This window comes from Vicugna pacos, chromosome X (genome assembly GCF_048564905.1).
Source record: "Vicugna pacos chromosome X, VicPac4, whole genome shotgun sequence".
Lineage (NCBI taxonomy): Eukaryota > Metazoa > Chordata > Mammalia > Artiodactyla > Camelidae > Vicugna > Vicugna pacos.
The window spans coordinates 14,744,298-15,032,655 of NC_133023.1; the positions used below are offsets into that span (position 1 = coordinate 14,744,298).

Below are 288,358 nucleotides of genomic sequence, written 5' to 3' on the forward strand. Positions count from 1 at the left end.
CTAGTTTAGGAGATGGACGGGGCCAAGGAATGCAGACAAGCTCTGAAAGCTGGACAAGCCAGGGAATGAGTTCTCCCCTAGAGCTTCCACAAGGACTGCGGCCCTGCCAACACCTTGACTTTAGCCCAGTGAGACCCAGTTTGGACTTTTGGCCTTATTAGAGCAGCACGAGGGAACTAACACAGAGGATTTCAATGACTGTCTAAAAATGAAGCAAATAAAATCACAACCGTTATTAACACCAGGAAAAACAAAAATTGTAAAAAAAGAAAACAATCTATAGTATAACCTAAGTTGTCCATCGAAAAAACAGTATTTATATGGTCATATGTCATAAAGCAAGTAATACTGATTAACCAAAAAGTATGATAATAATATAGCGGGAGACTTTGGGGTTGGAAGTTGGGGAAATAACGTAGACTCAGTCCTCTTCTATTGTAAGAGGAGCTTGCTAGATTGTGCCTGAAATTAGCAAATCAAGAAACAGCAGAATAGGCATATGATTTAGATAAAAGGAGGTAAATCCAGAAGACAGAGCTATAAGATTTGAAAGTGGATTTCCCTGGGGAGTGGAACTGAAGCCCACAGGGGGTTAAGCAGGGTCCACTCACAGGGAGAGAAGCCTTATTTAGGACACTTGTTTAAACTCCGGGTGCACCAGGTTCCTATCACTACTGTAACAAATTGCCACCAACTCAGTGGCTTAAAACAACCCAAATTATTATCTTACCATTCTGGAGGCTAGACACCCAAAATGGGTGTCAGTGAGCTGAGACGGAAGCGCTGACAGGAAGGTTCCGGGGGAGAACCTATTTCCTCGCCTTTTCCAGCTTCTAGAGACTAGAGGCCACAGTGTTCCTGGGTTCGTGGCCCTTTTCCAGTCAGCAATTACCTCTCTCCGAACTATGCTTATATCATCACATCTCCTTCTGTGACTATCTTGTCTCCCTGTTTTTCTATTTATAGGCCCTTGTGATTATACTGGCCCCACCTGGGTAATCCAGACCACTCCCCCTATCTTGAGATCATTAACTTGATCACATCTGCAAAATTCCTTTTGCCAGTTACAGTAAGAAACCATCCCAGGTCCCAGGGATGAGGCCATGGACATTTTTGGTGGCATGGCATTATTCTGCTTACCCCAATGTGTCTATATTATTTTAACAAAAGTATTTTTTAAAACATGCACCCTTAAAAAAAAAACATGCACCCTTTGACCCAACAATTCTACTTCTAGGAATAAATGCTAATGGAATAGTCATGTGTACAAAAATTGATGTTCATAGACTCTGTTCATGATGCTGAAAAGTTATAAACAAATACATGTTCATGATAAAAAAGTTTTTAAGTTCCAGCTATAAAAAGACTATGATGTAGCCGTTAACCGTGATGCTATAAAGCTTTACCATGAATAGAAAAGGATATTCACTGTATATTATGAAAAAAGAAAAATACAAAATGGTAAGTTCACTACTATCTGATTTTTATTTTTACAAAGTGTGGTTGTATTACATGTGGAAAAATGTTAGTGTTTTGGTATGTATGTATGTACGTGTGTGTGAGTTTCCGTAGGGAGAGAGACAGAGTAGAAAAATGGGAGTGTGTGGGAGTGTGTGTGTGCATGCACAGTGGGTATATATGTGCCAAAATCCCACAGGATTGAGACCAAACTGTTAACTGGTTACCACTGAGTGGAGGAAATAATTTTCTTCTTTATGCTTTCTTGTATTTTCTAGGATATTTTCCCCCATCAAGCGTGCATTACTCTTAAAACCAGAAGAAAAGTTATTTTAATTTTGCATAAACAAACAAACAAATAAATACCTTTTTAAACGAGCATCCGAGGCCCTGGAGACTACAGCAACAGCTGTGACCAAAGATTGCACATGTAGTGATTAGCACAACTAAGAAAAGAAAAGATGTCAGCTACCCTTATGAATTAACACTCTCTAACATGTGCTGTGGCTATACATACTGTAGGAGGATGTTGAAGCCATGACTATAAACCTCCATGTCTTGTTCTCTTTGAGTCTTGTTTCGGGCTAAGGTATGTGAGGCCAGAACATCTTGATGGACGCTGAATCTCAGCTGGTTTCCAGGCAGCTTTCAAAAAAGGAAGCTCCATTCCCTGCCTTGCCCATTAGGTGGGGCAAGAAAGCTTTAGAAGAGTCCCTAACCAGCTAAAACATGAACAGGAAGAGACCAAACTGCAGAAAAAGACAGGTAGAAGGGCTTAGAAGTCATCCTGGTCCATTTGGGTGGGATGTGTACTAAAATTTTTCTAGGGTGAAAACTATTTCCAGAGAGTTTTCTAGAGACTATCAAATTGAGAGTATAAAATGTGTTTCGATACCTGCCGATCACACTTGCAACCAAAACAGAAACATACTCAGGGACATAGAGAACAAACTCATCAGGGTATCAGTGGGGAAAAGGGAGGGGCAACGTAGAGGTAGAGGTGGGGAGTTAAGAGCCACAAACTACTATGTATAAAATAAATAAGCAACAAGGATATATCGTACGGCACAGGAAAATGTAGCCATTATTCTGTGATAACTTTAAGTGGAGTATAATCTATAAAAATATTGAATCACTATGTTATACACCTGAAATTAATATAATATTGCAAATCACCTATATTTCAAATTAATTAATTAAAATATACCTGGTTGAAATGCAAATTAAAACAACATTGAGATACCATTTTTTATGGATCAGATTGGCAAAAATTCAAAAGCTTGTCAATACATACTCCAGCAGGCAGGCTGTGGGGAAACAGGCAGCCTCCTGCGTTGCTGGAGGCAACGTGAACTCCCCTGGACAAGAGCTGGCACGATGTAAGAGCACTCCATATAGTTTACCCTTCATCCCAGCAGGCTCATTGCTTGAGATTGACCCTGAAGATTTACCTCCAACAAGAAGAAAATAAATATGCACAAGGTTATTGATTACAGCGTCATTTATAATTGCAAAATATCAGAAACTACCCAAATGTCTGAACATAAACGTGTGGTTGAATAGTGGCACAGAGACAAGTCAGGACTGTGCAGATTTAAAGGAGAATGAGGACAATCTCATGAACTGATATGGAGTGATTTCCAGAATTTCTTATGTAAGAAAAGCAAAGTGCAAAAAAGGATATGGAAGATACTACCTTCTGCATAGGGAGAAAGGGCAAATAAGAAAACATACACGTATCTGCTTGTCTTTACCACAAACACAGCAAGAAGCCAGAAGTTGGTCGCCTACAAGGCGTGGGAGGGAACAGTGTTGAAGGAATATGGGAGGGAGTGACACTTGTCTTAGTGTAGCTTTTTGTATAGCTTTGATTTATGGACGTATGTTAATGTTCTATATATTCAAAAGATCAAATCAAATGAACAAGGATGGAAAGAGGGGGAAAAGCTAGAACTGAAAGCAAGTTGAAAAAAACCCAACTGTATTTCAAACGAACAACATAATCACCCCATGGGGTGGGTAGGGAGGATTAATCCAAGTAATTTATAAACACAGTGTTTATACCTTCTGTCTTTAGGGGTGTGGGGCTGGAGAACAGCAAAGAAATCCTGAACTGTTGGTTTGTTTCCTGCAGTGGTATGAGCCACGCTATTCTGAAAGTATTTTAGATGTACTGTGGGACTAAGCAAGTGGTTAAATGATTTGATGTTGGGAGCCAGGGTCCTCACTGTGGAAGAAGGGACACACAAATATGAAATAGGGAAGGCAAGGAAGAATCCGATGGGGATGGATACGCATGACCTCTTCATTTCTAAAGTATGTCTGTATATATAAATGCATGTGTGTGTGTGTGTGTGTGTGTGTGTGTGTGTATACACTAGCTATGGCTGCTGAAAAGGCTTAGAAACAGACACCCCAGTAGTAATGGGCACTAGTGCTCAAATCTTGGTCTCTAATGCCATTCCCCACTAAAAGGAATCCAAGGCTCCTTGGAGAAATGGCTGATCTCAAGGTCAGGGCAGGAAATGTCCAAGATGAGCCTGGAGAGTCTTGTTATGCCACAAAGTAAGGAAGTGCTAGAAACAATTATAGGGGCACAGCAGGAAGACATAGCAATCAGCTTAAAGAGACTCCCATCGGCAAAGCTTGGATAATTTGAGCACCAAGATAATCAAGGGCAAAATTGAATCATAAACCGCTGAAAAAGTAGAAATGGATCCAACCTATTAATAAATAGACAAATAGGAGAAAAGGGAGGCGTCTTGCTTATAGAATGCCAGTGCCAGTGAGCGTGGAGGGAGTACTGCAGTCAGGAGAGCATCATTTTGCAGCCATAACCGTAAAGATGGGTTAAGACAAAACTCATCAATAGATACTAAATGTATGCGGCTATTTTCAAGAGGAGCAGCATGTACTGAAGTCTGAAAATGCCTCCTCATAGACTGCCTACTTATTGCAAGACAAAAAACCCCCCAGTAATTATTTAGTGGAAAGAATAGACAACTCCTTGACCAGGTGATCGAAATGAACATCATCAGTGAGACGCAGATGGATGTTCCTCCTGAGAGGCACACGGCATCATTTATACAGTATTCTGGCCGGGAATGGAGCCCTGCTGACGCCTCAACTGTAGCCCAATGAGGCCCATTTCAGACTTCTGTCCTCAGAACTGTAAGATAATAAATTTGTGTTGTTTTAAGTCACTAAGTTTGTAGTAATTTGTTACAGCAGTCCTAGGAAACTGACACATTTGGAATATGGACCAAAAACTAGACAGAAGTACTCTATCAATGTTAACTTTTCATATATATATATTTTTAACTAAAGTATAAGTGGCTTATAATATTATATTAGTTTTAGCTGTACAACACAGTGATTTGATGTTTTTATACATTACAAAATGATCACCATTATCAATGTTAAATTTCCTGATGTTGATAACTACTATAGTTATGTAAGAGAATGTCCTTGTTCTTAGGAAACATTCACTGACGTATTGAGAGGTAAAGGGGTAACGCTGTGTGAAACCTGCTCTCAAATAATTCAGAAAAAAATTATGTGCATATGTATGCATACACACACAGAACAATGATAAAGCAAATGGGAACTGTTACCAGGTGGATCTGGGTAAATGGTATATGGCGCCTTGTACTATTCTTGAAACTTTTCTGTACACTTAAAGGTATTTCCAAATAAAAAAAAGTTTTAGAAAGATGGATAGATAGACAATTGGTCAAAATGTATGATGTCATTTGTTTCTAAATTTGGTGGAGAGGAACAATAATTGAACCCCACAACTACACCTCATCCTCATGAAAACAACGAAGGATTCTTTCCCACCCCCAATACTGATCTACTACAAAAACCCATTTTTTTTCTAGATTTCATTGCTGTTTTTAACACCTACAATATTTACTGAGGACTGCTCTGTTGCTGGTAGCCTCCGACCCTAATGGTGTGAGGGAAATTGCAAGATGTCTGTTCTTGAGATGTTAAGGATCTGATGTGGGGAAACGCGGACTAAGATACTGGTAGAAATGCTCATCTGGAAAACTAGGTGGGACTTGAACTGGTGGCAAAGAGGCTGGGGAGGGGAACAAAGAAGCCAAGGCTTGCGGCCAGGAGAAAGCCCAGTGAGGGCAACCCGTGAGACAGCTTACCTCTTAGCACCTGTCACGGAGCAGACGCCTGGTGTCGGATGGTTCCCTTCATGCTCCATCCTCTCGTCTGCAGGAAACTGTGAAACAGGGCTGCTAGGAGAGCTCATGAGAGGAAGTTGGGTACCTAGGAAACCTGAAAAGCAGCTCACCTTCCTACCTTTGTCTCCAAGTACTTCATAAGCCAGATGCTAGAATTTGGACTCTTTTGTCTGTAGGTACCAAGAAGCCACTACAAGGTTTTGGCTAATATGGAGGCCTTTGGACATTCAATAAGGTTTGTTTTGTTTTTGTTTTTGTTTGTTTTTTTTAGCTACTCCTATGTCAGGTGTGGAGCTAGATGGAGGGAAGAGAGAAATACGCTGTGGTTCCTATTCGGTGCCTTTAAGGGCTTAAGCACAGGTGTGTTTAGGTATTCTGGGAGCCCAGAGGAGGAGCAGCTAACTTGGTGAGGCTTGGTTGGGAAAGCTACCAATCTGCATCATAAGGGTCAGGTATGAAGCAAATAACCGGGCCAATACAGGAAAAGGGCATTTGGGACGATGGAAATGGAAAGAGCACGTGAGCAGGTACAAAGGCAGGAGAGCACAGCACATTTGAGGGATTTTATGTGTTTGGTCCACTTTTCTGAGAGGGAGGCTAGCAGAGTGGGTAAGAGGACTGGCAAATAAGCACATGAAAAGATGCTTAACATCATTAGCCACTAAGAAAATGCCACTTCACAACTACTAATGGCTGAAAACACACAAACAAAATAACTGAGACTGGCATGGATGTGGAGTCACAGGAACATTCATAAATTGCTAATGAGAGTGTAAAAAGATACAATTGAAAAATAGTTTGGTTATTTCTCACCAAGTAAACATATACTTACCATATGACCTGACAGTCTCACTTCTAGGTATTTACCTAATTGAAATAAAAAGATATGCCTACATAGGTGGGGAGGGTAGAGCTCAATGGTAGAGCATGTGCTTAGCATGCAGGAGGTCCTGGGTTCAATCCCCAGTACCGCTATTAAAATAAATAAATACATAAATACATAAAACCTAGTTACCCCCCCAAAAAAGAAAAATTATTTTAAAAAAGATATGCCTACATAAAGACCTGTACTTAATTCATAATTGGTGAAAGGTAGGAGGAACAAATTTTCATCAAGTAGTGAATGTGTAAGTAGATTATGGTACATCCAGACAATGAAATACTTACTTAGCAATAAAAAGGAATGAATTAGTGAGATATATTCAACAACATGGATAAATCTTAAAAGCATTATGTTAGCTGAAATAAGTCAGACACAACAGGCCACATACTGTATCATTCCATGTATACGGCATTCTGGAAAAGGTAGAATTATAGGGGTAGAAAACACATACTTGTTTGTTTGGGGTGGGAGAGGGGATTGCCCACAAAGGGGCACAAAGGAACATTGGGTGGTAATTAAAATATTTTATATTTTGACTGTGGTGGTGGTTAAATGACTGTATAGATTTGTCAAAAGTTACTGAACTGTATGCCTTAAAAGGGTGAATTTTACTGTATACAAAGTCATGCTTAACAAACTTGACTTTAAGAAAGAAATTCTTCCTGGGTCTGAAACCTGGCTCTGGCACTTATTAGCTGGTGATCTTGGGCAGTTACTTCCCTCCTCTGTGCCTCAGTTTCCTCATCTGTATAATAGAGATAATGCTAGTACCTACGTCATCGTTTGTCTTTGAAGATGAAATGAGCTAATACATGGAGAGTGCTAGGCCGTTGCCTGACACAGAGTAAGCACTTAATACTTGTGACCTGTTATTCATACGGTCAGAACAGGCGAGACTGAGTCTGAAGGCTTGGCTGCCAATTCCACCTCGCAGTAACTACATAACCTTGGGAAAGCCATTTAACCTCTGGTCATCTCAAAGCTGTGGCAATGTTACCCACCACCTGCCTTGCACACCGCACCGGGTACTTATAAAGATCAGACGCGAGAAAGGTGAGATCAAGTCATGGCTGGTCATTCAAGGAGAGATTTTTTTTTTCAAAAATTGGAAAAAAACAGACTCTGAAGGGACTGCATGGATTCTGAGTCTCTTTGTGAATTAGGGAGCTATTACCTGAGATCATGAACAGAGGAAGAACACTTTTGGGGTTCAGTTCAGTTTCAGGCAGAGTGAGTTTGAGATGGTTGTAGGACATTCTGGTGAAAATGTGTACGTGACAAACAGAAGTAAGTGTGCAGAGCTTGGGGAGAGAGGTCAGAGGTGGAGATTACTTTTTTTTTTTTAACATTAATGAACACATGGTATCAAAAGACATGAATCTAAATGAAATCACCCAAGAAAAATGTGGAGGGAGAGAAGAGAGCCAGGGAATGGGCTCTCAGGATGACCAGTACAAGAGGGCAGACAGAGGGCCAGAGGCCTTGGAGGAGACGAAGAGGTCCAGGGAAGAAGACCAGGTAGGGGAAGCCACGGGAAGGGAAAAGAAGTCACTGAATTCAACAAACACCAAAAGAGCAGGGGCTCTGGAAGAGATACAAAAAGTGAATAAATAGCAAGTGATGAGAAGAGTAAACAATTGAAAAAGAGCCCACATTGCCAAGTGCTGGCTTGAGGGTTGGAGGTAAGGACAGCGCTTCAGGAGAGAGAGATGGTGGAAGGGAGATGATCACAGAAGGGGCCCAGCAGGAGCTCAGAGTCCTGCATGAAAGACTCATACACAGGACCCCTCATCGATGACTTTCAGAATATCAGAGAAAAAGACAAAATCCTAAATCTCTGAGGATAAAAGAAAAACAGTTCACATATACAGGAGCAGGAGCCAAAGCAACGGAGAAATGTTTCTAAACTACAAAGAAAGTTACTTCCAACTTAATTCTAGATATTTCATATGAGTCAAATCATGTAATATCTCTCCTTTTGTGACTGGCTTATTTCACTCAGCGTAACATTTACCAGGCTTATGTCCGTGGTAGCATGTGTCAGCACTTCATTTACTTTTATGGCTGAGTAAGAGTCCACTGATAGACCACACTTTATCTGTTCATCTGTTGATGGACACTTGAGTTGTTTCCACCTTTGGGCTTTTGTGAATAATGCCGCAAGCACACGTATGTGAGTCTCTCTTTTCACTTCTTTTGGGTGTGGAGTGGAATTGTTGCATTCATTATATGGGCTTTCTGAGGAACTTCTAGGCAACATTTTTCACCACAGTTGTTAAGAGACCATTAAGTCTGCAGCACCGTGTTCCCTGCAATCCCTTGAAGAAACTCTCATCACCAAGAACGTCCCAACACTGGAGTCAGTTTCTCCTTTACTAAATATTACTTTAAGTATCACTAGAAGGGACTAGAATCTGAGGTAAGAATTTACTGTAGAAAATTATCTATAAAATTTAATCTAGTTTTTCATATCTTAAACGATGTATACAGCAAAAACAAATCAGCTCTCCTAATTTTAATAATTCAGAATTTTGTAAGACATTTTTAGCTTTCTGGGAATGAGATTCTGTCCTCTGCCCTCTAAAATACATAGACTTGACTGTCATACAAACCGCAAACACATTATGTGACTGTGCAAAGGCTTCCGAATATACATAAATAAGACATTATCTCAACTACCAGAAAGAAAAAGCTCAGAAAAAAAGACTAATAACAAATAGCAAAATGTTAGTTTACACTAAATATGTGAACAGTGTGGTTATGAATTTTTCTTCCTTTTACATACTATTCTGAGTGAATTCAAATTATATGTAATTATGTTACATATTATAAAGCAATAATTTTACTAAAAAGTTAACACATACCTTAAATAAGCTTGTCCACATTTGATGATGGAGGAGTAAAACCCTTCTGGACTAAGGAGATAAAGCTTGTTTACATGGATTTTAGTAACACATATACAATGGAGAGGATGAAATATTCTTACCACTTTTATTAAAAGACTTTATTTTATAAAAACGATACAATGCTCATTATATTCAACCAATACAGAAAAGCACAAAGAGGCACTTATAATTTCACCACTTAAGAAATTCTGTGTTAACAGCAGGTGGGCATGTGTCCTGACCTCTCTCTTCACATGTACACGGAGGAGAGGACTGATGGTGAGAATCACTGTACTTTCTATTTTTTAAAGTTTTAGAGTTAACTTGATTTGAATGCTACAGAAAATATTAGAAATGAAGCTGAAGGTGCTGCTGAACTTCAGATTAATATTTTTTCACTGTAAGGGCTATGCGTTCCTAAAAAACCTAAGGAAACCAGTGATTCTCAGACTTGACCGTGCATCAGAATCCCCTGGAGGGCTTGTTAAAAGACAGCTGGGTCCGCCACCAGAGCTTTCGATTCAGCAGGTCTAGCGTGGGGCCTGAGAATTTGCATTTCTAACAAGTTCACATGAGATGCTGATTTTGCTGGTTAGGGAACCACATTTTGAGAACCACTGCGTTAAGGTCAAGAAAAAAAGACTATGAAAAACTTAAGGTTGGGCACTAGGTTTTATTTTATTTTATATAACAAAATCTTAGACACTGTAACTTGATACCTGGCCACAGAAGATGAGGTGGTTAGTCCTTAGTCTTGGTTCCATTTTCCCCCACCCCACCCCTGCCATGTCCCAACTGATTAACACATTTTAATTTTTGTCAAGATTTATAACATTTATATTCTATTCTACAACTCTGATGCCTCAATTTTAAAATCTTCGTTGAGTATTTTAATGCATTCAGAGCTCATAACCATTCCTTTTAGAGAAACTGTGTTGGGGAACCTGGTATCCTTCTCTCTCTGGGTTCCCATTAAGCATCCAGAACTGGTGCTCCTGGACCCAAAGGCCTATCTTATAGTGGGGGCTTTGGCTGCCCCAGGCTGCTCTGTGACCTGGAGAGTGTCTTGTCCTGGTGAATCTTTCCCCTTTCGCTGAGGACCTGAGACAATAGCATAGACTCCACCTTCCCAAGGATTTTCCTAGACTCTTCTCCATGTGACCTAGTCATCTCTTCTGTCCCCTTGTCCATACTGGGGCCCCCGTCACTCCATTTCTTGGCTCAGTGCTACTTAGCGAGGTGGGGAGGGCTGAAGTCAGGCCGCACCTTTGTTGCATGAGCATCATTTCCCTGCGTCCTTGTCTGCTGGCTGCGGGCCAGTCTGTGGTTGCTGGTTATTGGATTTGCTAGATAATGTAGGAGAGTTTCTGACCAGCTTGCTTTTTCTTGCTTCCACCTGAAAGTATCTCCATTCTTTTCCTAAAAACTATTTAAAAATCTAAGATTTATTGGGTAAAATGTGGTCCATATTATGCATATACATAATTATAATGTCAGTATAATAGTTTGTTTTCCAATAGAAAAAAAAAAGAAAATGTATCCTCCAAAATATTTATAGTACTTTTTCCCTGTGGTAAGATTTATAGTTGATTCTTTTTAAAACTGAAATTTATACTGAGATAATTTTAGACTTATGTGAAGCTGTAAGAAATAATCCAGAGAGATCCCATGTACACCTTTACCCAGTTTTCCCCAACCCATCTAATTTTAAAACTAGCAAAACCACCAACAGAATAGTGGCTTCTGAGGTTTGTGAAACCAGTAAGAAAGAAACGTGGCCAGGGGCTACTCAACCAGGAATGCCAATTTTTCTCTCAACCTTGAGTAGATTACGTCCGCTATAGTACTTAACGCTCTAGATTGCAGTTCTTTGCTTTTGTGAATCTCCTCCCCAGTCTGTGAGGTCCCTCAGAGCAGGAACTGTGTCTTATTATCTTTGTCTTCCAGTGCCAGAGAAGGGCCTTCCACACAGAGGAAAGGGAGAAAGCAATGAATGTGACTTATCAAAACAACTTCTTTTCTAAAGTCTCATGCATTAAAGAATTCAAATTCTTTCCAGTCAATAAAAAGTGCTATGGATAACCTTTTGTTCAACCTCCACATGAAAATTAGATATTTAGTTCCTAATATACATATTCTATTTGTTACTCATTCATGCAACTAGTATTTCATGAGTTTCTACTATGTGTCAAGTAGGATGCTTGCAGCTGGAGATGCTACAATGAACAAGACAGACATGGCCCCTGTCCTTATTTTATACTCTAAATTATAAAGCAAGCCTTTCTTTTTAGCCTTTAGACCTTATGCACTCTATGTTTTCTAAGTACATCCATGCTACAAATAGGTATTTTTGCAAATAACATTTTGAGAGAGTGCCAAAAGTATGCTCAAATATGCCTAAAATCAGTTGTGGAATGATTAAGTAATGAGTCAACCATTTTACGCTTAAGTGCTACAATAAATAAAAATCAAACTATAGTATCAGTGTTGTTTACTGAGTTACATTTCTATGTTTAATGTCTGTTTTCCCATCAGACTGTTCGTACTGTAAAGACAGGCTCCATGAGTCTTGTTCTCTTGTTCACTGCTGTAATTTTAGGGCAGAATCTGTGCAATAAATATGTGTTAATCTAATGATCAGCTATTCAAGGCTTATTACTATCCGTCAGAATATGGGAATAAATGAAATAAATTATTTAAAAATTTAAGGCAGATGTTATGAGTACGTAACACAAAATAAAGTTGTCTTCTACCGTGTGCATGCATTTATTCCTTACCATAAGTGGAATGTTAAATATGTTTGGAAAACGTGACCTACAGAGACAGTACACAGCATAAGACAGGTCATCTATCCAAATTTATTACCCGATTTTAATGTATCAAGTGCTCTTGACCCTCCTTTACTGTTGACCCACTAAGGAAACGGCTGCTCTATCTTTTAAAGGTATATTTTTAAAAATTAAATGTTGCAGTAAGATTGTTCATAATCCAGTCATGAAAAATTAAGTTCTTATCAGATTTTGATGCAGAAAGTTCTGACTTTGTAAGTGTAGAGTAGCGTTTTAAACACCAGTAGGTCCTACCCAGGCTATACCTGCCAAGCAAAATTAAAATAATGTTCTCACAAACTAGCAAGTAACTGCTTCGAGCAGAAGGAGCAACAATATTTTATTTCATTACAATTAAACATTTCACAAAAATTTTAATGGGAATGTATACGCACTATCAAGCAGAACAGAGAAAACATAAAGAAATAAGGTACTGAGACCTAGAAGATCATTTAAAGTCCCATCAGTGTTACTTTATACACAGTAGGTACTCAATACAACTAAACTGAAGATAAACATGTTAGAATATGTGCTTGCAAACTGTGTAATGCTGTAGTAGTAAAGTACAGTTTCCAATATGAGATTTTGCTTGTCAGTTTTTTAAAAGCCTTTAAAAATATGATCTGCACAAGCTTGCCCTGAGGGAAAGAAAGATGGAATACAGATTATAAAATATGGATTTTCAACAAGAGCATTTTGAAAGTGGAAAAGAGCAAATAGTTGTGGAAAAAACCGAATGAACCAATTACTAAAAATTCAGTGCACTCATAACTACCTGATGGAAAATTTGAAGCACCTTTTCTCTCGCCTTCCTGTGTCATAATATGAAATGCATGAATTATATAGACCTTGATCTTCAGAAGCTTAAGAAAACTTCAAGTTGTAAGCCAAAATGTCATCAGAAAAAGAAAAATCTTGTATAAAAATTGCTACCATAAGGCCACTGTTTCAAGTTCTTTCATGTACAGACACTATACAATTCGGATACTTTTGTTTTTGTTTTTTATTACATAAGCGAAACTTTCAACATAGAAATGTCTGGATATAACTCAGTTCTCTATGAAACCATGCTCAGAGAAAAATGCATCAACAAATAATGCCCTTTTGAGACTTTCTGCAAAAGAAGCTGTAATTAGTACAACTTTTAAATTGAATACTGTAATTTAAAAGCAATTGTTAAGTGTAAAAAAGTTGCAGCATTCCACTACGGAAAAATAAAGTTATTTTATCAAGAAAGTTACAGTATTAGTGCTTTAGTGCCAATTCTAACTCTTGACAAAAAAAGATGCTCCCAAATATCGTCCTGTAGTGTCGTTTCCATTTCTAACAATTCCAAATTAGATTGCTGGGACAATGTTTGTATATTCCTATTGAGAGAAAACAAAAGAAATACAGACTTTAAAAGAAGCATTAGTTCCAACATCTGAGCTAGAGTTTTGTTTACACTACAATTTTCAAAATATTTTAATTAATATATTTACTGCTTGCACTCAAGATCCCCACAAAGTGATGTGGATCCCCAAAGACACAAAGGAACAACAGAACACATCAAAGTGGATATCAAATGATAGTCAGTAGGACAGAGAAAATATATGGCTCTCGTTAGGCTAGAATACCATACAGCATTCTGCTGTTTGGGTGGGTTTCACTGGGGATATCTCTGACAAAAATATCAAGACTCTTAAACCTTAGTCCCTCAAGTACAGAGCCTGACATGACACACGCACAACTTCAAATGGGTATTTTATCTTTGTCATCATATGGTATCTAATTCTAAAACTATATGGACTCTTCTAGCTTGCCTGGTAACAGCAGAGAAAGCTGTTAGAGGGAGGAAAGCTTTCTTGCTTTTGGATGGTTACCTACAATGTAAAAAGATGTATGACTTCAATAAACACAGGAAAAGGAATTCACAATAAGACTATGATTATAGGATAATGACTGAATTCTATACTGTGATGCTATGCAAAATATTAAGTTACCAACCACAAACTGGACATAAGACCATGCAACTAATAAAAGAGCAAAAATGGTAGAATGGCATTTTTTTCTGAGACATTAAAAAACTTATTAATACATATAGCCTTACCTTTTACTAGGATCTTACATTATTAAAACTGAAAGAAATTTGAAAGATTTATTTTTTGGCATTTGTATTAGTATGGAAACGTTTAATTCCAAACAAAAACAGTTCCGACAGAAAATTCTTCTTTCTCTTTTGGTTAACAAAATGTTCAAAGTATATGCATGTATTTTTGTCAACATCATTCCCTTAAATAGAGGCAGACTTCATTGTACCCTATTTCTTTACCCATTACATAATATAAAAATAATATACATTGATCTTCAAATAAAATGTCAGTTGCCTACTAAGAACTTTCAAAACAAAGTATAATAAATTCAGTTTTTTTCAACTGAAATATCTTATTTATAAAAATGTGGAATTACTCTGAGCCACATTCACCCTTGACATAGCTTCTACAATGTCTCTCGGATTGACCCCCGCTACATTCTTCCAATTACGTGAAAACCTATTTTAGGCAGAATGCTGAACTAGACGTATGAGCATCACCCTCACCTAGGTTTTCATAACTTGACACTTGTGTCATTGCAAGTGTTTCCTTGTTGGGCTTTCTGCATCTCGCCTCCTTCCAGAACCTTCCTACCCACTGCCCACCAAGCAATCATCCTCAGACACCACTTTCTCCTTCTCAGTCTAGGAAGATGTCTTACTGCTGACACCTCACAGCCTTCATATTCTACCCAGATTTTGAACCCTCCATAGTTTGCATAACCTGTCTCTACCCAGCTCCACATTCTCCTGCCAAACATGGATCTTTAGCCGCAGCCCCTCCCGTGTCCTGCTCTTCTCCGTGATTCAGCTTACAACCTACCTCCTCTGTGAAGAGAGTAGAAATCAAAGCACTTAGCATACATTCTGTGACCATTTCTAACATACTGATTTTTTCCTCCTCTCTTTAGGCACTTACCATCTGTGAAATTAAGCTCTTCAAAACATGGTTGTACAGAAAAGAGTTAACACAGCATACTTGACTGTTATCCTTTGAAAGGCCTGCTTGTAAGGTTAGCTCTTGGCTGGCATCTAAGAACTTAGATTTCAGGAGAGTTCTCACCACTGATGAGTGTCTAAATTGTGCAAACAATATGGTCTATGCTGAATACCTGCTTTCTTGCTCAGAGTCTGGAATTTGGGTATGTGCCTGGCAAGGGGTACCCACGTGACCAGCACTGGGCACTGAGTTCAGTTCATTTCAGTTCAAAATCTAGGCTTTGGAGCCAGACAGACCTAGCACTGTTACCTAATAGCTGGATCACCTTGGCTAGGTTACTTAACCTCTCTAAGCATCAATCTCCTCGTGTAGGAGAGAGTCAACGCAGCAGACCTGACTGCTGTCCTTGGATGGGCCTGTTTACAAGGTTGACCCTTGTAAGCATCTGGAAACTTGGACTTCAGGACGCTTCTCACCCTGAAGTCATGAGCAGCTCACAGGGCCTAAGCTGTCTGTACAAACGACGGGACTTACCCCGCTTTCCCGCTCAGAGTCTGGAATTTGGGGGTGTGGCTGGCAGGGGGCGCCTACATGACCAGCGCTGGGCACTGAGTCTCTAACCGGCGTCCCTGGCTGCCAACACTTCACACGTGCTGTCACAGCTCGTCGCCAGGGGGCTCACGCGCACCCTGTGTGACCGCAGAGGGAGAGGACGACGCTCTGGGAAACTCGCAGCTGGGCTCCTCTGGGCTTTGCCCGGGGCGCCAGTTCCCTTGGCTGCTGGCACCCGTGCAGCCTCGGCTGTAACACGGCCCAGCGGTGAGTGCCGCCACCTGCTGCGTCCTCTGAGTCCTCCTAGCCTATCCGCGCACTGGGGTGGTCCTGGGACCCCTGACACAATTGCTGCTGTTCGCTGACTTTTTAGAACTATGGAGTGTGTATGCGTGTGTGTGTGAAAGAAAGAGGGAGAGATTAGATTTGATTCCATTCAACAAGCATTTTTAAAGATAGACTATATGAAAGGCCAATAGGGGAAGACATGAAGACTTATGAGGTACTCTCTAGCCTCAAGGAGTTGATCGTTTGTTGGAAGAAACAGGAAGGTAAATAGCAACAGTTAGAGATCAAATGGAACAAGAGCTAAAGAGGGGCGCTGGTAAGGCTTTTCAGTGGGGCTTAAAAGCAAAGAAGGGTTTAATAAGGAAAGAATGGGGATCAGGACGCTATTTCTAGCCAAGAGAATAGCAGGAACAAAGATAGAAATACATGAAAACATATGTCATGCTTGCTCCAAAAAGCAGAGGCTGTATGGAAACATGTAATTAGAAAGGCAGCTTAGTGCTGGACCTGGCTAACAAGTCTGGTCTCATTTTTTTGTAGGCAACAGAATCTTCCTTGGAAGGTGCTGGCACAAAACTGATATGATTCAGACTGTGTTTCAGGACAGTCACTGCATTAGTAGTGAAACGACAGACTAAGCTAATCGCAGGAGACAAGGGAGCAAGTTAGAGGCTCCAAAGATTCCCAAAACAGACCAGGAATATCTGAGAACGTGACATACAGTAAATGTGGCATTTTCAATCAGTGGGGAAAGGACAAACTATTCAATAAGCAGTGTTAGAAAAACTGACTGTCCATCGGGGGGAAAAATTAGATCCTGACCTCACATTGTATCATAAAAACAAATTCAAATAAGAACAAATATTCATATGTTTAAAAAAGTAACCATAAAATTGTATGCAGCTTTTGGCAGGAAAGAGCTCTCTGTAGGAGGCCCCCTTTCTCTTGTCACTAGAGCAGAGCAATATTGTCACTAACTTTACACCAGGCACCCTCATGCCCTACTCATCTCCTGTCCAAGCACACCTTTCAAATCTTTTGATCACACAATGCCTTGCCTAATCTGTTGGTTCTTTCTGTAGATCAAAGAAGTAGAAATGAAGAATAAATAATTAAGATCTCCTCCCTAGCGTCCCCTTCAGTCATCTCACAAACTGTGTGAACAATACAGCATCTAAGGAAAGATCACAAGAAGTCGACAAGCTGCACACAGTGGCAGATGGTGACGCCTCTGCCCCCAACTCGATGATTAACCAAGATTACTTCCCTTTTCCCTTTAAAAACTTTCATGGCCGAGCAGAACCTTGGGAGTTGGCTTTTGGGGACACTGAATCCTGGCCTTCTCCCCAAATTGCTGGCTTTCTGATTAAAAGCAACATTTTCCACTTCTACCAACACTTGCCTCTAGGGTACTGATTTTCAAGTGGCGAGCAGCTGGACCTGAGTTCAGTAACAAAACTGCTTAAAGGAAACACAGTAAGGAATTTTTGTAAGCATAAACATGATGTGAAATCTTACAGCCATATAAGGTAAACTTGACAGATTCATGGACATTTCCAAGTTCTGTAATATAAAAGCCACCATCAACAGCTGACAAACAAAATAAATAGCAGCAAAATGTATGACTGGTTAATACCCTTAGTAAATCAACAGCTCTCACAAATCAATAAGAAAAAGAGAAACACTGGCAAAGCATAGGAATAAGGAAACAGAGGGAAGAAATACAAATGGCCAATAACATATAAAAAAACACGCTCACCTCATTAATAATTGAAGAAAGGCAAGTGAGAACTATTTTCTGCTATTAGATTAACAACGGGTAATAAAGACTGATAATATGGAGTGCTGGCTAGGGTGTAAACAGGCCCTTTCATGTACTTCTGGTGAGAGCAGAAATGAGTAAAAAGGGAGCTCTGGCAAGGTACCAAAATGTCAATGTGCCCAGTGGCGTTACCAAAATAATGAAAACCTGTGAAGTATCTTCATCAACAGAGGCTTGGTTAAGTAAGTCAGCAATCATCAAACGGGGGTACACATACCCTGACAGGTATATGAAGACTTTCCAGTGAGTATGTGGATACAGACAGCTTGGAGGGAATTAATTTCCAGATCTTCAAATTCTCCATGTTTGCTTTCTAAACTTAACCTGCCTGTACAATTGGTTAAGGCTGGTCTCCTACCTCTCACTCTAAACCAGAAAGATACACCTTCTCATCCTGAATCTTAGTACTTTGCATTACCTGGGCCCCCCCTCCCCGCAAAAAGGGGACAATTGGAAATATTAGTAATTGTGGCAAGAAAGTGAACCAACCCTAGCAGCTAGTAATAAATAGCATGCTTCTGCAAGTCGGAAGCTTTCCATTTCTTTGCTTTTGTTTAATTGTAGGAGGATAAAATCAAGCTGTCAGTAAAACAACATTCAAAATATTTATTTGATGATAGATCACTAAGTGATTTTTGGCCTATAATTCAGAGTGAGTCCAAAGAAACGAGTGGCATCGCTGTAAGAAAAGCCCTTTCATTTTCAGCTATACAATCATATAAACAAGATTTCTCAGGACTTACATCTATCAAAAGAAAAAATACAATTAGAATGGATACTTGAACACTATTATTCTGCTAGTAACATGTATCTATGAATACATGAACTAATTGAAAAGAGAAATGCATTTTCCAATAAAATTTTTGTCTAATCAATACTTAACAAAATCTATAATATATTATATGCTATCTTGATCAACTGTAATGTTAATTCAATCCAGAGGAAATATTTAACACTTAACACTCACAGTAATAGGTTAATATTAGGTATTATATTTGATTTGGTGGTCAATAAAAGATTTTCAAAGATAAAAGTCTATGGGGCAAGCAGAATAGGATCCAAATTCAAGGCAAAAAAAAAAGAATGATGTAAAATTTCTCACTGTTAAAAGAAATTGCATATTTTAAAAAATAGATGATGTTAGTTATCAAATTCTTGTGGTTTGCAGGTTCAGTGAAGAGATTTAAAAGAAGGAGAATGATGTTTAACAGTTTTATTTAAGACCCTCTATAGTATGGCAGAAATATCCTTTATGAAAAACTTACAAAAAATATTAGATACCAACCTAAAAATGTGCAAGGAAGTAGATAAGTTTTTCAAAATGTTAGGGTAAGTAAGCAGAAGAAGTCTGAAGAGCACTGAGATATATAATACATCCATAGAGTGGAATGATATGCAGCCATGAAAATGAATGAACTGAACGAAGCAATGGGTGAGTGATAGAAATAAGACGACTTAGAACAATCACAGTTGGAAGGAGAACTGGGAGGATTAGCCGGACAAGTTTCTAGTGTGGCTGGCTAGCTGGGAGAGCTATGGACCATGAGGAGAAATCAGTGGTCTGGGGAGGAGAGCAAGTGTGATTTTATTTTTAACAGCTTTACTGAGATAAAATTCACAAACCATACAGTTCATCCATTTAAAGTGTGTAACTCAGTGGTTTTCAGCATAACCACAGAGCTGTGCAAGCATCGCAATAATCACTTCTTTTGTGCCCCAGCATACTTCAGCTTGAGGCACACAGCAGGTGTACAACAGGTTCCTTTGATTCATCTGAGCTTGGCTCCTGTTCTATCTTTGTACTCCATGACTTTCAAGGTTTTTTTCAACCCCCAAAGCCATGAATCCCAGTCTTTAACTTCCTCCCTGCAGTGTCTTTATGCTCTGTCCTTCCCCCTCTTTCCATCCATGGGCAGAGGTCTGGTAGGCACCTAGCTTACAGGCACCTAAGGCTGCTGGAGTATCTATGACGCTGAAAACTCCATGTTTTCCTGACCAAATGCACAACTGCCAAGAGATTTTCAGAGGCAACATTCCCAGAGGGCGCTTCATGAATTCTGACTAGGTTCTTTGTTCTAATCTTATCATAGACCCTCAAGAGTTTCTAAAACTTTCTATGATGGGCAGAGAATACTTAATGGGGGCACTTGTGAATGACAGTCGATAAATGACAAGCCTTATTCCAGGAAGTAATAGACATTTCTCCCAACCCCTCATCTTCCAGCCCAAGCACAGAATCCAAGAGAAAGGAAACATAATAAAATGAAATCTAGGTGCCAGAATGGGATTAATATGACAAGTCCAAGATGAATGAGGAGGAAGAATTTCGGTTCTGTACTTTCCTAATACTGCTTGGGAATCTTACTACTTGGGAGGCAGCTGGGGAGCCAATGCAGTTTTAGGGAAGCCACAAATGTTCTGGTAAGTGAACAAGAGGACATATTATGAGCATAAATAGGATCTCCCCAACCCTTCCCTGAGGCTGTTTGGTGTTGGAAACAAGCAGCCCATATCTGATGGCACAGTAACCAGACTGTACACCAGATGAGCATCACAAGAACTTCAAGCCATAAATGATCAGTCCAGACATTTCAATATGGTGGGGGAGTGAGAAGTCCAGACAAGATCAATCTAAATCTTCCTGTTGGTCTTTGAGGAATGTGGGGATACATAGGTTCATATCTAATTTCAGGTTCAAGAAGTTCCAGGGCACCTAGATTAATTAAGCATGCATCCTTAATTAATCCAGCTGGTGATCTAATAATTGAAAACAATGAACTCCCTAGTAGGGCAAAAAGCCAAAGCAGTGTACAGATGCTGCTCAGACTAAGGTTTCTCTCCAGGGCAGGACCGCCAACGTTCCCTCCAATGCTAAAGCTTGGGATGAAGCAACGCTGGAAGAAACCAAAGACTCAGGCTTTCACCTTTTTTCTTTAGGACATGAAAATCAAGGTAAAATGGAGCAACAGGTCTAAACTGTCGGTCTGTACATATGGAATGGGGTTCTGGAGTAGCACAGCAGTCCTGGAACGGCTCTGATGTCAAGTAAGCCTTAAGTACCTTAGTTCAGACTTTGGCAGAAATAGAACAGCTGCAATGCTTCATTCCCTTCCCTAAAGGTTAGGGGAGTGTGGAGCCCAGCTGTTAAGAAGGGCGCTAATACTATGGTATCTGATTTCATGCCATGTTTGGAGAGGTGGGCCTGGTTCAAAAACAAATCTATACAAAGCCTGGCTATTGCTTGCTTGCAGGCACTGACAGTACCCAGGCTGGAAAAGCTCATGTCATAGTAGCTACAACACAAACATATATAAAGTAGCATTCAGAATGGTAGGCTCAAGAAAAAGACTATTAGACATTAATTTTTTAAAAATCTAGTGTGTGGGGATGAATTCTAAAGCACTCAGTTGGCAGTGAAAGGCAACAGGAAGGTGAGACTATGTTCTACCCGGGACCCTAACTGTAAGAGCTACATTCTAGATGATACAAAAAGCCTAGGCCCTAACGATTGGAGATCCAAAGCAGGTTGTGGCTCTTTCTAGGACACACTTGTTACCCTAAGATGAAGGCTTGATGTCTTGTTTCTACATGCTGTTAAGTGAGGCTGGTAGGCAACGTGGTCTGGAAGAACTGGGTGGTCAGCAGGAACTGGGCAAGGTGGGCCAAAGGAAAGGATGATGAAATGGAGCAAGTTCAATGAGCATATAGAAACTGCAGGCAGAGGCAGACAGTCAAGTAAGAACTCAGGAGCCCCAAATCATCTAAAAAAGAGATAAAATGGAGTTAACTGAAGCTAATACTCAAAGGTCAGCCCAGAGCTAACAGAAGAGAAACACACAACGTGTACCTGAAACCCAACCTTGCAACTGAGGAAAAGGCTTGCTTGCCTCAGCCTTCCTCCTGACTATCAATGACTAGCTTCCCTGAGAACAGCCAGGCTGCCATCTGTGATTGGGGACAAATGCCTAGAAGATCTGCTGCAAAGAAACTAGCCACATGAGGCAGAAAGAGAAGCAGCACCTTGATCCAATGGTAGGGAGGGGTATGAGAGGGGACCATGACTCCAATTACACTCACGTTTTTGAAGAAGAGAGAGCTCTCATAACAGTGAAATTGGAAACCTCTCCTAGGTCACTCAGTTAAAACTGGGGGATGGGAGAGGTTGCAGAAAATATTCTATTCAACCTTAAAACTTCAAAAAAAAAAATCAGTTGTCAACTCCATTCTATTGGTCCATCTTTTAAAAAATAAGTTTCACTAAAATCACTAAATAAGCTTAGTGTAAAGGCTTCACAAGCAAGAATATTTATGGAAACATGGAAGGTGAGAAAATTTATAAAATCAGTTGGATGATTTGATAGCAACATTAGATATACATCTTTTTCTCAGAAGAAAATAATAGTCCAAATTTATTAACAAAAATGAGTCAGTAGTTGACAAACATGCCTCACTTAACAGATGTAACGCTTCTGTTCTCATTTAAAATATATATTTGTAGAAGTTAATTTTATATCATATTTATGCTGCATTTTCAAATATCAACACGGCAAATTTAAATAAAATCAATCCACAACTAAAAGAGTATGCAATTCAAATGATCAAGTAATGAAATTTTTTATTAATATTGAAAGTTAGCAATATAGTGGTGATGGTTGCACAGCATTGTGAATGTAACTAATGCCAGTGAATTGTATAAAGATGGTTAAAATGGCAAATTTTATTTCACATATATTTTATTACAATTAAAAAATATAAATCAATGGGGGGAAAAGAAAAGTTAGTGTATTTTGCAATTATGTACCCTTTTTTATTTAGTCAGTTCAATATTTTTTGGTACCTAGATAATTCACATTGTAATAAGGCTAAAATAAATCACCTAAAAGTCTTTACCTGAATTTTCATTTCAAAGATTAACCATACAACAGAAATTCTAAAGTAAAAAGTTCAAACATCAGGCATATTTAAAGTATTCAAGGCATACTAGCTAAGTCATTTTAAGATTAAACAGTCTCACAACTCTATTACCATTGCTCCTTTAAATTTTTGCTCAACTATCATGCAATAAGAACACTGAAATCTAGGTTAAGTCAAAATTAAATGAAAAACCCAATTTTTCTATTAAACATGGATACTTTAGGAGTTCAAAAGTCACTCAACATTTTTTAAATGATCATAATCCAACTAACCTTTTTTTTCCTCAGTAATCTTTCTCTGAATTTATTAGTGATAAATCCCCTTGGACCAGCGAACCGCAGACGCTGATATTTAGCCTGAATGTACAAGCTCTTCTGTACTAGGCCTGATTTATATTGGGGCTGAAATCTGCCACCTCTAAAGTTGGTCTGTAAAGGGAAAAATAATTAAATGTTAAAACTACAGCTTCCAAACCTACTTTATTAGTATAAGAAATGGAAAAAATGTCTGGAACTTAGAGCTGCCCTTAATTCTATATTTAAAGGGAAAAAGTTAATGATGGTAATAAAGTACGTTTTCTTCAAACCAGCTACCTAGTTTATTTTATAATAATAAATTTTAAAGTATTTTACATAAAATGAATTTTTAAAACTGTCAAGTTAAAAAAAAATTGAAGCTCTTGAAATTTAACACGCTAAGACAAGTACAACTTTTAAAAACCTCTAATGAGCTAAAATTAGCCTTCTGATTCCTAGTGAAGTATATCAAATCCCAAAAGGGCAGGGGAAGACATTAAATATCAATATCTATTTAAGAATAAAAAACTCCCTTAACTTTGTTCTTGTCCGTACATTTAAGTCACTGTTTCTTTACCATAAAAACCCCATTATAGCAAATATTTTCAAGATAAGAGCTATACTTAAAAAGACATTTCCTGGCCTGCATACTGCCCAGTATTACAGTATCCATAAGAGGACAATGAATATTTGTGTGTCCCATGTGGGAAGTGTATAAATTGTATACTACAAAGGAATAATTATAAAAACTAAGTAGATACCTCTTTCCACAATTATTTAACGAATGGGTACGCTATGCAAAATGAAGCACCTAAGTTTATAAAAAAAGTATTTATGCCAGGCCTATTTTCCAATTATTTTCTTAAAGCTACAAAGAAATTTCAGGTAAAACAGAATTATAATGAGACACTATAATTTTGTTAAAATTATCTGTACAAATTTGATACATCAGAGCTAATCTTGAGATTTACATTGTCCATTTTTACATATCTAATCAGGTGATTAGTACCTGGCTTTGAATTAGTCCAATCCATGTAAAAAGTAAATTTTAATAAAATAGCTCCTTTTCTTAGGAAGGATTATTTCTTCCTCCTATTGTACTATAAAGAATTGTGAATTTTTAAACAACCATATAACATTACACAGCTTTAAATGACTGGTCAAGATGAAAGATTATTGCATGTATTTTGAAAAACATTTTTAAAATAATTTAATGTTAAAGAACTTTCCCTTAAGGAGAAAGGGTAACAGGAAATAGATCTTTTAACAGTCTTAGAAAAAATACTACAATCGACTATATCTGACTAATGGGAAGAGCAACATGTAGGAAACACTTAAATCTGAAGCCCACCTACACTGTCTCTAAGTTACGCAGACATTACATTTTTAGTTGATTTTATGCCTCATTACTTAAGGGATTAAAAGATGGTATAAAACATGTTTATATATTCTATGCTGTAGCTTTTTAAAAAAACCTAATGAAAACCTAACACTGTTAGGTACAGGAACCATTGGCTAAAAATGTTATCTATGCAATGGCTACAAATTATGTTAAACCTAATGAAAAAAATCTTTCGACATCTAGAAATTTTGACTCTCAAGAAGGCAAAGTATTAAAAGAATCAATCAAGTACCCTCCAAGTCTATGGTTTGGAGATCGTTCATACTACCTTTCTGCTCATACTAACTTCCTCCTAACGAGCTAACTATTCTAGCCACCTTGCCTGCAACTTTCACCAAAAAATGCTCAGATTCTTTCCTCTTGGGGAAAGAGGAAAGAGACACCACAGAGTGGAAAAATACGATAAAAGGACCTATCATAAGCAGGAAATTCAGTCAAGATGGATTTAAAAGCACCTCAACTTCTGAGAGCAAGGAGAGAGAAATACAACACTTTGCACTGTAATTCCCATTCCATATGTTTGAAGGATGAAGTGTTCTGGATAATCAAACATGTTGGTTGATTAAAAGTATCACTGACGTGAGATAAAGCTGTACAAATAATCATAATGTGATGACATATGCTTTAACAAAGCTTATTGGACCAGAATCTTCCTCTGATGACCCAGAAGGCCTCTGACAGTTGTGTGTCTATGGGCTGGGTTTTTCAATCAGTGAATCCTGGAGAAGGCTTTAAAACTATGTGCTTATTTCTTAGAGGTAAAGGGGCAGGCTTAAAGGGAGAATCTGGGACTTTGCCTGCCTCCCCACCTAGAGCCACTCCATCTGGATCTGTTTCATGTATTTGAGTTTCCATGTGATATCTGAAAAGAAGTTCCACTGGTAAAAAATATTTAAAAATCATGTCCTGAGGAAAGGGGTCAGCATTAAACTGATTACAGTGAACTACAAATGTCCAGAAATACTAATTTATAACTATAATTTGAAATATCACAAAAATAGCTTTTAATTTACAAACACTTAGAACATCATGTTTGAAGTATAAAACCAAAGCTGGAATTAAATGGAAGATAACACTCAATACCTTAAAAGGTCTTCTAAAGCCTCCTGGGTTTTGATGGTTTTCCTCATCTCTAAATGGTTTGTGAGTAATGATGTCTTTTCTCTGCATAGTATGATAATTCTGCATGAAAAAAGTATTAGAATGGGTTAATATGCTTTCAGTTTTATTTTTAGAAGTTCATTTTACCATTCAATAAACATACATTTTAAATGCACGGGATTAAGGACACAAAACATGTAGCATGTAGCTTAGCTGTACAAACATACACACATCTTTCTTCATGTAACCCATGTTAGTTTGTGAGGGGCTACTTTAACTCAGGAATGTGAGAAGTTTAACAAAATAAATACTCCTGTATAACACAATGGGCGAGTGTCAGAAAATGGACTGTAAATCTAGTATTCATTCAGGCATCCAGAAGAGAAACAAACCCATTATTATTAGGAGTCACTAACGAGTTCCCACTGTCTGAGAACACAAATTCTCAATGCTGCAGGAGACAGGTTTTGCTGACTCAGATAACTGATTTGAGTAGATGCTCCTGCCATGACTTTATCAAAAGTCAGAATATTAAGACTATAACTACAAAAAATCCAAATCTTTTGATGGCAACAGAAATGATGGGGCCCATTCTGAAGAGTTTCTCTTTCCAAAATCAATAGTCTTATAACCTTCTATTTACTCCATTTGCTATGGAGTCTGTGCTTCTCACAAATCTACTTTCTCACCTTTATTTCTTGCCCCAGTTTAAGAAAAGTCATATAAAACCCCTTTCCTAGTAGTCATTTTGAATTTATGCTAAGTCTATACATTTGAATAAATGCATAAGGACACACATAATGAGATGAGACTTTGGGGGTCCTTGAGAGGGAAGGAGTGTATTTTGCACATGAAGGGATGTGAACCATTGAGAGCCAGTGGGAAAACTATACCAGGCAGCTTCTGACCAGGCTCCCAATCACCCCCACCTTCTAGTATCCAGGCCCTTATGTTATTTCCTGCCCTTGAGTGCAGCCTGTATCTAGCGATGTGCTCCTTACAAATGGGATTTGGTCAAAGTGGTAGGATATCACTTCTGAGATGACGTTACAAACAGACTCTGGCTTCCATCTTCCTAGCCATCACTTGCTTGCTCTTATGGAAGCCAGCTGCTGTTTTGTGACCTGCGCTATGAAAAGGCAAATCTTTACAAACAGAAAGTAGATTAGTTGTTAGCTGGGAATGGGAACAGGAAATAATCAAACAGGCCTGAGGGCTCTTACTGGGGTCATGAAAATGTTCTAAAACTGGATTATGGTTATGGCTACACATCCTGGTAAATTTACAAAAAATCATTAAATTGTACACCTAACATGGTGAATTTTATGGTATTTAAATTATACCTTAATAAAGTTATTCCAAAAAAACTTAAGTAAAGAAAGCTAGTACTATAATAAATGCAATAAAATCCTGCTATATCAAATAAGATGATCATTTTTTTGTCATAATAACAACAGAACCTTAGCACTGAACAAAAGAATCGTAACACTCACTTAACGAACAGTTCTAAACACAATGAAAAATATTGGTGATCCCTGTATATATAGATATATTTGAGAAGGAAAATGGCATGTACAAAAATTTAAAAATTTGGAACTGCAATCTTACCAAGTAAGGTTTTTGAATAAATTTTCTAAAATTTGATTTTACAAAACATGTAGGTTTTTGGAATCCATCAACATGAGTATTTTTCAATCTTGTAAAATTAGAATGCTGATCATTCCTAATAAAATGAAAGAGAGAAAATAAGAATCTTTTATTAGTTTATGTTCATTCAAAAAATTAACAACAGAAATGAAATTATACCCTTTAGAGACAATTAAAGCAGCACGACAGTAAAAAAAAAAACTACACACAAAAAAACCCTCAACGATCTATCACTACTAAAATTACAAATAATAGTTATCATGGCTAAAACCTTAAGTTTTCAACAAACATTATTTAGCAAAGTTGGAAGTTAGCAATAGGGGGAAAACCATATTCCTAGGATCAGGGATCTCAATATGGGGTCCTTCAAGGACAGGATTCCTAGGGCTGTAATCCCAGAAACCATATGTAAAGCATATCCTTTCTGAGGGAAGATAATCACTACTCTTGAGCCTTTGGCAGCACTGGACAGCTCCCCCTGCCAACAGACTCACTGGTGAAAGCTCCAGAGAGGTGTGTGACCAGCTCAGGCCTGCTCACTGGCAGGGGCCTTGAATACTGCTGGGTCACAGCAGCAAAGGACAGCTCCCCTCTTCTGTCCTAGTGAGGTCTGGAAGCCACCAAGGGCTATTCCCAGGCACCCCTACCTGGGAGGGAGGTCCTTCCTTGGGCCTCATTTCCACAGCCCTTGGGAAGTCCTCTCCCTGTCACAACCACATCGCCCACAGTGCTCCTCAGACCCTTCCTGCTCCGTGGTGAACCAGCGGCTCCCTGCCTCGGCCCTGCTGCAGCCCCTCCCACAGGACCCCCACTGACATGGGAACAAAATCCACACTCCTCATCATTGACCCCAAGGGCCTTCCTGCTCTCGCACTTACTGCCTCACCTGGCTGCTTCATTCCAATCTCCCCAACACTCACGCTGAGCTGTGGGAACATTCAGCTCTGTGTGGTTCCCAGCACACACCACAATCTCTCCTGCTTCCACATGTTTGCCCATGCAGTTCCTTCTGCTGTAATTTCCTTCCGACTTAGATCAACCTCAAGATTTAGCCCCATTTTCACCTATTCCAAGAAGGCTTTTCCAGACCCCTCAGAGGTGGACTAGGTACCATTCCTGTGTGCACGTGTAGCATTTGGGGGTCTTCACATGTACCACTCATGTTCATAAATGCTGGTTACAAACCCCTGTCTCACCAAACAAGCTGCAGTCCCTTCAGAGGGGGCACTGTGGTTCGTTCTGTGGTCTCAGCTCTGAACCCAGAACCTGACATGCAATAGCCACCCAGGATTTTTTGAAATGTTAAAATCCCCCATGTTCTCTCAAAATGCTCTGATATGATAGTAAGTCAAAAGAGTATGGGGCAAAGTCATAACTGAGGATAGTTTCACTTACATATAATATATATATATAATATGCCCATGAAAAAACAAATGATAGGAAATGTACTAAATAGTAACAATAATCATCCCTGACTGGTGAAATTAAGAATGTCTTATATTTTTGTTTTTATAATTTACTATATTTTTTCAAATATTCACCAATAGCGTGTACTACTACTTCTATAAACAAAACAACAGACTACAAAATCCTCTTTGCAAAGCATATATCTGATGAAGAAGTGACATCCAGAATATACAAAGAACTCTTACACCTCAATAATAGAAAGATAACAAACCAATTTAAAAATGGGCAAAGGATTTGAACAGGTATTTCTCCAAAGAAGACACACAAAAAGCACATGAAAAGATGCTCAACATCATTAGTCATTAGGGAAATGCAAATTGAAACTGCCAAGATACTACTTACAACCCGATAGGATGGCTATAATCAAAATGATGACGCCAATGTTCATAACAGCATTATTCACAGTAGCCAAAAGACAGAAACAACCCACATGCCCAGCAACAGAAAAGTGGATAAACAAACTGTGGTATAGCCATATAGCGAAAATTATTCAGACTTATAAAAGAATAAGTCATTTTAATAGAATACTGACACATGATACAACATGGATGAAAACATGCCAAGTGAAGTAAGTCAGACACAAAAGGACAATTATTGCATGATTCTACTTATTTATGAAGAATAGGCAACTTCATAGATGGAAAGAATAGAGGCTATCAGGGGTTAGGGGTGAGGGGATGGGGAGTTACTGCTTAGTTGGCACTGAATTTCTATTTGGGAAGATGAAAAAATTCTGGAGGTAGGTAGTGGTGATAGTTGCACAACACAGTGAATGTACTTAATGCCAATGAGTTGCACACTTAACATGGTAAAAATGGTAAAATTTATGATATGTATAATTTACCACAGTAAAAAAAAAAAGTAAACCTTTTGAGTGTTCAAGTTAAAGAATCTATTTCCCAGCCTCCCTGCAGCTAGGCATGGCCATGAGACTAAATTTTGACCAACGTTGCTGAAGCATCATGTGTTAATTCCAGGAAGTCTTTAAAGAAAAGGCTAAAATGTGGACATGGTGGTTAGGGCACAAGCGCCCATCCTGGAGGAAGACTCCATGTGCAGAGCATATGTGAGGAACAAGATCTAGTAAGGAGCCCAGTTCTCTGATGTGTCTGCCCTACCATGCATGACTTCCTGCCTCTAATCTTTTTTCACATGAGAAAGAAATCATTTTTTCTCTAGCTCTTATAGTCCATTCTCCATCCAGCAACTACAGTAATCCTTTCAAAATTCAAATGAGATTATGTCTCCTCTTGGGTTAGAATCCAAAATGTTTTCTAATCTCACTCAGAGTAAATTACAAAATCTTCATGTCCTTCAGGGCCCTTCAAGATTTGGCCACACCAACTAACTTTGTCCCTTCTTCATTGCTATAACCTCACTGGCTCCTTTTCTATTCCTTAAACAAGAGCAAGCGTGATCCTGCCTCAGGATCTTTCCATCTGCTGTTCCCTCTCTTGAAATACTATCCCATGGCTAATGCCCTCACTTAATTCACATCCCTGCTCAATTTTTTCAAGAAATCGTAAGACCATTCCATAACTATCCTAAATAAAATCACACCACACATATTAATGTGTTAAACTTCCTCTTCTGCCTCATTTTTCACCTATCACTCACCGACTTGTATTCGTTTCTTTTTCTTTCTCCTACCATTAAATTGTAAGCCCCACGAGGATCAGGGCTCTGTGTGTGCTTTTCCACTGGATCCCAAGTGCTTAGAACACTGATTAGACATAGACATTTATAAATATTCGTTGAATATATGAATAAAATGTCTTTATAAAGTGAACTAGTTCAGTATATAGACTGTTACAACAGCAAAAATGAAAACTGATGTTTTCTATAACCCGCCTAGCTAAAAAGAAAACCCAGGCAGTTTGATGTCCTCTTAAGGCTGCTTTACCTTACACACCATGCCTGTACAACACAGCACCTCAATAACACTGTAGGGATGGTGACAAGAGGGAGAAATAGTATGTCAGGAGAAGACGTGGAGACTTTACAGTAAGAGGTTGGTCAGAAGTGGGAAAAAATAGAGAACAGAATCTTGCAGATAAGACAAAATGCCCTAGGTGTGAGGCTTGCTTGGGAAGGATTCTAAGGTATCAGGGAATAAAAAGTGATCCAGATCTAAATGCATTACAATTTCAGTCTCTTCTGTCCGTCTACACCACTGGAACGTCTTCATTCACTCAACAACTATAAACTGAGCCCAGGGCAGTGGGGGTACAATGATGAGCAAACACAAATGCAGAGACTACACACAACTTTTAAGGGAAGAAAAAGAAATCACACAGGTGGGAAATAGCTACATCCTATGATTGATGATTTTATCTCTTCTGAATTTCTATGGAAATCTATATGATGACTTGATTAACAAGGTTTATGCAAAAAATATTAATGAGGTCAATTTTGATAAACTGAATTTTTAAGAGAAAAGGATAAAATAAAATGTTTTTATGTTAACAAGGAAATTGAATTAGGATAAAAGTGCAAGATTAAAGGTTCTATATCACTTTTTTAAAGGATGAATAATAACAAGTGCTGGTGAAGATGCATTGAAACTGGAACCCTCACACACTGCTAGTGGGAATATGAAATGGGGCACTCACTGTGGAAACAGCCTGGCAGTTCATCAAAAAGTGAAACATAGTCATCACATGAACCAGCAGTTCCAATTCTAGGTGTATACAGAAGTGAAAACATATGTCCATACAAAAACTTGCATACAAATGTTCACAGTACCATTATTCACACTAGCCAAAAAGTAGACACATCCCAAATATCTGTCAACTAGTGAATGGATAAACAAAATGTGGCATATCCATACAATGGAATATTACTCTGCCATAAAAAGGAATATTCAAGCTACAACACAGAAGACATTAAAAACATTATGCTACCTGAAAGAAGCCAGTCACAAGATCACATATTATGACTGCACTTATATGTCAAGAATAGGCAAATTCATACTGATAGAAAGTAGATTTAGGGGATGCCAGGGGCTGGGAGGAGGGAAAAATAGGGAGTGACAACTACTTGTACAGGATTTCTTTCTGGGGTGATGAAAATGTTCTGGAATCAGACAGTGGTGACAGTTGCACAACTTTGTGATTATACTAAAAACTACTGAATTGTTCACTTTCAAAAGGTGAATTTTATGGTAAGTAATATATCAATTAAAAAATCATCATGGCCTCTGATTCTACATTACTTTTAGTATACATCTTTTTGATTATCAGTGAGATTGAACATATAATGACAATGATTATAATTTTTCTTTTGTGAATTATTTATTCATATTTTATTCCTATTTTCACCTAAGAGCTCTTTATATATCAAAAACTATTAACCCTGAAAAAAAAATCATCATGGCTCTACCATGCCACATTAACCATCTACTACAAATAAAGCCCAGCAAAAAACACCTGGCATGAAGATGCACGTTACACCACCATCCTCAAAGCTAACATTAATAACACTTAACACTGACCAGCTACTCTGTTCCATATATGCACCACCTTAGCTAATCCTCACCTCCATCGTGAGGTAAATATAATTCTAATCTCTACTTTATAGCTGAGAAACAGATTAAGTAACTTGCCCAAGGTCAGTCACATAGCTAGGTGTCTACAGATCCAGGCAGTGAACTCAGGTGTCACTCCACTGCTCAAGCTCTTCATCACCTCAAAGGGTGAAGATATATTCTGAACCTTACATGGTCTTTATAATATGCTGATTAAACTAGCTTTAAAACCCCTCTTTCTTGGTACACTGAGTTTCTTACACTTGCTGAGTCAAGAAAAGCATGACAGAGAGCTTGTGTCACTAAAGAGCACAAAAATGCCATGTCATATTTCACCCACCGAGGGACAAGATTTTAACTATCTTATTTTCAATTGTTTTATATGCCTCAACACACAGTTTTGCTATCTTTTAATTAGTCCCAAACTTACTGTCAGAATCAAGTCCAGTTTTAAACAAGCTCCATATATCTTGACCTCATTAGCCACAGACATGACTTAAAAGTCTAGTCAAATATCTTGGCATTTTAAACTAAGGACTATGGATAGAGAATTAGCACTGACCCTTCCTATTCATACATTCCCACCTTCTGGGAGATCCAAATAGTCTGAGGACCCTCAGGTGAACTGGAAATTTTCTCTTATTCAATTATATCTCATAATCTTATGGGGTCCCAGAGTTGCCATGAGTTCCACATAGCTCTCAGATGTGAACTGGGACCAATCTAGAATACTCAGAGACCCTAAAAGGAGGTACAGGATTTGGAAAGAAAAACAACGATCTATTGACAATCAATTTGCCATACATGGCATAAGTACTTCATATGTGCCAGTTCACTTACTATTTTTAACCTCTCAATCATAAATTGGTTATTCTCATTTTATAGAGGAAAAGTCTCTAGAAACTAAACAAGTTTGCCCAAGAGCATGCTGCCTGTAAACTGGCAGAGGTAGGATTCAAACTCAGGTCTCCTCTGCACTTTTTTTTTTTTTTACTATGCCTGCCTCTGTTTCATGGGCAAACACCCATGAAGAGTTCTGAAAGAGAATGGCACTAAACTCAGGAAATTTTGCTATATTCAAAGAATACCAGAATCTAAGGGCAGAATGTGTCAGAGTTTCAGTCAGTTTGAGCCAAATAGTCCATCAATTTGCTGGTCTTGGCTCCTGTTAATATTCAAACAGCTGTTACACTTCTCTCTAGATTACAAAGACCTGAAATACTCACCTACCCCATAATTTTTGTTGTTTCCATCAAACAGCATATGATGATCACTGAATAACTGAAACATTTTAATAGATTTCACTTAAACATATAAAATGGATTTGAAAGATTAAATCCCTAAACTAAAGTGAAAATTATCATCACATACAAAAAATTGGAAAATATGCTAAAACCAAAAGCTCTCTGATAACAGGATGTTTTTCATCTACTGATTACCTCTCTGTAGCACTAGCTATGTGAAAAATGTGCTCATCTTCATTCTGTAACCGTTCTTTTCTCCTTCTTTCAATGTCATGTCGTAGGTCATTTGGGTCTATTATTTTGACCAGAGTCTGGGGAATTTTGACAGAAGACAAACCATTCACATTACTGTTAGTTGCACAAAGACCATATCTAACAAGAACCTTAAGTAAAAGTCCCAAATAAGTTATCTTGTACTCATTCTGCTAATGGTAATGTAAACTGATAAAAATATTTTGAAACACAATTGACAATACACAGTCAGAAAAGTTCTTAATATTGAACCAGGAAACCCACTTCTGAAACTCTATACCAAAGAAAAGGCTATTTACCCAAGCATATTTAAAATGTTATATTTAAAAAATAACAAAACAATGAAAGTAGCAAGTGTTAAAAAAATTTAAAGGGGAAGGGAAGAATAATTTTATGGTAAATTTAAGTCATAGGAATAATGTACAAGCATTTAAATTATGATAATATAGACTATGTGCAAATAAACATGGAAAAACATTTATCGAAAAAAGTTAATTAAAACTTAAAAAGCCTCAATTATAAAAGGTCATTGGAAATTCAGAGATTTACATAAAAGGAATGTTATTATAATTTAAGTACAAAGAAAAAACATCCAAAACTGCATATACTATGATAGCGACTATGTTACAGGGCCAAGTATAAGACTGCAAGAAAAGACAAATAACATTTTGTGTTAAATGGCTGAACTAGAGGTGATTTTTTTTTAAATCCCCAGATTTCCTATAAGTTTATTATAGTACTTTGATGAGTAGAAATTTCTGAAAATATCACTTATTCAATAAACTATCTCTGTAAGTTCTTTAAAAACGATAACCATTAACAAGTGAAAAAAATTATTTGTATATTCTATCACAAATGTATTAAAATCTCTCCTCTACAAAAACTCTTCATTCTCAATGAATAAATTAGCAGTTCTTTTGGAACTTGATATACTTTTTCTGAAACAAGTTCTAGTTTTCTTCCCCCCGGCTAGTTAAGATCTTTTTTCTAATTAGCAAACAAATGGGGGAAATGGGGGGGGGCAATGAAAAAATTCAGTATTATTTCCATTATTTTGCTAGTTCATACTCCATAGACTCTTTCATACACTCTTCAGTAAACAGAAGGGCAATATCAAATGAAACTAAGTTCCTTTGCATTCATTCCACATACAACTTAAAAATATATACCACATGACTGCTTCAGGAAAAAAAACAGGTATGAAACAGTTTCTGCAAGCTTCACAGTGTGAAGTTTTGGAATGAATACTAAACACTGTAATTTTGTGTCAATTTTACAAAGCTGTTGCCCTTGAGGACTGTCTCCCTTAGGGAATATTTTTGTCTTTTGCCAGTGTTCTCTCTGCAACCTGATTAAAAACTAGTGTCACTTGGACAGCTTTGTAAATTTCAGGTTCCTGGGTCTCATTCTTCATCTACTTTAACTATTTTTTTTTCACTCCCAATCACCAGTTCCCTTTCTCATTAGTATACCAACAATAAGATAATCTCTCATGAAAAATTCTATTCACTTACCTGTTCTGAGTCATATACCATAGTTTGTTTACTCTGAAGGTCGGCCAAAGACATATCTATTCTCCTAAAATAATAAAGGCATATTACAATTAAACAATTATGTTAATACACTGGTACCTCGATTCTATTACTGCAGAATGGAATTTGAAATAAGGCTGGAGTGTCTTGGAGGAAGCAAAATAAACTTGTTTTTCATACATATGGCAGTCTCTCAGGACATACATATCCTGTAAACAACATCACAGTGAAGCCTTACTGGTTCTCAAATCACTAGTCTGTGTAAACTTAAACTTGACTCCCGTGATCTACTGCATTCTAACATTGATTCAACTCAGCTCACAAGATAGGGCACACCACCTGCTTGGACAGGTGCCAGTAGAAGACACATATTTTCATCCAGCTGCCCTCATAACAGCCATTTCTGACCACATGAAGCAACCCATGATTTCAATGGCTCGACAACTGTCAATTCTTCCAGTGATAACTTCAGTAGGCAATTACTATAGACACAGCAGAATCAAAGTTAGGAAGGTAAATATTTTCAAAATCCTATACATTTAAACAATGCTAGTCACGGCGTCAATACAACCTAGTCTATCAAAGTGCACTGGCCCAGTACCTGCTTGGGTAGCCCTGTTTTTAGGCAGGAAATGCAGTTCTAGAGGCTAAAGGAAGCCCAAGAAGCAGGCAGCACCTTCCCATATCTGTTCTGAGGCTTATTCCTATAAGTTAAACAGGCATACAATAATCAATCATTACCTGTGAATTTCTGGATCTGAATTCAATTTCATTTCATTTACATCTGCAGCATGTGTATCTCTCATTTTTGAGAAACGCTCATGTAGGGTAATTTCGGCTGATGGAAAATAATTTGCTGAAAAAGGAAACAAATAGTCTTAGTGTAAAACCGATTCCACTTAAAAGATTATCTATAATAAGCACAGGAAGAAGGGACTATTAAAAATATCCAACCTGTATTCTCTTGAAAATATATAGGACCTAAATTTATTCCATAGACTAATTTGCAGTGCTCACATGCTTTCCCAAGCCCAAACAATAGCAAATGGATTTATGAACCCAAGGATTCTGGTCCTATTTGACATGCCTGCTTACTTGCCAGGGGAAAGATAGTGGCTCTCTCAAAGTGAGGATCTTTCTTCTCCAAGGTAAGATCTTACTATATCTGGGAAGTAAAGATGGTACAGAGCTCTATAGTTCACCTAGAGTAAAAAATAACTCCAAAAGCAACCCTAAAACATCAAAACAATTCTGAACAAATGCTAAATGTTATGCTTACATATCACAGAAGGTCTCCTAATGCTATTTTATTTTAATTAACATTAACTGAGGTTCATGAAGACATTCTGAAAGTGATTATGCTACAGGCTTTTAAGAGAATTAAGAGAAAGACAACATACTTGACCCATCAGAATGCTACTTAAGCAATCCTTTTCCCTAACTTACTGTTCCTGTTCTGGGACCATCTCCTAGGTTTTTCTGCAATACCAGCTCCCTTTCTGCCAAGAATCACACTTCCTTTGGTAAGAGGGGCTGGAATTGAGAAGGTGAACTGTTTCAGACAAACTGCATGCTTTAAAGGAAATATATGCCTTAGTTTGAGGTATGCAGAGAAAATAATTCATCTTCAAAAAATACTTTATGAAGGTAAAAAGATTAACACAATTATCTAGTAAGAAATATAAAATTAAAAATCTGAAATTCTCAAAAGTCTCCTGTTTATAATACCCACAATTGCCTTATTTATGCAACATCAATGAGTTATTTTACATGATTGAATTTTCCACTTAATGGAAATTGGGCAGAAGCAAAAACAAAATACAACAAGTCAATGTAAATCTTTAAAATGTTTATTATGCGACTCCCTGATGTCATAAAGTACAACAAATCGAAATGGACTCTTTTATTGACCACTTAGCATCACCCTTATGGCACAAAGTCCCAGTAATGCCCTCAGGGGCTTTAAGAATATGACCATATGACCTATATACTTCCAGATTTCTTGACTTTCATATCTGCTTTTGTTGCTTCCTCCTTCCTATTCCATTATCAGTTACTGTTTCTTTCTGTTCTCAGTACCTGTCTTTTGCAGCAGCCAACATCTTTCTTCATAACTTTCAATTTCTAATTTATTATGAATTGAAGCACCAAGTTACGAGAACTACAAAGAACAACTAGACTTGAATTAATATGTGCTACTCTTGTCAACAGATTTCCTAATTAATGATATAACTTATAATGAAATATTAATTATTATTACAATATCACAGATATTTACCTATATCTTGTGAAAAGTCAGTACATTATTTTTGTTATCCCTAATGCATGTGCAAAATATACCAACCTTTAACTTGATGGATTATAGTTATGATTTCCTGAGCAAATTCTCCTGTAGGTTTGTTTTCAGTATTCTGAGTTGAGTCAAGATGTTCAAACACTGGATGAAAGTTTTCACTTTTCCTGCCAACAGCAACCAAATCATGTGACATCTGTCTCTCTGTGGAATAGCTAGAAGCAACCCTAGAATAATTTGTAAATGTTTAACTAAATTTGAAACTATTTTACTGAGAAAATAACTTATTAAAATGAATCAAGATAGCTATAAAACTAAAAAGATGTTTATCTTTTCTTATAATTAAGGCACTAAATTGTATGCCATAAAACATGTACAATAATGAGTAGGAGAAAATAGCTATAGGTACACGGTTTTGAGTTCTCCTTTCAAAATCAGAGATCATTAAATATTTGTCACTTTAATAATAAAATCCTCAAAATTCTAAGTTAAACAATTTTTGCTTCAAAAAATACAGCAAGGCATTAAAGACACTCAATATGCAAAAAATAGTCAGATTATTTTCTACTCCCAAATGTCCATCAAATTGTAAAGCCAGCAAGTTTACACTATCTTGAAATACTACCATACTTTAAAAGCTGATATCAAGCATACATAATAACTTCTCCAACTTCATAAAAATCCTTATACCTCTATGTCAGTAATGAGAAGCTTGTAATAGTATTTTGAAATCAAATTCTGTTGAGATTAATTTAATCACTTACGAAGTCTCACTGAACTCTCAGAAAATATTCTTAGTTGTTAGCAAAGTTATGATCATTAGAACCAATTACAGTGTTTACCCTAAATGTATCCTTAAAGAAATACTACCATTTATTATATAATCCCAACCATCTTACCATTTTAATGCTTTCTGAATCTTTACAACTTTCATTAAGAGCTTTCCTGACCTTTAAGTACCGTTACAAAGCCACGATTATGACATATAACTAACTACATTCAGGGCTTACCCATGCCAGACAACGGGGCTCAGAGTTTACAAACATTATCTCCTTTAATCTTTGCAATGGCCCCATGGGGAAGGGTCATGATACCGAGAAAATGTACGTCTTGGTTGTTTTACTTTGCATCCCAGAGGTTAAGCATTCATATGAACATAATCGTTCCAAATGTCATAATGGGAAACTATACTTTATTCCAAGAATGCTAATTTTGCTTAAAACTACTCAAATTCTTCGTCTGGAGGCAGTTTTTGCATCCCAGAAGAAAATGTCTCATTATTTATATTTATACCTCATTTTGGACCCCAAATGGCACTTACACCCATCTTACTCCTCTGCATTTAACTCTAAACAGCTTTTGGCTCTTTCCGAAAATCAAGTTCACCATCCAACGAATTGAGATTTACAACTGCTAGGGTTCTTTATGATTATGTTATAGGCTCTGAGGATAAATCCCAAAGAGAGCCTGAAATGTTTTAAATAGCACCAGTAGAAAAAGAATACCTCTTCATATGACAAAAATCAATTAGACAGATACATTCTGGGGTGTGGGTGTATACATGTACATATTTAATTATTTATTTAAGTCACTTCACAGCCTTATATCAAAAACTGCTCCAGGGTTGAGGGGCTTATAGATATTCTTTTAACTAAAAAATTTAACTTCTCTAACAAGATCGTTTGAAGTACCTATTTTTAACTTATCAGAGGAAAGGCTTTTATCTGACTTTCCATGCTCTGTGCTCTCAAACCAGCACTTCGAGACAACTCCCTGCCAAGGCAGAAACATGGAAGAGTGATTATGCAGCAGGATGAGGCCACTGCTGAGGTTTCCTTAATTCATCAGAAGGACTTTCATTAGAAGGTTCATTTCCCTTCCTCCTAACCTGCTCCAAGCTTCCCACAGTGTATCTGACAACTAGTACTAAGAGACGTTGAGTGATAAACGCTAGAAGCTAGAATGGCCCTGTAACAATCTCCACTAACAAAGAATTACAAATGCTCCGTTCAAAGGGGTTTAATGGTACAAAAAGCCTACCCATACCCAAAATACAGTTTAAAAAAACATTTTACAGGAAGAAAAATTAGGTGTTTAAATAGAACCATAAAAATGGTCTAACCATAAGGGGGAATCAGTTGATAATGTTTTTTATTGCAGCCTCAGTTTCTCCTAAGATAAAACCAACTGATAAAAGGCTTCCAATTTTTCACCAGATAATTATTAAAATTTCCTAGTAATTTATTATTACTGGCATAACTCTTATGCCCACTCCAAGCTCAACCCTCAATCCATATAAGTGCTGTGGTATGCTTTGAAGCTATACTTAATTCCTGTGATTTTAGTGTTTAAACCTGCTATCAGTTAAAAAACTTTACCGTAAAAGTCACTCTACTGTAAGATTTTTAATAAAAATATTTAAATGGTCATTTTACTGAAAATAGTATAACCTGAAATTTAGCTTTTTAAAATTTTTTTTAATTTTTTTGAAATTTAGCCTTTTAAAAATAATTATACTTTTGCTATAAGGAAAACTTTCTAGAGATTTCAGGACACAAAATGTTCTAGGTATTCACATTTGTAAATTTAATCACCTCTTGGGTTCATATTTTCCTTTTTACTGTTTCCTATGACATTACTGATCAACAAGTTAACAATTTAAGGAAACATCCCCAACAAAACTAAAGCTGAAAAGACCAAATGTTCTTACTTGAGATGCATTTTAGACAGTTTTAAAAATTAAAATATAGCCAAACACCTGCATTCTACTAATACTACTTCTAACACTGGTCCGATTAAATCTTCCAGGTTCTCTGTTCCCTCCAACTCCACCCCATTTTTTCTTTTCTGTTTAAGGATATTTTCCCTGACATTCACCTAAGTCTTGTGCATAACTAAGAAAACATAAAAAGCTACCTTAAACCTTAATTTCCTCTTATACACAATTAAGATCCATCCCCAGAACCAACTGCGTGGCAAAACAACAGTGACAAAAACTCAACCACCAAAACCAGTGGATAATCCCCTGCCCTATGGAAGCTTATAATAGATATCAAAATCCATATGTCACACACAAAGTTTTCCTTTCTCAGTTTTCTTCCAGCTAATAACTACAATTTGCACAGCGCCCTACAGTTCACAAAGCACTTTCCCAATCATTAGTTTGCTCCTGTCTTCCTAAGAACACATTTAGAATTTCTGGAGTTGAGGGGAAAGAATTAGGGAGACGGCTGCCCACTTAATTCAACATTTCATTACTTTTTTCTCAAAAGTCCCCTAACTGGCCTTGTCAACCCCAACACCCTTCCAAGTCACCTCACAGAAGGCAGGCAGTCCTCTGGCAGCCAGAACTGGGCCACCCACCCTCTCCATCAGCTTATCCTGTAACACCAGGCTGCCAGTGTGGCAGTCTTAACCTTCACAGCCTCCTGCCCTTCTACTGCATTTCACCAACTGCTCAGAACCGCACAGCTCAAAGTTCCTGGGTGTGTTTTCTGCCTTTGTTAACCTATAAACATAGAATATCTTTCACCTCATCTCCACGTGTCTAAAACATACTAGCCTTCAAAAGCCTAGCTCACATGCCAACTCCTGAAAGAAGTCCTGCCTTCCCCAAATCCCCCAGCTTGGGATCATCTGAGTTGTGCACCACCTCATGTATTCCTGCACTGGGCCATGGTATTACCAATGTCATGCTATCATCTATAAGACCAGAGGAGAAGAAGCTGAATCCCATGCCCATTTATAGTCCCAAGGCACCCTAACAGACTGTCCCACAGGGCAGGTCCTCAAAAAACACCTGCTGAATGACAAATGAAAATGACTTGGATAATATGAAAAGGAGAATTTCAGCTAAAAAGATGACAGACTTCAGAACTCTAATTGAGGTTAATTTAATTTTGTTTTTTAACTTTCTTGGCTTACTTTTTATTTTTAAATTTTTACTTAATTTAGACCAAATTAAATTTTTTTTCATTTTTCATGATAAAAAAATCTCAACTATATACAAAAGTTCAGAGACTCCTATGATGAGCCTGTCAAGCCAGCTTTAAGTTATCAACACATGATCAACTAAAGCAGACTCATAGAGCCCAGAGGAACTACGGGTTAATTTGGGCTCCAAGAGGTTGATCTGCCCAATGTCATAGAGCTGCTCAGTGAATACCAGAAGACAAAAACCTATGCAACCCAACACCAAACAGAATGCTCACCTCCCTATACCAGGACCCCTAAAAGACACTAAGAGAAGCTAGGGTGAAAAATAAGAATGAAAGAGAACCTTCTCTCAATTTTTGATCTAAGAAATGTATATGAGAAATATTAGGGGGAAAAAACCCTTAGTTTTTTGTGATACGTAACGGCAAGTTAGCAGGTTTGTGTATCACAAAAATACCTCCACCCACACCTTATTTTGCCTTCAGCTGATCAGTGCCTATCATATGTAAACTTGTGTGATTAGGTTACCTTCCTTCAATCCTCACTATGGTTTTTCACACTGTTCTCCGGCCTACGCAGCATCTCTTTCTTCAGAGCATCAGTGCTCCAATGTCTCCTGGGGCTCATCACCCAGCTCATTCCCCTTTCAGAATGGGAAAAGGCCTGATGGGGGTAAGGAGGCTCTCTGTGCATCTCTTCAGTGGGAAATAAAAGGATTACATGCAAATGTGGCTGATGCACTCAGTCTCATATCAACTTCATTAGCCCAGCTTCTCATCCTAGATGCCTAGTACCAGCACCTGGGAAGTCAAATGAGCATTGGGTCCACCCACACCAGTTTACTCTTCTCCGGAGACTGGTATGCCCTCCTCCTCCCTCTCACTTCCTTCCTAGCCTGACCAGGGTTCAGTCTCTCACCCACTCAGCCCAACATTAAACCCAAACTCCCTTCAGCTGCCCCAAGACTTCCAGATGTATACAACAGTTAGTGTTTGGGGTTCATAACCACCCTAGTACAAATTTTCACATTGTGACTCCCGAACTTACATTCTGAAACATAATTATGACTCAGATATAACTTCTGTCTCTGCTAATGCAGTTTCGGACAAAGGGGGTCACTAGAGTATCATCTTTGTTAACAGAAGTATTAATGATGCAGTGAACATTCAAGTAAGTGTCTACTTACTGCTGTTCTAGATACAAACTGTAATCTAGAAAAATCACTAGGTGATAGCCATATATTCCAATTCTGCTGATAACTGGAAGAACATATCAACACCTGACCAAAGCTAATGTAAACAAATGCATAAAATGAAACACTTTAGCCTTTCCAAAAAAGTGGATAAACCCTGTAGATTTTAACCAACAAATAAACCTCTCTGAAGTCTATGATTATTTTAATCTCGTCAAGCAGAGGAAATCTAATTTATGTTAGTAGTTGAGAACATGGCTCTATTGAGGGTATTAACAACCTTTGTTTTATGGACACTTCATCAGTTCACACATAACTAAATCCAACCCCACAAAACCCTTCCACAGCTCATTAACCAATTAATAATTATAATCAGCAAGAAAGATATTGTGGACTATGATACATTATCACACTGAGAAGGTGCATGTATTTATTGTTATTTATTCTTTAAGACTAAACAGAAGGGATTGGCAGTGGAAGCTCTTTATTATACAAGTCGTTCTACAGGTCTTTGTCAGGTAACTCAAACATGTGCTAACAGGTCCCACAGATCGGTCATGAAATTCACCAATGTACAGTTCATAAATTCAAAACAAAAAGGTACAGCAGCCTCAATTTCAGGGAGCTTACTTTTGTGACACATGATGAAGATCAAACTTCCATTTCTCAGTATCAAATCATAAAATTAACTGTGTTCAGCATCTCTAATGAGGTCTATCAAAATAAAATCCTTCAAAATTGGTGTTTCTAGCATTCTATAAAAGTGCTACAGCCAACTTATTAATTCTCTTTTAAGTATAAAACTCTTCTTTACTAAATATGGGAGTAGTATTACTTTCATTTAAAAATCCAAGATTTTTGTGATATGATTGCAATTTTACTTCAAAAGAAAAAACTATAAACAAAAATTAAATACTGAAGTATTTGAAGGGGAATGTACTCATATCTGCAATTCACTTTGAAATGCATTGAAAAAAATTAGATGTAATGACAGATGAACAGATATGTGATTATAAAAGTAGAATAAAATATTAATTGTAGACTCTAGGTATATAGGTGTTCACTGTACAACTTTCAACTTTTCTGTAAGTTTGAGCATTTTCATAATATAAAGTTGGAAAGAAAAAAGCTTAAGGTAGCATCCTTAAACTTGATCCTTACAGCAGCATTTGCGCTCTTAAAATTAAGAACTAGTAGGACATAAAATAGCACAAAATGATTTAAGACATACTATATGAAATAGAATACAAAATTATTAGTAGAGTACTACGACAACCATATATACATAGAAAAATAAAAGGAGCTGTACTGAAATATTGATACAACTGTCCCAAGGTATTAGGATCATGGGTGATTTCCCCCACCCCTCTATCTGTGCACTTTCTGTAACGTAATCATATTTATAAATTCTTTCTATGCACATGTAAATATACACATGTATATTTTAAAGTATTTCTTGCAAGTACAATGAATGTAAGAAAAATATCAGGGAGGGGGACTGCCATATCTAACTTTAAGGAAAGGAATAAAATATATTTTGTTTAAAAAAATTTAAAAAGACTGTGGGTTTATCTGCCTCCCCATCACATCCTAACCTTGGATTTTGTTTCCTCCTATTTTTGATTCAAATACAGATATGAGTCAACTGTGACCATAAATGCGCCAAATCAACATAGTCCATCACTTTTTAATCCACATACTGGTGGTGTATTACAGTAATGAACAGACTTAGCTGACACACCCAAGTGTCAGTGCCTTACTATTCTCAGAACCCATAAACAGAGGTAATATTCATAATAGAACAAAACATGCAATCTACTTTAGGAGAATATAGCCTATTATGACAGCAATCTATTTTTTTTAAAGAATCATTAAGAGCTAAACCAAATGTCTTAAAAATAGGCCTCTAGCCTAATTTCCTCAACTTAGGAGGAGCTAGTCAACTGAGTGTCAGTCCCTTTGAGATGGCAACAAAAACCACGTTAAGTCATCCACCTCCTTGAGTCACAAGGGGACAAGTGGATCTGAGCCCCAGGCACTGACTCAAGACTGGTCACTTCATTTCTTACAGCCTCTCCTCTATAAAATCAGGGACCTGCTAAGGTCCCTTCCAGGTCAAAATTCTCTGAATTTCAGGCAACAGGGAAAAGAGGTTCTGAAAAACTGAGCAAGGAATAGGTCTCCTTGAACTCCACCCAGCCTATCCCTGGATATAGAAAATCTAGCAGCATAAAGACATGTAAATTCATGAAGAGGAACAACTCCACAGAATGCCCCGCACCCAGAAAGCATCTTGGGATATAACGTGGAAACAAGCACATGAGATCACCCCCTATTACTAATCGTGGGATTCATCATTATAGGGCTTTTTTAAAAAAAAAACAAAAACCCAGGCAATTCTTCCCTGCTTGATGGACGCTAAACATACGATTAATTCTGTTTTCAAAGCTTCAAATAAAGATGGCAGAAACAGTTATTACACATCCTTAAGAAAAAACAAAGATAATACCTGGATGCACTCACAGTTTTCTTCACATCTACTTTAACTGTAAGTGATTTCTTCCTAAGAATGGCAGGTGAAGATTTCATGTTGGAAAGTTTTTTACTTTCATCGGGTTGGTTACGAGAAGAGTTGCCGTCTTTTCTGCCAGCCCCTTCTTTCTTTATTTTGTCCTTCCGTTTGTCATTACAGGGTCTGAAACCAACATCGCATTTATCTGAACGAGTACAGGCAGTGCAGTCTTTCTTGGATGGTTTAAAAGGTTCTTTGACTTGCCCACTTTCAGTCTCTCTCCCTCTTCCAGCATTAAAACAACTGGACTCTCTATTTACAGGGCCTTTTTGAGAACTGAATTTTCTGTCTTCCTCCTTAGAGTACTTCTGAATTCTTCCATCAGAAAAATCCTGGTCTCCATCTGAGGTCTTGCGATGTTTATGGCGATAGTCACAGGATATCTTGGCCGCCGAACTGGTCTCTGGGAATTCTCTCGGAGCGTGTCGATGAGCCTGGGGTCCAAGGTTCCGCAGATCTTTCTTCTCTTGGTAAGGTGGAGGAAGATGCCTGGACTTCCACTGTAGGCTCCTGGCAGGCTCTCTGTTTTCGTACCTCTCCACGTCTTTAGGTCTGTTTGATGTGTGTCCATATTTTCTGAAATCACGATCCTCAGGATACCTGTATTGACATAAAGCAGTTTACACTTGCACTAGAGAGAAGAAAGTGAGAATTTATGTGTGGGATATTGGGCAGCATGGCTTTAAATGCAGAATGCAGTGGCAAGTTAACCCACCCTCAACTCATAGATGCATAGGGTAGTTAAAGAGGAAAATACTATTTTTTTTTTTACTATTCTAGCCATCAACATGATTTACTCTAAAAATAAATACTTCACTACTACCACTAGACCATAACTACATTACAATGCTTTTTATCTTTTTAGACAAAAGCTTTTCAAGGTGGTTATCTTCAACTAAAAAAGTAAACACACTTTCTCACTTGAGGCTTTATACCAAATTACCCCAGTTTAATGTTTTCCTATACCTCTTCTGAAAAGAGCTCCTTTTCTCAAAATCTTCAGAGCCTCTTCTAAGTGACTGAGAATATTTTTCATCTTGTATCCTCTGGTGCCTCAATTCGTCTTCATGCCACTGTTCTTCAAATCTAAAAGAATCTGCTATTGACCTTGGAGATGGTTTCCCTCCTTTTCCATCTCCTCTAACTCTGTGGTCATCAGGAATATACCTTCCTTGTACTTTCTGGGGATAACAATTCCTCTGGTGCTCACTGTAGAGTACACCTTCTGAGTACTTGGACATATACTGAGATCTTCTGTTGTTATCCCCTCTTCCTGGTAAATATACTTGGTGAGGCCTATAAGTATAAAAATTTTCTAAAGAGTTTCTTCTTATGTTTGGGGAAGGTGATCTATGTTCATAAGATCGGTAATGTATATTTTCACGAGAAGGAATTCTTGGTTTACTCTGTCCATGTTTCTCATTGTCCATTCTCCAAGTGATGGGTCTTTTTGGATCCTTCCTATATTCATAGCCATAACGCTCATGTCTTTGCTTGTAGTGTTCAGTATTTCTAGGTACTGGTGACAATGATCTACGTAAACAAATACAGAAAAGTTTGGTTCATTCAAAGACAATAAACTAAGTTTGTCTTAACATGACTTATCTAAATAAAACATTTGCTTTTTCCCTGCTTCTTCCACTCAAATTAAATTCATCAATTTGCCATATTTGCATTCTACATCATCCATTTGGGAGTCTGATTATGCTTCTGCCCAACTCAGCAAGCATACTCTTTCTATCTGAACTAATATACCACATGTGCATATCAGAATAGGCTGAGCACACTCATCCTCTTGGAGGAGGACCACCTCAAGTACACAGCAGGATTCATTTTGGAAGAATGCTGACAGCAAAGTTCTGGCAAAAGAGTCAGTCAGCGAAAGTGTACATCAGGTTCAATGGTCAGTTAAGAAACAAGCAGAAGGAGGGCTAGATTCACACAAGTAAATGTGCAGGAGAGTCTCTGGAAAGCTGAATATAATGTCTGAAATTAAATTAGATTCTAAAAGTTTATGGTGCACAATAAATTCAAACTCAGACCCAAATCTAACCCCAGTTTCCCCAAGTGATTGTCTGTTCTCTTTACTAAGGCCATATCAAAGAGTGAAAAAACACATTCTTAAACAATGTGTGGAGTACGTGGGAGAAGGGCCTTCAGACTTGAACCTCATGCTTAGTACCTCCATAAATACTCCTAACATAAATAAGTTTTCTTTCCCATACCTGTTCCCTATAAGATGAAAGATGTGCTAGTGAACCAGGGTATGTAACTTTTGTGAATATGTGCTTTAATGCAGCCGTAATGCTCTCCAGGGACAGCACATCCTTTCTGCAACTACCTTCTCCAATATCTCAGCATTGCCAACATGAAGCGTTTCATTCCAACTGAGAAGGAAGGCTCTGCTCCTGTATCCAGGGAAACCAGTCTGAGTTGCCCAGACTTCAGGATAAGAGAGAGAAACACCACTATCTGGAACACAATAAAGTTCAAATTTGCATCTAGGGACCTCTCCTCCCATCTGACCTGTCCGATCTTCCAATTTCCTCCCTGAGGGTTTAATGTCTTCTAATCAATGAGGCAGCTACCCCTGCAGCTTTTGTTATCGCCCCCTCTGCAGCAGCTGGCATGGGTTGGAGCAACCATGAGTAAAACCCTCTCCATTTGGTGATATGTCTGAGTCCTCACTATGAGAAAGAAGGCTGATTTATCTTCCTCACATACATGCTGGGATTTATGTACTGGACTTGGCAATATCTCCCTCTAGAGTCACCAGGCTAGACGTACTGGCAAATGCATTATTCAGCTGAAGCAGAAACTCTATCATCCAGCTGGCTGTACCTCTTCACAGGAAGAAGCAACTGGAGCCTCTGAGGACTTCCTGGAAGACTTCACCTCTTCCACAGCTAAGAAGAAAAGCTGGCTGCCAGAGGTCAAGGTCTTCCAGACTGATGAAATACTCAATCTCTTACTTTAATACTTATCTCACATTGAATGCTGCTTTGATATTATATTTCGTATCAGGGTTTTACTGTATAGAGCTCCTTCTTCTGAAGGAAATTGCTAGAATGGTGGCTATCATTTTCAGTTCTCCTTAAAGGACAAAAGAGACCCAAGGAGCCTGTTGGGAGGCAAGTCTCTGTGGGTCTCTTGCATTCTGCATGCCTCGTGAGCAGAGGCACTGACAGCTTTTGTTCCAGGGCAAGCTGCCTGGGAAGATGGAGATATGGCTTCCCTAAGCAGCAGAGGGCCAACTTGTTTGCTGTCCAGGATAACAAGACCAAAGTCGTCTCCAAAGCAAAGGCTGGGCGGGTTTGCTTGCAGCCTCTAATGGGGCTTGGGTTCCTCAGCTGTGTCATCACCCCACTGCTGCGCTCTGCAGCGCCCGCCCTCAGGGGACAAGGGGTGAGCGGAACACAGGATCATGAAGCTGGAGCCGCTTGCTGTACTATGAGTAATAAAGGACTTTGTCTCTGATCCAAGGGCCTCGTGACAGGCTAAGTGTTAGCTTGCAAGTGGGGTAAAATATCAGACTCTTTAAAGTTGGTGACAAAAGAGTTATGAGAAGAAATCCAGAAATCAGGCACTAAACTTGGCAGGGTCTTCTGTGCCCCTTCACCAGAGCCTGTCACAAAAGAGTGAAACCACACGACCTCTGTGAGGCCCTCCATGTTAAGAGCCAGATGCTTCTTTACATTTCCTTTTCTTTCTGAAGCTCCTCCCCTTTACAATTTGATCTTGTGAACTACAAAATGAGAACTGTTGAAATGATTGACTAGTCACTGCAGAACCATAATGAACAAGCATAATGGCCAAGCCATATTAACATGAAAAATTTTGACCTGTTTCTTGTGTATGTAATTACGGTCCTCTTTAAAGTTCTAGAAAACTAGTCACTTTCACAGCTCTGTGCCTTTGATCCTGTTGTCCCCTTAACTGGAATACTTTTCTTCTTTCTGCCTTTAAAAATTCTACTCATCCTTAAATAGCCTTCTAACATTTCATCTCTTCTCTTAAGACTTTCTTGATATCCCTCCTTCCTCTCCACAAAAGCAGAACTATTCCCTCCTTGTGGATCCAGAATACTTTGTCCCAGTCAGCAGCACCACACTTTTCCTACTGTACCATAGTTGGCTATGATGTCAATCTCCCCAGCCAGGCTGCAAGCTTGCTGAGGCGCCATAAGATGTCATACTTACCTCTGTAGCCTCAGAACCTGGCTATAGCAGGTATACAATAAATACTGCTTAAATTGTTCCAGTCTAATCATATATACTATTGATACTGCCAACCAGGAAACAGGAGAGTTCAACTACAACTGAGTTATTCCAATTTGTAGGGGAGGGTATAGTTCACATGGTACAGCACATGCTTAGCATACACAAGGTCCTGGGTTCAATCCCCAGTACCACCTCTAAAAATAAATACATAAACTTAATTATCTCCTACCCCTGAAAAAAAACCTTAAAAAAATAAAATAAAATAAAAATTGGGGGTAAGGTATAGCTCAGTGGTAGAGTGCGTGCCTAGCATGCATGAGGTCCTGGGTTCAATCCCCAGTACCTCCATTTAAATAAATAAATAAACATAATTACCTCCCCCTCGAAACAAACAAACAAAATTTTATTATTCTGCTATGAAGAAGAAGTAGGAAACTTCCAATTTTCTAATTCCCAATTTCCTCAAACATGATGATTATGAAAAAATAAAATACACACTGAAGAGTTCTAAACCACTTACTGATACAAAAAAATACAACACTCTCAAAGATGTTTCTCACTCTTCCTTACTGTGGCCACTGCATTTCTTTTTATTATGAATTAATTCCAGCTGCCAGCTGTAATTAAAGAAAGCTGTCAGCTCCTAGAACCTAGAAATATGTCTATCACTGTAAAGCACCTACTGTGAATAACCAGGTCCCATGAGCTTATTAAAATAGGTTAACAGTCCCGGTGAGTTTGAAAGTCCAAGAACATCCCAAACCCATGCTTACCGTGCTAAACTAAGAGCTGCTCACCTGTGTTTCCACCTGGGGGATCTAGAGCGTGACCGTTTCATCCTTTGACCCGTGAACCACTATCACTTTTTACACTGCAAAGAAACACAGTATTAGCAAGTGTGTAGAAAGAGCCTGCAACCTGCTCTAAAAATAGTGAATATTACCAACAAAAACTTACTTAAGCCCTCTGTATCCAGTTTCCTCATCTAGAAAATAGGGGTGATAATATTAGGACCCACCTTATTGGAATATTGTAAGGACAAAATGAATTAAATCAAGGGTCGGTAAGCTTTTTCTGTAAAGGGCCAGATAGTAGCAATTTTAGGCTTTGCAGGCCATAAGAGGTCTCTACCATATCTTTTTTAAAAAAATGCTTTAAAAAATATAAAAATCATTCTCAGCTCAAGGGCCACACAAGAATAGGCCCCAAAGGCCAAATGCATTGTAGTTTGGTGATCCTTGAGTTAAGTGAAGAAAAGAGCTTAGAATACTGCCTGGTACACAGCAACTGCTAGTAAGCGTTCCAAAAAGAGGAAAAAATTCCCCAGAATTCCTCTATCTGAACACAACCACAACCGTATCTTCCCGTCTTTCGCCACTGTTTGTGTAGATATAATCGTAGTTATGTTCATATAATCACAGTTAAGATGCTTAGGAATACTTGATGATATACCCTGCTTTTTAAATTGTTGGAAAATAAGAATTACAATGCCTAATTATCATACCCAGTTGCCGCCTAATTTCCACCAGATAAATATACCAAAAGTTAGTTAAGCACGACTAGACATTTAGTTGGCTTCTGATTTTTTGCTAATACAAATAATGGCAAATAAGTAAACTTTAAAAGACATAAAACTTGATTTTTAAAATATTCTTCAATCTTTAAAAGAAACTGATAGCTTTAGGAACTATATCTTTAAAAAAAAACATCATTAGGGTATAATCTTTTGTACTAGCTATTATTTACATTTCAGTAATCTTCAGTTTTGATACTATAATTAAGTAGTTCCCAACTTACTGGCCCCAAATTCCTGGTGGCTTTCAAAATTACTGCCATGGGTCTATGAAAAATACATAGAGTCACCATGTACAGACTATAGAATAAATATATATCTCATATATTATAACCTCAATTTTGCAAATTTCTGAAGATATTGTGATCATTGTTCAAATATAAATAGCTTCTTGTCACTATGTTGTTTTTCCACTGACTGATACAAAAAGTACAAGTATAACTATATGGACATTGGTTTAAAAAGGGAGTCCACATAGTCAAACATTTGCAAATCATTGTTATAATAAATTTTAGAAGAAAGTAAAAGCATATAAGGGCAAAGGACTTAAACCAGATCACTCACCAGAAGTACATTCAATTCAGTTCATTTAGTTATATATTGCTTCTTTCCAAAAAGAATTTGAGGCTAGGAAGAACAATTAGTTCAGATGTACCATGAAATTAAGATACTAAATGGGAAAATCTTTACTTAGTAACTAAAAATATAAAAATATATTCATTTAACAATTATTACTGACTACCTATTATTTGCCAGGCACTGCTCTGGAGATACAGCAGTGAACAGAAACAGGCAAAAATTCCTGCCCCCCTAGAGCTTACATTCTAATGAAAGAACCCATAATTTAACCAAAGAAGCTTTGGGTACACACCTATTAAACTTAACAAAAATAATAAACCCAAAGGTTGTGAGGGGGGGATACCAAGTATTGCTGGTGATGATGAAAAAGTGTAACTATCCTGGTTAAGGAATCTTAACTTAAAAAGGGTAATCTTTTTATCCATTTTATTTTTTTTTGAAAAACAGATGTATTGAGCTATAATTCACATACCACACAATTCACCCATTTAAAGCATACAATTCAATGTTTTTTAGTATATTCACAGGGATGTATAGCCATCACCACAATCTAATTTTAGAACATCTTCATCCTCTCTAAAAGAAAGCCCATTAGTAGTCACTCCCCATTCCTCTCCTCCTTTGATTAGCCCCGACAACCACTAATCTACTTTCTGTCCCTAGGGTTTGCCTATTCTGTATGTTTCATATAAACGGAATCACACAATATGTGGTCCTTTGTGACTGGCTTCTTTCCTTCAGCATAACATTTCAAGGGTTTTACCATGTATCACTACTTCATCCTTTTAATGACTGAATAATATTCCATTGCATGGGTACACCACATTTTGTTTATTCATTCATCTCTCAATGGACATTTGGGTTGTTTCAATCTTTTGGTTATTACAAATAATGCTGCTATGAACATTTGTGAACAAGTTTTTGTGTAGACATATGTTTTCATCTGTCTTGGATATAAAACTAGGAGTAGAATTGCTGGGTCATACAATAACTCTACGTTTAACTTTTTGAGAGGGCCAAACATCCTCAAAGCAGCTACATCTTTTATATTCCCACCAGCAATATATGAAGGTTCCCATTTTTCCATATCCTCACCAATATTTGTTATTGTCTGTCTCTTCAATTACTGTCATCCTTGTGGGGGTGAAGTGGTACCTCACCATGGTTATGATTGGTATTTCCCTAATGATGGGTAATCTTGAAATATGTAAGAAATTATTAAACGAATCATGCCTACTTTCCTTTAATCTAATAATTTCAGTTTAAATTTATTATTCTAATATTTTAACAGAAAAAAGTAGCTATATATACTAAGATATTTCTATCAGCTTTATTTGTAATAATAGGAAAGAAAAAAACCACCCAACTAACTAGTTAACCCAAATGCCCAACAATCAGTAAAAGATTAAACAAGTTTAAAATACATACATGTAGTCACTCCTTACTTTTCTCCTAGCCTTCTATATGTCTTTTCCTCCACATACCCCATCAGCCCAGCACAGCACACTACTTGCTTTTCCCTGATCAGGTCATTCTGTTGGTACCACATAGACGGCCCTCCCGCACTCTGCCTGACAAACTCCTATTCTTTCAGGACTGTCTGGCCATAATCTCCTCTGAAATTCTTTCCTTGCTTTCTTTTTTTCTTTTACCCAGAGTTTCTTTCTTCCGGGGAATTCTGAGTTTCTCCTGCAATTATTTCAATACACTGCAATTATTTGTTTACATAATTATATTTATTTCAAGAAGCACAAGACTCCAAACAGCCTATCACAGAACACAAAACTCAAGTGGCCTATGGACATCTGAGATGTTCAACCTCATTAGTAATCAAGTAAACACCAATTTAGATCATAGCCATTCCACACCTATCAGACTGACAAGAAAGAAAGAAAGAAAGAAAGAAAGAAAGAAAGAAAGAAAGAAAGAAAGAAAGAAAGAAAACAAAGAAGGAAGGAAGGAAGGAAGGGGCGCCTATTCCAGAGTGCAGGCGAGGCTGTGGCACAGGGACTCTTGCACGCTGCTGAGCAGGTGAGTACACACGAGAGTGACCAGTGTGGACGGCGCTGGCAGTACCCGTCACATTTGAACATGCTCATTTCCAAACCAGCAATTCTACTCAAGGAGACACCTTAGAGCGGTGGTTCTCCAGCTTTAGAGTGTGTCAGAATTACCTGAAAGGCTGGTTAGAACACAGAATGCTGGGCCCTACTCTGGGGTGGACCCCACTTCTAGCAAGTTCCCAGGTGATGCAGATGCTGCTGGTCCAGGGACTAGAGAACTACTGGTCTCAAGGGAAAGGTGAAGGTCACTTGGGAGAAAATGTTTACAAGTGAGATTTACCGGTTATGTGGTGATAAAAAAAAATTATTACTTAGAATATTTTCCTCTGCTAATATTAAAATTAGCTTCATTAACATTCAAACTATTCACTCAAAAATAGGTGAATTTTACTGCATATAAATTACACCCCAAAGTGGTAAAAAGTTAGCTTTGGCGTAATGCATATGCTCTAACATTAGATCAGATATTATGGAGATGGCTGCACAATTCTGCAAACACACCAAAAATCACTGAACTGCACATTTTAAACCTGTAAATTCTATCACAGTAAAGCTGTTTTTTTAAAGTTACTTTGTTTGCATTTACTTTTTTGTGTACATCAGTTAGTAATGAAAAGTGCTGGCTCAGAGGCTTAATAGATAAGAGAGGAGAGTTAATTTAAACCCTAGAGTCTGAGCTAAGCTGGTTTTTACGTTTTTAAAGGGTTGTTAAAAAAAAAAAAGAAGAATATGCAACGGAGATTGTACGTAGCCCACAAAGTCTAAAATATTACCTGGTCCTTTACAAAAAAGACTGCCAATCTCTGATTTAAACTAACTTACTTATGAGTAGCCAAGTTAATCAAAGGGAGCTTTAGGACACAGAGAGAAAAAAAAAACAGTAGGGTTTGTGACTGGGGAGAAGGAGATGTCAGTAACAGAAGATAAATTCATTTATACTGCCAGTTCAGAGTGAACTGTGTGGAGGCAGTGAATGAACTCATGGGCCCTTGAACACAGATGACTGGAGAGCAGGGGCATCGACTCCCAGGAGGATGCTGAAGGGGATGCTGGTGCCAAAGAGGAAAGCACTGGACACATCCCCTCACCCAGCTGAAAGACCCAGATGCTGCAATTCTCCTCTTCCTCCCACAACACCACTTTCCCCTCTCCATTAGGGCCTTCCCCTCAACCATACTACCTCTAATAATTCCCCTAGCTCTCTGGAACCACATTCCCTGGGCTACCACTCTCTCTCCTCATTTACAACCAAATTCCGCAAAGGGCTGCCTGAATACCACAGACGTTCTCTCTGATTCTTCTCCTCCCATTCTAGCTCTAGCTTGGCCCCTGGCCACTCTAGCTTTCCACTCCACCACCGCACCAAACTGCTCTATAGTTATGACTGATGATGAAATCTATGTTACTAAATCCAGTGGTTCTTCTCCCTCCTTCCCCTGGATCCACCAGCAGCACTTGATGGTCGTCCTTCATATCTCCTCCCAAATAACATTTTCTTCACTTGGATTCCAGAATACTACATTTTTCTGGTTTTCCTCCTACCTCTAACAATTCCTTCAGTCTCCTTTGCTGGTTTCTCCTCATCTCCCTCCTCAACACCTTGACCCCTAAGTAGTGAACCCAGTCTTCCTTTAAATAGTGACTTCAGTCTTTAGACTTCTCATTGTCTACACTCTCTTCCCAGTCTACACTCTCATTCAGTCTCATCGCTTTAAATACTCTCTATAAACTAACAACCCCCAAAATGACATCTCTGGCCCTCATCCATCCTCTGTGTTGTAGTCTTCCATATCCAACAGCCTAATGGATGCTGTAAACATGTCCAATAGCAAACTCCTGACCTTCACCAACATCTACTCCTCCTAGTCTCCCCACCTTAATAAATGGCAGCTCTATCCTTAGAGTTTTCAACAAAGAGGAAATATAAATATCCAATAAACATACAAAAAGATGCTCAACCTTACCTAATCAGGAAGATAAAATTAAAACAAGGAGATACCATTTCATACTCAGGAGATTTGCAAAAATTGTAAAGTCTTATGATCCCCATGTGTTTATAAGAAAGCAGAAAAAGAAAATTTCTCAGCTGAGGAAAATTCCTCCCCAAAAACCCATGAAGCAGAAGAAAACTCTAACTTTATACCCCAAACAAAATTAAATATACCCCAAAGCATTTAAGATTTAAAAAAAAAAACCCTCAGCTTGAATCAGAAATTTAAAAACTAAGAATGGAAACAGACCAAAAAAACAGAGAAAAATGACAGGAAAAAAATGAATTAAAGTCTGAGAAAAAGACTAAATTATCTCAGAAGTGAAGGATACATTACAAGGTGCCCAAGGGAAAATAAGTTCAAATGAAATGATGTAGCCACTTTAGAAACAGTTTGCAGTTCCTTAAAAAATTAAACACAGAGTTACCATATGACCCAGCAACCCTAGTCCTAGGTATATACTTTAAAGAAATTAAAATATATGTTCACATAAAAACTTGTACACAAGTGTTCATGATAGCATTATTCATAATAGCCAAAATGTAGAAACAACTCAAATGTTCATTGAGAGACGAATGAACAAATGTGGTCTAGCTATACAACAGTGTATTATTTGGCCATAAAAATGAATAAAGTACTGACACCCAGTCAAACAGGGACGAACCTTGAAATCATTATGCAAAGGGAAAAAAGCAGTCACAGAAGACCATATATTATATATTCTAGTTACATGAAAATTCCAGAATAGGCAAATCTATAGAAACAGAAAGTAGACTGGTGGTAGCCCAGTGTGGTGTTGCAGGGGTGGGCGCCGGAGGGAATGGGCACATGGCTTCTGTTTGGGGTGATGAATGTGTACTAAAACTAGACTGTGATGATGGTCGTACAACTCTGTGAATATATTAAAAAAAACACTGAATTGTAGGCTTTTAAATGGGCGAATTGTGTGATACGTTAACTATATCTCAGCAAAGTTGTTACAAAAAAAATCAAATGACAGAAATTCCATACTAAGCACGAACTCAGCATTTACAAATATAAAGAATTGTCTAGGAAAGCCTTCGTAACAAAGGAGCCACACTTGCAGCACAGAACTTGACCAAGTTAGAGCCCGGAGAACAAGAGGGAGACCAGCAGATCAGAGGAAGCCAGACCTCAGGAGAGCAAAGCATGGCTTATTCTCTCGATCACAGGGCTAGGTGCCATCACCAGTCTGCATTAGGGAGGAGCTGGCAGTGCATACAGAACCCCACAGTTGCCTATCATTATTCTACTTTGATTTCACATATACAATCTATTTCTCTGACACACACAAAAGAGGTTACATAAATAAACAGGGGAGTAAGGGCATTTAAAAAGTTGTTAGTACAAAGGTTAACCATTAGCAAAAAATAAAAACCTTCCTAAATACCTCCCAACTTTCTAAAACAAAAGAGCAAAAACTATACTTCATAGCAAAAAGAAACAGCAAACAAACAAAATACATATAATTATAAAATATTATGATAGGCCAAACATATCAGCCCTAATAATAAACGTGAATGGGCTTAACTCACCAAAATAAAAAAGTTTAATTTGGCTCACAAAACAAAACTCAAGGAGTTGTATGAAAGATACACCTAAAACAAAGTGACTGTGAAAGGTTAAAAATAAAAGGATGGCCACTGGCCAGGCAAATGGAAACAAAAAGAGAGCAGGGGTGGCAAACCTGGAATTAGGCAAAGCAGAATTCATGCCCCAAAGCATTCATCATGCCAAAGAAAGACACTTTTTAATGCTAAAAGTCACAATCCTCAATGAAGAGAGAATAAAAATATACATATTTACATGAATATAACATAGCAACCACCTTTATGAAATAAAAACTACAAGAGATGCAAGGAGACATAGAAACACTAAAAGGAGACTCCAGTATACCACTCTCAGTGGCATAGTAGACAGATCAGGTAAACCAAAAATAAGGAGACAGAAGACCTAAATACCATAATCAACAATTCTTAAGGATATTTATCAAACTCTACACTCTGATACTAGAGAATACATATTCTTCTGAAGTGCCCACACCATATTCACCAAAAATAATCATATATTGGTCACAAAGAAAACATCAGTAACCTCCATAAAATAGGAATATTATAAACATACTCTCTGATCATAATCCAATAAAACTAGAAATCACTAATAAAAACTAAAAACACAAAGACCTTTCCACCTAGAAATTTTAAAACCCCTATTAAACAATTCCTGGGTAGTCTAATATAGATTTTTAAAGAAATAATGACAATAAAAGCACTACATATCAGATTCCATGGAATGCATTTAAAGCAGTGATCAAAGGAAAATCCACTGCACTAAACATACTTATCAATAAACATGAAAGACTAAAAATAAATGAATTTATTTCCAAGGTAAAAAAGCCTAAAAAATAAAAAAGTAAACCAAATACAAGCACAAGGAAGGAAATAATAAAGATAAAAATAGAGGAAGAGAATAGAAAATTAGATCTAAGTAATAATTCAAAATTCTACTTTTTGGAAAAATTAAAATGGATAAACCACTAAACAATGTATATACCCTGACTAAGGAAAAAGACAGAGCACAAATACACAAAATAAGAAAGAGCAAAGGGGAGATAACCATTGAAATAGAAGAAAAATTTAAAATCATAAGAGATTACTTTGTAGCCCTCTAGCCAATAAATTTGAAAGCCCAGATGAAAGGGATAATTTACTACAAAAATAGAGATTGCTAAAACTGACCATATTAAAAAGTTTAAACAGACCAATTTCAATAGAAGAAACAGAGAAAGTTATTAAGGAAACATTCCATGAAAAAGCATCAGGCCCAGGTAGCTTCACAGGGGGAATTCTACCAAACCTTCAAACATCAGACTGCCTCAATGCTCTGTAAATTATTCCAGAGCTGGTATATCAGAGAAGGATCAAGCCTACAAGAACATACACCTTTCAAGGAAGATGAACCAGTCAAGGAGACTGAGAAGAAACATCCTCTGAAGAAGAAGGGAATCCTGGAGCACGGAAGGGTGTTTCAAGAAAGGAGACTCTGATGGCAAAAGCTGCATAGAGATCCAATAAAAGGAATGAAAACTGTGAATACATGGCTTGAGGACTAAATGGAAGGTAAGGAAGCTTAGAAGCCAATTACTAACAACCCTTTCTAACATTGTGGCTGGAAGGGGAGGAGGGAAACTGGGTTGCAACTGGGTGACAGGGGTCTAGGGAGGAGGTTTCAAAATGGAAGCAACTCGAGCAGGTTTACAGTTGATGAGGAGAAACTATGTCGAATGGCATTGGGGATATAATGTAAAATGAAAGTCACAGTAGGGATAAGTCTAGATCCAATTAGTTCAATGTATCCTTTAATTCTTTCATATCAACTCCAAATTATGTAGTTAATTTCTCCCAATATTCCACATTTACATATTACCTTCTTCAGTGGTCCAAAGTGAATTTTTACCAGCAGCCATATTTTATGCTGATTGCTAGGGGCAAGGCAAACAAAGTTGGAAGAGATCTAGTTTCTTTACTGGATAAACTCAGTCTTCAGTGGATAAGAATCACCAGTACTTCCTAGCTCACTAAGCGTCTTAGAAATACTATCTCATTTAATCCTCACAAGCCTTGGAGGAAGCTGAAATTACCTCCATTTCAAAGGTGAAGAAACCCAGCCTCAAAAAGGTTAACCAACCTGCCCCAAGAGAAGGACGTAAAACCAGAATCCAGGTTTTCGGACTCCAATACTAACACTTCCCCACCTTGCAACTCCTACCTTCAACAAGATGACTCCGAAGAGACTGCCTGGTCATTTGCACAGATGCTCAGTCAGCAGAACTGGACTTTAGCGCACTTGAGAATAGTTGACATCCTGCATCACAGCTAAAATTGTCATCTAAATTTGGAAAGCAGCTTTTATGCCCTCTAGCTGCCTGGACATTCTGTAGCCTGTAGGGCACAAAGACTATGTTTTATTTATCATGATCCCAAGGACTGTGTTTTATTTAGCTTTTTATCTGTCTCCACAGCTTTATATATAGATAGTGCTTTTAAATATTTTTTCCTTGAACATTTGTAGATCCATTCATTCACCTAATTTCGTAACTCTGATATCATTTTGAATATAATCTAGGGCAGCAGTATAAAACTTCAAATTTAAGGAGCGAAAGAGTGAAGGTAAAGGGTATCAAAGAAGAGTTTTTTTAATTCACAAATTTACATAAAAAATCAAGATGCTTTTCTAGTCTGAAATTTTTACAAGATGGCAATAATTAGCAATGAGACAAAGTCTGTTTAAATGTACTATCCATAAATGTTTCATTTGACCCTTACCACCATCCTGTAAGAAAGGTAAGGCAAATGCACTATAATCTCTAACTCAGAGTTGAGGAAACAGTCCCTTAGAAAAGCTAAGTGAGTTGTACAGGGTAATCAAATATACCAGAATTCAAGGAAGTCTTGACTTGAAACAAATCTCTTCACTTTATAATGTCTTTGCTTCACCTAGATAACCCTTCTTTACTAAGGTAAACTAGAAGATGAGAAACCGAACTGCCATCAAATTATAAGAAAAAAAAGCGACAGCTACAGAAGGATACCTGTATATGGTTGGAGAACATAAATGGCCCCAAAATGTTCCTACAGAAATCCTTTAAATGTTGCCTTTTGCTAGGGTGTGGAAAAGGACCCTCACAGATTGTTGGTGGGAGTGCAAAACAGCATATCCTTTCCAGAGGGAAATTGAGCAATTCACATAAAAAAACCCAACAATTTTATCATTTAGGAATGTATACTAAGGAAATAATGATGGGTGTGCAGATTTTACATTTCTCCAACAATGTGTTTAAGTAGTGAAAAACTGGGAATAATCAACTAAATAAATTACTGCAGCCATATAATGGCATGCTATCTAGTCAGAAAAAAAATGGTTACCAAAGAAAATCCTCTTTAGAAAAATTCATGCATTCATCTCTGCATAGAAGACTGGAGGTGTTATCCTCAGTGTAACCATATTCACAATGATTACTTGAATGGGGAAAGTTTATCTTCTTCATTTTGGTTTTACGTATTTTAGAAATTTTATGTATCAATGTGCTACCAAATCCGTCTCTCTACAAATGTTTCCAATCAGACGTTTTAAAGGCTTCTGGGGGAGGGTGTGAAAGAGCAAGGCTTTCAAAAGAACATTTTAGTAGCCATTTTCAAAAATACCATTAAAAAATAAAGCATTATTATTAAAACATCATTGAAAAGTAAAGCACTCATCACCAATCCACACCAAAACCTTTTCTTCTCAAATTCCAGTCTTTCGTTCCTACCAGTTCCCGTTCCGAAAACGTTAAAAAGGCTGCCTGGCCAGAAGTCTTGAGCGACCTTCCTCCTGATTTTTACCTGCAGTTTTTACTTGGTTCCAGAAAAAGAAAAACCACCACCTAAGAGGCAGTTCGAAAAGCACTTTGGTAGGAAAATCTTTGGGAGGGTAAATTTCTCTCCCATTTCTTCTCCTCCCGACCTACCGACAGGACAATCCTGACAGTGACCGGCCCAGTTTCCTTATACACCCTAGAGAAGCACAGGAGATGCGCCAATTTTCGGTATACGTTTCTAAAATGACAAGTTTCACTTGGCAATGCAGGATAAAGAGCAGCCTTCACCGCTCATTCTGGCCGTTACCGGAGGAAAACGCCGCTGCGCGGCAGGAGAGCCTTGGGAGAAGGACAAAGCGGGGGCTCCTCGGCTCAGGTCCCGCAGGCGACGCGTCCGGGGCCGCCCCTGGGAAATGGGCACCGTCCCTGGACACCGCCCCCTCCCCTCCCCCGTTCCCATGACAGACGCTCTGAATCGCCAGGGCCGCAGCCTGCCCAACGATGGGCGAGGATGAGGGCCGCGGCAGCAGGTGCCCGGGTCGCCGCGTCTAAAATCAGGCACCGGCCCAGTGGCCGGAGGCAGTGGCAGGGCAACGGTCCCCCGGGATTCCGGGCTGGGCCGCCGCATCCTCCCCGCAGCCCCACCCGCCACCCCAAGAACCGCCCCTCCCGGGCGACGGACACGCCCTCCCCACGGGCCGGGGCCTCCTCGCCCCGCCCGCCCCCCAGGGCCGCTCACCCGGCCGGGAAGTCTCCGCAACTGCCGCCGCCGCCGCCGCCGCCGCCGCCGCTGGCCCCTCGGGCCTCGCCCCTCAACTGCCGCCGCCTCCCACGGCCGCGGCACCAAGGCTACCTCAGCTGGGCCGCGGGACCCGGAACCACTTCCTTCCGGAACCGCCTTGCCCCACCCCCCGCTCTGGTCCCGCCCACTGTCTGCTGCCTCGTGCAGAGCCTGCTCTCCCGCGGACCTCTGCTCTCAACTCTTTCCCAGCGAGGGTTGCCCCGCCCGGCCGGCTCGGGCCAGAGAGCCTGCGCCCTCTACCGGCTGTTCCCACCTCTGCCGTTCTGTCCAGTGCGCATGCGCTGTCTGCCGCCCACCCGCCTGGAAGAATGTACTGGTCGTACCGATCCGTGGATCCTGGGGGTTAAGGGTCAAGGGCCGGAGCTTGGTCCCGTGGGCCTTCCAGCATTGTGCAGATGAGCGGAGCAGATAAGCCTCGGCCTTCTGGCCCTGGCTTGGCTCTCAAAAGCCCTTCCAGGGCCAGCCCACCTGAACCTGTACCACTGTGGCCTCTCTCCTGCCTATTCAGTCTCTAATCATTCCCCATGGCCTCAAACCAAGCTTCTACCCGGAAAACAAAACCTCCCCTCTGGACCTCCCAAACAGGTTTGTGGTGCCAACATCTTTCCGCCATGCAATTCAAAATACTTACTCATTTTTGTCCACTCTCTTGATTTCTCTCCTCCCATACTCCATCCAGCACCCCAAAGGTGGTATGTCCTCACTCTTGGAGCTTTCTCACTTGACACTTTGACATTCTTTTTACCCCTTGCAAGATTTCTCTTTCAGGGTCCACCCCATCTGGACCCTTGTCACTGTCGTCTACCTACTGCATTCGTTTTCCTTCTCCATCTGAATTACTGCCATCATCCTGATGAATCCAACACCCATGACTAAACCATGTTTCCTTGACTTCCTCAATCCAGATGACTTTCCCTCTATTCTACTTTATCCACCCATTTCCAAGCACCCATTCTAGAAAATCAAGACATCCATCACTTTGTACTGCTCCGTATCTAAAACCTTAGGTTTACAAATCCCATTTAGTTGGACTCAGGGTCCTTATCCTTGCAGTCCTCTTTCCCTTAGTCCCAAAATACTTGTTCTTCAAAAACCACAGAGCTCTCACATCCTCTGAACCTTCTACCTGACTACAGCTCATGGTCTTTGACTTCGACCACTCTTGAAAGCAGAGCCCCTTGAATTGCCCTTTGACATAACCTAACATCGAACTGCCATCCTGAAACATTCCAGTTATCTGCATTTTCCATGCCTACATCTGTGTTTCCAAGCACTGCTAGGGAAGAAAAAGCCACACAACTATAACAGAATTAAACCACTGAAAACTGATGGACACCCACTGCAGTGGAGAGCCTCATTGCCTCTTAGGAATCCTTTTATGTGACATTTCTCACTTCCAATAATTGCTGTTACTAACCCTTAGCACTCTCTTTAAGCCCCGTACCAATGATCATTTCTCTCTCTTCTCACATGATTTTGCTTCCTGTTTTGCAGAGAATTCCTCAGCACAGTATATACAGTCTTTCATTACCTGGTTCACACTGACCTCTCTAGCCTCTCTCCTCCTGTACTCAATGCTCTGGCTATTGCTGAAATGTTTGCTGTTTAAAATGAATACTGCTTTTGCTTCCACTCCATTGCCCCTTCTGTCTAGCTAAAAGGTGTGAGACCTTTTTATCTGCATATATATGCTTCAGTTCAGGAAGGTTTTCTTCCATTCTACCTTCCAGAGTGGTTTCTGCTCCAGTTGTTCTGATCTCTCTTTTAGGAAGAGCAATTATTTGTGGTAGTTCTCTGTTTTAGCATTTTCATCTCTCTACCCCTTTTCAACATTCTGGTAGCCTCAAATTTGCTTTCAGTATTACTGATAAGATCTCCCAAAGCATTATTTCTGCCTCTGTTTCGACTTGAATTCTATTATTGGGATTTTTTTGTTTGTTTCCTTCCATCATTTCCTCCCCACCCCCTCCCCTCTCCTCTTCCAAGTCATCCTATTGACTTCTCATCTCACCCTTTCAGTTCCTTATGAATTTCCATTCTGGTTTTATAGAAGGCCTATCTTCTTGCAAAAAGGTGCTAAACTGGTCAACCCTATATGCTGCTTGTGTGGACAGAGATGTTAAATAGTTTGTGCAAGGTCTCATAGCTTTTGGTGTGTATATGAATGGCACACACACATACATATACAGAACAAGCTGAAGAGAAATGAAATATTATCTGCCTTTCCATTTATTTTATTTTTCCTTGGTTTTCATGCAAAGCCAAATCTGCTGCAGAATGCCAAGTATGCTTAGCATAAGGATTCTGTATTAATAAGAATAAATTATGCTAGGATAACAATCCCCAAATCTCAGCGGCTCATAACCACAGATGTTTACTTTTGACTTATACTTCAGGTTCATCATGGGTCAGCTTTGGTTCTTCTCTCTGGGACCCAGGGTGAAGAAATTGACCCTGAGACATTACTGGTGGCATATGAGAAAAAAAGGAGCAAGAGCGGGATGATGCATTGAATCTTAAAGCTTCTCCTTCAAAACTGAATCAGCAGTTCTGGGGGTGGGGTCCAGCACAGTTTCAACAAGCCCTCCAGGGGATTCTGAAACAGGCTTAAATTTGAGACCCACTTCCCTATGGCTTATTTTCCCTAAAAACCAGTAGATGGACATAGAGGCTTCATAAAATACAGAGTAGTTTTTAAACTACTAATTCTTAAGCCAGAAAAAAAGCACCAAATTTAAAAAGAGAGAGAGAATCAGGCTTTGATACAGACTTAGACCAAGGGCCTACTGTCATTGTCACTTTTTGGAGGGACACTGCTTCTGGGGAAACCTGCCAGCTGCCCTGACCTGTACCTCCAGCAGTCCCTCTGTATAGCTTTCTTTTTTAAATGCTGATGTGAGAATAAGATAATTAGGAAGAAGTAGGACAAATAGCTTTCTCATCCCTTGACAATGCTGTTGACCCAGATTTTCCTCATAGTTTTCGTCTAGATAGTTTGTATTGTGCTGGTCATGGCTTCAGCATCGACACGAGTCCTTATAACCCGGGACTGACAGAACCAGGTGAGTTTTCTCTTTTCTGAACTCTGACTTTGGTTGTGTTGCTTAATAATGTTAATGAAATTTGATGTATCATGCTTAGCTGGCCCTGATTCCTCCTCTTTTTCTTCCATCCCATGATATAGGCACTTTTTTGTGGATGCTGTCCTTTCTTTACCTCTACTTTTTAAAGGGCTTTGTCAACTGTGGAGCACAAACAGAAACGATTTATATTGTTTGGAAGAAAATGTTTTTAGACAGGCTTATGTTGCAGATTCCTTTTTTGTTCATTCTAGTCACTGCCTTTATGTCTGTTTACCTACTGAGATGGGGGACAAATTCCTAAACAAGATTTGGTAGCTGCGACCAGCCCTCTGGTCCCATAAATTATTTCTGATGAACTCTTTTGTAATGTAGTATGTGAAGTGGCTTGGCCCTGGTTCTGAAAGTCATACAGCATTTGTGGTTTTAAAACAATGTGTCACAACTCAGCAATTATTTTGAAAAAGAAAAGATTGGATTGATGTGAACTACTTACATTGATGCAAGGCCAAAAGGAATGGTGAGGTGAGGTTTAAAACAGTTGTCTTGCAAAATAATTTTTTAAAGTCTATTATTCTCCTTACTTAAATCTTTAGTGTTCCTTCTGAAGCTCTTCCCTCAAATCCTTGATAGATTCAGTTCACGTATCTTTTCCTCCCATAAGCAGTCTGAGTTCATGTCCCGGCACAACCCAGACACCAGTTTAAAAGTCATTAAGCTCTCAAACATTTCATTTGCCTGATAAATTTGCTTTGTTTAACTCTATATTAGGTACCCCACAGCTTCTTCGTAATTTTTCACACTGGTTCTCACTCTCCCTTAGACTGGTAGGGCAAGAGAAGATAATGGACCCTGTGGTAGGTTTTATAAGAATACAATCAAAATATTTACTGCTTCTCTCTTCGCAGGCCCCCTACTGGAAAAGTGAAAATGACAAATGGGTCTCACGTTATATTTCCATCGGACAGCTCTAGTCTCAGTCAGAGACCACCAGCTAGCCACCAAATTACTTATGCTCTCCCTTACATAGTATAGCAAGATCCTTGGTAAGAAACAAACCAGACGGGGACTCTCCTTTCCAGCATTCCTTGCACCTAAGTGGGGCAATAGCTCTTGCCCATGAAATATGAGTGGAAATATGTGCGCCTTAGAGGCCAAGGTGGTTGGGAAGCAGTGTGTCTTCTCTGTACTCTTTCCCTATTCTGTTAGCCTGAGGCAGAAAAACATGATAAAATTGGAAGATGAGGGAACTACAAGATGGAAGGAGCCGAGTGCCTGAATTCCCGCTCCAAGGAGAGTTGTAATAAGGCAAATCTGTTTTGGACTTCACATGAGGGAGAAAATGTTTCCGTTGTATGTGAGACATTCTGCATCTTGGTGGGGGCCGGGGCTGTTAGAGAAGCTAGCGTTACCTTCACTAATGCACATGATCATCTCCTTCCCTTTGGCTAGTGATCAGTTTATGGGTCAGTGTAAGACCTATACTGGCCAATGAGAAGCAGAAATCTGCTGGGAACTTCTGGGGAAGTTTCCTTTCTGATAGAAGGAGCGAGCAATACAAAGAGTAGCCGGCTACTAACTGTTTCACACCTTTGACACAGTGGCGTTGAGGATGGGATGCTAGTGCCATAGCAACCTTCCTAAGAGCCAAGAAACTTGAAGAAGTGCTGCCCCAGAATCCTGATGTCATTGAGCTGTCTTGGAGCTTCTTATGTGTTATGTGTGAGTAATACCCTTAATACTGAAGCCACTTGCTCTTGTGTGGAGTGAAACCATCCCAACTGGTATACTTATTCTCAATTTTTTAAAAATCAGTCAACAAAGATTTATGATGGGGCTACTCTGTGACAGGTGGCATTCTAAGTGCTGAGGATCCAAAGCCAACACAAAACCTAGGATCCTTGAGACTGCCATCTCGTGATGGAATGTGGGTCTGGCAGAAAGACATGTAGATCAGAGGTCATGGATTTTCATCCAGAGCTTTCTTCAGTAAAATCTGATTCACTCACAGATATTTACTGAACACTTGTGTTAGGTGGTGGGAACATGGCAGTCCTGCTTTCAGGAGGCTTACAGTGAGGGAGAGAGACATTCTTCAAAGGACCGCACAAGTAAATGTCTCATCACAAACGGTAATAATACGAAAATGCAGAACGCAGACCTGACCTCATCACCCATCACAATCTCAAATAATAACTTCTTAAATTATTTGTCCACTGTCTTCCTCCCCTGCTGAATTATGGGCTCCAGGAGGGTGGGGACAGTATCTGGCTTCGTTCTCTGCTCCATCCCTATCCTTAGCAAACACTTGGCACAGAGTATGGAGTAGGGATTCATACCTAACTGCTTAATAAATGAGCATCTATGATATTGGTTTCCCCCTGGATGAGGAAAAAAATTTACCAACCGTCTGTGCCCCCAGATGGAGGATGTCAGTATTCTGCTGGCCTGAGCAATAGAAAGATAGAGCAAATGCCCTGCGCAGAAGATTCTTAGGGATTTGCAAAGTCAGCAACAACTTCTGGTGAGGGAAGCTGGATGAGAACAATGGGGACACTTGCAAAGATCGCTGGGGGATGTGGAGACTGGCAAGAGCCTCTCAGGGGCTGGGTCTGTGCGATGTCCCAGGCAGTAACTTTGCAGTGTCGGGGGCCAGGGCAAGCACAGGCTGCAAAGCAAACCTTGGGTGTGGAGCCCAGCTGTGCACTTCCTGGCTGGACATGACCTTGGACTTCACCTGTCTTGGCCTTCGTGGTAAAATGAGCATGGCAACACAGGACTTATCTCAGAAAGCCCTTCTTAAGGTTAAGAGAGAGACTGCATAAAGTCCTTAGCACAATGCCTGGCTGGCCCCGGTCCGGTTCCCCAGGAACAGACTCCGAGACCAGCTAGTGCGCAGGAAGTGCCTGGGGAGTGCTGGGGGCGGGATGCGGGCACGGGGGTCAGGGAGGGGGCAAGGGAAGCAGCAGCGAGAACTTGTGTTGCTGTGCTTCTCAGCAAAGGCTTCCAGTGAACCCACAGGGAGCCCTGAAGATGGGACAGCCCTTCTGGAGTTGTCCTACCTTGAGGCAAGGGTCTTCAGACACCCGAATCCTCCAGTCAGGATCCCGCTTATCCACTGGCTGCCTGATGGCATTTAACCTTGGTGAGGCAGCCTCCTTCAGTCAAGAGCAATTCTTGGAGAAGAACTCCACCAGCAGCCTCAGCAACTGTACCTCCAGCATCTGGAAGGACAAATACCTCAGTCCTAAAGGGGAGGGCCATCCAGGGGGCACACCACGACATCTGGGACACTGGCACTGACTATGAACCTTTCAGGCCGTTAGAGTAGCTGTTTCAACTTTCCCGAAGCCTGCTGAGGACTTAAGTCTTCCTCATTGTCCAAGTCGAACTTCCCAAAGGTTCAAAGCATAACTGGGACATAAATACAGCAGCCCAGGCCCCTAGCCCACTCCACAGCTCAGATGCCATACAGACCTCATTTTATCCTTCTTTCTCCGAACTGCTGCTGTATGTGGTGTTCCCATACATATGAATTAAATTTGATTTTTTCCTATTAATCTGTCTCATGTCAATTTAATTCTTAGATGAGCCAAAAGAACCTAGAAGGATAGAGGTTAAGTTTTCTTCCTCTGCAACAGTGCTTCACTCATTAAGGAGCAGGAAGACAAGGCTGGATGGAGGGAGGACATGGAACCGATTATTCTGTGCACTCGGATGTAGGTGTATGCATGGCAATACACACACACACACACACACACACACACTGAGTGGGGAGAAGAATGCTGGAATGAGATGGCAAAGTGAGACACGAAATTGCGTAGTGCCCTATGCATAACCTTTGGAGTTAGCTTTTCTATAGAATAAAAGTCATCTGCAACTTTCTACCTACTGGTGAATAACTCCAGAGACTAGGTCCCCATTCACAGCACATGGGCAGTCATATGAGGCTACAGTCCCTGAGATTCAGGGGCCCCTCGGGCTGCCTTGTTGAGACATGCTCACAGGAAAGGCACAGTTATCTTTTGGCTTTATTCCCATGTTCTGGGTAATTTCTTACCATCAATGAACCCTGAGTCCCTCATACCAGTCATCAGGCTGTCACTGTACAGGGGTGGTCCCTGAGAACCCTTCTGAGGGCAGGTTCACTGAGCAAATGGAATTCATTCTTCCCTCCCAGTGATACCACTAAGATTCAGTTTGTCCTAGAACAACCTTAGAGACCCACTGTGGGGGCTGCATTCAACCCACAAGCTCTGCAAACACCTACCGTGCAGGACCCACACCTCCCTCGCTAACACTCCTTTGCTGACAACTTTCTGGTTGTTTCAAAGAGAAGCATGCGCACACCGCTAGGGAAGTGTGATTAAAAGACAAGTACAGCCACCAGAGCGCTGCTGGCACTAATTCAAAAAATAAGTTACTCTACACAACAGTTTAATTCCTTGGGACTCTGCTCCTTGCATTTTGCTTTTCAAGTGAGCTGAGACGGGAAAGCCTGCCTTAATACTTCCTTGGAAAAGTCCAGAAGGCTGGCCGCTTAGACCTTTCCCCTAATGCCAACCACCCCTCGGGGCCAGCTGGAAGAATTCAACTTGGGCATTTCCTAACTGTGCCCAGCTCTCACCTCCTTACCACCAAGCTAAAGGCAGGCTCTCACCGCTCCGCGTCTCTAGTCGGCCTAAAAGGCCCGTGCTGGGCATCTGATGAGTAAGCCCATGTTTGGCATTATAGATTTAACACTTATGCACAGAGAATGTGAAACAACGTACAGCAGCCCACGCGAAGTGAGTTAGATAAACGTCACCCTAGTTGGGCCGGCTGGAAACTCGGGTGGTGGGGACTGGTGTAGGGAATGCTGTTTTCAAACCCCATGTTCCTGCTTCCAGATGCAATGGGAACTGGGACTAACTGGGAAAGCCAAGGTCTGCTGCTGGTGAGTAGACAGATGGGGAAGGAACCCTTGCAAAAGCACACTCAGATGAAAATATTCTAGAATTAGACAGTGGTGACGGTTACATGACTTTGTGAATAAATCAAAGACAGCTGTTTACTTTAAAAGGAAGGCATTTTTATGGTATGTGAACAGTAGCTCAGCAGTTTTTTTTAATAAAAGCATACTCAGAGCTTGGCTTCTCCACAGCTAGTTCTGGCCCTTCTCAGCTGTAAGCACCTGCTCTAGCAAAACACTTTGGCTCTCAGGGGCGGGGCAGCCTGTCAACTCCCCTGGGGACACCAAAGCTGGGGCCCCAGGGTCAAGCCCGGCTCTGCCAAGTTCCAGCTGTTGGATAAGTAACCCTCTCCGACCTACCTCACAGCCCGGTCATGTCTTGAGACTGTTGCTGAGTCCAAACTCGTTCTGCTCGCCGCACGACAGGCCAATAAATTGGGAGACGAGGTGTTGGGGCAAGGAATAGTGACTTTATTCAGAAAGCCGGCAGACCAAGAGGATGACAGACTAATGTCTTGGAGAACCATCCTGCTCTAGTCAGAATACAGGCTCCTTTTATACAAAAAGCCAAGGGAGGGGGTGTGGTTGGTTGTTGCAAACTTCTAGCTGCAGGCATTCTTTGTTCTTGCAGCTGTCCACGTGGGCCAGGTCATGGTGTCCCTGTAAACTTCTAACAAAACAAAAGGTTATTCTCTATTTTGCAACTTGCCATCTCCATGTAAGTGCAGAAGTGCTAACATCCTTAAAGGTCAGAGCCCTGAGAATAGGCTCTCCTGTATATTTCAGGCTAAAGGCAACCCTTTTTTTTCAAAAAGTGCAGAGCTAGCAAGACTAAGCCTAGAAAGCAGGGCACAGTGGTTAAAACTAAAGGAACAGATCCAATATAGAGTCAGATTTGTTCTCCTCTATTAAAGGACCACTTCGCGTCCAGCAGGAACTCAGGACGAGCTGGCTGTTAAGGTCCCCTCCCTACAGAAGCTTAAAACCACAGGGAGCAGAGGCTGCCACTTTCTGCCTCCTGAGATCCGGTGTACTCTGGGGAGGGGGAGGCATCAGTCAAGAGCTTTAGAGGTTGGTGCCAAGCCTTGTGTCTAAATTTTTCCCCGACTTAAACCATAATTGGCACCCACACCTTGGACCCCACTCCTGTCTTTATCATCTCCTCACTGACTCCTGTGTCCTTATCTCCACCCCACTAGAGGTGCTAAACTCAGGTGACCCTCAGGAGACACTAAACCATGTGCTCTCTCTCTCTCCAGGAACAAATGGTCCACTCTGGCTCCATCATGCATTAAATTCTTATGTCTCTTGGGTATGCCACCAATCTCTATTTCTATTTCAAATTCTATTTCTCTAGCAGACTACACTGTGTTAATGATGGATGTCTTATATATTTGTAAGTTTCTCATATTTGTGTTGTCTTCCATGTACTGTACAATTATATTTTCAAGTTGCAAAACAAATCCCATTGACTGGAACTTCATTTAATTTACACAAACGTGAGGGTCACATACTAGTCTTCATATGCGCAGCTTTTCCCACTTGGGGACATGGCGTGTCTTTCCATTTATGTGTATTCTAATGTCCCCTGGTCAGGTTTTAGATAAAGCCTGTTGGGATCCGTTTCTTGCTTATTGTTAATACGTAAGAAAACTATTGGTTTTTCTTCATTCAGTAGTTGGCTCCCCTGTGAAATTATCCTGCGTTTTCCAGTTGTTTCTTTTGGGTTCCCCATAAAAAGACTATCTGTAAAGTCTTCTATTTTCTAATGTTGCTAAGAGTTCTCGCTCCATTTGCTTACATACCTGTGCTTTCTGAATGACGCTGGAGAGTGGGTATGGAGGCCCCCTGTGCTGCGCTCCCATGTGGTATAGCTCTAGAAACAAGCTAGTTCTTTACATTTGGTTTCCAAGTGTAAAAAAAGGTTTATAAAAGCATTTGACTAATACGAAACCTGTACATACTAAGAAAAATTTACCATGTTCACAAAGCAGAAATTTCTCTTAGGAGTGACTGGCCACTACTGTGACCCTCTGGCCAGAGCTGATGATAATAGAAGCTACTGGTAATGCCACTGTCAAAAGCCAGCACACAGAAAGAGTTAGGATGTCAGCTGAGCTGGGGAGGGCTGCTTTGACTGGCCCCTCGGCTTTGGAGATGGCAGCCCAGAAGTTACCACAAGGGATCCAATGTCCCCTTTCCAGTCCTGGCCCCCGGCTCCTGGCCTTGACTGGTACTGTCTCCCAGGCTGTATGTAGGAAAGCCATGATTTAGACTCAAAAAAAGGAAAAGAAAGTTGCTGTGGGTTTCAGCTTACTGGAAAATAGGGGTCGCCACTCCCATTATAATTGTGTTTAAAATGCCAGATTGCTCTGTGGAATGTTTTTGTAGATTACATTAAGGTTAACTGCATCTTAGCTAGCTAGAAATCCCTTGCATCGATGGTATGAAAGTACAGCAACTTCACTATACTTAGAAGGTCATGATGTCCAGGGACAGCTCATCACTGAGGCTTATTTCCACTGTTGGTTTCACTTGGAACTGACAATAGAGGAATTTTAATGAGTTTGACAGAGTAAGGACACCCACACAGGATTTTGGGGGTTTTTTCCAAATAGGTTTTTAAAAATCTAGTATCTGGTTTGGTTTCAGCACATTTTTTTCATTGAGCCTACAGAAACAAACAACACAATAGCACGCCATCAGACTCTTCAACGAAAATGTATTTCCCGGTGAACGCAATGTACACATCATGCAAATGAGGCATCACCACGATCACAATGGTGCTGTGAGGTACAACAAATCACAACAAAACAGACATTAAGCGAAACAGGGCTGTAAGAAAGATGGTGAAGCATTTTTTGGAAAGTCAGACCATGCTATCATTTTCTGTGTGCTTGTCATAAAAGGAATTTTCCCCGATATTCATCAAGATCAATGGCACTGGATTACTGGAGCCATATATTTTATTTGGTATATACACGTACACAAACATACACAGTGTCCGTAACTAACACAGTCTTAAAACTGTAGCTGGTTTTAAAAGCACATGAACAAGCTTACTATTGACACTTCTTTACATCTCCTGGTTGCAAACCTCAGTCAGAATTGTGGATCTTTCGAAACTCTTTATCGTACAAGACAAAGAAAAGGTTTCAAAGAAGAAAAGGTTACTTTAATCTGAAAGTCACATTTCACCACAAGAAATCAAATAAGAAAACACATTATTATATGGCATAAGACGTGTGGAGTATACATTCTAGTGTCATTTGTACCCCGTTCCAGATGTTTTTACATTCAAGTCTGTTGAAGTGACATACTGGGTCCAGTTCATGGCCCCCTTGCTTCAGAGCACTACGATTTTCATTTGTGCCTGGTTTTATTAGAGTTGAGCCAATAAACAAACAAAAGCCTCAAGATTCAAGGAAAAAAACAACAGCAGCAACATGAAAACCAACCACCTGTGCAGGAGATGCACAACTCATTCAGTCCAGAAGCCACTCGAAGGTTTGGAGTAACTACAGCTCGGAGGTTTCAAGGTGCAATACGAAAAGGTCCTTGCTAGAGTCAGGCGCCCATGTCTAGAAGAATATGCCTAAGAGAGCAGACAGCACTCCACACTGTTTAAAGGCTTCCTTCCACAACCAGACTTACTCCACTAGCCGCCCAAGGAGTAATGAATGTGGAGCAACACATTTTGCAGGTGGCTAAGCTTAATAATAAAAAGCAGCTTCTGGAGAGTAACTTCCAACAAAGAAACCCCAGAGATGGGGGGAACCCTCCAGAATTTCTTCTCCTTCTAAACACAGACAGGGAGATATGCAGCCCAAGTTCAGAATTGCTTAAGTAGAGTCTGGGTACATGTCTAGACTATTTACAAGAAAAGAGATCTAAACATTTATATGCTCCAACTTTGGGAAGAAGAATGGTTATAAGGTGAATTTCCAAGCCAAGGTCACTCGGGTACTGAGCGGGTCACTATGATGACGGGGCAGTACAGGGAGCACTGTATCAGCAGCCGAAGCTCATAAATAGAACCGTTAACATGAAACTCTGCTAAAGCCCGACAAGGCCAACATCTCAAGGTTCTACCAAGAGTGGCCTGTGTTTGACACACTAACTAGGAATACGGTTACATATCGATTTAATAATTGGTATTCAGAGGTTAAAGACGACAGAAGCTTCTTCAGAGGGCCGGCAGCTCATATTTGACTACCAGCAGCTTCACGGGTTCTCCAAACACCACCTGTGTCAATTCAAAAACAAACCCAGGTAAGACCAATGAAGAGACAGTATATTTTGCAGTTTGCAGCATCTACTCTCTCTCACTTAGAGCCTTACGGAGTGTGGGATGTTCTACCTCTTGGTAACTGCATTTTTCTTGGCTTGCAGTGTCTCTCAACACAAGCACTACAGCATTTTGTGTAGGGCTATTCTTTTGGCGGGGAGGAGGGTACATTTTCTTTGTGTGGGACTGTCCTAAAACCCGCAGGATGCTTAATGTCACAAGCTTTGCTTTCCAAATGCCAGTACTGCCTCCAGCCCTTATGACAACAAACCCCCTGACACATTTCCAAACACATTTTCAGTGGGGGTGGTACCATCCCTGGTTAAGAAAAATTTGATAACTAGACTATATGACAAATGAAAATATACAAGCAGTGTGAGTACAATTGTTTGGCCAAGATTTATTTTTGGACAGGGATTTGCACTCCTTTTAGTTAGAGATACAGGAACTAGATTTGAGGAGTCATGAATACTCTCCGAAGTTTTGTGGATCTTCTGGTCCTTAGTTGATAGTGAGGTCAGTGAACTGAAGGGTTCAAGGTATGTTAACAACAAAAGAAATCTTTTACTAAATATTAAGCAATATAACTGTCAGGGAAATAGAATGCTCAGGTGATTTTTAAGTGTCCAAGAAGGCAGCTACTCTTCCAAACCAGGGATATGGTTTCTTCTAAAAACTACCTGCCACACATTCCCTCTCATGTGTGAAAGGACAACTGCTTCCCCAAGAGCCAAGGGAAGCAAATGCTAAAATGCACTGTCTACAGCCAAACAGCTGAGGCCAGGTAGAACTTTGTATAGAACACTGTGACCTCGGCCACGTGGCCTCCCCAACCTGTTTCCTCATTTGAGAAGCAGAAAGGTTGGACTAAATCCTCTTAGTTACAGAAGTTTCATTATAAGAGTGGAATATCATAAAAAATAAGGCGACTGAGAAAATGCTGAGAAAAACTCTTTAAGAGTCTAAAATGGGAGAAGCAACTGGAATTAAGTTATGAAAGGATTTGATGATCGATTCCATGTTCTCAGCATTCAAAAAAAGGCCTCCAACTGAAGTAAACCCAATATGAGGCGTGTAGAACTAAGTACATACAAATCCAAGGTGTTTATAACCCCAAGATATAACTTACTCAAATGAGAAGAGCTTCTAGAAACACTCTGGCAAGAAAAAAAGGCCAAAGGTGGGGAACAAAAGCTTCAGGGCACAAACTTCAGTTTTTCCTCCCTCACTCCCTCAGGTGTGATCTGAGAGCAGGCATTTGCTTTGTAAGGATTCAGAAAAGGTCAGAAGAACAGCAAGTTATCTGGCTCAACACTCCCCAGTGTATATGAGTGCTCTTAGACGGAATGTGGGAGGTCAGTGAGTAAAAACTAGGGGACAAATTTGTTTTATTAATACTACCCTGCACCACTATTACAGCATTCTCCCTCTGTCTCTAAGAAAAGTCACTACTTGAGACAGATGGTGGATCCAACTTTCAGCCAGTGCTTCTACACACCCCCGGACAGCAGGGGCGGGCCTGGTGGGCTGTGGTGCTGGAGGCTCTCTTTTGAAGGATTTACTTGAAATCCATCGCAATTTTTGCATGTGCTACAGTCTATACCATGTATTCAATTTTTTGTTTGCATTTTTAAAATAAAATTGACCTTCCAGGAGGCTGAGTGATGTTTATCCTATCTTCACAAACCCCAGCTGGAGAGTTACAGACTCAGACTATCATCAAAACACTGTACCTTTCATTAAAGAGATGTTGTATTTGTCAACAGAAGGAGTTCAGAGTATTTTCTTGGCCAGGACTGTTAAATCCTTCGATCAGGTTTTTGTTACAGTCATCCAGGCTGAGATTTTCACTGGATCTCTTGGGGAAAATGGGGGGGCCAGTGAAATCTAAGAGATCTTGAAGTGCTCGGGCATTACCAGTTCCATTTTGGTCCAGAGATACCCCAGGAATCATTTCACTCACTGGTGAAAATTCTGGGATAGAGATAAGCTCTTCCTTCGAAACAGGACTGGAGGGAGGGGAAGGGAGAGAGAGGGAAAGAGGTAGAGATGGAGAGATAGAGAGACAGACACAACTATTAATTCTACTTGTACTATTTTGTTAGACTACTCTTCTTTTCTAAAGAAGATGGATTGAGAGCCAGAGCTTGTGTGTAACCCACCGTAAAAGACACACTTTAGTTCCAGTCTGGGACACTGAGAGAAATGGGGCCCCCGTGGATGAGCACAAGGAAGTGGACCGAGCAGGGCGGTGAAGGCCAAGCTCACGCCGCCCACAGGAAAGAGGAAAATAAAAACCGTAGGCACCAGCGCGCTACTACAGAGAAGCCAAGCACTTCTGAAATCCTCAAAATGGGAAACCCAAAAAGAAAGCCAAGGCTGGAAGTTCAAAGCGAGCCGAGGAGGGGATCCCGTGGACCCGGGCACTGCCCCTCTCCAGTGGCACCGCCTGGGCTGCCTCCCTGCACTGTGAGAAAGGGGCCGAGCACCTCTCCCCACCGGGGCGGCGCGCCACCGAGGCCCCGCCGCCCACCTGGCCTCGCTCCCTCTCTAAAGCCGGGCTTCCGCTCCCCCACCCCGGACTGATCCTGCTCCTGCCAAGGGCCTGGTTTTCCCTCCGCTCGCCAGAGCTGGTAGGAGGACTTTCCACAGCCTCCTGTCAACCAAAGGCCTAGTTCGGATGAGTGCTGGGCTGGGATCTGAGGTCCTGTCACCAGGAGTCTCTTTTAACAGCCAGAGTACCCCTGCTGCCAGGTTTGCCTGTTTTCGCTCTTCCTCTATGAGAGCTGAGAGAAGAATCTAGAAAAACCAGTTGAAATGCAGAAGCGCAGAAGATCTGTCTCCCTCACACTGAGCCTCTTGAAGGCGAAGCAGCTGACCTAACACCACTTCTGGTGGCTGGAGCCTGGGCAGACTGCTTCACCAGTACCAATGCCCACCCCGCCTCTCCCTTGCCCACCTCTACTCCCTGCTTTAAACAGCAGATCGCAGGGAGGGCGGAATGCCACCACAAGCTTGGGTGCTGCCCCCGGGGTCACCACTCCCAAATGCCGAGGTGGACATAGGAAGAACACTGCACACAAAAAGCTCCTTCGCTCCCTTGAACCCTGGTCAGTGCCAGGTCTCGTCCCCTCCTGGCACCCAGAGGCTTAAGAAATAGGCACAGCTGCTTCAACGTGGGGGTGGGGGTGTGTGTGATCCTTGAAGATGCCTCAGCAGTCCCCCCGAGGGCAGAGTGGCACCAGTCAGGGGAAGCCTGCCCTGACAGTGGCCAGCGGTGCGAGCGAGGCCAGGGCTGAGGCCTGGCTATCAGGCTGTGCAGGACTCGCTCTGCTGGTGACAGGGTGGCTGGACGCTGGGTTTTCACATATGTGGCTCAAGGCCAGGGTGTACAAGCTGCCAGATTTACCATCAGTGTGCCCTGGGATGGAGCCCCACCCCACCCCCTACCCACAGTCCAAGGCTGAGAATTCACAGCCAAGCAGAGGAGGGTAAGTTCTGGCAGGCTGCCATTCCCTCCCGTCACAGAGAGCTGCCCGCACCCAGCTGCCCTGCCCAGGCTCTCCGTTCCAGCGCCTCTGCCCCAACCCCAGGATAACTGAGCTCTCCTTTTGTCCAGGATGAATTGGCCAGATGACGTTATCCACAAACACAGCAGGTTAAGAATTCCTTAAGTTTTTAGGATCTGAAAGCAAACTAATTAGTTCCTTTATCAAGTCTCCAATGACAAGTTTACTTACACACAAGACACTGGACACAGTGGGTGGGCCCTTGAGGTGGCGCACCCAGATCCCCTTTACCTGTGGCTGTGCCCATCCCCCAGCTGCACAGGGCTGGCTGCTAAGGACTTAAGAGCTGGCCCCCTTTCTCTGGACAGTCGCCTTTGGCTGACAGGAGCATCCCCCACCCTGGGTGCTCCACAATCAATGACCTACAAGCACAGTGGCCTGAGGCCGCCTCCCTCACCTCAGTCAAACCCCTCCCTGTGGAAATTCACCTTCCAGAGCTCCAGGGGACCGGCTGAGACAGCATCCTTGCTTAGTGACTTCCCCTGCCCAGTCCTGCTTCCCTCCCTCCCTTTTCTCCTAAGAGCTCTCTCCTGATGAATCCCGTGCCCTGGACTCCCTGTCCCAGGCTCTGCTTCTAGCAACCTGACCCGAGGCACTGATACTATACCACTGTCAGCTTTCCTGAACACAAGCACACCTACGTGAGGTGTGTAAAAAGATCTGGGTGTGTAAAAGATGAAGAAATCAACCAAGAGGTAGTGGAGGTGTCTGGGGAAGAAACGAGGCTCAAATGCATAAAGCAATGGACTTACCTCACATCCATAGATTGAACTTCTTCAGTTGAATCATCCAGACTGTTTGATTTCCCATCAAGGGCATCCAGATGAACAAGCCCACCAACTGGTTTAAGTTCATTAGCGAAAACATCTCGAGGGAAAGTTTCTGGGACAGCACATTCCACACCATTAACTTCCTGGCAGGTGTTCAATCCATTGATTTCTGATGGAGAACACAAAATCATTCTGTCAACCATAAAATACTCCAAACAATGAAATAATGGGAAATATCTACTGAGGCAGTTAATCCTCTGCTTTACCACTAATGCAACATCTTTTGCAAAAAGAACCCCAAGTAGTCGCCTTCACACAGGGGAAGAGAAGACAAACGACATCATCAGTGTCTGGGTAGGGCTTGTGGCCCACCCAGCAGGTGTGCGGCCACATGCTGTACACATTCCCAGGCTCCTGAGCCTCAAGGCAAAAGGGAAATGTGAAGAGTGATTCTGAGACAGATGTGCCTTTTCTGCCTCTGGCTGCCACAAGGAGTTTTAAGTACATGTGACAGAAAAGAGCTGGAAGGCAGACAAACCCACCGTAGAACAGTAGAGACAATTCTTCACAGAACCTGACCAGCAGTTCAGCTCCCTGGAAAGCAGCCTGGGCCAGCAGATGGCCTGGCTCCTGCACTGGGATTATGAGCATAATTGAACCCAGTGGTTTCCAAATGGACCTGATGGACCTGTGCTGGAGACGGAGATCCCACCAGGGGAGGGAAACTGCACAGGACCCTTTCAGTCATAACGCTCTTAGGACCCATGGGGCCGGACCTCTGCTGGACGCGCTACAAGCCCTCACCTGCTGAAAAGAAAAACCTAAGAATCACACCTCACACTTACCGATTTTGTTGGGGACAAGTGGTTTTGTCTTGTTTTCCACACACACAGCAGGCTGAAGCTCTACTTTTGGGTCTTCTCTCTGAAAACAAAAACAAATAGAGGGAAGGCTGACTTTATATAGACAGACAAGTGCTTCTGAAAAGCATCAGAGAATGTTTGGAACTACATTGGGCCAACTGCTTGTTCCATGGTAATTCTTTGAATCTTCTGAGTTTATTACAAATCAGCTGTATTTCCCTTATTAATACGCCAGCATTCTCTTTTTCATCTGTGGATTACTGTGTTTCTCTCTGCACCCCCACACCTATTTCTCTGAGGACATTTTTTGTTATCACCCCATCTCTGGAACTCCTCTCTTAGACCCCTTCCTTTCAGGCACCTACAGCCTCCTTAATCTAGACAGAAACAAAGCAGGAAGAGCCCATTTTTTCCGTCTAATCCTCTCTGAAACGTACGATCTCACTGAATGTATCCCACCATGTGAAGGCCTACCTTCACTTCTGGAGACACATCACTCTTCCTTGTTCTCTTCATAATTTCATCTATTCTCTGAGAACCAAAAAGAACGAGGTAAGAGGACTACAAGACTAAAACCATTTATAAGTAGCTAGGTCTATATGCAATGTCACATTTCTCAGAAAACTCATAAAACAGAAATGTCAGCAGAAGCTAATGAGTACAGAAAGGTCTTCCATTAGTTTTGCAGATGAACACCTCTGCCCTACAAAGAAGGTCAAATGCTTGAGAAGTAAACTAGTAAGTATATAGATTCAACATTCAACTTATATCCGATCTTTCTCTTTCCTCTCCTTAGGTTACCTAGAAATCAACAGCTCACCACCTGCCACTCGAGAGGACCACCCTACAGAAAGCCAGGCTGAGGTGAAGCAGGGGAGACCACAGACTGGACACCTTAAGAAAGGACCTTATTATCAGCCTCCTCAAGCCCAACTTTACCCATCATCACATTAAATGTAAATAGCCTAAACACCTCAATTAAAAGACAAAAAATTTCAAACCAGATTAAAGTAACAAATCCTGACTATATGCTGTTTACAAGAGACACACTCATAAGGACACACAGGTTCAAAGTAAAAAGATCTATCTTGCAGACACTAATCATAAAAAGGCTGACAAAGTAGACATGTAAACAACCTAAATGTCCACTGACAGATGACTGGGTAAAGAAGTTGTGGTACATTTATACAGAGGAATGCTACTTGGCCATGAAAAAGAATAAAATAATGCCATTTGCAGCAACATGGATGGATTTGGAGATGGTCATTCTAAGTGAAGTAAGACAGAAAGAGAAAGAAAAATACCATATAATATCACTCATATGTGGAATCCGAAAAAAAAAAAACCCACAAATGAACTTAGTTACAAAACAGAAACAGACTCACAGACATACAAAACAAACTTATGGTTACCAGCGGGGATGGGATAAATTGGGAGTTCGAGATTTGCAATTACTAATTGCAAGAGATACTAATTACTGTATATAAAATAGATATACAACAAGTTTCTTCTGTATGACGCAGGAAACTATATCCAATATCTTAGAGTGACCTATAATGAAAAGGAGTATGTAAATGCATATATGTATGTGTATGTATGACTCTGAAACATTATGCTGTACACCAGAAACTGACACAACATTGTAAACTGACTATCCTTTAATAAAAAATTTTTTTTAATTTTGAAAGGCTGACAATGTAGACTTTAAGACAGGAAGTAGTACAGAGGTAAAGGACATTTCATAATAATAAAATGGTCAATTCAACATGAAAATGTAATAATTTGAAATATAAATTCACCTAACAGCAGAGCTTCAAAATATATAAACAACAATTGATAGAACTGGAAGGAGAAATGGACCAACCCATAACCACCGACGGAGATTTCAATACTCTTCTCTCAGTAACTGACAGAACAAGATGACAGAAAACTAATAAAGATACAGAAGATTTGAAGAGTAGGATCAGTGAACTCAACCTAATTAACAAGTCTAAGAGCACTCTACCCAACAACTGCAGGACGCAACCAGATTCACCTCCTGTCCTTGCCTCGCCCTAAGTACTCCTGATCCCTTAGCCCTTACCTTCTTCCTCTCCAGTCGCTCCTGTTCGATCTGCAGCATGATCTGTTCTCTTTCTAGACGCATCTGTTTAGCTACCTCCTGGGCCTTTGCTTCTGCTGCTTCCTTCTAATAAAAACAGGTAAACCAAGGCACAGGCTTTACTAAGCAAAAGAATACAATGTAGTTAATTCCTTGAGGTTTGCACCTGTTCCTCCATCTCATTTTCTACCCCAAAGTGGGTGCTGCTCCAATATTCAGTGAGGATTTACACAGCCTGCTCTACGATACAGCAGACATGCTTGGGTCTCACTCATATAACCTCGGTCCAACATGCAAATCACCTGCCGATACTTCCCATACATGGTCAAGGTCTTTTCGTGTCTGAGAATAATCTCTGGCCATGAAGTATGCATGTGGCTAGGAGTTTCAGGAAGCTAATTTCCCAAGGAGTGACTTTCAACCATAAGGGGCAGGAGTTGGTAGATAAATACTCCAGTTTCCTACCCTTCAGAGGGACAATTCTAAGGCATGTTCCACAGTCTCTTAGAGGGTCCCAAAGAGGGCAAGTTCCAGTTGCCCACAGTAACCCACTCACCAGTGTGCTTACACTGGCTTTCCTCTCACTCCCCTACAAGCTTCCTGGGATCTTCTCCCAAATAAACTGCTGGCACCCAAATTGTTATCTAGGGTCTGCCTTCGGGGGAACCCAAACTGACACACAGCAAACATTACCAATTTCACTTTTAGTGCCCCAAGTAACACATATTTATTAACCAGCCCAGTTAAAGAAAGAACTTCAAATAAACATTATGAGTCATTCATATGTAACTACTTTTACGTAAGATTAACAAAGGCCCTGAAGGAAAGTCTATATGAAGACATATACCGTACCTGCTTTTCAATCATGACTTTTTCTTGCTTTTCTCTTTCCTGTTTTTCCTTTTCTTGTTCTTCTTTTAACAGCAGCTCCTCCTTGGCCTTCCTCTTGGCCTCCTCTTCTGCCTTCCTTTTCTCCTCCTCTTCCCGCAGCTTCTTCTCCTCCTCCTGCTTACGGGCTTCCTCTTCTAGGCGAAGTCTTTCCTCCTCCGCCTTTCTTTTCAACTCCTCTCTCTCCAGCCTTTTGAGAACAGAACTGTTGTTAGAAGACGACAACATACCCCAAAGGCCAACAACTGTGCCGACAGTAGAGCATGACGCGTGACACAGTCACAGACATGAGCACTTGAATTAGCATCCACTTAAGAAAATGACTCATCCTTCCCAGAAGCCACTCCAGTCTATATAGTTACCACAAATATTAACCAGGGTTGACTTTAAATTCTGTTACACCAAGAGTAACAAGGTATTGATTGGTGAACAGATTGTAATGAGGACACAAATGTTCCCTAGTTAATTTACAACTGACCACAGCCCTATCATTCTTATTTAATGACGATTCTTTAAAAACTAAGTAGAATCGGGTAGGGAGGGGAAGGTATAGCTCAGTGGTAGAGCACATGCTTAGCATGCATGAGGTCCTGGGTTCAATCCCCAGTACCTCCATTAAAAAGATACGTAAATAAATAAAAATAAATAAACTTAATTACCTCCTCCCCCCAAAAAACAAACAAAAACTAAGTAGAATAAACATTTGAAACCAACTTAAGCTAGAAAAAACTAGAAATGTCTCAACGGCCACTCCTGTGCCAGTCAGCAATTTAAGAGCAGTGACTAAGAGCTCAAAACGTTCACTGTGGTTCTAATTAGTATGTGACTTAATGAAGTAGCAAATGGAAAATATTCTCAACAGAAACTTGACATTTAATACAGAAACTGAAGCATTTATTTTCCATTTATTTTGGCATTCTTCAAAAAATCTATTTTAGCTTTTATCCTTTGATAAATGAAAAGTAAATGACATTTAGACATTTTTCATCTGCAGATGAATGGCTGGTGATGTAATGATAAAGAACTTGAAGCCATGAGGGAAAAATCTGTAAAGTCTAAGCACTAGTATTTACATTTCTAACGTTCTTCCTGCTCACATGTGTCACTGTCCTCATCTATGAAAACACGTGACTAAACTACTCGTCTTGCAGGGCGTTACTGAATGGCAATGTGACATAGAGGCAAGACCAAGACTGCATTCTGATTGTCACTTGCTGCGAGACCCTTCCTTGAAAAGTCACTCAACATTTCTGATGCCCATTAAAAAAACTGGGAATAGCTATAATACTGACTCCTTGACATCACTGTGAGAGTGAAATGAGGTAATACGTCGCAAGCACTGAGCACGATGCCTGCTCCTACACAGATTCCTGAATGCTAGTTTATTTTACAACTTAAAATAAATTGTCTCTTCAACTCCCAACATCCTTTTCAATGTATCTATAAATCTGTTATGTTTTTTAGAAATTACCTTTATTGGAAGCATGTATCACTGACTTACTGCGGTGCTGATATATTGTTATAAAAAGATGAAGACTTAAAAAGAACATCCTTCCGTCCTAGTGGTTTGCTTCAGGAAATGCGCAGGCAATTAGCCCATGTGTCACCAAAGAACTCTTTTAAAAGGTAAAGAAATACATAGTAAAAGACATTGACCTAAGACTGTAACGGTACGTGACAATGTATTTTATGTTTGCAGAGTCTGCAGTGCCTAAAAGCTGGAACAACTGAAATTATTAACAAACATTCTGGAGAACTCTGCAGAAGAACATGATGGAGCCTAATCAGAAACTCACCAGTTCTTAGGTTCCTCAGTGAAAGACTACGGACGCCCCACGCAGAATTATAAAAAATGTGTCAATAACAAGATTTATCCCAAGGTTAATCAGAGCACTGTTTCAGTTCTTAACCCTCTTTTAAGGAGCCGTTGTGACTGTCTCAGAGAAGTTAATACACAATGGATACACTGTGTGAATTCACACACAGGCTACATCATCTTTGGCTTCATTCTCAGGATCTGAAAAGCCACTGTTTCTTCCATTTTTCTGTGAGGACTTCAGAGGTGCCCAGTGCACACACATGCAGTAAGTAACACATCCTCTTGAACCCTAGGTCTCCATAATCTTCCTCATCACCCACAACATAACTTCCCCCACCAGCCTATTAGACCCTGCTTACAGACAAAATTCTTTCCATCAATCACACTCTGCTTCCCCTAAAGTCGGTAGAAACTGGCTTCCCCTATGTGAAACAAAGTCTCTCAAAATCCTCTCCAAAAACCACCACTCTCTCTCTCCCTGCTTACTGACCCAGAGAGCACGGATTTGGTCATTTCCCCACCGGCCTCTGCTGCGGGCAGCCCCACCCCACGGCCCCTGCCATCATCACCCAGTTCCCTCCAGAGTTCACCAGCCCCACGTGCACTTCTGGCACCCTCTCCGGTCCTTGCTCTTGTCACTCACCCTAGACCCCCCATACCAGTAGAAAATACGAGAAAACTGTGCACTGTGGTCATCATTCAGCAGATGTATCCCTTATCCCTGCCACCAGGGAGGGTCTTTTATAGAACGACCCCCATCTCTCAGCCTCCAGTGCCTCGCCCCTTCTCATCCCGCCTTCTCACATTTGCATCATGTCTCTGACACACATTCAGTCCTGACTCACTCAGTCTCTGGATGAGTATGTGAGTTTCACTATTCTCTCTACCGTATGTGCTTAAAAGTTTTTATTTAAAAAAGCTTAACCTTCACAACACCCTAACCTTCCCCTTCTTTCATCTGCCCTCACTACCTTTTCTGCTGACCTGCGCTGGGCACTGCTGGGCAGTCACTGCATCTGCTCCCCCTTCTCTCAGTACCCCCAGGCCTCCCAGCCCTCCGGAGCATTTGTGGGATGGCATGGAGGCCACTCTGCTGCCCAAGTCCAGGTTTGGGTGGCCCCAGGACCACTCAAGTCCCTCCCGGATTGTCAGCAGTGGTTAGAGTAAGGCCCAGATGAGGCTGACTGGTCACCTTTCCCTGGTCCTCAGCCTCCTGCTAGCTTTTCATCCTCATCCTCCAGATCTCCATGGAAACAGTCCAAACCTCTATCTTTCCTGTCTTCGACATCCTCTATGAATCACTTTGCAGAGAAGACTGGGGCCACCTGATCTGGGCTTCCTAAACTCTCCTCTGTGGCATTACTGCTCAGAAAATTTCCCCTTTCTCCCTCTGCTTAGATGCATAGGACTGTAAATGCCACCACCTGTGCTGTTCATTCCACACCCTCCCGCACCTACCTTCCTTCCACTATCCCCCTCTCTTCCCTTCTACCTGTACCCTCCCCTGGCCGGCGGAAACACTCAGACCTCCAGAGCAACTTTCCTCGGTCCCCTCTCCCCTGCCTTCCACTGATGTCCGGGACCTCCGCCCTCTTGTCTCTGTCAAGCTGGCTTCTGTCTCCACCCTTCTCCATAATTTCTCCCCAAAATCTCTGTTCAGATCCTAAACCCCCAAACCAACAGTTTCTCCTCAGCCTCAACATGTCTCGCAGGTACAGACAGCATTAAACATCTGGCCTGTGAGGGCCTCTGTGTGGCCAGCTGCGGCCCTGGTTCTCCCTTCCTGTCCCGCCGCCGCATCCCCACCAGCCCACACTGGAAGGGCCCTGCCTGCCCTAGCTCTCACCCAACAGCCTACCGCTGGTAGGCTCAACCAACCAGATGCCAGGTCTGAGCGCCAGGCTGGGGCTAACTCTTGCACGGATACCGGGCTGCGGGCCGGCTGTATGACCACCTTGCTTGCAGGGGCTGCCTGACTTGAATGCCTTTCTACTTGGGCCCTTAGCAGGTATTTTAGCTTCTCAGTGTGACTCAGTTTGGAATCCCAGTAAGATCTCTTTGCTTCCAGTTTCTGCCAATGCCTTCCCAGGGTGGACCCAGGGACTAGGGTTTCTTGCCCTGACTCCAGGAATCCTGTATTACATCGTGGGCCATCCACAAGCCCAGGGGCTGCGCTCTGTTCTGCATGCTTCCAAGAGAGCCCCGGTGTCACTGCTAGTGGGGACTGGACCAGCTTTGGCTCTTCTTCCTGGGCCCAGCTGTCTGGACGCCCTGTCAGCCTTTCTGCTCTGAGCAGCCTCATCCCTGACTCAGATGGCGCTTCTCTCAACAGTTTGTGACAATGATTGGCTTTCCATGGTTTGGCTCAAGTATCTTTATTTTTCTCTGTATTCTCTCATCTGGTAACTACATCTCTGTGGCTTCAACTACTGACACTAAGCACAAAACAGACGTGAGGATGATCTTATTCCAAGAGGTATCCGCTGTGTTCCAGTCCCTGGTTGTCTGGCACTCTCCTTTCTCACTTCCCACGTGGTGCTAGCAAAGCTTCATATTCTGGCAAGAGAGAGGAAAACTGGTTTTGGGGCAAGGGTACTGCGCTCATTTTTACCTAGGCTTTGATTCCATTTCTAATCACCTGGATATACTGCAAGCACCTTAAACTTAGTTTACCTAAAATCAAATGGATTGTTTTTAATCCTCTTAAAACCAAGTCCTTCTGACCTTCCTTTTTGTGTTACTGGGTGTACCATTCTCCTAAGTCCTTAGAATCAAACCTGAACATCAGCTTTGAATCAGCCCATTTCTGCTGTGTTGTGGAAGTCCGCAGACTGCAGCCGGACCACCTGCCTTGAACTCGCTCTCGCTCCTCCAGGCCCGCCTCCAGCATCCAGTGTTAGCCCTGGTCTCTCCTCACCCACCCACGATCGCACCGACTTCTCAGCTGGGCCTCTCCCTCCTTCTCCACCCACCTCGTACATTTACTGAGTGCCAGCACCAGCGACCTGAAGACCGTAGCCCAGCCTTTCAAGGTGCTTACTGGGGGAAGCAGGCCTGTGGACAAATGAGGAGGCTATGTGATCAGCTGAGCAGCTGGGCTCTGGAGGGGCGAAGGGGGGAGGGATCTGGTCCATCCTAGGTGGAGGTCCAAAAAGGCCGCAGAGAGGGAGCAAGGCTTGACCCAAGTCTAGAGAATGGAAAATGTGTCTGGTGAGGAGTATGAGTCCACGGGGGGACAGAGTCAAAGTAGACGTGGAGGTGTAGAGCCAGGAGCTGGAGGTGGAGGCAAGGGTGGCGGCCAGGTCATGGCAGGCCTTGCAGGCCTGGTGATGAGTTTGGATGGCTCCTGTGGGCAGGGGAGTCACTGGCCTGTTAAAGGACAGGAGCAGGACAGGCACTGGGGACACCATGTGGACAGTGTACAAGCTCCGAGAGACCTGGAGCAAGGAGCTCAGCTGGGACGCCAGACACAGTCCAGATGAGAGACCACAGGGGCTGAAGCTCAGGAGGGGAGGAGAGCCAGGAGGGGCAGGCGGAGAAGAGAAATGCCAGAGGAGGCCTAGGCAGACCTGCCAAGTGACAGGATGCTGAGGAGGAAGGAGAGGGGAGAGTGGAGAGCCGGCTCTGACACTTCTGACCTGGGTGCCTGGAGAGACAGGGGTACAGTCCATACTTGCAGGAGCTGCGCTGTGAGAAGTGCTTGCTGGAAGGTAGGGAACTTGACCTTCCCGAGCCCAGGCTACAGCCCTGTTACTCACCTGCTCCAGGCCCGCGATTCCCAAGGCCTGTCATTTGAGGGCCTGTGTGAAATTTACCTTCTTCTCCTGGGACCTCCCTTCACACATCCCGGGGCCACCCAAACCAGGCCAAGCACAAAACTCAGCAAAAAGATCTGCTGCCGGTGACCAAAAGGTTGGAGGTGGGAAAATTCTCAGAACAGTCCAGAATTTGAAGAAGGGACCAGCCAGATCTACTCACCCCCCCAACCCCTTAAAAAAATACATTACAAAATACATCAGCAAATGTGTAATAAGAGATCACAAAAGACTTGCCAGGGTCACTGAAGGATAAAGAACATTCTATCATTTATCACTGGAAACCACAGCGTGGCTTACTCTGCCACGTTAATCCTCTCAGTAGCGCTGGGCTGCACTCTGTGATCCTCCTCCTTCATCGCTTTAATGATAAAGTCTACTTTGTCCTTCAACACGCACTCCTCACCAAACACCAAGACCAGAGAAGGCAGAACTGTTTGTTCTGACCAAGCGCTCCAGTAGTCACCACAGTGGCTCAGACTCTGCTGACCTATTTTTTTTTAATATGTATTTTATTATTTATTTATTTCCTAGTGTATCATTTTATTTTGTTTTATCTTGATGGGGGGAGGTAATTAGGTTTAATTATTTTTACAGGAGGTACTGGGGATTGAGCCCAGGTCCTCAAGGATGCTAAGCATGCATTCTGCCACTTGACCTACACCCTCCCCACTTCTGCTGACCTATTGAAGCTGGACAGGGCCTGGGCCTGTGTATTTTCACTGCCTCGTCTGAGTGATTCTAACACTCTCCAAAGTTTAGGGACCACTGTGATGTCTATCCTGCTCCAGGATGGGAGTCCCTGTACCTCATGTCCCATGGACTACGAGGTCGGCTTCTGCCCCATCTTGGGGCCTCTACTCAACCTTCCTCTCTCTTACCTGGGGGTGCGAGTTAGGATAGTTTAGAGGAAAACATGACTCAGGAAGCAGAAACAAGACCTCTACATCCGGAACCTCCTATCTTTTCAGGAAGAACCTCATTCCATAAACAAAATGCCAACTCCTTTGATAGTTCTACGAGATCTGGCTGGTCCTAGAGTCCAGGAGAACGGGGGCTGTCGGTAACATTTAGACCCAGGAGCTAGGGGTTTCCAGGCGATCTGAAGAGATCCGAGCACCCCCGTACCTGTCCCGTTCTTCCTTCTCCAGCCGTTCCTGCTCCTCCTGTTCCTTCTGCAGCCGGGCCTGTCGTCTCTTTTCGGCCAGGATCTTTGCAGCCTCTCCTGCATCAGTGGTGCCTGCTGTGGGCTTCCATGAGGCTGCATCAGAGGAAAAGATCAAGGGAAATGAAAGAGTGATTGTACTCACAAGGCAGCTGCCCCTTGGGTTGGAAAAATCCAACCCCGTGGGTGATGGGAAAGTCGGCCAGAACCAGCACAGTCAGCCACCAAGCAGAGAAGGTGCAATGGGCTGGCTGTGACGCGGGACGCATCGCACGGCAGAAAAGCAAGGAGGAGAGACAGGGTCACTGGCAAGTCCCACAGCAGCCGCCGCACCTATGTGGGTGGACTCACTGCATCTGCCATGGAAGCTTACAGGCTTAAAGGAAGACCCTGTCAGCACCCACGTGGACTTGCACAGCCATGAGCGCTGCCAGCCCCTCAGCCCCCTCTGCCAGGGGAACCTCAGGAGAATTCGGGGAAGGACTGGGGGCAACTCGCCAGCCCGGAAAGCAGCATGAGGGCATGAAGCTGCCTCAGGGAAAAGCCCTCTGTCTCCGCCAAACATGAGACTCCCACGCGGACGGGGTCGGAGGGAGAAGCGGCCGGGCGAGCAGGGCCTACCTCCACCGCCCTCGGCCTTCCCTCCTGCGGCCGCGTGCTTCTCGGTGGCCTGCCTGTCCGCCACGTGCTTCTCCGGGGCCTCCTCTCCCGGTGGGCCGGCCGCCTGCTGAGCCAGCGCGCCTTCCCTTTCCTTGTTGCTCTTCTCTTTCTCTGCTTTCTTCTTGGGTGTTTCCTGGCTAGAAAAGGCGGGAACGCGGTACTTCACGGGAGACCCCGGGTATGGCGGCTTCACGTTCTTTGGAGACTGTGGATAGGGTTTTGAAGTTGCCCTGGAAAAGCAAAAGCCAGAAGATGCTTACTGGGCCTGACCACAGCACCCTCTGTTCCTGACTCTTGGCTCCAAAAAGCTGAACAATTTCATCCTTCAAGAGGAACAAATGGAAGACTGAGCCTACGTTCAAAATCCCCTGAAGCACTGTCACCCTAACAGGAGCATATGCTACTTGTAAGATATCCCTGGGGAAGGGACACTATTTAAGAGGCCCAGTTGGTGATGCCATGTCCTAACTTCACTTAAGTTTGATGACAACATAAGAATGGAGTGTTAGGCACTTTCCCACTCCCTCTTTTCAGATGAACACCAGGGCTGGAGCTGGTCTCCCCATCTGGCAATGAACGAACCTGCTCCTGTTTTTTTCTATTATGGTATAATACACATCATGTTAACTTTTTTTTGAGTAAAAGCAGATTTACTTAGAGAGAGTTACATGAGAGGGATGGTTAAAGTGAAGGTAGATACATAGAGTGTGGGCCGTCTCGGACCACTTACTCTGGAGTTCTGTACTCAGTCAACACTTAGCTCCCTATTCCCACCTCTCTCCAGCCCCTGGTAACCACCCTTCTGCTTTCTGTCTCCAGGAATTCGACTATTCCAGGCACCTCACAGAAGTGGAATCATACAGTATTTGTCCTTTTGTGTGCGCCTTATTTCGCTCAGTGTGATGTCTTCAATGTTTCTAGTCCCACCCCTCCACCTTTTTAAAATTCACCTTTACTGAGGTGTAACTGGTATCTGGTTCCTTTTTAAGTTCTGAGGAACAAAGTCAGCCAAGAGATGGGGAGAGGAGGTGTCTTTTTGGAGGTTCTTAAGGTTTAAAAGAATCTCTCCTGCTACTGGGAAGATGCATAGGTGAGGGCAAGCCCATTTATACCCAGGAAACACTGCTGTGTTAAAATGCAGGACCTTGCCCCATGTCCGCTGGAAGAAGAATCGTTGTAGGTGTGCTGACCTAGGCCTGGCTCCTGGGGCACGCTGGCTGTTGATGACCTAGGTAGCAGCCTGGCTTCGGCTGCTGAGTGTACCCAGAAGTTCTCACAGGGCTGCAGCATTTGTACAGAGTTCCTTTACGAAGAACATAAAGTAATCTGCTTGTAAATTACAAACTGTCACTCTCAATCCTGTAGCAGGTTGAACCATATGAAATTGCTAGTATTCAACTGTTTTTGATCAGTAAAAACAGCAATAAAACTGGCAACTTAACATAATATTAAAGGCCAATTTCTCACCAGAGACTTAAAGAATTACCTAATCAGATCCTGGTGGTAAGGGAAAAAATATGATCAGATCAGTATTAAACTTGGTCTCAGCTGGAAAATAATCCTCAAGTGTTACATGGACTGGGTAAGATACAGGCCAGTTTTCCAATGATGCTATCTCATGCTAAAAGGCCAGTTCCTGGTACCAGAACACCTTTTCTCCGTCCACGCCAGGCAGAGGGCCACACAGTGATGCAATCACTCGACCCAAGGAATATGACTTGAACATGATTTGAATTTTTAAAATTCATCTGTTTCAGCATCAACCACTTAATGATATGGAATCAGTCCAGATTCCACTTCCCTTGTGCCGTCATCCTGAGGCCTGGAGCCACACAGACCCCCTGTGACACCTCGTCCACGTGGACAGCGTCTCCCCTTTGTGGACTGTTCTCCCTCTGCCCTTGGGCTCAGCTGACTCAGGACCCACCATTCATGCCTAAGGGACCTCCCAACAGCCAGGCGCTTCTTGGGCACCCTCCATGTGTGTGTGCTTATGTTCCAGGGCTTCTCAATCCTGCCATCACTGACATTTGGGGCTGGATCATTCTTTGTTGTCAGGTTGGTCTGTGCACTGTTTAGCAGCATCCCTAGCCTTACTAGATGCCAGCAGCCACCTCTACCCCCCCACCCCAGGTTGCAACAATCAAAAATGTCTCCAGACACTGTCAAATGTTCCCTCAGGGGCAAGATCACCCCCAACTGAGAACCACTGAGGTGAGATGTACACACAGCAGCCCCTCACAACTTCTATCTGTATAAAGCAGATAAAAGGGGAGCTGTTCTCGTGGGAGGGGCACTGTCCGAATCCCCACACCCTCTGAGGCATGTCTGTGAGCTTCCTGAGAGCCTTAGCTTGAGAGGTGACTGTGACAGCCTTCTATTTCCTGACAGAGTTGCACCTGGTCCCCCTCCCCGAGTGATGTGCAGCCCAGAGTTCCTCCAGCGCCCTCCAAAACTGCGTCCATGTTTCCTGAGTGCTGTCTGCATACCAGCCACCATGCTGCTAAGTGTAGAGATACACTTATTTGGGTATGTATGTGTGCAGACGTGTGTCTTTTGTTTGTCAAGAACCAGTATGACATGGGTACTATCACCAGGGTCACTTTACAGATGAGGAAGCCAGGCTTAGGGAGGTTTAAGTAAGCCACAAAGTGCGGTTTGAGACCAGGTCCCCCTGACTCCACCTCTTACAACTCTGCCTTACTCCCTGTGTCACAATGGTGGCTAAACTGGAATTGGGGTCACCATGACCTTCAGATAATCATTTTAGAACTGGCACTGAGTAAGCACTCGGTAGCTATTAGATATCAGTGTTGATAAAATAAAAATCTGAATTATTCTCACAGACAAGAATAAACCAAACCCAGGAGGAAGAACTATAATGGGGGAACCACAAGCCCACTATCTCATGATGACAGTGCTCTATTAAGCACAGTTTTCCAATTAGCTGCAAAAACTTGCCTTTAGATTCAAACAGCCTGTACAACGGTATGGCAGGAGATCTTTAGCCTGGCAACGCCGTCCTTTCACACTGTCGTCCAGGGCCATTATGTTGCTATAACCACCAGGAGTGTGTCTTGAGGGACCGAGTGTGATGCACTGTGAAGAGCAAACACGTCACCTACTCCCTGGAATGTCGTGTGCATGCTATGTGCAGCTTTCGTCCAACCACAGTGCAGAGGTGGGCAAAGAATGATCCCTGGAGGTGGGATTCGGAGAGAGGCAGTAGGGAAGACTGCCATTTTATGGTAGATGATGCAGACAGAAGCATCTTCTCCCATAAGCATTCTTACTTTGACTCATTAAATAGGTATTTCTGATACTGAAAGGACTGGCAAAAAGCTGTCTGCTCTTCTTCCTCACCTTCATCTTCCTCTCCAAGGAGTGAGGCATGACTTCTCTGCTTGGTGACACTGAGCAAAGGTGCTGGGTGCACACTGCCCAGTCCATTCAAGTTCTCTTGGGAGTGCCTGCAGTGAACCCACATCTGAGCTTCCCTCAGTGGCACCAGAGAGGGCGAGGGGGGCTCCGCTCCGGGCTGTGCCCAGATGCATGAAGAGCTCTTCTGAAGACATCACTTCCCCGGGCTGGACTAGGGGCAGTGAGTAAGAAGCCTGAACTGGCCGCAGGCCCAACTTAGTCTAGAGTCCTGCCTTAGCTGCGGAAAGCTAGCATCTGGATCCCAAGTCGACCCTGGGGTCTGGTTTAAATGGCTCGCTCTCAGAAGGGAGTGGAGCCTGATGAAGTTACACCCTCAGGCGGTGTGCCTGCAGCCCTAAGATGGAAACGCAGGGCAGGATCACAGAAGAGGCTGGCCTGGCCTGGCCTGGCCCAGGCATGGGAGGTTCTGACTGCCTGAGGTCTGTGCGGCCCTGAGCAGCCTTGCTTCAACTTGCTTTAACAGAAGACTCACACACAGATTCTGTTCACACCACAGACTGTAAGGTTCTGTTCTAAATAAAACTGGGCCAATTGTTCACGAGCACACATCTAAAAATGAGTTCTACCTGAGAAATAAGGGTGGATTATTTGGGATAAAACTCGACATATTGAGGAGTCTGTGTACACTCCCCTACCTTAGTCCTTGCCCAATAAACGAAATAAATTGGAATACACACACACACACACACACACACACACACACACACTCATAGGCACATACAAACATGACTTTCAAGTTAAAGAAGTAAAGGTAAGTCATGGAGTTTTTAACAGTGAGTGACCAAAATACAATCTTAGAAGTTCCCTATTTTATCCCCAAATCTGTAGTTTCCTGCTCATCCTGCCTTGCTACTTCCCCACATGGATTTAACATGCTGCCAGGTGCCCACAGGAGCTGCTGAGCACGGACATCTTGAACCAGGTGATGCTGGTCTGGCAGGCCCTGAGGTTCCCTGGCCAGCTCTGCTCGTACTGCTTACTACAGGCCAAGCAAAGTCTGGCAAAGCTGTTTTTCCCCCAGTTACCCAGAAATGCATACCCTGGCTGATGAAAGAAATTAAACACAAATTACTCATGGGAACTCACTGTGCTTTCACAGAGATTTACTTTTTAGTACCTTCTCATCTATTTAATACGGGTCTATCTGATCGCCACAATAACCCAGTGAAGCAGGTGGGAAATACTATTAACTATGTTTTAGATAAGAAAACCGAAGTCCTAAGTGCTTAAATGGCCTTTCCCAAGAGGTGCAGACAGACGAGAGTCAGGGCTGGCACTCAAGTCATTTGAGTCTTCATTTTCCTTTTTTATAGCTTTTCCACTTTAATTTTAAAAGTTCAATACCTCCAATAACTAGAAATCTAACAAAGGGAATTCACAAGTTTTGTTGGGGTGGTAGAGACAGGCCTTCCTCATGTACAAGGCAGGATTATATAACCTTTTGAGGTTCCATGACTGGTAGGAAAGGTGAACAAACATCTCTGTAAGGAGAGCAGCAAAAATAACTCTTGGCAGAGGGCTGTCACACTTGTGAACATGAGTTTACTGCAAAGCAGAACCCCAAAAGGCTTTTTCCCTCCACATCTTGGAATCTAGTTCTATTTTCTCCAAGGCATGATGAACTCCAGGCACTGGACTCCAGGCATGATGAACATAGCCCATCTGTGGCCTCGTCAGCACAGTTTGCCAGCATTCTGAGAAGTCTATTTGTTAATGGTCACATTTTACTACTTCCCAGAGAGAAAAAGCAATTTTACACCAGAGAAACCTGTGGCCATGACCTTAAAGTGGTGATCCAAGCTACCATCATCAGTATGGAAACAATCTGACACCATGGCCTCAGGATAAGGATACAGGGCACTGAGAAGGAAACAACATCTCTTCCAGGGACTCCTGCCCCAAACCTACAACCCGAGTCTAATCACGAGGAAACAGCCGACTGACTCAAACTGAAAGACAGTCCTCAAAAGAAACTGGCCTGTGCTTTTTAAAAATGTCAAGGCCATGAAGAAAGGCTGAAAAGGAGACTAAGGAGGCCAGACAGCTAAAAGCAACGTGGGACCCTGGACTGGCTCCTGGACCAGGGGGACAATGCTACAGAGGATCTCACTGGGAGAACAGGCAAAGCTGCATACAGTCTGAAAATTAAGTAACAATATCATGGCAAAGTTACATTTTCTGATTTTTACAATTGTACTGTGCTTATACAAAAGAATGTCTTCATTCTGAGGGCTAACGGGTCATAATGTCCGCAACTCACTCTCAAATGGTTCTGAGGAAATCTGTGTCTGCATGTGTGTCTAAGGCGACTGGACGGGCGAGAGCAGGGCTGGGAATGATGATGCAAGTGCGGCTAAATGCTAACAGGATGAAGGTTGCAGGGGTTCTTTGTTCTAGTCTTGCAATTCTTCTGTAGGGCTGAAATGATTTCAAAACAAAAAGGCTTTTAAAAATTGGTCTAAACTCAAATTATACCACAGTAAGACAGACAAATATAGGACCAAGACTAGGTGAGTATGTAAGAACGGCTGTGAGGAGGGGGTACAACTTAACATTTTCAATCATCCTTCTCAAGAAAATTTCCAGGTAAGAGTGTAAACGCCTACCTGGTGGTAACAGAAACGATAGGTAAACTGTCATTGCAGGGAGCCCTGAGCCACTGGAGATGCTGATCTGTGGGCAAGGATAACGAGGCCACACATCTACCAGAGAAGCCTACGGGAATGGTGCTCCGTGATTATAAATAAACACCCTCAACCACCAAAGGAACAGGCTGGCTCCAGGAGCCTTCCATGAACCTCTGATTCTGAGTGGGAGGTGTTCATTTGGGGCCATTCAGAGAACTCAGTCTTAATTTTTTCCCTCACGTAGATTATCTGTTTTATTTCTAATGTATGATATAAAGTGAAGTTAACCTAGATTCCTGACACAAAATTGATCTCAGGCATGAACTATCTCTGAACATGATTATCTTTGGCAGATTATATTTTCCAAACATGGTCACAATAATATCTCTTCCCACCCCACACGATCTTTTGAGTTTATTTTCCCACCCCATTGAATCTGGGTTGGCCTCACTGACTTGACCAACAAAATACAGCAGAGAAGGAATGCTCTGCCAATTTGGGGCATAGTCCTTAACTGGCCTGGCAGCTTCTGCTTCCATTCTCAGGGAACACTCACTCATGGGGACACTCCCTCTTGGAACGCAGCTGCCATACTGTGAGACACCTAAATCATTCTGAGGGGCTACTCGCGGGTTGTATTCTGGTTGACAGCCCCAGTGGAGCTCCAGGCAACAGCAAGCATCAACTACCAACCTGGCGAATAGGCCATCTTAGACCCCGAGCTTAGGAAAGCCTTAGGTTGTAACTGTAGCCCCAGTTGACACTGAACTGTAATTGAATGGAAGACCCCAGGTGAGAACTGCCCAGCGAGCCCAAGTGAATCCATAGAACAAACACACAAAAGACCCCAAGGGAGACCCTCCCAGTAAGCCCACGTCGCAGAGCTGTGAGAATTAATTACAAAGTGTTTTGTGCCACTAAATTTTAGGGAGTCTATTACAGCAGCAAGAGGTAACTGGAATACTCCCCATTATAATGACCAAACTAACCTAGAATATATTCCCAAGAACCTGAAACCATTAGAAAACATTTCACACCAAAGAACTAGGAGTACAGGCAGCAGCAACACCCAGAGGCCGAGACAGGCTGGGTAAATCCACTTGGCCACATTCGACTTCCTTTCTCTAGGTTGTAAGAAGAAAGTTATGCTGCAGCCATATCTTTGAGATGGTTGCTGAAGCTAGTGTTCTAGAACTCATACAAGTACCCAACAATGCCAACCAACAATGAAAATAAACTTGAACACTTAAAAGAGCAATGCCATTAACATGCACAGGCACCCAACAGTGGCTTAATTTATCTGAGGTCGGGAGGAGAACAGCGCGCTGTCAGAGCTATTCATCATGTGGCCGTCTGGGTTTCCGGATGGGAGTTCAAAGGGACTAACTAGGCCCCCCGTTGAAAGCCACATCACTTCCAGTGTGCTTTAAAGATCACACTCTTGGTATACACAGGGGGAAGGTCAAAAATGCCACTGTGGTTGGGGTTTATTTTGTGTGGCACTATTTTAAAAACCAAGTGTTTTTAGTCTTTCTTCAATATTCAGTATACAAAGGAATATTTATAAAATACAAAAGGTATGAAGAATGATATAACAAATGTCCACACACGCATCAACCAGTTCAAAAGAAAGACATATTATGCTGGGATCTCCTGTGAACCCACCACTGACCTCTCCCCTTCCCACTAGGAGGCCGCCATCATTCTGCATTTCCTGTTTGCCATTTTATTACTTTTTCTAAAAATCATTTTACCACATTTATATTCTTAAAAAGACATTGTGTGGCTGTGCACATCTGGGAACTCGGTGTAAATGGAATCGTACTGCTGACATTCTTCCACAACCTCCGGTCCCTGCTCGACACCATGTCCCACTGCTTGTGGGCAGCTGCCAGCTATTCTTTTTCACTACAGTGTACTTTGGTCGGATTTTCAGAATTTACTTTCAGTCTTCCTGACGTCCCACATTTCTCAGACCTGCCTGGCCCATGCTCAGTGTGGTTCAGCCACTAATTTTCACCCCAGGGAGAAACTTTCTTTCTGCACATTTTAAAATCAAGAAACATTTGCTTCTCCTTAAACCTCTCGACCTGGTTAATTCTGATCTAGGGCTGCTCAAGCCACTTCTATCGCCAGGGCACCTTGTAGAAAGATAAGGGTTCTGGTAGCTGGACACAAGAGGTCCGGCTGTCTTAGAGTTTGCCCTTTTTCCTGCCTGCACTGGAGATGACGTGTAAGGGGTTCTAAAAATAAAGGCCATTCCACTAGTTTCTCTTTGCTGGAAGAGGCAGGCATACCCTGCAGCACAGTACAGGAGCCAGCATTCCTCATCCTTTAAAAATTTCCTGAACGAACTGTGCAGCCCAGAAAAAGAGAACATTTAATAAACTAATCAGCAGAAGAATAAGCCACTGAATGGCCCAGAAAGGAAGAGGAGGCAAAGGGCCAGAGTCCTTGGGCAGGTTTGGTCCTAGCACTGCCCTACCTGCCAGCCGACCCCACTCCGGCACTCAGGTTCTCCTGCCCTCCTCCCTCTGGCCCACAGACTTGCAGTGAGCGCTGACTGTGCATCAGTAAGCTGAGTCCGTCCCCATCCCCACGGCAGTCCTGCAGGAGATGACAAAGTGCAATGAGGCACAGGTCAATTCGGCCTGCTCCCTCACTTCACGCAGGGCGCTCTGCTCAGATGTCAGCTCCTCAGAGAAGCCTTCCCGGACCACCTGATCTAGCTACTCCCCATCCACCATCCCCCGCAATCTGGCCCGGTTCCATGTTTCTTCATAGAACTTGCCAGCACCTCATATTCTACTTGCTGTTCAGCATAAGCTCCATGAGGGCTGAGAAGAGCAGTGGACAGACAGGGTAGGTGCTCTACAGGTAGTTGCTGAATGAACAAATGACATACATACGCGCTATGAGCACAGCAAAAGGGATGAATCTGGCTTTGGCTGGTTCTGGAGAGGATAACAGCTGAGCTGAGTCCTGAGGGATGAGCAGTTCAAGCTGGGCAGCTCTCTCTCTGGGCCAGGCCTGGAACTTTCCTATTCTGTGGCCACATGCCCCTCACACCTCGCTGGGGGCCCATTCAAGTGGAGCCTGTTCTCTCGTGGAGATTCTCTAAGGCATCTGGCACAGTGGTCTGCATTCATTCATTCCACGAACATTTATGAAGCATCTACCAGGTGCCCATGACTGTTCTGGATACAATGGAAATCTTTTAAAACTTCTCTAAACTAAACTGCATTTTTAAAAGCCTGTAATTTGAAAAAAAGTCTGCAATTTTGTTCAAGATTCTTTGGTCTGAGAGAGCTTCTATAAAACTCAGATGATATGGCCTTTAAAACAGAAAATAGTCCCTGAAACACAACCTTCAAGATTTTCAACTTCAAAGAAATAGTACAGAGCCCATTGCAAGCTTGCTTCCAAAAACTGAATTCTCACCTCAAATGGCAACAGCCCCCGTGCTTCACCTCAATGAAATTTACAATGATGATGGTAAAACTTGCCAGCTACTATCCATGCAGGGACCATGAGTCACTATCCAAGAAAGACAGAGTGGAATCTGGAAAAGCCCCAGCACGAACAGGCTTTTCTCTCTGTTAATGTCAATGCTCGGCACTGACAGCAGAGTAGTGACGTGCAGATGCAACGCTCAGAAACAAGACAAAGACAAGTGGAGACCTTACAGTCTAATCGAGTGAGAGTTTGAAGAGAGCAATACTATTACCAAAGACAGGCAACATGAGCACAGAAAGAATGCAAAGGACTTAAGGGAAAAAAAACCCAAGATGCTATTAACTCAGCAGTGTGCTAAGGAAGATTTTCTTTATCATGTTGATCACCCACTGTGGACTGGGGGCCTCCAAGGAAACACACTGTCACCCAGATTTGGGTGCTGTGGCGATCAATGTGTTATGGAGGGCAGGTACCTCAATAACCAGTATTAGTAGTGTATAAAAACCATAGCAATCTCTGAGCAAAATAACAGTCATCAAGAAGTCTCTGTTCAAAAGCAACAAATTAGAAATAAGAGCTGACATTACCTTGAAATATTTTTTAATTACCAAGTGCTCATTAAATTTGTGTTTTATCCTATGTTCTCTGAACCAAGCTGATGTACTCGACAAGTTTTATATGATTCTCTCTATAAAGAGTTTCCTATTTTCCAAATGAAAGCGGTATTTCTTTCTCTCTCAGTACTACTGAAGATGTTTCAATTCTATTGCTGGATTGAGTTATTTACTGAGTCACTCGTGTCAGTTACTATCAGTAAAATATTTTAAAGACTTAAGTCAGTGGTCACACAGGGTAATTTTGTTTTTCAGTTGCACAGGTTTTCAGCAGTGAGTTCACCCAATTCTTAACAAAAATATACAATGGCTTCATTAAACAAGCACCAGCACCACCACCCACACTGCTGATGGTGACTGACAAGTTACCACTGCCTCTCTGCTGAAGAGACAGCCAGGACGAGAGAAGCCAGAGAGCACAATACACTCCCTTCCCTCCGGATGCAGCGGGAGAGAAAGAGCGGGACGCCCAGGCAAGCAGAATGGGACTGATGGACCTAAAGAGAACACGCCGAAGGGACCATCTCCAGCAATCAGAGTCCCATGTTTACCAGGCAACAAACCCTTCGAGAGCCCACTGTTTATCCAGAAGATACACAGAGTCTGGCCAGCCTTCGCCCCAACCCCTCGGGGGGCCGGCCACGCCTCTTGGGAAGCAGGAGGCCACAGTGCACCACACAGAGGCCCCACCAAACTGCTCTAGTCGTCTGACTGTGGCCAGCGGGAAAGACGCTTACTTGGGCGGCACGGGGGAAGATGACCTCTTAGAAACGCCTGTTGGAAACTCGCATCTTCTCAGAGGGGACATGAGGCCCGCGCTGGGAACGGAACCCGTTGTTCTCGGCCCCCTTTTCATCTTCTCTGTCTGTAGGGGACACAGAACAAGACAGCTGTGACTCATGACCGCCATTATTTCCACAATTTCTAAAAATACCCCAGATGGAAGCGAGCATGACTTTCTTTCAGAAAGAGCCACACGAAGATATACTGCTTCCCACAATGGGAATATCTGCAGAGAAGCATTGGGAGGTCATCATATTTAGGTCATCCCATTAAAAAAAAAACTTCAGCCTTAAAACATAAAGATTTGCTTCTTGTTATCTTGCAAAAAGCTAACAAAGGAACCATATTATAGTCCTGGACATATAGAAACTAGAATGAGTACAAAGATATATAATCACTATAAAAAAGCTACACGTGGGTGCAATGTGGTTATAAAATCCAAGACAGGGAGCTGGGGGCCCTGTCAGGGTAGCCGGTATATCGGAGACTGCAACCCCCTTCCCCCTACGTCTTCCCTCACGTGGCCTCCCCCCTCACGTTTTTCCACAGGAAATCCTCACATGGCCTCCATACCCACATACGATGGCCCCCTAACACAGTTATGCACCCTACAGTAAAATCCTGGGGTTTGAAACATTCACTTCTCATGTGAGAACCTCAGGACCACAGTGGATTAAAAAAAATAGTGTTATAAATAAATGCCTAATAGTACAATAATGTGGTGGTTTTAAAGTCAGTCCACACGTCATTTGATGCTCTTCCCTTTAACAGATGGAGCTCAGTTCCCTTCTTCTTGAGCATGGGTTGGTCTCAGTGAATTGCTCTAAATGAACAGCACATGGCAGAAGGGATGGTGTTCAATATCTGAGATCAGAGCATAAAAGTTGTAGCTTCCCCTACTCTCACACTCTGTCTCGGATCTCCTGTTAAAGGGGAAGCCAGCTGCCGTGTTACCTGGACACTCAAGGTCTACACAGTAAGGAACTGGGGCCTCCTGCCAATGGCCACATGAGTGAGCCATCCTGGAAGAGCTGCAGCCAAGCTTTCAGATGACTGCAGCCCTGGCCGCCATCCTGACCACACCCTCCTGAGAGACCCTGAACCAGAAGCACCCTTCTAATCCAAAGAACCAGTGAGATAATAAACATTTGCTTTAAGCTTCTAAGGTTTGGGGTAATTTGTTACATAGCAAGTGATAACTAACAAAAGTTGCAAGGTATGTATAATTTCTAAATAAATACACATAATCGGAGGTACTGGCTCAACATTTTTTTACTGATGTAGTCAGTGTGACAACAAAAATGTTTAAAGGCCATTGTTGTGGATGAAGGTTGACTAGAACCTCAGTTCTAGCTGCCTGTAGAGGCAAGAGGCCCAGACATCCTTAAAAAGAAGCAGAGAAAGGACATTTGGAACATTCCTTCTAACCTGTCCTATGGAGGGCAGGCTATAACAAGGAAAGGGCTTTAGGCATCTGCTTCAAGGCAGTAAGATTTAGCAGGGTGCAAAAGTTAAATGATTTTCAAAGGTTGGGTGCAGTTTTAAACCAAATCCACCCCTTGAGCAGCCCTGGAAATGGAGGAAAACAGACCTCAGGTCAAGTGCAGGGAGTAATCACACTGTCACATAAACCAGTCCTGAGGGGTGAGGGGGTTTAAACCTACCGGAGAGGCCTCCGCTCCTGCAGGCGCTCCTTTCCCAGCATCTCCTACGCCAGATGTAGATGGAGTCTTCTTCCTCTCAGCATTTCGAGTGGGAGAAGACTTGTAGGAAGACTTAAGGGAGCCAGCAGGAGCTACACGAGGACAGGCATGGGATACTAGAGAGTTACAGTGTGACAGCCAGAGACACAGGGAGCAGATGGAAAGAGTAGGGGGAGCGGGGAAGAACACCACAGTGCTGTTATAATGTGACACAGGCAATCCACATTCTCAGCATATCACCATACTTATTCCAGTGTACGCAGAACAGACCCTCCCTTAAAAGACTGCCATACTCAATGCTCAAGAGTCTAGTTCATTTCAGTTCAAAATCTAGGCTTTGGAGCCAGACAGACCTAGCACTGTTACCTGATAGCTGGATCACCTTGGCTAGGTTACTTAACCTCTCTAAGCATCAATCTCCTCGTGTAGGAGAGAGTCAACGCAGCAGACCTGACTGCTGTCCTTGGATGGGCCTGTTTACAAGGTTGACCCTTGTAAGCATCTGGAAACTCGGACTTCAGGACGCTTCTCACCCTGAAGTCATGAGCAGCTCACAGGGCCCAAGCTGTCTGCACAAACGACGGGACTTACCCCGCTTTCCCGCTCAGAGTCTGGAATTTGGGGGTGTGGCTGGCAGGGGGCGCCTACATGACCAGCGCTGGGCACTGAGTCGCTAACCGGCGTCCCTGGCTGCCAACACTTCACACGTGCTGTCACAGCTCGTCGCCAGGGGGCTCACGCGCACCCTGTGTGACCGCAGAGGGAGAGGACGACGCTCTGGGAAACTCGCAGCTGGGCTCCTCTGGGCTTTGCCCGGGGCGCCAGTTCCCTTGGCTGCTGGCGCCCGTGCAGCCTCGGCTGTAACACGGCCCAGCGGTGAGTGCCGCCACCTGCTGCGTCCTCTGAGTCCTCCTAGCCTATCCGCGCACTGGGGTGGTCCTGGGACCCCTGACACAACTGGTGTCAGAAGCAGGAATCGTGAGAACGACCCTGATTCTCTGATATATGGTAAAAGCATTATATGGGAAAAGGAAGGAGAGAAGGGTGGAGGATGATGACTCTCTGGTGCCTGGTGGCTATGAAGTCACCCACCATATGAAATGGCAGCCGAGCTACTGTCTGCTGCGAGAGGTGAAATGCCTACTGAATTTGAAGATGGCCCATCCAACTCCAAGTGCGGGCTTGCTGCATCCTCTGGCTGCACGTGGCCGTGCTGGCTAAAGTGAGGGGAAAAGTGCAGCCCGGGTGATGCCTTTGGTTTTCGTTTTCTCCTCTAAGTGCGAGAAGGACACAACCTCCTTGCTTTTTGCCACCAGTGATTTGGCTAGTATTTAACACCCGAGTGCTGGAACCAGAACATTCATACCTGATGATTTTTGCATAATGGAGACTCTGGGAAAAGGGAGACGTGAAAAGAGAGGCCATCTTCAGACAGAGATAAACTTTTCAGGTTTTAAAAATCAACCCAGAATCACTGTAGATACAGAACACCCCTCCGTGGGGCCTTAACCTAGGGAAACATCACAGATGCTGGCTGGGCCATCTGCATCGCGGACCAACGCACACAGGAAAGGGCTTGTTCTCCAATGGGACCATATGACACGGAGCTGCTGGTGGGCCCTTCAGTTTCTGATGTAGAGACTGGCTGCACTCCTACCTTCTGACTCTGGCCAAAGCCGCAAGCTGGGAAAGGGCATTCACAGGGAGCGTGGCCCCCCGCCCACCCCAGTGATTGGATTTGACCCCCTCCAAGGGACTCGTCACTGCTGCTGCTGAGACATCCGGCGTGTGCCTTTCCAGACTGGCCATGGTTTGTTAACAACAGACTGAGAGCTTGACTCTACTTCCCTCACCCTTCTGCTACACACCCCTCAGGAAGGCAACCTGTTAAACGCACCTGTACCTGGAAAGGGACCGATCTTTTCTAGGCTGCTCACTGGACAAATGAACAGGATGAAAGAGATGGGAAGTGATGTAAACTTATTTTGAAGATTTCTGAAAATTCAGGACTTTGTCCTAGATCCTGAGCATGATGTCTTGTTCTGGTTAAGTTGGATACATTAAAAAAAAAAAAAGCTCTTGTCCTTGCGTTAACCCTTACAGATGGAAGGTCCACATGAGAGGAGAGGATGACAGAGAAAACATGAAGTTTTGATTAGTCAATGTGGCATGCTGATAACAACAGAGAAATACAACAAAACCCAGCCCCTGGCATGGTACGGGGAGGGGACAGGACAGGCTCCCTGATCTCTCTTAACCGGAACTGTCCCTGGGCACTCTCCCCATTTCCTGAAGCAAGTCCATGCTGCTTTGCAAGCTGCTGTCAGCACTTCAGATTCAGACAGACTGCCGGGCCCAGATCGCATGCAACAGTGTGACTGTGAGACTGCAGGGGCGGGCCAGCTCCTGCCTGGTCCCTGCACGGTACCTCCACATGCAGCCTGCACTCGGCAGGTGATGAGCCAGTGTCGCTGGCAGAGCAGTTTGGAACGGACTGCCTCAGGCAAGCCGTCTGAGAGCAAAGACTGAACTGAATTACTCAGACTGGACTGAGACCCCAGGGGTGGGAGGAACCACAGTGGGAAGCCACATTGGGAGACCCTGGTGGCCTGTACTGTCTGCCCAATGCAGCTCCTGCTCGGGGTGCCTGAACATTATCAACCCTCCATTTCCAGGGGACGTGTGTGCCCTCAGGGATGGGACTTCTAGGGTGTGAGCCCTGACCATTGTGACACTGCCTCAGCCCTGGAAGGCTTCAGGTCAGCTTCGTCTTCCTGGCTAGAGCGGTGCTAGGCCAGAACTGATGCCTAGGGCTAGGTAGAAAAGGTTCAGACGGAAACTCAAGGAGGAAGCCAGCTGGCTTTCTAAGACAGACCTTGATGGCTACTGGTCTGTGTTTTTACTGGCTAAGTCCAGCACCCCGAACAGCATCAAGTGAGATCCACACTGTAGGCTGGCCTCAACTGCTATATGGGGTCCTACCAATACTAATTCTGCTGCAAAGACACCTCGGCCAAGGACCAAGGGGGTGGGCTCTGCAGAAAAGAAAAGAGAAAACATAGCAGGCCTCCCTCACTGTTGTCCTTGGACAGGACTGCTTACCGTGCTGGCCCTGGCAACGGGGAACTTTAGGGACAGTTCCCACCGTTAACCGCTAAGACTTCTTTGTATGCCGAACACCTGCTTTCCTGCTGAGAGCCTGGAATTTGGTTATGACCTGGCAGGGGTCATGACCAGCCCCCAGTAAACACTCTGAGCACAGTCTCTGGTTGGCAACATTTCATACATGTCAGAACTCACTGCGGGGGAACGTGTTCTTCGTGACTCCATCAGGAGGAGACTCTGTGCCTGGCCTTCTCCCATGCACCTCTTCCCCTCTCTGATTTCGCTCCATAGCCTTGGGCTGTAATAAATCACCTTTGAGTCCTCTAAATCATCAATCCTGGGAGCGGTCTTCGGGACCTCCTGACACATTCCTCCTTCTCAAAATGGGGATACTTCCTACTTCCCAGGAAATTTTGGTTTATTTGTTTGCGATATAATTCATATATCATAAAATTCCCCCTTTTAAAGGTATACAACTTAGTGGTCTTTATTATTTTCACAAGATAGTGCAGCCATAACTATGGTCCGATTCCAGAACATTTTCAACAACCCCAGGAGAAACCCTCAACCCTCTTCCCTACCTCCCCTCTCCCAGCCCCTAGCAACCACCAATTTACTGTCTCTCTGGATTTTCCTATTCCAGACATTTCACATAAAAGGAATCATACAACTTGTGGCATTTTCTGCCTGGCTTCTTACACTGAGCATGATGTTTTCAAGGTTCATCATGGAGTCAAAGTTATCTCTGTTTGCAGAGGACACAATCTCATATATCAAAAGCATGTGTCAGTAATTCATTCTTTTTTTATAGTTGAATAATATTCCACTTTATGGATAAACATATTTTGTTTATCCATTTACCTGTTGCTGGACATGTGGTTTGTTTCCACTTTTTGGCTAATATGAATAATGCTGCTAAGAACACTTATATACTTAACTGTGTATCTCTTCAATTTCTTTGACTCTATACTTAAGAGTGGAATTGCTGGGTTATATGGTAACTCTCTGTTCAACTTTTTTGAGGAACTTGCCAGACTATTTTCCAAAGCAACTGCATCATTTTACATTCCCACCAATAATGTATGTAGGTCACCATTTCCCCACATCCTCGACAAAACATCTTATAGTTGACCCTTGAACAATATGGGTTTGAACTGCACGGGTCCATTTACATGCGGATTTTATTCAATAGTAAATACTACAGTACTTACTTACTGTGGCTGGTTGAATCTGCAGGTGTGGAACCAAATATACAGAGGGCTGATGATAAAGTTAAACGCAGATTGTTGACTGAGGAGGGTTGGTACCCCTAACCTCCAAGTTGTTCTAGGGTTAACTATGTTATCCCTTATCTCTTGGAATTTCAGCCATCCCAGTAAGTGTGAACTGGTATCTCACTGTGGTTTTGATTTGTATTTCCCTAATGACTAAGGATGTTGAGTGTCTTGTCATGTGCTTGCTGGCCATTTGCGTATTTTCTTTGCAGAAACAGCACAATTACTTGGAAACAGACAGAACTAGGTAGAGGCTAATATGTCATTTATACGTCATCTCAATGAATACACTGTATCTTAGGAACTGAGATGGAAGCCAGACATGCCCTAATGCGGACATAGCGTTACTCATCTGCAAACAGGGAACACTAGACCTCATTAATCTTGCCATGACAGTTTGATCAGCTTTGGTCAAGGAAGGGTTTTGATGGTGTGGCCCAGTGTTTCTTGGACTTCAGTGTGTGGGTCTGGCAGGGCCTGAGAGTCTGCCTTCCCAACAAGCTCCCAGGTGATACCAATGTTGCTGGTCCACAGACCAGCCCTTGAGTAGCAGGGCTCTAGATACCTGTTCTGACTGTGCCCGTCAGTGTGCTAGCTCATTGAATCCTGATGACAATTTAAAACAACTCCATTTTACAGAAGAGGAAACTGAGGCTTAGAGAGGTTAATTAACTGACCCAAAGCGCTAAGAGCTAGTAAGTGCCAGAGCTGGTTATAGAACTCCCAAGACGGGGGTCTCCAGGTTACTCTGCCAAACCATCTCTTAAAAAAAGTCTACGTTAGTCTCCCTGGCTCATGAAATGGATTTTTTTTTTTTACTAATCCACATGCTGTCAATCATAAAATAGTTTACTCACCTCTGTGGCACTTAAAAGAAACATAGCAACAGCAAAACACTGGTGGGTAGAAAACGTTATTAACCATTGAAGACATTTCCAAAACCAGCAAATGGGAAGCAAGATACAAAACTTCAGGAATAACTCATAGGCCGATCAATACGACTTGGGGCATTTTCCTCAGTGTCACCAGCGTGGCCTCTTTACCTGAGTCACTGGCCCGCTCAGAGAGCACGAATGCACTTCTGCTTCTGGCTAAAGAAGCCTGTGTGGGTGTCAACAGTCGCATAACAAGAAAGGTTTCCATGGGACTAAGGTGCATGCGATGAGCTGAGGGACGGAATCAAATGAAAATTTTAAAAAGCAAAATTAAAACAAAACAAAATAAAATGTTTAAAACAACACAGTGCAGGAAGCAAATTAACTTTTGGGTGGCAGAACGTATGTGGAAAATAAAAATATTGTAGCAAAGGATGGCTTTAGAGCTTGTCATAGTAAAAGAAAACAAACAATGTGTCACTTAGAGCTTGGAAGAGTGTGTTACTTCTCTTAGGGTGCCAGAATTCAGTCACTATGCTGTGACAGGACTGCCTGTATCACCCGAGGAGAATTAGCCCATCTCCCAAGATGTAATGTGAACTCAAGAAACCGTTTACTCACCAAGTAGATCTAATACTGAAAAAAAGATTACTCCTACAAAACACTTGCTTTAGGTCCTCTGTTGAGAAATATTTCATAACACACTAGTTTTGTTAATGTAGAAATATGCATCCTTTCATACTTTTCCATGTAAGTGCAAAAATTAAATTAGAAATATAAAAATAAAAATAGCCAACTAATTATCAGCTTTAATGGAAGTAGCAGTATTCATAATCTAAAATTCAGTGGCTGACATGTCATTCTGATGGTTTTGGAATGGATTATATGATAATGGACTAACTTTTCCATTACTTTGTATTCAGTGGCTTGGGAATTGAAATTTTTCAATTTCTAATCCACAAGCAGATAATTCAGTTGCCAACAATATATAACACCATACTGACATCTTTACATATTAATCAAGGCAAATATGAATTTAACATCATGAACATATATGGAGTATACTCACAAATGGAACAGCTATAAAGAGTTAAAAGCATGTAGATGTTGTCTCAACCAGCTCTTAATTAATTCAAGGTTTCCAGCGCTTACCCATGAACTGCATCAGAGATCAGCAACACTGAGACTTACGGGGTCTTTGACACACATGACAGGCCTCTGTGCTAGAGGCGCAACGTCTACACCAGTGGAAAAAAAAACCAGGAATGCACACTGGCCTCTTCAAAGTCACAAACATCCTCCTGCTCACCCCTTGTTGCTGACTTGACATGTTAAATACTCCACTGGCACCTGACACTTCAGTGATGCTTCAGCATCTATGCATTTAATGCATGGAGAGCTTCCCTCCCTTCCTTAACCTACATACTCAAAGGTATAAATTCAGACTTTCAGTGACTTCTCTGAGCCTCCATCAGAATACGGGTGATTTTCAATTCTGGAACTGGCACATGTCCTATACACATCATCTCCCACCTCAAAACAGAGCGCCAGAAAAGGCCACCCATCCTTTTCCTCTTTTAAAGGTTTCATATTAGTTCTGAACTTCTATTTTCAAAACAGAAATGTGCAGGCTTACAAACTACAGACAACATCAAAGCCCCATTTTTTCACACATCTAAGTCTCCCACATTTCTCTGCCTCATCAATCCTGCTGTTTCTGGCTAATCAACTACATTGTATCAATAACTGGGCAGTTACTTTTTTAACAGTCATATGTGCCCACTGGTCAATTAATTCCAGGCCAGGGTAACTCCTACATGCACTGTGCAAAACGGAACTCTCTTTCACACTGGGAAAATCTCATTAATCCCTGTCCCTATTCAACAACAACCTGGCTCTAAAGAGCAAAGACACTTTCCAAGGTCCCATTAGTGAGGCCTGGGGGCCCCCACTCAGACCACAAGGCTAGGATAATGGGGTGTTTGCAGAAGGCTCATGAGGGGCTCTCAACAAAGACTGGCGTTAAGATGCTCACACTAGAAAGAAGAAAACTGGAGAGACCAGGTCTACATGTTCACTTGCCTCGGTCTGGGGAATAGGATATTGCCACGGTGGATGAAGACAGGCGCTTACTCATGGGAGGCTCCGTCTGCTTTGGCAAATTCATGGTTGATGTTGAAAGTTTGTCACATGCTGCAGAGAAATGCATTAAAGACATTGGTATTCACACCATCGTAGATCTAGAAACACATTTCCCAAAGCGTTCTTCCTGTCCTCATCCACACGCCTCCGAAACCACTGTGACACAGCACTCGGCTCCCGTCACCCTGCTCTCTCTCCGCTCAGCCTCGTGCCCAGGCCACGGCAGCCAGCGACCTGAAGCAAGTTCTTCTCTCCCGTTTCTCGACTCTGTGCTTCTCTTCAGTTTCAAATGTTCAACCTTACTCAACCATTCACCTAAAGCCATGCTAATCCCACCAACCAAGCATTTCCTTGTGTCCAGGGACTTCTAAGTATATTCAGACCACATCAAAACAAAACCAACCTGGACCCAAAGACAAATCACCACTGGAAAATGTTCTATGGTCTGACTGAGACTGTGTAAGCCGAAACCGGACTTTTTCTGAAGGTCATCCGTAGCTCAGGTTGGAGACAGAAGCAATTTGTAATGGAGGGGGCTATATTTAAAGCAGAACAACCTTGAGCAGTTGGTTTCTTCCTCTTATCAAGAGATGGGGTCACGATGGCCCTTTCTCAAAGGCTAGGACTGTTTACGGTTAGGATTTTAACATGTGGTCCTGGGTTTGGTGCTCTTAATTTCCAGCCATTATTTTAGATGGGTTTCTAAATTAAACCATGACAGCAAACAGAGACGTGCTGACAGTATCGGAGCTTGAGGCAAAAGGAAAGACATGTGTCCCTGGCTTTAAAGGAAGCAAACTCATCAATTAGATTTTCAAAATCTACTCCTCTCCTCATCTTGTTTTCAAATGAGAGAACTGCCATGCTTGACAATTTCTCCTGACCAAGTGAAGATCTTGCATAATTTTTAATTAATTTAGAATGTATTAGAATTTTACTTCAGCCTATCTGGGTATAAATCAAATATTTAAACTTAAAATGGTATGAGTTTTAATATACCTACTTTTCAGTGTTTCCCCATTTTTCTCAAGAACTTTAATGGTCTGGGAAGAAATTAACCGTTAGAAATTACATAAACCAATGTCTCTAGGGGCACACACTCCTCCTTTCGCCTCAGGCTCCCATCTGTCTCAGCATGGCACTGGTCTTTGGAAAGTCAGTATCTCGTTCATCATGGATCGTTCTGCATTAATTTTTGATTAAAATACTATTTTATCTTGATTACTGAGATTTTTGGCTCTCCCTTAAATTGACTGCTCAAGTCGAGTACCACACTCACCTGGCCCTGGCCCAGGGCCTGGGGCCCTGGGTGTGATTCCCAAGGGGGTAATTATCAACTCTACCTGCTGGGGGAAGGCCAATGCCCACACCACGCTTGACGCAGCCCACACAGCAAAGTCTCTGCTACACAGCAACACCAATAAGGATCATTTTTTTAATCAAAGAAATGCCGGAAACCAAGGATATTTATTCCTACTGCTATAATTTGACCGACCTTCTGCATTGCTGGCAAATATTCTATCTCTTTTACATCTTGTTTTTTCTTTGTCAACCAAAGATGGGTTGAATTTCTAAAGTCATTATTAAATGGGATTAAGGTTTTGCTGGTTCTGTTCTTGATCGAGACCCTAAGAATTTTCCAGGCCTGTATACAAAACAGAGAGAGCCTATTACAGCGATGAAATCAAGAACAACGCCAATGTCATCTCCTTGTTGGGATTCGCAGTCTTAGTTCTAATAAACTCCCTACCGCTCCCTCTCAAATACCTCTCCAAGAATCCATCACATTACTATCCAGAACTCTGTGTAATTACACATTTTGACAACCAAAAGTGATTGAAACACTAGGCTATTTAATGCCCCAAACCAATGATTAATGAGAATGTTAAAGATCTAAATGCAAAGACGTCAAACAATGACAAGATTTTCAAGGCAGAAGTTAGTGAGCTAAGGATGAAATGTCTCCTGTGATACTAGGATGTGAGGCATGCACAGCTCCACGATGACGAACAAAGAAATATGGGCATGTTATTCACAGCGCTAGAAAAATAGGTCTACGGGATCAGACTAAGAAATCAATTATAAAAGTGCTTGAGACAGACATGGTGATGGAGGAGGGTGACTGCGACAGTCATCACAAAACGCCATGGCACAGTGATGCTCAGATATACCGTTGGTGGACTCAGCAGTGGCAGCAGTGGTCCCTGGGTCCGGAGGGAGGGCGCTGGCTGCTAAACCTAGAGGGGGTGGGGTATTTCCTGATTCACCTACACAGCAAAAAATCAGAGCAAAGAGAGGTAAAAGAAAAAAGCCCCAATTTCTGGCTGACTCTAGTTTCTATTAGGAAATTAGAAAAAGTAACTGAAATGGGTTTCTGATTCTCAAAAAAAAAAAAGAAAAAGAAAAAGTAGGTTCACTGACATAAGGTTAAAAGCACAATACAGCAAAGTCAAGAAACCGTACCACAGAGGTAAACCCATTTGCTCTCAGAAAGAGCTTGGTATACGACTCCTCCATAATAAAATGGCAAAGTCACAGAAAAGCAGACAGACACTTTTTTTAAAACAGAGGGCAAAGCCACTCAGAGACTAGTAACAATCCATACATTAAATTAAACATTTGAAAATTTAAAGATGAGTATGAATCAGAGAATGAAATAAATAAGTCACCTTGAAACAAAATTAAAAGAGCAACAGAAATTAATAATGAGGAGGGAAGAACCCCAGCCCCTTCTAGGGGCAGCTGCTGCTCAGCCTTGCTCGGCCACACCGCGCCACGGCTGAGCCTACTGCCAGTGACCTTCCTGAAATCAGGTTACCTCTGGGCTTGCTAGGCGGATCCGGCTAACCAGGCTCTGCACTCATTTTCCTTGCTTTACTTTTGCTTTATCTCAAAGCCCAGTTATTGTATCAACTGCCGTTTGCTAGCAAGAAGAACGCACACATCCTCTTCAAGAGAAGCGCATACACAGGAAGCCTGGCAGCTTTAAACATCACATCTGAAAAAGGCACCTGCTGATCGGTACAAAGCCATCCCCAGACCCTGTGGGCGCCAGCCGGCCAGCCCACGGTCTCCCACCGGGCCCGGCGATGCGGGGACAGCCCTACACTCACCCTCGCGTCCTCCAGGCCCCGCAGCCAGTGATGCTCCCCACGAGCACTTCTTCTTCAGCTCCAGCTGCTGCGTGCGCTCCAGAGACCTGCGCATCATCGCCTCCAGCCGCTCCTGCCGGGTTCACGCGAGGGAGAGCGAGATTAACTGTGCGGCCCCACTGCAATGCCGCGCCTCCAGGCTGCAGTGAGTCACCGAACGTGGCTCTCCGCTCCGCATCCAAACCCCAGGCACACGTGCTCTCTCCACCACACCAGCACCTTCTTAGTGGGTGGAAAGTAAACAATGCGGCTAGTGCTGGCTCCCGGCCAGACACTTCTTCCCTCCCCAGGGACAGGCTGCGGCAGCCAGGCTTGATTTGGTTAAGAATAATGCCAGACAAGGATTAACTCCTTGAGGCCTGTCTCAGCCAGTAGAACTGGAATTGTGCTCTAGAACCAACTGCATCCTCTCTAGCTGAAAAGCATAAAACACTCTGATTTGAGAAAGTTGAGATTAAAATATAATTTAAATTTTTACAGCCTTAAGCGCAACTTTTTGGGGTGATACATCATGACCTTGAGGCCTATTTTGCAAAGCCCAATTTTCATCTTAGAACTTCGTAAAGGGGAATTAATTGTTTTCTACGTTGTAACACTTTCCTGCCACATAGAATTCTGGGGATAATACTGCATATTTCAAAATGTAAAAGAGATAAGAGTAGGGAAACTCCTGGCCACAAAATTAAGCAGCTATGTATTCTCAGAGTTAGATGAGGGGACGGGAGGAAGAACTAAACAGTTTTTAGCCAGAAAAGAAAAACAACAACTAGGTTTCTCTCTTAACAGAGCACTTATCAAAAGTACTCCCCTGTATTAATCAAACTGTTGTTTTCATCAAGTTGGGCCTGACTTCTGGCAAATATTTCCTTGGCCCTGGGGGGAAGCTGCTCTAATGCTGCACTCCCACCACCTTGGTGACACCGCAAATACCCGATCCTCTCCGTGCCTCTGCTGGAGGAGGCCCGCCAGGTACCCGGTTACACTGGCACATTTTCACCCTCAGAAAACCCAACCTTGAGGTGCTCCAGGAACTGGCCTAATCTTAGCCTAACTTCAAAACAAAAAAGTACTGTTGTCTCATGGCTTGAATAAACAAGCAAGCAAAATTAATTTAGGGCAGCACTAACTGAGTAAATCTTTATTTCACTCACTAGAAACACAGAAAGGTCACTTAGGAGGGGCCTGGACCTATCCCTTCTGCCCACAGCTCAGCCTCCTCTACATAATTTCCCTCTGAATAGCACCTTGCTAAAAGATGGCCTGTCCAGGGCCCTGTGAGTAGAAGCGGGATTTCATTCCTCCTGAAAGTCTCAGACTTATATTTGCTATTAACTGCACTCTAGTTTTTGGCTGAGACTTTACGATCATGAGTGTGCATTTCCTGGCAGAGTCCTGTCCTCACGATCCTGGCCCATTAAATTCTCACAGACAAACCCACTAGTTTGTCTCAGAAAAGATGAGGGCTTGGAGGAACTAGAACTTCTTGACTATTTGAGGACTGAAGTATGGTCACTCCAACTTGGGGCCAAATAATATTTCATTATATGGATTTAACATCAAGTATTTAACCAACAATTTAAGTGTTGAAATCTTTCACCTCAGAGTGAATTTAGTATTGAGTGTATGGGAGATTGCCTACATGCCAAAAGGATCTCACAGGACAGTCCCTCATCTACTAGGAGACTAATGAGAACAAAGAACACCAAGACTTGCCAGCCAACCTTATCACTGAACAGCTATCTAGGGGATTAATTATAAGGGAATGCTCACCTAAAGCCAAACCTACCCCTGGACTGTTCAGGTATTCTTAGGAAAAATATCTGTCATCTACCCCCAATCCACTGAGCTGCTCCAAATTTCACCATTAGAGATTCATTCCTTTGAACTATTAGGCTCATGAAAATGAAGCTATCCTTGAGAGAAGACACAATCACTTTGTGTCATCCACTTTTGGAGAGATGAAAAGTAGGTGGTAACCAAGCTCTATGGTAAGGGGACTTAGGAAGACTGAAATCATCTGAATGGGGTGATTCAACACATCAAAACCAAAACTGGTCCACTTCACCCTTATTAGAGGTTAGTTGCGTATAGGTCAGTATTACCGAGCATGTGTGTGTATTTTTCCGTTCCTTTATGCGATGGAATGTAAAGAATCCTATATTTAGTCAGGAGACATGGATTCAAATCTCACTTCTGCCTGCCACTTTTTAGCCCCTTGACCTTGAGTTAATTGTTGAACATCCTTGGGCATTAGTTTCCTTGTCTATAAACTGGAAAAGATATTACCTATATTACAGATCATTCAAGTCTGCAAGATAATAACTAGCGTAGTTAAGTCCTAAAACAATGCTAACTGAATCCAAACTTGAAGAGGACTGTTAACATGGCAGTTTAAAGCAGTGGTTCTCAAACCTGAGTGAGCTTGCATCAGAATCCCCCGAAGGGCTTGTTAAAATACCAATTGCTGAGCTCCACGCCCAGAGTTTCTGATTCAGCAGATCTGAGATGAACTTGCTGAGAATATGCATTTCTGAGAAGTGCCCAGGCGATGCTGGTGCTGCTGGTCCTGGGACTATGCTGAGAACCACGGGTTAGAGGAAAGGCGGAGCACGAGAGAACGTGCACGAGAAAGCTCAACCACGTCAGAAGAACGGTATTAATAATATTAGCACTCCTGCTAAGTTCTGGTTCTCCTGAGTATCATCTGATGATCAACAGAGGATGGGGAAAGGGCAACGTAGATTCTTGTTCTGAGAATGTCCTCTACTGGGTGGGGCTTAGTGGAAGAAAGGAAGGAGGGCAACTCACCCCGACCCCTTGAGCCCTGGCCTTAGATCTGCCTGGAGGAACTCAGAAGGGAACCACAATCAAGGTGACCCACCGAGCTGACCGATCAGTACAAAAGGCCTCCAAGCAGGGTACTGTGACCCAGCCAGCTGTCTCTGGCAAGGGTTGAGGGCTGGCTATGACTTTTCTGCTGCCCTTTCCACATGTGTTCTGGGGATGACAGTGTGGGGACAAGCCCCCAACTGGTCCTAAGCAGGGCTCTGCAGACAGATGTCCACATCTGGCCAGAAGGCCATGTGGTCACCATGGCCCCATGCCAGCCAATGCCTTCTGAGAGCAGACAGCTCGCAGCTCAGTGAAGTTTTTGTTGAGTTGAGTTCAGAAATGTCTTGTTTTTATGCTCAGTCTGATAGGTTTTGTTAGGCATCAAACAATAAGATCGTGAGAAGTTGTGATGTGTCACAGTAACTTATAGCTATGAAGCTACTTTTTGAAAGAGGCCTTTCCTGGTTATCTGTTTAGCATGAGGAAGATGGAGTGGGCTTTGCCAAATCCCATTTTCCAGGGCTCCTAGTCATGAAGCTATAGACCTCTGAGTGGAGAAGGTGAGCACATGATGCTCTCAGCCTTAACCAAGGTAGGTGACAAGAACTTGTTCCAGAAGCTCAATTCCTGGGAGCTGTGTGGCATGTGAGGGTTGGAAGAACCCACCGTGAGGAGAAGGCAACCTCCAGCGAGAGAACGAGCTCAAGGTCACAGTGCTGAGTGGACACTGGACTCCCCTTCCCTAGGACAGGCCTGCTAGCTTTCAGCTCCCCAGCCCTCGAGACCTTTGGGGGCCAAGCTGGCTATGGTGCCCACTTCTGTGTTGGTGAGAGGAGCTACCAAGAACAAGATCATGGCAACAACCCTAGGGACATGGAGCCAGGGCAGGGCAGGGGGAGGTGGGGAGTCGACAGGCCTTTCATGAGCTCCTAATATCAGGCCCAGAGACGTAGGAGTTGGTGGGCAATGTAAACACTTTCCCGTAAGCTACAGAAGCAAAATGGAATCAATCATCTTCCTGTGGAGGCTTCTCCCTCCTTGACAGAGACAGACCCTGACACAAAGAACTCAAATCTGGCACTGAGAAGAGCAGGGAGCGTCTCCACAGCCACGCGCCATGCAGGCAGCAGCCCTCCCACAGCTCTCCAGTGGACCATGGGGGCAAGCACAGAGGGTTTCCTTTGGAAAGGGCTCCCGCAGCAGGGGCCTACCCATCCTCTCCAAAGACCACCCACGAGAACGCCAACAGGACCCCCGCACCAGCAGAGTGCTGATGACGATGTGGGTGACAGGCCAGCCGGCCTGCCTGTGGAGAGTCCCTAAGCTCCACCCGGGCCTCCCGGAGCTCTGAGGGTGGGCACAGTGGCAGAGGGAGGCCACTGCTTCCTTGGCTTGCTCTACACCTAAGCGAGGCCCAGCTCCCAGCCCTGCCCTGCTGCGTCCGGGGAGAACGGGAAGCAAGCTCGGCTTCTACTTGTGCTGCCCGGGGTCAGGCAGCACCCCTCACTCCTCGCGCACAAAGCAAATAAATTATCCCAAGCGCAACCACTCAAGATTCAGCTGCATCAGGACACAGAATCTGGCATAAAATTCTCTCATGTGCAAGAGAGGGGAGTCTGACAGCTTGATGAAAAATGCTTCCGGCACAACTGTTCAATAAGGAAAAATGAGAGACAGGGAGTGCTTCAAAGGTGGACCCTGAGACACTGTCACGGGTGGCAGAGGCTCAGAAGTGTCTCCCGTGACTTCATGGTGGCCCTTCCCGGAAACAGCAGCGACACGCACCCTCTGGCATGAGTCATCCCGCAGGATGTCAGGAGTGGAAATGGAGAGAGCAGGGATAAAGCAAACAAGCTGTGAGTCAGGGTGGGAAAAACGGGTTAGTCCAGAGACTCATGACAAATACACACCGGCTGAGAAAGGAGAGCTCAGCCCTGGGTCACGGAAACAGCCCGTCGCACTGGGGCTTTTCTCTGTCTCTGGACTCTGTGCCATGATCTCTTCTGAGTAGCTCTCTCTTGGCCTTACTTCAGCCAAGACCAGCTGGAGTTGGGGAATGGAAGTGAACATTCTGAGTGACTACTCTGTGCTAGGTGCTCCGATGGTTCTGTCACAGAAGTCACCTCCTTCAATTCCTGTGACCGCCTCTCTTTTGGGCCGAGGAGGCTGAGTTAGAGGGGCTCTGTGACGTGGCCCTGGCTGTCAGCTGTTTAGTGCTAGAGCCGGGACGCACACCAGGAACCGACCAAGCCACACAGCGATCCGGCTGTGCCACCGACAGCAAACTGTGGCTGAGACCCTTGCTCAGGGCCCCATTTGCTAAGAGGGACAAAGACAGCACCATTTAAACCACTACTTTGTGGGCAAAGATGGATCTGTGTGTATGTGTGCGCATGCATGTTTGTGGTTTTTTTAAGTAAAAAAAGAGGAAAGGGTAAAGATACATAGTGATAAACAATTGAGAGATTTTTTAAAAATACTGAATTTATACCAATATCCCTGTAATCCTACAGCGCTGGTGATTACCAAACCTCTATATTGTTCACACTCAGTGATGAGTCACTGTACCTCATGAATAAAAAATGAGCATCACCTGACACAAGGCTATGATTACATCCTTAAAATATACTTGTTAAGAAAATCTATACCCCAAATATGCTTTCTAAATATATTTTCAAAGTTTAGTAATAAAGCACTCTGTTGGGGTAATTAGATTCCAGTTCTTTTTTAAAAGATAACTGGAAAGATAGGAGGATTAAAGCAAGCAACTGCATTAAGCTATAAAGAGATTCGCCTGTTTGTGTTTGAAGGCAGATGGTCTGATTTTCCAGCAGTGAATTACAAGGTCATGTCACCCTCTACCCTCACAGCCCTTCCTCTAGCCTCGGCGTCTGCCCGGGAAGCACAGACTCCCCATGTCATCCTGGGTCTATGTTACCCGGCTCCCATCCACAATCCCCTCCGAGTCTTAGAGAAGGTTAGGCCTGGAGGGAGCCTTGGAGACTGCCAAGTCCAACCCCTTCACCACAGACAAGCAAATCAAGGTCCAGAGAGGCCAGCGGGCTGGTCCAAAGTCACACAGCAAATTAACACGGAAGTTGAATGGATAAGTCTCCCTGTTCCCATTCTGGCGTTAGCCGGGCGGGACGTTCCCGGGCGGCCCCTCCCGGCCCTCACCTCCTCCTCGCGCAGCTTCTGCTTCCTCTTCTCCTCCACCGCAGCCCTCTTCTGCTCCTCTCGCTGTCGCTGCTCTTCCAGTTTCCGCCATCGCTCCTCAATTTGCTTTTCGTACTGGAGCTTGGCTCGCTTCTGCTTCTCCAGGATCTGCTGCTCCCGGGCAGCTGGGAGAAGAAGAGTGGAGGAGGGCTGTCATCACCAGAGCAGCCCATGCCCACGCCGTTGGGTTTAAGACCAAAAGCACAGAAGTGAGAATGAGGCCAAAACAAAGAGCCCAGTGGGGCGACGGGCAGCAGGGATGGACATGAAGGGTTCTGGCGCCTCGGCCACTAGCTGGGTGACCCTGGGCACGCTAACCATGTACTCTCTCTGCCTCAGTTTCTTCCTCTTTGAAGTGGGGAGGTCACACGTGTGACATCACAGTGTCATGAAGATCAAATGAGACTGCACAGAAGGTGCACAGCCACTGCCCCCAAATGCAGGAGCTCTGAGTGCCATCGCTACCAGGGCAGACAGATCCCCTTACTGGGCCACACGCCGAGTGAAGCAGTCGTCAGGGTCATTTGCTCAGAACACAGTCACTGTTCATCATCAGGTGCTGCGCACTGGACGCCGAGCCAGGTGAGGGGTACACGGGAGAGGGTGAAGAGGAATTGCCTTCCCCAAGACGGTGACTAAGGGGCCTGCAATTCCACCCGGCAAGTCAGCCAAGCAGTCCCTGGAGGACGATGCCTGAGCTGGCCACGAGTAGCAGGAGGCGATGGTGTAGAAGAATCTGAAAGCTCCTCATCTATCCCCTGCCGGGGGCACCCACTCCACCCACCGCAGGGCGCCCCTGGGGAATCAGCTGGACTTCTCTGTCCATAGCCCACAAGAGAGGCAGCCTTTCTCAACTAGGTTCCCCATCCTAACACAGATGTCGAGGGTGTGCTGTTCCCAGTTCTCTGGAGGACAGCCCTTACCACCATCACCCTGGAGAGAGGCTGTGCCTAAGGGGCAGGGTGGCCACCGTCCTGCTCTTCACCGTCCTGTTCTTCACCGTCCCGCCCCCTGCCCCCAGCACGCCGCCCACCACACTGCAGAGTTCAATGCTTGCTCAGTGAGCAAATTAACTGTTCTGAGAATTACATAACAACCGTGAGCAGGCCAGTGGGTTTGCCCCCAATTCACCACGCTCATCCAGCACTGCCCTAATTCTCTTTCCAGTCAATCACAATTTCTAAGGCTCTTGAGAAAGGACACTGCCATATCTCCACTGCCTTGGACCTAAGCAGCCACAGTGCACAACTTACCAAGACATTTTTCTCTTTCTTCTCGTCTTTCTTTAGCTAGTCGTTGTCTCTCATCAGATTTCAAAAATCCATCCATGCCTACAAGAGAGAAAACACAATGGAAGACTTACTCTCCCTGTCTGCTGAGTGCCAGGGGCCATGGGGACTGGGCCCAGGGCCTGGGCAAACGCACACACCATCCATCACCATCGCTTCATCCACGCAGACCAGATCCATCACTTCCCACCCCCACACACATGGCCCAGCCCCGAGAGCGCAGGGGTGGAAGCCACGACTTCTACACTCACCCATCAAGCTGTGCTGCAGTGGTCCCAGGGCCCCTGCACTGGGCCTGGCCCTGGAGGGTCCAGAAAGCACAGTACGTGACAGAGAGGCATGGTCATGTGCAGAAAAGCCCACTGGGGCTCCCTGAGTCTGGCCCCCAGGGAAACGGAGAAGCACGAAAGTGTACACAATTATTACACAGACAGTGAACATTCGACTTTCTGGAAGGAGCCAATGGCTGAGGAACACGTGTGAGCTCCTCGGGTGAGCACTGAGAAAATACAACAATCGAGTTTGATTTCAGGTCTGCTAAGTTTGTTCTGATGTCAATCTTAGCATTTTAAAATCACAAAGAAGGAATATAATGTACTCCTGTTTAACTGTTATTTAAATATCTACAACAACTAAGATGGAACAAATTGCAGTTTCCCCCACGATGTCCGGGAAACATCCCAGGAGCTACGGATCTCCACCCATCTTCTACAGGACCCGAAAGGGCTTTCTGAATTAAAGATTAAATGAATTTCATGGTCATCTTAAAAATAATTTATTGTACTTGGTCACAGCTGGTCATTCATGAGTATTATTTATCTAATATTCAACCATCCCATTCTGGAGAAATCAGCTTGAGTGTCGGATTCACCTTCCCAGCACCTGGGCCCCCCTCTCTGGTAGCGTCACACGCTGACTTCACAGTGTGCCTTGCTGCCACAGTGACCTGCGCCCCCTTCAGGGATGTTCTAGCCGCTGTCCACGAGAGGGACCCAAGGCTTAGACTGCAGTGCAGGCCGCAGGAATGCAGATGAGGATGGACCTCATAAACACCGGATGATCACGATTCGGCACCAACATCTAATCTGCAGCCTGGATTATGCAGCAGGGATATTAAAGTTCAAGAGAGAAGTCCTAGAAAATCAACCCCGAGTACAGGTGCCATTCCCCATGTTTGTTTTCAGTCAACTCTTAATCATTATGATGCTACCAATGACAGGAACAGCATCAAGAATTTAAAGGCCAAACTTCCCAGCTCATCGCTGCTGGCCCCCCACAATCTGACCTCAAACTTTTTTCCCAACTTGACCTCAGCAATGCCTCTTTCGCCCACACTCCCTGCACCTGTTAAACCCCACCCACCTTCAAGACCTCAGTTTCCCAGACCCATGGTGCTCTGTGGCCCCACACGGCTGGCAGAACCTTAATTTCATTCTGTCTGGCTGGAAAATACTCTGAGTCAGTCTCTCTAGGGGGACAGAGAGGCCCCAAGACAAGGGTGGCTTCCACATCTCCAGGCTGCCCAGCTGGGGCCACAGTCCCACACCCACAGGCGTCGAGGTGCACACACAAAACTCGAAGGTAGGCACGTAGTCAGTACAAGGGGAGCAGGGAGATAAGACCAGGTTTCTCTTTCATGATTCTCTAAACATTTTCAGGCTCTAGTCTCCACCTCAAGAGTTTGATTAATAAGGATTTGTTCTGTGGTGAAAGCTACAAAGAGAAGCCTAGGACCCCTGGGCAGATGCTGGCATCAGCACGCACATCAACTCATCTGCCCAAGCAGGGCCTGCACCTCATTCTGTACTGCCTGCCACCCTCCAGATCTAACGCACAGCCTGATAACCATGGAAAGTGTTCTTCAAACAGAAGACAGAAAGAAAAACTGAGAGTAAAGGGCCGAACACATTTGAAACTGGCTTTGTTACCTTGACGCTTTACCAACAGAAGACTGTTCTAGGGACATGCGTGATTTTAGGCTGCCCCCTTGTGGGCGCCTGTAAGAGTCACACCTTCAAATCATTTCCTTTCCAGAAAATCATTATCATGCTCATGGTCATCATTACCTATTCTGTCATAACAGGAGGTGGCAATAGAGTGAGCAGATACTACAAACCAAGTGCCGTGCTTGAATTTACTCGGCCCAATCACCCCATGATGACGGCGGTACTATTACGATCCTCCTCTTATAGGTACAGAAAGGGAGGCACAGAGAGTTTAATGAACTTGTCCAAGGTTACCGTCAGGAAGTAGAAAAGCCAGATTCCAACATAAGAACCTGATATCAGGCCCACATTCTTAATTACTGCTTTCTACGTGGCTCTCAGGCATAGGAGGAAACAGCCTGATCTTAGTGCCCATGAGTAAAAGCTGTCTGGCTTTCTGAGACCCAGTACTGTGCACGGGGAACAAATCCCATCCTTGTCCCAGGAATGAGCATGCAAATTTGGAGAGAAGTGCCAAGTCCAACTAATGAGAGGAGCACCAAGCAAGCACTACTCTGAGCCAAGCACTGGCCAGCTGGGCACAGATGTGCTAATTATTGGCTTCCTCTTCAAACTGCTGGGTGGGTAAGGGGGCAGCCAGACGACTCTGGGGGCAACTGTTAACAAGCAATTATGCTTTGGCCCCACTGAGTGGGCGGGGGAGTGAGTCAAACAGCCCAACGTGGGTGACTTCGAGCCTCTATGCTGTCATATGGGAGCCACAAGGCTCTATTTAAATCTAAGATAATCAAAATTAAATGCAATTAAAAATTCAGTTCCTTCATCACACTGGGCCCATTTCAGGCACTCACTAGCCACGTGAGGCTGGTGGCTACTGTACTGGACAGCACTGAACGAGGAGCCTGGCAGCTCACTCCTGTGATCCTCTCCCTTCATGCTTAGCTGCTCTGGGATGCATGTGGATAAGGAAGATCTGAGTCTAACCAGGGTTGAGTTTTGCTGGGTGGGTAAGGCTGGGATAACACCTCATCCCTCCACACAGCATTGGCCTCTTGTGATTAAAAGAACTGTCAAAGAAACAGTTCCAGAACATCCATTTGAAGAGAAGCCAAATAATTAGCCCACATGTCCAACATGCACCTTGTGGTTCTTGAGGACCCTCTGGGGACCCCTGCCAAGAGGCCCTGGGTTTGTCCCAAAGGAAGAAGGGTAGGAGCACAAACCAGACAGCCCCTACTGGCTAAGGGCCACAGACCTGATCGGCTACTAGCACTGCAGCAACACGGAGCAATCGAGGAAGTCTATGATTAACCGACCCAGGGCACGTGACCGCAACACACAAACACTAACGATACCAGGAGACCTCTAAAGACACTACACTTAAGACTTAACGCTGAATTCAGTTCCACAAGGAAGCCTTCTTTCTGTATGGCTCGAAATACTAGTGTTTAGTTTTCCCACCCAATCGTCCTTTATTCCTTGTACCTTATATTAGATGTGTACACTTATCACCTGTTTTTTATTAAACCAGAGACCCATTTTATCCTTGAACACCATGAGAATGGATGGAGTACAGATTGGTGCTTGCCAGGGGTTAGGGAAGAAGGGCAGAAGCGAAGTGGTGGCTATAAAAGGGCACCATGAAGGGTCCTCGCAGTGATGCCTGGACAAGTGTCAGGAAGCCTAGCCGTGAGAGGGTACTACAGTGCAGCGAGGTAGTGCCACTGGGGTAAAAGGTACACGGGATTTCTCTGTAGTATTGCTCGTAACTGCATGTGAGTCTGCAATGACCTCAAAATAGAAAGTTTACTTTAAAAAAAATCTGACCTGAGTGTGAAGCCCTGGGAGGGCCCCAAAGACAAAGAGGGAGCAGGAGACACCTTCCTGGAGGTGTCCCACCCAGCAGAAGGACCAAGGGCACCCATTTCTGAGCCACCCCTGCCCCATTCTCAATGCAACGCTTCCCAGGACAACGGCACACACGTAGCGTGCACCCCTGAGACAGAGGCCTTTTCCTGGGCAATTCACCCCTACAGGAAATGAGAATGAAACAGGGACTGAGCAGCCAAACAACTACTTTATGTTAACAGAACAGCAGAAAATTTCATACTTCACTGATTTGCTCTTGCTTGGAGTCACTTCCCATTATCCCTGGGCTGTAGCAACACATTTTTAAAGACTAATTTTAAAATGAATTTTATTAGCCTGAGGCACTTTCCCACTAGAATATTAATGAGCTGATATTAGTCAATTATTCATGGTACTGTAATAACCATTATCGAAATACAAAGTTTTTAGGGGAAGCCAGCTGTTTGACTTTTAAAAATTGATTGTATTAAATGAATTTTAAAGGAAGCTTCCCAAATAACTCACAGCCATGCAACTGCAATATCCTGAGAAAAGAAAGGGAATCGGGAGTGAAGAGCTCATCAGACAGAAGTCCAGTGCCAGTCAGCCCCCTCCTCCGGGGTGCCCTCCCCTCTGGGGACGGGCCGGCAGGGATGCACTCACATCTCCGTGAAGGTGCGCGCTGGGATGATCTATCCGAGCATGGAGCCCACTGGTTCTCAACTGTGGCTACACAACAAAATCACCCGAGGGGCTCTGAAAGTTACAGGTGCCTGTGTCTCCCTCCCAGAGCCTGACCTAGCAGTGTCAGGTGTCGTCAGGGTGTCGGCGCTGTAAAAGCTCCCATGTGATTCTCAGGTGCCGCAGCAGGACTGTGAACTGTCCTAGCCCGCTGCTCCCTCTGCGGGGGCACCTGGAGGGCCCAGACTGCGGGACGGCACCCCCAGAGTTTTTCATGGAGAGGGCCTGGGGCGAGCCAGGGAATCTGCCTTTCTAACGAGCTCCCAGATGAGGCTGATGCTGTTGGTCCAGGGCCCACACCTGGAAAACTGTTGCTCTAGACTCTGCTGATTCTACAGGGCAAGGCCCTGCCTGTGGCTCCTCTCTGGATGTCCAGAGCCCAGCTGACCGTGGGGCTCACAGCATGGGCCCCAAATGCTAAAGGAACGGTTGGCCACCTGCCTGCACGCCCCGCAACACACACACGGGGTTTGCCACAGTGGTGACTGCCCCACAGGCTGCTGTCTGCGCCTGCTCGTCTGCCCCTTGCCCTCTAGGCTCTTGTCTTATCTGTCAATCCCCAGCACTTTGCACACGGGATTCAAATGTTTGCAGAATGAGCAGCCCTGAATATTATGTCCCATTGATGGAAACCCCCCCATCTGCACAGCATTTATTCATCCTTGTATCATAAGTGTCTATAAAAATAAGCAGCATTTTAAAGCATCTTTGTAGCCATTATCCTACTGGATCTGTGCAGAGAATTCAAAAGTAAAGAAAGGAAGGCAGCTTTCCTTGCGGCTCCCCTCCCCCTCCCCCACACCAAGGTTGAAATGAATGTTTCCTCTGAATTCCATCATTGCTCTGGGGTCTTTCCCTCTTGTGTCCATGGCCCTCAAGCACAGGAGGATCCACCCTCCGTAAGCCCTTTCTCACGGCCCCTCCTTCCAGTCCAATTATCAGGGTATTAGCTTCTCAAGGGTGGGGTCCATGTCCCATTTCTTCTCGTAGCCCTCAAAGGGCCTAGACTAGTATTCTGTACACATTAAGTATTCAATAAATGTGCAGGTCACGAGCACCTCCTGTGCCTGGAGTGTGTGTTAAGACAGACATTTCCTTGTTTCCCACAACACCATGACAGCATCAGGTCAAGGACAATCACTCCTGTGGCCTCTGTCTGACCTGACCCACTCATTTACACTGTAGAGCCTCAGTTTCCCACACTTCAAAGGGATACGGGACACTAGCTCTGGGCACTCGCCCCTTGGCTTGCATCAGCACGCTGTGCGAAGGCCAAGTCACACACCCGGTCTTGGGGAACAGCTCCCATCAATCAGGGCAGCAGAGTTTGAGCCAACACCAGCGCCCACTGCCAGCCTGGGACTGCACTGTAGCCTTCCAACTGCCTCTCAGGAGAGATCTCACATGAGAACCACCCGGCCAAGCACAGGTGACACACTGATCCCGGAGAGAGAAGGCGGCACGAGAGACCACTGAGTTACACAGTGATGTAGCCAGAAAACCAGTCCACGGATCAACCACCAGCAAACAAGCAGCACTTGCTGACCTCTCAGCCTGCGGGACCCAGATGACGCTCAGTCAGTCCCACCTGTTCACCGACCCTGGCCCTCCACCACTTGCTATGCTTCTGGGCCAGAGCTGTTCTAATGATGGCTTGTGTGTGTCCCTCAGTCACCACGTCATGGGAGTGGCTCCACCACTGCCCGTGACAGAGGGGACCTGACATGCACCCACTGGGCAACAAGGAGCAACACTAGCACCTTGATGGTGAGCAGGCCAGACTTGCAGAGGCCACCTCAGAGGCCAGGAAACCCGAGTCACAGGACAAAGGGGTTAAGGCCTGGTGGCATGCACTGTGACTGAGGCAGGAAGGCGACAATGGATGAACTGTCTGCACTTCTTTCTACCAGTGAAATGCTCCGAGTCACAGGGCTCCACACCCTCTCTGGACATGGCCCGTGGGTCCAAACACCCAGCTGTGTCTGGTTGCAAAGCCACGGTCAGCCTGATGATGTAGCACCTTTTATCTCCTCTCTCCTTCCTGCCAAAGCTCACACCCCTTTCCCTCACTCTTAGCTGGGTGGGAGCACACCCCTCAATAAAGTGTCAGTCTGGGTAACAGTGGTGGGACGCAGTATCCGAATGTTCACAGCAGCATCAGTCATCCTCGCCACATAGTGAAAAACCACACAAATGCCCACCAGCTATTGACTGGATAAGTAAGCTATGGTCAGTTCATATGCTGCATTATATTATTCAGTCATAAAGAAGGGCTGAATAGGACGATGGGGGGTTGAGTAGGGCTGCTAGTGGGCGCAGGCAGGGCTCCTTCTGGGGTGTGACCAAAATGTTCCAGTATTCAACAGTGGCGATGGTTACATGACACTGTGAATGTACTAAAAGCCAACTCACTGAGGTTTACACTTCAAAATGGTGACTGTTACATTACATCATGTGAATTATCCTGCAATAAAAATTTTGCAAAAAGGAAAAATAAAACAACCTTAGGTAGTGTTCTGCAATAGGGTTTAAAACCCGTAGCCCAGTTAATCTCATCTGTGGCCTTCTTCCAAGTCTCCCTGGTTACTGCTTTTACTTTTTCCTCTCAAATATTCAGATGATTTATCTGGTTCCAAGGAAGCATTTTTAATACAATGTAAATATATGCGGGTCATTTGAGTATGTAAAAATCATATATATATATATATATATGTATATACATATATATCTCCATAAACTGTGCCACACAATCTTAAGAGTTTTGTTACATTTTGTAAAACTGGGAAGTAAAAATGAATATTGGCAAGTCTGCTACTGTATGTTTAAAAAAAGGGGAGGGGGGTGAAGAAAACTTGCCAATAAATGATAAACGTGATAAACAGTCATTGTGATTACATGAGATGATGAAGGACTTTCCATTGTAAGAAATGCTCATTAAATGCCTGTGGCCATTATTTTTAGGGGGGGAGGTTCTATTTCAAGATTAAAGAAATGGAGACTCAAAAGAGTCAAGTGACCCACCCAATGTCACATTAAGTGGGAGGATTCTCATCATCTCTCTGATCCTAACCCACTATGATCTCGCCTAGACTTTGCTGCTCTCCAGGGAGAGGGGAGGCAGGATCACATTCAGATCAACGAAGGGCAGGAAGGCGGAAGTTCCAGGGAGGAGTAACGGTACATGCAAAACACGTTAGAAAACAACAGGTAAAGCCTGAAATCTCCTTGAACTTCAATCCAACCAGTGGGAACTGAAAATCAATTGACAGAATCTAGAACCTTCTTCATCTTTGCATAAGGGTATTTTTTTTTTAGGTGGCATCACATATTCCTGCTTCATATTTTTCAATTAAAATCTCAAAATCAATTACAATCCCACAGGGTCACTAAACTTTCCATTTAAATTTCTTTCATTGTGGAGCTAAATCTCAATTCCCAATAGGTCAGATCAGCATCCATCCATACCTCAGAAGACTGCTGAAATTTCCTGGACTGTGATGAAAACTCACAGCACTAACAGGTAAAGAACATTCTTGTCTGGCAACCTGACTTTTCTCCAAAATGAAATTCATATCCATTAAAGGCACTCTGAGAATATTAATAAATCAACACAACACTGTTAAAATACGGGCTTAATCATACCAGTATACAATACTCAAAAAGCCATGGAAAGTAAGTTAAACGCATGATTGGCGTTTTCAAAATCCCAAATCATGGAATTTCGGGGGTGGAAGAGCTCTCAGGGGCCCAATCCAACCCTCTACCCTCTACTTACTTCAAGACAGAGAGATGGGTCTGCTCGCTTTTCCTCCACCAGGAAGAGAACTGTCTTTATCCCCTTGGCTTCTTCCAATCTGTCCATCCAATGTGGTGGATCAGCTCTTGGGCTTTTGTTATATAGATGGAGAATGTAGGCAGAAAGGGTTTCCAGACAGCAAGAGGTGAATCGGGTTTGATTAATCAACACTGGAAAGGGAAGCAAAAGCTGCATGAGGGGGCAAAAGGGAGAAGGAAGTGAGAGATGGGGAACAGAGAGTCCGGAACTACTGAAGGGCTGCCTCTGAGGAGAACTCTGCCTGGGAGGGGAGCATGGGAAGGGTTCTGAGAGACTCTTGGAAGGGTGTGTTTGTATGGGGGTGTGTATGCACATGTGCACCAGAGAAACAAAGAGCTGCAGGTTAGAATTCAATCCTTTGACACTTCTCTAATCTCCAGTAAAGATCTGAACTGGTTTTCATCTTTTTTGACTACTGGATTCTATTTCTTTGGCTACTACATGGAGTTCTGGTATTCACTTGAAATATTTTAGAAACAAATACCTAGGCAGGAACTAACCCCACGGTAACTGCAGGGTCACAAAGACCCTTCGGTGGCCATTTATTCCATTTTCTGTCTCTGATAAGAGCAGAACTAAGTGGCTTCAACTGCAATTTGTTTCTTGGGAAGATGTCATTTCTCCCAGTAGCTCACCTGAGAGTTTTTGGTAGGGGGGAGGGTAGGGAGCACTAATTCAGTGATTCTCAAACTTTAGCACACATCAGAAGAATCCCGGAGGACTTGTTAAAAACAGGCTGCTGAATCCCAGCTACAAAGCTTCTGATTCAGAAGGGCTGGGTGGGGCCTGAGAATCTGCATTTCTAACAAGTTCCCAGGTGCTGCCAATGCTGCTGGTCTGGAGACCACACTTTGAGAAGCGCTGATCTAATCCATTTCTCACCTGTTAGAATCTTCTGAACTGACTTCAATTCTCTTTTTGATGGGAAGAAAAAGTCACTTTAGCACCAAATTCATTACTTCCAACATGCCTCTTCCAAGGATGATTTCATAATTTATACTTTTGAAAGAGGCAGGCCTGGAACTAGCAGTTAAATTCAACAGCCACTGACTACTATGATGAAGGTGTAGATGACCAGGAATCAAGTTAGTTTTAAAAAAAATACAAAGATACCAAAAAGTCCTTGAAAAGAAGGAAGTGGAGAAACAGGGAGCTACATAAGAATATACACAGATCTATGCTGTTAGTAAGTTTTTGTAAAATACACTCACCAAATTCCTAGTGGTTTCCCTTAAAACAGCTAACTGGATTACATTTTCCAGAAAAATGCAGATGCAATAAGAGTATTACTAAATGACTAAAATGATCCCTGAAAGACTTTTCTTAAATCACAACTGCACGGCTAAGAGAATAACCAGTTTTTTTGGTTTTTAAAGTGCAGAATTAGGTGAAGTCCAAACAATCACGAAGAGCCTGGCACTTTGACATCAAGGTCAAACAATAATGAGAATGGATCTCGTCGTCCTCGCCGTGGAACCTGGCACATAGTCATCACCAACCAACACCAATCTACCACAAAATTCTCTGCATAGGGTTACTGGAAAAAGGAAGGCCCAACAGTGAAGTCCTGTAGTGGCTGCTCCAAGTCTCCGCTTCTATAATATGGAGAAAACACCAGTGCCTATCTTACAGCGACGATGAAATGAAAGAACACAGGTACCGCTTAATGGTGCACACAGTGGGTGCACGATGAATCGAGCTAGTCCGTGTTGGCCACTCTAGCCTGCCTGTTCCTATTTCTTCCTCTTCCTTTTCCAGTACTGAAGTCTTCTGCACACATGCCTGGAAACCAATCAGCTACCTTTTCTAACATGGGTGATTAGAGAGAGCGCATGCAATGCTGGCAGGTTGACCAGGGTGAGCCTTTCCTATAAACAGCAACTCAGTACTGAGAGGGAAGGCGGTATATGATGATGCTGTTCATCACCATTTCAACAGTAATTTGCCTAATTATACTCATATCCATGGAACAAGCCATTCCAGGAATTCTTGCCCTAGCAACTCAAATAAGCTCGCGGAACCAAATGAAAACATGTCAAGTTATAAAATTCAACTGTACTTGGTTTGGGGAACTGCACACATATTCACGGGTTAGCCTGCCTTTTTCTAAAGGTACCATTTACTAAGCACCTATCTCCTGCCTGGCATGATGCTTTCCAAATGTTACTTAATATCCACAACAATCCTAGGAAGTGGGATGTACCCCCATTTTGCAGATGAAAAAACTGAGACTCAGAGAAGTTAAGAAATCTGTACAAAGTCACAGCTACTGAGCAGCAAAGCTTAGATATGAGGCCAGTCTGGCTGGCTCTCAAGCTGATGGGCATCAACTCAATACTGAGAGGGAAGGCCACCTGAAGGAAAGAGCACTGACCGAGTGAGCTAGGTATTCAGAAACTGGGAGCTGTTCTTACTGGGAAAGAAAGAACCCTGGTAAGAAAATGGGCTCTGCCTGGATTCTGTCAAATCTCTGCTAAGCAGGCACTCAACAGTGTGGCCACTAGGGAAGTGTCTAAGCCTCAGTTTTCTCATATGTTAAATAGAGATAATAATAGTAGTACCTATGTCATAGACTAACGTGAAGCTTAAAGGAGAATACATGTAAAGCTCTTAGCACATATTACATGCCTAAGAAGTATTAGCTAATGGTATTATCATCATCGTCATTATTGGGTTAGATATGACCCTTAATGAGAACGTCAATATACGTGCTTCAGGCATGCTGAGCTCTCAGAAAGCAGTGTGTTCATCAACATCATTATCACCAGCCCCCACCCACCAGCACAGCTACTACAATAGTCCGGGACTAGCTCCTGATCCCCCTGATCTTTAAATCCTGCTTTCAAACCAGCAATGTCTTCAGCTTGCCCTGGGTCTCCAGCAGAGGACCCATCAGACATCTCAGGAACTCCTGCTCCTGCCCAGCGCCCTGGCAGGCTGGGCCCCTGATCATTAGAAGACTACTGTGCTAATGGGGTGAGGGGCTGGGCCGAGACAATGTACGCATCTGTTAACACTCACTGGATGGTACACTTAAAATGTGTGCATTTTAGTGTATGCTACCTACTTTTAATGCTACCACAACTGCAACAACAAAGAAGGCAAGTCAGCGCTCGCCGACTTGTCATATATCATTAGTGCCCAAGGCTGCAAAGAATCCCCCCTGGATCTCCCAGGCAACCACATCCCTACAGTCACTCTGTGAGGCAGTGAGGGGACTCGGACTTGCATGGCAGCATGGGAAACCAGAGGGATGCCTCAGTGTGGCCAGCTCAGGAACTGAAGTCACCTGCAAAAGCCCAGGGATTGGCTCAAACTGCAGGCCTCTTAAAAGAGCACCTCATGATTCTGGAGAGACGGAGGTCTAACAAGCCAGCTCCTTGGTTCTGGGCCCTGCCTTGACAACCGTTCTCTTCTAGGGTCCCTGTTAACCTGCCTTTCTCAGGCCTTTAACTGTCTCCACCTCACACCAGATCCCAGCTAGCACTGTCCATAAGGCCTGGCTCTTTCTACAGCCACCAGTAAAGCTGTCTCCGTTTGGATCACTTCCGCATTCATATGTAAAGCTCAGTCGTGAGGGCTGCTTCGAGGCCCCAGCCGTGTGGCCCGTCCAACAGTACCCTAGGCAAAGGAGCTTGCGTAAGTCCCTCCACATCGCAAAGCCTCGGGCTCCTCTTCTGTACAGCAGGAACCTGACTACCTACTTCCCAGGGTTATGGTGGCAGGGAGGGGGCCTTGTGAGAACACGTGGCAGCAGGAGTAGTCCCAGGTGGCTCCCTTCCCTGATGATATATGAGAACACAGACCGAACAAGTTGTGGCAGCCACTCACTGGGCCCAAGCCCCGGGCCATGGAATCTTAAGCTCCACCCTTCAGTCTTCCCGAGAAGCCCATAAAATTCCCCCAGGAAAGCCCCCACAACTTCCTAAGAGGTCCCAGTTTCCATTCTAAGACTTGCTCTGCCGAGCTGGTGATCCACTTAGAAGGCGAGGTGAACGAAGTCAAAGGGAGTTAAAAGAAGCCAATGAATGTCTAGAAAAACTCAACTCGATTAATGATCTACTGGAGTACCATGATGCACAAACTTCCCTCCCACCCTGGCTCCTCATCTGAGAGGCAGGAGCTACTTGTATTCCTGTATTTCTATATTAAATTTAATACACGTATGTATCATTTCAAAAGGACCAAATATGCACAGCATACTCTACTCACAACATGTTAAATGAAGTCTACATAGCTTTCCCTCTACCCTTCTGAGTTCTTGGCTGGGACACCGTATAATGCGGAAGTTCATTAAATATATACCTCATGTATACATAGGAGATTCCCAGGAAAACAATAAAACTCTCCAAGATGGTCCAAATCACTACCCTGAATACAATCTTCAGCTAAAGGCAAAAGAAAGATGGGGGGGAGTACAATTCCAGAAGGTGAGAGGAGGAACTGTTTGGTAAACAAAGGTTGCCCTGCGATACAGGTAAGTCAGTCTCTCTCTTCCTCTATCTCTGGTTTAAAAGTTATCTGTGGTAAAAGCTGTCTTCCTAGCACAGGCCCCGTTTCTAATGCCAATTTATAAATGCAGATTTCCCTTACAAAACAGTAACTTTTACAGTTCCCAGAGCTCCTCTGGTGTCTGTAGTTTCTCAAAATAATCCTATGCTAAAGAGTCATAATTTGCGTGGAGTGTTCCACCCTCCTCCTCACCAGCCAAGCATGGGGGCTTGCCACGGTAGCTGGGTGGCTCCACGTTGAGGCACCTCCCCCGACCTTCTCTCTCCCACCTCCATGCCCCTCCGCTCTGTGTCCCCCGCCCCTATCATCACAGAATTGTTTGCAGCTACAGGAATGTGGACTCTACCCATCCCGCCAAGTGTGATGACAAAAAAACCAGGGAAGTGGGAACTGGCACCAGAAAAGGGAGCAAGCACGGATAGCAGAGCAAGTGTAGAGGTTTCTACCATGGATAGGGCTCGCAGGGCCAGGCCTCCGAACTTGGCCTCAGGGTCCTTTAGAGATGGAGACACTCTGACACACTGACACAGGGGGCTTTGGCATGAGCATCTGGAGGCTGATCTGCTCCAACCTAGGGGTAAGGCTCCAATCTGCGGACAGAATGGCCCTTGAAAAGCCCTCCTATCCCCCAGCTGAGTTCAGTGCCTGGGAGTGAGTGCTCCGGAATCAGAGGGGCATAGGTTCCGCTCCCACAGATATCTTGGAGCATCGAGGGAGGGGCAGAGGAGGAGGGAAGGCGGGATGAGAGAAAGAGAGACAGAGACTGTGGGTGCGCATGCGCGTTCTGCTCAGCACACTGCCTGCTGTGCAGTCGTGGCTCAGTAAATGTCAGGCACCACCATTTGTAAATCTGCCCAGGACTGCCCTCCAGTGGTGGGGCAGACGTGGGTGCTGGGCTTGCACACCAGGGGAAGTGGCTGTTTACAGTGAGGACTCAGAAAGGCCCTGGACATCTGGAGAGAGGGCCAGACACAGGGGGAAGAAGACGACACTTCTTACTTGCTTTTTCCAGCAACAAAGTACAAGAAACTTAAAAATCTCCCTTTGAAACTGTGGACAGAATCCAGTAGGTAAAAGCTGGTAAAGAAGAATTAACCTGTGGTGTTCCCACTGTTGGTACTGCCACTTGATGTTCTCCTCAGGTTGCTGTGTATGCTTAATCACCACGAAAGCAAAGATATGTAAAGGATCCCAAAGGGTCATTGGAGACCCTTCTGGTCAATCTTCAGGCCACTCCTGGCCCAGGTGCCCATCAGATTCCCGAGTCCCTGTGGTGGGAAGAGCTGCGTCCTGAGCATGAGCGAGGCAGGCCAGAAACCCCCTTGTCCCGAGCCCCTCATTCTGACCTTGTTTCCTTAGTGTTTCGACACACTGACATGCTCCCAGGTGAAGGGGGGTCTCTCCACCCTCACTGTTACAGAGTTGGCAGGAGCCCTTGTGTCCAGGCTGCCCACTTTTCCTCAGTCATCTCACTGGGCTCCAGACCTGAACTTCAACCACTGCTGAGCAATTCAACCATCCAAAGTGACCCCTCCTGCTCCAGACCCCTCTATTCCCCGTTTCAGCTCTTGGAGGCTCAGCCCCGCATCAGAGATGGTCCCTCAGTTATGCCAGCGCATCGAGGGGCACTGATAGGGCTACTGGAATCGAACTCAAGTCATCAGTGCAGTGCTCAGGCCTGCAGTTCCAAAAAGATTCCTCAGTTTTAAAATCAAATACAAAGGGAGAAATAAAGAGATTAGGGGAAAAAATCACTCTTTGTATTATGAACAATTTGAAGACACATAAAGAATTTTGAAATTTAAAATAACCTTCTGTTCCTTTTCTCCCACAAAAGCATGTCCCATCCCAATCTACCAGCCCTGCATCTGGCATCCTTCAACAAGGACGATCTTCAAGGGCATTCTGAGGCCTTGAGGCAGAAACAGCTTCCTGGCTCAAATAGATTCTTTTTCAAACTGAGAGAGCAGAGCAAAGTGTGCCCCCACTCTGTCGTTCAGGGCAGTCAGGCATGCCTTCCTAAACAGCCTTGCAGATATTTCCAGCTGGCTAATTAAATTTACTGCACTTCATTCCCACTAAATACCTCTTTGGAAAAACAAAAGGCACAGGAATCTTAAAATTCTACTTATTGCTGCTGGTGGAAACGTTTATTCTGAAAACAGTAAGATCACCGGTGGTGACACTGACAAGAGAAAAGGTAAAACATGAATCTTGATTATCTGTTTCTGGGAAACACATTGCAAATGCCCTTTTGTGCACTACAGTTGTGTCTGAGTGTGGCCGACTTGACTATTGTGGCTGTCACAGTTTCTTTCCTTCTTGCACACCAGGTTTGGATTCACATTTTAAATTAGTCAAAATGTCGCACTTAAAGGTCACTACACACATTTCTACAACAGCTGACCCCAAATCAGTGTGGATAAGACCGCTGCCTTTAAAAACAGCATGCTACACAACCCTTAGACCCTAACACAGTGGTTCTCAACCAGGGGCAACTGTGTCCTCCAGGGAACACTAGGTGGTGTCCAGAGACATTCTGGGTTGTCACAACGGGAGGGGAGGGTGCTACGGGCATCCAGTGGGTAGAAGCCAGCGATGCTACTGAACATCCTACAGTGCCCTGGACGGCCCCACCCCACCCCACCCCAATACACACACCAAAGAATTACTCAGCCCCAAAAGTCAGGAGTGTCAGCAGAGTTTCAGAAACTGTGCTCTAGTAAGCTGCCCTGCATGCCACAAGTAGAAAAACCTCCTCTACATTGAACCCATTTTGGTTTGTGGACCATCAATATAAAGCAGTATGAAAAAAGCTAGAAAACTGTAAGTATAGAATAACATGAGTCCCATTTGGGTAGCTTTTAAAATTGTAGCAATTTATAGTAATATCCATTGTATTTTTAAAATTCTTCAAAAATAGAGAATCAAGAAATATCTTACAGGTGTTTGACAGCATCAACAGGCATGATTTGTTCCCGTAGGTAGGACCATGGCATTAACAGTAGTGGTAAGGGTTTTATAACAATCATTATGGAACAAACTGCCCCAGTGTCACTTTCCTGGATGGCAGCACAGTGAAATCACAGTGCAAATCCAGAACAATGTGGAGGCAAAAACAATGTGTTGCCCTTGGGACTCGGACTGAGGTTTCCATGGCCAGGTCACCCCCTCAACAGGCTACCCTGGGAGGGCCTCCCTGTGCCTTCACCTGGCCTTCACAGCCCGACGGGGCAAAGAAGTTCCCTCCTAAAGACCTTAGTACAAGCCATACCCTTAATCATAATCCCTGCTGACGGAAACAACCTGCACTGTATATTACAACAAATATCCTGCCCACTTGTGTGAGGACGGGGAAGAAAGGGAGAAAGGAGATGGATGGAGCATCTTTGATTCCTGTAAAATCCAACAAGCATTTGAAAAGTGGGTTTACTTGGTTTGATCAGCACAAAAAGGATGTTTTAGGTGTTTGATCAAAGTTATTTTTAAAAATAAAGCATTTCTCTTTGGGCATTTTTTTTTACCATAAAGAATCAGTAAAATGCAGGTTGCCTCACAACTGTAGCCACTGCGTCCCTTTTTATAGTAACAGGAAGGTCCTCCGTGTTCCCAAGGCAACCCGAGGTTTCACTCATCAACACAGCACTGAGTACATTCATCGAGCTCAGTATCGACTTCCTGAGGTTTCAAAACTGGAGTTCTCTGCTTAGGACAGCGCCTGATGGTCCTACACACACCATAGCTGCGATGGTCACCAAACACATGAAACAAAAGACAAAGAGCAGGTATTGGGATAAAACACTTTCTGAAGTTTTTCTCCAGGTGATCATTCAAGCTGGTAACAAGCCATTTGGTCCATTTCATTTTAAGACCTTCACTCGATGCAGGGAGGCGTCTACTGGGAACGTGTAAAAGTTCAAATACAAGGGAGCCCTGAGGTGCCACCTTGTCCTTCTCAGAGCCCTATCCCCACTGCTCAGGCCATCCCTGCACCCAATCCTGTCCTCTCAGCCCACCCAGGTGGTTCCAGGGCCTGGTCCACAGAAATCCTGTCCTGTCATTTGAGCTACCCAGTGAATGAATAATCCAGATGAGAGTTCCTGGGGATTTCAACAGGAGTGGAACAGAAAGGGAAGGATGAATTCTAGCCCAGAGAGCTAGATGCTACACAAATAGGCATTTGTGACAGAAACAGAAAGTGATGCGTTAAGTTTGGTTGTTAAGGAATTTGTGGAGTTTGGAAAAGCACTAAATGGATTTCAGTAACAGCTAGTCTAGAGACTAATGATGGATGATGATAACCACCATCAGTCATGCCAGGCCTGGTCCTAAATACTTCACATCTCTAAATTCACTAAACTTTCCCCCAAAATCAATGAAGTAAGTAGTATTATTGTCCCCATTTTCCAGGTAGGGAAACTGAGAGGTTAAACACTTTCCTGGGGTCACACAACTGGTAAATGGTGGAGGTGAGATGCAAATTCACATGGTCTGAGTACAGACTTGGGAGGTGACAGCTGCCTAGAGGTGAAAGGCAAGGCCTTGCCTTAAAGGCACTGACCACAGAGGAAAATATATTCTATATTCACAACGGAAACCTACAACACATACTCAACTCTGGGCTTCTAACTCACCCAAAGGACTTTTAGAATCTGCCTCGGACAAGAAAACCACAAACCTAGCCCTCTGTCTTTTCAAAAATTACAATATTTCGGACACATGTGACTAAGCAAAATACTTGAGATCTTTTTACCTCTCTGCAACCGTCATGGTATAACTCATGACCAGCCAGTCCAGGCTCAAAAATACATAGAGAAATCAACTCAGGGGTTTAAGAAGGTCAATATTCTTTTAACTTATGGTATCAGCAACTAAATGCTACACATTAAAGTTTGTGTAAATATATGATGTGTTATTATGTGACAGAAATACACTAAAAAATAACTTTCAGTGTAAAAATAATTCTGTGCTTGGAAGCCATGTCTCAGGGCCCTTGGCTCAATAAGAAGCCAACTTTAGCCGAGTCTGAGCATTGCTGCTACACTGCTGGTCCAACTTGAGTCTGGGACTCTTTGCAAATTGTAGGTAGCGACCAGTATTTAAAATAAATAGAGTAGAATTGACTGTAAAGAGGCAGAAGGGAATATTCTGGGACAAGGACAGTGTTCTAAAACCTGAATGTGGAGAGAGCTGCACAATCATATAAACTCAAACTGTTCACTTAGAGCAGGTGAAGCTCACAGCACATCAACTACACCTGAAGAAAGCCGTAATAGGAAGAAAGGGAGGGAGGGAGGAATAGGGTCAGAGAGGAAAGGACTAGAAGAGCAAGCACCAAATAGGAAGAGTAAGCACTGTTTTGTAAAAACCTGTTTCAGCTACAACGATATGTACATTGTAATATGTGTGTCTAACTGTGGAATTATTAATGATCCAAAAATCTGTAAAGCCCTGCTTCAGGGTAATGACAGCTAGAGAACTGCTATGCAACCTTGATGGGAACCCTCTGGGGAGCTCATTGTAATGCAGGTTCTACTCAGTAGGTCTCGGGCAAGGCCAGAATCAGCATCTTGAACAACCTCCTGGGTGATGCTGCTCTTCTGGTCTGTAGACCCCACTGGAGCTGGGGTACAAACTGAGGCTGAGCTGGAAGGAATACACAGACTTAAGACTGTCATCACTGGAAGGAGCCTTAGAAAAATCTAATAAGAGTGTTTCCCAAGTGGACATGATTCTGAGAATCTTTAAGGGGTTCTTTTTACAAATATAGATTCCTGTAATCAAGACAGTGTGGTGCTGGAGTAAGGACAGACATAGATCAACAGGACACAATGGAGAGTCCAGAAACAGACCCACATAGATATGAGCAGTCGAATATCTGACAAAGGTGTCAAGATAATACAATGGGAAAAAGAAGTCTTGTCAACAAATGGTGCTGGAACAAGTGGATATCCATATGCAAAAAAAAAAAGAAACTTGATCCATATACTTCACATCATATATAAAAATTAGCTCAAGATGGACCTATAAAACTTCTAGAAGAAAACATAGGAGAAAATATTCATGACCTTGGGGTACACAAGGATCTTTCAGAACACAGAAAGCTCAAACTTTAAAAGAAAAAAATTGATAAATCAAACCTCATCAAAATTTAAACCTTCTGGTCTTCAAAAGACACTGTTAAGAAAATGAAAAGGCAAACCAGACAAAGAGAAAATATTCACAATACAGATGTCTGACAAAGAACTTGTATTCAGACTATAATAAAAAATTATTTAAAAAAAACTTCAGTTTAACATAAAAAGACAACTAGTGACCAATCTTACTTGTGAATAGAGTCTGAAATAAAATATAAGCAAATAAAAAATTCTTACAGCTAAATATGTAAACAACTCAATAAAAAAAGGGCAAAAGATGTAAACAGACATTTCACATGCCAAGAAACCCGTGAAAAGATACTCAGTATCTTCAATCATCAGGAAAATGCAAAGCAAAACCACAACTAACAAACCATTATACAACCACTGGAATGGCAAAAAAAAAAAAATTTAAATCCAACAGAAAAATTGACCATACCAAGTGCCGGCATGGATGCAAAGCAACCAGAACTCTCCTAGACTGCAGGTGAGAGTGTAAACTGGTACAACCACCTAGGAAGAGAGTTCGGCCACTCTTTTCCCAGTTAGAGCATTCATTTATCATATGACCCAGCAATCCCACTCCCAGGGATTTACCCGGGAGAAATGCAAATGTGTGCCCACAAAGCCGTGTGCACGTGAATGTTCACAGATCTGTGTCCATAACTGCCAAAAATTGGAAACAAACCAACTGTCCACCAACAAGAGAATGGCTAAAACGGCAAAGCAGCAAAAACACTCGTACATTCTAAGTGAGAGAACTAGTCTTCAGCAATAAAAGGAATGAATTACTTTTACACACACAACACGGATGAATCTCAAAAACATACTGAGTGAAAGAGGCCGAAGAGAAGAGTACGCTCTATGTGATTCCACTGATGCGAAATGTTTAGAGTGGGAAAACTAATCTATAGCAACAGAAAGCACCTCAGTGTCTGCCACGGGCTGAGGGTGGGGCACGTCTGCAAGGGGCTGTGACGGGAACGGTCTGGTCTGTACTCCGATTGTGGTGGTGATTGTGGGAGTGTGTACATTCATCAAGGCACATCTATCAGTACACTTAAGATGGGTGCATTTCTTGTATAGAAATTATACATACAATTTATGCCCAAGTATGTACATAAATTTTACATACACACACACACACACACACACACACACACACACACAATCCATAAAATCAATTTAAAATATACAGATTCCCAAACTGCCTCCTCAGACCTGGTGAACTGATATCTCCCAGGAGGTGGCAGAGAACCTGAATTTATAACAAGCAGCCCAGATGGTTCATTCCTACGACTGGACGGACACATGAGAGAAATACTGTTTTAGTTCACTTCATAGCAGCAGAAAAGGGAGGCCTGGTGAGATAAAGAAGCTTTACAAAGGTCCCAAATAAATAGTCAGCAAGTGCCTCTGCTCACAGGAATGGTATATATCAATATTTACCTAACAATAAATCGCAGAGGGAACAGGGTGGGACAGGGAGGGACATGAAAGCAGTGTTTGTGACATGGCCTGCTTCGTCCAAGCAGTATTTAATGGGCCATAATAAAAAGCAGTAAATAAATCATTTCCATTTAAGACAATGAGAGCACAGTTCACACTAATAAGTCATTTAAATATCATTCTGTCTACATCTCAACCTGTTTCTCAGATGTGTCCCTGGGTCTGAGAGCTCGAACAGGACCGTTTCCCAGGGGACTCTACCCTCCTGCCACACCGAGCTCCTATCTCCAGCTTCAAGGAGCCAGGGTCTCTCTCACCTCCAGCTCTTTGCACAAGCTCTGCTCCCTGCCCAGAACGCCCTCTCCCCTACCCCAGCACACACACTCTGAGTAGGGTCGGCTGAGTAGCCACTTCCTCCAGGAAGCATTCCCTGATTTACCCGGGTACCCCAAGAAGGAGAAGTCTGTGTGCACCCAGCCCCATCCCCCACCATTCCTGTGGTTGTGACAGTCTAGCCCCACCACTGCTCTCCCAGCTTTCAGCCCAGGGCAGGCTCCCAGGAAGTACATGTCGCCTGAACACCTCAGATACCATTCCATTCTCATATCTGTGAGACCTTTAAGTCTGGTGTCTTCTCCAGCACCCCCTTTATTGATTGAAAAAAAGAATTCTTTTACTCAGGGAAAAACAAATACCTCTACCTGTCATGTTCAGTTCTGAGGGCCAAACACTTCCAGGGCTCCTCAGGGAGTGGCAGGGCGTGAGGGCTCGGCTGGGCTCAGACAGGTGCCTGTAGACCCAGACACTGACACCCCAGAACCCAGGCAGGTCTGACTGGTCTCCCCTGGAAAAAGCATCATCCAAACCACTGAGTCAACAGATCTGTGTCACCGCCACTGGCATAACTTGGCTGCCAACAGGCAAAGCCGGTCCTCATTTGGACACAGAGAACTGACTGGTAAATGGCAGCTCTTTCCTTATCGACCTGGCCAGGATAAGGTTTAGGAAGGCTACAATGACTTAAATCAGTGGCTCTCGAACTTGAGCTTACGTCAGAATCACCTGGAGGTCTTCTGAAAACAAAAATGCCGAGCCTCCCCACCCAAAGACTCTGATTCAGTTGGGCTGGGTGGGGCCCATGGGTTTACATTTCGGACAAGCTCCCGGGTGGTGACGATGTCGCCATCCATACATCACACGCTCTGAGAAGCCCAGGCTTAAACTGCTTTCACCACAAAGCCATTCGTGATCCCGTTTATCAAGAGGTGTTCAGGAAGAGAGTCCTGGGTGGAAGACTCCAGCGGACCCAAGACCCTTTTGCTTCTCTATTCAGTCACTCTCAGTGTGGCTCCCCTCCTGATTACAAGATGCTGCCATGGCTCCAGCATCACCTTCTTACAAGAGAGCAGACAAAGTGGGATGGAGAGGGGAGGAGCCAAAATAGGGAGGCAGGGGCTCTCTCCTCATGCTCATTTCCCTTTGGTGCCAAAAAGATCCCCAATGGTCTTCCCCAGAAGTCTCCTTGGCTGGTACCGGGTCACATGGCTGCAAGGAAGGCCAGGAGAGTGAACACATGGCAAAGGGGAATGGGGCACCAAGAATGACTTAGGCCTGAAGTGACTCAAAGCCTGGCCCCAGCACTGACCACCCAACAGCCCAGCTCTGTAGGAAGGGAAGAATGGCTGCTGGGGAGGCAGTCAGCAGCCCGCCTCACTGTCCATCCTCCTGCGTGGATGCCCCACTGCTGGCCAGCAAGGGGCTGTCCCCAGCCAAAGCCCGTACCAGCATGCTGCTAAAAACGATGCTGGCCCCATGCACTAGCTGCTTAGTAAACTGAAACAGCTCTCTCAGCCAGCGTTTTCCTTGTAAACTGAGTTCTGCCTTTGCCACAGGGTGGAGGGAAGGACTAAATAAAAGAACGGTTTGTCCACTTTTGATCTTTTGCAGACTGAGCTCTGGAAAACTAGGGCTATGTTGTATCTGCCACACATCACCGGTTGGCACATGTCAGGCACTCAATTAATGTTTGCAGAGTGGACCAAGAGCTTCTTTTAAGCACGTGTCCTTAGGCTCTGTCAAGGCCATTTGTAGAAATGCCTTCTGGGGATTTTTACACTAAAAGAGATGCCGCTGAAATAGAAGCTAGAAAAAAAACGAGGACTAACACAGGTGACATGTAGAAAAGACCAGCTGCTGTAAAACAGAGCAAAGACAGTTACAGGACTGTGATTCCGCCAGGCTCGTGTTTAGACAGCATGTTCAAAGGCACCGCCACGGAAGAGTCAGGGTGCAGGTCAGCAGCCTCACCCACACAACGTGCTGCAGGGGAGACAACCTGGCTGTGTCACTCCTACTGACCCTGACCGACTGGCAACGTCTGTCCAGAGCGTGGTGTTGGAAGAAAGTCGAGGCAACTTCCAGGTGATGAACTGAGTCTGGCATGGAGCAGATGGGACAGAGGAGCGTCAGCATACGTGTCACACGTGCTTTTTTTCCCTCTCCTTGGATGAGATAACTGAGGGATGTTATTTTGACCAAAAGAAACTGACTGGCCTGGTCTTTGTGCTCATCTGAAGGCGCCACAAAGCAAACTTGCTGGTCTCCTCCAGGCCTAGAATGGCTACTCATCAGCTCTGACCCACGGAAGGCAGTGTGCTACGTGCCTCAGATGTATTTTTCTAGTCCTTAATACAACCCCAAGAAGTAGGTATCACTCATCCCATTTTACTGATGGGAACATGAGGGCCTGAAAGACTTTCTTCCAAGACAACACAAGGGCCTGAGGCTACATGTGATGATGCCTCTGGGAGGTGCTCCAAGGCCTGGCTCCTGCCACCCGCCTCCTGCCCTCTGTCCTCCTGGGGGGCTGAAGGCCGAGCCTGCACAGACTCCAGCTGACCCTCTGACATCTGGAGTCAGCTCAAAAGTGGTCCTCCTAGCCTAAAACTGATACAAAGCTTGTACTATGAGTACGCCCACCATTTTCTAAGAAATAAACAAAACCCAAACCTCCTCCCCAAATAGGAGCTTATTCTATTTCTCTCAACCAAAGTACACAAGGAAAGGCAGGACAGATCTTGTCCTGAGGGTACACCATGCTTCTCTCTCACGTGCCTGAGAAATTCCACAGAGAGGGCCTGCCGGCACTTGCTGCATCGCAGCAGCAGGAGGTGTGGCTGGACGGGAGACAGGCAGCGTGCTGCGAGCCAACACTGCCCCGGCTCAACACCGAAATGAATTAGTACATTCATTAAGTAGGACCCTGACTAGCCTTTCTGTCAAGGTTATTTATTCTGAGGAAGATGGTTTGCCTTGATTAAGCTACCAGTGGCCAACAGTAAATGATAAAACGTTTTAATTTGCCCACAAGAAATTAAAATATCTACAACTTTCAGCAAGAACCTAAACTTAGCCAAATCTTTCCTGTGTTGATGTTTATAATGAAACATAGTATGTCCTGAAAAGTATTTAATAAATTTATAGTCTAAAGAGACGAGTAAAATGTGAACGCCACCAGCCTCTGCTTCCCCAGTGTTAACTGCCAAGCTGAGGCACGACTGCAACATCAACAGAGCTCGGATTCCATTCACAAGGCTTTGGCTTATTCCTGCAAAACCTAGCCTGGTGCCTTGTATACAGCAGGCACACAATAAAATATGCCCTCTTATACTAGCTAACATTTACATAGCTCTTACCCTCCACCAGGTGCTGTATTAAGTGCTTTGCACACATTCTCTTATTTATTGAAGTCTAGTCAGTTTAAAGCGTTGTGTCAATTTCTGGTGCACAGTATGATGTTTCAGTCATACACATACACACGTATATTCCTTTTCACATTCTTTTTCATTATAAGTTACTACAAGATATTGAATATAGTTCCCTGTGCTTCACAGAAGAAACTTGTTTATCATCCTGCTGTGATTCCCTATGTTTCCAGTTGAAGATCTTTTTTGCTATGTTCCAGTCTTTTAAAATTGATGGTTGTTTAGCAGCCACTTGTGGTTTTGCTGTGATCATGAGAGGAGGCGAGCTCGTGGTCCTACTACTCCACCATCTTGACCAGAAATCTCCACATTCTCTTATTTAAATCTCACAACAACCTATGCAGTTGGATTTATTACTCTCCCCTTCCACAGAGGAGAGGAGGCTTCCAGGAAGGTGAAGTGACTTGCTCAAGATCACCTAGGTAATAAAGGCAGCAGAACCAGGATTCAAAATCAAGGCATCTGGCTACAAACGTAAGCAAAAAGCTACACTGAATGAAAAAACTACTTACATCCAAGTGCAACCTATATTTTCTTACTGCAAGTAACAGCAATTAGCACACTACATACTGATACGGTTGACCCTGAACAACACAAGTTAGATCTACGCAAGCCCACTTAGAAGCAGATTTTTTTCGGTAGTAAATACTACGGTACTGCACGATCCCTTGTTAGTTGGATCTGCGGATGTGGAAGCGCGTATACAGAGGAACCACATGCAGGGAAGAACCATGCATACCGAGGGATGACTATAAGCTATATGTGGGTTTTTGACTGTGAGGACTAACCCCTGCCTTGTTCAAGGGTCAATCGTATTTGCAGATTTTGAAACTGCTCTACTATTAGTGACTAACAAATACTGTTTCTGTCAGAGAAGAAACAAGTGACTGAATTTACACATCTAGAAACTGCACTTGATTTCAGTTCCAGCGGTTACTCACACAGGATGGTCGGTTAATCCCAGAGCGGCTTCCAGCCCTGTGGCTCTGACTGGCCTAGCACTCAAGGTCCCCACAGCCCAGCCACAGAAAAGAAAGTCCACCTGGAAGGGGAAACGTGAGGAAGGTGGTCAAAAGGTACAAACTTCTAGTTATAAGATAAGTAAGTACTAGGAAGGTAACGTACAACATGATGACTGCAACTAATACTGCTGCACGTTACATAGGAAAGTTGTTAAGAGAGTAAATCCTATGAGTTGTCATCACAAGGAGAAAATTTTTCCCCTGTTTTTATTCTATCTATATGAGAAGATGGATGTTAGCTGAACCTACTGTGGTAACCACTTCATTACATATATAAATCAAGCCATCACACTGTACACCTTAAACTTAACACATACATACAGTGATGTATGTCAATTACTTCTCAATAAACCTGGGGAAAAAAAAAGAAATCCAGCCTCAGAGTAACAGAATGAAGGCAGGTGACTTAGGAGGGCGTTCCAGGGCTCAACAATGGCTATCTGTCCATCTGTTGGATGAATTCCTGCAGCTGTGCCCCATCCACCAACCCATCCACTTTGAGAGGTATTTAAATGGGATTTATAGCTAACCTGCTAATATAAGAAGAGGAAAGGAAAGGAAGGAGGGAAGGAAGGGAGGAAAACAATAAGAATGCAACAGGGAAGGAAAGCAGAGTGGGTGGCTTACACTGTAGTTTAGGGGGGAAAATCACTGTTAAACAAGGATCTAAGAAGCTGGCCCCAAATATGTAGAGATGGAGTAAATTAGCAGCTAGGTTGCCTAGGGCTGGGGGTTGGGAGAAAATGGGGAGTGACTGCCAATGGGTGTGTGGTTTCTTTTTGGGGGTATAAAAATATTCTGGAATTGATTGTGGTATTGGTTGTACATTGCACAACTCTGTGAATATGCTAAAAATCATTGAACTGTACACTGTGAATGGGCAAATTGTACGGTATACAAAAAAAGAAGAAAAGCTGGCAGAGTATCAGAAAACCACAATAAAACCATCCCTAAAGCATAAAATATTAAAACCACAAGTACACGGCCAGAACGAGTGAAAACCTGAGCACCCTGGTATGTATGAATGGCACATAGTAACAAAAGTAGATGAGTTTTATTATTTGCTTCAAAGCAGAGCATCTGCAATCTAAAAATCAAATATTTAAGGCATTTATTATAAACAATCCACTTTATGTTTGGAAACACAAGCAGTTGCAGGATTTGAGATCAGAACCAGAGGAGGAATAGAACCAGTTCCAAGCCAGGGAAGGACATCTGACAAAGCAAACAAAGCAAACACAGGAGGTGCAAGGAGACAGAAAGAAGCCATGTAAAAGCCTTCCTGATCCTACAGAACCAGGCTTCCAGAGCATCCTGAGGAGTCTGACCCATTTGCGAGGTTATTCAACACCCTGTTCCATAAAACAAGGCCTCATAAGTAGCTGAAAATATGTCAGGTAGCAGGGGAGCCTTTCTGAATTTCCATCTTAAAGCCTTGCAGTGGGCCAGGTATTCCTGTTAAAGCCTGCATGGCATTTCAAGGATTTGTTACAAATATCCTTCTTTTTAAAACAGTCTCACACAAACCCTGAAAGGCCCCTTCCTTACACTCTAGCCACCTTCCAGATTCTCTCTCCCTCTGGTTCCTAAGGGGCTATAAAAATCAGCGACTACTGCGGATGACTGTACAATCTTGTGAACATACTAAAAACCACTGAACTGTACACTTTATAAGGTTGAAATTTGTTATATGAATCATATACCTCAAGAATAATTTTCCCACTGTTTCAAGAAGCAGGGCCAAACACAGAATTAACCTATGACCCAGCAATACCACTTCTGGGTATATACCCCAAAGAACTGAAAGCAGGGACTCAAACAGATCTCTGTGCACTTATGTTCACAGCAGCATAATTCATAACAGTCAAAAGGTGGGAGTAACCCAAGTGCCCATCAACAGATGAAAAGATTAACAAAATGTGGTCTATACATACAGTGGAACATTATTCAGCCCTAAAAAGGAATGAAATTCAGATCCATGCTTCAACATGGATGAACCCTGAGGATATTATACTAAGTGAAATAACCCAATCAAAAAAGGATAAATATTGTATGATTCCACTTACAATGAGGATGTATCTACAATAGGAAAAGGTAAAATAGAGACAGAGAATATCGGTTACCAGGTACCAGGGGGAGGGAAAAATGGGGAGTTGTTATTTAACGGTTACAGAGTTTCTGTCTGAGATGATGAAAAAGTTCTAGAAATTGATGATGACAGTTATACAATATTGTGAATGCACTTAATGTCACTGAACTGTACACTTAAAAATGGTTAAAGCATCACAGTTTATGTTATGTATGTTTCACCACAATAATAAACAATTCAAAAAAAGTCAGAGCCCTCTTATCTAAGAACCTATACTTGATATCTGCGTCAAAGTAGTAAGGGAGTACAAAACAGTCTTCAGAAAATGAACATCCTTTTTACATTACAAATTTGAGGTGAAAACATTTTAATTACATTAGTCAGGTTTCAACTGACTAGGCATCTAGATTTAACGCTTATACATCCAACTTGGTCATTTGGAAGAAGTTATCAAAACCATCGCAGCGAGGATGAACACCTATGCTTGCCTCTCTATTAAACAGCCTGTGACTGTAAGACAATCTCGAGACCAACACTGCCCCACGGAATTTCCTGCAATGACGGGAATGTTCTGTGTCTGTGCTGTGCAACACTGCAGCCACTAGCCACATGGAGCCAGTGAGCACTTAAAATGTGGCTAGTGCCACTGAGGAGCTAAATTTTGAATTTTATTTCATTTAGCAGTGAGTGCCAAAGAGGGGTGGAGGGCAAAAAATAAGAGTGTCCCTCTATTCTCTGGTGTCTTCTGTGGAAAAATGCTAACTGCTCAAAGTGGGAAGAAAAAGCTCAGCTAGAACAATGAGAACCAGGACCTAGGAGGAGAGTCTGACACACCTCACAGGAAGAGGGAAAGCAAGGCCACCGGCTGCAGGCCGCTGAGTAGGGCACAACTGTATACTTTAAGAATTTCAATATATAAATTAAGCCCTAAGTGGGAGAAAATGCAGCGCCATTCCCGTGCAGAAGCTGGAAAGCGTGGCGAAGATGGGCCTGCGGTAACTACTTGCTGAGAACCTGGCAGTGCTGTCCTGCTGAGCACAGGGCACCCGAGTGCCAGTGACTGTGGCGGCTCACGCAAGCACGGACTGTCTCCAGTCCTCCAGCCAGAAGTCACTGTTTGCTTACCTCTGGCCTCATGGTCCAGTCTTACACTTCCATTTACGGTACTTTTCGATATTAGACTTGGATTATACGTTAGAGAAAGCATATCTCACTAGGTCACTATGTCCTTGAAAGCACCCAGTATACAACAATATTAGTATACTGATACAAATGCATATTACGTAGAAAAAAAGTTTTTCCGCCCAGACATCTGGTCTCGGCCTTGTACTCAGTGCACAGATGACGACGACGACACCCCCGATCTCATGGAGCACAGTTACGTGCGAGACGCCGCGCTAAGCGCTTCCTGTGCCTACCTCATATAATCCTCCTGTCAACCCTGTGAGGAGTCTCTGTTATTAGCCCCATTTCGTCGTAAGTCAAGAACCTGAGGCTAGAAGAGACCAATAAACTAACCCATGGCCCCACAGCTAGTTAGTGGCCACGCCAGTATCTCATTAGATTAAGGTCTTAAGCAGTATATTCTTTAAAATTTTTTTTATTTTTAAAATTTTATTCTATTGTGGTAAGAACAAGTAACATGATATTTACACTGTTAATAAACTTTTCCATGTACAATACAGTACTGTCAACTGTCAGCACAGTGTGGTACAGCAGATCTCTAGAACGTATTCATCCTGTTTAACTGAAACTTTATGTCCATTGACTAGTAACTCCCCATTTCCCCTCAGCCCTGGCAACCACCATTCTACCCTCTGATGTTATGAATGTGACTATTTGGGATACCCTCATGTCAGTGGAATCACGCAGTATTTGGCTTATTTCGCTCAGCATAATACCCTCAGGGGCCATCCATGTCGTCGCATATTGCACAATGTCCTTCTTTAAGGCTGGATACTATTCCGTTGTATGTATATACCGCATTTTCTTTAGCCAATCATTTGTCCACGGACATTTAGGTTCTTTCCACATTTTAGCGACTGTGAATAGCATTAATAGCTCTTTGAGATTTTTTATTTCAATTCTTTTGGATAGATACCCAGAAGTAGAATTGCTGGATCATATGGTAGCTCTATTTTAATGTTTTGAGGGACCTCCATACCGTTTTCCATAGTGGCTGTGCCATTTTGCATTCCCGCCAAGAGTGCACAACCATTCCAATTTCTCCATGTCCTCACCAGCATTTGTTTTCTGTTTTTTGGATGAAAGCCATCCTGACAGATGTGAGGTGACATCTCATCAGTAAATTCTCAACTGAAGAAAGAGGTGAAGAGGCTATACTACGGACAATTTGTGCAAAAGGTTAGAGAAGGGAAACCCTAATGTCCCGGAGTAAAAGCCAGATGCCAAGTCCTGTTAGGCGGGCTTAAGGAAGTGGGTCCCACAGAAGACCCTGCCCTGTGTCTCCTTACGGAGACTGGGACGCTTTGCGGAAAGGCCGCTGAGCGGGCGTGCGGCCTGTCCTCGGAGGCACAGCAGGAGGAGAGGCATTTCGAGGCGAGAGGTCTGTATGAACAGAGACCAAGAGAAGGCCCTGGGAAGAGTTACCGCGCACCTGCCTGCGCGGCAGCTCGCCCCAGTCTTGGGGCCCCCAAGCCTGGGGTCTGCAGAGGAGGATTCCCAAGGGCCAAGCTCTCAGCCTCCTGGGTCCAAGGTAACGAGGAGCAGAGAGGGAGCAGGGTCCGAGTCTCAGAGGGACGGTTCTCGGCAGGCATGCAGCCACCTGACTTTCTCCGCAGCAGGCAGAGAGATGAGGACATCCAGGAAGTCACTGGGACTCCATAAACACAGGGCCACGGCCTGATTCAGCCGTCCCAAGCCTCCTGGCATGGGGAGCAGTCACCCCACTCAGGGTCCAGGCGTGCCCCCCACTGGCATGGCTGCCCTGTTTCCATATCAGTCACACCAAAGCTGTGACTCTGTCAGCATGTCTTTAACAAGGCTCAGTCACCCTGGCAGAGGCCTGTCATGGTAACTCCTACCCTGAGATAGTATTTTTCTCAAAAGACCCAATCCTTTATAATCCAAGTGCTGACCAGTCAGGTCTTACTCAATGACAGACAGCTTTCCCCATAAGGGCCAAAAAAGTCCTCTGCCACATCAAGGGCAAAGTTCCTCATGCACACGCCACACCCCAGAGGGTCAAAGTAACGCCAAGCCATGGGAACGCAGCCAACACCTCGGCGGCCTGGAAAGATAAGACTGAGGGCTCGAAACCCGACAGCCCTTCTGAAACCAGGTGTGCACCCAGCCAAGCAGAGTGGGGAACAAGCTACAGCTCAGAAAGTGGTCACTCACATCAGGATGTTTCCAAAGGAAGCCACAGTCCTGCCTACCTTTTGTCTAACACTAACCTTACCTTCCAGATCTGTCTCCCTGGTGCCAAGCCATGTGCGCCCACCCCGCTGTGTCCAGGGACATGGCTAATTCATTTCTACTCTGCCTTCACCTTCCTCAGAAATCCCGGCCTCAAGTTTCCAAGGCAGCTCTCAGTGCACACACACGACATTCCCTGAGATCAAGAAAGCTCTACTTACCTTGGAAGGTCCTTCCTTCCACGAGCGAGAAGCTGCAGTGTGCTGCTACATGAGCAGAGTCCAGGGAAAAGGAAAACCCGAGTCTCCGCAAAAGGTCCAAGATCAGACGCCCCAGAAGCCTGCCTTCCGGAACTGCATCTCCCTCTCTCATTTACATACACAGTGAAGTCATTTCCAACCAACGCCCTCAGGAGTCGAGGCCCAAATCTCCTTCTAGGGCATTACTCACTTATAGATTAACTACCTTGGGAAAGAACAGTGTGCAGAAGCTATAAAACCAGAAACCAGGTTCTTTGCTCTGGTCCTGTTTTTATTTGGGAGAAAAACCTACCTTGAGCCAGAGATGGGATTGTAAGCACAGGCTTTCACTTAAACCTTGAGCTCTGCTTGCTTCTCTGCTGAAAACTGCCCTCAGTTATTACTTACCATTCAGTGAGCATTTATTGAACCAGCTACTATATGACTTGTCTCATGAAGAAGTGTATGGTTTGGCGAGGACAGAGGCATATAAACAAATATTTATAATATAATACTGATAAGTTACAATACATCTATATCAGAGCAGAGGAGGACACACTGCCTGGGGGAGGCAGCCATGGATGTGTCCCTCATCCCCCTCCAGAGTGGCTACAATTAAAAACACCAAGGACTGACAAAGACTAAGACTAAGGAAGAACTGGAACTCTCAGGATAGAAAATGGTGGGCAGAACAACGGACCTCCAGAGATGTCCATGTTCTAATCCCTGGAACCTGTGAAAACCTTTTATGACAAAAAGGTCTTTGCAGCTGTAATTCAGTTAAGACTCTTGAGATGGAGAGATTAGCCAGGACTTTCCAGGTGGGCTGCATGTAATCACAAGGAAGATAGGAAAGTTTGAGTAAGCGGGAAGAGATGTGACAATGGAAGCAGAAGTTGGAGAGAAAAACTACGATGCTATGCTGCTGGCCCTGACGATGGAGGAAGGGGTCATGAGCCAAGGGATGCAGGCAGCCTCTAGCAGCTGGAGGGGGCAAGGAATTGGATTCTCCCCTAGAGCCTCCAGTAGGGCGTTGCCAACACCTTGATTTTAGCACTCCTGGCTTTCCAAATTTTAAGATAATAAATTCATGTTGCTATAAGCCATTAAATTTGTAGTAATTTGTTATAACAGCAATAGGGAACTACTTCCAATTTGGCTCTATCTGCTAAAGCCGAACATATGCCTACCTTCTGACCCAGTCATTCAACTCCTAGGTATGTATGCAACAAAAATGCCTGTGTATGGGCACCAAGAGATGTGTACAAGTACGTTCATAGCAGTTTTAGTTAAAAGAATACAAAACTGGAAATAACCCAATTGTCCATCAGCAAGGGAATGGATAAAACAAATTGTAGTATGTATAGTCACAATGCAGAATTACTCAGAAATAAAAAGAAATGACCCACTGATAACTGAAATATGGGTGAATCTTAAAGACATAAGTTTGAGGAAAAAAAAAACAGACACAAAAAAAGCATATACTTGATGAGTTCTGGAGATGGATGGTGGTGATGGCTGTACAACATGAATGTACTTAATGCCACTGAACTGTACATTTAAAATGGCTAAAATGGTCAAGTTTATGTCATGTGTATTTTGCTGCAGTAAAAATGTGCATACTATAAAACTATTTTAGTGAAGCTCAAAACAAGCAAAACTAATCTACAGTGAAAAGAGGCGAGAACAATGGTCACCTTTGGGGGGTGCTGTCTAGGAGGAGACACAAGGGAGACTTCTGGGTGCTGGAAATGTTTAGTTTCTTGATCTGGGTGTTGGTTACATGGGTATATATGTAAACATTCATCAGACTGTACGCTTAAGATCTGTGCACTTCAGTTTCCAAACGTCAACCCCAAGTTTATTTGCACATGACTTGATCTACCTGAATTAGTGTTATCAACACTGTGATGGAAATGGAAGAGAAACAAAAGCCCACCGAAAGTGTGTGTGGTTGGGAAAGGCTTCAGGGAAGAGGTGAGGTGTGAGCCAAGTACTGAAGGGTGAACGTGGCAGACTCCGCGAGGAAGGGAGTTCTGGACACAGGGAAGAACACGCACATGGGCAGCGAGGCGCTAGCGGATGTAGAGTTTGATTGACACTCCCGGCTAGGGGCAATCAGTGGCCAGAGAGAGGGGGCTGGAGGGGCAAGCGGGAGCCCCATCCCAACACATCCAACCTGGGAAACCCCAGCAGCAGTTAAGACTGTGCTTGTGCGAGGCAGACACCAGAGAAGGTTAAGCAAGAGAGTGACATGATGGATCCAGCCAGGGCGGGTGACCTGGACAGAGATCCCTAAGGCTCTCATGATAATGGTCAGGCCTGAGATGACAGAGTCTGACCCAGGCACTGGCAATGTGGATGGGGTCATGAGAGACGGAGGCAGAAGCCTCCCTGTCTTGGTTGAAATGGTGGAGGGGGAGGGGAATGGAAGGCTGGTAAGTCTGTTAGTTAAGCGGACTACCCTTCCCTCTGCCTCCTGGGTCGGCACTGGAGGATCACAGTATCTCAGAGCTGGAAAGCACTGATCAGATTACCTAGTGTACTATCTCACTCACAAGCAGCTGAGTTCCTCCACGGGCCACACGTGAGGCCAGAGTTGTGAGGAGCAGGGTGGACAACAGAGCGGAGGCTCATGTACTTTCGTGAGCACGTCCTAGCAAAGAGGGAACGTGATCCATTCAGCGGTGGTGCTCAACGCCCTCCCACCGCGGAGTTCCCTGGCCTCGGCCTGCACTCTCAGTCCCTGCCAACCTCTTGGTGGAAAAGTTCTCCACATGGCGCACCCAAACCCTGCACAGCTCATGGTTTCATCTAATGATCTGGTAATGCCTTCTAAGTCAACCTGGTTTCTCCTCCAACCAAGTTATATGACCAAACCTGAGGCAGAGACAGAGAGGGTACCCCAGGGCCACCAGGAGCCAGAAGTCAGTCTTGGCTAGTAGGTTCTACCATGGCCCTAGAGGCCTGATATGAACCACAGGAGCTAAGGGCCGGTTCTGTTCCTGGTGGCCTGAGCACACCTGAGAGGGGGTGAATGAGAAGTACCAAATACCAGAGCTTGTAAGGGAGAAACCAAGAACAGATAGGTCTGAAGCAACTGGTATGAGACCCAAAATGCACTCTTCATTTCTGATCCCATCTGGCAAGGTCAGTTAACATCTAGTTAACTGCACAGCCCAATTCAGAAACCACTACCATGTGGCTATTTAAATTTAAATCATTTAAAATCAGATACAATGAAAACTCCAGCACTCAGTAACCACACGTGGCAGGTGGCTACCATTTGGAAGAGAAGTAGAACAGAACAGTTTTCTATTGGACGGCTCTGTGTATGGTACCTCCCGCTTGAACTGGCCTGATCATAAAAGGCACTCACTCTGAAATCATCTTTACACACCTTTACACATCATCTTTACACATCTTTACAAAAGTGGCAAGAATCCTTTTAATTTTTAACTAACAAAGATAAAATTATGCACCACAAAGGACATTCCACACTCCTTAGTAGAAAGGCACTGGGTCCTTGTGGGTCTCTCAGTCAAAACGGAAAGAAAGTAAAAGACAAGTTAGAGAAATGAAAGCTGAACAGAGTAGAGTGAGACAGTCCACTCTGCTCTCCTGACTGTTCTGCTATAAAAAGAGTTAATCTCGGTCTAGAAGATTAGGGATATGTAGAAATTAATGGACCATTAATAAGAAGCAATTATTCTTTAGAAATAATTCGTGACTGAAGAAAAAATCCAGTGAAGGGGAAATTTAGGTGAGTGAGGAGCGGGGAAAAGGAAAGCAGGAGCACGTTTTGCAGGAAGAAAACTGCAATTAGAATCAGTAATTTTTTAAAATATGAAACTAAATCTGCTTAAATAATATTGGTTACCTAGCTAATGAAAATGATCCCTGTTAAATTTTGTTCACAACACATAACTATACTGGGGGAAAAACTATCCAAGTGCACGGAAAGCTTCCACTGAAGGCTGTCATAATATTTCACAACCGTCACCCTTGACTGGTGCTCAAGAAAACTGAACACACACAGTTAATAGAACAGAGAAGAGTAAAATCTGCTAAGAGGGGACACTAGCTCCATGCACAAGGACAGCTGCCTCTCTAGTAAGTGGAAAGCTGAAAATGCGACCTATGTGCAACGGGAAGAGAACAGACAGGAATCCTGTGTGTGTATGTGTGTGTTTGGGGGGGGTGTTTTTAAAAATGAGCACAGCAGAAGAATCCTGTTTTGCCCAGTTTACAATTCAGATGGTTATTTGAAGTTAAGGGCACATATTAGGGTGTTGTTTTGAAACAAAGACACAGAGCACTGCTTAAAAAGGCCTTGCAGTGCCTGATGAAAAACTCAAGCTGCAAGGAAAAACTCTCCTGCTCTGTATTTATTTATTTCAGGTATTCATCTTATGCCCTCCTCTCTCCCTCCTTCTGTTTATATAAAATACAGCAGAAATAAATACAAAAAATGGGCGAAAAAGAGAAAACCAAGAGTAGGGATAGAAAAATGGAGCTAAAAAGGAAGTTAATCCAATAGGTCTACCACAGCAACTGGGGTTGCACACTGGTTGACTTGCTAAACCAACAGTTAACTCTTAAAGACTCGGCGTCAAAGGTGAAAACAGACCAACTGCTCAGGAGGGGGAGGACAGCTCAGTCTGGGCAGGGACCCGTCCTGCTGGTTAACTGGCCCTGCCCAGCAAGTTCCCCTAAAGCCAGTGCCAGCTCTCTCCCAGAACTGAACCTAAGACAGGGAGGTAGGACCAGCCGTTGAATTTACTGGAACTATCCAATAATGTGGTCCCCAGAGTTAGGGGGTCTGTCTTGTCAGCCAACTGGAACCTGTTGAGCACAACCAGAGAAGGGCGCTAGGAAGGCACGACACTAGCCTTGGGGGGAAATGACCAGACGTGCCCCCACAAAGCCATCCTAACCCAGCCCGGCAGAACCCACACCGCAGAGGGGCTTCCCCACTGCACCTGACACTGAACCTGAGGGAGCCTGAGCTGGCGAACACTGCTCTCTCCCCCACTCACTGTTCCATCAGCATTATACCCCCTTTCCCTCAATAACAGCCCAACATTTACCACCAAGTCAAGCCCACCCCCTTTCCACAGCCTGTCAGGTCCCCGAGAAAACCACGTGTGCGAGGGTCTCAGCACCTGCCCACGCCAGGGAAAGCACAAGGTCCAGCCCGGCTGCTGTATTGCAGGGGAGACCTTTTGATCAAAGAGTCTTTCCACTTCCACCAAGCACACCCACACAAGAGCTCAAGGATGGACTGAACACCACAGCGTAAACTCTTGTTCTTCATACCACACTCGGCAGCACGGTGACTGCACTCAGTATCACGGTGCCCTTTGTGACCACCCGGCTCATTCTAGACCAACAGAACTTTCTGCCATTATGGAAATGCTTGAGATGATCGATGTCCAATACGCCAGCCATGAGCCACAGCTGGCTGCTGAGCACTTGAAATGTGACTAGTCCAAATAGAGATGTGCTGGAAATGCTAACGCCACACTCGTTTTGGAAGACTTGGTGCAAAGAATAGAGAGAGATCTCTATTAACATTCTTTATATTAATTACATGTTGAAATGACAATATTTTAGATATACTGGGTTAAAATTTGTATTATTATATTAATTCATCTATTCCTTTTTACTTTTTTAGTGCAGCTATTAGAAAATTTAGGATTATATAGGCAGCTAGCATTGTGTTTGTATTAGCCAGCACCAATCTACACTATTATTTAGTAGTTTTCTTTAAATTGAGTTTTTTTCATTTTTTATTTATTCTAAAAATATTCATGAAATTAGCTTCATGTACTAGTTGTATTTTTACAATACAATGAAAGAATCCACAGGATTATTAATCCAAAATTGAAAAGATAAGTTTGCCCATGTGTAACCTAAAACCCTCTTGTGTACCACACCCTTTGGGAGATGCTGGCCCTGGGCAGACCTGTTCAGGGTGTGGCCTGTGGACAGGGGCCACTCTCCTTATTGTTCGTTGTCATCCACAGTAAGGACATAAATTGACAGCACGGACTTAGAAACACAGCAATTTGACACTAATCTGATATCCATTCATCACTTGGAATCTAATATCTAATCTGATATTTAAAAATTGGGACCTGTATTTTCCATGTCTTGTATATTTTATTTTCCCAGTAAGTCTTTTAAACAATATTGTAACAAGATATTGGTCAACATTGGAAATTAAAGGAAAAAACTCAAACTGGTCCTTCACCAGAGTTTCACCAAAGACACACTGGTCTAGAGTTAAAGAGCATCTCCCACGGGCCTTCCAGAGTGATGATCCAAGAGCTGCAATCCTCAGTCACAGCCAACGCAGTGCCCTAGTAGAGGACAGCTTACTGAGATCTTCCAGAACCCAACATAAAAGCTAGCAAAGAGAGGACGGTGGGTTAAACAGCAATTCTGTTAATGGAACTTCTCTTCCTCTAAGCATTTCTTTTGATAAAATTGTTGCTGTACTTCGAAGAAATGAGGGACCTTGCTACCTTTGGGGAGAAAAATAACTGTGTACTAAGGAAAAGGCACACAAGACCCTTATAAAATGTGGATCAACAGTAGTGACACAGATCTTGAAAGGAGTACAGAAAACATGGGAGGCACGACCCATGTGCAAAAGGAGTTTGTTGTAATCTAGCTGGGAAGGCACAGAAGTTAAAAAGACTTAATTTGGGGGTCAGACACACTTAGGTGTGAGTCCTGGCTTGCCACTTACTGTGTGACCTTGAGCAACTTACTTAACCTCTCTTAATTTCAATGTCCTTACTTGTTATAGTAGAGAATCTCCAAAAAGGGAGACTCCTCCCCTCCCAGCAGGCGCTTACCACGCCTCACCTCAAGAAGTGCAATCTACCTTCCCTCTCCTTGAATCTGGGCTGGCTTTGTGACTTGCTGTGACCACCACATGCAGCAGAAGGGACGTTCCAGGACTTCTAAGCCCAGGCCTCCAGAGAAGCAGCAGCTTCCGCTTCCTGGCTCCTGAAGCACAGCCGCCACACCGTGAGGCGGTGCGGGACACGCTCCCTGCGGAGACGCCCGGACCGGAGAGGCCCAGCCGGACTCCCAGCTGACAGCACACCGAGCGCAAGAACCACTCAACTGAGCCCAACCAACCCCCTGGACGGTGAGAAACAGCTAAGTTCACGGTGTTGTGATACACAGGACTAGATAATGGCAGCATCGCTAAAATGAGAATAAAAAGAGTACAGAGGGTGGCTGCGAGCAATCAAGCAAATAACGCACGACAAGGGCTCCCAATGGTGCTTGGCAGAGAAAGCTCAACCAGGAGGAGCTGAAAGGAAGGCGTGTGCAGGATGTAGCTACAGACTGCCTGGAAGGTTCCAGGCAGGTTCGGAGGGCCCTGCAGGCCACGAGCGGCGGATGCTGAGGCGGCGAAGAGACGAGGCTGTGCAGCGAGAGCGAGCACTGGACCCGAAGGCCGGAGCGCGCAGAGTGACGGCTTCTAAACCCACGCTACTGGAGGCCCACCTGCGGACTTGCGGGCAACCACACCGTACGTGCGCACCAAGTCCGCCACGGCAGAAGCCGAGAGGTTTCCAGAGACAGCGGAGAGGGGTGGCCGCCTGGGCCCGGGGAGCGGGCGGCGAGGGGGGATGGGGAACGCCGGCTGCTGGGCAGGGGCCTTCTCTGCAGGGTGATGAAAATGGCCTAAGATCGACCGTGGTGATGACTGTACAACTGTGTAAACATACTGACAACCGCTGAATTGTGCATTTTAAATGGGTGAAATGTCTGCTATGTGAACGCTGTCTCAATAAAGCTATCATTATACAAACAGGCAAAGGGAGGGTAAACTTAAGAGGCTGAGATGACAAAGGAGCAAGAAGCATTCCACAGGGTTGTCTTGGGGCTACAAGATGCCAGGCATGGAGTGGAAAAGCAGTTCTCTTCAGGTAGTGCATGAACCCGGCGCCAGCCAAGAGCTATGTACCCAGGGGACAGTCCTGCCATCCGAGGGATCACAGACACGTGGTGTGACTGCCGTTCCCACAAACCCTCTGTACGTGTGTGGCCCACTCATACCTGTTTTCCTTTCACTTAAATCACAATCTGAACTCCGCTAATCACAAGGTTCTTTAAAAGAGGAAAACTTTCTAGGCAAGAGGAAAGCAAATGCTTCCTAGGAGCAGAGCAGATCAAGGCCGACATGCAGACAGATGTCAGAGGTAGGTGGGGGCATCCTGAAGCCCGGCCGGCCCCAGACCCTCAGGTGCTGAGCCAGCGGACTCCACATTCCAAGGTGGACCTTAGATGTGAAGTGGGTGGTAAGCAATTCTGAACCACAACACCCCAAGGCCAGCCACCCTCAGCCATCGCCTTTTCCTTCTTCTGGTGTAATTAATTCAAAAGAGGCTGGTGGGAAGGGCCATGCAAAGTTTTCAAGCCCTCCAATTGCTCCCAGAGTCAACTCAGCACATGGACGGCACCCCTAAACCAGGCAATATCATCATAAGCATCATCATACCAGCTGCCCTGTGAGCCCTCACTGTGCTGAGCCCATTACGAGTTATATTTTGTTGAATCCTCCCAACAAAGCCCACTAGGCTATTTACCAGCATCCACCAGAAATCCCCCTCTTGCCTGCCCAAATCAACCCTTCACACCCTGTTTTATAAATCAATCAGTATAATTACTACACAAGGCAAGATGTTCTTTTAAAAAACGAACCACTGCAGAAGATGGGATATCTGGATGAGAAGAAAACATCCTTTAATTGTGGAGAAGGGTTCGAAATAGAATTGATAGACTTTGACCAGTTGTGTCACCAGGGTCAGGACATCAGAAAAGAAACAGCTGATGGTCACACCGACTTTCAGGAGTTTGCCCCGAAGGTCCTGCCAAGTTCAAGTCCTACAGTGCCAGAACTCAACAAAGACAGAAGACCCAGACCAAATACAACTTTGTGTCTTTCTTTCCTGACCTGGAGGTCCCTTCCACTGTCAGAGGGACTCAGGATGTTAGGACACAAGCACAAACTCAATTTGGATCTTTTTAGGTCCAAGCAGTTTTAGGACTAAAGTGTTCAAGAATGGTTTTAAATGCAACTTTGAGAAAGGATGAAGAACTTGATTTCTTGGGGACCTACTCTCAGTCTTTCCTACTCAGCGCCATCCTACTTTGGCTCCTGGGGGAGGCTTTCCTGAACTGCTAGTGTGTACCCCTACATTCTCCTGATCTAGCGTAGGGGATGGAAGACAGGCAGGTTGAAGGACAGCAGGGAACCTCATCTCACCTCAAAGCAATTCCCTCCACTAGGGAATGATGGGCAAATGAATTCAACTCAGTGAACAGTATTTAAGGGCAGAATGCACTGGAAAGCTCAACAGCAGGCCTCAGGAAACATACTTTGTAGTTCCACTATCTCAAACTCCTCCACCGACATACTTCTTTAATCCAACTCACGAGTATTTAGTGACCTCTCACTCCAGTGTAGCTGCTCCCAGCATGATGCAATTGTCAAACATCAGCTACAGACCTACTGTGTGCAAAAACTCTGAGGAGGAGTAGGATGACCATCCAGCCACTCTCTCCACCAGGCGGCACTGCGGGAGGCATGTGTGACCTGGACACAGGCCTTGCCCTCAAGCCAACGATCTAATAGAAGGGATGATGCTAACCAGCTTGAGCACTTCCTGTGTGTCAGGCACTGCTTTATAGATAGTAATTCCTTCATCCTCAAAGCAGTGCTTCTATCCCCCCATGTTGTCCTCAAGCCCATTTTAAAGGTGAGAAAACTGAAGCTAAGAGACATCAAATAGCTTCCCTGAGGTGAGACAGCAGGAAGAGGAGAGGTGGCACTCACACTCAGACAGTCTGGACTTCAATCTACTGAGCTCAAGCGAAAGCAGTAGCTACCAGCACAGGGTCCTGCTTACAGTGGGCACCCGATGAACGTCTGCAACAGCGACTGGAAGATTAATGTAACACAGGGAGAATAAGAAGAGTGCTTCCCTGCAGGTGCCACAGGCACAGGTCAGAGGAAGCTCCTTAATTCAGGCGGAGAGGAACCTAGAGGAAGCGAATGCCCAAAGGGAAAAGGGGAGAAGGGGGCATTTCAGGCTGCCGGGATGACAGGACCCGTGTGACACCGAGGCAGTCTGACAGGTGAGATTGGGTGATTCCACCTGCCATCTAAAGGTAGCTCAGCAAATCCAAGCAACAGGCGCTTGCTCCTCATTCCTTATACTGTGGCATGTTAATACAAGCACTAAAAATGACAGTACATTTGGTAATTTCCATTCCAGGGGTAATTAAAGGAATGAAAGAAAACAACACTGGTGGGTAATGGGAAAAAATGCACAGGATTTCAGTATCAGAAGAACCTGTTGCTAGAGAAAACCAGAGGCGCTCCCCTGCAACCTTCTACAACAGCTCCCAGGAAAGCCGTCTGCCACCCCTCACATCTCCACCTGTGTCACCATGAAATTGTTGGCGAGCCTACACATCTCAGGCCTCTCCGTCTTTTCTGGCCCTCACAGCACTCAGCACAAGCTCAGGAACAATGGTTGACCCCCAAGAAATGCATGTTGACTCTCATTAGGAATGGGTCCCCAATGATAAGGCCTTGCGAGACCAAGAATAATCAATATCAGGGTGGATTATAATAAAATCTCAATAATCAAGACTTTTCTGAACATTAATTATTTTTCTAAGTACCTGGCCTCACAAAACCCACAAAAGAACAAACCATGGTACTACCTGGCACCTAAATTGAATGTTCCAATTTTTCCTCACCAACCCTAATGCACGGAGAACTTTATTAGATGTTTTAAATCTTCACACAACATGCTTTTCTGTATTTCTGATTTCAAATGAAAGAAAATAACTTTAAGCTATTTATCTACAATTAAGTTTCCAACTAGAACTTAATAAGAATGCACAGTTAAGTTCCTTCAAATATATTGAAATACCACAGCTAAATCACAGGCTCAACCAGATAGCGCCTCCCTGCCTCTAAAACATCTAAATAACTTATTACTTAAACTCCTGACCAAATAAAAATGTTAACTTCAACAACCTCCCATATCCAATGTTTTATTCTACCAGGTCCCCCTCCCCCAGTGCTGGTTCTGATGGACAGGTTTTGGATTCTTCCCTAGTAAGCGCAGTCGAGTTTCTCAAGCAAAAAGGATGAAAGCAGAAGGGCATATTTATAGTATTTATATCACGATCCTGTGATATGTTAAATTCTGCTTTTAAAAACAATGCATGACGTAAAACGCGAACTGGGAAGGACTGAAGTCACCTCATCCTCCTTTGAGTGATGCGAACGAAGGCCCAATCGACAATACCACCCCCTGCTCTTAAAAAGCATGTTTTAAGTGATTAAAGAACATTTCCCTTGATTTCCTCCCCTTCCTTGGTTCACTTTATATAAAACACGCAGATCCTCACTATGTGCTAATTCTTCAAATCGTATACTTAAGATCTGTGCGCTTTTGTGATATGCGTGTTATACTGCAGTAAAAAAAAACGTTTTAAAAATAGCTCACATTAACTTAAAAAAAAAAAAAGGTGTTGCCAGGAAAACATGAAATCGGTTTCCACGTTGCTTACACCCCCGCACTACCTGCAACCACTTTACAGAGCGTTGGAAGATGCGAGACCAGCTTATCTAAGATTCTGCCAAACGTCCTCAAAATCTCCCCCTGCTTCGCTCGTTTCTGGGCAGCCAGTCTGGGGACCGTCCCCCCTTAGGTCCCGGCAGCTGCAGCCTCGAGGGCTGGGGGGCTCATCCATCGCGCTACCACGCGAGGGGCCGCGGCCCGGCCGGACCCCTGGGCAGCGCAGCCGCGGCCTCCGGGAGCGCAAGCGGGCGGCAGGGGAACCCGGGCGCCCCCGCCAGTGGGGGACGCGCCGGTTCTGCCCCCCGGGGACGCTGCGAAGCACCAGCTGCCGCTCGCGCGTGGTGCCCAAGCAGAGTGGGCGGGCGCGCAGGCCCCGGCGACCCCCCGCGTCCGCTCGGTTCGACCCCGTGCCCCCTAAGCCGGATGCTCCCGGAGGAGAGGCCGGGCCCCCGGGGCATCCAGCGTGGCCCCGGGCCCCCACGCCAAACACGCTGGCCACCCACCTTAAGCCACCCCCAAGCGCAACCACTCACTCAGGCCACCTGAGAGGAAACCGTGCCTCCGGCCCCGCGAGGGGCGCGGCCTTGAGACCCCGCGCCCAGCCGACCCCCGGGCGGAGGGAAAGGACTTTAGCCCAGCTCGGCGTCGCGCCCCGCCCCGCCCCCACGCTCGCGCGCTCCAGAAGCGTGGCCTCGCGGGGCCCACCCCGCCCCCCGCGCCCGCCGCAGCCCGGGAGCCCTACCTGAAGGCCGGTGGTTGGGCGGCGAAGTCCGCACCGCGCCCGGTTCGGCCATCTTCCCGGGGAGCGGGAGGGCCCGCGTACTCCCCTCCGTCCCGGCTGCCGCCCCGCAGCCGCCACCGCGCTCCATCGGATCAGGATGCGCCGGCCGCACAGGCGCACTGCCCGGGTCGCCGCGCCGCACCGGACCCGCACGCGCCCGCACGCGTCCCCCGGCAGCGTGCACGTGCGATGTGCGCACCGGTTCTAACGCCGCGCACGCGCACCTCGTGCACACGCGAGGTGCACACTGGGGGTCCTCACGCGGCAGGCGTACACCTAGCGCTTTTGCAATACGCACACTGGTCCTCACACAGCACTTGTACCCGGCGTGCACATGCAACGTGCGCACTAGTTCTCACGGCGCGCCCACACATTCGATGGGTACGCTGGTCCTCCCACAGCACGCATGCACACACGGCCTGCACACAGTTCCTCGTGCAGTGCTTACACGCAGCATGCGCACACAGCGTGCACACACCAGTGTAAACACCCTCCCCACAGTGCATACACTCACACCGTTATTCACATAAGATGTAATTTCTCACACTGCACACACATCTTCAGTGTATGAACACAGCGTGCATACACGTGTACAAACTGCTCACCCAGCACTCGCGTGTTCTCACACACCATGCACGAACGTCCTCTCACGGCTCGTATACGTTCACACACACTAGGCATCCACGCATACTTAGACCTGCAGCTCTGGAAACAGTTCCTGTCTAGGGCCTCGGGCTGACGCCACTTGGGCTAGTGCACGTGTGCTGAAGCCACCCTCCAAGCATAGGGACGCACTGGTGGCAGTCGCTAGACCCTCCCTCACCCCAGCCAGGCGTGCGGCTGGTGGCCGGGACTCCATCAAGCCAGCCAGATGGACTTCAAAGAAGAGCAGAGGCTCGCTGTCGGACGGACCTCGGCCTTCCGACTATGCCCCTACTCCCTGGCTGATTCCACCTGAGAACTACTCAATGGTTCCTTTTCTCCTGGGGCGCCAATGAAAGCTTGAGAAATCTCTGAGGAGGATCTCTCTGGGAAGACAAACGAGACAATGCTAACCATGTAACCTCGGGAATAAGGGTCCAGGAAGGGTGTGTGGAGAGGTGGTTGGGGTGGGGGTGGTTCTTTCCCTTGGACATCCTTTTACCCCAGCCAAGAGCTTTTGTCTTCTTTTCAAAAGCATAGATACTGAAAAAGACATCTTTGCATAGCCAGCTCAAGCCTCCAGGTGTTTACCCAGGTATAGCTGCCAAGTGATAACCTAGCCCAGTGGAGCCCCAGGCTGCACCTTTCTCTCTTGGACGGTGACCAGCCCCCAGATTTTAACTCTCACCCCAGGGGGAGAGGGAAATGCATGAGTAAAGAGCCAAATGAAGCTGAGTAAGAGTACAAGGTTTCTTTTGGGGCAATGATGAAAATGTTCCAGAATTACATTATGGTGATGGTTGACACTTATTTAAGTATACTAAAAACCATTGAATTGTACATTTCAAATGGGTGAACTTTACGGTACATAAATTATACAATTTTTAAAAGTTGAAACCCTCGGTAACTGACAACCGGGTCTTAGTGAAAAGCTTGGAAAGAGTCCCTTTGTGGCACAAAAATGTGATGAATGTGTTCCTGACACTCCCAAAGGTGTGCCGGTAGTAGGATGCAACTATGGTGAGAAGGCCAGAAGGGGAGTTTAGGCACAAATGAGAAGGAAAGTGGGCAAGTTGGGGCTGGTCCCTTGGCTGTAATGAAAACTGTTTCTAACCCAGTAAGATTGAGACAAGTTAATTAGGGCACGGGAGGTGTTTTCACTTTTATTTTTTTCTTACAAACCTTATAACTCACCCAACTCTAGAGCTCATGGCTTGCTGACTTGTCAGAATAGCACCCCTCTCTAGTCTTATTCTATTTTTTCTTACTTTCTATTCCCACTTTCATTCCTCTGTCTAATCGTAGACACCTCCTCTGTTTATTTTTGCAGTTTTACTTTCAAATATATAGTGTGAAAATATGCATGGTTTAAATTTATACAAATGATAAAACACAAAGAGGTATCATTCTGTTTTTCCTTGCTTGGAATTGTTGACATCTATCCATTGCAACTGTATACAAATCTATCAGAAATAGATTAACCATTCATTCTGGTTTACTTATCTGTAAATTACCTGTCCAATCCTTGTCCATCTTTCTCCTGGGCTACTTGTCTTTTTCTTGTTGATTTCCAGGAGTTTCTTGTATTCTAGATAATCCTTGTGGGCTTAAATGTTGCAAATATTTCACACTAGTCAACTAACCTTTTCTCAGATTAGCAAAACTTTAATTTTTCAATCAATTTGAAAAGCTTCTATGGCAATAATCTCAAATTTATAGAAAAGTTGCACAAATAGGAACTTACAAAGAACACTCATACACCCTTTACCCAGATTTACCTATCATTAACATTTTACCTCATTTATCATTTGTAAACCTATCTTTATATATATATTTTATCCTCAGTCGCTTTGCGAGTAAGTTGCATACATATACACGGCCCTTTACACCTAAATACTTCGACATGTATTTCCTAAAGATATTCTTACACACATTACTTATCAACTTCAGTAAATATAACGTGGATACAATAATTTTACCTAATTGGCCGCCAGCTTCTCCACTGCAGGGATACTACTTTTCTCTTGCAATTTATAAGCAATCTGTGGGGAAGCATTTTTAAGGCCATGCAAATATCCTACTCGTCAAAACTTCTCCCTAGGTTTAGCATCCATTGATAGTTCTTGTTTGATCCACTCCCCTATGCTTACAAAATAGTATCTATCAATTTTCACCTTATGCTTATGGTTTGTGCTTTAAGAGGTCTTGGTTTTTTTGTTTTTAGATACAGATATAAAAGGTCAAATTATAGGATGTTTATTGCAGTCCGTCAATCTTGGTGGAGATGGAAGCCAAGGGGTTAAGGGATCAACTCAAATTGTAGTTAGAAGGAAATAACAAGGATCAAAGAGGTCCTGTTTAATACATACTTCCCTAGTCACAAGATGGTCTATATTTTCCTCCATTAGTTTATAGATTTACCTTTACTCTTAGGCAATTTATTTTCTGTATATAGTGTGATAGGCCTCCATACTTACTTTTCTCTGTAAAGTGTAATAGTTTGCCCAGCACCATGTATTAAATGATCTATCCTTTCTCCAATGATTTTGAAACACTTATCATATATCAAATTCCCATCTGTACAGGGGCTTGATTCTGAGCTCTTTATTCTGATCTTTCTGTCTGTTACTGCACCTACTATTTATTACTATGGCTTATGGTGTGAACATCTCATGGAGAGTTCTTTGCTTTTTTAGAACTGCCTTAGAAATTCATCATTTCCATATGAACTTATTTAGAATCAGTTTTCCTACCCACCTCCCCAATACTGCTGGAATATTAATTGGAATTATATTGAATTCAGAGATTAATTTGGGGGAAAATTACTATTTTAATGATACACTATTTATGAGCACAATGTCTTTCTATTTAAGCCATTTGTTTTTTAAAAAAATGACATTAGCTTGCTGGGCTTTTTCCATTACGTGAACTTCCTAAAAGTCGTTAGTTGAATGGCGTCTTAAAATCTGTTGTACCATCTAGTTGTTACTCTAGTGGAGCAATTCTCAAATTTTGTCTCAGAGCCCCTTTGCAGCAAGGGGTTGGCAAACTACAACTCATGGGTCAAATGTGGCCCACCAACTATTTCTAATAAACTTTTACTGGAATATAGCCACACTCACTTGTTTACACGTTGTCTTTGGCTGCTTTTGTGCTACAATGGCAGAGTTGAGTAGTTGTCAGAGACCACGTGGCTTACAAAGCTTAAAATATTTACTATCTGGTCCTTTAGTAAAAGTTCACCAAACTCTACTTACACCTAAAACTGAGACTCCCAAAGAACTTTGGTAACTCCTAATGGTGGTGGATGTTAAGTTTTCCAAAACTTAATTTTTAGTTGAAAGCACACAGGTAATGGCAACAAACACTGTCAGTTTATCTTGAGAAGACAAACTCACCTGTGAGTTTTATCTATGAATATTGATATATTAGAATTAAAACAAAATTTGCTAATTTAATAAAACATAAATAACTCACATTCAATGAAAAGTAACAAAACCCCCCAAGTTTGAGAAGAGTGGCACTGTTTCACATTTTTGCAAATCTCTTTACTGCCTGGCTTAATAGAAAGTAAGAGTCTCATGTCTGCTTTTGTATTCAATGTGTTGCCATGTTTTGGTTAAAGCACACGAAGAAAATATGACCTCGGGGGTATGTAGCTGGAAAAGGAAGAAATACTTTCATAGCCTTTTCAGGTACCATGTATGTTCTTTGATACTACACCCAATCTGACAAATGGTAATTTCTTAAAGGTCAGTTGCAATGTGCAATCTAACACTGAATCAGTGATCTTTTCATACTAGTACATTAAAACCCACTGATCATTTAGAAAATACTGGTTGACTCAGCGACAAAGATCTTCCAAATGTCAACACATTTCATTCTACAGTATTAAAAAGTCACACTCATTACTACCATCACGGATCTCTTCAGAAGTCTTTACTGCTAAGCTGTCAAGCTAATAGAGGCAGTAAGTTTTCCAAAACTCTTAATTTTCACTTGTAAGTTCAAATTTTATCACCTCCAACAAATACTGTCAGTTGTTTGCCCTGAAGGGACAGGCTCATTTTATTCATTTTTGAGAAAATGTTGACCACAAACCCCAGTTTGAATAGCCAGTTTGTCAGTTGTTCCTTCAAGTAAAAATGGTATTCCATGAAAAATGATTGCCAGCTTGCAACTCAAATAATCACGAGTGTTTCTCCCTGAAATAACCGTGGTTCTTCACAGCATGGAGGAGTGCTTTATGTAGCACTTCTACTTTGTTATATGAAATATTTAAAAGATGTGTACTCAAGAGTTGGATTTAGTAAGATTAATTTTTTTTAACTGCTTGTCAGGACATTCTTAAATCAAATTTGCTGTTTAAAAGAAACTTGAGTTTCTTTGTTTGCTTTTGGCAGATAAAACTATGAAGTTGGGAAAATCCCAATTATTCTTAGATTTTTAAGATATTTAAAATCATAAATACGTATTGAACTTTTATCAAATTTGCAAAAATCCAAATAATTCTATACCTGACAGTCCAGTGGATCAAATCAGCAATGAGACTTTACTCAGGTTTTGTCCCCATGTATTGATCTGCCGTTATCAGGTTGTGAACTGAACAAAGCCTGGATTGGAACAGGAAAGACTGGCTTTTTAAAAGTGAGCAAATTGACCAGAGGATAAGTATCTACTTTACCCATGTCCTTGCACAGTATAAAATAAGGTCCACTGAATGGGATTCTGGCAATTTGAGATCATTCTGGGCAACTGATTTACCATTAGAAAATGTTGTCTTTTGCACAGGTTTGTAACAAATTCACTTGCCCAGAAAATGCAACCCTGTTATCTGGAGTCTGACCAAATGGATTCATTCAAATCAAACAACAAAAAACATAAAAATAAAAAACATATAGTATACATTTCCCTCATATAATTTTTTTAAAAATCAAGTTTTCAGAAAAGAATTATCATGAACAAAAATTTAGTTAGAATTGTCAGTTTGAAAAGAATCAACTGCATACACTGTTGAAAGTTATTTCATATTTTATTTTCTAATTGCAATAGTTTGCATCTGACTTCTTTACATAATTCCAAATGAGACAGGAAACCTCAGTACTAAGCAGCTGTTATGAATCTACAGTAAAAGGACTCATTAAAGGCTTAAGAATGGAATATGACTAGAGCCATCAATGTCAGTAACTATAAACTTCTCTAAAGAAATACAGAGCAAGTTGGTATTTTGCAAAATATCTTTAAGCAATTTAGAGACCTGCATCTGTTAGTCTTATGCTGAATTAGATGAGGGTGGTAGCAATTATTTTAAATACTGTGTCGACACGAATATACAAATATATATTCTACATGTTTCTTTTACTATACGAACCAAAGACTGAAAGTAAAAGAAATGGTAAGTAGAGAATATAAAAGATGTGCATATTCTATCTTACACAGTCCTGAATATCAAGTGAACAGCGGCAGACTGTTCTAAGCGCACTACACGTATGAACACATACATTACTAATCCTCCCAACAATTGATTCTGCAGGTACTATTCTTACCATCTCCATTTTATAGGTGAGGAGCCTGAAGCTCAGACAAGTTGGAGAAGGTGCCCATGATCACCTGCAGGTAAGGGGCAGAGTGAGGGCGGGGGCACAGACTGCCTGACCCAGGGCCACGCTCTTCCCTCTCCATCACGCTGCCTCCTAAGCACTAGGCGGCTGGGGGAGAGAGGACATAGTCCAGTATGCTCTCCCAACCCCTCAGCTCGCTCCGTACCTCAGAGGCTAGTGTCATCACACTTACAGTAGGACTTAATTCAGATTCTGTTCTTTTCTGAGTAGGAAGAAGCAAGGATAAAAAGGATGGTAGTTTAAGGTAAATTGAAAAAAACACCAAGTGGTATGTAAAAGTTCATGGGAGTCCAAAGAGTATAAACGAAACTTCCCTTTACTAAGCAGGATAGAGATCTAAACATCTCATAACAATAGAAATCTTTTAAATCTTTGTGACAGGCAGGTAACATAAAAAACTTAACCTTCCTTCTGATAGTTTCACTGTCAAGCCAGTTAATACTGAATATTGTTAAATCTGTACACAATACAAATAAAATATAAATCCAGCTAGGTATTTGATCAGAAACATGCTTTTTACCTATCTGCACTGAGGTCAATACTGACAGCAGTTTATACCTATTAAAAGATGTTATGCAGCATCCTACACTTTAGTATTTACACAAGAGAGATGAGATTAAGTTAAACTACAAGTCACAAGGAGTTTTTACAGCCAAATTCCATAGATCTGGTGAGAAAACCAATGGCCACTCCTTAATAAAATATAAGAATTTTCATTGTGCACAGTTTTTAGGCTCCTTAAGAGGTGGTCTCTTTAAGAGGCTGGATGTTCAAGAAAGATTCAACAAACAACTCAATCTTGGCAAGTCTTTTTACACAAACACTTGGTTTGGTTATTTAGCCACCTCAGTAATACAACGTATTTATACGCAAACTGGAAGTGGAATAAACTGCACAAAAAATGCAAGTCCATCAAACTCATTAGTAATAACTATTACACCCTCTCAGCAGTAAGAATCATCATTTCTGGATTTCAAACATTTTATTTTCTTTTCAGGGCACACTGTATAGCACTGTATTATAGGAACCAAAAAGTATAACAAAAAATTTTTTCAAGGACCACTTCCGTTCATTTGCAATATAATAAAATCAATGGAACTATATAATTTCCACATTAAAGATAAGTTAGTAAAATAATTCCTCCAAGTAGTGTTGCATATGACCTATAAGTTTATTCCAACTACTTTAATCATTATGATTTGAGATTTTCCAGGGTACAACAGCACCAGATTGGGCTGTTACTACCTAGGCAAGGAATAAAAACAAAAAACAAAAAAACCCCACACAAACCAACCCCCCCACCCCAAAACTGGCGAACACATAAATTGGGGTCATAGTTGCAGTTCTTAAAGACTCTTTAGACAAATCATATTTGTTAGAGGAAGCCAGCAGAAAACCTAATGTCTGAGTTGCACCATCCCTACCGTGAACTGTATCAGATGCAGTCAAAACATTCTTGGTAAAATAATGTGGAGGAAAGATGTACATATACCACAAATTTTGCAAAAGTATTTTGAAGCCTAAGTGTACAGAAGCCTAAATATCTCAGGTGGTTTAGATTACTGATGAAAACAATCACTACATTAATTCTTCAAGGCTGGTTCTTTACAGGTATTAAAAACCAGCCCATGGTCTCAGATGCACCCCACCTAGGTTAAGCGTTCAGGAACGCCAGATAATAAGAAACATGAACTGCAACTGTCCACTCTTAATTTCTAGTCTTTAAGAATGTTTTATAGTACCTCAGATTTTTATTCAGGAGTCTGCACATTTAGGAAAGGAAATTATACTAAGCGTGGGATCAGAGAAGATATGCTTATATTCTGAAGCCACGTGAAGGTTTACTCCTCTTTTTATTATTTTTCAACACTGAAAAGTTCTCTGGAGACCAGTAGAATAAAAGCTTTACATACTACACGAAGGATTTCTTCTTTTACATTTTATGATTTCAATATGGCTAGTGAGGTCTAACTAGTCCAGTCCCTAATTTCACCTTACTAGAGTTGATAATGAAAAACTAAGTAAGAAAGGGTAAATCTAAATTCCCAATAAAATATAAGCAAAAAAATCTGTACACATGATAAAATACATCCTAAACACAAAGTAAGGGTATAATATACTCTGCAGCATCACTATGTCTTTATTATATTTCTCTGCTGTATGCAGTTCTTCCATTCACAAATTGGAGACCATCTTTTCATTAAGTTGTTATTTCCTCCTCTTCCCCCAGCTTAGGGATACTTTGAAAAAGGTTTAATTTGTACAAGCTGTTATGAAATTAAATTTTCATTTACACATAATTTAAGTGTCTATAAGCACTCAAAATTGTAGCTTACATGTATATGACTTCTGAAAATAAAATGACACTTTTAACTTAATCTTTTTGTTCTGTAAAAATATTCTACATACATGCACATGATCAAAATAATCTTCTGTTGTTTGGGAAATTTCCTATGCACAGTAAGTTAAAAAAAAAAAGACAACTATATCAGCATTTCCAACGTTAAGATTACTGGGTGCCACCTAGTGTTTGATTTCTGCAACTACTAATCTTACAAATTCAAAATTGCTATTAAAACTCAGGTTATAAAAACTGCATTTTGGAAACGTTTTTTTTAGTTGACATGTTTACAGTGGCAAAATAAGATCATGAAAAGAATGTACGTGATATCAAAATTAGTATAAAAATATCCACATGTTACTTAAATATGAAAAACAGACCATTTTTTACTTCAAATGCAGACTTCTGCCTCTCTTAAATTGTATCAAAATCTTAAGGGAACATCTAGGTAACTGGAATATACAGAAATTCACACTAGGGCTTAATTATAATCCATGATGAGTGTAGGGCAAATGGTTTATTCCAAACATTCATTTACTTAGTGGAAGTGGTCAAAATGGGAGAAATAGTAATGCTTTTTTTTTCTCTTTTTTAAAATAGTAGATGTGGTCTTTTACCCATAAGCTCCATTTCATCAAAAGAACAAAGTGGGTTTAACATTTCACTTAAGAGAACTCAGCATTACCAGTTTTTAAAGAAATACGTTAGAAACAAATCAGTTTGCTTTAACAAATTGCACTCATGCTAATGAAATTTTAATCTTCTTTAACAGATCACAGCCAAAATCCAAATTATTCAGATATCCTCAGAGAAATTGGAATGTAAAATTTGGTTGAGTTCGATTTAGATCTGGAAGGAAAAAGAACATCAGATCAACAGAAAGAATTTTTATATTCCAACAGTCTACCACATATAAGGGAGACACACACCCCCTTTGGCTATCTGGAAAGCAAAACCAGTTTGAAGAGGAAATTCTGTACACTAGGTTTTTCTCAATTCCAGTCTGCTGCCAGTGAATCTTTATATCCTTCAGAATGTTACATGCTAGGCCCAGTTCTGAGGAAGCACTGGCACAGATTCAGAAATATTTTTCTTAGAAAAGTTCAACCCTATCCACATCTTCATCCTGTCACCTCTGTGCATGTGGCTTCATATTTAGGCGTGTTCTCTGATTAGATTCTTCATTTCCTAAAAAGGCCTTCTACCCCAGCCCAGTCGTCAGAATGTCTGGATTACCCCTTAATTACAACACAATAGCCCTGTTTCAGGTTCTTGTCACAGAGTATCATTGATAAATCTACTGTCAAAGTATTATTAACAGTTTAGTCACAAGAATCCTCTGGCTCAGGGGTCTCCAAAGGGAGGCACATTAAAAACAGAATGATGTATTTATTTCTTATCCTTTTTAATTTTCTATTTCAGGGTATGCTTTAAAATACAATATGCTAAAAAATTAATAAACGCATATACACACTGGGGACAGGTACTCACATTTTCTTTAATTCATGGTGTATTCTAAATGGTTTGGAGATGCATCAAAATATAAGATGGACTGATAGATGAATAAAGGGCTAGATAGATACGTGATAAACCAAGTACAGAAATACGTTAATTGTAGAATCCTGGTGCTAAGTATCACTTGTGATGCGTAACTCAGACCTCTCCAAGACAGGCCTTGTATTTTTGAAAAGTTCTGTTGCACAATTATGGTCGGGAACAACTGTTCCATGTATACTAATATGTCACCTTTGAATCAGATCAAACATTAGTATTCTATTTTTAGATTTATATACACAGGTCGTTTCTAAACTACATTTTTATTTAAAGGGGTTGAAAAGAAGAGCCCAAACCAGACTTTAGAGTAACTTAAATCACCCCAATTATTAAAATAAAAACACCAGCTCCAAACCAAGAGTTTGCCAACAGTGCCTATCTAACAGATAAAATAATGTAATTGGCAAAAGGCCTAAATTTTAACAAGGACTTTAATGTTGTTTGTAATCCCAATGCTTCATATCAAACCGATTCAAGTAAGACTATTCTCTTGACATACAAGTGCTTCAGATAAGAGAATGCATGTGTGTACAACACAGGGAATAGAGCCAATATTTTATAATAACTAGAGAGTATAACTTTTAAAAATTGTGAATCACTATGTTGTACATCAACTATTATCAACAAATATGATATATATGTCACAAAATATTTCAGTTTAAACAAAGGGGCATGGTTCTTTGATAAGACCTTGTATTTCTCACAATTGTCTGCTAAATTTCTTAATAGCAATCTCTCTACACATTTTTAATTAAACAAGTTATGATTCCAATGCCTAGCATTCATACTGCCAAAGCAAATTTTGATCTTTTCAGGAAGAAATATTTAAAAAGATTATAAGAATTCTCAAAGTATAAACAGTCTTCTAAATACTACTGTGTATTTAGTTCATGGACAAGTCTCAAAATGCACCCTTATTGAAGTGTTCAACATTCTTGAATTAAAGGAAGAGAGGGGAAAGAGCTGGTTTCTCTGTGAATAATTCAGAAAGTTGAAAAATCCAAGGTGCATCTACTTACATCATCAATGTCTTCATCATCATCTCCAATGTCATCAAACTGGATTTCATCATCATCTCCAGGGCCAAATGTATCAGTTTCATTGATTTTAGCTAAAGAAACAATAACAAATATATAATATAACCAAGATGATATTAAAATGAATAAACTGCCCACTAAAAGTAGTTGGATATCAAATATTCAACTATAAAAGGAGCCTCTTAAAAGCCCAACTTTAATCTACATTTCATTACCAAAAAGATCCTCATAACTTCTACCTAACAACCCCAGTATATAGAACAATATTTTATACAACAAAATCTGAATCAAGATGGAAATAGTTTTTTTGTTCACAAAGGTATTTCTAGTAAGACAGGTTTTAAATACACAAATTCTAAAGCTATTACAACTTCCAGCTATGCTTCAAAAAAGGTTTGAGCACATGCTAACAAGTAACAAATCATCAGATAAACTCATCAATCAGAAAAATTTGGTCAAATTCTATTTATCCCTAAACAATGAAAATGAACCAGCAAGTGCTAGTCCTAGTCCCAGATAAATTAGCAGCATTTCCTAGCTTGGAAGTGCCAAGTAATTAACTTCAGCAGGATTTTTACACTCAAGTAAAATTATAGTTCTCACGATAACATGCAACAGAACTAAAAAAAAAAAAAAAACTGTCAAATGAAAAATGTAGGCTTTCAAAATAGTATGTAAAGTATACTTCCCCCTTGATGAGGTTATGAGAGACTTTTTGTTGTTTATTTAGGTTTTCTGCATTAAGAATGCATAATTTTTGAAGTGTCGGGGGAAACAGGTAATGCTGGTTTAACAAAATCCTATGGGATACTATGATACTAGGACAAAATGAACTGAAAGCTGACTTTTTGTTGGGGGGGTAATTAGGTTTATTATTTATTTACTTATTTATTTAAGGGAAGTACTGGGGATTGAATCCAGGCTCTAGGGCATACTAGGCATGCACTCTACCACTGAGCTATACCGTTACCCCGAAAACTTTTTAATAAAAATATTGACAACAGTACCTAATTACTATCCTTGCTTTACGTTTAAAGCAGATGAACAGTGGGAGGATACAGCTCAAGTGGTAGAGTGCATGCTTAGCATGCACAAGTCCTGGGTTCAACCCCCAGTACTTCCTCTAAAAATAAATAAACCTAAAGTAGATGAACATAGAGTCTTTTTAGTATTATGAAGTACAGGCAGGCATACTTAGAATGAATTACATAAGCACAAAATTAAATATGCAAAATCCACTAATTCCTTCATCTAAATACCACCAGGTAATAACACCATATAATAGTTTAATACAATAACTCAGACATTACCATGTTCTGGAAGTTCGCCATATGCCTTCAGACTTCGAGCCTCATCTGCATTGTATTTTAAAATTACATCAGCTTTATTATCCTTAAAGAGACAAATAACTTTTATAAATGACTATGTCAAAATACGTCATTTCATAAATTATTTTCAAACTGGTAAGAAATTAAATCTCACTGTTGTGCTATAAACTTTTCTTCTTTTTCTAAAAATTTAGTTTTCACCTACCCTCTGAAAAACATACTTGGTTTTAACCCAGTATAAAGAAGCCTGCATACATAAATGGTCAACAAACTTTGGGAAGATATTTACAGATTTCACTTCAGTAAGAGCAGAACTGTGCAGACCCAATCTTCTAGATTGTTTATAGAACCATAATTTACAAGTGATTAAATATTCTAATTCCAAAACTGAGACTGGTATAATGACCTATAGAAATTATAACCTTTCCATGTATCAGTGGTTCTTAGGGTACAAATCCACCAGAATCTCCTGTGGAGCTTTTATACCTCCTAAAGATAGATTAGTCCTGACTCAGTTAAGAAAAAAGGGTTGAAGCTGATTATTTCAACCTCAAAAAGTTCTTTGGACTTGGAAAGCCCTAAAGGAACACAACGAAAGTGATAAGTGATCCAAGAGCATGGTGATTCAGACCAGCACTTCTTAAACTATAATGTGTGTATATATATATATATATATATATAGAGAGAGAGAGAGAGAGAGAGAGAGAGAGAGAGAGAGAGAGAGAGAGAGAGAGAGAGAGAGAGAGAGAGAGAGGCCTGGGGTGGGGTTCAAGAATCTGCATTCCTAACAAGTTGCCCAAAATTAGTGACGCTACTGGTAGCCTGAACCACCCTTTAAGAGGAAGCAGCGCAAAAGAAGGATCATGGGAGACTGAGAATCAGAAAACTTTCTGCAGTTGTCATTTTGTATTATGAACATTACCCCTTTTGGAACCTTGGTTTCCTTATCTGTCAAACAGGAAACTAATTTTTCCTACTTCCAGGTTTCTGGGTTTTCTTTTAAGATCAAAAGAAGAAAATGGACACTAAAATGGTACAAAATTTAAAGGAGGCTGCCTCAGCCTCAGCACTACTGATAATTTTGGGACATATAATTCTGTGTTGCAGGAACTGTCCTGTGCATTGTAGGATGTTTAGCATCCCCCCTGGCCACCAGATACCAGCCAGCAGCACTGCCCCCTTATCCTCAGTTGTAACAACCAGAAATATCTCCAGACACTGCCCTATGTCCTCTGGAGGAAAAAAAAAAAAATCACCCACGGTTGAGAATCACTGATTTAAAGTTAAGATTTTAATTCTTTATTCTGGAATATGTATTTTAAAAAAATCAAAGTACAATCGAGGTTACAAAAATAGAAATGCTTATCACTCACAGTGTCATAAACACATGGTGATGAGTTCCAATAAGTGGAAACCAAATGGATTCCACAGACCACAATCAGTAGAGTCTCCAGGCTGAGATCATGAAGGGCAACTACCATTTTCTTCTCTAATTGCTCATCTAAATTCAGAGCACATACTTTTATCACAGTTTGTAATGTAATTACTTGTGTGCCTGCCTTATTCTCTCCACTACCAGGCTGTAAGCACTTTCTGAGATGGAAGCTTAACATATTCAGCTGTATTGTCTAGAGTAACAGTTCCAGATTTTGACTTCAAGACATATAATTTAAGGGGGGGGGCAGGTGGTCCAACATAAAACTACATTTTTATCTTGCCAACTAAGAACACTAACAAAACCACAATATAATATCCCTCATTCCAAAAAAGGGAACTTTTTAAATATTGAAAAAGGAGACAAAGTCCTACTGCACAGCACGAGACTATATTCAATCTTACAGTAACCTATAATGAAGAAAAATGTTTGTGTATAACTGAATCACCACGCTGTACAAGAGATTAACACGCTGTTAATCGACTATACTTCAATTAAAAAAAAAAAAGGAAAACACCCCAAAAGGAAAAAGAACAACCATTTAGCTTCATGAAAAACTCACACTGTCTGTATTTCTTCTATAGTGAAAACATAGACTCCACAGACTGGCATTTAGGAATCATGATCCCTGGGTACCTAGCACAACACCTAAGACATAACTGGCACTTAAGAAATGTTTGTTGACTTTTTTTTAAAACTTTTTTTTTTTATTGAGTTAACAGTCATTTTACAATGTTGTGTCAAATTCCAGTGTAGAGCACAATTTTTCAGTTATACATGAACATACATGTATTGTCGCATTTTTTCGCTGTGAGCTACCACCAGATCTTGTATATGTTTCCCTGTGCTATACAGTATAATCTTGTTTACTTATCCTACATACGCCTGTCAGTATCTACAAATTTTGAACTCCTAGTCTGTCCCTTCCCAACCCCCTCCCCCCTGGCAACCACAAGTTTGTATTCTATGTCTATGAGTCTGCTTGTTTTGTATTTATGTGTGTTTTTTTTTTTTAAGATTCCACATATGAGTGATCTCATTTGGTATTTTTCTTTCTCTTTCTGGCTTACTTCACTTAGAATGACATTCTCCAGGGACATCATGTTGCTGCAAATGGCATTATGTTGTCGGTTTTTATGGCTGAATAGTATTTGATTGTATAAATATACCACATCTTCTTTATCCAGTCCCCTATTGATGGACATTTAGGCTGTTTCCATGTTTTGGCTATTGTAAATAGTGCTGCTATGAACACTGGGGTGCAGGCGTCTTTTTGGAGTAGGGTTCCTTCTGGATATATGCCCAGGAGCGGGATTGCTGGGTCATATGGTAAGTCTATTCCTAGTCTTTTGAGGAATCTCCATACTGTTTTCCACAGTGGCTGCACCAAACTGCATTCCCACCAGCAGTGTAGGAGGGTTCCATTTTCTATACAGCCTCTCCAGCATTTGTCATTCATTTGTGGGTTTTTGAATGATGGCCATTCTGACTGGTGTGAGGTGATAACTCATTGTAGTTTTGATTTGCATTTCTCTGATAATTAGTGATACTGAGCATTTTTTCATGTGCCTATTGATCATTTGTATGTCTTCCTTGGAGAATTTCTTGTTTAGGTCTTCTGCCCATTTTTGGATTGGACTGTTTGTTTTTTTTAAGTCGTATGAGCTGCTTATATATTTTGGAGATCAAGCCTTTGTTGGTTTCATCTTTTGCAAAAATTTTCTCCCGTAGGTTATCACTTTGTTTTGCTTATGATTTCCTTTCTGTGCACAGGCTTGTAAGTTTAACTAGGTCCCATTTGTTTATTCTTGCTTTTATTTCTATTGCTTGGGTAGACTGCCCTAGGAGAACATTTTGAGATGTATGTCAGATAATGTTTTGCCTATGTTTTCTTCTAGGAGGTTTATTGTATCTTGTCTCATGTTTAAGTCTTTGATCCATTTTGAGTTTATTTTTGTATATGGTGTAAGGGAGTGTTCTAGCTTCATTGATTTACATGCTGCTGTCCAGTTTTCCCAACACCATTTGCTGAAGTGACTGTCTTTATTCCATTGTATATTCTTGCCTGCTTTGTCGAAGATTAGTTGATCAAAAGTTTGTGGGTTCACTTCTGGGCTCTCTATTCTGTTCCATTGGTCCATATGTCTGTTTTTGTACCAATACCATGCTGTCTTGATTACTATAGCTCTACAGTATTGTCTGAAGTCTGGGAGAGTTACTCCTCCAGCCTCTTTTTCTTCAGTAATGACATAATAGTAAGCAGTATACTGGCCTGGAACTGGTCAAATATGGTTATGACCTATATTCTAAACATTAATGGTTCATCAAATTCAAGCGAGTAAACAAAGACAATTTCAATTTTGTTTTTACCTGGTAGTCTCGTAGACCAACCAATATAATGTCTGAGGTATTTATCCAAACCTATAAGAGAAAAGTCACAGGCTATGTTTAAAAGAAAAATAAAGAATCAATCAAGAGCAATGTTGAGTCAGTCTTCCCATAAAATATACATATTATTCACCCAACTGTGGGTAAAGTACCTATATTAAGACTTAGAGGCAAAAAAAAAAAAACTGTAGTAAGCAGCTAAGTGAGTTGCAAATTTTCTATAATTTGGGATATTAGAAAAATAACAATCTCATTCAACTACTTGACAGTTTAACAATTCCAAAGGAACAATGATTAGTTTAGAAATTAAGGAATTTTTAATAGTGAACCACTCCAAGTGGTTACTCACTCATTATAGATGAGAAAAGTAAATTAGGAATGTGGTTTTATCTCCCACCCACCCACCCACCCACAGGAAGCAAACCCCCTTTAGCTTGGTAACAGAAAGATTAGCAAAACAAATTAAAATATATATATATCATAAAATCAGGGTTGGAGGGACTTTTAACCAACCTGATCAATAAATCTGCCTGAACATCTACCATGAGGGGAAATCAACCATTACCTTTCAAGGCAGCCCATTCATGATCACAATTCAGGGAATTTAACATCAATACAACACTTATTTACCACAATTCATATTCAAATTTTCTTAATGCTCTTCACAGCTATTTCCCCCACCCTCAAACCAGAATCCAAACAAGGGCCACCTACCTCTTTTAACAATTAAGTCTCTTTAATCTTTTCTAAATTGAAACAGCCCACTCAGCTTTTTTCTCCTTTCATTAATACTAGCATTGTAGTAAGTTCAGCAGCTTGTTTTGTGGAGCGGCCCTCAGTTTGGATTTGTTGATTGTCTCCTCATTAGATTCAGGTTAATCATTTTGGCCAGGAATACAAGATAGGTGACGCAAATCACTCTTTAAATAGAATCTGTATAAAACTGCCATCAAAGATCTTGCTGTTTTGACGTAGAGGTAAATCACTGTTCTATAAATATCTCTTGGGAACTTACAAAAATGAGGTCCTTGGCCCATAAAAATCTTAAGAGCCCTTTTCTCCCTCAATCACAAGTTTATATTAAAGTAAAACAAGTCACCAAACCTACCTTTTTTCTCAATTTCCCTCTGATGTGACATAACCTCTTTACACCATCAAAACACATCGCTTCTAATCGTCCATTTCCCAGCATTTTGATTACTTGCGCGTACTCTGGGGGAGGGAAAAGGGTACAGGATATTGCTCAATTTTTGATAAAAGCAACTCAAAAGTCCACATAAAACTGACTAGAATACATAGGTGTGTTGGTTGGGAATATGTATATGCAGTGAAATAAGTACGAGGGAGTGATAAACACCAAGCTAGTTAACTTGCAAACTAGAACCAAGAATGTGGAATGCCACTTCCAGGACAAGCTGTCTCTGCTATCAGAAATGTTTCAATTACCTACTCATCTTGAGTTAAGCAGACTGACTACTGTCCTCCTGACTGTATACTCTACTTCTAGAGATCAAGGTGCCTGGTCCCAAAATGTACACTACCCCTCACCAGTCTCCCGCTTTGGATCCTCGCCCAATTTTAGATCTCCTTTCCCTCAGAACCTTTAGAGGCTAATCTCAACACAATTTTTGGTATTTTGGCAAATATAAGCAACTCAAATGTTAATAATATTTTTGTTAAATTAGAATATCTTAGTGACTATCCTGAAGTTTTTATAAAGTCAGAAAGATATTCCCAGGCAAAATGCCGAACTTTTAATCAAAAACCATTCCAAAAGAGCAACCAAGAAGTCACCTGGTTTCACTGCCACTTGCAAAACTGAGGAGATTATGAGTACTATCTTGCACATGCGCCTGTCATTAAATGACAGAAGACGGGGTAGGGGGTGGCGATCACTGCTTTTGGCTTAAGTTGTACATATGACTCACCCTCAAAGAGGAATCCACCAATATGTAAATACACTGAGACTTAACTGTCAAAGGCTCAACTGCAGGGTTGACAAGTGGAAGTGAGTCAGACTACAGTGAACCTAGCACCCACCTAGCACTTAAACATGGTCAATTCAAAGGCAGCCTCTCTTCCAAAGTGGGAGAAAAACACAAGAAGAAAAAGTAGTGGCAGTCAAAATAAAGTCAACTGCTACTGGAGACAAGAATGACTATGGATACGAAAGAAAAAGGTGTTTTAGCCAGAAGATGTTTCATTTTTAGTGGCTTATATATACATGGCATGAACAAATCCACCAAGTTCTACAAAAAGACAATCAGAAAAGGTTCTTTGTTAAAAACTGTTGTAAATTACTGGGATAACTGGAAAATTTTAAACATGGACTATATACTAGATATATAACATATTCATGTTAAAGAGAGCCAAGTGTGATAATTCTATTATAGTTACATGAGAATATACTTGTTCTTAGGTGACATGATGAAGTAGTAAGGGAAAAGTACCATGATGTCTGCAACTAACTTTCAAACGGTTCAGGAAAAATACAGATGAAGGGTTTAAGGGAATTCATTGTACTAATCCTGCAACTTTTCTAAAAATTTGAAATTACTCAAAATAAAAATATGGAAAATTAGTATTATGTAGTTTGGCCTGGCACTTACCAAAAATCTTAATCGGTTTGAAAAGGTCAGTCAACTGGTCTGTTTCATTTAATTATATTTTATGAAATTACATGCCAGTAACAGTGCAGCAGAAGAGCAAAGGCCTCGGATTCAGCCTTCAAACACCCATGGTGTACTGAACATAATATGCAGCACTATTTACTATCAAAAAGAGTCTACTAACTCATGGAATTGTCAACCATGGCTTTTGAGGCTTAATTCCCTCTAAACTGTTCAATTCATTCTTAGTTACAACACGAGTGTTCACACAAAGAGTGAACCCCACATCTTTACAGAAATGCCACCAATTGTGAACACAGACTGAGTATACCAAGAAATGAACACCTAAACAAAGGCTCTGGTGAAGTGCTGGGGATGACAAATGGAGAAGAGCAAAAAGGGAAATGCAATTTATCTCTCAGGATTATGAATAGTCTCTTTTATGTAATTCCTTATTTTAAAAAGAAAACTATTACTAAAAGAAACCTAGTCTATGAAAATGCTTACCTTGCCCATCTTCTTTGAACACCAGCTCTCTTTTTTCAGATTCATTCTCGTTCTTACCTCTGCGTCTGTTTTTACCTCCTTTACCTAGTGGATTTAAAGAAAATGACACTAATTATCTACAGAACAGTAGGAAAAGAAACGGAGGCTTACAAAACACTTAAAAAAATCACTTAAATTATGAGAAGTACACAATACTACATATAAAATAAATAAGCTACAAAGATATATTGTACAGCTCAGGGAATATAACCAGTATTTTACAGTAACTTTAAATGAAGTATAATCTAGAAAAATACTGAATGACTATGTCATACCCCTGAAACTAATATAATGTTGCAAATCAACTATACTTCAAAATAAACAACGAACCTGAAAAAAAAATCACTTAAAAATGCACCTAATTTAATCATGTATCTCCAATAATATTAAACACCTACATATTGTCACTTCCCTACACCTCTTGGAAATTCCTTCTGGGATATCACTGACATAAAATACAAACGAACCAAAAGGAGTTACTATATAAAAGTATATAGACCACCTTCTGAGGACATCTACATCCATGGCCACACTGCCCTGGATCATAAACATAATGACCACCCACTTGGCTGAGTACACTGCTCAGTGAACTCCTCCTACAGTGGCCCACACGGGTCAAGATGGGACATACGATAAATTTTATAAAAATGCCTGCTCCCCCAAATGAAAGGTCTGAGTGCAAATAGATGGTTGGAGGGAAAAAAAGCAAAGTTAGCGCTGTGGGACACACAGATTTTGTGGTGGTAGAGGGAGAGCAACAACGCCGGCGACCCCTAGAGTTTACATTTTGTCCCACAGCTGTAGGACACACGGAGCAAGTTAAAAAGCAAGGTACTAACTGCCTGAACTTGGAAGCAGCCAAGATGTCCTCAGTAAGTAAATGGAGAGAGTAAAGAGATCAGTAGTTGCCAAGAGCTGGGGAGTGCGGAAGGACAGGGGACTAGGTGGAGCACACGGGATTCCGACAGCAGCAAAGCTGTTACCCTGTGTGTTACTGTAATGGTGGATACACATCTCTATACATTTGTCAAAACCCATACAACGTACAACATAAAGAATGAATTTTAATATAAACTATGGACATAAGTTATAATGCATCTATAGTGGTTCATGTAAAATGTTAATAGAGGAAATGGGGGGGATTCTGTACTGTCTGCTCATTTTCCCATAAACATAAAACTGCTCTAAAAGTCTATTAAAAAAAACAGTAAAAAGCATGATACAATCCCTATTGTAACCCCTAGAATCAGCAAAATCCAGACTAGGTGGGGGGCGGGGGACACAGGGACAATTCTACAAGACAATCTGTTTTTTTCAATAGATACATTATGAAGGGAAAAAAAAACCCTACAGATTAGATGAGACTTAAAAGACATATCAACCAATGGCAATGTGTAGACCATATCTGGAGCCTGGTTTCATGTGGATGGTGCAAGTTTAGCTGTGAACTGATGATGTCTGGGACCAGATGAGCACATGGACATCCATTATACCAGTCTGCTTCTGTATATATTCCAAATTCTTCATAATGTAAGTTTAAAAATAAACATAGCACGGTGAAGAAGAGTATAAAGCTACCATTGTGTAAAAAAGGTAAATTCATATTCACATTTGCTTGTATATACGTAAAATATCTCTGGAAGAGCACGTGTGAAAAGTTAACAATGACTGCCTGTGAGAAGGAGAAATAGTTAGCTACAGGACACATTTAGGAAACAGATTTCAAGCTATACTTTTTGAAACTTGAATTGTGCATTTTCCTATTCAAAAATCTTAAATACTTCAACAAAAGCAGCGGTGACCTGATTCTCTGGGTGGGAAAACAGATAAGGTGGTCACTGTCCTTATTACACATAGAATGAATCCCACCCAGCCTAACCATGAAGAGGAGGGACAAATAAGGAATATTTCGGAGATGGAAACAAGAGAACCATGACCTGATGTGGAGAGAGGGAGGAATAAAGGATACACGGAGCTTTCACAAAACCTCTCAGGACCTCAGTTCTGGCCTCTGTAAAATGAGGGAGTAAGAAGAGACTATCCAAGTAGCTTCATATTCTTTCTACATGTAGGATTCCGGAATTCTTCCATCCGCTGGTGTTCTTAAAAGTCTGTGCTGACCTCATTTTCCATACTTTAAAAAATTTTCTCTCACCTCTCTCTATTATGTTAATAATCTTATATCTCAGTCTGCAGTATCAACTAAGCATGGCTCTCTTTTTTCTAATATGAGGCTCTGTACATTTCTAGTGAATGGGCTACTCTCAGGAAAATTTTTCCTCAAAACTCAAATTACTTTCTTTTACAAAGCTGGTCCTTAATCAACATCCTTGTTTCTGTTAGTGGTAACATAACTTCCTTAAAGAATATAAATCTCTCAACCTATAAACACAACATCAATCTACCCCTCAATTCTTCTCTTCAACCACCGTACGTTTCAATCCAAGTACAGTTCTCACTGTCCCATAACTCGCCCTTAACAAGCTTATGCCTAAGAGATAGGCACTATTTTGTCTTTATTTCACAAGAGATAATGGTCTTTGAAAGGTTGAAAGACTTATTTGCGGCTATACCATGTGAAGTGAAACCTGGGATTTGAACTGGGCAGTAAGATCCCAGTGACTATGTGTGCTCTTCCCCACCATACAATAATGCCACAATTACCCTATGAGGTCATTTATCCCCAGTTTACCAGTGAGTTCACTAAAGCTCATAGAAGTAACTCACTTACCATTAGACAGTGAGTGGGGTGACCAGATCCAACCTAATCTTCTTTTGTTCCTGGCCCCCTACATTTGGGTACCTCTTCACAGCATTCTGCCCCCATTCCAGAACCTAAACCACATTAGCAGCCTTTTCCAGAAGGTGGGAGAAAGGCTTTAAGTGGTAGCGATACTAAGAGACTCATGGGAAGAGCCTGGAAGCAGCAAAAAAAAAGTTTTTTTAAAGGTTCACGTCCCCAACAGAATTTGCAAAGACAGACCCTTAATTTCGTGAGTCCTGTGCTCTGTCACGAGGGCAGTCTCACAATGGTATCGTGGGCCTCTACAATGTCCCGACCTGCCCAGAGCCCTTAGAGTTCAGGGTCTGCGGCATTCTTAGAGCACTCCAAAATGAACTTCCTAGGAAGAGAAAAGTGTCTTCTACTTCAAGCCACCAACCATGCCAAATCTTCAAAGCAGAGTGAAAGCCTCATTAGGGCAAGGATCACGTTTTGTTTCCTGAGTTACATACTTAGTTGGGCAATTCTTTGAATGAATCAGTCAAGAGCCGTCCATATATTCCTAAAGGAGTGGCAATTTTATAATTAAAGGGAGTAACTTCTTTAAGGCATGGGAGTACCTTACCTTAATTGCTTTTTTTTAACAGTTCGACTGCACATACCTAATCGCTCTTCATAGTGGGCCCAAGGATACCTTTTTTCCTGAGGTTAACAAATTGACAGAATTTAGAGAATTCTAGAGGAAATAGGCTGATAAGAATCAGTCCAAAGCAAAAGTCATTCAACATACAGTTCATGGCACCTTATATCCTTACGTGTGTAAACATCATGAAGATTATATTCACAGGGCTTCTGGCTTTTCCAATGAAGAAAATCAGAAAAATAAACAAGAATTTATTTCACATTAGTAAACCTCATCTCATAAAATTCAGGAGTCTTGAAAATTACTGTTCCTCTAAGTAAGATAACAACTAAAGATAAGAGATTGGGAATGATAAACACCAAATTCAGAATGGTGGTTATCTGCTAGAAAAGATGAAAAGAGGGGAAGGGGCTTGGGAGGGGGAACACAAAAGGCTTTAACTGATTCTGTTGTAATTCCCAAGTTCAGAGTAATGGATTGATTCCCAGGTGTTCACTGTATTATTCCTATTTTTTCGTATGCCTCAAATCTTATTTATAGAAGAATGATGTGTTGCTTGTCAGTTTACTAGAATTAACCATACTCTGATCATCCCCTTCCCTATTTTAGTGCCACGTAATGAAATAAACTTTAAAGGAGGCCAGTGAAATAGATGTAATTTAATGCAGAAGTTCAGTCAGTTCCCTTGGACCCAAAGGAGAACCTATTATTCACCTAAGGGTGGAGTCAACAGAGGGAAGATGACTTAATCCAACAAATATTTTTGAGCATCTACTAAGTGTCAAGAGCTAACAATCCATTGTGATTAAGACAGATACTACTGCCCTTTAGAGCTTACAGTCTAGGGAGGATGGAAATCTCATTGCTAGAAATAAGGGTTAAAGTAATATATCTATTGAACCGATCCAGTTACCATCTCAGAAGGAATAAAAAATTATGTAGGTTACAAGAAAACTGTAACTTTCAAACCCCTATTTTATCACCCCATCTTTCCCAGAATAATTAGCAGTAAAATCCTTGCTACAAAAGGAACCTGCAAGTAAGATTTCTGAGGGCAGTAAAATGGAGGGCTCCAAGGGAACAGCACAGAACTGCAACCAAATATCCCAAGGGTAAAAAGAGTAGTGACACCTGCTAAGAGGAAATGAGGTAGAATCCCTGCAGCCAGCTGTGAAGTAGAAAAAAGAACAGAGTAGGCCTGGGTCAGGGCAGGGTCTCAAGGATGAATAATCAAAGGAAACTCGTGGGTTGTGAAATATACACTTCTCCTATAGGAAATACAGTGTTTTCCCTGTTTCTACTTTCACAATTTCCTTTGGGAAACTGTAAGAATACTTAAAAGGACGGAAATATCCTTAAGTCTTAAAAAGGGAAAATCTCTTTAGGACTGTTCTGCTTTTACTTAGATTAGGCCTTCCATTTTGAAAATTCCAAATAAACATATCCTCATATCTAATAATTTGTGAATGCCTTAGCCTCAGCATGGAGGGAACTTAAAGGTCTTTACTCCCGTCGCAATACGTAAGCGATCTGGAGCAGAAGTAGAAAACTTGGCTAAATATGCAGTAAGTTTTCTGGGGCGAGGGAAAAAAGTTAAACCCCGTAAAGGGATGTGGAAGGGTAAATCTCTAGAGATTAACCTTAACGCATCAAGGTTTCGTCCACTACTTACAAGAGAGAGGGAGAAGTCTCAACAATACCCAACAACTGCCCATAAAGAAACCCATGCAGGAGTACCTGATGGCCACTTAAAGCAGGCAGCACCCTTTGAAAATTAAGAACTGCCGGGAAGGCCAAAGGCGCCCATTTGCGAAGCCCAGGCCGCCCCGGGGAGGTCTCCCCATAGGCAGCTACGGTGCCGTGGTCAGTCTGGCGCGAATCTGGAGCGAAAGCACACGTTCTCCCGCAGGAGGCCCTACAAAAATGGCGTCGGCTCCACCCCAACGTGACCAAACTGAAAGACAGGAGTAACTTCCCAGCTCCCCTCCCGAGCCAAGAATCGCGGCCGGATCGCCCAGCTGCATGCAAGCAGGGCGGAGAGGAAGGTCACTGCGGCCTGGGCGATCCGGAGGCCGCGGGCAGAGTTGGGGAGGCCCGGTTCAGGGGAGTCGTGGTCCCAGGATCCAGGCGGCATTACCTTTATTCTTGGGCATGGCGGTAACGGCGGCCTCGCGGCGTCTCCGACTCTTACTCGGGTGGCGGCAGCGGCGGCGACTCCTCCGAGGGACTGCGCGTGAGACAGCGCAGCACCAAGTGGGGCTGGAGACCGGTTCGCGTGCGCGGGATAGTCTAGCGACCGAGTTCTTCCGAGATCCGCCTGCGCCCACGCACGGCCGCAGCAAATGGCGTCGCGGCTGCTTGCGTAGCCTTTCCCCGCCTCCCGACGCCGGCTGGGCCCGCCCTCCGACCCCCGGCCCTATGACGCAGGCGTGTCCGACTGACGCCTATTGTTAGAGCGGAGGGAGACGCGCTTCCGCAGTTTTCACGGCAGTTCGCAGAACCACGCGGGGGGCGGGGCCGTGAGCAGAGAAAGGGCGGGATCAGGGAGGGAGAGGGCGGGCCCAGGCGTCACAATAAAGGCGGGTTCAGGTAGCGCCCGCTGCTGGCTGACAGCTGACTACTGCTGATTTGTGGCCAAGCGCCGTCTCCACGCTGTCTCATTAATCTCACAGCTCAGTTTTAACTTGGCCCCTTGACCCGCCCAGCCAGGTTGAGAGTCTCAGGGGAAGGGCAAGGTTTTCCTGTCATCCCCATTACCAAAGCGTAATATTTGCATGAGACCTGTTACTACTTTATAAACATCTGCCTTCCCTACCTTGCTGAAAATCTTATGAGGCAGAGACCACATCTGTTGCTTAATGTTACTAGCATTTAGCAGAATGTATGGCACATAGTAGGTGCTCAATACACACAGGAAGGGAGGGAGGGGAGAAGACAAACTCAGTGTTATGGGCTAAATTGTATCCTCCCAAAATTCATATATTGAATTCATAACCCCCAATACCTCAGAATGTGACTGTATTTGGAGACAGGGTCTTCAAAGAGGTAATTAAATTGAAATGAGATCACTAAGGAGGGCCCTCGTCCAATATAACTGGTGTCTTTATAAGCAGGGTTTAGGACACAGGCCAGAGGGGAGCACCACGTGAATAAGAAGGTGGCTAGCTACAAGCCCAGGAGAGAGACCTCAAAAGAAACCAACACTGCTGAGACCTTGATCTCAACTTGTAGCCTCCAGAATTATGAGAAAATAGCTATTTGTTGTTTAGCCACCCAGTCTGTGGTTTTTTGTTGTAATAGCCCTAGCAAACTAATACAGCTGACTCTGCAGGATAAATAGATTCACTATTAAGTAAGCTTATTTTAATTAAATAAATCACCTTTCTGCAAACATTAGCATTTTAACATTTTCTCTCTAGGGAAATGGACATACCTAAGTGATAGAAAGATAAAGTACAATTGTTGAACACAGTGGTTCTTTACCAGGGACATTTGATAGTGTCTGGAGATATTTCTGGTTGTCACAACTGGGGAAAGAGAGCTGCGCTACTGGCATCTAGTGGACAGAGGCCAGGAATGCTGCTAAACACTTTGCAGTGCACACTACAGGCCCCCCACCCCTAAACAAAGCATTATCCAGCCTAAAACATTAATAGAGGTGAGGATGAGAAACCAACGAATGGCAGGTGCACTTTTTAGAGGGAAACTGAAAGATCTGGGTTTCTCTTTCCATTTGCAATATTTTCCAATTTACACAATTGAGGATGAAATGATGTCTATAAAATTTATTTAAATTTTGCTTCAAGGCCACATGATTATGAACTTGGACTTTGGAATTAGAGAGACCTGGATTCAGATTCAGATCTGCTGCAATTTATTACTCTATAATCTTGGATAAGTTATTTAACCTATTTCTAAGGGTGAGTTTTCTCATCTTTAAATTGGGTGTGAGAACAGTACTTACCATATTGGATTGTTGTGGAAATTAAATTGATATAATGCATTCAAGTGTTTAGCCATTGTGCCCAGCACATGGTAAGTAATCAGTTAGACTCCAAGTGTCTTTAAGCTCAAATATTTGAAAATCAATAGCCTCTGTCAGTTACTCAATATAAAACTCCAAAGGAGAAAAAAAAATCAGGCTTCATTTCTCTGTTATAGGATGGTTGCCACATCTGACTGATCATCAGAATCACTTGGAAGGAGGTGAGTCATAAGGACATCTGGGGGAAATATGTACTAGGCAAAGGGAACAGCAAGGACAAAGACCCTGAGTGGGAACATGCTTGGCATATTCAAGAAACAGCAAAATGGCCCAGGTGGCTAGAATGCAATGAACTAGAGGGTGTTTGGGGAGATGAGATCAGAGAGGTAGGGAGACCAGATCACTTGTTACAATCCTTAGTAGGCTTGGAACAGATCATTTTGGCTTCTGTGTTAAGAATAGACTGTAGAGGAGCAAGGGAGGAAACAGATACCATGCAGGAGGCTACTGCAATTGTCCAAGCAAAAGACAATGGCAGCTTGGATTAGGGTACAAAGTTTCTTTGTGGGATGATGAGAATGTTCTAAAATTGGATTATGATTGTAGTCATAGGACTCTGTAAATATACTAAAAAACTGAATTGTACACTTTAAATGGGTGAACTTTATCTTATGTAAATTATATCTCAATAAAGCTGTTTAAAAGAAAGAAATGGGAAAATGGATCTGATGAAGGAAAAACAAAAGAATTGACAAACAATACTAAGAGCTTAGCTGAGGTTAGAAAACATAAATTTGCAGTGGCTTTTTTTTTCATAATTGTATGGTTTCTTCCAACATATCGGTTACACTGCTTACACAGATGCAGTGTAAAGGCAGGGATGTAAGGAAGTTCAGGGTGTTTCTGAAAATTTCAGGTGATCAACTATAGGGCTATGAGGTTCAGTCTGTGAAATAAAGAATGAGGACAGGGTTGGGGGAGGGTGGCGGGAACCAAAGGGATAAAATTCAGATTCCTTAATATGACTTATATCTGGCCCCTGTGAATTTGGAAGGAGACATGATTCAGCCCAAAACAGGGTGAAGTCCTAACCTCAACTATCTAGGAGTTAAGGTCTTTAAAGATGTAACTGAGTTAAAATGAGGCTGTTAGGGTGGAGCGCTAATGCAATATAACTGGTGTCCTTGTAAGAAAAGGAACAGGCATCCAGGTGGGGCATCACAAGGGCGACCACCTACAAGCCAAGGAGAGAGGCCTCAGAAGAACCCAGCCAGACCAGCACCCTTGATCTTGGACTTCTAGAGTCCGGAACTGTGAGAAAATGATTTCTGTTATTTAAGATACACACTCTGGGGTATTTTGTTATGACAAACACATTATCATAATATAAAACTACCAAAAGTGTCAACTAGGAAGGAAAAGGCTGACTGCAGGCCTACAGCCATTCCCTCTGTACCAGAAATCAATGACCTCAATCAAATCTCCTTTTAAAAAGTGCTGATATTAGCAGAAAGAAAACAAAAAGTTCTTTTCTCTAATATACTTTTAGCAAGACACACTTCGTCTATAGAGATAGCTTATTGTAAAACCTGGAATTTATGGATTTATGAGGCATGGCTGGCTGGAGAATGGGGGCTCGTTGTTTAAACTGTGTAATTAATGAAGTATAAAAAGAGGAAGTTGCAAAACCAAGTGACTGCTTTTCTGTAAACAATGTCTCCACATACATTGCTCAGAAGGAAACTGTCCTTTAATTCTGAAATGTACCGTAATGAAGGGAAAAAAGGGGCATTTTGGAGCGAAGTCCGATAATCTTGGACTTCTCCAAGAAAAGATTGTTTCATCTGTGCCTGGTGATTACCCTGTATCCTTTAAATCATTAATCAAGTTTGATATTGGGTAAGAGCTATGACTGATGTGCGTCAGATCTATGCATCTGATTTGACAAACTCTCTGGGCTAACCAAGACTTTGCATCGAAAAATTATTTTGCACTTAACTCAGAAACATTCCTGTTTTAAGTTCTATCAATCCAACTTGATAAATTTATACTTCGGATAGAACAATTGGATGATATGAAGGATTGATCATCATATAACTGAAATAATCTCATGAAGGGACATACATGCGTTTATTTGAAACTTTATTATATAAATTTTCATTTCTTTTAAAGATTACAAAACCTGTTCTGTGACAGGAATACAAGCAATTTTGTTCCAGGATTATTCATGGATACATCTGAAAGAGCTTAGATTACACATTAATAGTATGATTTGAAAACTGCCCAGATTAGACTCTGAAGTAAAACAATTTAAAGTATTCAGTGATATTTAATCCTTTACAAGCACTTCATAATTATGGCAGCAGTGCCAAGCATCTGATGCGATTTAACCACCAATAAAAGGTACAATACGTATGAACTCATGATACGGTGCCTTGGGCTTCTGGCATGCCTTACTAGAGAGAAACTAGTATAAAGTAAGATCATATATCATAGTAGAAAAATATTTGTGATTTTTTTTCTTTTTTAAAAACCGTTTAAGTAGATACCCACCCCTCTCCCACCCATGGCCAAAAATGCAAAATAATTACATCCCTTAGGTGTATACCTTCCCTTTTGCTTAGGGTCAGAGTTAAGATAAACATAATACATGGACATAATTTGAAGAGTTAAAAACTCATCACCCACAATTATTAAGGATGCTAAGGAATGGCAATACCTTGAAGCTTTTTTTTAAAAATTGAAAAACAAAGTCTTAGATGGTAAACTACACTTAGAGAAACACAAACCAAACCCTTTATCCTTATGCCCTTGCTTTGTATTTAAAAGTTCTACTTTAAGTACTTGTTTGAAAAACTCAGTATACAGTTCATTCAGTACTATAGTGATAATAGGAGTAAAGATTTTCACTTCCATTAGATATTGAACTAATCTACTTAGGACTATTATAGTGACTCTCTTCTCACATACGTTTATATATGGTATGTGCTCTAAAGAGGTTTTCTTGAGGTTTGCACCTCTGAACCTAGTCTCTAATTTACCGTTCCACTAATCTCTATTCAATGTCATATACTTTGTTAGTTGCTCTGGGAGAAGTCATGGACATTTAAACAGCTTATCATGCACTTCAAGGTTATATGGCAAAATAATGAGGAAAGTGCCTTAAGAGGTAGGAAGTAGGCTCTCATCCCAACCCTTGGTATGCCCTGTTATGAACAGTTAAAAGACTGGAATCAAAGTGGTAAATGTGAGACTGATAGTAAAGAAGGCTTAAGAAAATGAAGTCGACTTAGTTACTAGAATTCTTTGAGAACACTCAGTCACATTGGAACCAGTTACAAGTCACTCGATCACACAGAATACAGCAGTGTCAAAAATACATAAAGCGCACTGTAGATACAAATTCTTCTTGGCCATCCATATTTAGTTATTATCATTCTGTAGATTCTTCGCTAGAAAAAGTGGTTAAGCGTGGCTCTGCAGAGTACCACAGTCCCAAGAAAGCGGATTTCATTCCTTCATTAAATGGTCTCCACCAACGGTCACTTGGGGAGACCAGTAAAATGTAAGCAATCTGGAGGTGAAAATAGGACTTTTCATTAACTGAAAGAAAAATGCTGAGTTGAGTCAACTTCTCTGTGAATTAAATAAGGCTCAAAGTATACATCCAGTTGGTTAGTTACATGGAGTTGGACCTTTCGGAGGGACAGAACTCTAGGACCAGATTGGAACCTCCTGGTTTAAGCACCAAGGTCAGCCATGGGATCCAGCGTTATTTGTTAATCACAGAAAGCAGACCTTTTCTGACCCTTTACGTTCCTGAGATATCTGTCCCAATGCCTTCATGAATTTCAAATGCTCAATACCACCATAAGAGAGAAATTTCTGCATAAAATATAATAAAGCAAACTGAAAAAATTTTAGGTCATTTATAAAGGCCAGGAAGTAGAGAAAATCAAAGACATGTTGAAATGTGTATTGCTGGCTTTCATGGTGATGCACATCTGTACCAAGCCCCCAAATCTTGAATGTTTTTCTGTTCTCACCCTAGGCTGGACCTACCCCAGCCTCTTTCCTATCCAGCCCGTTCTGCCCACTCATAATGCCTTTCCTGGGCTGAGGGCACAGGGCACAGCTAACAGGCCAGCCCCATCTCCCATGATGTCCCCTGGCCCCAACAGCAATCACTTCTTAAAAACAGATGGGAAATGGTTGGCCCAAGCCCACTCCTTGCAGCCCGCTGTGTGTGAAATGTGGACTCTCCACTGCATACACCCCGCACCCTCTCCAGACACTCACTAAGTGACTTTTCTCACACGTCAGCCTCACAGCATCTTGACTCTGTGCCTTTTCAAAATTATTACATTCTTGGACTTTTCGGGCTGCTTGTGAATAAATGAAATCTACATCAAATCTGTTAAAGTTAAGGGTTGATCTTACTTAGAAAGAAGACATCTCTATAAATTAGAAGGAGCTGAAATGACTTATATAAAAAGTTAAAAGGACAAAAAACTTACCTTAATTTAGCATCATCACTTGAAAGGGAAGATACAAAACACATGGTAGTGTAATCCGTATTTTCCTGTATGTGCTTGGCAATGTTAAATTCAGTCTACCAGTCTGAATATTATTTTGGATTATAAGCTAAAAAGAGGTTTGCAAAAGTGGCCTGATAGTTTAGTTCCTTCTTTCATATTGAAGTATCTTTCAGATTGGACTAAAATCTCCTGGAAGAGGCCCTGGTAACCAGCAGCACTAACTGGTAAAGGGCCTCACTACTGCAACTACTGGACTTGGGGAAATTAATGGAAAGATTAACCCAGCAAAAGCACTACATTTTAGAGCATACTGTTGGCTGAGCCTGTCTGCTCTAAGTCAAAGCAATAGGAACACCAGAACCACAGATGAAATAAAGTATGCTCCCGGACTGACTTTTCAGCAGAAAGCCTTCAGTTTTGTGAACATATAACTTGTTCTTCTCCAGTAAAACTGGCAGGTGGACTAGGACAAAGAAGGCAGTATCTTTGAAAGCAATAAACTTGGCATTCATATACCAGCAGAGGACTGCCCCAAGACATGTAGTTTTTAAGCAACTCAGCTCATTATCGAGTAATAATACGAGGGGAAGGCAGCACGGTGTTAGGAAGGGAAAAAACTGAATGGGAAGTTAAGGATTCTAGTCTTTGCTTTGGGTCTCAGGTTCATTACATGCAACATGAGAGTGTTACACTAGATAATCTATAAGGATTTACATATTTACTTCTGGTTCTAAAAGACTATGATGGACAACACACCTAAGCACAGAAGGGATAGCGTCAGTGTCAAAATTTTGAAAATATATCTTTTTTTCTGCTTATAGTTATATTAACATTTTAAAAGTAACAAGAAATTGGGATGACCATGGTTAGAAACACTGAATAGACGAAAAAGAGGGGGGAAAATAAAAGCTTTCTTTCCAGGCAATGGAAAGCAGCTTGTAGTAGTTAGCATCCTATACTCAAGAATATTTAAAAACTTTCTCCATCTAGATCTTCTGAAATCCCTCCTCCTATAAACATTTTTTGTCTAGAAGATAAACTTATATTTGATTTCTATGCAATAATCATTTTGTGTCACTTGGGCAAAAGGCATGTTATGGATTTTCTCTTTCTCTTTAATTGCCCAGAAGAGAAATTAAGAAATAACAAGTGGTTTCCAAGACATTTAGATAAACCATGCTTTCCTGGCTTTGTACTCTCAGGGGAAGGTTTAAAGCTTCTGGCAGGAAAAAAGATTTCTCATGTAAATGGCTTAAGTACATGACTAAGAAAGATTTGTTTAGGCACATTTATGATGAGATAAGTTAAATCACCTTTTCCTTGCTCATATGTTTTCCATATTACATAGTGACGTATGCTAGGTAGCTTGGCAAAATACAGGTATTTTTATGGAATAATTATTATGGATACATAAGTTTTTAAAATTAAATTGTGGGAACTACCAAATTAGATGTAAATAATGAATACTCTAGTCTAAGCAGACCCAGTGACCATTATGAAAATGGATCATTTCTGAAGTTAATGAAAGCATTAATTACATGGCTATAAATTATCAGGAGGAATTCAGAAAACACTCAATGCTGAACATTCACTTAGCCTACCTTAGCTATGATTTCAGGTTAGAACAGATACCGTTTGATCAAGAATGTTTTATTCCCTAGAATAAGAAAGTTTAAGTCCAATTTCATATGGAGGCTCGTGGCCTTTATTACATTCAAATTAGTGTTTAATATAGAGCATCTTAATGGGATAGAATTCATTATGATTCATTATTCATTACGATTTTCCAAAAAAGCATACTTTTCTTGCAGGTATACAAGAACAGGTATCCTGTTATTCATGTGCTAAATTCAGCAATTTGATCTATTTAACCATGAGCTATTCAATGGGACATAAATGACCTGTTGCTGAATTTTCCTTTGCCAGTCTCTTCACCATGCCTCTTAAAGGCCTTTGATGTATATTGGGAAAATCCCAAGTTTATGCCAATTTAAGATTAAAAGTGCAAGGGCTACTTCCTTAATTAAGGAAAAAAAGATCCTAAGGAGTTGCAAAGTATACGGACTAACTTGACAGGTGTACTCCTGTGTCATGCCGCACACACACGATAACTTTCCCTACCACAACAGCTCTCTAGGTTAGCCTGACAGAGCACCTGACTTTAAGAAATAAACAAATGAACAAACCAGTGAAACAGACATGGGGAAAGATATGTACATTTTGGAAGTATTACATTCAACAGCTGTTCTACAATCTGGCCATTTTTAGGGCTGTCCAACAATACTGTTAATCCAGGTGAACTATTTAACCAGATTTAATAGTCAATTGATTAATAATAGATTCCAAGTTAAACAAGGCATGTATACATTAAAGAAAGCAGTACAGAAATGTACTGTATATGAACTGTTTACAAAAACATACAAAATGTTGGATGGCACAAGGGATACAGTGCTAATATAAACGGATTGTTTAAGCTAAGTGCTTAACATAAACTGTCCATCCCTATAACTAACAAAGAATATTTAAGGGACATGAAATATTTCCTATAAAAATAATGCTATGTGGTGTAGAGTACTTTATTCAGTGTATTTTTAGGTGGTATTCGTATGTTCATTATTCTTCTTGTTGATTCAGTGAATATATCTTCATCATGTTTCCATTTTCATTTCATCCGAAGCTCCAGGAAAATCTAACTTGCTAACGATCATTTAAAGCGAGAAGAGACGAAAGCGGGAGCAGCAGCAGGAGCAGCAGCATTGTGGGTACCAGCTGGGACAGTGTGTGCTTGCAGGTGTCTCTCAGATATGTGCTACCTGTCGCCAGAACTTGTGCTATCAGCTTACACCATGGTACCAAATCTCTCACTGAGGTCACTTCACAGGGCTGTGGAGGTGATTTTTTTAATACCTCTCCGCTGAGCAAGAGTAGAGCGGCCTACTGGTTCCAAAACTGGTGACTGATTACGGTTTAAAGCAGAATATGTAGCTGCCATGGCACCCTGCAAACAGGAAAGAAAGGTCACAACAATAATGACCAAGGCCAGTCACTTGTACACAGAATATGAAATTAATTTTTCCCAATTTCTTCATATGCAAATTTGTACAGATGTTGTTAGGCTCCTAATGAAAACAACCGCCCTGGTCACAGCCTCTGATTTAACTAAAATTGAAGAGGCTCATGTGGGAGGTTGAAATTATGGATGAGAGAGGACAGGGATGGGCTCATAGCAAATAGTCCTTACTTTTCTCAGGGCTATTCAATTTTTTTCCCTTTGTAATCCTTTAATATAAGAGGTAGCAAGGCTTGCTCTTTTGGAACTTGTGCTTTGCCACTGCTGACAACCTCAAAGAGTCTGCTTTGGGTTATGTGTAAGAGAGAACAGTATAGGGAAAAGTTCGGAAATCCATAAAGCTTATCTGACTGATAAATTCAGAAATCATTCTTCAAGTAGTTTTATTACGATATTTTGGCACGTCTTGACTTTTTCTTTTCTAAATCACCCACTATAAGAGAATCCCACAAGAGAAGTGGACACAGGCTGAGAGGCAGAGGGAAAGGGAAAGGTGCTGTGGGGACAGAGAGGGTGACTTGTAGTCTCTCCCAGAGGACACATGGCAAACGGCACCCAAATGGACCGCTCACCTTGACTAGGTGTGGTGCGTCCTGTCTGTTGAGTTGGTATTGTGGCAGTTGGTCCCAGTGGACGATCCAGGGATGTCTGAGCACAAGGGCAGCGGTCAGTCTCTGATGAGGGTCCACATGAAGCATCTTTGACACCAGGTCCTGAAATGGGAAAAAGAAGAAGAAAACCAGCTTAAACCCCCTGTTCGGTTTTCTATAGCACTTGACACTGTCGAGCAGTCTTTCTTGGCTTCCGACATTATTTTTAACTGGCAGACCTTGGGGTGTGAAGTAATTTGGTCAACATAACAATTTGTTTTTTTAAAAAAATGCAAAAGCTTAAGCCTTTTTTCTCCTCCCGGAGTAACAGCAATTTTGGTGCATTACAAGTAGTAAATTTACCACATTTTATGTCTTTAAGGATTTGGGCTCTTTTTTTACCTCAGATATTCTGAGTTTTCTACATTTTTGTAGGTTTATTTCTAAGTAATTTTCAGCTACTTAAGATTTTTTTGTGCTGTTGGTAGTAAGTAGCACAGAGAAGAAATAACTGTCCGATAATAGGAACTGGAGGGCTCTAAATGCCCCCCAAGATTACAGTTATTTTAAATTTTATTTTCTACTACAAAAGCAACTCATGGGCATTATAGAAAAATTGGAATACAGAAAAGCAAAAGAACATGAACACCACCCAGAATCCCACTCTTCCGGAGACAAATGCTTTCTATCGATACAAATGCTTTACTCTGCAAAGTAGAGATCCATATAGTTGCTATGTAGTTTTATATTGTCCAAAATAATGTGATTTATAAAAGCCATCCACCACTTGTTTAATTCTTCATTCAAAATATATCTGCTGAGTATCCATTAAAGGTTAGGCATTGTGTGAGGCATTGGGTATTTAGCAATGAACAAGACAGAAATGAACTCTGACCTCATGAACCTTTTAGCCCGGTGAGGGAGAGACACAGAATTAATGACAAAGCAAATAGTAAGTTCTTTGATGGGATGGACAAATATGAGGTGCAGCTAGAGAATCACAAAGAGACACATGACATGAACAGGGTGGGGTGGCTTAAGAGTGAATTCGGTAGAGGAACATGAGACCTGGAGGGTACCAGGAGCTGGATTCGAGAAGGGAAGGGAGAAACAGCATTTCAGGGAGATAGAACGGAGTATGTCTGAGGGGAAACCCTCAGGTGCGAAAGAACATGTCACAATCTGGGAACTGAAAGGGGCACATCGTGCCTGGAGCATCAACTGTAAGGGAGAGCGAGGCGGCAGATAAAGTGGGAGAGGTGAGAAGGGACCAGACCGCGAAGGTGCTTGTAAGCCATATTAGCAAATTTACACATTTTCTGGGGGTGATAAATCATTTAAAGCAAAGGAATGATGCAGTCAGGTCTGTACTTTAGAGGGATTACACTCACTAAATGTGGAGGAAAATGGATTGGAGGGGCTCAAGCCTGGAGACTCCAATTAGGGACTGGCGAGAAACAACAGCTTTGGGGTTGGGGAGAAATACGGATGGAACTGAGGTGCTTTAGAGAAAGAAGTGACACAATCTGGTAGTTGACTGGATACTGAGAACTGGGGAGATTTTATTCCAAGTATCCCTCTGCTGTTAGATAACTCTTACTTTTACTTATCAGTAACAGCTAAGAACAGGTAAAAGCTACCAACCAGAATTAGAAATAAAAAGCAAAACAATTAGGGACCTCTCCTTCCAAATTATGAAAGTGGGCAAACGTGATTCAAATGCGTTAGAAGGTTGCACAACTGTCCAGGAGCACAACAAAACTCTATTGTAATTTTAATCAAATCTCTGTTAACCAGAGCTCTTTCAGCCAAGTCACTTAGAACCACTTCTCTGACTGCTACCCTTCCTGAGCTTTCACTTTAAATAGTGCTGCCCCCCCCAAATTCCTTCCATGGTTCTCTTATCACTCCACTCAGGTAAGCTCATTTATGCTACAGCTACTACAGACGACGACAATTCCTAACTTCAACGTCTACTCCAGACTTTTCTTTGGAGATCTACACCCATACTAGCCATTTGCCTAATGGACATACATCTCTTAATTATATATCATGGAAGCATTTTAAATTCATAATGCTCAAATCTATAATCATCACTCCTCTTAAAACTACTTCCACATCTTGGTGCAGGACACCACTACCCACTCATTTGCCCGAGGCGGAAATGTGGACTGCATGCTTGATTGCTGCTTCTCCCTTGCTTCTTATGTTCAATAAACCCCCAAGTCTATGCTGCCTCCTAAATTTCTCTCCATTTGGCTCAAATCCCACTATTAACTGCGCCAGATTAGGTCCTCATTATTCATGACCTGAAATGTTGTAAAACCTTACAAGTAATGCCCCTAATATGAAGTCAGGGAGGACTTAATAAAATAGTTCAGGGAAAAGTGTTAGCACAGTCCTTGACATGTAAGTGCTCAGTAAATGGCAGCTACGGTCCTGTTCTTCTCAAAGCCACATATGACACATGCCCCATATGACTGACAACATGCACATATGCAACTTCGCTCTTGAGGGGACACACCAGATTGAGCCCTCCCTCCCAATTTTGTGGGTATTCACCATATTACATCATACTTGCAATCACAAGTCTTAACTGGACAAGTTAGCAACAGTTATTAGTAATAATGTGGCATCCGTAAGATAGGCTGTGAGTTGGATGCTATTTTTTTGCTCTACTTGTATCTCATCCTTACGTCTTTCACTCAAAAAAGCACAATAAAATGCAAGCAAATGAGAACCAAATTATAAAAATTATAGAGATAACTTCAACTTGCTTTAACTTATTAAAAAAGCAGGTGATGTGTAAACTCTGATACTTTATATTGTATCATTACTTCGTATGCCTCATAACCAGTCATGGTTAAGTTCCTGGCTGATTACAGTGCACAAGAATTACTCCTCCAGAGTGATCTTGAGAAAGGAAAATCTGATCACTACAATGCTTAGTGTTTTTCAACAGTTCCCCAACACTTAGATAAAGCCCAAATCCTGAGCACGACTGACAAAGCCTCTCACAATCCGGGTTCATCGGCTGCCCTCTCACATGCACCTGCACATATGGAACTACTAGCAGCTCCCTGCAGGCACCCCGCCGTTCCCATGCCGTCATGAGCACGCACAGCATGTGCTGCTCTCTCAGCCTGGGACGGACTACGTCCTGCCACTTCCCAAAGCTGCCTGGCAAATCCCTTCATTGCTTCTGGAAAGCTTTCCCTGAAATCTTTCTGATCAAGCATCAGCTGTGAACTTCTTCAGCACAGAAAACATACTATTGTAACAGCATATGGGACACCATATTGGATATTTTTGGCCATCTCCCAGATGGACTGTGAGCTTTTTGAGATTAGGAGTTCTATCTGAGTCACATCTTTTATGCCTGGAGCCTTCACTTATTAAGCACATTGTAGCCACTCAATAAATGATTTAAAAAGTAAACAAGTACCCAGAAAAATGAACTATCTGGCTTAAGAAATTTTATTGTTAAAACAAGGGAAAACATTTCATTTTAAATATAGTTACAAGACAAAATATTATCTACACAGGCATTAAACTGGTTGCCCGAAGCTTCATCTTTCTGCCAAGAGTATCTATATAAATTCTGGACATACCCTATTTCCTTATGCAATCCCCTCAACTCAAGCTTCCACCTCTAAAAGTCAGCAAGCACTTTTACCAGTATGTATCTTCCTCATCAGCTCTAAATTTTTCTTATTTGTAAGTGGAAAACTGCTCTTCTTTTGAAAAGAGAATCTTCTCTGAATAAAGTAAAACTGGAAAGCAAGTCACAGCTATTCAGTAGATGGTAGGTCGTCCAGTGAGAACGGCTTCTCAAATGCACTTTAAGCAGACTATAAAACTACTGTGACAAAGATGAGATCCCTTTCTTTATAATATGGACCAAAAATTGAACATGGTGGAGTTATTCTAGGGAATAAGGGCTTTAGAATCAGCTATTTATTTTGAAGCACCCACACGTGCCTGGTGTGTAACTGCAGACAAGTTCACACAAAAATTCTTGGCTTTGGTTTCCTTCTGTGCAATGGTGATTCTACCCCCTATTTTACAGGGTTGTTAAGAGGATTAAATGGGATAATTTAGGTGCAGTGTGAGGCGCAGAGTAGACACACAAATCATGAAGATTACCACCATTATTATTCATCACGTTTGTCAGGAAGAAGTAGCTTTAGATACAGAGATAATAAAGCCAAACCAATTATCTTCTGGGAAAGAAACAAAGTGGTCAGTTTTTGCATTCAAGTTATTTCATAACGTCACTTCAATAATACTTTATAAACAAGTTTTTAACTGATACTATTTTTTCTTGCCAGGGATTACGAAAAATTATTTTCTCAAAAGCTTTTAATAGGAAGCCATACTTACCTTTGCTGTGTCTGAAACAGAATTCCAGTAGCCACCACTCAGTGAGAATTTCCCACTGCCTATCCGTGCCAGTATTTCCTCTGGTGTATCATCAGGACCATTTGCAAATGGAGTGTAACTAATTTAAAATAGAATTAGAATGCTAGTGAATAGAATCTCTTTTGTTGTAATCTTTATCTTTATTTGCAGTGTCCAAAAGTAGTCTAAGTAGTTCATTTAATGCAATACTTAATTAAAATCTACTGAAGTGAAAAATAACATGAAGCTTCACAAAGCACTAGGTCATGGTATAAGTTATGAAATATTGATTCAGATTTAATATACAATAATACAAATATTTTAAGATATGACACATTATATAATAAACTATTTAAAATAGCATATGTTTATGACATAACAAGAGTACAAAAAGATATGGAAAAAATCAATTTATGACTTGAGATTAAGAAATAGTACATTATAGAAAATCAGTAATGATACAGCTATAAATGTGGTATGTGAGTGTATATGATTAAAAAAAAAACCTAGATAATTTAAACAAAATATTTATGAATGAATGCTTACAACACATCGTACATACCCAGTAAGCATTGTATAGAGGAGGACTCCAAGACTCCATATATCACAAGCAGCATCATAGCCTTGTCGTTTTAAAACCTAGAAAAAGTAGAAATGAGTACTAATGCCTTGCTGTTTATTGTATAGATTTGGACAGGCTGTGAACTGAACTCTCTCTCCTAAATCAATGCATATAAGAAAAACAGAATATGATTAACAAATAAGGCAATACAGTCATCCTATTCCAGAACTTCTACTACTAATAATTCACATATATAAATTTAAATTTTGATTTTCAAATTAATTTATTGAATGTTGCCATGGCACAAAGAGGACTATAAAAATAAACTGAAGATAGATTTCTTATTTAAATGAGTTTATATTTTGTATGGGGCTGCAGAAATGGTTAACATACAAAACAATAAAGAAAACATATAACAGTACAAATGATATAGTGCAAAATTATACTTATAGGAATATATAATTTGATTTACTCAAGCAGTTAATAATCACCAAGTATTATCAGGCATAAACTGTGACAAATACAAAACAACCCTGTTTTCCTCAAGAAAATCAATCTGGCAAAGGAAATAAACATATGTATAGTTAACAATTCAACATGGTAAGTGTTCTAACAAAATTATGTCTAAAGTGCTATGGGTATAAAGATGAGGAAGCAATTCATTCTTGATATGGGGAGAGAGGGAAGGCTAGGAGGTAGCCTGCTTGTATTGGGCCTGTAAGTAAAGATACAGGAGACAAAGGGAAGGGCTCTAGGGAAGGGCAGAGGACACTCAAAGGGAGAGGCGAGAGAGCAGAGCATGTTTAGTGACAGGCAAGTCCAGTGTGGCCAGACAGGGGATACTACAGAGTCTGAAGGGTTTTTATAAGTATCTTGTTAAGGAATTTAGATTTTTTCCCCCTCAGGCAATCAGATATAGTTGAAGCATTAAGCAGGGAAATAAAATAAGTAGATGTGTATACCAGAAAGAGAACTCAAGGTATGGAGGAAATGCTGGCAAAAGAGAATGGAGACAAGGCCAACTGACAGGAGGTAATTTGTAGCAAACTGTGTGAAGGGCTGTGAGGAGCAACACTAAGGCAGGACATAAAGGGGAAAAGACAAAGAGAAAATGGGAAGGATTTAGTGGAGACTAGATGTATACAGGGTAAGGGAAAAGTGGTTTAAAACATCCAGGAATCAGAGTGCAAAGGATCTGGTGATAGACTGAATATGGAGAGAGAACAGAAAAGAAGGATTTCGGAGGGACTTTATAAAGTTTTCAGTTGGATGACTAAATGGTAAAGAGGAGACCAAGAGTTAAGAGGTCAGTCTAAGGAGAGTTTAACCATGGAAGATTTCCTGAAGGTGAACTGAGGCAGGTTCTGAAGCAAAAAACATTCTAGTGTGCCAAGGCATAAAAGCTACCTGCTTATTTCAAGAAGCAGGCTGCTTGTAAAAAGTGGGAAACAATCATGAAGAAAACGAGATGGCCAGATGGAGTGACTACGCTTAGACACCAATGTGTCAGAGGCCGTGGAGATGTGGACAAAAAAGCAGAAAAAAAATCTGTCCCTCATCAGTTCTAGTATCACTGGGAGAAGAGACTACAGTAATCTTTCAAAAAATACTTTTATATCTAAAAAGTAACAAAATTACAAAAAGTTTGTAAAAGAGAGGGGAAATCCAACTCGGTAATCCAACTATCCTAACATCACTAACTGTCATTATTTTTGTGAAACATCCAGCACGTGGTAAAAGCACAGACTTTGCAGCAAGACTGCTTGGGCTCAAATCTACATCTGACCTCAGGCAAACGACAGTACCCCTCACTGTGCACCTGGTTTCCCGGGAAGTGAGGACAAAAACACTGACTTCACAGAGTTGTGATGAGAGTGCATTACTATCTCGAAACACTGTCTGTGGGGATGAAATCCACTAACACATGTGCCTGGCACACAAGCCCTAGATTAGGGTTAGCTATTATATTTTATTATCTTGTTCATGGTTATACTTTTTTTACATACTGATAATAAAAAGGCAAGAAAATTTGAGGATGAAGAAGTGAATTTTAGATTTACTACAATAAGGAACTGCAATTTCTTAGGAAAAGAAGTAACTTGATCAAAGCAGTGCTTGAGGAAGACCAGTTGCTTTGGAGCTCTTTCGCAGACAGATCCCAGGACGACGAGAGGAGGCAACGTGCACCCGGGCTGCGGCAGTCATCTGGGGGCATGGGGAGGGAAGCAGGGGCTAGGGTGGCAGTTCTGTGAACAGAACAACCCTGAACTGGTTTTAGGGGATAACAGAGATGGGGTAACTGGTTATACAGCTAAAGAGAAGAAATCATGACGTTTTAGCCTTGGAAATGCAGGAAGATGCTGACAAAACCAGGAAACTAGACGGGTATTAGGAAAGGAGAACAAGAAGCTAGCTTGCATTTAATTCCACGCACTGACAGGCATGGAAGTGTTAGTGACAGTGGGCAGCTACAGATGTGTGATGATGCAGAAAGACAGAAGTCAGGGCAGGAAAAGGGTTACAGGCAGTAGTGAGTGGACTGATGACAGGATGAACTAGTAACAGAAGAAAAAGGGCTGACATCTTATTCTAACTATTTGCTCAATAAGCCTTCCATTAAACAACTATTAACGATTCTATATTAAATACAGCAAATGAGTTTTTAAATACACTGAAAGACTGCAAGCAAACTTTCACAATTACCTCTGGTGCAACAAAATTTGCAGTATAACACGGAGTCATGAGAAGACCATTTTCTGCTCTTAGCTGTTTGGCAAAGCCAAAATCACAAATTCGAATAGATTCTGGGTTGCCAGATTCATCCACATAAAGAATGTTGCTAGGTTTTAAGTCTCTGTGAACCACCTAATTGAAACACAAATTAAAGAGGTACATTAACAATATATTTCCATTATGGAAAATTATTTATTTGCAAACTGTCAAGCAATGCAATAAACAAGATGATGGGTCACCAATCTTCACATTATCCCAACGTTATAAAATGCTGATAGCGTTAAGTATAACTCTACCACAGAACTGGGGCAAGGAGAGAAGGAAGAAAGAAGAGTATTTACTTTCCCCCTCTTCGTCCAATTGAGTAAGTGGATTAAGGAAAAATGCAAATAGCAGTAACATCTGTCTCCAGGTTATTCACCATTCAATAAATATTTACTGCTCGTCTACAGCGTACCACGGTATTATACAAGGAGCTGTAGATACTTTGGTGAACAAGACCCATAAGGTCCTTGCCTTTACATGCCAGGAGCTTACACAGAAGTAAGGGAGGCAGAGAATAAACAGGTGAGAAATGGGGCATAACTTGGGAGGTCAGGGAGAGTCTCTAGAGGAGGTAACATCTGATCCAAGATCTGAAGAACAGAATGAATGAGACAGAAGAGTGGGACGTGGTTGCTCTAAGGGGGAATGGCATGTACAATGGATGTACACAACAAACACATGCTGACGGCTCAATGGAACAGGCATGGGGCTGAGGAGTAAAAAAGGAAAAAAATTCAGATTTACTTAAGTATTGCCTATTTCATATCGAAATAACAATGTCACACACAAAAAGATACGATTCCTTAAGAGTTTTGTATTATTTCCCCCCTTTAATCACCTACTTGAATACTTCTTTTTTCATAAGACTCTCTGACACTGTACTCTGTATTAGGCTTAGGTATTTCTTCCATCACCAAATTCTGAGTCTACATTCTAATCAATAACCTGAGTTTTAGTTTCTAACATGCAGAACATTACTTCTCCAGACCATTTTAATAACTAATTACCTCTGAGGCATTGGGAAAAGAACATAGAGGATTTAAATGACTAGAGTCACAAATTCTTCAGTGAAAACTGAGTTCCGCTAATTTCTAGTCACAGTACTAGGCAAGTCTTGAGCAGCTAGAAGTCAAAAAGCGCTAGAATTAAATTAACATATTCCACTTGTTAGCTTCTAGGGGCAAAGACAATAGTATACTGAAAATAAACTCCTTAAGAAGAGAGCTCTTATTTTTTCCTGCTTCCCATTCCTCTTCACTCCTCTGCTGTTCTCCTTTCCTCCCTCCCTGCATCTCTCCTTTGCTCCCTTTCCTCTTCTTTTAAAATTATGATTTTATTGCCATTTACTAAAAAAAATCTGAGTGTAGGAAGAAATGAAGAGAGCATCCACCAGCCAGAAACCAGGTGACTGTGTGGCCTCATCTGCTTGAAGGATTTCCCTTTATAAGTGACTACAACCTATCAATCCCTGGTTCTCTTCTTAACTCGAAATGGGCCCAGATCTCAAGAGTACACAGTGGCCTAGCAAAAACAGTGTTATGTCTTCTGGGTCAGAAGATCTTAAGAAGCATAAGAAATTAATGTTTATAAACAAGCTAAAATTTCAAAGTAGAACTTCAAGCTCAATGGGAGAAGGCTATGTAGAGGAAGAACAGTAGGATAATTAAGCTAACAGTGGTTTTTTTCATTACATGCATAGACTAATTCCTATCTTTGTAACTACAGCTCAAATATTAAGAAAGAAAAGGTCAGAAGAAAGGTATCTGTGTGTGTGTACATATCTGTACATATGTGTGCGTGTGTGTGTGTGTACACACACACACGCACACATATATAAGTGTTAAAAAGACTTACCCCTTGTGCATGAAGATATTCAACAGTTTTGGTTATAGTAAACAGGACAGCACTGGCCTCTCGTTCAGAGAAAAATTTCTGTCTAAGAATTTTATCCAGCAATTCACCTCCTTTCATAAGTTCTGTCACTACATACACATATTTTCCATCATCATATACCTGTAAAATTCAACACCAAAATGTAAAAAATTATGTGAAGTTTTACATGCTCAGAACAAAGTTCAGCATAGTAGAGAGAAATTAACTCTTTATATTCAAGGAAAATTTTACTTATCACAACCAATGAAGGATGTAAAATCTGCAAACAATTGTACCCACATAAGAGTATTAAAATAGGAATTGATGAGACAACATCAGAAAAATAACCTGTAATTTCCTTCTGCGAAGCTTAACTCATGACAATTAAAATAACTATGAGTATGATACATGAAGGGGCACTGAACTTCCGCTCTTCGGGTTGACTCCTCTTGATCTTTCTATCTACTGGTGACAACAGGGATTGGTACAAAGGCACACTGCTATGCTATTCCTGGAACTTCTGCTGCAACTGCAGAACGTCTGTATTTATATACACAGTACAATGAATTATTCTGATTTTGATTAAACTGAAAGGCAAGCTGTGGCAAGAATTAAGCAGGAAGATTAACTAGCAAAGAGAAATTCCATTCAACCACACAGAAGCATACCAGTTTACTCCTAATGTGGAAATAGAAAGCTCACTGTAATTTTGGATCTGTACTCTAGGTGATCCCAAACTGACATAACCTCCTTACTAAACTTCAGTCTCTTTTAGTCCCCCTTCCTCATAGAGCTACTACACGGCTTTGTTTAAGGACCGTAAGAAGTACCATGTGCTAGGGCCTCAAACATGGAAAATACAAGGTACCTGCCCTCAAAGTTTTTATTCTAGTTGGGAGAAACAGACATAGGAATAAGAGTTTTTTTTAAATGTTGGAGATGCTGTAACAAAACGGGGGGGGGAATTTTAGAGGCTTTGGAATTTGGAATGAAGGAAGGAGCAAAGACATAAAAAACAGCAACAGCTCTGGGAGCTTCCCAGGCAAGGCTGAGAGAAAGTATTTTCACATTTCCTTTTTAATTTACTTGGTTGGATTCTTGGAGGTTATATTAATTAAAGAGTCAGTTAAACTTCACATTTTAATGGGATTAAGTTAACACTCTCCTTCCAACAATGAGCAGTGATAGATTATTCGGAGGGAATTGGAGTTTTGGTTAAGAAGGAGAAGGGAGGGTAAACATTGGAATTAAAAAAATCTCAGAGCGAAGGTATCTCAGAAGTCCTCTGACTTAGGTGGCCACATGACATATTTGGTCTACAACACCAAGATGTGGCCTTTGAGCCTAAGTGAGCACCATCAGCAAGACAGGGAGGTTGCACCCTGTGCCAATAGCTGTGTTACATGAAAGCCATAGGCAGCAGTGAAAGGATACTTCACTTGTCCAGGAGGTGGTGATGTGCAGGGCAGGATTCCTGAAGAAAGGAATGCCTTAGCTTAGTCTTAGATGTGTGGTAGCTAGCCAGGCAAAGAAGGGAAATGGTATTCTCAACTGAAGGAATCATAAATTCAAAGACAGAAGTAGCAGGAGAAAAAGAGGCATGTTAAAAATATCTGTACATACTCGAGCAAGGTTGGAGCACAGGGTGTGTGAGGAAGTGTGTAAACTACTACAGACGGAGGAATGCAGGGACCGGAGGGGATGGGGTATGGACTGTAGGCAGGGAAGTAATAATATGGTTGGGTACCAGCAACAGCTCCCTCTGACAGCACTGAGGAAGACAGTCTGGGGCGCCTACAGAGCGTGAGACTAGTCAATTCTGAGTATAATTAATACCGAAGTGTTCCAGTAAATGCTGGTATTAAAAACAATAATGTCAGTAATACTTTTCTTCTTAAAGTAAAAGCAGAAAAATTAACTATATAAAGATACTTTTCTTTATAACTGAAATTATGCTACTATATATGTTGTCCTCCAATCTATTTTTTTTAGTTACTGTATCAAGTTCTTTGTCTACCACATGATATTTGAAAACATTCCAAATGTGAGTTAGACAACTGATTCAAATGATTTACATTAAAGAATCTACTTACATCCTTTAGAGTAATAATGTTTGGATGTTGTCCATAACGAAGAAGAATTTCAATTTCTTCTGTAGGGTCTCTCTTGCTTTTATCAATAATCTGAAAGGTAAATAATTATCACAGAATCTCCTGAAGTATACATACAGTCATAAACCTGAAGTATTTACAGCTACGTGTCTTAGGTGTTATCATGTATAAACAATGTTAATATAAGCCATTTATCAACCAGTTTTGTTCATGTGTTAAGTTTTATTCAAATTTTAATTAAAATTTGAAAGCCAGTCTTGATATAGATGGCAAGGCTGTAAAGTAAATTCTATGCCATGAGTCACAGGCACACCTGTCTAGTTTAAGTTTGTAGTAAGTTTAGGATTTAATAAAAGGTCAAAAGTCTCAAGAAAAGTTACCAAGAACACAGTTAACATACCTTTTTCCTATCCTTGAATGTCTCAAACCCTTGAGAATTCAGTTAATTTTTTTTTTGAGAACTCAGTTAATTTTTAAACCCTATCAATACAGATAATTAAGAGCAAGATGTATCTATAATCCACCACTAGCATCTGTTTATTGAATTAACTAACTTTACTTCCTTTAATAAAATGCTTCCACAGGAATATCCCATTAGTTGTAAGCCACTTATAAAAAATTAATTAATAGTTAAGTACAACAAGCTTTATTTTTGAAGCCAGGCAGAAAGCTAAGCAGAAAACCACACCTAGAATTTTACTTGGCTAGAATTAAGTTTAATTATTATAATAAAGCTCTTTAAAATACAAACATAGCTTTCCAACCCTTTTATGTCAGCTGCTTCTTAAAAATACTTCTCTTAATGTTTCAATTTGTTAAAGCAATATTATATTTTAAAAAAGACAAGTTTTGCTTTCATTTCATCCAAAGGGGAGTCTGAAACCAATTTTGTGACCTTCATATTTCAATTTTAAAACAGCTTAGTAATTAGTGTATGCAATAAATACCCAAATGCTCCAGCATCCTAGGAAAGAGCTTGCAACTCTCAGTAAGAGTCAAATCTATCGGAAATGGATTTAGTTGTAAAAACAGTTTGTTATTTGGAGACCAGGGAAGACAAACATATAGGTGTCCACTGTGATCAACTGCAAATGATAGTGTGGAATCAGGCGAATGGATGATTAAGAGGAAAATTATATAGAACAGACATGCTTATTCAAGGGAGATGGTTCGGGGCTAGTCTTTTGAAAACTAGAACACATTGGGAGGTTTTATTTTTGGCAACATTCTCTCTGATCTGCTGATCTGAGCCCAGCTCATATTATGTCCGTAACTGTGTTTGTGAATCTTAGATATGTAGTAATTTCAGTAGAATCAAGTTGCACTGGGATTGGTTTTATGAAACTAATTTAAGTCACAAGAATCCACAAATAGCTTGAAGATATTCTCAAGGTTTTGGTACACTGCTCCTGGTTTCTATAATTCAAAGGGGGCCTCAGGACATTTCTGCTTTTTCTGATGTGTTTATGTAAGCAAGATACATTCTTAAACTGCCTACCAAGTACATTATTCACATCCTCTCTTTTCATGTACACAATTTGAAAATTTCTATGTACCCCAGATTTCCCTGAATAGAAAAGCAAATTAAAACATATTTCTCTGGTTCATCCTTATATCTGACAGGAAGCCTTACGGACACTGATGACTTTTCAAAGCAATTACACCCAAGTTTAGAATAGTAATAGTTTTTGTGTATGTGTCTTCCCAGATATTTGTCATGCAAATATAAGGCACATTTATTTTTATTTTTGCACAATGAAATCATACTAGATCTAGATAGACGGAAAGATAGGTAGATGGATTCAAGTAATAATAATTAATGCCACTTTCCCTACTAACTAAACATGAGCTACTCATACTTACAGAGTAGTTCTAAGGTTCAAGGTAAGATGAAAGCTTTAGACATTACTTCACTTGTTTGTGATGGGAGAGCAGAGGCTTCCATCTCAAGAAGTGAAAAGGCAGAGACTTGAATATAGTATTTGTTTACTTACAACTAAAGGTTTGGATTCAAACTTTATCCTAGAGCCATGTGCTTTTTGGTTTTGGCTTAGAAAATCCTTATTGTCTTAGGATACTTAATGAAATTAAAGCAGCAAATTATAATAAATTTTATGACAATAGTTCTCTTTTATTGGTTCACAGATCCTTTTAAATGTGGTATATGAACATTTTTGCCAGAAAATGTAAACATACAAATTTTGGTATACAATTTCAAAGAACTTCCTGACATCTTGACCATAAAATGGGGGACTTTTGAGAGTAAAAGGGGTGCTACTAAAAATCAGGTCACGCATAAACTGGTACCGCCCTTGGCAAACTGGATGTGTGTTGCCTTACCTTTAGTTCACAGGAGAATCCATGGTTCCAGATTAAGATCCCTGAAGATCACTAGCCAGACATTTAAATTTACCTTACCTTTTTATAACAAAAGGCACATTTACCAAAGAAGAGTATCATTTTTAACTGGTACTGACATGCATGAATAAAAACTGTTAGAATTTAATTTTAAATCTAAAAACATTTACCTTCACTGCAAATTCCATGTTCGTGGCTTTATGTATACATCTCTTGCAAACAGAGTAGGAGCCAACCCCAATATCTTCTTTTACTTCATATCCATCAGTAAACTGAATACTGTTCCTGTGCAACTGCTACAAACACAATTACAAATTGATGAAGAGCTCTGTAGTGACTCTGGTACATTTCATAATAGGGAAACATGTTACTCAGCGTGTACTGTTGAGCTTAACTATAAATATAAATGAATTTAGCAAAAACAAAAATGAGTCTTTACAGCATTTAGTCTTCTAAAACTGTGTATTTTACAAGTATCTATGACAAAAAATACAGCAAGAAATGTGCCTTTTTAAAAAGCTTACGTTAAAAAGAAAAAAACTGAATATGTACAAAAAGAAAACACAGAGCTACTTGCTAAGGGGCCAACAGCCTTGCCTGTGTTTATGCCCCACTCCACTCCCTGACTGGCTATAGGTCTTTGAAGTACCTCTGCAAATGGGGGGGATGTGTGAAACCTGCGGTATAGAAGAAAAGACTCAGAAGATTCAGAATTAGAACATCTGGATTCTTGTCTCAGACGTGCTACTTGCAAGCCATGTAACTTTGAACCTGTGTTTTCTCAGAGGGTAATGGTGAGGATTAAAGAAAATACTGTGTTTGAACGTGATACTTATTATTGCTTTGGACTATCACTCGCTATAACCTCCTTTCTCTACTCTCAAGTCACAGCTTCAGTATAGCTTCGGCTAGAGAAGCTGTTAACGGGTTAAAGGCCAATAGCATGTGGTAGGATGGTGAACAGCAAATTACCAGTTCTATAACAGGCTGTAGGAAGTTGTGCAGCCCTTGGCTACACTGATAGGAGACCTCTTCCATGCCTATAGGTTAAAATTTGAATTCTGTAGAATATATTTCTGTGATTTCTAAGTTAGGTACAGAAGTTATACCTTATTAACTTGCTTGTCATAGTAAAAGGGACATACTACTTCAACATGAACTTTGTTCAAAAACCAGTGTTTAAATTGGTTTTCTAGGAAATGGAAAGCAAGATGATTGACTCGTGAAAAAAACTCTAGCGCAAAAGCAACTTAATCATCAAGCAAATTCATGCACTAATGATACCCTAAAAACAATTCAATGCTTCAAAAGATGTATCTAGTTCCCTCTATGATTAGGACGATGAATTAAATTTATCCTTCCATGATACTTGGGTGGGAAGAAATAAATCTAACGGTTTGTACTACTTGTGTTCCTCTAATAACATTTAATTTACCAGTGCAGTCTCCAGTTATACACACACACACACACACTCTCTCACTCTCTCACACTGACACACTCAGAAACCTGCTTCTGTGGCTCCTTTTTCTCTCACTCTGATAAACAGATGGGATAAGAAGGGAGGGGGCACCCTAAGGCGTACCCATAACCATTTCTTCCTAATGGAGGCTCCAAAAGAACAAGGACACAAAACTTATATAACTTAAGATTTAAGTTCATTTTTGTTTCTTATATATTTCTGTGGCAGAGGTTGGCAAACTGTGTCCTGTGAGCCAAATCTGATTCGCTACCAGTTTTTTAAAATAAAGTTTTATTGGCACCCAGCCATGTTTATTCATTTATGTACTGGCTACGGCTGCTTTTGTGCTAGAGTGGCAGAGCTGAGTAGTCACAACAGAGATTCACACAGCCTACAAAGCGTCGAATATTTATTATCTGGCCCTTTAGAGAAAAAGTCTGCTGACCCCTGTTCTAAGGCATTGGGGAACCGGAGATCTCAGTTCATCATAACTGATCTAACAGAGGCAGAGGATGAAACAAACTAGGCCTGATAACCATTTTGAGGCACAGGAGATGTGAGAGACAAGATGGTGATATTTATTTCAAGTCTCTTAGAATTCCACTTTCAAGTCAGATAGGTACCCAGGATTCTGGTACATGCAACCTTTTCAAAGGCATATGAAAGGAATTTCCAAGAGTAATGTCAATGATATAAAATGTATTTTAAGCTGCTGAATTAAGGTCAGCAGATCAAATCTAACCCACTTATTCACACAATGAACTGTATCTTAACAACTTCTCACATTTAAAATCACTTAGACACTCACTCACCTGAACAATTGAATGCACACCAACCGTCTGCATAGCTTGGCTTTCATCGTCTGAGGTAATAGCAACAAAACTAAACCCCCGAAAAAGCTGATGTGCGTTAGCACTAGGTGGAATGCCAGGTGAGTCTGAAAAGAATAATAAATTACTATGAAGGTAATTGCTTAGAAAGGTTATTAAGGGAAGAACTGTCAACATTATGACCTTTTTCATTTATTCTGGAATTCTACTTCTCATGTACCCAGTGCTTCCAGGATAACTCAGTGACGCACTGCATCAGATCTGTCCTGATGGCTTACTGTCATCACAACTCTAACAGCCTAGTCCCTCAGAGCCCAGAAAATAAGCTACTTCACTTGAAGAATATAATAAACCAGTGAATTACTGGGTTAATGTTATTCTAAAGTAGCACTGTCCCAAAGAATTTCCTGCAGTGATGGAAATTTTATCTGTGCTGTTCAATATGGTAGCCCCTAGCCACCTGCAGCTACTGAGAATTTGAAATGTGGTTAGTGCCGACTGAGAAACAATATTTTTATCTTTAATTAATTTAAATTTGAATAGTCACAAATGGCTCCTGGTCACCATATTGGACAGTGCAGCCCTAAATGATAACCTAAGAAATGCTATGACTCCTGGATAGGGGGAGATACAAGATTGATCTACAGATAATTTAGGAGAAAGGAATTTAGTCCAGTGGTCCCAATATATAATGTCAGAATCTGGAAATCTAAACTCAAGGTAAAATTATTAATTTATATATATTAAAGGTCAAAAGTAATTTCTAGAACAATCATGGTATGTAGTCCTTAAAATATGATTTTACGACATGACCATGACATATACTGTTTTTCAACTAATTTATGTGGAATCTATGGGCATTAACAAAAACAGAAAAATATTTTTACAATATAGTTAATGTTCATTATAAAAAGAAATAATAAAAGTATAATAAATGTGTTATGCATAAATATAAACACACAATTAGGCATACTAATATTTATAAACATACTAAAGGCTAAAGGTAAGCAAAAAACAAATAGGTAAATCTACTTAAACATCAACTCCACATAAAGTTCTTTTTTAACATCAGCTTGATATTCTCAGCAATATATATTGTTTAATGAATTTTATATCAATGTGACAGTATTATACTGAAGACTTCTGCTAAGCGAAACTATCTGGGCAGAATGTAATATATAACAGCTCTAGTCTAAGATTTTTCTCTATCAGGACAAATTGTATTGAGAAAGCAAAGTAAAACGTTACTATGTATCGTCAATTCTATGCATATCACTGTCTATGCATTTGATAAAATTTTGTTCACGTATTAATCCAAATTTCGAAGATTGCCTTATAAAAATAAATACCCATCAACACTTAATATAGATTGTGAGGATTTGGGGTGTAAAGCTTTATAGGGTTTGAATGGTATACTCTATGGGAAATATGTGCAAGTACACTTTCTATTTATTTGCCTGTCAGTGAAATCTGGGGTTTGATACAACTAAATGAGAAAATAATAGAGTGCAAAACACACTGTTTTGTATAATACACATGCTGATTAATGAAATACAGGTTACCAGTATCAAAGATGACTTTGCTATTACAGTCACAGTTCAGGCAATTTTAGGATAAAGCACGACACAGGGTATGAATCATTTTGGTTATCACACCTCATATAAAGTTTAAGTTATGTTTGGAATTTGAACTTTACAAGTACTTCCAGAATACCACCTAATATTAGAGTTTTAAAGAGTACTATTTATGCTGAAGAGTTTTTCATGTAAAACTAGCTACAGGTAAATAAATACACAACCAAGTAATGTTTTCACATAACTAGTATCAAAGTTTAAGGTACAACATAATTTGATATAAGATTTAACAAGAATCTTAACTGCTCTAAAATGCTGTAAATGATTTACTAACTACCTAGTTATTGCAGCAGGGATATTGTATGAAGGGGAGAAATGAGAACAGTATAAAGAGTCACACTAGGAAAGATTTTCTGATTGAACAAGAAAAAATACAGATATTGTCTTCCATTTGGGCTTGTCATGTTTTCTCCTTACCTTTGGGAGTTTTTGCAGTAAACTCAGGATCAAAATAGAAAGTATCTTCAGGCCTGCCAGTTGCAGGTTTAAAAGGTGGATGAATTTCTCTTCTATACAGTTTCTGGAGGGAAAAAGAGACTTAGACATGGGTTAATTATAAAAACATATTTCAAAAAAGTTTTCATTCTATACTTACATTCCAGTCTATTGTTGAGAAAAATGAATGTCTTTTAATTTCTTCAACTCCATCTGGTCCTGCGCCTATCAAAAATTAAACAGTTTGATTAAATGGTAATTTTATTTCAAGGAGAAATATATATTATTTATCTAGTTTTCACTTTTAACATTTGTCCTAATATTTCATAATCCTACAACAAACACAAATATCCATCTCACCCTTAGAAAACATACACCAATAAACACAAAAAAGAAACAAATTAATTAAAACTGTTACCTAATCTGTTTGCAGGATTTCGTTTGAAAAGCATTCGTAAAAGACTCTGGGCTTCAGGACTCAAAAACTGTGGCATCCCAAGTTTGGCTCTAAATAATAAACACATAGAATAACATTTTATTTTTTGGAGGTATCTATATTTTATTTTTAAGTTAAACTTTTAATTTTAAGATAACTTTGTGGATTCAAAATCAGTTGTAACAAATCACACAGAGAGATCTTACATACACTTTACCCTGTTTCTCCCAATGATCGTTATCTTACAAAACTACAATGTGATATTGCAACCAGGATATTGACAGTGATATAATCTATTGATCTCATTCAGATGTCTCCAGCTTTAAGTGCACTTATGTGTGTGTTTAGTTCTATGCCATTTTAAAAACTGAAGTATAGTTGATTTCCAATATTATATTAGTTTCAAGTATACAGCATAGTTATTCAGTATTTTTACAGATTATATTCCATTCTAGGTTATTAAACGATAATGCCTATAATATCATGTGCTATAGAATATATTCTTGTTATCTATTTTATTTTATACATAGTGATTTGTACCTGTTAATGTCATACCCCTAATTTGGCCCTCCCTCCTTTCCTCTCCCCTTTGTAGCCACAAGTTTGTTTTCTATATCTGTATGTTTCTGTTTTGCATATACATTCATTTGTATTATTTTTTGATTCCACATATAAGTAATATAATACAGTATTTGTCTTTTTTCTGTCTGACTTATTTCACTAAGTATAATATTCTCTAGGTTCATTCATGTTGCTGCAAATGGCAGAATTTCATTCTTTTTAATGGCTGAGTAATATTCCATTGTGTGTTTATGTGTATACATCTGTATCTTATCTCCTCAACCCAATCATCTGTTGATGGGCAATGGGTTGCTTCCATGTCTTGGCTATTGTAAACAGTACTGCTATGAATACTGGGGTGCATTTATCTTTTAGAATTAGTGTCTTTGTTTTTTCTGGATATATGCCCAGGACTGAAACTGCTGGATCATATGGGAGCTCTAATTTTATTTTCAGGAACCTCCATACTGCTTCCATAGTGGCTGCACTAATTTATTTACATTCCCACCAACAGTGTACAAGGGTTCCCTTTTCTCCATACCCTCTCCAACATGTGTTACTTATAGATCTTCTGATGATAGCCATTCTGACAGGTGTGAGGTGAAGTTCTATTCCATTTTATCACAAGTATAAGTTTCTGTGTCTATCACCACAGTAAAGAAACTGAACAGTTCACCACCACCGGGGTTCCTCAAGTGGCTCCTTTATAACCACATCCACCTTCCTCTCTCCCTGATTCCTAACCTCTGGCAACCAGTAACTTATTCTCCATTTCTACAATTTTGTCACTTTAAGAATGCTATATAAATGGAACCATACAGTATGTAACTTTTTTCATGCAGCATAATTCCTTTGAGATTCATTCAAGTTGTTGTGTGTATCAACAGTCCATCCCTTTTCATTGCTAAGTAGTATTCCATGACATGAATATGCTAGAGTTTATTGATTTACCTGTTAAAGGACATCTGGATTGTGTCCAGTTTTGGGCTACTACAAATAAAGCTGCCATGAATATTTGTATCTAGGTTTTTGTGTGAACACACAGTACAATGTTAGCCCAAAATCTTCTAATGAACTTCTTGATTTTTCAGACTTTTGCAAAAAGCACTACTATGAAAGTAAGATCATCTGAGTCTTAGTTTCTGGATCTATTACTAAAACTTTGTGACCCTGGGAAAGCCAATCCCTTCAGGCCTGTTATCACTTCTTCATAAGCAAGGGGACTGGATATTAGATCAATGGCTGCCAAACTACAGATCTGGAACTCTTTCTCAAAGAGAATTTAAGGAATCCAACATTTAAAATTGCTAAAAGAACATATGTTTCATATACTTTTTTCCCTCCCATTTCCTTTAATAGCCCTGCAGGGAAGAAGAGCTGGTGGGAAAGGGGTCTGTGGAACATCTAAGACGTCTGTGGTACACGGTCTGAAAACCACTGGCCTGGATGAGCTTGAAGGTCTGTTTAAGCTCTAATATATAATTTTATTCTTTCCCCCAACCTACAAATTAAGGAAACTAGTGATCCTGTAAGTATGAAAATAATAACACAGCTGAAGAAAATGGCTAGCAGAGAAATTTCTATTTCAGAAATAGATCCATTTATTATTCAGTGAGTTGTTATTGAAACTACTATGTGCTAGACACTGCTTAGTGCTGAGGATACAGAGATAAAAATGACTTTCCTCCATGGTCAGTGGGGGAAGACAGATATAGATGAGCCTAGTACATTAAGAGACAAACTCAGAAGGACATATGTAAAAAGTGCTAAGAAAACAGCAGGGGATATCTAATTTAACATGGGAGATTGTAAAAGGCCTTAAATGAAATTTAAAGGTTAAGAATTATTCATTTGGTTAGTGTTCCCCCAACATTTTACTAAGTAACATTAATTTCTCTAGACACTTAGCAACAACAAAAAATATTTCATGATCCAATAAGTTTCTGGAATGCTATTATTATGCCTCCTGTTGGAGACATAGAATAAAAAACACTGCATATAAAAGGCTGAAAAACCTAGAGTAAAGAAGTAAGTATTTTTCCAAACATTTGTTTTTAGTACCTCTTTTTCAGAGAATACCTATTAACATCTTGGAGAATTACGGTTCTGTCAAAAAACAGAAACAAGGGGAAACACTGCTGTGTTATGTAACAGGGATATAGCAGAGGTCTTCAAACAGTGGGCTAACTGGCCAGATTTATTTTCAAGAAGGTATTCCAAGGGAAGTACAGAATGATCTGGAGTGGGAATTGGTGGCAGAAAGCAGGCATTCTACTTAGGAGCTTGACCCGATAGTGTGGCTAGGACATCACCACGGGTAGGAGACGTGAGAACAGTAAGCAGTGCAATGAAGAGGAAAGGCTGGGACAGTGGAACATTTTTGAGAGCGAATCTAGTAAATACCTGCATATGCAAGAGAGAAGGAAAAAATCAAGAATGATTTCTAGGCTTCTGGCTTGGGGAACAGGGTGCATGGAAATGCTGCTAACTGGGAATGGAAGAAGAGGAACAGAACAGCAGATGGAGATAAATTGAGTTTAAAAATGTTAAGTCATGCATGTCATACGTTTCGGAAAGCCATGCAGGTGAGTAAATGAAAATACAGGTCTGGTGTCTGATAAATTAAGTTAAGAAAGAGTGACTTGGGAGTAATTAAAATGTTGAGTAGTTATTGGAAAGACTGAAATCAGCCAGGAAAGTGAGTGCAGAGGGGAAGAGAAGCATATCAGAGATGGAACCTCGGGGAATGAGAACATTTAAAAGGTGGTCAGAAAAAGAACAATTTGGGCATTAAAAATGATGAATGCAATTGGTTGAATCACACTGATTACTAAATCCTATGAGTTCATTACAGTAAAAAAGGGAAAAGAAAGTCAAAACATAAAAACCCAACTCAATAGACATCACCCTCACTGGAAGTAAGTAACTAGGGCTATGAGAATTGGAAATAATTAAGAAGAGAATCAAGCATTTATTCTGCCTTTCTTGTTTGAGCATTATTTCAAGGTAACTAAATAGCCCTAGTTGATGAGTGAAAGTTCACTGTTTCAGAAAATACCAACTAATAAATGAAGGAATAACATGAATAGAAAAATCACCATTTTGAATCTCTAATAAAGTAATTGTTTCAAGTAATGATTATCAATGTATGAAACCATTAGATGAAAGCCTGACAGGGAACTTTACAATGGAGGGATCAGCTATAACCATGGGAACCTCATCACTTAAAGTGGGGGTAAGCTGGTGTTGTAAGCCTCCTGATGTGATGCAATAGGGCACAACAGTATGAGCTATGAAATAATCTTGCCAAAAAAGTTTAACCAAAAACAAGAAAAAGGAACAAGTGAAACAATATCACAAGGAGAATGTAAAAAATTTCCACACTGCCAAGACGACTTATTGTTATGTAACCATGGTAACAAGAGAGTCACCAGACCTGGTTTTAAACCAAACTGATCAGAGACAACTTGCCTAGGTGAACAGAGTTTTGCCTTGTCCTGTTTTTTTTGGTTTTTTGCAAACCAACCAATCAGTAACTGCTTTTCATCTGTGAAAATTAGCAAGAAGAACACACGAATGAACTGATTCCAACAATCACACCTGAGTGCTAACAGTCCCACCCAAGTAACCACCCTCTTATAGATGATGTCAACCCACTTATAGCCTGGAAACCTGCCAATTCTTCAACTCCACCCTTCCCAGAAACCCTATATAAGAACAGTGGTCTACTCTGCTGGAGAGACTCTACTGGACCAGCATTTCTTTCCCTTACTATAATAAGCAATAGAATCAGCTTTATGCTTTTTGCTTCAGATATTGAGAGGTGGTTTCATCTTCTGACAAGATAAATCCAGAAAATGAAAAAGTAATTTGGTTTCTACAGGTAAATGGCAGGGGAAAAACAAGGGTTGACTGTTCTAGATGAATAGAAGCTTAAGAAATACAACCAAATGAAATATGCAGACTTGTAAAGACACAGTTTTGGAGAAAACCTGAAAAATCCGGTTAAGGACTGGTATTAGGTGATTACTACTAGTTTTGATACATATGGTTACATAAGAAAACATCCACACTTGTTAGCAATGCAAACGGAAGGTGAGAAATGACATGCCCGGAGTGTTTAACATAGTTCAGTAAAGGAAAAAAAGAAAGAGAGAGGAAGAGAGAAAGAAAGAGAGAGAGAGAGAGAGAAAAAGGAAAGAAAGAAAGAAAGAAAGAAAAAGAAAGAAAGAAAGAAAGAAAGAAAGGAAAGAAAGAAAGGAAAGAAAGAAAAGAAAGAAAGAAGGAAAAAAGGAAAGAAGGAAAGAAAGAAAGAAAAAGAAAGGCAGGCAGACAGGCAGACTAGACGAAGCAAATGTGGCAAAATCTGGATGACTGTTGAATCTGGGTGATTGGTATATGTATCTTCACTGTATTATTTTATTTTTGCGAATATACATTTGAAATTTTTCGTAATTAGAAAGAGAAAAGAGGCAGAGGAGGGATGGTCAAGCAAAAGAGACCAAAAGCAGAATGGTTAGCAGTGGGAGAGGCAGATGAAAGTAGGAAAAACTAAGTGGGGAGGGAGTGGCCAGCAGTGTCAAATACTCCTCAGAGAAACCTTCCTTAACTGGCCCATCTAAATTGACCCCTGCCCCTGCCCCTGCTCTCACACTTCAAGAGTACCCTGGTTTATAATCCTCACTGCTCCTATTACTATTGGAAATTATCATATTTATTTGCTTAAATATTAATTCCTTGTCTCCCCCACTAGAATGCAATTTCTGTGAGACCACAGAAGAGGTTGTCAGTCTTGTTCATACTGCAGCCTAAGTACATATAGCAAGACCTCAATCATCTGTTGAATGAATTGTGTGAACAAATGGTACAAAGAGTCACCTTTCTAACAATCTGCCACTGGTTTACACAATCAGGAGATTATTGATGACCACAGTGAAGAGAATTTTCAATAGAGTGGCAGAAACGAATGACAAACAGGCTTTGGAACAAAAGCAGTCCAACAATGCTAACAGAAAGCTTAGGCTACTCTTTAAAGAGGCTTTGTATTGAAAGGATGCAGGAAAGTGGTACAGAAACTTGAAAGAGAAGCCAGGTCAAAGAAAGGGGTCTGTTTTTTTCAATGCTAGAGTGTGCCTGTTAGCTGAAAGGAATTGGCCAGAGTAGATGGAGTGATGAAGGTTCAGTGAATATTCATTTATATAGCAAGTATTTTTTGATCTTTCTTATTGTGAAGAATAACATAAAGTGCAAAAAACAAAACAAAACCCCCCAAACTCAAAACTAAAGTACACAGCTCAATGATTGACCACAAAGTGAACAGTCATCTGGCCAAGAAATACAACCTTGTTGGAACCCCTCATCCAATGTAACCACTTTCCTTATTTCGCCTCAGGCTTTTGCCACCTAAATATGGACCCTAAAAACTATGCTTTAGCTTCTCTGCTTTTAAAACTTTATAAATAGAATCATCTATGTAGTATTCATCCTTTTGTGCTTGAACTGCCTTTGCTCAACATTCTTGTGAGATTTACCCAAGTTGTTGCATGCAATTGTGGTTTGTTCCTTTTCTTTGCTGTGTGGCACACTACACCCATGGGCAAAAGGCTTCTGCCTATTTTTGTATGGCTTTTGAACTATGAATGGTTTTTACATTTTACAAGTGTGGAAAGAAACAATAAATAAGATTATGTGACAGAGACTGTGTGTGGCCTCAAAGCCTAAAATACTTAGATAGTTTGTCAACCTCTGCTGTATTCTACTGTATGAATATATAGCAACCAAGTTTCCATTTTTTGGCTATTACAAATAATGGTGCTATGAATATCTGGGTACTTGTTTCTTGGTGTGCAACTACCTTGATTCATATAAACTGGGTGCATGCCTAGGAGTGGGGTTAATGGATGAGGTTATACATATATTTGACTTCAGAAGAAATGCCAAAAACTGCTTTCCAAAGTGGTTTTACAAGTATTTACATTCCTTCCAGCCATAGATGAAAGCTGCTGCTGCTTCATAGCCCATCAGCACTTTGTATTGTCAGTCTTTTTACCGTTAGCTATTCTGGTGGGTATGTAGTTGTAGCTTGTTGTGGTTTTAATTGGCATTTTCTGCTTAATGAAGGTAAGCGTCTTTTAATAAGTTTATCAGTCATTGGATATCCTCTTTCGGGAAGTCCCTACGTCTCCTACCTGTGTTTCTACTGGGCTGTCTTTTTATTGATTAACTGGAGTCCTTGATATATTCTGGAAACAAGCCCTTTGTGGGTTACATGTTATAACTTTCTTCTTCTACTCTCCCAATGGAATATTTTTGATGAGAAGTTACTAATTTTAATGTAGTAATACTTTTTCATTCTTTTCCTTTACAGCTTGTGCTTTCTGTGTCCAAAGACTACTTTTCCTACTCCAAGGTCATGAAGATAGTCTTCTATATTTCCTCCTAGAATCTTTTTTGCCTTTTGATACATATACATAAAATATATATATATTTATAATATACTTGGAAATGATCTTTGTGGATGGTGTGAGGTAGGAGTTGTTTCATCTTCTTCTTTATGAATACCAATTTTTCTAGCATGATTTATTTAAAAAGGCTGCTACTTCCCTATTGCTCTGCAATTTCCAATGGTTAAGTGTCTACATATGTATAGGTCTGTTACTGGGCTCTCTGGTCTGTTTTACAAGTCTATTTTCTATACTTGTTTTAATGCCATATTGTCCTAATTACAGTTATAGTAAGGCTTGATACTTGGTAAAGCAAGTCCTCCTATCTTGATTTTCTTCAGGAGTGTTTTAGCTGTTCTTGGTCCCTTGTATTATCATATTAGAATCAGTTTATTAAGTTCTACACAAAAAACTTACTCAGATTTAAATTTAATTTGCAATGAAACGATAGTTATGCTGTCCAATATGGAAGCCACTAGCCACACACAGCCACTGAGCACTTGAAATGTGGGCTAGTTCAAACAGTGTAAAATACACAGTGAGCTTCAAATTTACAAATGTATCAAATCTTGATCATTTTAAAATGCTGATTACATGTTGAAATGATAATACCTTGGATATATATTGGGTTAAATAAAATATATTACAATTAATTTTAATTATTTCTTTCTACTTTTTCAATGTTGCTACTAGAAAATTTTAAATTATGTATGTGGCTCACATTGTATTTATTGGATAACATGCATCTTTACAACACTGGGTCTGCCATAATGTGAAAATGGCACAACTTTCTAAGTTATTTCGATCTTCTAAAATTTCCTTATGTAAAATTTTCTAAATTTTCTGCACAGAGTTCTTACATAACTTATACTAGATTTATCCCTAGGTTTGCTATTTCTTATACTATTATAAACAGTATCTTTTTAAAAATCCCATTTTCTGTTGCTAGTATACAGACGTGAAACAGATTTTATTTATTGACTCTTTATCCAGCAACTTTGCCAAACTCTTATTAATTCCAAGGATTTATATGAAGATTTGGATTTTCTGTGGACACAATCATATTATCTAAACAATGACAATTTTATTCCTTCTTTTTAAACCTTAAATTGTACTTCTTTGATTGCCTTACTGTACTTGCTAGTACCTCCAGGACAATGTGAACAGAAGTGGAATAATAAGCATCTCTGTCATATTCCAAATCTCAAAGGTAAAGCTTTCAATATTAACGTGAAGATAATATGAGTACTCTAGATGTATGCAGTTTGTTCTTATTTAAACCACATAATATTGATGTCATAATATCAACAAATTTCTTAGTTATTTCTTATACAACATCTAACACTCTAAAATCTCATTTTTTAGTTTGAAGCATTTATCTTTAAATCTCATCAAAACATATCCACTAGGGAGTACTTACTTAAGAATCATAGTCATTGTTTCTTTTCGATCTTTTCCTTGGAAAGGTAGTGTACCAGTGAGCATCTCAAACTGCAAACAGGCAAAATAATCAGAGGTATTAGTAAGTATAAAATCTCAAGACCAGAAGGTAAAAAAGCATCATCTTAATTATAACCAAATCTTCTAAAATTGCTATATAATAAAACAACTGATTTTTTAACAAGTTATTTTTATTACTACTATATTCACTACTGAACTTCTCAAAAGAAAAAAAAAAGGGCACCCCAAACCTTACCATTAACACACCGAAAGACCACCAGTCCGCACTCTGAGTATGACCTCGACGATTAACTACTTCGGGGGCCATGTACTCCACAGTTCCACAAAAAGAATATGCTTTCTTTTCATGGTCAATAGATTCCTTACTTAGGCCAAAATCTGCCAAAATAAATATTGAATTCATAAACATCCTACAATAATTTGTACACAGAAAGCTTAAACTTTGAGCTCCAATATTTACATGAATTATTTAAAAGTCCTAATTCAACTTTTAAACACAAACAATGAGTTACTTAATATCTGTACTATGGCCAACCTTAAAGGAAATTGTATAGAGTAGGAGAGACTATTTTAACAAAATGAGGATTTTTACCTGTTAACTTGATGTGACCTTCTTCATCAAGAAGTATGCTGAAAGAAAACAAAGTTAGAAAAGCTTTTCAAACACTAAATAGAGATTTTTAGAAGCTAAAACTGAAATTACTTTGTTAAGCATCAGATCTTCACATTCATTCTAAAATACTGTTTTAGACTGTGAATAAGAAGGCAAAGCTAAAGGAGGGGATATATATTTTTTTTTTGGACACACATATGTAACAAATCCCAAAGGCAGAGCCTTATAAACTTGTATTAATGAGCCAGGGACACTTGAGAACTATTAGGAAAACAACCAAAACCTATACACTTCCAAGTTGCTCCTCCTAATGCCTTTCTGCAGAGGGTGGCCTAACTAAACTCCCTAGTACCTGCACAACAGACAGATCCACATATTTAAGTCAAATGTGTTAAGAGTTGTCATTCTCTTGATCATTCTTAAGCAGCTGACTCAATCATTCTCTCCTAGCTTTTTTTGTGACACAACTTACACAATCCTGTTCTCAACACACCTTCCTCACACTCCTTATTTTTCCTTGACATCCCTTCATTGTATATGTCATCCAGTGTTCTTTCTCTTTCTCAGTAAACTGAGCGCTCCTAGAGAGTTTGACCTTGTTCATCTTGTAGCTCAGTGTCTGGCAGAGCACAGATAAATAGGAAATACAGGCTGAACGAAGGGGCCCCATCTGCAAAGGGCCAATCTGCAAAGGGCATTCCAAAGTGTTTGGGTTTCTTCTAAAGAGGAATGAAGACCATAAAAGGCTGACATGCATGGAGGGGAGAGATAATCAGATCTGTGATTTTAGGAAACACTTCAGAGGGAAAAATAAATAATATTTAGTGTGCTCTTAGATAGGAGTTATGATAAAGCAGACCAAATGGAAAAGATACTTAGGTTTCTGGATTTAGCAGGCAACTGAGTGGAGAGTAAGGTCATTAATTAAGGAGCAGTAGGAAGGGGTAAGTACTAAGCTATAAGCCAGTAATTGCAATTCTGGATAGGTATTAGCATACTGACTTGAAAGGTCAAGAAATAAATTGCTTCATTTATATTCAAAGTAATTCCATAATATAGGCATTTCCTTTTAATTCTAACTAAAAAAAATGTGCAAGCCAAATTTTGTTATAATAAAATTTTACTAAGTCAAAAACACCACCAACTTTCCTAGATCATCAATTCAACTATGGTTACAATAAAGTTTACCACTGAGGGTAATTCAGTAAGGACATATTTTTTTCAAGGCTCCTTCATAACAAGGGGCTTGTTAGGAAAAAGCTACTAATCTTGATTATGCTTGATTACAAAGCAGACCAACACATTTAGGGAATATAAAGGGAATTATCAGTATGGTGTCCTCCCTTCTGTCTAATGAATTCATGAAAGAGAGTTAAAAAAAAAAAGCCCAAAATAAACAAAACCTTAAATCTTTCTTGTTAATTTTGAAGAAATTAAAAAAGAAAACATGGCTATAAGGGCATGACTTATGCTTCCTACAGCAAATGCATTCTTTTAAGATAATCATGCCCATCCTTTATCTTTGAAAGAAAAAGTTAACTGCACTACTCTCAATAAGGAAAATTCCCTTTCAATTACTAATAATTATTTCAACCACATTTATTATAACAGAATTCTAGTTTAAAGGAATCTGGGAAACCCCTTCTAGTACATAAAACAATTGGGCCAAAAGTTTAAATTTCTCCCGTTTTTATATGATGGTATTTACTTGGATCATTTAATAATTAAATGTTACTTCAATTTAATAGTGTCGTCTAGACATTTATGTGAAAGATCTCATTATAAGCAATCTTACATTAGATCTTATTTGACCTTTGAGACAGGGCCCATGCTTTATATATAATTTTATGACCAACGTTAATACAATGATCTACAATAAATACATTCAATTAAATGATACAAAACACTAACATTTTTGAGTGTTTTATCTTATACTTATAGTAATGTTTTTCTTCTAAGGTCTGTATGTTGAATATTCTCACCAGGAATTGTATCTTATGACAGTGAAATTGGGAAAATGATGAAAAAAACTCAGTCATTATGCAGGGAATAAAAACAGAACCATATGAAACTTATTTGAAAACAAAATACCTGAAAAACAAATGTAAAACGTGAAAGTACAACAATTTGTAAGTGATCACTCAATAAGATTCCAGAGGAACATTTCCTGTTTCCTGTTGCAATATGTAATTTACATTTTGCACGTAACATTTTAATGTAAATAATATAAAAAGTCTTGATAAAAATGATAGTTGTACAACTCTTTGAATATACTAAAAACCACTGAATTGTGCACTTTAAATGAATGAATTGTATGGTATGTGAATTACATCTAAATAAAGCTGCTTTTAAAAATTCTTGATAGAAGACTCTTGTTTATATCCTTAAAAAAGGGAAAAAAATCTTGCTCAAAATATCAACAAATTAGAGCACAGTATTGTATACAATTTAAATAATATTAACTTCTTGATAATCACCACTATAAAAGCAATGGGAAATTTGCTCAACTCACACTAATAATTTGAAATCATGTGGAGAAGAAAATTTTCAATAAATGGTGTTTGGACAAAACAATTTGCTCCATGCCATCCCCTCATACCAAAAAATTTCCAGATGGAGTTAAAAGTAAAAAAAGGAAACCATAAATTTAGAAGAAAAATAAATACCTGATCATGAGATTAAGAGAGCCCTTCTAAGAATAAAAGTCATAGAAAAAAAGGACAAATTGGTAGATATCACTGAGAAAAAAATACCTGAGTAGGTTAAAATAACATAAAATTAAAAGATTAAACTAGAAAAATGTATTTTCAGCATATGTCAAATGGTTAAATTCTTAATTTGTAAAGAAAAGTCTCTGACAAATCATCGAGAAAAAAAAAATGACATTCCAAAAACAAAAAAGAGCAAAGGCCATGAACAGAAAAATCACACAAAAATACAAATTTCTAATAAATCTATGAATATAGACTTCAACTTCATTAAAAATCAAAGAATGCAAATGAAAACAAGATATAATGTTAAAAGAAATGCTGATTAACAGATATTTAAAAGTATGAGAATACATAGTGTTAGCAGAAATGTAAAGCACAGGCACTCTAATCCAATGTTTGTGGTAGTTTAATGAAATAATACTATATTTATTCCCTCCTAAATAATTATATTAGATTCTATTCAACTTAGCAGCATGATTCCTTACTTTTCTGGTTTTAAGTCTCTATATATTATTCCCAGGCTATGTAGATGGTCTAAAGCAAGCGCAAGTTCAGCCAAGTAGAATTTGACATCTTCTTCTGTGAACATCACCTGAAATAAAATAATATTTTTTCTGTCTTTATTTTCTTTCCATGTTTGTTATTTTTATTTAAAGTTCCATCTTAAAGTTTAAAGATTAAAAAAATTACAAATATGCTAATTACCTGTAGTCACAATTTACTTATGAAAGGAATTTGCAAAATGATTGAATCAGTCAACTAGCCAGTTACTAAATGCTAAATATGAACCATGAGAGAAATACTTTTACATTGTTAAGTAACAACTATATTTAGAGTGTGCTATTATTGCTCCACCACAGCAACATCTTAGAAACGAAAAATGATCTTTAAAATGCACGCTGAATTTCCACTACCAATTGTTTAAGGATATCTTGTTGATATATTATTGCTTCTGAAAAAACTGCAACTAAAAGAAGCAGGACAAAAGACAGTTTATCAATTTTAAAATCCTACTTTCAGAATAAATTCAAAATGAGGAAAAATAACTCTTTGGCTTTGATTCTTCAATGTAAGAATCTTGTGCCACTAGAGGAAATATAATAAACATAATATTGAAATATAACAAAGCTTTAGTTGAAACAGGATGCATATAGATTAAAAATAGAGAATAATTATATACCTCTTTGGATAAGCGTGTAAACAAATCTCCTCCCCTGAGAAAATCCAATATAAGATACAACTTCCCTTCAGTTTGAAAAGCTGAATGAAGAAATGAAAATTTCCATTAAATTTAACTCATTCACAAATGAATACTACTTTTAGCAAGTTAATAACTATACCATAGATCTAAACTATTTTTATTTAGAAGATAAATAACCACTGATTTCTCTTCGTTTCCATGTAGAAATGTTAAATGTAGTGTTTCTTATTATGGAACCACTAGAACATTTGTTAGATTTTATTCAGGCTATAGTCTCTCAGGAATACAATAGTTCTAAAACATGTGATCAATAAGAGAAAAATTCCCAACAGAAAAAGACTTATTTAACCATGAAACAAAATATAAAAACCACATCACCTAACTACAAAAAAAAATGTGGATTGGTTAGCTCTATTTACACATAAGAATCACCACACTTTTCCCCACTGAGAAAAAGCACATATGCCTTTGGGGAAAAGAAAGGTGATAAGTTTCAGGATATCAACATTAAGGATCTTTCTTGCTTTTAAGTTAGTCTAACACACATAGAGTATAAAATGCTGGTACACTGTTGTTAATTATTATAATTTATAAAATTTATAAAATTTTCATTATCTGTTCTTCTGGTTTTCTTTTTTTTAATTACTATTTTTATTTTTTTAGGGGGGTAGGTAATTATGTATATATATTTAGTTGATGGAGGTGCTGGGGATTGAACCCAGGACCTTGTGCATTCTAAGCACATGCTCTACCACTGAGCTATACATCCTCTCCTGTTCCTATGGTTTTTCACTCAGAAACTATAATGTCTAAAAGAAACATGAAGCTAAGTGCAATGAAAGCTTCTAAAGTTTATCTAAGAAGTAATGGTTTAATTTCCATGACTTTACCACATGTATCTACTAAATACATATAAATACACACAAGTAAACATTTATATACATTAGTATACCTGAATGTACTCAGGAAGTGGGAGAATGAGGTAAAGGGATGAAGTGGAAGGTTGTTGATAACTTACCATAATGCAACTTGACAATAAAAGGATGATTAACTTCTACCAAGATATCACGCTCCATTTTTGTCCGAACACGGTCTCGAACTATAAAATAATGCACATATGGCTACACTGTAAAAGCTTTCAGAGACAATCTTTAAAGCAAAATCTCTTTTTAAATGATTATTTTAAATAAAATTTTGCTTATATGTATAAAATGTTATACATATAAAATTATTATATGTATAAATGAAACTACTGCCCTTGAAATTTCAAATTTAGTAAGTATTTTTTATTAAATTTTGTTACCAGAAGATATTGTATATATTTACAAAACCTGTCCTTTATGTTAAAAAAATAAATACAGAGAACGTATTAGATGGTGGCTTTAACATCAAACTTGCCAAGTATTTTAATCAAAGTTATGAAAAATGGTCCCCAAAAGACCAACTTTTTAAAAACAAAGTATTCTATTCCAATAAAATATTAAAACAAACAAACAAAAGAAATAGGTTTTAACACCCCTATCAACTCAACAAACATTCATTAACCATCTATAAAATGTGGCAGACATGGTGAAGGGTGGATATATCTCAAAAGGTATATCATGAGGGAGGCAGGAGAGGAGAGGGAGAAGAGATACTGTGGTGCAGCTAAAAGAGCAAAGGCTTTTTGGAATTAGAAAGATCTGGATTCAGATCTGTGTCATCCTGAGCAAATTAGTTATTTATATTCTGAGCTTCAGTTACCTCTCATCAATAAAATAGGGATAACACCACTGTATCTTTGGGGATTGTGCGACCATTTGAGATGAGGTTTGTATATCCCAGAACCTGCTATATATATGAGAGATATTCAATTAAATGGTAGCTATAGCACCATGAATATGATAAAGGGATAAAATGATGTATTACCATCAACAAGTAGTACAGGAATTCAGAAAAGGGAAAGATCAGTTTTACTTGCATAAGAAGGCTAAAGGGAAGAGATGGAGTTAGGGACTTTTAGAGTAGAACTTAGATGGGCAGGAAGGATTGGACCTAGAAAAGAAAAGCCCAGGTATGGAGCACCAGTGCAAGCAAGGACATGGAGGCATGCATGATGAACAAGAGGGAACCAAATCAGTGTGGAAACTGGGGAGGGGAAGTAGGGAGGATCCAGATTCTTGACAATCTGGAATGCCAGGATGAATTTACATTTGACCTGTAAACAAAGCTCTCTTTTACCAACTGAACATTTCTTGAGCAAACTCTATGTGCCAGGCACTGTGAGATGCAAATACAAATAAAATAATCTCAAGAAGCTCATAATCCAGTGGGAATGACAGACAAGTAAACAGTTGATTAAAATAATCATTTGATAAGTACTCTTGTGTTGGTAGCTCAATGGATTTAAGAGATGAAAATAATCATTCACTGAAGTTTTTTTTCTCTTGCATAATAAGAAGAATAAATCATAAATAACTTTTATTCTTCAGGCCAGAGGGACTGGTGTGTGAAAGATTAAACAGAAAGAATGGGAAAGAGTCTTTTCTGGTGGCAGGGGTGGGGACAGAGAGAAAGATGAGTTGGTTTTCTTGTCAATTTACGGTGACCACTGATATTTAAAACACAGAAATAAGACCTCTGGGAAAAATAAACCAAGAAACTTAAAAAAAAATCCTGTTTCTCATTCTACCAGTTTTCCAACTCCAACTGGGAGATTTTGGTAGCAGTGACTGAAAATGGGCAAAATAGGAATAGGAATCAACTGTTCCTGATGTCGATGCAGTCTTCTAGTTGACCTGTCTTGCTGGTATATCAAATTAGGTATCAATCTCTGATTTCATTATCTTGTCCTATCACTACAACTCTGGTGTCTTATGTTCAACAGGCCCTTTCTATTATTTATGTGAATGAGGTTTATCACCTAGGCCTGCTGATAATTCTATTCTAGTCTAGCCCAACCCTGCTCTTTCTTCCACTGTTACCCATACAATCTTGGATTAGGTTCCCATTACTTTGAAGTTGGATTCCAAATTTCTGCCTCTTTCAGTAATTATACAAAGGTTATCATTTTAAAAAATCACCCTTCTGCTCAGTAAGCAGCAAAAATATCCACCAATATATTTACTGTACATTCCTCTTGTATTATTCTACCACAATGAAAAGAACAAGTACTTGGGAGTCAAGAGCTATAGTTCAGTGGCCATGCTAATAAGTAGGTAAGTTACCTTGGTCAAATCCTTTCATTGCTCAGGGACTTCCTGAGTCCTTCCCTGTAAAATGAGAGGCTAGAACCGGATGATTTTCTTCCTATTATGATTATCTTATGAGATGGTTTCCTTATATGTAACAATGATGAGACCCTGTTTAGTTCAAAATGAACAGTGAGATTCATTCACTAAAGAATTCCTTCCTTTTGTCTGAGGTAGGACTGTGTTAATAGTTCTAATTTGGTTTCTTTCACTTATATGAAGACCTAGTGGCAAATATAAATCATTTACAATCGGGAATTTGGATTAGGATATTACTGGTTCAGAAGAAGGCATGTTTTATATTGGTTAAATTCTAAGACCTAAAATAGAATTTGTTAATACTGACTCATGCTGGCAAAGCAAATACATTCCTCTGAAATAATTTTTATTATATAGTAATTATTAGATTTTAAACTTTACTTGATTTGAACATGAGAATGAATAAGAATGTGCTGTTTATATTTCTAGAATTATATATTAAGAAATTGCTTTGAGCAATGGTTTACAAAACCTTTTAAGCCCAGAGACTAATTTATTAGGACAAAAGTCCCCATAAGCTCAACCGGACACTTTTGACTTTTATTTGATCCTATTTATTGTATTAACAGAAACTTTAAAATGGAAAGAGACTTCTAGTTAAACATGGATGTTTTACTTTCTTCCAAAACCTCACTGAAATTACAATAATGGAAGCATTATCACAAATTCACAAGGACAAAGAATAGGAGAGGAAGCAGTAGCAGAAGGTTTCAAGTAATTCACACAGTAGATCAGAGAAGGCTAAAATCTAAGCCTAAGGAAAAGAAGCCAATGAGAAATAGCAAATTCTTGCCAAAGAACCCTTTCCAATCAGTTTTTTGGTGCCTCACTCTTAAATGAGGAAAAGATAGCAAAGGATTCCCAGGTATTTGAGGAAAAGCTCTAAATGTGAAAAATAGCTATCAAGTAGAAAAACATAGACCTGATCCTGATTTGAACAAACTGCAAAAAGAAAAATGAATTATAACAATAGAGACAACTGGAAATTTGAACAGATTAGATATCTGTATATTAATTTTAGGTATAATGATAGAATTGTATTATTTCTTTTAAGAGTCTTTATCTTTTAGATATACATACTAAAATATTTATGGAAAAAATTATACAACATCTGGGATTTACTTCAAAATATCAAAGAGGGGAAGAGGAAGAACACATAAAAAAAGACTGATCATGAGTTGAGAAATGTTGAAGGAAAGAGAAGGATATATGAGGGTTCTCTACATTCTTCTGTTTCTTCCTGTAAATGACACTTTCCATAATAAAAGGTTTTTAAAAATAGAATAGAGAACAAGGACAATCTACAAAATTAAAAATAATGGTAGAAACAACAAGTCAATAGAGGGATTTGAAGACAGTTGATAAAATTTCCTAGAAAACAGAAAAAAAGACAAAAATGGAAGATAGGATTGAAAAAAATTAAAAATTAAGCAACAATCCAGGAGGACCAAACATATCCAAAAAGTAGCAGTTACAAAATGGAGAAGAAAAGACAAACTACTTTCCCAGAACTAAAGAAACAAGTTTCTAGATTGAAAGAGACCACCCCATATTTGGTATGATGAATTTTAAACACCCACACTAAAGAAATACCAATATACAAATTTCAGAACACCAGGGATAAAGAGTAGATTGATTCTAAAGACTTCTAAAGAGAAAAAGCAGCTTACACACAAAAGACTGGGAATCAAATGGCAATAAATTTCATAATTGCTACACAGGAAACTGGAAGACAATGAAACAATGCCTTCAAATATCTGAGGGAAAACTATTTCTGACCTAGAATTTTATGTCCAGCCAAATTGTAAATTGGGGGGGTAGAATAAAGGCATTTTCAGGTGTGCAAGGTTATGAAAAATTTACCATCCATTCAGCCTTTCTGACGTAGTTGCTAGAAGATGTGTTCCACCAAAACTAGTAGGTGAACTGAGAAAAAGGTAGATACAGAATTTAGGAAAGGAGGTCTAATACAGCACAGATGTGAAGGAAATGTGACTCCAGTATACCATTTGGCTCAGCTAGGAACAATTTTTATAAAGCATTATGAAAACACTGCTGGGAGGACATGAAAAGGGAAATTGTGTGTAGGTGGTAGTAGAAGAGAACCAAATCCTAATCTTCCATAGTAGGAAGTCATAGATTATGTCTCCAAATGAAAACAATCAAAGAATTGCAATATAAGATTACTGAATGTGGAGGTAAATGGCAGAAGCAGCAGCTAAAGAGATGGAAGTCACTGTCTCTGTGGGTCAAGAACTGGGATAGGGAGGAGGGCGGGAAAAGCACTGCTACTTTTTAAGACTCCATACACATATTATTTTGATAAAAAATAAGGATTAAATTTAAGAACACATCAGCAGCCTACAATTCCAATATGTCAAGTATCTTCACTTTTCTATGATCTCTTCTATAGCTTATATCTATATAATTTTATGTACTTGGGGTAGCCAAATCTGTTGTAATTGTTCACTTACATATTTTCATTATGTTCCTTTTTGTTCTTATATTTGAAATATTTCATTTAAATAATATTCTAAGTGGTATACCATAATTTTCTAAACATTCCTCTATTTTTCCATATTTATAAGATTTCTAAATTCTCAGTATTATAAATAATGTTGCAATGAAAATTTTCAACCACACAAACTTCTTCTTTGAGATTATTTCCTCTGGTTAATTTCGCAGCAATAATGGTTCTTTGTATATATTGCAAAACTGCTACTTTAGGTTGCTATCATATGAAATGATAACTCATTATTTTATATGCATTTCTTTATCAGAAAACTGGAACATTTTCACAAAAATTATTTATTGTATCCCCTTGCATAAAATGTATTCTAAACTCCTTTAGGTGGAGGTCGTAATGTTATTTCTTAGGAACTCCGAACTCGATCATTCCTTTTACATTTATTAGTTGGAATTCTTGTAAGAAAGAGCTTTCTCTTGCTCCCCATTAATTAATTTATGGATTAACTCATGGAGTCTTACTTTATTCAGTGCGTTGTAATCTGTCACTATTATTAACTATTGCAATGTTTCAACTGTCCTAGATTTGGCTAGTAGGATCCTTTTAATCAATTCCTTATATTTTATAATATTTGAGACAAGTAATTTCCTGATTTTCTATTTATATTACTTTTCATTGTATGAAAGGTCACAATTTTTTGTGTCATCAATTTGTAATTTGTGATTTGCTCAATCTCTCTTCACAAGTTTCCTAGGATGCGTTGAGTTGTAAAATTCAGTTAGAGTGTTGTCTATTATGATATAGGGTTTAAGAGAACACGTTAATTTTTTTCCAGGTTGCTCAGGAGTTTTTCAAACAAATATAAAATTATAATTTAATTACCCACTGTTCTGCTTTGTCACATAGCACAGCAAGTGCTCAATATTTTTGTAACAAATACATTAAACTTTAATATACAATACTTTTTGTATTATTTTATTCTACTGGCTTATATGCCTGTATTATTTTTCCCCAAAACACACTGAATTATTACTGCTTTAAATAAGCTTTAAGCCCGATAAAGCTTGTTCCTTTCTCATTCTTCTTCTTTTTTTGAATACTCTTTGAAGTGTATGCTTTTCATATGAAATTTTGAATATTTCAAGGAAAATGAAACTGGAATCTTGAGGTTATGGAGCTAACTGGATGGCTAGAGGAATATGACTCAACAGTTTCTCTGAAAGGAACTGAGCATTTATGTCCCTTCCTCATATCTTTCAGGTTTCTCAGTTTCACTGTCTCCTTTACGTATATTATAGACAATGCAAATCCTGTCAAAAACATGAAAACAAATTACTTTTGTTGCTTTTGTAAGTGAACTCTCTTAGATAAGTTCCATCTATGCAGTTCTATAACATGGGATTCATAAATATAAAATTATAAAAATAGTGATCTAAAGTAGGGCACTGAGGATGTAATTTAATTCCCTGGTCCTAGCAAGAAATCAAGTAAGTAGTATGCCAGAGGATGGAGACTGAATAGGAAAAAAAATACATTCACGAAGGGAGCAAGAGAGTGGAAGCAAAGGATGGTGTATATTGAGGAAGGTGAAATTTCTTGAAACAATGACAATATCCAGCATGAGTTACTAACTGGGAAGGGTAACATCAGAGACAATAAATGATCACCACAAATATTCCTTCCAGAATATTTAAAAACCTTCAGAAATTACAGGTAAGTTGAAGGAAAAAAAGAATGCTAGGAATCAATACATAAAACAATTAGAATTTACATGGTAAAGTAACTAATAGTGCTATATAAAAGGAAGATTTAAGTATTTTAAAATCTATGTACAGTTTTTCTAAATGACTATTTACCTATGGGCCAAATCTGACATTAGATTTTTTTAAATCAAAGGCTTAGAGTAAAAACTTATTTGGAGACCAGAAGTCAAAATGATAAAGTCCTTAGAATAAAAGCTATTTTGCTTCCAGTAAGTCAGGAAGTTTTCAAAACATTAAAATAATCATATGAATTAGAAGATAAATGAAAGCCAATTTTAATATGCTAAACTTCTACTTGCCTAAAGACCAAGAATTTAGAATACTTCTTTTGAAACATGGCAACTGATTCCTAGCCCAGTAGGAAAAATCTATGAAAAGAAAGTCTAAATTCAAAGACAGGAACAGGAACAGATTCAGAATGTAAGTAACTGGCCTAGGAGACACGTGCAATCTGCTGAGACTCTTCAGTTTGCTCATACTACATGAACACTACAAACAGTGGCGGCACTTACCTTTCAGTGTGGCCTTCTTCAGTACTTTCATGGCGTAAAGCTGTCTAGCATCAGAGCCTGAGATTTTTTTGACTAAGAAAACCTGTATTTAAACAAGAGAAAATAAGTTTTATAAGGTATCCCAAACTACACTACCGCGAAAATAAGACCTCTACTGTAATAAAGCTTATTATTAGAAAGATTGATACATTAACTATTTTCCTTAAAATGTACCAATTATAAATACAATGCATTGTAAATGGTGGTTATAACTTTGGTGTCAATATAAGTGAATATATTTTTGTTGTTGCTTGTCAATTCCCAAAGAGAATGTAAGATATAAGACAGAAACAAACATTTTAAAACTATGCAGCAATTAGAGAAAAGCCTAACATGTTTAAAGTATAACACAGGTGGTGATTGCTCTGCTTTGAACAAAACAAAAATTGTTCTCATTCCATAAAAATTGTTATACAGGAGTTCCCCTTGACCACAGTATTCTGTTGATTCAATTCTTTTGATGAATAGTCTTTTCTGTATATGAAACTTTACATAAATTTCTCATTGCTGGGCAGAACAACTTAAAACACTTTCAGTGAAGAGGCTACTCACAAATATTTAATGTCAATTAAGTCAGAACCTTGCCCCCCCATCTTTTAAAAATCAAATACACACACATACCCAAATATGAAGAACACAATTCCCTACTATGTTACTGAGCATCTTGATTTTCCAAGTGTTTTTAGCTGCTTTCAAAAATAAAGTGTGGGATTTATGCAAAATGAATAAAGTACGCTCTAAATAATTAACGGTCATGCTGTAACATGGCTAACACAGAACTACCAATAAATCCCCTCTACTCACTTTGATCATTAATTTCATGATCTTTCCCATCAAACCTTTAAACAGACCTGCTAAATGGACCTGAATTTCACCTTTTTCTCCTACTCATTCTTTCCTAGCTTGCTATTGAGCTGCCACAGACGGAAGAAGAGACGCAATTACAATGAAGAATTAACTTTAGGGTCAGCTCTCAATTATCCGTATTAGCACACCAGGCTACTAGCACAAAATAAAAAAAAAATGATTCACTCAACTGATTGTAGGGCGAGGCGGAGTTCCTCACTTTGAGAAACTGTGCCAAAGGTAATGGGCAATGTTCTCAAGTTGAGTGAAAAGTGCCATACTGCATACAGAAACAGTGATGCAGGGTATGTTTCTCTCCCCAAATCACCTCCCTTGTCCCCTCACCATGGCCCACCCTTGAGTTCCTTTCAGCCTGTTAGCAGTGAGCCAACCTAGAGAGAGAAAAGTGTTCTCAATCAGGGCGGTTCCTAAAATGGAATAATGTTCAAATGTTAAAGGCAATCAGAGATTATGAATATTTCTGAAATGAAATAAATTCAAATTAGGTGGCAATAATTAGGATTTATCTGATATTTACTGCTCACTCTTAAGATTCCCTCAACAAGCTTCTTTGTGCCACTCTATAAGGAAAATTCTCCCCATGGGTTCCAAACTTTCTTCATTCTTCTTGGAAAGCACCTTCCTGATACTTTTCAGCACTTCTTGGTTTTCGCAAAGGATCTTCACAGACATTTATAATACATCATCATAATAATTTTGAGAGGTGGGCCTACTAAACGATGCCTATTTTATAGCTCCCAAGCTAGGGCTCTGAGAGGTAAAATAATTTGCCTAGAGTCACAGTGGAGGTATTGGGACAAGAACCAGGCCAGCCACCCAGTTCTGTGCCCCTGTTCAGGGTACTCTTACTCTGTTCCCTCTAGCTGGTCACCAGTCAAGCACAGCAGGAGCAGCAGCAGCCCCAGATGCCATGGGATCTTCCCCCATCAGCATTTTTGACCTTTCGAACTGCCCCAGGAAGCTATTCTAGGCTCTGACAGGTCACCCCTGTTTCCTTGGCTTAGACTGGCTTTTTATGATGAGTAAGACAAGAGATGCCCTATTTTTAATGCTTGCTATTTATAGTAAGGTATTTAAGCTACTTTTAAAAAAATAAAGGGAGAAGCATTCTAACTTTTGGAAACTTCACTAATTGTGTTCCCTGAAAATCTAATATATAGAAATGAAACCATCTACTTGAGTTTATCCATAATAAATTGCATGATAACACAATCTTGTAGCAGATACTATGTACTTGGTCTTATTTAATTCTTACTACTACCGTATGAGGGCAAGATTATTATTTACTCATTAATTCTTTCCAGAATTACATGCTAGGTACTGTGCTTCTGGTTCAATGGTGAGACATGGTACAGGCGTGCATGGCCCCTGCATTCACGGAACATACAGTGGGGGAGACAGTTAATAAACAAATCATTACACAAACAAAAACCTGCAACTGTGGTGAGTGCTGTGAAGATGACGTATGTAATGTTCTGAAAGGGTAAAAGATAAGAATGTGACCAAGTAAGGATGGTTGAAAAGACTTCTTTGAGATCATAAGCATGAGGGGAGCTAACCAGCTGAGGAAGGGGTTGGGGTAGGGGTAGGGCAGAGTGTTTCTGGCAGAGGGAGTAGCACATGTAAAAGCTTTCTAGTGGGATGGAGGCTGGTGTTTACAGACTGAAAAAGAAGGCCAATGTGGTCAGAACACATTGGCAAAAAGTATATAAGGTGACGTTGCCGAGGTAGCTAGGGGCCAGAATGAGGGGCTCTTCAGCCATCTTAAGAATCTGTCTTTATCCTAAAAGCAAAGGGAGGCTACTGCAGGGTTTAAGGAGTATAAGACTAGCTCTCTTTGGCTATCATGTAAATGACGGCTTGAGGCAAGAATAGATTTGGGAAGCCCAAGTTAGGAGCCTACTGCAATAGGCCAGGGAGCAACGGTGGTAGCACAGACTGGAGGAGGGGCAGGGAGGAAACAGGCATGATTTGAGAAATCTTTACTAAATCAATAGAACTTGAGGACAGATCAGATTGGGGGTGGGCAGAGGGAAGGATGGAGGCTAGAAGGATATGTCAAGAATGCCTCCCAAATTTCTGGCTTGCTTAATTAACTGGGTGCCATTCACACTGACAGAGAGAAATGAAAAGAGAGGTTTGGGGGATAGAGGAAAATCATGAGTTTGGTCTTAGATTTGCTGAGTTTAAACTGCCTTTGAGACACACAAAGAGAAAAAAAATAAGCAGCTGTACGTGGAGTTCAAAGCTTGGAGGCCCAATCTACACTGGAGATATAAATCTGTCACATCAGCTGTATGTGGATTTTATTAAGATAGTGCGCATAGAGAAAATAATTAATAGGGAGTAGAGTGAGGAGAAGGTAGCTAGAATGGAATTTCAATACTTAATGACTGTCTAGAGGAGGAAAATGGGGCACCAAGAGGTTAAGCAACTTGCTCAAGTGCACATAGCAAATAAGTAGAAGAAAAAAAAAAAAGAATCCAAGTCCAGCTGACCTAGAGCCCAAACTTGCAACCAGTATTTTCTGCTGGCTACTTTAGCTATATTTGGATTAAAAACATCACTTTGGGTTTGAAAGAGGTTAACAGCTATAAGAGATTACCTATGTTAGCCAAGAATTGCTAAAAAGTCCTATTAAAATACACAAGAGAGCGAAACTGGTGTTGTTTTGAAGCTTGCAAAGCATAATATCTTCAAATATTTCTTCACAGAGAGGTGGTAAGCACGCACTACAATGTGAAAGTTGAATGCAATCTCAGGATGTTTCTCTTGCTGAAAAATGGACTAGGCAGATCAAGTAGTAATGATTATAATGATGTACACTGCTCAAAATGGAGTACAGGAAGGGCTCCTGAGGTATGCAGCAGGGGCACAAGGAACACTTGAAGAAAAATGATAAAGATATTGCATCTTCCGTAGCAATTTTAGTTGTGGGATTTGGGAAATAATTTTGGATATTAAAAACAAACACGGATATCACTGAACAGGATGCAATCTTTGCATTCATTTTTAAGGCAAGCTATAATTCCCCGAAATTTCATACTTGTAGTGGTTACCCCCCGCCCTAGTTCCTTGGGAGTACCCATTTACTTTCTGCTGATTTTACGGATAGTCTGGAGGAAACATTGAGTGCACTGTTATAATGTATTCCAAGATCACCTTTCCATTTTACACGAAGACTCAAAAAGAGGCCAGTGTATCACGGGAACATTTTGTGGTTTTTTATCATTCAAGAAATGTAATTAGAGAGGCCATATAGTCTTGAAGATCAAACGAATATGAAGTGAATACTGTCGATTTACAGAAGTTTCCAATGTACTTTTGAATGACTTTATATTCACTTTCTCACACTTACTGATAGTGAGAAATGTAAAAACACAGAAAATACTGCTTTGTAGGGAGATCAGTAGTATTTCATAAAATATTTCCATTCCTCATTTGTATGAAATATACATAAATTCCAAAAAATCACTTTTTACAAAGCACCTATTTATAACTTACCTTTCCAAATGATCCCTGCCCTAATACTTTTAAAAGTTCAAATTGGGAAGGATCTGCCTTTTCATGTCCTTCCTTCACATGATGTGTGATTGCAATTTCTTTGATACTGCCTTCTTCCTGTTGATGCAAATATAAGGGGAGAAGACAGAGTTAGAGCTACTTTCCTTGGCTATAAATTGAGCAATATAAATTTAGTGGATCATATTAAAAATCCTCAAATTAACACATACAAACCACCTTTACTGACCCACCAAGTAAACAGAGAACACATGCCAAGCAATTATACTTTCAAGTTAAAAGTCAGAGACAGAATAATACCCGCCAACCACACAGGCCAGTTTAACCTCTACATAACATTAGCACTGAATACTTTCTAGTCTTCATTCTTCCTACTGGAGATAATCAGAATAAGCAGTTTCATGGGGTGAGGGCAGAGAGTGTAAAGAAGTCTGAAAACAGATCAGAGTAATCTGCTGTGCTCTGACATGCGGATGTATTAGGTAGAACCAGTGCTATACACAAAAGACTCCTGATTACTGGGGAGAGGGGTTGAAAAATATTCCAGGGTAAATGTGGAGATTTCTACCCTCAACAAGGGCATTTGGAATAGCATGCTGATGTTTACTCTGTTTGAAATGTCTAAGTTACTTTCTGTTTCTAGGATTACCTGAGATCTGAGAGGGGAGAAAGAAATTACTCTAAAACAGGAAATCAGAAAGATTTAACATGTGGATGGAAGATTAGATAGAAAAAAAAAAGACTGTTCAGCATGATGGAACAGTGAAAAGTCTTGGGGTTAAGTGAAGGATACTTCAAGACCGTGGATGCTTTACTATATCTGAGAGAAGGTGTCAGAAGAGAAAAGTTGACAATATATGTAAATATACATAGCATTTCAACTACTTATTTACTCTGAGAGCAGCAGATTAAGTACACCATACTTAATCAAGACACGTGCTGTAAGTCAGCCCAAAACTGCAACAATAAAACAAAACCCAACAAAATCAGAAACATAATAAGCCTGTCAAAGATTATCTTTTCTTTTCTTCCATTTATAATGCTATTTTTTCCTACTGCATATGTACTATTAGTATAATCTAAATGTGTTATACAAACGTAATTCATTATTTTTATTGCCATTGTATTCCATATAAATGTTTGAACTCAACTAACATTCTGAGATGCCCACAGAAGGCTAGCAATAGAGGGAATTACAAAGATTTCTCAAAAAGATATACCAGGATATCCTAATGTGGTAGGTTTCGAAAATGAGTAGTAAAAGGGAAAAAAGCTCCTGTAAGAGGACAAAAAAGAAATCCAGGTCCACCTTTTTACTCTTTAAGACAGAAGCTGTAGTTTGTAGAATGTTCTACTTAGGCAGCTTAATCATTTTGGACTCTCTTGGAACTTTGGCAACAATAATAAAACAGTCCTCTAGTATGGTTTATTCCTTTATTTTATAATTTCACATGTATGATCTGATGTAATTCTCACAACAATCCCATGCAGTAGGCATTAGGGTAGAAACAAACATTAGCTGACTGCTTCCTGGGTACCCCTTCCATCCAAATGAGACCAATGTACAAGGGCAAAGAAAGGAAACAAATTAACAAATTCTTTAAAAAAAAACTTTCACAGAACAATGTATATGTGGGATTGATTAAGTAAGATTTAGACTAAAATCCAGCAAATATTTATTAAGCACTTAACGTGTACCTAGCTTGGGTTAGGTGCATTTTTACCTTTTATCTTCTATTTATGCTTCGTGACACATCTTTGACTACACAATAATACTCAAGAGGGCTGATGATAACATAGAGTAGAGCACACCCCAGAGCAAGCACAAACGTTTCAGAATTCTCTGTGGGCTCCTCCACTGACCATTAGAAATTTGACAGATCTTTTAAAGGCAAAGTGGTTTGAATACTCTACAATCTGAAGTCTATAAACAGATCAAGAAAAGATCATAAGCTAGGAACTGGCAGACTCAGGGCTCAATTCCAGGTCTTCTGGCTTCTAACAACTTCTAAAACAAGGATCTTAGCATTACACCACACCGAGATGCTCTTGGTGGTTCCCTATCCAAGATCAATGGCAGGAACATACAGACTGATTTCCCTGATCTTTGTAACTGGTCTGTATCTCTTGGGTAAGTTAGCTAAACTGATTAGGGAAGTGGTCTCTGAGCCTGTAGTAGCACATCCTTATCAGAAAAATAAAATTAGCATATATTCAATATTTGTATACTTTTATTGGCTTATAAATTATATACTTTTGAATTACTAAATTATATACATTATGCATGGAAATCAAAGCATAAAGAAGCTCTCTGTTTTCTTTTCTATATACTAAAGTGGTTATCAAACTATGAAGACCAATGGATTACAGACTTGAACTCATGAGGCCAAGTTCATGGGTTGGATTCCAGCATGTGCCAGTGAGCCTCCTGTGGGAAAAGCTAACTGTTTAAGAGACTAACTGAAGTCAGCTATTTATGCCCTTATATCATGAGGCTTTAAAGAACTATACCCTGTAATGTTCTGTATGTTTTACCATTTTTCTTTCTTGGGTTAAGTGGGGTGTGATTTATTATGCTGCTACATTTTTTTCATCTTATATTTCATAGCAAATACCTACTACAATTGTCTGTCACAAATAAAGGTGCAACATAGGCAGGGAAGGATTACTGAATTATAACTGTTCTGCATTTTGTAGTGGGCATACAAGATCAAGCCTTACTCTTACAGTGGGAGCTACAATCAGGCCATGGATCTCAAAATAAATAGCAGTTACTATTCACAAAAGATTTCATCTTTGATGACTACCCTGCCTTTCCTCTTATGTCAAAAAATTACTGAAAAACATAGTCTCTCCCTTTGATCCTTTCATCCAACAAACATATGAAAACACCTGCTGTGTATCAAGCATGGTATCTGGGATACTGGGAGTATCTCTTTCTATTTCCAATATAGTCCAGGTGCAATCCTTTGTTACCTTTCCTGTGGAAAACTGAAATTAGCTTGGCCACTCATAATGCCCCTTTTTGCCACTGCCACTCCAATTCATCCTCCTAATAAATGCATTTTCTGAAAGTAGACAGTTTCAGTCAAATGGCCAGACTGCTCAAAAACTCCTCCAAGTTGTCCCAAATTAAATGCACTGCTTGACCATGGCATTGGAGGCCCTCTACACTATGGTCTTAACTGCTTTTCTGATATTATTCTCCAACAGTCCCTTACACATAGGCTTTTGTCAACTTGCGTTATTTCCCATTCCCTAAGTTTTTTTGTTTTTACAATCAAAGTAATACATGCACATGGGTAACAAAGCAGAATAGCTTATGATGAAAAGCAAGTCTCTTCTCACCCTCATATCTAGACTTAAAAAAAATGACTTCTTTCTGCATTTACTTTGATAACTTCTTAGTTTATTAAGACAATGCCCATTGATTTAAAAGTAAGAAACATGAGGGACTTAGTTATATTATGCCCCCTCCACCCATCATCTTCCTCCTCAATGTTTGATAGTATTATTTTCATATAAACCTCCTGTCTTTCCCATCAGTTTCAGATAGAATTCTAACTCCTCATTTTGTAAAAGGAGGGTAATAGTGCCCATAAGTTCTTACCCTCAAATTTCCCCCAACTTCCTACTAGCTGTATTTTTACATTTTATTAATATTAAGGCTATTAATATTAAAAAATTAACATTCTCTCTTGTAACCACAATCAAATCCTTCATGCTGTCTCCACAGCCTGATTCTAAAAGCTGAAAGGCTATATAAGCAGCCACATTTTCATAACAATATCTTGTTCAAATGCAGGCTAGGAAGTATAGGTGGGAGGGCATAGTTCAGTGGTAGAGGGCATGCTTAGCATGAAAGGTCCTGGGTTCAATCTCCAGTACCTCCACTAAATAAATAAATAAGCCACCTTCAAAAAAACAAAAAACAAAAAATTGGCTACAAAGTATAGTAAATTTCCTTTTATATGAGTCCATAACAGTGACTTCTGAGATAATCCAAGGGGACTTTAAATCTTAGCTTTTAACCATCCTTTCCAGTCATCTGAGAGCCCCCTCTTACCCTCTCATCGGGACTGGTTGTTCTCTAGGTCTTGCTGCATAGCTATTATCTCGGGATTTATCTTCAGTGCTTTCCTGATTGAATCCACTATTTTCAGTTTCCCACGTCTCTGTCTGTCTTAGATTACTCCCTCATAACTTCCTAAGAAAGGTGATGTGGAAGAAAATGTTCTGGATCTTGCACATCTGAAAATGTCTTTATTTTGTCTTCAGATTTGTATAGTTTGGCTTGCTACCAAATTCTAGAACAAAAACAATCTTGCCCAAGAACGTTGACGCCATTCCTCCACTGCCTCCTAGCAGTCAGCACTGCTGATGAGACGGATGACGCGAGCCTGATACATACTTTTCCGTAGGTGACCTGGTTTTAATTCTGGAAGCTTTAAGAATTTTCTCTGTCTTTGTACTTCTGAAATTCCACACTAAGTGAGATAAACATGGGTCTCCTTTCCTTCAGAATACTAAGATGCTTGGGTAACCTTTGTAATCTAGACTTGAATTCTCTACCTCTGGGGGAATTCTAACATTTCTTTGATAATTTTCTTCCATCTACTCTTTAGAGTTTCTCTTTTTGCAACTCTTCTAGTAGTTGGATATTGTATGCCTGGAATTAAATCCTTATCTTTTTTCTATTTACCAGCTCTTTTCTGAAATATGTCCTTTATTATTTTATCTTTCCATGCTCATAATGAATTTTTTATTCTGGCAAATCTTATTTTTAAATAAATTTCCAAATGTTCCTTTTTTTTCGGTGTTTCTTTCCTTTTTTAAATAGCACCTTCCCCCATTGCCTACCTTCTTCCACCTCAAATTGGATACAATCCTTCTTTGAGGATATGAACTAGAATTTTAAGTCTTTTTCTAGATTGGGGCCCAGAGAGTACAAAAAATGTTCTTGGGGGTGGAGAGAAAAGATCAATGCCTATGGCCCAAGTTCCAAAAACTTGCCACTGTTCTATCCTCAATACATTTTTCTGTCCTCCCAAGTTTAAATTTTTACTGGTCATGTCAGCAAACCATTTTCTATCTAATATATATACACATATACACATGAAGTCATAGTGGTATGACAGGCACAACGTCCTTGGTCAGTATCTTGATCCCCAAATTTGGAATTTTTCCAAGTTATGGGACCACAAATATTTTGAAATGAATGTGAAATTCAATGAGGACATAATACTAATGCTTGGGCAATCTTGGACAACACCTAGGAAAACAACGATGTGCTCTTATAGCTCATACCTGGAATCCAGTGAGACGGATGCAGAAAGGGAAATCAAATTTCTGAAGGCACTAATAACCAAGGACAGGCCGATATTTGCATGTGACAAATGTTATCTTATGTCATTAAATCAATTGTTACTGAAATAAACTTGTCACATGAAAACACAGAACTACAGTTTAATAGCTCGTAAAATTGTGTTTCTGCCTGTAAAGCACATGATGAAGCAATTTTGTGGGAAGAATTTTATCAATGAAGTAGAGCATAGATATGAATGATATCCATTCTAATTACTTTGTGAGGTTCACATTTTTACATTCTCTGGCACAACTGTACTTTAAATGATACATGGATACCTGTCCATGTCAGAACATAATACCATGGAAAATGATACTAAGTTGGATAAAAGGGATCAGAAGTAAATGGATGGAAAGGAGGGCTTGTAATTTTAAATAAAACATCAAGGCAGGCTTTATTAAAAAGGTGTTGTTTCTCTAAGGAGGTGAGGAGCCAACCATCTTGGGGGAGAGCATTCCAGGCAAAGGGACAAACCAGTGTAAAGGCCAGTGTAGGGCACACATAGAGACCAATGTTTGGATCAGAGAGTGCAAAGGAGACGAAGAGAAGTTCAAGAGGGGACTAAAACTCAGGTGGCTCTCATGCTTTTGCTTCTCCCTGACTGCCTGGTCCTGATGGAAGTGTTTCTGATCCACGGCGTATTCTCTTAGGCAATTCAGATTATGGGCCAGGTAATGTGCTAGGTGTTAGCAATACTAAGATACAGAAGAGTATCTGCCCTCTAAGAATTTACCTAAGGTTTCAAAGATTTGTTACTGGATAAATACCTGTTGAGATATGACCCTGATAGGTAAAACAAAGTCAGTTCAGTTAAAAAATCTATAATTTCAGGAATTTATAAAGAGTATCATTTTAGACATCACAGAAAAATGGCAGAAGAAAATTCATGGACAGGTGAATCTTTTGGTGTTCCTCCAGTGACACCAAAAGCCAGCTCATTTGTTTCCCAGGACCATCAAAAGGTTCACAGGTTTCCTCTTAAATGGTCTTTAAGGTTTACCCACCAACAGGAAAAAATTAACTCAATGTTTCCTTTTTAAGTTGAAAGGGAAAAAAACTTTTGTTCTTAAAATGTTTTTAAAAAGGATTAAAGGAAAGGAACTGAAATCAATGCTGCCTACCTGAATTATAGAAAACTAATACTGTACCATGCAAGCATCAAGAAAACAAACTGGGTGATATTAACTGATTTTAAAGAATGATTCAACATTTGGCATTATTCCCTGCCTTGTATACATAATTTCCTTTTTCCTCCCCTCCCTTGAGTCAGGAAGTGTGTTCTTAAGGCATCTGTATTTTTTAAATTGTTTTGAGTGTCAGAAAATATTGTTGAAGGTTGAAATAAAATAACTTAAATACTCCTTGGTAAAAGCCAATAAATAAGTATTTACTAATCATGGATCTGTAACCATTTTTTGATCTAACATAAAAAACACCTGATAAATGAAAAAAGTATACTTTATTTACCTCTTTAAAATAATCCAAAATTGAAGTAAATAAAACATCGCTTTCTATATAGATACTGATAGTTCCATATTATATAGTTCTTTTAATTTTAAAAGAAAAGAGCTATATGTTAATTTTTTAGATGATCAAGCTACATAAAAACTGTTTGGCTGTATTTGGCTGTGACACATAATTAGACTGGTTATTCATGCTGTGGTGCAAAATCACATTTTAATTTATTCTAGATTACAATTCAACCAAGTGCAATTTACTTGATTTGCTAATGGATGATAAATATACTCAGCATTTTTCATTTAACCAAATTCTGTAAGACAGTTTTCCAAGCCAGCTTCTTGTATCTATGTTTGAGAAAACAGCATTGCTGGTTCTCCAGACCAATATTCTCAATAATGGCTGCAAAGAGCACAGAGTTTTCTCCCAACTGGGAATCCCAATCAACAAATTTAATTCTCTTTAAGAGCAGCAGGATAGCACAATTCTCATGGCAAAATATCAAGTTGATTTTTGGAAGATTTTAGATTAAATATAATGCAAATTATCATTCACTAAGCACATTTTAACGAAGTAATGCTTGAAAACTGTGCCTACTCTAAGATAAAATTACTTGCTTAAAGGTAAATACAATTGATTAAAAACTTCAAATTTTTAAAGAGATCAATTTCAACAAAAGTCTGTTTTTAAGTTCTTGACTGTTTAAAATAACATATTCTCCTACTTGTCAAAATATTGCTTACATTATCATGACACAGTAATCTCCTTAATATTAGTAAGTTCCACAATTTTGTCCATGCCTGGCTTAATACTGAGACTTAGTCATCTGTTTTATATACAAAATTACAAACACCAGCAAGACAAAAATTACTTTGGCACTAAAATGCCAATGTAAAAATAAATTTACAAAATATACAAAGTAGAAACGTAGAATACATATAGCTGGCTAACTTTTAGTAAATAGAAGTACCATCCTTTAAAAGTTCTCTAAGAACTGGTTTTGAATTTTGAAAAGCGTCTTAGAAGAACATATAAAGTGAAGTAATTATTTAATTAGCATAATTATACTTAACTCCAACTAAAACATTTTCTTCTTTAAAGAAGTTGAACAAAGCTTACCTGTATAGAGCGAACACGAAAAGACAAAAATTTAAACATGGCTACGAAACCATGATGGTGATAAAAGAATTTCTGACGGTAAAACTTAAGTTAGAAAGGGAAGGCCAAGCCCCTGTAAAGTTTTCCCCTACCAGCTGTTCCGGCAATTAGAAAATTTCCTGTCAGGCGGGTCCTGAACTGCTAGAAAAAGAGGCCTGACAATTTTCCTGTGGTAAAAGAAAGGAGAAACGTAATGGCGCGGGCACTAATGAAGCTGATAGGTAGGGAGTCCAGAACAGGAAATCAAAACAGATTTGCTGATAGCAAAATCCTGTTGAAATGTTCTTTACTCCTGGTTCCCAGAAATCCAGACAATTTTTCACAACCAGTGAAATGAACATTATTTTATTTCAGAATCCTGAAAAATACTGGTATTTCTTAACCATACAACTCTTTAAAAGCAACTGAAACTAGTCAGCACTATTAAAATAATATGTCATTGATGCACATGTGAAATTTTACCCTTTGTAATGTTTATACACACACCCCAAAGGATACTTTCAAGACTAGTTTAAGGTTATATATAGAAATGTCATAGGTGTTCCCTGTCAATGAGGAAGAGTTTCATAACTATGGGAAGAAAATGACCACATGCAAGAAACTTTCTGATTGTGAGTTAAGGATAGATTCTTCCTGCCTTAAATGAAAGTAAATTCCATTTAAATTCACATTGGTCATAAACATCAATTATCAACCAGGTTAAAGACGTCAAGGCCCATAACTAAAACTCACATTCCTGGTTGACAAAATCTAAATTAAAAAAAAAAAAGTCCACTCCCTGGGTTGTTAGTGAGTAAAAGGAACACTTACTGTAGAAGTCAACCTGGAAAAGGAGAGGGATCAAGCTACCCGACAATCCCTTACTCCATTCCATCCTCTAATAGCTTCCAGAAGTTCTTCTAAGGTATTTTTGCTTTGGAAAATATTTTTTAAAGTATGCCAATATTCAGAACATGATCACTGAGATAGTGGTATTTAAACAAAACCAAAGGACAGGAAAGCTGTGGGGAAATACTTAATGTACACTTAATCTAGGTGGAACCAATAAAAAAACCTCAAACATTAATCTACATAGCCTATACGAACTGAATAAAAATCACTGAATTTTCAAAACCTGAATAGCCTCTAGAAATCACCAAGCTTGCTTTAAGCTTGAAGGAACTATGATCAAAGCAGGCACATATTCAATATCTTGTAATAGCCTATAATATAAAAGAACATGAAAAGGAAAAGTTTTGTATATATATCTGAATCAATATGCTGTACTCCTGAAATTAACACATTGTAAACTGACCAATATTTGAATAAAAAAAAGAAAGAAATTATAACAAATAAAAAAAAAAGCAGGCACATATTTGATGTTGGAGCAATCTATCATGGGAGCTCAGTGCTGCTCTCCTGTATTGAGCAAATGTTAGAGGGCCCATTAGGTGCTACAGGTACCACGTGAAAGGCCAGGGCTCTTCCCACTAGATTGAATTCTTAGGGCAATGTTTTATAAATGTTCCTGCTAGATCAAATTTTTATGGCAATGTTCTATAAATGACTTAACGGGAGTTGAAAAAAAATCTGCTCGATTTTAAAAATTATCCTATGCAACCAAATACATTAGAATCAACTGGGATTCAAATAAATATCTAAGATTAAACTTTCAATTCTGCCTGGGAATCTGTGCACATCTCTTGATTAAAAATGCATGTCAAAACTTTTCAGCAAGGAAAGAACTCAGAAAGTTTTCCATCAGAACATGAATCCCACCATCTCCCAAAAGGAATTACTTAAGGCTCCTTACAGTACTGCAAAAGAGGAGCAAGCCTAGGACAACCGCCTAATGTAGAACTGCCATCTGAATGTGAGGTGCTTCTTAAGAGTGTCAAGAGTTAAACATCATGGTTACTGCAGAGCCAATTAAAGTATACAGAACAGGAGTGTCTCTGTACAGAGCAGCCATCAACTTTACTCAAACAGTACTTAAGAACAGGAACAACCAACGTTCTTTGAATTTAAAGGGTTAGCCTAAATTGGCTTTAATAACTACTGATGCTCAGGTTAACCATTCATGTTGTGCTGTGAGTTATGCTTTTTATTTAATATTACCACCAAAAAAGGGAAGCAATATTTTAGATACCAAAATCTGAAATAAAGTGTCCCTGAGTTGAAATGATACCTTAATTAAAACAGCATGGCACTTCTGTATAAAAGATAAGCAGAGAGACAGAAAAGAAAAATGTGACACTTTACATCTGAGGGAGATGTTAGGACATTTGGCTACCTGTTTAGAGAATGCAGAGGCCATAGAGGAAAGCATGGATATAGATTTGACTATAACATTCAAAAATTCCTCTACATCAAAAGGTATCATAAACAAAGTTAAAAGACTAACTCACATTAGAATGCCTTATAATCATATTGCAACTCATCACTGAGCAATTGCTTTACTTGGGTGTTAGCTATCTCCTAACCAGAATGAAAGCTCTTAAGGTTCTTGAGTATACTGCTTGTGGCATTTATTAGTGTTCAAGCACATCCCATGGCCCCTACCAGATTAATCTTCAGAAAAGGCAACATACGTATCTTTGTAGCCTGATAGCAAACAGCACATAGTAGGAACTCAAATAATGGTGGCCCAATTAAGAATTATATGCTGAAATCTGAAATGGACACTACTTGTGTGGTTGTGTGCATGAAACTAGGTATTATTGTTGATACTTTTCCTGCCTCTGACTTTCAACTTTCTTTAAATTTCTCTTATTAAATTTTCAGCTAGTTTTTCATTTTTATATCTTATTGGTTTTATCATTTACCTTACTATTTAAAAAGTAAGTTTTATTATAAAAATTATGCATGTTCAGTATAGAAAACAAACAACAAAGATAAACAAAAAGGAGAAAAACAAAAGAGGAAAAAAATTCACTATTTTGGTGCTTTCCAATCTTTCTATGCATATACACATGCACACACGTGGACCATACTACATATATTATCACTTTTTTTTTCCTGTAGAGGGCCAGACAGTAAATATTTTTGGCTTTGCAGGCCATATTGGTCTTGTCAACACTGCCACCGCAGCGGGAAGAGGAATGGGTGAGGTTGTGTTCCAATAAAACTTCATTTACAAAAATGGGGCAAGGCCTTGGGTATAGTTTGCTGACCCCTGTTCTCTATTATTAAGTAATCTTCAATACATTATTAATGACTGCAGAGGATTCTACTATACAAATTCTGGATTGTTGGGTATTTGATCTCCTATATCACTGGGATGTCAATGTGCACATTCACAATTTATTAGAAATAATTTCCAGACGTGGCATTCTATTTTTAGAAGTAGAGTATGCGGCATTTTAAAGTTTCTTGGCCCTAACTTATTTGCCCAAGTTGTCTTCCACGAAGAACCTAAATAATAATGAGGCAACCACACCAAGACCTCTGGCAGGGCCAAACTACAGCCAGGCAGGACCAGTCAAGGGCCAAATCTGGTCACACCCATCTCTATTTACAGAAGAGCTCCAGTTGCTTTTGCCCCACAATGGCTACCGCTGACTCGAGCAGTTGCCACAGAGACCAGATGGCTCACAAAGCCTAAAATGTTTACTACCCAGCCCTTTATAGACCAAGTTTGCTGACTCATGGTCTTGAGCCCTCAAACAGAATAAGCAGCAAATGCATAAACCCTGAGATTAGGAATCAGCTTAATGAATTCAAAACACAAAGGAAAGACTTTGGTGGCTAGAATGTGGTGAACAGCAAGGAAAGAGAAGGAGATGGGGAGGAAGGTTTGGGCCGTATTAAGTAGGGCCTTACAGACTATCAAGAAGTTTGGATTTGGGTTTTATTTCAAGTGTAATGGGAAGCTAATCTTCCTCATTTTAGGCAGCAGCACCAATACCAATCCCCAAAACCTGTAAGTCCTTTTTGGCTTTTTTCTTTCTTATCTAATTTCCTTCCCTTCATATTTAATCCATAAACAAATTCGACATATTTTAACTCTGAAATAAACCTCAAATCTACTTCCATTTCCTCTGCCACATCAATACAAACCATTATCATCTAGTGCCATCTAACTGGTTTTCCTCCTTCCAAATTTTCCCTGTGCAATCCTTTCTCTTTATGGCAACCAGAATGATTTTAAAACAGAAATCAGTCTGGGTCATACCCTTACCTCACATTCTTCAATGGCTTTCCACCCCAGAATAAAACTCAAATTTCTCATAGTCTTCGGAGTATAAAGCAAACGCTAATAAATGCTACCTGATCGTGACTTGGGAATATACTCAGTAAATCACTCAGCTATGATATCAGTATTTGGTTTTAGACATATTTCAATCATGTTAACATCAAACTATATCCTTTTTATTAAAAGAGGAATGAATATTCAATTTTATAAAATGTCTCTTTATTGTCTATTAATATGACTGCTTAGTATTTCTCCTTTGACCTACTGGTTTGATAACTTAGATCAATAGATGTCCTAATATGCTTGCATTTCTGGGAAAATTTCATTGTTTTAATATAAGTCTGTATTTCATTTATAAATTTTTAAAAGGATTTTTGCATCTGTATTCATAAATTAAATTGGCACAGTTTCCTCTTCTGTATTAACTTTTATTTTCAGGGCTATGCTAACTTTATAAAATGGACTAGAAGGCAATACAATTTTTTCCTATGCTCTAGCACAATTTAAAGACCACAGGAATGATCTACTTCTTCAAAGTTTTAAAGATTTCTCCTATTGGGTCCTGGCACTATAGTTGTGTGTGTGGTGGGGGGCGGTATTCGTTCTTTAATAACTTAAATTTCTCCCTTGCTATTGGTAAAGTCACAGTTTTTCTAACCCTTTCTAAATGATATCATTTAGATTTTCTATAAAACCACATATTTCAGCAAAACTTTCATATTAGTATAGAATTATACTTAGTACACTATTGTTTTTAAAATCAAATTTAAGGAAAATTTCAAGCATATCTAAAAGTAGACAGATTAGTGTAACAAACCCTCATGAACTCAGCACTATAATAATTATCAATTCATGACCAATCTTGCTTCATATATTCACTTCCCCCCACTCTGATAATTACTTTGAAGCAAACCCCAGACATTATATCATTTCATCTGTAAATATTTCAGTTGTTATGATGTTTTAATCTCCTTCCTATCTGTGGTTGTATCCTGTTTTGCTTTCCTAATGTTATACGTTTGCTTTTGTTTTTTATTTTTCCTGTTTTCTAATTCACTGATTTTGAAAATTATATTTAAATCCTTTCTCCTTCTTTTTATAGGTTTACTTTATAGTTCTTTATCTAGCTTTTTTCATTGAATCCTTAGTTCTTTTAATTGAATTCTTATTTAGTAATAAATTTTTCTTTCAAGTATAACTCTAAAAGTATCATTTAAGATACTACTATATGCTAAGAACCAAGTTTCACCTGAAATTATTTCACTTAATTCTCACCACAATGAGATAAGGACTATTCTCCACACTACAGATGAATAAACTGAGGCTTAGAGAGAAGTTAAGGAAACTGCTGCCCAAGTTCACACAGTCTGGAAGTGGGAATGGCCGTGACGTGGTGGGAGCATAGCCAGGCAATTCCATCTGGGGAAGGAACGTGTATATGTATGACCAGTGGCCGACTTTGGTCAGAAACCAGGAGGTACTAAACCTCTCGATAAGATCCTGAAGGAAGACAGCTCAGTAGAGGGTCCACAGCAGAATTCCTGAACACTTTTCTATCATACTTTATATTTGTCTGGCAAAAACCCCAACCTTGGTCAAACTCAATTATCAACCACCTTATGACTCCATGGTAGTTGAACCCTACTGGAAAAAAATTCACTCCTATGATTAAAACTTAAAATTAACATGTTCTTAACCAATTTCTTTAGATACAATTTTTGTATGAATCAATTTTTCAGACACTAAAAAGCTTAATATCTAAGGATTTCCATTTAAGTATCATTTAAGTATAAGAGAATTATTCTGTAGAACACATCCATTAGTAGATAATGTTATAAAGTGCTAAGGTTCTAAGGTTTTAAATTAGAGACGGGAAATAAGTTTCATGATCATCAACTTGAATCAAATGGTAGTGGCTTCCTACAGCACTATGAGGGGTTGCTTTTAAGGCCTGGTCTCAATGGAAAGTGCGCTATGCTCCACTTGCAATGTTCCCCCTGAACATGAAGAGAGGGTGAGGAGGTAGCATCACCAATGTCCCAGGCTGGAATCTTGCAGTAAGCAGCGATACACTCTAGGTGGTATTGCTGGTCTCCACATTCACACATTTTAGTCCTGCTTAGCCTGGAGTTCTTTTTACTTAGTCATGTTTGTCTAAAATGGTTAAATTAAGAGACTCATTTAAGTACAGGGGTTACAACTTTCAATACCCCAATGTTTCAGGTTGACTCAACAAACCATTCATACTTGAACAAAATTTAATCAAATGAATTTTCTTTTTTTCCAATCATGGTTTAGATCACTCGAACTAAAAAAAAAAAGTGGGTATTATGATGAGTAGACTACAGCAGAGGAAAGGCAATTGTGGATCAGAGGCACCATATGAGTTAAGCAAGCCATGATTTAAAAAAAGGAGGGGTATTTTTTTTAAAGCTCTTAGGGGTGGAGGAAAGCGACACTAGAAATGAAAAAATAGCCCTGAAACAGAGCCAAAAATGTAGCAACGGAAATTTTATATGCTTGGAAATTATGCCTGTTATACACATACTCCATTTAATGCCACCATGCAGTGCTAATGATAATGCTACTTATCTCAGAAATATTTTCCTAAGTGGTTTATACTTAAATCTACTAGGAGCACATTTTTCCCATGCTCTAAGTGCTAAAATATACTCAGCCAATGAGAGTTAGAACAACAGACAGTACTCTACACAATTAGTCAGTAAGTGTCATCAATGTATCACTCCACAAATGTTCCCTGCCAATGAGCACTCTATTGTACTTCCCTGTGTTGAGTGGTTCTTCACTGTCTATTGTCTACTCTGCTAGGACTTCTCTTTCTGTAGTTTGTGTTTGACCCATAATGACTGCAAGAGTTGTGCAAGTATGTGCTGGACTCATGGTTTTGAGTATCATTTTGGATGTTCAAATTCAAGTTTTGAGGTAGCTTGAGGGAAACTTCAAGGAAATGGAGGAAACCAGCAGACAACTGGGAACTGGTGAAATTCCCTGGATGTTGTGAAGGCCAGCATACATATCACTGCTGCCTGAGGGTTACTACGAATGATAGCTGAAGGAACGGCATACATAAAAATTAGAAGAAACTACTGCTAAAGGCTATCATGACTGCAGGGGATTTGAAAAGAATGAGGCATTGCCAGTGTACTCCTGCCTGTCCTTTACAGGGGCACTGCTCTTTAACTTGGCATCTAAGGTCATCTACGACCTATCTCCATCCATCCTATCTTTTTAAACCATTTTTACCCCTACTACTTTTAACAAGCTTTCTCCGATTCTTGACAATCATGTATGTGACTATGATACAAGAGCTATAAAGACTGAGTTGATAAACATAGTGTTTAGGACTAGAGAAATACAATATTTACAAAGTCAATGTAATGAGTGATTCATGTACATGTGGTCGTTAGAAATAAATAATAAGGGGAACAGAAGGGTCAAAGGACCAAGTTAAGAGAAAGACAAGCCATTTCACAATTCTGTCTGAGGCTAGGCACACTGTCAGCCACAAAATTACTGGATACCACCCTAGTCCTTAAGGAGCATACTTTATCCCTGGTGAATAGAGAGCAGGATCAGCCTCGGGAAGGAAGAGGACAGGAAAATGAACACTTATTGGGCTTATTTGTGCCAGGTACTTATTTATCTCCTTTAATTCTCAAGTCTCAAAACAACCTTTGCCTAGTACTGCAAGAACCATTAAGAGAATTATTTCCCCACTAAGCAAGAAACTGCTTTGATTCTTGGATGCTTATGGAAAGCTAAACAGCCAAGATTCCTTATTTCTTCAGCATGGATCATCAGAGCATGGAGTCCTCTGGCTAGCTGAGAAAGGACAGAAAATTCTGGAGTCCAGGAAGGTATCTTGGCTTGAGGGGCAATGTAGCACTCTACCTTCTGCTACGATGACAGTCTCTCTTCCAGCCCCACTGGAATAAAGGATAAAAATAATGAAGTCTCTCCAGTAAGGAAGGAAGAACAAAAGACACTGGCTGGAGCAAGTTAATTGGTGAGAAATTCAACTAAATATGAACTAATATGCAAACATTCTTGGGGGAGGGAGATGGAGGAAGGTGATGACTACTTATTATATTTTGGTACGGGTCAATTTAATTAGATAAATTTTCTTATATTTCATGAGACACATGGAGGAAATAAAAATTTTACTTCAGGTGGATAAAGACAAGAAAGGAATAAGCCTTCCAAAGCCAGAAGAAAGGGAAACAGCATTAAATTCCAGAAGATGGAAGAGAAGTGGATCTAGGACATGGGAAGGAAGCAGACTACAGGGCGAAGAACAAAGAAAAGAGAGGAAGAGATGAGGTGTGAAGAAGGGAAAAATCCAGCCATAATGAGATGACTCTACTGAAAACAAACCAACCAATCAACCAAACCCAGGGGACATATTCAAGAGAGACATCACAAGGGCAGCTCCACACGTCAAGAAGGTCTGAGTGAAGGTATTTTATATTTAGGAGAAATTCAGCTCTCCTTTATGACCATCATTTTAGGAAAGCTGATTTAGCTACCTCTCGCCCTTTCCCCACTTTGGCTTTTGTTTGCACCATTTTCCCATGAGAAAGCCTTCGCTCAAATATTGACATTTCTATACTTCTCAAAATCCTATACATAAAATTTCACATCTTCTCTGAATTTTTACTTGACTACACCAGTTTCAACAAGCTTTATTTTAAATTCTGCTTAATTTTTTATCAAAGGCTAAAGGGTCAAATAATGATGCAAGGCTTATACAACAAAAAAATAGCAGTGCCCAGTGTTCTTGATACCCTTTCAGCTCTTTCCATTGTTCCCTCTGGTGTTTATATGGTAAATAATAACCTTACACTGTTCTCTCTTGACTCATTAATTTAAGATATCACATTTAGACATCCTATTACAGATGACTTAACAAACATATCACACATTTTTGGTTAAATCAACATTTAGTCTTTACAAATATTATGACTATGTAAACACTGTTTACTGCTGAAAAAATATACTCTAGTTACATTTCTTGTGTACATTTTGTTTTAAAGTTTATGGTTGCTTTGTTTTAAAATTTGCTTTCTTTTCTTTGTACCTATCTGAAATTCTTCTGATTTTGCCTCTCAGGTGAATCTTCCTATCTGATAATTCATTACTTCCAACATTTTTTCCCCTGGAGACAGCCGTCCTGGAATCATCTGTCTGCTTCGAGCTGGACTGAGTACTCTTGAGGCCTACTGAATGAACTAGTCTTCTGAAGCATCCTTTATTCATCATAATAGAAAGGAACTTTCTTCATTGTACTTTTAAATGACGGATCTTTTGTTGCCTGAATCTCATGTCTCTTTTCCTTAGAAAATAACCATCTAGTGTTGGAAAAGCCCATTTTCTAGCAACTTCCTAAGAATAGGTACACGTCTGAAAATATCTTGGCTGAAAATCATTTTCACTAAGCATTTCAAAGGCATTGTTCCTTGACTTTTAACTTTCAATGTTGAAATGTCTGGTATTATTCTTATACCCAGTCCTTTATAAAGGTATTAAAAAAATCTCTAAAACCTGTTTTTAGTCCATTTGGGCTGCTATAACAGAACACCATAGACTGGGTGGCTTATAATAAACAACAGAAATTTATTTCTCACAGTTCTGGAGGCTGAGAAGTCCAAGTCCAAGTTGCTGGCAGATTTGGTGTCTGGTGAGGATCTGCTCCCTGGTTAATAAGACAGCCATCTTCTTGCTGTGTCTTCACACGGCAGAAGGGGTCAAGGAGCTCTCTGGGGTCTATATTAGAAGGGCACTAATCCCATTCATGAAGATTCTGCCCTTATGATCTAACTGCCTCCCAAAGGCCCCACCTCTAAACAACATCACATTGGAGATAAGGCATCATCAACATACGAATTTTCAGGAGATACATTCAGCCAACAACAAAAGTTTCAGGATCTTCTCTTTATCCCTGGTGTTTTGATATTACATAATAATGACTCTTCTTGAGAACAGGGTGTTTTTTTAAAAATTATTATTACTAGGCTTTCAGTAGGCAGTTTAAATCCTGAGACTCATGGTTCTCATGTTGGGGATAACTGTTTTTTTCGAATTTTAGTATTCTCCTAATCTAGGAGCAAGATTATCACTGGACCATACTGAAAAGCACTGCCAATTAAAATGTGTCACACCTTTGATTATAATAAACACTCTGATTTCAGACATATTAAGATGTGAGGGAAAAACATACATCTTACAGTATTTCTTTCCTAATTTCTTCCCCTCTATTTCCCTACTATCTCTTTCTGGAATTCCTATACGTAAATGTTAGATTGCTTCTCTTTTTCTCTCCTGTTTTCTCTCTCTTTGTCTCATTGGTCTGTTTTCTGGGAGGTTTCCTCAATTTTAGCTTCTAAATATTCTACTAAAATGTAAAACATTACTGTCACATTTTTATTTCCTAAGAGTTTCTTCTTTTTCTGATTAAAAAAATGTCATCCTACTCTTGTTTTAGGAAATCAATTTCATCCCATAGCACTCAGAGGGTATTAATTTAACTTTTCTTTTCCCTGCATTGCCTGTTTCCCCAAGACCTTACTCTTTCATGTTAGAAGCCTTTCTCAAATGTTTGGTGAGATCTGGCTTTTAGCTCGTATGCAAGAGTGAGGTACTAAGATGTGGACCAGATGTTCTAGAGCTTATCATCTGGTAGGCTTTCTTGTAGGTCAACTGGCCAAGTAGCCAGCCTTTACATTGAATATTTCCCAGAAGTCTTCTAATTTCAGTATCTGGAGGTCTTTCTTCAGGGATAATTTGGTTTCTTCAAGAAAGAAGACTGCACTCTCCTGCCTGGAGGATATGGTCTCGGCTGGTGGACTGGGCAGGGGCAGGGGATCACACCACCATGCAGTGCTAGGCTTTCACTTGATCTCCCTGTTTCCAATCCAGCGCCTCGCCCCACTTCCTACTATGCCTGCGGTTCCAAGTCTAGAGCCTCTCTGGCTCATTTTTCTCTATGAAATAGCTTTTTTCTCTTCCGGGGTAGGAGAGAGAATTAGAATGAAGGTTTTGTCTTTTTTTAACACGTTTGATAATTATGTTTATTCAGTTTGGAGCTACTTACATGTTTTCTTTTGAAAAGAATGATAATACCCTCTTATAAACTGAGAGCATGAAGAAGGATGAGGTTGTGTTTCACTCCTAATGGCCTAAAGACAGGCTCTTTCCTGACTCTTTCTTGAACTGCAGGTACAAAGTAGTGGTGAGTAGTAAGGCACGAACTGTAAGCTTTATGAGCTCTGCCAGTCCATAGCCCTCACGCAGGCTGTCACTGTGTAAGGCTTTAATGCATTATAATACATGTTCAACACGTTCTCTTAACTGGCAGCATTAACTTCCGGGAACATCATCACTGTGTCATGAGTTTGTTTAATCACACTGCTCCTTTATTCCAGGCTTTGTCCAGCTTTCTTACCTCCCCTGACACCTTCAATCATTTGCAGAACCCAGTTCCTGGCAGGGAGGGAGGCATTTATCTCAGTCAAAAGCATCCTTGCGGCTTTCTAGAGTCATTTTCCCTATATATAGAATGAAGGCTTTTAATGTCGACACTCAACTAATCTCGACTTTCAACCCCATACCACACCTCCACTTTCCATAGTGCTTGGTGACATTCTTGGGCCCTTCTGCGGCTTTGGGGCCCTGAAGAAAGCTTCCTTCCTGCTGATATACTCCTCACAAGCACCCAGGTCCTATAACTTCCTCTTGTTATGACTCTTTTATCTGATTTTCATATTTATGTATCATAGTTCAAATAATAGAAGTCTTCTAATTTCAAAGACCACATTTCTGTTTCTTATTCTCCTTGTTGTTTTGGGTGATAATTTCCCAGAGAAGAAGAGGAGAAAAACAGCTCTATTTTACCATTTTAAAACTACAAGTTTCCCTTATGTGCTCTTGTGTCTCTAAACAACTTAGCAGGGTTCTTGGCACCTAACAGACATTCATTAACTACCTGGTTAATGGATGATTAGATGTAGTGGAAATACAGAACACACTCCTATAATAAAAAGACCCCAAAATGCAATGGCTCGAACAAGATAAGTGTCTATTTTTCTCTTATGGAGCAGTCCACTGGTAAGAGGCTAGGTTAGAGTTAAGAGGTGTCCTAGATCATAAGGTCATTAAGTATTCAGGTTTCTACCCTCTTTTTTTTTTTAATTGAAGTATAGTCAGTTTACAACGCTGTGTCAACTTCTGATGTACAGCACATTGCTTCAGTCATTCATGAATTTACATATATTCATTTTCATATTCTTTGCTATACAGTCTAAACCTGTTCATCTATTTTATTCCCTCTTGCTATTCTCTACCCATTCTATAGTCTTGTGGTCAAAACTGGCTAATCATCGCACTCTGCATTCTAGCCCACGGAAAAGGGGCCAACCAACCTACAAGAAAGTCCACCAGCTGACAAGATCCATACATATGGTCAGTGTCTTGTCGTTTCTATGGGTCAGGAACCTGGGCTAACAAACATGTAAGCCTGGAAGCAGATCCTTCTCCAGTCAAGGTTCAGATGAGTCTCTAGCCCTGGCAAACTCCTTGAGTGCAGTCCATGAGAGACTCTGAACCAAGAACCCATTTAAGCTGTGTCTAGATTCCTGCCCCACAGAAACTGTGAGGTAATAAATGTATGTTGCTTTAAGCTACTAAGTTTGTGGTAATTTGTTATGCATAAAATAGACTAGCTACTGTGACACCTTAACTTTCACTATTTAAATGATCAGTAATTGACAAAATGAAAACATTTAATTGTACATTAAAGGCAAATACAATTTAAAAGTATAAGGCTAATATATATTTGACAATCTTTTGGATTTAATACCATTAAAGAAATATTAAATGTTAGGCTTTTATCTTATACCCAATTCCTATAATGTGGAATGATCTCAACAACTTCACACACATTACTAGTAATATCTAAGTCTGCAGCTTTTCAACCTATCTCTAGAATGCAGTTTTCTTTCAGATGTAAATGCTGCTAATGCTGTGAGTACTTGGAGGGGAAGTATGAGCCATGTAAGTATAATATCACAATGGAAAATGATTTTAGAGTACAGAGAATCAAATATTTGAAGGTTTTCCTTCCAAGGGAATTTTTTTTAAAGAAAAAAAGGCAGCTGGTAGCAGAAAAATCAATATTAACACTTACCGATTGTTTTTACATTTGCTTAGATACTAATAAATATATTCCACAGACCAATGAAGTAAAATGCCTCATATGGTTTGGGAGGTGCAGAAATCTAGACCAAATCTGAAGGCAGCCTTGGGCTCTGGGCCCCACGCCAAGGCCAGCACCCTGTGCTAGCCAAGACTTAACCCACACATCCCTTTAATTAGCAAGCACTGATGGAGCACCTACTGGGTACTAGGTGCCAGACATATGGATATAAAACAAGGAATAAGTCAGACATGGTCACTGCCTCATGTAGCTCACAGTTTAGTAGGAAATACAGACAAGAAAAAAGCAATGGAATCTAGTGTGGTGTTGTCATTTAGAGTACATGTAGGCTGCTATGGCAGCACAAAGGAAAAACACTCAACTCAAGGTAGAAATGAAAGTGGTAGTTGTATCAGGAAGACATCTTGGTTGAGTGATACCAAAACTTGGACCTGAAGGATGATCAGGACTTAACTGGAGGGGAGTAGTAAGGGAAGAGAATTCTGGGAGAAGGCATATCACCTATAAAGGCCCAGGAGTAAAAGAAAACCTGATACATTTGAGTGATTGGACTTTTAGTAGAGGGTAGAGGTGTGTGGCCAGAGATGATATGGAGATGTATGCAAAGGCCTTTTATTATGCAGGATTTGGTAGGTCACACTGCATAGTTTGGACTTCAATTAAAGAAAGCACAAAATGTATGAAGGGTTTTAAGAAGAAGAGGTCAATCATCTCACTCTTTCATAACTGACATAATGTTCATGACAGTTTGTGGAATTTTTGAAAAGTTAACTTTCCTAAGATGTTAAAAAGCATACAGAAACAGAAAACTTTTTTTTATATGCTAGCAATAACCAGATGGAAGACACAGAAGAAAAGAAATACTACTTATAATATAACAAAAACTATAAAATACCAATGAATTATCTTAAGAAATGTATGAAACCATATTAAGAAACCATAAAATTTTGATAAAGGATATAAAAGAATATCAGAATAAATGAATGTTCTTGGATATGGAGACTCAATGTTATTAAAATAATTTTCCTCATGTTAATTAGTAAATTTAATGCAATTCAGATAAAAATCTGATTAAAATTTTCAGGAGTGTCTGATAAACTGATTCTAAAGTTCATCTACAAGATGAATAAGAGTACAATTTTCAAAGGTAGGAAGGCTTGCCTTGCCACATAGAAAAACATAAAAGTATAGTAATTAAAAATGTATGTAAAGTTAAAACATTCAGGGGGTGTTGTGGGTTGAATTGTGTCCTCCAAAAAAATATGTTCAAGTTCTAATCTCTGGTACCTGTGAATGCGATCTTATTTTCAAAAAGTGTCTTTGCAGACATGATAATGTTAAGATGAAGTCATACTGGAATAAGGTGGGCCCTAATCCAATGACTAGTGTCCTTATAAGAAGAGGGAAATTTGGACACAGACACACAAGGAGAATGCCATGTAATAAAGGAGGGAGAGATTGGAGTGATGTGTCTATAAGCCAAGGAATGCCAAGGACTGCTGACAGACACCAGCAGCTGGAAGAGGCAAAGAAGGAGCCTTCCTCAGAACCTTCAGAGAGAGCATGCCTCTGTCAACACCTTGATTTCAAACTCCTAGTCTTCAGACTGTGAGAGAATAAATTTCTGCCATTTTAAGCCACCCAGCTTGTGGTACCTTGTTAGGGCAGTCTTAGGACACTAATACCGGCCATTCTATATATGATAAAGGGATCTCAAATGAGTGGGAATGAAAGGTTTTATTTATTCAGTAAGTAGAGATTAGGGCAACAGGCTACCTATTTCGAAAGCAAAGTTAGATTTCTACATCATAACAGGTATTAAAATTCCAAGTAGATCACAGATGTAAATGTAAAAAACAAAACCATAAAAATGGTAGATGAAAATGTAAAAGGATATATAACCTTGGTTCAGGGAAGGATTTTCTAACTAAAACATGAAACCTAGAAGCCAGACTGACAATTTAAAGACAAATGCTTCTGTATATACACAGTGAAAGACAACATAATCAGTGTTAAAAACTAGGGAGAAAATATTTGCACGATATATCATAGCCATGGAGTTAATAACCAGAATATATACAGAGATCATATAGACAATAAGGAGATAATAAGTAACCCAAAAGAAAATTGGGCAAACACAAAAATATAAAGGCCAATATAATGCATGGATACTCACTAATAATCAAATGAGATGCAAGTTGAAATAAGATTGTATTATTTATTTAGTATGTCTCAAATTAAAAATAATTTCTGGTAATATGCAGTACTGAATATATGGTCAAACAGACATTCACATATGATGAAATTTTTATAACTCCTTGGTTTGGAGGGCAATTTGGCAATGCCTATTGAGATTTAAATGTCCATATCCTTTGTTCCAGAACATTCTTTCTAAGACTATATCCCACTGAAACACAAGTTCACAAAAATAGATAGGGGAAAATTATATTAAGTACAAGACATGCATATAATAGAAAACTATGCAACCATTTTAAAAGAGGCCCATCTACATGCATTGTCATAAAAAGATGTTCAAGACATGTTACATGAAAAAAAGCAGGTTGCAGAATATATGTATTTTGTAAATACCAATAACTGTCTTATGTGCAGAACAAAATGACGATAATAACTGAGCTGCTAGCAATGGTTATCTTGCATGGGGAGATAATTTATTAACTCCTTTATGTAATATTTAATGAGTGCCTATTATGTGCCAAGCACTGGTCTAGGTGCTGGGGATTCAGGACAGAACCAAAAAAAAAAAACAAACCCCAAAACCCGAGATGAAGAGATGTTGAATCATCATTTTCAATGTTAAATATTTCTGTAAAGTTATGACCTTTATATTTATGTCTCTAATAAATCTAGAGTTACTTTGATTTTTTAAAAAAAAGCTTTAAGTTACTAATAAAAAAACTTTCAACAAGGTAGTTTGTTTTGTCTTTCTCTTAAAATCAGTCTCATCAAACAGTTTTTAAAAACGTCACTAGCACATTCAAGAAGATATTTTGATAAAATTAATGTGAGAGCATCAACAAATTTCTAATACTGTAAAATCACTACTTTGCTCAGTTTAAACATACAAATATTTAAATTTTAAGGTATCTGATTTATCTATATCCTTTATGATACAATATTTCACTTACAGTTTGTGGATTAATCTCCTCCTCTCCCATAGGTTCATCCATAATTTGCTGTCCATTCTGTGAAAAGCATAGCAAGTAGAAAGTTACCAAAACAGATCTCACATCAGTTAAAGTTAAATGAAGGCAGATAAAACAAAATCATGTAGGAATATTTTCACCCCTAAAGGATTCTAATTAAGTACAGAACTACCATTTAAGTATGCAGTTGCCAATTTGCAACATGTTGTGCTTCAAAAGTTAATACATATATTGATTATTTATAACTATAAAAACATTTTTTTCCATGGAAGTGATATAATAAATAATGGTTACCTTTCCAGGTAAGCCCTTGATTTTAATAGTTAAATGCATTGCAATGGTCTTATTTAAACCTCACCAAACATCATTTACAATACTTTCTAAGGCAAATACATTCTAAATTTCAACTCCATTGATAATTAATCAGGGCAAATGATTAATTATTTGGGGGAAAATTGAGCTAGATCTCTAGATCAAAAGAAATTCCAGATGGATTAAACATTTAAATGTCAAAAAGTAAAATTATACAAGTATTAGGAGAAAATAGAGGTGAATAAAACTTATGGGGTAAGGAGAATAGAAATCATAAATTTAAAAAAAAGACATCTGAATCCATAAAAGTTTAAAACGTCTTCTGTCAGACATAAAAAAGATAGAGACAAACTGATTACAAAAAAAAAAGCAACATATGACAAAGGGTTGGTATTCTCAATACATAAAGAACTTTGTTTTACAAACCTGTAAGAAAAAACGATGAACCTCAACAGAAATGAGCAATAAGGGAAAAAAGAGTTCAGCCTTAGTACTAATCAAAGAAATGCATTTAACTGAAAGATACCTTTGCCTTTCAAATTGGTAATGATTTACAGAAAAAATAACACCCAGTGCTAAGATGGGTATGGGAAAGAGCACTCAGGATATACTGCCGGGGAAAGTGTAAATCAGGACAACATTTCAGGAAGGCAATCTAAGTCTGTATTTTTAAAAAAAGACATAAAACTTTGAAACATCCCATCATTTCAATTTCTTTTTTTAAAAAAATGGACAAGTGTGCAAAGATATACATATAAGAATGCTCACCATAACTTTTTCCAAAAAGAACTCCAAATTGGAAACCTAAATTCCTAACAATAGAGAACTAGTTAAATATATTATGGTACATCCATATAATGGAATACTATGCAGTCACTAAAAATGATGATAAAGATGTAAATTTATTGACATGGAAAGACAGTCACATGTAATAAGTGAAAAAGCAGTTTACAAAACAATATGGATTATAATGATCCCATTTTAAATAAATATATACATGTTTTAATGTATATATTTGTATGGGGAAAAACTCTGGAAGGATATACACCAAAATGTTAACAGTGGCTATCTCTGGGTGGTAGAATTTTAGACAATTTAAACTGTTTGTTTTGTTTATTTGAATTTTCTAATGTGTCTACAATGTCTACAATGACCATGTATTATTTATGTAAATAAAAACAAAACAAAATCAAAACTGAGGTACACAAAGTGTCTTCTCTAGTTCCCTCACTGGAAAGAGGAGTAAATGCCCCTAACCATTTGTTAATTCAACAAATGTACAAGGATCTAAGCTAACTATCTTTGGAGGAATATCAACTGGGAAATAAAAGGAAGCCCACCCATTTATCCCATATCCCACATGTGGCAGTTGCTCTGAATTTAACTCCTCTTAATACTCTTCCTACCTCTATTTATCCATTCATCCATTCATCCATTCATTTCATTTCATTCATGCTATGTTCTAGGCACCAAACTGGAGATGAAAGGTTTATGAAACATGGGGCCCATCTAAAGATCCATCCTAGAGGATCTCACGGGTTTACTGACTCATAAAATGGGCACCCTTCATTTTCAAAAATTCACATATTATGTTCCTAGGTTAGGGAATGCCTACACAATGTTACAAAACACAGAAATTGTGCCAAAAAGCGGAAAAGGGGGAGGCAGGTATAAAATCTCTATCTTCCTAAGACACTTTCAGAAGCTATAGTATTGGCCACTTGTACGGTAAGGTCTCAAGTAACCCTAGGATACACCTTTCTCTTAAAAGCCACAACCATTTATTCAACTGAATACTGATCATGTTTATCTAAACATTCCAGACAAACCATAAACTAGCTGTTAGGAACCAAGGGCTTTGGAGTCAGACACCTAGATTCAAATTTCTGCTCTTACACTAATTATGAAGCCTTGGACAAGTTATTTAAACTATCTAAGCTTTACTTTCTTCATATGGAAAATGGAGATTTAAAAATCTTATCTTCAGAAGAGTTATGAAGACTAAATGAGATTAATATATAAAAACCCTAAGAGAAGAACCTGTCACTTAGTAAACTATCAATGTTGGCTATTTTAATCATAGCCAAAATTCAATCACTTGCTCTGTGGCCCACCGATCTGCTACTTCTCTTGTATTTGCTATCTTACTGAATGGTGTCATCATTAATCTAGTAGCCCAAACTAGACTGTCTCATTAATTGTACACAGTAATCTCTTCCTATAATAAAGATCTACTCAATGGCTCCTCATTATCTGGATTTTAGAACCCTTGGTTTAACGTGAGCTACATTTATATATTCCATGGGAACGTAATTTGAGAATAATCTGCTCCTTGCAACTTTCACTGTATGCAAAGTAAGAACCACTGCTTGTAACTTACTTTCTGGTATAGTAAAAACAACACTAAAATCGTAACTGATAAGCCTACCCTATTACTTCATGTGTTCAAAATGGGGATACTCATCCTGTCTACTCAAAGGGTTACCATTAGGCTCAAAACAGAAACAATTTATAAGAAAACACTTTTTAAACTGTAAAAAGCTGTACCACTGCAAATTACTATTATTAAGGTGAGGTAGCTTCATGAAGATAAAATAATACTATGTAACATCCTTTTAATCTTAGGATCAAAAAAAGTTTAGAATTGATAAGGGATCTTAAAAGTCTTCTGCTCCAAATATACACCATATGCTTAAATCCTTTCTATCTTACTGTCACCTATATTTGAACACTGTAAGGACAAGAAAGTACTACTTCACCAGGCAGCCTACTACATTATCTCAGAAAAAGCGCTGGCTGCTAGATAATATTCTTCATTATATAGTAACTTTTCTCAAACACAAATTCCTTTTAAGAAGATTACTAATATATGATGACTAATTTGCCTGTACTCTATCTGAAAAGTCATAGGAAGTAAATCTACTGCTATGACTATAAACCACCCCAAGTCTATTCTTTTCTAGGTAACTCCAGTCCCTTCAAACATTCCTTACAGAAGATGAGACCATCTTCTTTTCTGAGCATGCATCTAATTCATCTTAAAGGGTGGTACACAGAATTGCTTGCAATTAACATTCCAACCTTGATGTGACCAATGCAGAGTAAAGGGCATATCACCTCCCTTATCCTAGATAATAAACTCATATTAATGCAGTTCACATATACATCATTTTTGGATTACCCACAACACACAGCTGAGTCATTTTATTTTTTCCCCTGTTTTCTGTTGGTTAAATCCTTGTCTTCTTCCCTCACACTGCAGCTAAGTCCTGCATCTTCTATTCTCTACTTGTTACGTAGTCTCATAAATAAAGCCCTATTTTAAATTTTTGATTCATCTTTTTCCAGTTCTGATTCATTGCTACAGTCTCTATAGATTAAATTCCAAATCTGTCAGTCGGCTTCCCTCACTATTTTCAGCTTCATGTAATTCATAAATTTTATATTTTCTTTTCTGAACTCTTCATCCTGCTAATTAAAAGTAATATACTAACAAAGCAATCTAAGAAAAAAGTTAAGTGAAACATGATCGAAAGATATTTTATGCTCTATCTTCTGCAAAAACATCTACTTCCTTTCTGAGTTTAGCAAATATTTAAAGTTTTGAACAATTTAATTTTTAAAGCAGGAAAATATAAAGCCAGTGTTATCCTACATACCAGGGAAGCTTTACCAAAATTGACCACCAAAAGCACCTTTACTTCAACAAACTTTTGTATCATTTCACCAAAACAAGGATTCAAATGTTATTTACTAGAAATGAGCATCAAGTTACCTCCCCAGCTAAGAATTTTCCCTTTTGAAAAATGATCCTTGGTTTCATTAGAGATTAGGTTACATGGACCACCAGTCTGACTCAGTATTGCAATACTTATAGCTCCAGAAGTTCAAGGAATAATGCCAATTACAAAAGAAAATTTATTTCTCTAATTTTAAGAAACAAATAGAAAAAGCATGTGGTCCGAATCTGACTAACATCAGGTTTAAACGCCAGCTCTGTCACCTATTGGTGTAGTTTCCTGACGTTAGATAAGCTACGTAACATTTTGAGCCTCAGTTCCTTCATTTGTAAGATGTGTATAGTGTCTACATCACAAAATTGTAATTAAAAGGATTCACCAAGGGACAGTAGATACTCAGTAAATGCTACTGCCTATCCCCTTTGGCCTGGATTGACTGTTTAATATTAACATGTCTACAGCTAGTTTCTAAAGTTGCAATGCAATGAAGAAGTACAGGAGAGTGTTGAGATACCTGTTTCACCACTTACTACAGCCAATTTCCTGCCAAGCAGGGTGGAAGAGATCATTCACATATGTGGTATACTTTTATACAATGTGGCTAAAGAATGAGTACGGACAAAAAAGAATAGTTTAAACGTGAGGAAAATGTATTTATCCTCTCTCATCCCACCATAATGCCTTCCAGCCAAAAAACTGCAGAGCTTGGCAGACTGTAAAATGCAAATATTATGTGAAATACTGGAAAAGGTTAGGAAATGCTAATCATGCTTTACTGTGTTAGTCTGAAATGTGTAAAAGTCAAAAATCAGGATAACGTACAATATGGGTCTCATCAGAATAAATCAGATAAAGAAGACTGTTAGCTTGGATTTTGGCAGGAATTATTTCCAAAATAACTTCTAATGTTTCGGTATAAAATTATCATTTAAGATAATCTCCCTGGCTTTTAAGAGGATGAACAATTCAAATCAATAATTATGAACCTAGGTTTCCGGACTTCTACCATATCCCCAAGTACTTAAAGGAAAAGTTTGAAATGTTAAAAATAATAATATTTTATTAATTTAAAATTTTTTCATTTTAAGCAACCCTATTAAACAGATTGTTCTGCTGTAATGGTGTGTTATAATCTTGCACATTTACAGGCTGCTGTTTGATACCTCTGAAAAAAATTTTTTAGAAAGTTTAAAAAATGAGTTGAGTCCAGCAGAAGATCATCTTGTAAACGTACACTAGGACTAAAAAAATGATCTGTGATTCATAAATGCTACCTTGAACTTAAAAGGACATATCATACTGACATCCTACTACCTGGAAATGAAACGGACATACGAACATTGGGAGAAAATAATTCCTCACAGAGGACAACAGCCTAAAATAACAGGAAGGGAGGAGGAAAAGAATGGGACCAGGGCACTAGTGTATTAATTTGGAGACCCAGGGTGTAAGAATGAGCAAGGACCATACCTTTTTTTTAAATTATTTTTTTTAACCACTGTCAAGTTTCCACTTTTTTTAACCACTCTCAAGTTTCCACAAGTATATCTGCCTTCCAAACTCCCTGGTATCAGCAGTGGTTTTCCTGCCCAAAGCATATGCAATAGGACTTCCATGAAGGTGCTGAGGATGAGGCATCAGAAATCTCTCTAAAACTTCAGTAAGATACCATCAGATTGTTCAGAATCCAAAGAATCTTCTACGCAATCACATTGAAACAATAAGAAACAAGCATTTAATATTCTTAATAAGGAATGTATATAATCCTTACCAATGTGACAGGATTAAGAATCAGCTCCTCATTTATCCTAAGGAAATATCAGAGATGTGCATAAAGACTTATGTACAGTGATATTCATCATACTCATTAGACTGAAAAATAGAAAACAATCTAAATGACCAACAGGGGACTCGTTAAATAAATCATAATACATCTACTCATATGTAGGGATACTATGCAATGGTTAAAATTAGGGCCTCAAAGAAAAATTAATGATGCAAAAATATGCTGGCAATATATCAAATTAAAAAGGATACAAAACTAAATAGTATGACCCCAATTTTACACCCCCCCAACATGTGTGCATGTAACTGGCAAAACATATAAAAAATCTTAGTAGTAGTTACCTGGGTCATAGGATTTTCTTCTTTCTACTATATTTTCAAAATTGTATGCATTTTTATTATATATTATTTTTATAAAGAGAAAGAACAATCAATGTAATTAGAAAAATTCATTTATTTCTAGTTAAGGTGTCCTTATACCTGCTTTGCTATTCCTCTAAAGCCTTGCTAGTATTCAAGACTATTCTGTTTTCTAGACTAGGGTAGGAATAACCGCTGGCTATATTTATATTATGAAATTTTAGAGGAACCTTTCAGAAGCTTGTTTTCTTTCTGATGGTTTCCTGTGGTTGTGGCCTCAAAAAATAGGTATGTTTTAGGCCTGAATCCACCCCATTTTTTGGGAGTGTACCCTTAAGGGGAATTCTGCTTATGAAACAAGAATATGTTGAGATAAGAATAAAGAAATGAAAACACAGTAGCCAAAATTAAATCTGCATTGTGAGTAGCAAGTATTAGAATTGACACTGCAGAAAACAGAATCCATGCCACGGAGGACAAACTTGAGTAAATGAAAAAAAAAATGAAAGAGAAGATTAAAAAACTATGGAGGACAGACGTAGAAATAATCTATGAATAACAGATGCTCCTAAAGAAAAAAAAACAGTAGTTTAATCAATCAAAAGTATAAGAAAACTTTCCAGGTCTGAAAAAAAATACCTGAGACTGGAGACTGAGAAGGTTCAACAGAGATCATCAACACCAAGACATGTCCTGGCAAATGTTTTTAAATTTCAAGGATAAAGATATAATCCTACAAGCATACAAGCAGAAAAAAATAGGTTATTTTCAAAGGAACTAAAATCAGATTGACCTCAGATTTCTCCTCTGCAACAATAAAATGCCAGAAGACAATGAAGTAATGACTTACAGAGAGTTAAAAGGAAAAAGTTATGATCTAAGAATTTTACAGCTTTGTCTTAGTTTTTCATGTACAAAGGTCACAGAAAATTATTCTTAGTTCTGTCAAGTCTTATCAAGTTTCACCATCCTGGTAGTATCTTTTTTCATAAACTGTTCAAAGGTTATGTCCTAGACCATTGAAAGAGAATCAAAGTAAGAACTCAAGAATATTGAAGTAGTAAAGAACTGGTAAAGTATATTGACACCAACTTAATATCTAGAAATAAGTGAATAAAATAATTAACCCCAATAAAAGAGAAAAGGTCAACAATGAAGAATAAATAATTGGTATCAATATATAAACAATATAAACCGCAGAAAGTTAAAGGTAAGATTTGTAACCTCAGGCTAAATTAATGTGGACTCAAAATAAAAGAGTTAGTGGAAGAAGGGAGAAACTAAGATTCTAAATTCTGTCTTTCCTGAAAGGATATTTAAAAACCACTGTTTTTAGTAATTAGCTAATAAATTTAAATTTTTGGAATGCTTTGAAAAACCATACAACAACCAAGAATTGTATTTACATAATGCAGTCCAAGTCACTGCAGAAGATAATAACTGCCAAAGAATAGTACTTCACACAGGCATCACATTCAACCCTAAGCACATGAGGCAGGTATAATTACCCCTATTTCACATGAGGAAACCAAGGCTCAGCAAAGTTAATTAGTGAATGGCAGAAGCAGGATTCAAACCCAAGTCTTTACAGCTCCATAATTTTCTTCAACATTTCATAACCTCCTCAAACAAAACAATCCATATGGCACAAGAAAAAAAACAAACTACAAGGAAAGAATAAAAGACTTAAAATAAGATGACAGAAATCATTCCAAAAGTAATAATGTAAGAAATGTAAAGTTTAAAGTACCTAATCAAAAGAAAGTGTCTTACTGGATATTTGATGTTATTGCAGAATTACTGATGTTTTTATGAGTGATGATGGCATGGAAGTTACATGTTTTAAAAAATCTTTACCTTCAAAGAAATATAAATGCAAATATTTATGTCTGAATGGATTAGCTTCAAAATAATCCACCTGAGCCAGGGAGTAGAAGAGAGAAAGTAGTGTGCAGGTGGTGGGGAGTACAGATGAAACAAGACCGGCCGTGAGTTGATTATCTTTGAGGCTGGGCTATGGGAATATGGTGGTTCATTATACTACTCTCTACCCTGGCATGTGTTTGAAATCTTGAAAATAAAAAAATTAAGAGTCTTAGGTTATATTTTTAAAAAGCTTAAAAAACTCACACAATTATTTACTGCTTAAAGAGAAACCCAAACAAAGATAGCTAAGTGTAGAAAAGCATAAAGAAAAAGAAAGTGTTTGTGATATTTAAGGCCAAAAATAAAATGTGAGGCAAAACCCTTAAGCTGATTAAAAAGGTGATTTGATTTGGACTAAATACATAATTAGTACCTAATACATACAGTAATAATAATTACTATCATTTACTGAGCAATTGTCATACACTAGGCAAGTATATCTTTGATGCTTCTAACTTTGTGAGGCATTATCACTAATTTACAAATGAGGAAATTAAACCAAGATGGGTGTGTCAATCTTTTAAGCACTGTATCTTTAGCCCCTAGCAAAATGCCTGGCATACAGTAGGTGCCCAGTAAATATTTGCTGAATAAGTGAGAAAATCTAATATCCTGCCTAAGGCTAATACGCAGAGCTTAAATTCAAATCTAAATCTGATTCTAAAACCCCTACTCTTAATCACATTCAAATCTTTCCATAGTGGTATTTCATAGTAAAAGATGTTATTTCCTTATGCATATGTTTCTCTATTTTTCATATTTCTTTAGATTTAGCCTCTTACTTTTTCAAACAAGTCATTAAAAATAATAAATGCAAAATAGTACTGAGCACATAATCACAGACTAACCTAACCACAAAACACAAAGGAGATGCTTTCGTGACTATAACATGAAATAAATGGAAACAAAATGGAAGGTGAAATTTAACACACTAATATCAACTAGCATAATGAATAAAATAAGGACAAAGCATATGATGTAACTTGCATTAGATTAGGTAGATACTAAGTTTTATTATGTAAAAAGAATATGGGTTCTTTTCAAGAACTTATGAAACATTATAAAGACTGTGTTCTAGGCCATGAAGTAATTCCAAAATTCTTAAATGCATGAATTCTATGCAGATCAGTTTCTGATTATGGTAAAAAATTGAAAAAGGAAATACACTAAAGCACTTAGTCAGAAATTAATATTCTTCTAAATAGCTACTGGCTCAAGGAAACAATAACAGCTATCATTTATGCAATGCTTATTTTGTTCAAAGTACAGTGTTAGCTATGTTACACATACTCCCTTATTTAATCCTAATTAATCATTAATATACCATGAAGGATGTTATTGTGCATAACAGAGAAGAAAAAAAGTTAGGCTGAGAATTAATAACTTGTCCAAGATCACAGAGCTATTACGTTTGCAGATAAGACAACTGAACCCATGTCTGAACCCAAAGCTCATAATACTACACAGAAATGCTGTCATGTTATTGTTAGAATGCATGTGTAGGCATCTAGCTGTGCTCATTTTTCTCTATTTAAAAAATAATATTAAAAATAAAAGAAGGTAATGGTTTATTGTTCTAGCATATCACTGATCCAATATAGCATTTCAAATTGCATAATCTCTTAAAAGAGATTACTTTGAATACATTCATACTCTTATTAGGGCAAGTAAAAAAGGAAGAAGCCATAAAATGGGATAAAGTAGAAAATATAAGGTAAACATGATTTGCCATTAAATTTATTTCTAAAAAGTCACTATTTTCTGGTACATATCTGCAATCCATAAGAGTTCGATGGAATCTTGGCCAGCATGGATTTGAAAGTCTGCCACTAACTGTGGGCAAGCCCTTAAGCCTCTCTGAGTTGTGGTTTCTTCATGCATAAAATATGTGGATATCTAAGAGCTCTTTCAGCTTGAAATGTTATAATCTTATGACTTTAAGGATTAAAGTTATTTAAAATTTTGTGGAGTTTTTACACCTGAGGAAATCACTAATTCTGTATTTAAAGCTGTTTTTACATTATTTCTAATTCCTTCTTTCTTTTCTCCATCCAAAACAGTTTTATCTATATCCTTCAGTGGTGCCTTTGTATCCAAGTGTAAACAAGGATAATGCCAAAGAACAGATTATACAAATGCTGTCACCTGAAAGAGAAGTACTAATAAAAACAAAGTAAATAAAAGCATTGTTTTTTTCTGTGCAGATTAAGGATGCTAAAGCAATTTTACAATTTCCACAATCCAATTTTACTATTCTTACTTTACTAGTAAGGTGTCAACTTATTTTTGAAACTCCTCTATGTATTCCCAATGCTATAGACATTGCCTACATAACATACCCCTCCTTAGTACCCGATGGAGTTGGCAGTATTTCCGAAACCAGTCTGATGATCAGAATCACTGAAGATTCCTGTTAATGATACACTACCTGGCCTTCCTCCAAACCAAAACTGAATCAGAAGTTCCAGAAGCCCCATGGCTCAGGATTTCATTTTTCAAACAGGCACCTTAGATGACTCCTGTGATTAGGTAAGTCTGGGAAATTACAGTGTAGAGAAAAGATCATGGGCTTTGGAGCCTGACGTATCAAGTTTCAGAATCTGGCTTTGCCCTTTATTGAGGTGTGACTTTGGGCAAGTTACTTAACAGGAGTGTCAGTTTTCTAATCCACAGGATTTGGATACTAGTTATGCCGGAGGTTGGAGTAAAATTCAGTATGCCTAGCCATGCTGGGTGCTCAGTAAGTGTTAGCTTCTCTCTGCCTGCTCATCTTGCCAGAGGAATTGACAAATACGAACATTTGAGAGGATTCTGGTTTAAGTCTCTTATCCTAATGGGTCCACTTCCATTTCTAGGGCTAAAAATCTGAGTACTCAATAATTCTTTAGTGCATTACTTGGTTTGGCTAATTTAAGTCTTAAGAAAAAAATCTAATGATTTTGTCTGGTTTCCAGAGGCCTAATGAGGCCCTTCTAACTAAAACAGATACACTATTATGCTGGGCTTCAAAGTCTAAGCTTTTATTTTACGCGGCTGTGGCAAATTTACCTGAACCTCTGTTTCCTCATAGGTAAAACAAGTGGTGCGTAAATGTTTGCTGACCTGAACCCACCATACGTTACTGATAACTAACAATCACTTAAAATAATTAAACTTACACACAGTCTTACATTCTTATGAACAACAAAAAAAAAGACAGCTTGCAAGTAAGTGAAACAAGACAGACTAGAACTTGCTCAAATACACACACAAAAAAGAGCTTAACATCCAAGCAAAATCCCTGTTTGTGTAGTATCAACTGTATCTTAACACAAAGTGTTTTAGACAAGTTTGGAGTCAAATTTACTCAGGAAAAAAAAATCCAAACTACTTGCTCATTAAAATGCATGCACGCACACACACACACACACACATATTTAAAATTACCATAGGTATAAACCCAACTTAGCAGCAAGGTTTATTTCTGAAAAAATGAGAAATATACTTTCTAATTATAGCTCATAATGATTCTAGCAACATATGTATTAAACATAAACCCTATTAATAAGAGGATTCCGCTAAAAATTGTTAGTAGTAATTGTCCAGATAAGCCACAAAATAATTAGAAGAAATCTAAAGAAATCAGAAAAAAAACCCAAAAGCCTGGGAACGTTCACTCAAGACAGAAGGAAAAGTTACCCTCAATATTTAAAAAATAAACAAGAAAATAACGAACCTCAAACCCTGTTGAAAGTACCTTAAAGAACCATAGATTTTTCTCTTGACTCAACATTTAATATTTTTACTGCTATTTTGGTTTTTTTAATTGAAGTATAGTTGATTTACAATGTTGTTAGTTTTTAGTGCACAGCAAAGTGATTGTTATATATATAACTGAATATATATACACATATATATAACTAAATATCTAAGTACACATATTCTTTTCCATTATGGTTTATTACATGGTACTGAATATAGTTCCCTGTGCTCTACGGTAGGATCTTGTTGTTTATATATTATGTATATAGTATTTTGTATCTGCTAATCCCAAACTCCTAATTTATCCCTCCTCCACCTGCCTTCCCCTTTCATAACCATAAATTTGTTTTCTATGTCTGTCTGCTGCTGTGTTTTCTATGTCTGTCTGTTGCTGTTTCATAAATAAGTTCATTTGTGTCATATTTTAGATTCCATGTAAGTGATTTCATATGGTTTTTGTCTTTGACTTACTTCACTTAGTATGATCATCTCTAGGTCCATCCATGTTGCTGCAAATGGCATTATTTCATTCTTCTTTATAGCTGAGTATTTTTACTGCTATTTTGAATGAGATCTTTTTTTCACATTATCATTTCTAACTAGAAAGCTACTTCTTGATTTCTAAATATATTCTGTATAATACTACCTTATTATCATTAGTTTTAACAGATCTTTTTAGTGGTTTCCTTAGATTATCTAAGTAGATGATTATATGATCTATGAATAGTTACCTTTTATCCTTCTTCCGAATATTCTTTGGTTTTCCTATCTAACTGTATTAGCAAACTCTTCTAGAATATAAAATAGAGGTGAAAACAGCAGGTATAGTTTTAATGAGATCACTCATATTATGTCTCTACCAAGCATGATAATGGCTACTGGCCTGAGAATATTTTTTAATATTAAGGACACACACTTTCATTCCTATTTTACTATTTTTAATTAAGAACAGACACTAAATTTTATCTAATACTTTCTCACTTTTTAAGCTTTTTAATTAGAAATGACTATAGATTCATAGGAAGTTGTAAAAACAATAGAGAGGTCCAATATACCCTTAACCCAGTGGTTACATCTTACACAACCTCCTGTCAAGACCAGGAAGTTTACACTGGTATAACGCCCAGATCTTATTCAGATATTACTGGTTTTACAGGTTCTCATGTGTGTATGTGTGTGTGTGTGTGCGCGTGCACGCACATAAGCACACGCACGAGCACGTTACACATTCTATCACATATAGCTTCCTATACCTACCACCACAGTAAAGATACAGAACAGTTCATCGCCACCAGGATCCTGCGTGTTGCCCCCTTATAATCATATCCACCTCTCTCTCGCCCTTCTTCCTAACCCTGGCAACCACTAGTCTCCATTTCTACAGTTTTGCCATTTCAAGAATGTTATATAAATGGAATTATATAGTATGTAACTTTTTTTCACTCAGCATGAATTCTCTTGAGATTCATCCAAGTCACTGTGTGTATCAATAATTCATTTCTTTTAGTTCAGCAGTATTCCAGTATTCCATAGTGTGAATGTACCACAGCTCATTTAACCATTCACCCACTGAAGGACATTTGGTGTCTACCTTTTGCATATTATAAATAAGGCTGTTATGAGCATTTGTATACAGACTTCTGTATGGACATACATTTTCATTTCTCTTGGATAAATGCCCAGGAGCGCGACTGCTGGGTTGTATAATAAATGTGTAGTTTTTAAAGAAATGGCCAAACTATTTTCCAGAAAGGCTGCATCATTTTACATTCCTACCAGCAATGCATGAAAAATCCAGTTTGTCCAAAGCCTCACCGACACTCAGTATTGTCACTATTTTTCACTCTAAAAGGCAGTGATATCTCACTGTAGTTTTAATTTTCATTTCTCTGATAGCTAACCATGTTGACATTTTTTTCATATGCTTACTTGCTTTGATGAAATGTCGGCTCATCTCTTTTGTCCAATTTCTAATTGGGTTATTTACCTTTGTTACTGTTAAGTTTTGAGGGCTCTTTATGTATATTCTAGAAACAAGTCCTGTCTCAGATATAGGTTTGCAAATACATTCACTCAATCTGTAGCTTGTCTTTTCATTCCCTTAACAAGGTCTTTTTTACAGTGGACATTCTGAATTTTGATGAAATCCAATTTATTAGTTTTTTCTTTTATGGAATGTGCTTTTGGTGTCTGGTCTATAAACCCTTCACTTAGCCCACGGTTCTGAAGATTTTCTCTTATATCTAAATTCTAAATGTTTTAGAGTTTTACATTTCATATTTAAATCCATGATCCACTTTGGATTAATTTTTAGATAAGGTGTGAGGTTTAGGTTGAGGTTCACTGCTTCACCTATGGATGTGTAATTGCTCCAAGCACCACTGTTGAGAAGGCTATCTACTCTTCCTCCATTGAACTGCTTTTGCACCTTTGACAAAAACCAGTTGGCTGTACTTTTATGGGTTCTCTATTCTGTTCCATTGATCTATGTATTTATCCCTTCACCAGTACCACAGAATTTTGATTGCAGAAACTATATAGTAAGTCTTAAAATTAAGTAACTCTTCCTACTTCATTTTTATCTTGTTTTAGATATTTTAGTTCCTTTACTTTTGCATATAACTTTTAGAATAAGCTTGTGTTAATTTTACAAGAATTTGGGAAGAAGTGACATCTTCTAATCTATGAACATGTAGACCTCTCCATTTATTCAGACCTTCGATTTCATTTATCAACATTTTGAAAGTTTTCAGTATACAAGTCCTATACATGTTTTATTAGATTTATAACTAAGCATTTTTTTTTAGTAATTACAAACAGTACTGTGTTGTTCATTTTGGTTTCCACCCATTCATTGCTAGAATACAGAAATACTGTATCTTACAACTTTGCTGAACTCACTTATTAATGCTAGTTTTACGTAAATTCCTTGGGATTTTCATTGGAGATCTCATGTCACTTGCAAATCATTTTTACTTCTTCCTTTTCAATCTTTATGTCTTTAATTATTTCCTTTTCTTCCCTATTGTAGTGGTAAGAACTTCCAGGACTATGTTGAATACCAGTGGTGGAAGAGACATCCTTGCCTTATTTCCAATATTAAAGGGAAAACATTCAGTCTTTCACCATTAAGTATGATGCTAGCTGTGGGTTTTTGGTAAATGTTCTTTATCAAGTTGAGAAAGTTCCCCTTTATTCTTAGTTTGCTAAGCTTTTATTATGAATGTTTAGTTTAATGTGTTCTGTGCATTATTCATATGATTTTTCTTAAACTTTTTACTATGGTGGACTACATTGATTTTTGAATACTGAACCAATCTTACATCCTTGGAATACAACACACTGGGTCATGGTGTATAGCTCTTTTTATATGTTGCTGGATTTGTTTTGCTAATATTTTGTTGAGGATTCATGTCTATACTTTTAAGGGATATTGGTCTGTAGTTTTGTTTTCTTTACTGTCTTTAGGTTTTGGTATCAGGGTAATACTTGCCTCCAAAAATGAGTTGTGAAGTGTTTTCTATCCCCTGGAAGAGAATGGTTAGAATTCATGTTATTCTTGATGTTCTAGATCTTTCTTTTATTATTTCCTTTCTGCTTGAAGGACTACCCATAGTCATTCTTTCACAGTCTGTTACAAATTCTATTAGTTTCCTCTTATCTGAGACTGCTTTGATTGCACCTTCATGCTGGAAGGATATTTTCACTGGATATAGAATCCTGAGCTGACTGAAAAATTGTGCTGTACACCAGAAACTGACACAACATTGTAAACTGACTATAACTCAATAAAAAATAAAAGAATCCTGGACTGACAGTTCTTTTCTTTCTGCACTTAAATGGTGTGCCATTTCCTAGTAGTTTCCATGGTTTCTAATGTGGGATCTGCTGTCATTTGAATCATTGTTTCCCTACAGGTAATGGTTCATTTCTAACTGCTTTTAAGTTTCCTTGTCTTTTAGTTTGACTTAAAAAAAATTAACTGTGGTAAAATACACAAAACATGAAATTTACCATGTAACTATTTTTTAGTGTACAGTTCAGTATGCTAAGTATATTTACATTGTTGTACAACCAATCTTCAGAACCTTTTCATCTTGCAAAATTGAAACGAGATAACCATTAAACAATTTGTCATTTCTAAATGTTTGATTTTGAAGCATCTAGGTGTGGATTACTTTACATTTACTTTGTTTGGGATTGTCAAGCTTCTTGAATCTATAGGTTTATATCTTTTGCCAAATTGGGGAAATTTTAGGCATTATTTCTTCAGGGCCACCTTTTTTCTTTGCCTCTGAGACTGTGATGACATGAATATCAAATCTTCTGTTAATGTTCCCCAGGTCCCTAAGGCACTCTTTTTTGTTTGTTTACTGTTACTCTGTTGTTTGGATCGGGTAATTTCTATTGCTCTATCTTCAATTTATTGTATTTTTCAGTTCTAAAACTTCCATTTTCTGCTTTCTCTTCTGAGACTAATTTTTCATTTGTCTCAAATGTGTTTGTAGTTGCTCACTGAAGTATTTTTATGATGGCTATTTTAAAATCCTTGTCAGATAATTCCAATATTTGAAGCATCTCAGTGTTGCTATCTGTTTACTTCTTTTTTTTTTTAATCATTCATGAGGTGATTTTCCTGGTTCTCAGTATAAGTGAACTTCAATTGTATAATAGACATTTTGGAAATTTTAAGTCTCTGGATCCTATTTAATCTTTTCTAGTAGGCAGTCTACCAGCTGAGGTGTAGTGTGAGGGCAGGGTGAGTGTGTATGTTCAGCTTCCTGCTGGGCTCCGCCAACACCACCCTGGCAAAAGTGGAGCAATGACTCACATTGCTTTTTTGCAGATGGGTGGGATGAAAGTTCAGCTTCATTCTTATTCCCAGTGAAAGTGGGGCACCAACCCGCACCACCTCATTGCCTCTGAGTAGGGGTGAAAGCTCAGCTCCCTGACAGACCCCACTGACAACAAGGAGAGGGGAAGTTGAGGGCTGACTCACACTGCTTTGTTGCTGCAAGGCAGAGTGGAAAGTTCAGCTCCCTGAAAGGCCTAGATGACAACAGGGGAGGGGAGAGGGGGAAGCGGAGTGCCAGCCAGCCCTGCCATCCACCACTTTGTTCTGCCTTGTAGATGCCAGATGGGGGTGGAGGCTTGGCTCCCCAGTGGGCCCCCTGACATCAGGGGAGGGGTGTAGTAGCGGTAACTAGCCCACTTCCAACCATCTTGTTCTGCATTGCTGATGCTGTTGAGGGTGGAGGCTCAGTACCTCACTGACACAGAGTGGGGGGAGACTTACTGGGGACTAGCCCTGCCTCATACCACCCTGTTAAAGTCTCACTGCTTCCAAACTGGGGGGGGGGGGGAGACTCAACTAGTTGATGGACCCTGTTGACACAACCCTAGTGACAGCAACATCTCCTGGAAGGAGTGGGATTGGGGTGGTAATGAGGGAAGATCAGATTCCTGCAAAACTTGCCAAAACCACCCAGCAGGGGGAATCAAAGTGCTATCTGCTTTTGCTAGGCAGGGAATGGGAGATTAGGTCTCTGATCTGCCTAGCCAACACCTCTAGGTAGAGGAATCCAAGCGTTGCCACTTGCTTCTTTGGAGTAGGGTGGGGTTTTTCTGTTGGTTTTTGGATACAGTAGGGTGGGTATTACCAAAAAGGTTTACTGTTGTTAGTGTACCCTTTCCCCAGTCATCTGGCTAAAGAGAATAGGCTTTTTCTTGGAGCTCCTTTTGTCTGTGCCTTTGGTGGTTCCAGGTTGGAGGCTTTTACAGCACCCTGTCCAAGATATATGGGAAGCAATAAGCACATCCAGGAAGCTCATTATTTGTGTCATTCCTTTAATCCCAAAGTCTGCAGACAGTCTGCCTTATTTCCACCTTTCAGAGTGCTCCTGTGCTTGTTTTTTGTTATGTCTTAGGTGTTTTCGTTGTAAAGGAAGACCTAGGAGGAAATGGGCTCCTCCATCTTGGCAGAAGCAGAAGAAGAAAAACATTTTCTTTTTGTGTGTATGTGTGTGTATTAAAAGAAACTTCACTGCGTGTATGGGGTAATGACATTTGTTTTCTAGTTTTCCACATTATGGTTAAAAATGTACTATGGAAAACTGCTATAACATCACAGATCATAATTTTCCCCTAAAGATCCAATTACATCTGTTTATATCATCCCTGGTTAATTCAGCTAGCTTCATGTTATTCAACTGCCTGTCTACCTCATTACTTTAAGACTATAATATTCCAAAGGAAAGAACTCTATTTCATCCATTATCACCTAGTACTATACTATATACAATCAGAACAGCCAGAGGAAAAACATTACTTTAAAACTCATTTTGAGCTCCTCTTTTTAATACTCTGAGGAAAATCTTATTTTTTAACTTGCTTGTGACATTTCTCTCTTTAAATATCCCCCTTTACTGCTATCAACATGCATTTTGATAGTTATTCTTCTTGAATTATACCAAGCTAGCAAGAATTTGAAGGAAGGGAGGCAAATAGGGGTTTTGTTTTGCATTTTTACTTCTTTAAATGAAACATCTGTATATCTCACTTTATTTAAGAGATGGGTCCTTGAAAATGGGGCCTTTATCTGTTGACTTATATTTAATTTCAGAGATTCTAGACATTTTGTTTTGATTGACCTTCAATTAATTCCTGTACTCTAGCTCTAAATAAGAAACTACAGAATAGTAATGTAACAAGACTGAGGAGGCTGTAAGGAAAAATACTGCTGCCTCAAAAGTGTTGCTTTCTTCCTATAATTTTCTATAATTCATCTTTTAATTCCTCATGTTCCTCTAGAAACTCTGCTCTGGCTGGAAGAAGGGGTGACTCAGGTGGTGAGGGACCCTAAGATACTTCCATAGAATGCAGGGCTCTATTAAACCAGTTGGAAAATCACTGTTCTAGAAAAATCTTTTTATTTATAACATCTAAAAACAAAGAAAATCTTTTAAAAGCACGAATTGAAACTGAGTTTTCTGAGAATTATGTATATATATGACATAGATAAGGATCTACAGCAGCATTACAGTGAAACCCCACTTCAGTTCCCAAATCAGTAACAAAATAAGCACAAGAATTATAGAGACAAACAGACAATAAGCACATGAAAAGATCCTCATATTCTTAGTCATTAGGGAAATGTAAATGAAAACTGCAATGAGATACCACTTCACATACACTAGGATGGCTACAATGAAAAAGACAAGTGTTGGTGAGGATGTGGAGAAACTGGAACCCTCATACACTGCTGGTGGGAATGTAAAATGGTACAAACTAGTTGGAAAACAATTTGGCAGTTTTTCAAAATGTTAAATATAGACTTACCATATGACACAGCAATTCCACTTCTAGGCATATACCCAAGAGAACTGAACATGTTCACATAAAAACTTGTATACAAATGTTCATAGCAGCATTACTGATAATAGCTAAAAAGTGGAAACAATCCAAATGTCCACCAACTTATGAACAGATAAACAAAACTGTTAAGACCACACAACAGAATATCACTCAGCCATAAAAATGAAGCACCGATACACACTATAACACTGATGAACCTTGAAAACATTATGTTAAGTGAATGATGTCAAACACAAAGGCCACATATTACATGATTCCATTAATATGAAATGTCCAGAATAAACTAATCTATAAAGAAAGTAGAGTATTAGTTGCCAAGGGCTGGGGGAAGACGAGAATAGGGAGTAACTGCTAATGAGTATGGGATTTGGAGGGTAATGAAAATGTTCTGCATTTAGACAGTAGTGACTGTTGCACAACTCTGTGAATATACTAAAAACCACTGAACTGTATACTTTACAAGGGTGAATTTTGTAGTATGTAAGTCATATCTCAATTTTTAAAAGATTAATTATAGCTATTTAACCTAATGGTTTAAAAATCCAAGTTTGGGGGGGGGACCACCAGTAACTGTATAACTGTTCTTTACATATCCTTTCCTTATACTGTAGCAGGATAGTTGGCAACTTTTTCAGGCTAAGTCAGATCCTGTTTTCTGGCACTTTGAGGGAAAGTCAGGATTCTTCTGAAAAGATGCAAATATAAAGAGGTAATGATTTAATACACTGCAATTAAACAGAGCACAGTTACTCAAGCACACACCAAGGGGCTGCTGTGTGGAGAGGTGTTAACATATAGGTGGCCCCTCTTTTCCAAATACTGTAGTTTCTGTTTTAAATGCTCATTTGTAAGACGGCTATTTAGAAATCTCAAAAAATTTTCCTAATGTCACAAATGCTGTTTCTCGGGCCAGCTAACAAAAGCCTGTTTAACCCATGCTGTATTTGGACAGCAGTATCAATTTTACTTTTCTAAGTCTACCTATACATTTCCATGTGAACCACCTGGAACCCAGTCCCTTAGGAGTAGGAGATCAGTCATCTAGACCAAGTCACCATTCACATGCTGTTCTCAACCCAAGTATGGCAGTCTAGTGGAAAATCAATGGAATCTGCCACCTGTGAGACTTGGCGTTTGAATCTTGCCTCCTCCACTCAATAGCTGTGCAACCATGAGCAAGTTACTGAACTTCGCTAGGCTTCAGTCTCAGCTATGTTGAGGCTAATTATGTCTACCTCGTTCAAGTTGATATACACAAAGTATCTAGTCAGAGAGGGCACTCAGTAAATGTTAATCTCTAAGATGCAGCTATCAATCCACTTTCCCAGTATTAATTAGCACAGTATAGTGAACATAATGCATCATTTTCTGATAGCTAAATTTCCCCAATGCTTCGGTGTTATCACCTGAATAAGGAATGTCACTGTAAAGTTATGAAAATTGTAGGAAGTGCAGAAT

General features: G+C 40.4%; 4 protein-coding genes and 2 non-coding genes across 27 annotated transcripts in view; 1 reads left to right on the forward strand and 5 right to left on the reverse strand.

Moving 5' to 3' along the window:
- Positions 1 to 12,561: 12,561 nt before the first annotated feature.
- Positions 12,562 to 70,465, reverse strand: BCLAF3 (BCLAF1 and THRAP3 family member 3). 7 transcript variants are annotated; one of them, XM_072955993.1, is made up of 15 exons: positions 70,300 to 70,465; positions 68,051 to 68,212; positions 59,516 to 59,688; positions 50,318 to 50,391; positions 46,267 to 46,833; positions 45,238 to 45,900; positions 37,652 to 37,767; positions 36,754 to 36,840; positions 36,049 to 36,163; positions 35,290 to 35,353; positions 33,719 to 33,834; positions 27,248 to 27,362; positions 25,622 to 25,720; positions 23,113 to 23,268; positions 12,562 to 13,620 (listed from the first exon to the last, which is right to left on the reverse strand). In XM_072955993.1, the coding sequence occupies exons 4-15, from the start codon at positions 50,356 to 50,358 to the stop codon at positions 13,591 to 13,593; spliced, it is 2,169 nt and encodes a 722-aa protein (XP_072812094.1). In that variant the 5' UTR covers positions 50,359 to 50,391; positions 59,516 to 59,688; positions 68,051 to 68,212; positions 70,300 to 70,465; the 3' UTR covers positions 12,562 to 13,590. The 7 variants fall into 7 exon arrangements, with proteins under 7 accessions (XP_072812094.1, XP_072812091.1, XP_072812096.1 ...); XM_072955990.1 differs by having other exon boundaries at positions 37,652 to 37,827; XM_072955995.1 differs by lacking the exon at positions 46,267 to 46,833 and having other exon boundaries at positions 37,652 to 37,827.
- A 2,179-nt stretch (positions 70,466 to 72,644) lies between these two features.
- On the reverse strand, positions 72,645 to 163,924 carry MAP7D2 (MAP7 domain containing 2). 11 transcript variants are annotated; one of them, XM_072955805.1, is made up of 18 exons: positions 151,329 to 151,455; positions 145,560 to 145,660; positions 120,351 to 120,428; positions 119,059 to 119,222; positions 113,011 to 113,122; positions 109,838 to 109,948; positions 107,924 to 108,046; positions 102,463 to 102,617; positions 100,753 to 100,880; positions 89,839 to 90,107; positions 89,181 to 89,313; positions 82,383 to 82,608; positions 81,513 to 81,617; positions 79,904 to 79,960; positions 79,412 to 79,490; positions 78,549 to 78,735; positions 75,961 to 76,236; positions 72,645 to 74,185 (listed from the first exon to the last, which is right to left on the reverse strand). In XM_072955805.1, the coding sequence occupies exons 3-17, from the start codon at positions 120,424 to 120,426 to the stop codon at positions 75,987 to 75,989; spliced, it is 2,175 nt and encodes a 724-aa protein (XP_072811906.1). In that variant the 5' UTR covers positions 120,427 to 120,428; positions 145,560 to 145,660; positions 151,329 to 151,455; the 3' UTR covers positions 72,645 to 74,185; positions 75,961 to 75,986. The 11 variants fall into 11 exon arrangements, with proteins under 11 accessions (XP_072811906.1, XP_031529153.1, XP_031529152.1 ...); XM_031673293.2 differs by lacking the exons at positions 145,560 to 145,660; positions 151,329 to 151,455 and adding an exon at positions 163,719 to 163,923 and having other exon boundaries at positions 102,463 to 102,593; XM_031673292.2 differs by lacking the exons at positions 145,560 to 145,660; positions 151,329 to 151,455 and adding an exon at positions 163,719 to 163,922.
- TRNAA-AGC (transfer RNA alanine (anticodon AGC)) lies at positions 82,961 to 83,033 on the forward strand. The gene has a single exon. It is a non-coding gene; the product is annotated as a tRNA-Ala (tRNA).
- Positions 163,925 to 172,124: 8,200 nt separating the features above from the next.
- Positions 172,125 to 188,979, reverse strand: EIF1AX (eukaryotic translation initiation factor 1A X-linked). Its single transcript, XM_006212990.4, has 7 exons — positions 188,761 to 188,979; positions 183,220 to 183,303; positions 181,212 to 181,315; positions 180,086 to 180,136; positions 176,263 to 176,344; positions 174,935 to 175,026; positions 172,125 to 173,210 (listed from the first exon to the last, which is right to left on the reverse strand). The coding sequence occupies exons 1-7, from the start codon at positions 188,774 to 188,776 to the stop codon at positions 173,205 to 173,207; spliced, it is 435 nt and encodes a 144-aa protein (XP_006213052.1). The 5' UTR covers positions 188,777 to 188,979; the 3' UTR covers positions 172,125 to 173,204.
- Positions 188,980 to 192,733: 3,754 nt separating this feature from the next.
- Positions 192,734 to 288,358, reverse strand: part of RPS6KA3 (ribosomal protein S6 kinase A3) — a 104,382-nt gene continuing 8,757 nt past the window's right edge. For 2 of the 6 annotated variants that reach the window (XM_031673302.2, XM_072956823.1), the window contains exons 2-22: positions 267,645 to 267,701; positions 243,094 to 243,210; positions 238,684 to 238,765; positions 231,691 to 231,771; positions 230,652 to 230,731; positions 229,957 to 230,063; positions 226,740 to 226,777; positions 226,383 to 226,525; positions 226,107 to 226,177; positions 217,665 to 217,753; positions 217,407 to 217,471; positions 217,229 to 217,331; positions 215,160 to 215,284; positions 213,059 to 213,184; positions 210,513 to 210,602; positions 208,402 to 208,560; positions 206,473 to 206,634; positions 203,770 to 203,846; positions 203,190 to 203,307; positions 198,789 to 198,929; positions 192,734 to 198,144 (exon numbers count right to left, since the gene is read on the reverse strand). In XM_031673302.2, the coding sequence (XP_031529162.1) occupies positions 198,022 to 198,144; positions 198,789 to 198,929; positions 203,190 to 203,307; positions 203,770 to 203,846; positions 206,473 to 206,634; positions 208,402 to 208,560; positions 210,513 to 210,602; positions 213,059 to 213,184; positions 215,160 to 215,284; positions 217,229 to 217,331; positions 217,407 to 217,471; positions 217,665 to 217,753; positions 226,107 to 226,177; positions 226,383 to 226,525; positions 226,740 to 226,777; positions 229,957 to 230,063; positions 230,652 to 230,731; positions 231,691 to 231,771; positions 238,684 to 238,765; positions 243,094 to 243,210; positions 267,645 to 267,686 (2,139 nt within the window). In that variant the 5' untranslated portion in view covers positions 267,687 to 267,701 and the 3' untranslated portion in view covers positions 192,734 to 198,021. Of the gene's footprint in view, positions 198,145 to 198,788; positions 198,930 to 203,189; positions 203,308 to 203,769; positions 203,847 to 206,472; positions 206,635 to 208,401; positions 208,561 to 210,512; positions 210,603 to 213,058; positions 213,185 to 215,159; positions 215,285 to 217,228; positions 217,332 to 217,406; positions 217,472 to 217,664; positions 217,754 to 226,106; positions 226,178 to 226,382; positions 226,526 to 226,739; positions 226,778 to 229,956; positions 230,064 to 230,651; positions 230,732 to 231,690; positions 231,772 to 238,683; positions 238,766 to 243,093; positions 243,211 to 267,644; positions 267,702 to 273,485; positions 273,587 to 274,498; positions 274,593 to 288,358 lie in introns of all 6 variants that reach the window. The other 4 variants (XM_031673300.2, XM_031673301.2, XM_072956822.1 and 1 more) reach the window with 4 other exon arrangements.
- TRNAS-AGA (transfer RNA serine (anticodon AGA)) lies at positions 231,370 to 231,441 on the reverse strand. Its single transcript has one exon. It is a non-coding gene; the product is annotated as a tRNA-Ser (tRNA).

What these genes read in the sequence shown, in the direction of transcription:
- BCLAF3 (XM_072955990.1), bottom strand. Translation starts at nt 50,358, where the DNA reads ATGAAACGGTCACGCTCTAGATCCCCCAGGTGGAAACACAG. An exon ending in ATAGCTAGTGCTACAGAGAG is followed by an intron (nt 27,363 to 33,718) that starts GTAATCAGTAGA and finishes TCATTTTATTAG; the next exon opens with GAATGATCAGCATTCTAATT. An exon ending in TTATTCAAAAACCTTACTTG is followed by an intron (nt 25,721 to 27,247) that starts GTAAGATTGCAG and finishes TTTTTCATGCAG; the next exon opens with AATTATCATACTATGCAGAG.
- MAP7D2 (XM_031673292.2), bottom strand. Translation starts at nt 163,845, where the DNA reads ATGGAGCGCGGTGGCGGCTGCGGGGCGGCAGCCGGGACGGAGGGGAGT. An exon ending in AGAAAGAGAAAAATGTCTTG is followed by an intron (nt 119,223 to 120,350) that starts GTAAGTTGTGCA and finishes TTCTTCTCCCAG; the next exon opens with CTGCCCGGGAGCAGCAGATC. An exon ending in TGAGCGGGCCAGTGACTCAG is followed by an intron (nt 102,618 to 107,923) that starts GTAAAGAGGCCA and finishes GTAACTCTCTAG; the next exon opens with TATCCCATGCCTGTCCTCGT.
- EIF1AX (XM_006212990.4), bottom strand. An exon ending in TTGGTCTACGAGACTACCAG is followed by an intron (nt 176,345 to 180,085) that starts GTAAAAACAAAA and finishes TGTCTCTTTAAG; the next exon opens with GATAATAAAGCTGATGTAAT. An exon ending in TGGCGAACTTCCAGAACATG is followed by an intron (nt 175,027 to 176,262) that starts GTAATGTCTGAG and finishes TTGTTTCTTTAG; the next exon opens with CTAAAATCAATGAAACTGAT.